Below are 288,358 nucleotides of genomic sequence, written 5' to 3'. Positions count from 1 at the left end.
ACAGTGAGATAATTATACATTAAATAATAAGTGCCACATAACCGTGTTGGGGATAATGGCATCTGCAGCTGTAAACGCAGGGGTGGCTCAGCACCCCACACACACTAAGAGAATGGAAACAAAAGAAAACAGCGCACAACGCCAAATAGTGAAGCAAATTCAACAATATATTATAGAATTTCCCTTCCCTGAAGAAGTAGTTAATTCTACGAAACTAGTTGGATGTAACATTCTATTGCCTTATATCTGCTTACATTGGCCTTTGTCTATGTATTGGCCTGTCCTGTTTTTATTTAATCCTGTGTGCTGTTTTGGACACTTGTGAGAGACTTTGTAAGACTGTTCAAACTTCCCTATTGAATCCACCACTGCTGTGTAGACAGTGACGTCATTACACAGCGTCCCGCGATGGAGCGGCATCGTGGCACGCTGAGGGCACCCCAGCAAGCTGCGTTTTAACCTCTGTGCAGAGGATACACCTGCCGAGGTACAGGAGCAGCTTCATATCGGCCAGGAAGCAGGAGCGATTTCACCGAGCCCCAGTACCAGCTGCTGAACCTGGCTGCATGAAGGGAAATCCCCTTGGGAATGAAAAGACTGACGTCCTGCCCCAGAATCAACTGAGCTGCAGCAGCAGAGGGAAGCAAGCACCCGATTCTACAGTTAACAGCTGCCGAGTGGTAAACAGTGTGATACACACTACATGCCTTTTACCAACTTTTTTCATGTACTCAGATATATTACCCCCTTTTTAATTCTATAATATATTGTTGAAGTATTCGATACGCCTGGTCGTCAAATTACGGCAGATTCTTCTCTCTTCCATATTTCCCAGGGTACTCGTCCTGTCGCCGAGTATGCCTTGGACTTCCAGACCATCGCGACGGAGACCTCCTGGAATGATGGCTCACTATCAGCAGCCTTTTGGCAGGGTCTGTTGGATGCCATCAAGGACCAGCTGGCCACTATGGAGAGACCCACCAGATTGGAGGATCTCATTGCGATCTGCATCCGCGTGGACCAGCGGCTACGAGAGAGGAGACTTGAACGCGCTCTTCCTCGTACCAACTCCTCTCGATCTTCCAGCCGCAGTCTCGTCCATCACGTCCCCCAACCCATGGATGAGCCCGAACCTATGCAGCTCAGAGGTCATTGTCTATCCGCGTCTGAGAGACAGCGCCGACGAGATGGTGGACTGTGCCATTACTGCGGTCATCCCGGTCATCTGCTGGTAAGCTGTCCTCTGCGACCGGGAAACGCCAGGACCCAATAAGGTATGAGAGGGTCTCGTTGGGTATAATCTCTTCTCCTCTTTCTTCTTCTAAAGTACTTCCCAATCGTGTAATGCTGCCTATTTCTCTGGCCTGGAATAACTCCCTGATCCCCGCCTCTGCATTTATAGATTCTGGGTCTCAGGGGAACTTTATTGATCAGAGTTTTGCCTATAGGAATGGGATTCCCTTTCGATCTAAGGCTGTTCCAGTTGGTCTGGAGGCCATAGACGGGCGTCCACTCCAACCAGCCTCTATTTATCTGGAGAGTTGTTCTCTATCAGTCTCCACGGAGGACTGTCACCAAGAGAAGATTATCTTGGACGTTATCCATACTCCGTTGGTAGATGTAATTCTAGGACTCCCCTGGCTGCAACTTCATAACCCACAATTAGATTGGGTTGTAAGGAGCCCATACGATGGAGCCCCCAGTGCCTTCAGACCTGTCTTCCCCTCAAACGGACGTTAGCCGGAGTGGAATTACCCGCAGAGTATAAAACTTCCCTTCCAACGGTCTACTGGGACCTGGCGGACGTTTTTGATAAGGTCCGTTCTGAAGTGTTACCTCCCCATAGAGACTTTGACTGTCCTATTGAGCTTCTTCCCGGTGCTACCTTACCCAAGAGCCGTTCTTACCCCCTATCCATACCTGAGACCAAGGCCATGACCGAGTATATCCAGGAAAATTGGTTTCTTGCGCCCCTGTATTGACTACAGAGGTCTTAACAAAATTACGATCAAGAACCGTTACCCCCTGCCACTTATTTCCGAACTCTTCAATCGTTTACAGGGGGCAACAATTTTTTCCAAACTTGATGTCCGCATCCGTCAGGGCGACGAATGGAAGACCGCCTTTAACACCCGGGATGGGCATTATGAATATCTAGTCATGCCTTTTGGCCTGTGCAATGCCCTGGCGGTCTTCCAGGAGTTTGTCAATGAGATCTTCCGTGATCTCCTCGACAGCTTCGTTATCGTATACCTTGACGATATCCTTATTTTTTCCAAATACCTCTCTGACCACATTCAACACACCAAGATAGTCCTGTCCCGCCTTCGGGATAACAATCTCTATGCTAAACTAGAGAAATGTTCTTTTCATCTTTCTTCCATTCCCTTTCTTGGATATATCATTTCTAGCACTGGCTTCTCTATGGACCCAGTCAAACTCAAGGCTGTCTTAGAATGGCCACAACCCACTTCCCTGAAAGCCATACAGCGATTCTTGAGATTTGCGAATTACTATCGTAAATTCATCAAGATTTTTTTTTCTACCGTGGCCCCCATGACTGCCCTCACCAAAAAGGGAGCTAACACAGCAGTCTGGTCTTCTGTAGCTCTCCAAGCTTTCGACTCCCTCAAAAAATATTTTGCTTCTGCTCCTATTGTGCGTCACCCTGATCCCGGGCTCCCCTTTACCCTAGAGGTAGACGCATCCGACGTCGGTGCTGGTGCCATTCTCTCTCTGATACAGTCCCTTCAGGCCAAACTTCATCCCTGTGGGTTCTTTTAAAAAAAAAAGTATTCGGCAGAACGGAACTATGACGTCGGAAACAGAGAATTCCTGGCTATTAAACTCGCCCTTCAGGAATGGAGACATCTTCTGGAGGGAACGGAGATCCCCATTTCGATCTTTACTGATCATAAAAACTTACTTTACATTGAGAGTGCACGTCGCCTTGGGGCGCGTCAGGATCGATGGTCTCTTTTTTTTTAGAGATTTAATTATCTCATATCTTACATTCCTGGTTCAAAGAATCAAAAGGCAGACGCACTCTCACGTCAATTCCTGTTTGAAGATAATTCCGAGATTATCTCCGAAACAATCTTACCCTCCAAATATATTGTTTCGGCCAATTCTTTTGATATCCTGGATCAGGTCATGGCAGCACAGTCTAATCTCCTGAGGGGCCTTAAGGTGCCGGTCGGCCGTCTGTATGCAGCTCCACGCTTCCTTAAGAAGATTCTTGAGTGGGGTCATTCTTCTAGGTCAGCCGGTCATCCAGGAATTAGCAGGACTTCTGACCTCATTGGTCGTACCTTTTGGTGGCCAACCATGTTGCAGGACATTTCAGTGTACGTAAAAACTTGTCCAATCTGCGCCCAGGTTAAGACCGCTCGTAAAAAGCCGTACGGCCTTCTACAACCCCTCCCTATACCAGAACGCCCATGGAGTCATCTGTCCATGGACTTTGTGGTGGAACTTCCAACCTCTAAAGGGATGAATACCATTTTGGTTGTCGTGGATCGTTTTTCCAAACAGGCTCATTTCATTCCTCTCAAAGGCCTTCCCAATTCCCCTACACTGGCAGACATTTTTGTTATGGAAATATTCCGCATTCACGGAGTTCCACTTTCCATCGTATCCGATCGAGGTACACAATTTGTCTCAAAATTTTGGCGAGCTTTCGCTCGCAGGATGGATATCACCCTCCATTTTTCGTCCGGGTATCATCCCCAAACTAATGGGCAAACCGAGAGAACGAACCAAACTCTGGAGCAATACCTCCGATGCTTTATCGCAGACAGCCAGGACAATTGGGTAGATTTACTTCCGTGGGCAGAGTCCTCCCATAACTCTTTAAAGAACAGCTCCACGTTGAAATCCCCTTTTTTCATTAGTTATGGTTTTCACCCGGGTCAGCTGCCCATCACCTCAGTTCCTTCCGGGGTTCCAGTGACCGATGACCAAATCAAGGATCTTCAGGAATCCTGGAAAAGGATCCAAGAGGCTTTGAGAAACGCAACCCATAGACTAAAGGCACAGGCAGATTGTCACCGTCGTCAGGCACCAGTTTTCAAACCAGGGGATAAGGTCTGGCTCTCCTCCATGAACATTAGACTGAAGACTCAAAGCCACAAACTGGTCCAAGCCACAAACTGGCTCCCAGGTTCTTGGGTCCATTCTCAGTAGTAGAACGGATCAATCCTGTGGCATATCGTCTGGAACTTCCCCCATCCATGACAATACCCTCCGTGTTCCACGTGTCACTGCTGAAACCTGTGTCCCAGAGTCAACGGTTCCATAGGACACCGATTGACCCTAGACCAGTCATAGTTCAGGGGCACGAAGAGTACGAAATCCAGTCTATTTTGGATTCCAGGAGGACGAGGGGTTCGGTACAATACCTGGTTCACTGGAAGGGCTTTGGCCGAGAGGAAAGATCTTGGGTACCCTACCATCAAATACATGCCCCCAAAATGCTCTGATTCTTTCACTCCAAATATCCCCTAAAGCCATATTGGAGTCGTCCTGAGGCCGCTCCTCAAGGGGGGGGGGGGTACTGTAAGGTCCGCGGGAACACCTCTCTCTAAAGGGGCTCCCCCCTTGACTTTTCTCACCCCCACTCCAGCTTTGCCTTCTCACCGCCGCGGGCGGGATCTTCCTTCTCCTCCGCTTCCCGCAGCGGCTACTGATCTCGCGCATGCGCGTGCATGGCAGAGGACTTTTACGTCCTCCCTCAGGGGGAGTTCCCGCCCCCAGCTGAGGCCACGCACGCCTCTCCCGCGCGGCACACATGCCTGATGCGCGTGCACCACTCACAAGCTGCACATCTAGCACAGCTGTGGTGAGTTTCTCCCTACCAATCCCTATCTTCCCTGGGGCTGCTCCCTCGTTACTCCCCCTCTCCCTATTGGTCCTTCCTCCTACTTATACCTTGCTCAGCCATTCATTCTTTGGCTGAGCATAGCTTTATATGACCTGTGTTAACCACGGTCGTGCCTGCCTCAGTTCCTGTCTCTTTGTCTCCTCAGTGATCCCTTGCGTACCGAACCGGCCTGGCTGTGGATCCGCTCTGGTCTTCTACCCTTGGTTTGTATCCTGACCTCCTGGACTCCCCGACCCCTTCACCTCGGTTTGCGGATTCCGACCTACCTCCCGGCTCTGGACCCCAGGCTCTCGGTACCACCTATCTTCTGGAACCTCCCTTCTCGTCTGGCGAGTATCTTACTTTATCTTATACTCCCAGACGGTTCCAGACGCCTATTTTCCACTTTCCAGGCATGTCCCGTAGCTGTGGGTGCAGTTTGTTACCCATCTCACCTCAGTTTCGGGGACCCTCCTTGTCCGTGGTGAGCACAGCGTAACATTTATTTAACACAGATATGATTGCACAGATTAATTTACATTAATGTTTTATAAAGTACAAGCAATTTCTTTTAAATCTATCCCTATTAAAAATGTATTCTATATTTTATCAATGAGTAATTATATACATTTTGTTTACCCATTACACCTCTACAAGGGTTCACAACACAACACACACACCATACAGCAAAGTGGTTAGGGATAAATGCATGCAACTTATTTTTTTTCCCGCTGAGGACCTGATTTTGTGGCATTATGTGACTATGTTTAAATAGTCTGGGAGTGTTACCTTGCTAACATGCTTCCTCACCTTATTTCCCTTTCCAACATATGTTCTTATCAGGAATTGCACCTTTATAGCCAAGAAAAGTGCCTGGTGGCTGTTTGCCTTTAGCTGGATTTGCACAGCTTGTTACAGTTTAGGCTAAGCACTGCATGCAGGCGGCACGCTGAGAGGCAATTCAACCTGCGGGCTGTAGGGAGCGGGAGCTTGAGTGGGGGGGGGGGGGGTGGTTTGAGCGGAGGGCTCTCCGTGCTGACCCTCCTCCCCCTTACCCCTCCCCAGTCGGTCCATCCCCACACACACACTCACACACACACACACACTCACACACTCACACACTCACACACTCACACACTCACACACTCACACACTCACACACACAGATGGGCAGCGCGTAGTGAGCCTCGCCGGAAGGAGGCAGCGGGGACAGATGGGCAGCAGGTAGGGGCTGGTGGTCCGCGCGCACGGCCGTCCGCAGCGGGTCCTCAGCCTTAGGGCCGTTCTATAGTGGTGGGTGTGCGCGCGTACGGCAGTTATAGATGGCTGAGGTGAGTCAGCCCTTCTATACAAGGGCCACGCGCGCACGCCAGGGAGCGGGGAGCCGACAGACAGCGGCGAAGACGGGAAAAATAATCTTTTTACGCTGCTACTGGCGCTGAATGTATGTATATGTGTGTATGTGTGTATATATGTATGTATGTGTATGTATATGTGTGTGTGTGTGTGTGTGCATATATGTATGCATGTGTGTGTGTGTGTGTGTGTGTATATATGTGTGTATATGTGTGTATATGTGTGTGTGTGTGTGTATGTGTGTATGTGTGTATGTGTGTATGTGTGTATGTGTGTATGTGTGTATGTGTGTATGTGTGTATGTGTGTGTGTGTGTGTGTGTGTGTATATATGTATTTGTGTGTGTGCACAAATGTAATACATTTGTGCACGGCTGCACACACTATTTAACAGCCCTTAGGCCGTGCTTATAGTGCCTGCGACAGCGACACAACATCGCACAAACACAAAAGCATTGCTTATAGTGCACACAACGGCGAAAACTTGAAGCCGGCAAATTTGATTTCACGTGATGGTCCTTGAACCAATTAAATGCCCGGAATCCCGCGCCGCCGCCGCCCCGGCGAAACATAACTTTCGCCGGTGGCGACGGGTGACGTCACCATCAGCGGCACTATAACTATAGGCACAGCCTTAGGCCTTGGCCATGTTTGGCGCTTGCTGGCGGGAGCGTGCTGACGCGCACTCCCGCTCAGCACTGAGCCCCTACAGCCACAATTACAGCGGCTTTAGTAGGGGCTCACCTATGCTTCCGCGCGCTTGCGGAAGCGCAGGTCTTAGGGGAATTTAAAATTCCCCCGCTTGCCAGCCCAATGAGGGCGAACCAGCTCCGAGACGTCACTGGCCCGCCCCCGGCCAGTGACGCGCCCGCCCCCTAACGGTCTGTCCCTCTTCTGCCCGATCATTGTCCCCCTTCTGCCCCAATCCCTGCCCCCCTTCTGCCCTGATCCCTGTCCCCCTTCTGCCCGATCCCTGTCCCCCCTTCTGCCCGATCCGTGTCCCCCTTTCTGCCCGATCCCTGTCCCCCTTCTGCCCGATCTCTGTCCCCCTTCTGCCCGATCCCTGTCCCCCTTCTGCCCCGATCCCTGTCCCCCTTCTGCCCCGAACCCTGTCCCCCTTCTGCCCGATCCGTGTCCCCCTTCTGCCCGATCCGTGTCCCCCTTCTGCCCGATCCCTGTCCCCCTTCTGCACGATCCCTGTCCCCCTTCTGCCCCTATCCCTGTCCCCCTTCTGCCCCTATCCCTGTCCCCCTTCTGCCCCTATCCCTGTCCCCCTTCTGCCCCTATCCCTGTCCCCCTTCTGCCCGATCCCTGTCCCCCTTCTGCCCGATCCCTGTCTCCTGTGTGTGTGTGTGTCTGTGTGTCTGTGTGTGTGTGCATTGTGTGTGTATGCATGTGTGCATGCGTGTGCGTGTGTATATGTGTGTGCATGTGTGTATGTGTGTATGTGTATGCATGTGTGTGTGTGTGTATGCATGTGTGTGTGTATGTGTATGCATGTGTGTGTGTATGTGTATGCATGTGTGTGTATGTGTGTGTGTGTGTGTGTATGTGTATGCATGTGTGTGTGTGTGTATGTGTATGCATGTGTGTGTGTGTGTATGCATGTGTGTGTGTATGTGTATGCATGTGTGTGTGTATGTGTATGCATGTGTGTGTATGTGTGTGTGTGTGTGTGTATGTGTATGCATGTGTGTGTGTGTGTGTATGTGTATGCATGTGTGTGTATGCATGTGTGTGTGTATGCATGTGTGTGTGTGTGTGTGTGTGCATGTGTGTGTATGCATGTGTGTGTGTATGCATGTGTGTGTGTGTATGCATGCGTGTGTGCGCGTGTGCGCGCGTGCGTGAATAAATTTATCAAAGTTGCACAATGTTAATAAATAATTTATTCTCACAACATGTCTTTTTTTTATAACACACACACACACACACACACACACACACACACACACACACACACACACACACACACACACACACACACACACACACACACACACACACACACACACAATTTCGAAGCAGCACTGCCACCCTGTGGAGTAACTGTCAACTTCAGACATTTCTACTGGTGGATTTGTGTTTGCTGAACTTGTTTCCCCGGTCTGCATTTCTTCCCCGTGTCACCTCATGCAGGGTAAATTAGAAATAAAAGCAAATTCATAAAACAGGGATATTTATTCAAAAAAATACTGATGAATGTAGATGATAATACACATCTACATATTACAAATGAATTACATTTACAGATATATAGATGCAGACACAATATAATTAAATACATGAAATAGATGGCACACAAATGTGTTCGTGTGAGTTGGGCAATACTAGGCAAAGCAAATGTGATCACAGTTTTAATGAGATAAACTTCCAACCAATCCCATTACCACGCGGCCTTTTTTTATAAACAGTAACGGCTTTCACTGAGCCAATCAGAATAAAGACTTTTTCAGCCAATCAAAATCAAGGAACGTCTTCCAGTGCAATTCACTTTCTCCCCTCATGGGGTGTCTGTGGTTTTCACTCAGGTCCGCTCATACTGCATATAAGCAGCAGCTTTACCGCAATTACCTCATTCGCTTCTTGTTTTGACACTTTGCAGAATGACTGGTCGCGGCAAAGGAGGAAAAGGGCTCGGTAAAGGAGGTGCCAAGAGGCACAGGAAGGTTCTTCGTGACAACATCCAAGGCATTACCAAGCCTGCTATCCGCCGCCTGGCTCGCAGAGGAGGAGTGAAGCGCATCTCCGGTCTCATCTATGAAGAGACCCGTGGGGTGCTCAAGGTTTTCCTGGAGAATGTGATCCGGGACGCGGTCACCTACACCGAGCACGCTAAGAGGAAGACAGTCACCGCTATGGACGTGGTGTATGCTCTCAAGCGCCAGGGCCGCACTCTATATGGATTCGGAGGCTAAACGGTGACACTTCTTACCAACTGATGATACGGAATTCACATTCATTTAACCCAAAGGCTCTTTTAAGGGCCACCCACATTCTCCTGTATAGAGCTCTGGTTACACCGCCATCTTATTCTTACCCGTTTTCATGTTGCTGTCTCTGAAGGGACTCAATATTTCATATTGGAAACGGGTTAGAGAAATACAATTCACTACAAAACCCCCCCACAGTATGTGACAGCATTTTGTTACAGCGCTTTATCTACGATTCTTTTCTATGAATTGACATGTAAACTCGTGAGTTATATAAACTTTGCTATACTCCCTTCATGCTATTAACTGCTCATTCATAAAGCAAACTACAAATATTGGTTTCACTTTTTGATATAACTTCTCTGAATTAGAAGTGCCTGCACTTGACATAGATTTAAATACGTGATTTTAATTGCTCGATCCATATACACATTTGTTTACATTACACGTTGGTACAATCTGCAAAAGAAAATGTATCTGATAAATGCCTTATCTGTATTGATTTTAACCGCTTTGAAAACAATTACATTTTTATAGACTTGCATAAAACAATGACAATCTTTGAGCATTCATTCATTATTATTTTGCTGTCTTTTCTGCTCTTAAAACAGAATCCCCAATGCAAATGTTTCATAAAATAGTCACTCCTTTTATATTCCATTAAATAGTCCCATATATTGGGCATCATGTATCAGCTTTTGATGAGAAAAAAATGCAATCGGATTTTCTTTAGCACTTTCTGTGACTTTTATGATTCTTTGTCACAACTGTAAATCTCATACATATTGAACACGTTTTTTGGTTTTATGATCATAAATACAACCCCGCATTTCATGTGTATAACACTCGGTTTGGGGATCTCGGAACAATTATACAGAGAAGGTAAAAAGGCGCCAAAGCTTTACTGTCTGTCATTCAAACAAAGACCACACGGTGGCAGTATTGTTTTGGAAATGATCTGGTTTCTGGAGACCTGGATTTTTCACAATGATCTGAATCAAAGGTTTCACCTCCAGATATTTGTGTTAAATACGTTTTGCGGATTCCCTTTAAATATAATTAGTGAATTAAGTTGAAAATCAACAGGACTCTAGCATCACTTCTTAAATCGCACAAATATGTGACTGATGTGGGGGCTGAAACTGCCAAAGATGCCACATTTCCCACACAATCTATACAGGGAAAACGCAGCAGCACCAAAATAAAGGCAGCAAAACACACACACGTGTGTAACTCACATTAACATGAAACACTTGGGGTCTTCCTTACTTTTGTGAACAATGTTACTAAATCAATCTGTTCTATTAATTCAATGATCCTTTGTTTTTTTTATTTCAGTCACACTTTATCTCAAAGATTGTCCCGGAGACCAGAACGTAACCCCGGGATCAAGGCACCAGAACGGACAAAGCGTTTCAATAAAGAGAATTTATTCTGGCCGTATCCAGCACAGCACAAACTCACAAACCACTTACACTCCCCAAAACAGGGAATACAGGGAATTCTAGGTGCCAGGCGCCACTTCCAAGGATCCCCAGGGTTTGCTCCCACTCCTGTGGGGTTTGAGACTGCAGAGCTTTCAAACCTGTTTGCTTTCTGAGACTCTGTCCCGCAGCACGGAACCGTTTTCACATCTCCCGCTGGATGAAGCTCCCAGCGACGTGTGAAGGTGTCTCTGGCGCAGCCTTGGGGCGCAGCGCTTAGTTCCCTGCACGCTGGGATCACACTGACCCTGAGCGCTGCTGGGTTCCCCTTACATACAGTCCCCGCTGCTATATTAAATCGCTGTAGATGGAGCCGCGACCATCATGTGTGGATACTGCATGGGAGACAGGACGTGAGGTCACATCTGCATTGGCCAATCACGGCTGGGCGCGGGGTGGGTGAGAGTTAAAGGGCTTTTGGAGAAATATGAACGTCCCTGTGGGAGCGGCGCCTCTCAGTGGGAGCGGCGCCTGTCAGTGGGAGCGGCGCCTGTCAGTGGGAGCAGCGCCTGTCAGTGGGAGCAGCGCCTGTCAGTGGGAGCCTGGCAGCGGCTTCCCGGCCATCAGGAATATCTCCCATGAGCATCGGCGATATCTCGGGATACAGCGCAATGCTGCACTTTTAGGGTGTTTGCTCGTCAGCCCGATCTCTTCCCCAGCCACTCTCCCTTTGTTCCTGCCACTCTCCTCCCCCTCCACTCCAAGCAATAGCAGTTCTCCGGACATGTGGGCTGCTCAGTGGGATTCTCAGCCCAATGTACAGAGACCTTGGCTATGCTTTATATATGCACACACAGTGTATACTTTGGTACAGTTTACAACACGAGAGTAAACAATTACAGTTAAAGGGTATGGAAGGGGTTGCATGGCACATTAAAATGGGGCAGCTCTAGGGTCTGGTGACCAGATGAGCCCCAGGAAAGGACAGGTAGGTGGGAGGGACGGGGTCCAGAATAATACAGGTTAAGCCTGGTCCCAGGGGTGTGTACTGAGGCCTGGGGAACTGTGATTGTTTCCACACACATCAGGCACTCTGATGGGTCACCACCCTATCTCCATGATTTGCTATGGAGACAGGAATCTAGAAACGGGGTGGCAGATATCAATTCCACAGATCATTTCTGGACTGGCATGGAGATGGACTAAATGGTATTCTCTGATGTCATGCCAGAGACACCCAAGACAAGGCTGTGTGCTTTTCTGAAGCAGAAGATTTAAACTTGCCTGCTTGCAACTTGTTTTCAGCACTGCCGGAATTCCTGATCCTCTACAAGAGTGGAAGCTGCTCCGGGTAAGCCATTTCTGTGGCACTGGGCACCTAGGACTGCTAGGATTCCCCCTGTATTCCCTGGTTGGTGCGAGTATAGCTCTGTTAGGAGATTCTGTGCTGTGTCTGATGGCTACTGCTGAAATAAACACCTCTTTATTTGATCGCTGTGTCCTGTCTGGCACGTGATCCAGTGAAAGAGTCCTGGTCTGCTGTGGCAACTATTGTTAGTAAGCAATATGTAACGAGAACTATGCTCCCCTCCTTACTATCCGGCGTGACCTGTTTCATATATTGTTCTCATTCGTGCTCGCCCAATGCTCAAAACACATTGTTCCCTCCCTCAGTGCCTTGTTTTGATTGTCCACTTCTCAAGTGTTTCAAGATTTACCTAATTCTTGTTGTAATAGTTTGTGGGTTGCTCCCTTCCCCAGTGGTCCCACTCTGTATTGTTTCCCGCCTCTACTTCCATGGCATTCCCAGTGCTTGGTTTCAAGTACTAAGCAATGTAGTCTCCCTCAATTATTCCTAATCTATTGTAGTGAGGAGATTGGCCCCTTCCCCTTTGTTTCCTAATCAGAATGTTCCCTTTCAAAGTGTTCATAATCCATTGTTCCCCAGTGATTTCCTAATTCATTGTTCCCATCCACAATGCTTCCAAAATCTGATTGTCCCCTTCCCAGTGCTCTCAAAATTTACAACTCCTCTCGCAAATACTAACACATGACTGTCCTTATTAAAATGATTCTCCCATGCCGCTCTCACCTCCAACCCACCCCTCCCCTACCCACCTTCCCCTCCTTCTCCCAATTCCGCCCACACATCGGAAGACAAGGCTAAGGCCTAGCTGTCCAGAAATCTCATCTACCAGGCCTCCCCGGTGTAAGTAATTTCGGATGAAACCATAGAGTCTAAAGGGTCTCCACCCAGCCCGCCTTCACTGGAGACCGTTTTCGGACCCGCCCCCAAGGGTCTTAAACCCCACTAACCGGTCCTTTACTAAAGACCGGTTCAACACCTTTTAGACCCCATTAGGGTCGACTTTCCTTTCTTTTTCTAGCCGCTGTTACTGTCCCAGCGGCCCCTTACCCAACCCTCTCCCTCTGCCCATTTTGGCTGTTTCTCTCCAGCACTAGTCCAAGGACAACACACGCGGTACCCTCTGGGAGGTCATTATGTCTCACCAAAAAGCACTAAAAATTGTCTCCCTAAATGTGAAGGGCCTACACAACAATAGAAAGTGACGCCTGGCCCTCCAGGAGATAAAGAATACAGGGGGAGATGTTGTTTTCCTCCAGGAGACGCACTTCACGTCTCAAGAACCGCCTAAAATATTTCAACACGTGTTCCCATTGAGCTATTTCTCATCATTCAGCAGCAAACGCAGAGGGGTTGCCATTCTGATCCGTCAGGGCACACCGTTTAATTTAACAAAAATTCAGGCAGATCCAGAGGGGAGATTTATTGTGGTCTACGGCTCACTTTCAGGCACGACAATTGCCCTTTTTAACCTATATGCCCCGAACGAGAACCAGACAGAATTTCTGAAGAAGGTTCTGGAAGAAATTGACCCACAGTACCTATCCTCGCTACTTATTGCAGGTGATCTTAATATGGCTCTCAACCCAAAAGAAGACAAATCGAGCCACCCAGGACGACAACACTCCACTCAGTCACAAAGACTGGGGAAAAAATTCAAGGACATTGTTGGGGACTTTTCTCTGGTGGACATTTGGAGAACACAACATCAGGGGCAAAGGGATTATACCTTTTACTCAGCTCTTCACCAGTCTTATTCCCGTATTGACTACTTTCTTGCTACCAAGAACATCCTAGAGGCCACCACAGACTCAGACATCGGCCCAATTACGTGGTCAGATCATGCCCCTATCACCATGACCCTATCCATTTCATTTGGGAAAATTATCTCATATAGCTTGAAACTAAACGATTCCCTACTGAACCACTCCGGGACAGTGCTGGAACTCAAAAATCCCTCAGGGAATACTTTAGAATAAACAAAGGCTCTGTATCTTCACCAGCAAGCCTGTGGGAAGCCCATAAGGCTACAATCCGAGGAAATCTTATCTCGATTGCCTCCCACCGGAAAAAAACTAAACTCAAATTAACTAAAGAGCTTACAGACAAAATAATCAATTTAGAGCAGCAGCATAAAAATAACCCCTCCCGGAGAATTTACAAACAATTGACAACTGCTCGAAACGATTTAAGAATAACCCAATTGGAAAATGTAGAAAAAGCTCTTAGATGGACGAGTCAGAGGTACTATGATAAAGGGAACAAGGCCGATAGACTTCTCGCTAGTAAGTTATGAGGAATACAGAAAAAATCACAAATAACGGCGATCAGGAATAACTCTGGTGAACTCCAATACAACGGAAAAAAAATAGCAGAGGAATTCACCAAATTCTACACCAAATGATATAACTTAAGGACCCACTCTGCTAATTCTAGTATAACTAACTCGGCATTAGCCGCTGATTACTTATCCGATTGCAATCTTCCATCACTAACAGAGGAAGAAAATACTTATCTAAATGCAAAAATTACGCTGGACGAATTAAAAGTGGCCGTTAGGACCTCAAAGATCTCCAAGGCACCGGGCCCTGATGGTTTCACAAATGCATACTACAAGAAATTTTTCCCCATCTTGTCCAAACACCTATTAAGCTTGTTCAACTCATTCTTAGAAGGGAGTCCTATCCCATTCACAATGTCGTCCGCAAATCTGGCAATAATACTTAAAGAAGGGAAGGACCCCACCCAATGTGGCAGTTACAGACCAATCTCACTGTTGAACAACGACCTTAAACTATATAGTAAAATTTTGGCGAACAGACTTAACCCTATCCTCCCGAGACTAATACACAAGGACCAGGTCGGGTTTGTCCTGGGCCGACAGGCCTCAGACAATACACGTAAAATAATTAACTTAGTAGACCATGCCCACCTTTCAGGCTCAAAGGCGATGCTATTAAGCCTAGACGCAGAGAAGGCATTTGACAGGATTTACTGGCTATTTCTAGACCAAACACTGATAACATTTGGTTTCGGAGACTCGTTCTTAAAGGGTGTTCAAGCACTTTATCAGAACCCTTCTGCCTCAGTACGACTCTCGGGCGGAGGCCTTGAGCGATTCCAAATCAAAAATGGTACCCGACAAGGATGCCCCCTATCCCCCCTCCTCTTCGCCCTCACGATTGAACCACTGGCATCTAAAATAAGACAAAACCCGAACATCCAGGGAATCCCTATCGATAAAGCGCAATACAAAATTTCCCTATTCGCTGATGACATCATTCTTACTTTGACTAAACCCCTAACTTCCCTCCCTAACCTTCAGAAGGAACTGACGGAGTTTGGTAAAGTATCAGGATACAAAATAAACAGCGACAAATCAGAGGCTCTAAATCTTAGTCTCCCAGATCCCGAAGTCAAACTCCTCAAAACTAACTTTAACTACAGATGGTGCCCTTCATACAGCAGCGGCAGCTCTTATTCGAGCAAATGCCGCTGGCTGTATGAGGCTGGGAAGCGGGTAGCCGCGGCGCGTGGCGGCGCACTGTGACGTCACAGTCACAAGCGCGCCCGGCTTCCCCGTCTTCCCCGGCTTCCCCAGGCTTCCCCGACACCCCTGGAGTTCAAATCTAGGTAAGCGGGGGTGCGGGGAAGCAGAGGGGCAAAGTAGAAGCCGGGTTCGGGGTGTCTTTGGGGGGGTAATTGCGCGCGATGTGGAGGGGGGGTGCGTGGGGGAAACGCGGCGGCGCGCGTTTTTGACTGGCGGCAGCTGGGGTAGATCCCGGCATGCCGCCGGCATTCACTCGAATTAAAGATGTCGCTACTGTACATTAAATATCTGGGAATTAATGTGTCAAGGCACTACCAGGATTTATACCGGGATAACTACCCGAAGTTATGGGACAAGATCAAAAAGGATCTAGATCAGTGGGAAGGTTACCAGATATCGTGGTTCGGTAGAATGATATCTACTAAGATGAATATACTCCCAAGAATGTTATACCTTTTCCAAACACTCCCGACCCACGTTCCGGGCGCTGATCTAAAACATATTCAGAACAGATTGTTCCACTTCATTTGGCAGGGCAAGAGACCCAGAGTCGCAAGATCGGTCCTGCTGGCAGCAAGATCTAGGGGAGGACTGGGAGTACCAGACCTACACAGATATTACTTAGCTGCACAGCTCAAGCAGGTAGTAATGTGGAACTCAGACCCGACCCGTTGTAGTTGGGTAGAGATAGAGACTCAATGTGTCAAAATGCCTTCTCTGCAAGCCTGCCTCTGGAGCCTGGACAGAGGAGAGGGGCATACACACAATCTTAAACTACAGGCCTCACGTTTCACGTGGGACGTCTGGATAAGATGTAAATACAAATATGGCCTTACCACCAAAAGTTCCCAATTGACCCCCATCTTTAACAATCCGAAGTTCCCCCCCGGGATGTGGATCTAAACTGTTCGATCAATTCAACACATGGGGTATAGAGGCGATTGCGGACCTACTGAGCCTAGGGAGGCTTCTGAGCTACCAAGAATTGAGGACCAAATATAAAATTAGAGAATAGGACACATTTAAATGCCTCCAAATCAGAAACTTTATTAGAACAACATGCCCTCTCCCAGAATACCCCACTCTCACGACGTTTGAACAACTTTGCGAGACAAAGACCCACCAGAAAGGTCTAATCTCTGACATATATGGTGCTCTAGAGCGCTCCTCGACCCCCAAAGAGCATGATTATATGCTCAAATGGGCAGCAGACCTGAATATAAATATAGACAGAGAGACTTGGGAAGAAATCTGGCAGGCAGCCTCAGAGACCTCCCTATGCACTACAATAAAGGAAAACATTTATAAAATTATGTTTGGCTGGTATCTTACCCCAGCACGATTAAACCAGATCTACCCTCTGGCATCAGACCTATGTTGGAGAGGCTGTGGTCATAGAGGGGACATGGCCCACATCTGGTGGACCTGTCCAGAAATTGTGAAGTACTGGGCTAAGGTCCAAATTTTGATAAAAGTGGTCACTGACCTGGAATTACCTATCGAACCACTGACCTACCTGTTGGCCGCACCAATGACTGACATAGTCCGGCCAACCAGGAAATTAATATCCTTCATTCTTACCGCGGCAAGATGCTGTATTGCGGCCTCCTGGAGGAAAACAACCACGCCGGCACTGGGAACGATCAAAAAAAGAGTCGGCTAGGTGATGATCATGGAAAGGCTTACCGCTATCGTGAGACAAAAACTTCCCGCCTACGAGGACATCTGGGAACAGTGGATTTCCTGCAATAGGGTCAGACAACCAGCTCAAACGTGACAGAGGTCTACCCCCTCCCCAGAAGTGAACTAAAACTACCTGCGAGACCACATCCCCAACAGCCAGATGGGTCTCCCAACCCCCTCCGACCACTCCCCTCCTCTCTCCCCCCCCTCACCCTTCCAGTCCTCCCCCCCTGCCTTCCCTCTCTGAAGGCACTCCCCCCTCTTTACTGACAACTGAGGTTGTCAATCTGTTTCCCCCCCAAAAAATTGTCGATTTAAAAATGTTAGGCTTTATCGCTTGTTGTACCTGCATACATATCTAAATGCCTAATAAAATTGTTTGAAAAAAAAAAAAAATGATTCTCCCATTAACTGTACCTGTAAAACCCTACATAGATTGCTCCATTATTAACTGACACCTCCATTAATTATCCCCACTAAAATTACCACTAACCCTTGATGAACTACCACTGTTCAACCCAACCTCACAAACCATAATCAGTCCATCACCAACTATCCTCTCCTCCGCCTCATCCTATCACAGCCTCATGTAATAAAGGGGAAGCTCGGCTCGCTGCCCCAAACTGTGTGTAATGGCTGCCTCTGTGAGACTCATTTGGCCTGTTTATAATATATTGAGTGGTAACTTCTTCCAGAAAAGAGCTAATCACTGTGTGATCCCGGGGGATGTGTGTAAAGGTTCTGGTCTGCTGTGACAGGCTTTTTATCTGGTGGATAGTAATGGACATCACTTGGCCCAGTTCTGAATCTCTTGCGGGACTTTCATTTCTGAGTAGTTCGTGATTTCAAGACCGCAGGACCGATAGTTCCACACATAATGAGCATAGTCCAGTGCACCTTTCACCGGAGTTCTATTGTGCCCAGTTCAGGGCTCTGGACAAAGGAGGCGGGGCACCTACATGGAGTTCAACTCCTGGCTAGACCTTCACAGCCCTCGGTGGGTAGCCAGATGCAGAGTCACCTCGCTCCTAGACAGGATGGACATCATCATCCGTGAACAGTTTTTGCCCAAATGTGTACCGGAGGTGCGGGAGTGGGTCATAGAGCATAAGCCGAGAATGCACCAGACGACCGCCATGATGGCAGATGAATTTGTGACCATGCGGCCACAGTTGGAGAAGTGGGTCCTGACCCCCGATCCAGTGCCAGCGACAACACCACCTAACGTAGCTGACCCTCCCAAGGCCACTAAGCTGGGATGGAACAAGTGGAGTGCCGGAGGTGCTGCAGCTAAAGCCTGTAGAGTTTGCCAATGAGCGCCGGTGCTACCAGTGCAATTGGCTAGGCCATCTGCGGGTGGACTGCCCCAACCCACCCTGCTGCAGTAACCCCAATATGGGGCAAAGCTCACAAGCAGCGAGACCAATCCCCTACGTGAGATTGGCCCCAAAAGCATAGCAAGTGGAGGCCATGCAGAATGTGCAGCAGCAGACCTAGCAGCAGCAGTCAACGATGCAGAAGTGGATCTGGAGGGACATGGAATCGCAGCAATCGGGCTGGAATCCAATGATGTCCGCCAACAATATTTGTGCCCGGTTACCATAGGCCATCTCCGGGTGGCCGGCCTGATGGACACCGGTGTTACGGTAATTTGGTGCAACCTGATATGGTCAGCCCAGAGAAACTTCTCCGTCGCACGGGGATGCCGGTGAGAATGCTGGACAGAGCCCCCAAGTTATTGCAAGTTGCCCGGGTGTTACTTGATCAGGGCACTAGTAGAGGAGTCTGGGATGTCACAGTGTAACCCAGCTTGGACACCAACATCCTGCTGGGCAAAGACTTGGGGCACTTGATTTGCTCCTACTCTGAGGAGAATGCACCAGTGGCTGCGGTCACCCCGAGCAAAAGTCAGGCAGTTGCCCAGGTGGAAGTGCCTTTGGCATGGCCACACACCACCCCAATTATCTCTCCCCAGCTTTTGGAGCCAAAGAGAGCTGAAGTCCCTGTGGACACCAAGCAGGTAAGCCAGAACAAGCCAGACATTTGTCCCGATCCATGTCCCAACATTTCCTCTGACAGTTTGACAGGGCCAACCTACCAGAACTGAGCTAGGAGTTCATGGACATTGTGTGATCGGACCCCAAACTGGAGGGCATGATACTTCGGGTGACCGAGTCTGACTCCAAGGGTGTGTCCCATCGGTTCCTTTGGCACCACAGTGTCTCATAACAGGAATCCAAGAGTGCTCTGGTCAGATCAGGGACATTAAGGCGACAGATAGTTGTTACTCATGAGTATAGGGCACAGTTGATGCAGATATCCCATGTGATCCTGCTGGTAGGGGCATCAGATAGTCACTCATACTAGAGCCCGGCTACTACAGACTTTCTACTCACCGGCGTCATGACAGGAGGTATTGGTGTTCTGCCATAACTGTAATCCCTGCCACCTAGTGGGCAAGTCGAGTGACCACACAAAGGCTCCCCTGAGACCGCTACCGGTGATCGGTGAGTCCTTCCAGCGTGTAGCTGTAAATATAGTGGATCCGCACATGATCCCAGTTGCTCTGTCCTTGATTGAAGCACGTCAATTGGCAGAGTCTTTGATTGAGATATTCACTACGGTAGGTTTCCCAAGTGAGATCCTGGCTGATCCGGGGGCACAGTGCATGTCCGAACTGCTCCAATGTCTCTTGGCAATGTGCGAGGTCAAATCTCTCTGTACAACCCCCTATCATCCCCAAACGAATGGATTATGTGAGCGGTTCAATGGGACCTTAATATCAATGTTGCAAGCATTTGTGGAAGCTGAAAGGGTGAGACTGACAAGCTCACTTACATCACCTGCTATTCGCGTATCTAGAGGTGCCAAAGGAGTTTACCATCCGTTCCCCCTTCAAGCTCCTCTATGGGTGCCATGTCCGTGGACCACTCAATCTGTTTCATAAGGGCTGGGAGGGGGAGATACTGATGCTTTGGTGCTACATTATGTGGTGGGGCTCAGGGACCAGATAGAGGAACACATGGGGTTGGCACAGGCTAAACTTGAGGCAGCTCAGATCAGGCAATAGCGATGGTATGAAAGGAGTTTCCGTAGTAGAGAATTAATCCCAGGGCAGCAGGTGCTTGTTCTGAAGCCCACTTGGCAGAACAAGCTACTTGCCGCCTGGGCAAGCCCGTACACGGTTCACCGGCGGGTGCATGAGTGTAATTATGTGGTAAACCAGGATCCAGAGGCAGGTAGGCACATAACATACCATATCAATATGCTAAAGGAGTATCACAAGAGCGGGCCGAAGGTGTTTGCTATTTGTAGCCCGCTGCTGGGGGATCCGGCAAGCCTTGCTCTTCCCGATCTCCTGGGAGAAACCCGGCAGGGAGGCTTAGTGGAGCAGGTGGTGATGGGTCCCCAACTCGCGGTTCCCAAGCTGGTGCGAGAGATGCTAGAGCAGTACCAGGTCATGTTTACAGATAATCAGGGCATTACCCATCTAACCGATCACCCGGTCACCACCGGGGATGATTGGCCACTCCTCAAGAAGCGTAATGGATCTCTGCGGAGGTAAAGTGGAGCATTAAGGGGAGGTTGAGGAGATGATGGCATTAGGGGTAATTTCTCGTGCTCAGTGTCCTTGGGCTTCACCGGTATTTGTGGTGCCAAGGAGGGTGGGACCACTTGGTTCTGTGTAAAATAACGTCAGCTTAATACTCAGACCGTGGCAAATGCCTACCCTTTGTCCCACATGGATGAGCTCTTAGATGAGCTCATCGGGGCCAGGTATCTGGCCACCATGAATCTGTACAGATTCCATTGACCCAGCAGGCGTAGGAAAGGTCGGCTTGCAACATCCTTGGCTTGTAAGAATTTTTGGTCATGTCATTTGTGATGAAGAAAACGCCGGCCACGTTCTAGCGCCTTGTCAACCGGTTGCTGGAAGGGATTAAGGGCTATGTTAGGGCTTATCTGGACGACTTAGCCATTTGTATTAATGACTGGGACACTCATCTGGTTAATGTAGCAGCAGTCCTAGATAGGATCAGGGAGGCTGGCCGGACACTAAAGCCATCCAAGTGCCAAGTCGGCATGGCGGGGGTATTGTACCACAGCTACCGGGTAGGCCGAGGACATCTCAAACAAGATACTGTCAAGCGCTTCGGTGTAAAGCAATTGCACCTGTGGTGTCATAAATGGCATGTGGCGCTGTGGAAAGGGAGCAGTGTGGGCCACAAGAATAACCGGAGTGTCTGAGCGAGGTAATGACCCTTACCTCAATCTCAGCTCCTGGTCTGGTCCCGCTCTCCTCTGCTTCAGCTCCTGCGTGCAGCCAGCAATTAAGATACAGCTGTGTGGAAGAGTAGTGGCGCAACTGCGCATGACAGATTTCACAGCATCCCGGATGGAGAGAAAAAACTTTATTTGCACGACAGCATCACACTGGGGCTACACCACGATCTCCCCCTCTTGCTAGGGCTTTGTCTCGGAGTGGGGAGATGTGGTGTGAGCCTGCAGATTTAAGGCAGAAAGCCCGCGAAAATCGCTAAAAATGTTAACCCCTTCATGTATTATATCACCTGTAATTGTATATTGTCTGATACACATGGATAGTGCAAAAAAAAAGCCAAGTTGCTACCTTATCTATATACCACATGACAGCCATATGATGAACTTATAACATGAAGGGTGAATAAAAACATTAAAAAGACTGTATACAACACCATGAAGATTACATGTTTTGTCTCTGTTCTCTGTGCAAAACTGTATTAAGACATACTGTCTAGATCATACAAGTTCACTGTTAATTAATTTCTCCATGTCTTAATGTAGGACTTGGTAACCAGAGATAACTTAGTGACAAAAAACATTAATGAAGAAAGTGGGCAAGAGAGGGGGGGGGGGTGTGGAGGGGGAGGAGGGATAGGATGGGAGGGGAAGAGGGTAAGGAGAATGGAGGGGAAGGGGATGGGGGGGAGGACAGAGTGGGGGGGAAGGAGGGAGGAGGGGAGGGGGGGGGAGGGAAAGGGCAGGATGGACGCAGAGAAGGGAAAAATAATTGCAGAGGATATCTACGAACAATAAAAATAATCAATTACATGTAAAGCTTGCGTACTGTGAAGACAGGGCAGATTATATATTAATATGAAATATTTTTACATCTTATGTGCAGAATATTTACAAAATTGTTTTGCAAGATATTTTACAAATATTTTACAAAAAGCAACGCAGATCCCACTCTACGTTGAGCCCATTGGGTTGCAAAGTGTTCAGTGCAAAAATCCAATGAGCTTCTCGCTGGTGCAAGATCTTCTTCCTGTCTCCCCCACGAGGAGGTAAAGGAATATGCTCAATGGCTGTGCATTGCAAGGAACTAATTGAACCCAATGGACAGGTGTTGAAGTGAGCAGAAACGGGGTGCAACATATCTTTGTTGCGAATCAACCTAAGGTGCTCCAGGATACGAATCTTGAGCATTCTGGTAGTTAGACCCACATATTGTTTCTTACATTGACATTTCAATACATACACCACAAATGTCGTCTGACAAGTAATAAAGGATCTGATCTTGAATCTGCGTGATTCGTCTTGGTTGGAGAAGTGTGTTACTTTGTTCATATTTGGGCAAATTTTACAATGACCACATTTAAATGAACCCTGCAGCTTTGGAAACAGAGATAATCTATTTGTTTTATAGACTTTGGATGGTAGCATACTTGGTGCCAAGAGATTACCCAGTGTAGCCGCTTTACGAAAAACCACGCGAGGGCCATTACATACCAATTTTTTCAACTAAGGGTCCAAAGATAATGTGACCCAGTGTTTTTTGATAATTGATTTTATGGCATTGGCTTGCTCGCTGTAGTTGGTGATAAAGTAGGCCACCTCTGTGTCCTCAATTGGTGTACCCTGGTCAGACTGTTCCAAATCAACTTTGATTAGGGTATCTCTGGCTGTACCAAGGACTGAATCAAAAGCTAAATCAAGGTCCTTCTCGGTGTACCCTCTCGCCACGAATCTCCCCCTCATTTCACCCGCTCTGTGGAAAAAGGCCTCAGGAGAGTAGCAGTTCCGACGTAACCGAAGGAACTGCCCCCTCGGGATGCCCCTAACCAGAGGGCGGGAGTGACAGCTTCTGGCATGGAGTAAAGAATTCCTGGCATTTTCTTTCCTATAAATATCAGATTGAATTTGATTATCAATATCAATGTATAGACTAAGATCCAAAAATTGAATTTGATGTGCATTATACACATGAGTAAATCTGATATTAAGTGTGTTTTTTGCCAGGTACTCGAAAAACCCCAATAGGTCGTCTTCCCCGCCACTCCAGATCAAAAGCAGGTCATCGATATAGCGTTTGTAGAACGCTATATGATGCCTGTAAGGATTGGTATCTCCAAACACATGGGACATCTCCCACCAACCCATAAATAGGTTGGCATAGGAGGGGGCAAACGAAGTCCCCATAGCTGTCCCACGTGTTTGGAGATAGAACTGCTGATCAAAGAGAAAGAAATTGTGCGTGAGTGAAAACCTAATGCTATCCAGTAAAAAGGCAATATGTGCAGGTGAAAGAGGAGAGTGATTGGCCAAAAATAATTCTACTGCTGTGAGACCGTGCTCGTGATGGATGATGTTATAGAGGGAAGCTACATCGAGTGTAACCCAGATGTAGTGGGGGTGCCATTTAAAGGGTGCTAAAAGGGCTAAAATATGCTTGGTGTCTAAAATGTGAGAAGGTAAGGTGTGTACAAGTGGGGGTGATCGTGGTGTAGCCCCAGTGTGATGCTGTCGTGCAAATAAAGTTTTTTCTCTCCATCCGGGATGCTGTGAAATCTGTCATGCGCAGTTGCGCCACTACTCTTCCACACAGCTCAAATCTAGCAAAGCTCACTGAGGCGGACAGAGATAGTCTGGGTGCCGATTTCACTATTGAGGAAATAACCACGGTGATAAAATAATTAAAACCGTCAAAGGCTCCTGGCCCAGATGGCTTTTCAGGGCTTTACTATAAAAAGTTTTGCAAACTTCTTGCCCCAAGACTGCTCCACATGTTCAACGCGATCTTAGCAGGAGCCCCAATCCCCGGAGAGATGCTTCAGGCGTCTATTTCACTAATTCATAAATCAGGCAAAGATTCGCTGGAATGCAAAAGCTATAGACCAATTTCCCTGATCAATACTGATATCAAAATATACGCCAAACTTTTGGCCAATAGACTAAGTCAGATCCTGGCCAGACTGATACATCCAGATCAAGTCGGATTTATTAAAGGTAGACAAGCAGCGGATAACACCCGACGAATCATTGATCTGATAGAATTGGCTAACAAAGGAAAATCACAAAATATGATATTAAGTCTGGATGCAGAAAAAGCATTTGACAGGATCGATTGGCCGTATTTAAAGGAGACGCTCGGGGCATTTGGATTCGGAGATAGGGTGAGTGAAGCAATTATGGCACTTTATTCAGGTCCTACTGCTAGGGTCATGCACCAGGGCTTTCCATCTGCCCAATTCCAAATTAAAAGCGGCACGAGACAGGGGTGCCCGTTATACCCCCTAGCAGCGCTGATACGTGGCTGTCCAGACATAGTAGGGGTGGATGTTTGCTCACAATCCCACAAAGCAGCTCTATATGCTGACAACATTCTATTATTATTATCACGGCCCCTCACCTCCCTGCCAAACCTCTTCAACTTGCTAGACAAATTTACTAAAATATCTGGATTTAAAATCAACCAATCTAAATCAGAAGCTCTTAACATCAGCCTCCCCGGGGAGGTTGAAAAGCTACTAAAGCTTAATTTTGATTTTAATTGGAAACAGAACCAGATTAAATACTTGGGAGTCCATATTACCAGAGACGTCAGAGACATTTATAAGGCAAATTATCCCCCCCTAATTCGATCTCTAAAAGCTGACATCTTAAAGTGGTCCTCCCAAAGAATCTCTTGGATAGGCAGGATACAAAGTATCAAAATGAATCTCCTCCCCCGTATCCTAAACCTATTCCAAACGTTACCGGTGCCACTGAGACTGAAAGACCTACTCTCGCTACAGTCTGATATCTCCAAGTTTATCTGGAGAGGCATAAAACCAAGAGTAAAAAACTAATTATGAAAAGACCCCCTGCTGCAGGGGGCTTAGCGGTACCTTGCCTGTGGTCCTACTACAAAGCGGCGCAATTGAGCCAAATTGTTCAATGGCATTCCAACCCTGCATTGAAAAGATAGGTGGATCTAGAAAGGGCAATTTGCGCCCCAATAGAGCTGAAATCCTTGATTTGGCTCCCCAAAACAGCACGCACAGGTGCTGAAGTTCCGTTTTCCTCTGTGACCAACTCGCTGACAATATGGAACACGTCAAAGCACAGTCCCTCCCTTACCACTAAAAATTCCCTGATGTCCCCCCTTTGGGGGAACTCCGACTTTGCTCCGGGCCTGCAATACGGTAGTACCTCTAGTTGGATAAAGGCCGGTTATATGCACCTCAGGGATCTGGAGGGAATTGGTAAAAAAATTAAATCATTCGAACATATTAGATCTGAAAAGAATATTCCCCACTCTGAATTTTTCAAATACCTCCAGGTCCGAGCATTTTATAATAAATTAGCCCCTTACCCAGCACTGACTAATTTTGAAAAGCTGTGTCTGGTAGAACCAGACACTTCGGGACTCACATCGCAGTTATACGGGGAGGTGGTCGGTTCTGAGGTCCCCGAGCAGAGACACTCGAGATACAGATCCCAGTGGGAGTCCGACCTAGGAGAATCCCTAGAAGACAAGGATTGGAACAAAATCTATCTAGCAGCTGCCAAAAGCTCAATTTGCATCACACTTAAGGAGAATGCATATAAGGTCCTAATGAGATGGTACCACACCCCGCTAAAATTAGCAAGTTATGTGCCGGGACTCTCCCCGCTGTGCCCTCGACAGTGTGGAGAGTCGGCTGACCTGTTACATATGTGGTGGTCTTGCCCACGGATCGCCCCTCTCTGGGAGAAATTCGAGATTGGACTCAGAGAATCTTGGGCCTCCCGATTCCTCTAGACCCATGGCTGTTCTTGTTGAACAGACCACTAGAAGGGCTCTCAAGAGCAAGCAATAAACTAATTGGGCATATTACCCTAGCGACCCGGTGCGAGATCGCAGCAGTATGGAAACTTAATGAAACCCCATCCATTCCCAAGATTCGAAACAGGATTTGATTTGTCTGCCAGATGGAAAAGTTAACGAGTCTGGTTAATGACACTGGCATCAACTATCTAAAAATCTGGATACCGTGGCTAGCCCAAACAGACATCCCTGGGGTGGAGCGCGACACAATATGGCATTGATAGTTCGAGGTGCATTCACCTTCGGTGGGTAAAGACCTTATTCCACTTCCACACAAAGGCCTCAGGTGCCACGTTCAACTAGACAAAAGGGTTCCTCAATAACAATAATGTGAAGATGGGCTCCAATAAACAGTCTTCAGAAACTACATCCGCAATCCTATCATCCCACCCTCCCCTCCCCCTTTCAGTAGTCCCACCCCTACCATCCTTCTCTCTCCTGTGTCACCACCCCCCATCACCCGGTAAATTGTTATGAATGATATTCAAATACTCAAACGACTTACCCACCGAGAATTTGGTGATGTCTGAGTCAGTCTTGTCTTTTGTTTTCTTGTCGTCACCCCTAGTGCAATATATCACTTCTACATGTTAGTTGAATTTTATTCTAATTGCTTATATTGGTGTCATGTTATACTTTGTTCCTATACCTTACCTCAATAAAAATACAAGTTATAAAAAAATAAAAAAAACATCAACAGGTGTATGGTTTACTGCTAGTGAAAAGATTTATGTACAGAAAGTCAAAATATTTACAGTCAGTCAGGCCTGCACACAACTCCAGTCCTCGAGGGCCGCAAACAGCCCCGGTTTTAAGGCCTATTTGCGGCCCTCGGGGACTGGAATTGTGCAGGTCCTGTGTACAGTAAGGAAAAACATTTCTTTATTAATATAAGTTAAAACACGCAACATCTCCTTTATTAAAGTACAGAAAGTCAAAACATGTACAGCATAACAGTATGGTGTTATTAAAAAAAATTATTTAATCATAACATTTTAAAAACGCAACATCTCCTTTATTAAAGTACAGAAAGTCAAAAAATTTACATTAGGATGGTGTACAGAACAGTCAGTCAGGCCTGCACAACTCCAGTCCTCGAGGGCCACAAACAGCCCTGGTTTTAAGGATAACCTTGAAAACCTGGCCTTTTTGCGGCCCTCGGGACTGGAATTGTGCAGGTCCTGTGTACAGTATGTAAAAGCATTTCTTTATTAATACAAGTTAAAACACGCAACATCTCCTTTATTAAATTACAGAAAGTCAAAACATGTAAAGCAGAACATTATAGTGTTATTAAAAAAAATTATTTATTCATAAAATTTAAAAAACGCAACATCTTTATTAAAGTACAGAAAGTCAAAACATTTACAAAAACATATACAAAAAATAAACAACAGTTGAACAGTCACGCAAATTCGATCCCCACCAGATTGTCCTTCCAGGGCCGATGCCTTGTATGGCGCAAAATGCCATTAATGGAGTCTCGAATGATTTTCATGAAAGGATCTGTAATTGAAAAATAGCGCCACAATTCCTCCACAATAGTCCTTCTTAAATTTTCAGGAAGCGCCCTTTTTTCGCGATTTCCTTCGTAGTTCACTTTGTAGACCCACCCGCAGTACACCAAGTAGGACACGTGGTGCTTAAAAATTAACATGGCATTCTTCTGGGGTAAACCAGCACTCATCACCCTGTACTTCTCCCTGAGTGCCGGTTGCAGCTCGCGCAGGATGATGTCAGGCACCGTGTCGATGCAAGCGTATGTAGGTTGGGTTCTGGAAGCGGGTGTTCTTCTGTGAGTGGGTGTGCTTGTGGTTCCGGGCGAGGGTAGGTTGTCTGGGAGGGAGCTTTCCTCCTGTCTTGGTTGCCGTGTTGTCTCCTGGCGTGGTCTTGACGGGGTTGTCATGTTATCCTCCTCCTCAATGGCATACATGTACACACATTCTTCTGGTGGAGGGGGTGCGCTTGGTATTGGAAGGTGGTCGAAGGTCCCATTTATCACATCCATGCCACCCTCCTGCTCCGGCATCGGGGATACAGGGGCATGAACACCGAGCAAATTATGGATCCCTGCTATGCCAGTCTCTATATTCTCCATCCGTCGATCCATCTTCTCCATCCATTGATCCATCTTCTGCATCCGTTGATCCATATTTAGCATGGTCTCTAAAAGCAGATCTATCTTTACCAGCACATTAGAGTTCCCGGGGATATCCACACTTATCCCATTCAGCATGCGGTCTAACGAGCTGGTTCTTGTGCATGGCGTGCTGTGGACAACTGGGTGGATGGGTGCTGCAGAGGATGAGATGGGGGTTCCATGGAGAGAAGCGGCAGTGTCGTCGAAGAAGGATGGAGGAAGTGACCTGTGGATTTCCGGGCGAGAAGCGGCAGAGTCGTCTAAGCGTAATGGAGAAAGTGACCCGTGGATTTCATGTGCACCAGTGGCAGCGTCGTCGAAGAGCAGTGGCGAAGATGGGCTGTGGGTTTCCGGGAGAGCGTCGGCAGAGTCGTCGAAGCATAAACGAGGAAGTGGCCTGCGGGTTCGATGGGTTGGCTGCCATTTGTTTTGCGTTGAGTGTACATCACCGATTTTCTTCTTGACATAATAAGGTGTATTAAAACCTTTAGCCTTTGGGGTCAGCAGAAGTTTTTCTTTATTGGCCTTAGCCTGTCGCTTTGGCCTTGGCTTGGAAATGGCTGCCGCCTTTCGCTTTTTCTGTGTGATAGGCACGGCAGAGGCAAGTGGCTTCTTGCGTCCATGGAATCGGGGTTGATCCATGGAAGCACATGGCACAATGCAGTATCTGGACAAGGGCAAGTTCAGATAAAGTTCATCGAGTGGTGGGCTATGCAAAGTGTGTAACCTTTTATGCATAGCGACGAGGTACAGGTGTTGAAAGTGGGCGTACTCTAATGTGAGTCATTAACGTATAAATACACCATCCATTTTGTGGATTCACTGCACATTGAATACACATCAACCAAACATCGAATATACATTCTTGTGTTTGTATTTCTTTCTACTCGCAGCAATGCCTGTTAAAAAGATTTCAAAGGATCTCAGCATGAGAATTAAGGAGATGTACTGTACACGAGCGGACAACGAATTGCAGATATCCAACGCTGGTTAGCTGCTTCTGGCCTCGTTGTGCAATCAACCACCATGTGCTATCATGCACACGGAAAAAACAAACAACGCACGAGGACACAAACGGTAACTAACGCGTAAGTATATTTATATAACTATATAATACAATATATCTATTATTGTTTATATTGCTGCATATTAAGAGAACTATTTTTTGTGTAGATCTATCTCATGTTATAGTTATTTCGGTATATTTATATAACTACAGTATTTAATACAGTATATCTATTGTTTATATTGCTACATATTAGCAATTAGCCGTCGGACGCGACCACGGGAGCCACACTGGTGAGAGGAACAATACCGGACGATCGGGCGGATGCTGGGCTGTTTTCAAAGCTGTATCGTGAGTGTTATTTTGTTTTTTGTACCTAATAAATCTTATTTGCTCACTCACTGAGTTCGGCCCTTTTCTTTCAATTTGGGCACCCGGGAGAGAAGCAACTCACATACTGCCTCCACTAGGAGGGTGAGAAAGCCATTCATTGCTTCTGGCAGCATTCCGTGAAGGAAAGACTGCACACTAGACTCTGCTAACCAGCCCCATTATCCCTTTTAACCCCAGACCAACAGCAGGCTATACAAACACACATATTTTGCATCTGCCCACAAATAGCTCAATAAACCACACGATTTTATTTAAGAATTTTATTTAAGAAATTATCTCTTTTTAAAATATTTTTAATAATATCAATTATTTTAAAGGAAAACTTTTTTACTCTCTATTGTACTGTTTGGCTACCAAAACACTAATTCCCTGTTCCATATCGTCTTATCTCTATGTTTGAGCAAAATCCCGTGCGCTGACCAACCCTCCATCTCCACTGCAACTACAAGAAGATTCCGGGCTTTATCTCCAGCCGCAGAAAACAACAAGGGCAAGTATACACTACCCTTTCTTTGGTTACACATTACAACACAGGCAGCATCACAAGCCTATACAAATAGGGAGCGCCCCAACCTCTTTTCTTTTTGTCACATTGTTCCAAACCCGCTTTGGTGGCAGCACCCTGACCTTTGCATGATGGAAGAAGAAACACTAGAAACAGAAAACACCAATGAAATTATGGAAAGTATATTCACTAAAAGATTGTTTAGAAGCAATAATATAGAGAATAAAATGAAGGAAGTTGAGACGGCCGAGATGGGGGACATAGAAACCATCAACAACGAGTTTGATAAACTAGAGACACTCCTAAAAAAAGAAACAAAAAAAGTTTGAGACAAGGTATATCTACAGAAATACCTAGATGCAAAACGCATCCCAAGAGGATTGCGTTTTTCCAAAAAAGCCTCTTTTGATTTATCAGATATAGAATTTAATGTCATGTGGGAAGAGACTATGGATACTTGCTCCTACACCCTCATGAAACGCATCATTGAGCATCATAACAAAACCCTTTCAGATATAGACAGGGAGGTGGTTCTGATCCAGAAAAGACTTGAACCTATAATGGAAAATCCAACTTTCCAAAGTAGGGACAAAAAACTAGCAGATGAAATTGACACGATAGAAAGACTTCTAATAGAATCAAAAAACAAAAAATACAGAAGAGATGAGGAAGACTATCTAGTCGGCTCAAATCCAAGATGGCAGAAAGTCACACCAATCCCACCAAGCACTCCAAGGGAACGCAAGAGAACATTCGAATATAAGAGTAGGGACACCAATATAGAAGTGGTCCAAGCACTTCAAGCCACCAAACCAACACAGACTACTCTAAAACTAACGCAAAACACGGGAATAATAAGAATGTAAAATTCAGGCATGACGAAAAACAAGCACCCTCAAGGGAATGGGCACCAAGGGAACACGAGAACCACAGAGAAGCAAATGAGAGTAGATATACATACCACGAAAGAGATAATAAGAGAACAGACACACACAGAAGGGATGAAGAGAAAAGACAATACAGACAGGGACACCAATATGATGACCAATGGAAATATAAATCTCACACCACCAAACACAGCGATTACCACGAGCACCATCACAGGGCCAGATCTCCCATAGAAAACCACAGAGCAAGATCTCCGCTAGAACAGAGAGAAAATAGATATGAAAGGGAACGTAGCCCAAGGAGAGATCAAAGGTCACCACCCAGACACTCAGGACATTCTGGGCCTTTTTTAGAGAAGGCCCCAGTGAGGAAAGCCCCCCCTCTAACGACACAGAACAGATATTTACTCTTAGAAGGACAGAGAGAACAAGACTCCCCGAACACAACTGCCAGAAAAAGACCACACGAGGAAAACGGGGAGGAAGAAATCAGCAGAAAAAGGCCAGCAACACAATAGAAACTAGCAACATCTTCAATCTTAGCAATAAGAGTCTGAATGCCGATGAGTGTAGTCTCATCAAAAAGGGCCTTAACTTTGCACCAGCCGCTGTAGCTAGTGGCTTCAATCTATACATAGACGCACATAAATTTATAAGACAACTGACCCTGAAAAAAATCTTCCTATCTAAAGATGCACAAAGTAGGGAAATCACAAACAACAGTACACCTACAACAATAGAAGAAGACACTTTCAAACACACATCTCTCAAAGAAAAATCTAAATTTTATCCCAGCTGGGCTAAGAGCCATAATATAGAGACATTCCGCCAGAAAATACAAGGAGACTTCGAAAAACTAACTCAGAGCAATAGAAGTAAAATAAAACATAACCTAACACTAAAAGAGAAGACTGCGCTCAAAAAACTGGAGGATGATAAGTCAATAACCATCAAACAAGCAGATAAAGGGGGGGGCGTAGTCATCATGGATACTATCAACTACAAAAAAGAAGCAGACAGGATCCTCTCAGATGCTATAACATATGAGAGTCTAAAAGTAAATCCCCACAAGAATTTCTGTACAGAATATTCAAAACACCTAGACAAGGGTAAAGAGATAGGGGTCATAAACACCAAGGAATACGAATACCTGAATGTTAAATTCCCTGTGATGCCGATTTTCTATTTCCTTCCCAAAATACACAAAAGTCTTATAGACCCACCAGTAAGACCGATCATTTCGGGAATAGGCTCTCTCACCTCACGACTGTCAGAGTACATAGACATTTCCCTACAACCCTATGTCGTGGGGATGAAATCATACCTTAGAGACACCACACAAACTATCAATCTGATAGAACAAACAGTATGGAGCCCAGATTTTATACTATGCACATGTGATGTAACATCACTGTACACATCCATCAACCACGAGGATGGTATTTCAGCCATTGATAGGATATTAAGCAATGACCCAAATGTTCATATAGAACAAAAATCTTTTATTCTAGAGAGTATTAACTTTATTTTAAAACATAACCTTTTTAACTTTGATGGAAAGTACTTCCTACAAAAATGTGGCACCGCGATGGGTAAGAAATTTGCACCAAGCTACGCCAATCTTTTCATGGACGCCTGGGAACAGGACAAAATTTGGTCCACACATGAATTCAGCGCAGATCTGGCGCTATGGCGGAGATATATTGATGATATCTTCTTCATCTGGAGAGGAAGTGAGGATGATCTAAAACGGTTCTTGGAATATATCAATGACAACAAAATCAATCTGAAATTTACGGCCTGCACAAACTCCATCTCAGTAGATTTTTTAGATCTCACTATCTATGTCGAGAACAGTTCTCTTAAAACCAAAACATTTTTCAAGAAGGTAGACTGCAACAACTACCTACTGAGAACAAGCTGCCACCACAAGAAGTGGCCATCTAACATACCCCCAGGCCAATTCCGCCGTATCAGGCGGAATTGCAGCGACGGTAACACTTTTAAAGAACAAGTAGATATCTTAAAAAATCGGTTTATTAACAAAGGATTCAACGAAAATTCATTAGATGAATCCATTAAAAAGACAGGTCTCCTACAACGAAAAGATATTCTTAAAACAACTCAAAAACAACCGAGAGATAATTTTAACGTCGCATTTCTAACTCAGTATAGCCAGGATTCAGGCAAAATACAACAAATTTTAAACAAACACTGGCACCTTTTACAAGGAGATGACACTCTTAAAAACTACCTCCCAGAAAGACCTAAGGTCATTTTAAAAAAAGCAGATAATATAAAGAACAAACTAGCACCCAGTCTTTTCAGAACTGATAACACCAAAAGGGAAGAGAATTGGCTATAAAAAGCCAAGGTTTTTTTTAAGTGCAGCGCCTGTAAAGCTTGCAAACAAGGTCAAACGACAAAATAGACTTTTCATCACATGTAACAGGTGAACAATTCAAAACCAAGCACTTTATCAATTGCAAGAGCGACTACGTGGTCTATCTACTAAGCTGCCCCTGTGGACTCCAGTATGTCGGCCGCACCAGCCGACCACTAAGGGTTCGTATATTAGAACATATTGGTAACATCCGACGACAGGTTATGACCCATAGCGTGTCAAAACATTTTTCACTACAACATCAGGGAGATCCCTCTGGCTTGACCTATAGAGCCATAGAACAGATTCCCCCCCTTTGGAGAGGGGGAGATAGACTTACAAAACTAGCAAGAAAGGAGACACTATGGATTTATAAATTAAAGACGCTAGCACCCCAAGGACTTAACATTGACATCGACATTGGGGCTTTTCTTGAATAAAGCATATATATTTTTGAACACACTAATTAGGTTTCTCTTCTTCTCTCCTTTCTCTCCATCCCTCTCCCACTTTTGTACCAGTACCGCCGCAATTTGATGATTCACTCATATTTGTTATTTATCATCTTCACCGTACATATTTCTATATTCTTTATGTTCACATGTTTGCTATTATACCAACGAGTATATGGAGTCTATCTGCCTCTGTGTAGCATAGCTAACTTATCACACTGCTATTGAGTGAGGGCCATAATGACCGTGGGGTCAAATCCCCAATGAACCACACACTATAAACACTGGAAATACACACTAAAATTTGAGTTCCACACATTTCTAAATTACTGATCATTATTTTGAACTACTGACCTATCATTTTAAAGAATATATTTTATTTCATTCAGATACCTTTGCTATTCTCTAAACTAACCACAAGGGGGAGTCAAGACATATACAAGAACTTCAAATATTTTAAAATAAATCTTAAAATACCTTTTAAAATATCATTTCAGCCTGGGTAATACACCAAATGTTTACTAGCACTGATTATTATTGAACACATAAGTGATACCATATGGTTGCCCCACAAAATTTCCATTTTTTATATTTTTTATATTTTCTAATTTTTTCACTTTTACAACTTTTAATTTTTCATCCTTTCAAAAACAGAACTTGAGCTGTTTCACATACTGGCAGAGCCATGAACACATTTAGCTTAAATGTTACACACCACAGAAATGCAAATTCTAAATGCAAAAGCCATTTTGGGAATGCAAGTCAATTCGTTTAACAAATTGTTTAAAGGTTAAGGTCACAATGTATTCTGCTGCACCTGCCTCCAATTTTAAGAGATTTGTTTAAAGACGTGTGCATATTGCCCTAATCACTAATTGTTTACACCACAAGAGAGATAACTAGAATCCCAGAGATCTAATATGGAGAATAGATATCATGTGTGCATGATTAACTGCTTTATATAATATTATTACTATCTGCACCACTATTGTATGTATTTATGTATGTATTTAGCTTTTTAACACTTTTAATCACTTTTTCACATCATTGGACAATAGTCCAACACCCAACAAGGAATAAAGGTTGTTTTACGCTATGTAATTGTACCAGCACCAATTTATGCCAATCCAATCATCAATTAGATATCAGCCTATAAAGAGGGAAGACACAGGGCATCCGGCAGGAACCTGACGAAGCATCACTGCGAAACGCGTAGTTCCCTGCCGGAGCCCATTGACTGAAGGACCCAGCCATCCTGCTGACATCCGGTAAGACCTCCTCTTCCGGTCCCGCCGTCGGACGCGACCACGGGAGCCACACTGGTGAGAGGAACAATACCGGACGATCGGGCTGATGCTGGGCTGTTTTCAAAGCTGTATCATGAGTGTTATTTTGTTTTTTGTACCTAATAAATCTTATTTGCTCACTCACCGAGTTCGGCCCTTTTCTTTCAATTTGGGCACCCGGGAGAGAAGCAACTCACATACTGCCTCCACTAGGAGGGTGAGAAAGCCATTCATTGCTTCTGGCAGCATTCCGTGAAGGAAAGACTGCACACTAGACTCTGCTAACCAGCCCCATTATCCCTTTTAACCCTAGACCAACAGCAGGCTATACAAACACAGAAGCCCTGCTAGTCATCCACATATAGCACATATTTTGCATCTGCCCACAAATAGCTCAATAAACCACACAATTTTATTTAAGAATTTTATTTAAGAATTTTTTTTTTTTTAAATATTTTTAATAATATCTGTTATTTTAAAGGAAAACTTTTTTACTCTCTATTGTACTGTTTGGCTACCAAAACACTAATTCCGTGTTCCATATCTTCTTATCTCTATGTTTGAGCAAAATCCTGTGCGCTGACCAACCCTCCATCTCCACATATTAATAGAACTATATATTGTGTAGATCTCTAATTTTTTAGTTATTTCGGTATATTTATATAACTACAGTATATAATACTGTATATCTATTGTTTATATTGCTGCATATTAATTGAACTATATATTGTATAGATCTCTCATATTATAGTTATTTCGGTATATTTATATGAAGGAAAATCCGTTATTTCCTCCCCTGGCTTCAGAACCGAGAGGAACCTTTCCTCTGACAGGTAAACTGAAGCCTTGTGACTGAATACACTATCTGCACCGTTTGCAGCAGACTCCCCCGGAGAAGCTTTCACGCACTGCAACTGTTATCTTCGATCTTTGATTAACTTTATCAGGCCTGGAAGACGAACGAAATGAAACGTAACGCATGCCAGGTTTCAAATCCTTTGTCTCAGTGTATTACTCATAGGGTAATGACTTTTATACAGAAAAAAAAAAAGATATTGGTTAGAGGCGTAACATAGGCGTATCATAGGCGTGTCTTGGGCGTAGCTTTGATTAGAGGCGTGATTTAGGGGCAGGACATATTAGTGGCGTGACTTTTGAGACGTGTCTTTTCCAATACAAGCAATTGTCTGAATACATAGCTTATTCATTGTCTGTTATCAAAAGAGACCTTGAGTCTTTAGCAACTATATTACACTATTTTGCTTCTTGCAGAGAACCATTCTATTATATTCTAACTAAAACATCAGGAAATTGACAACACAAAAGTATCGTATTAATATCCTGACCAGGAAGAAAGGAAATGCAATTTAGCAGAAACTGTGTGCATTTAGGAATTATATTTCAGCAAAAAGGCTAACTACAGAATTTTAACTAGTTATGACCATACAAAATGGAAGCTTAACATGAGTGCAGATTCTGGCCTGACATATTGGTCCTAACAATCCCCTCCTTTTTTTTTCTCTAAAAGAACAAATACCCTTACTAGGTACGCTTCTCTATGACTATGGCCTTATGGGGACCAATAGTATCATAGACTCTGTTCATGGCCACATATGAATTATTAGTTACATACATGGCGTGAGATGAAACTGAAGGTTTCCTTGAGACAAATGAAAGCATTGCACACTTAGCACAGTGAAAAATAACAAAAATTGCTGCGATTATACTAATCACTACAATAAAACCATAGAGAATTTTCATACCCAATTCTCCGATCCAACTAGTGAGTCCTGACATCCAATTAAAGCTAAGGCCTGAGGATTCTTTACGCATCCTTGCCTGAATTTCCTGTAACTTATGCATATCTTTATGAATAGTGCCAGACTCATCTTCAATATAGGCACAGCACTTCTGTCCTACAAGTTTACAAACACCTCCTTGTGAGGCTAGCAGAAAATCAAGAGCCATTCTATTCTGTAATAATACTGTTCGGATCTGCTCTTGTTCATTAGTCAGACGGATAATAGCATCACTTGTCTGATTAAGAGCATCATCAATATTTACCATAACATCACTTAATTTAGAACAGAGATCCAGAACACCTAAACTAGGTATAAAAACCCCAGCTGCAATGCAGGTTGGACTAATGGTCCTGGTCAGATCTTTTCGATTTCTCAGCTTCCCTTGGGGTAACGTGTCAGATACTGTACATAGAAAGTGGGAAGAATGAAACCCAGATAACAAGGGGCAGTGTGATTGCAGGGTACAATCTCCCTTTTCCCTGTATTGCATTGAGTAGCTGCACAGCCTGCCTGCCTGCCCTACCAGGATGTGAGTATTTGCATATTTTTCAGGGGAACCTGCCAATGAGACATATGGTGAGTGGGTTGCACCACACACCACCTGTCTTCAGGAGGATAGTACCCATTATATGACACAATAGGTACTATATCAATTGTTAGTACCCTGGTACAGTGGTCTGGCTTATTATCATTTTGAGATATACCTGCATTTGAGCGCTTCAGCTATTTTCCATATTACAATCTTAGTGGCCCACATGCCACACAACCAATATATATATATATATATATATATATATATATTTATATATCATTAAATATTTCTATAGATTAGAAAATGGCTTACATCTCAATATGTCACATAATCTAAGGGTCAGCTATTTGTGAGAATTGGTGGGGGCTAATTTCTGCTAAGAGCGACTGCACAAACATTCTTCTTGCACACATCTTTCATACTGCATTTACTCAGAATGGCAAAACGGACCAAGATGGTTGCTATGGTCAAAATGGCTGACTTGTGATCCTTTCCTTGTGGTTGACTCACGTCCCTTTGTGACCTCCCACCTTCCTCATATCCAGTCTTCTCAGTCCCCCCATATCCTTAAGAGACAGTCTATTTAAAGAACAGAACAGTTAACCGTTTCATAGTCCTGATGGACCAAGATGTCCAAGTTGTGCATAACTTCATTCCTTTCTTTTCCGGCCATTATATCAGCCCAGTTGATTTCTTCTTTGGTCTCTTCTTCTGGGGGACTGGCGACATCATCACCGCAGAGAGGCATAGCGTCGGTGGGGGTTGCAACGCACTTCTGGATCAGAGTTTTGCTGTACTTAATACATAGAGAGCAATGAGTAGGACAAACACACACATACAAAAACATTCGCTAGCTTCGCTCAAAGCAAATCAATCCAACCACCAAGTCCCCATGGTCCCTAAATCCTGGATAAATACACAACATTGGGCGTTAACTAGGGCGCATACATGCCCCTCCTTTTGAGGCTAAAATATAGTCTAGAGCTATTTTATTCTGCGGAGCCATTAATTTAAACTAAACCTATTCTTGGTTAAGTGAGTAAATGTCTGCGATTGTATGATTTAGGATATCCCTGTAAACCTGTCATACAGTAACCCAACTCCTACATTTGGGAATAAATTCCCTGAAACTTATTCTTCCCATAGACTACTTTTTAGCACTTGTGTATTGGGTGCATCTCTTCTGTTTCTAACTCTACCTGTGAGCAATTAACATAACCGTGTGTTTGACTGATAAAACATTCTCCCACCGGGATATCATTCTCCAGGAAGATTCTATTAACCTATAAATCCAAACAAAATAAACAAAGTTAAACAAATAATACCTTATACTATTTTGTCATCCTTATGGGATGCCACTTACACAAACATAATGGAGCATACATTGTAACTGAAAAATAATAAAAACCTGTAAAAATAAAAAGTTCAAAGTTTGTGTGTTGAGGCCTGGACATTTTTGCCTATAACCTTTCTCCCTTGATGATTAGTGGTCAGAGAGTATTGTGTCCATCAAAACACTTATTTGCAGGTGCTATGTCTTTGTCTTTATTAGCTGTTTGTGCTTAGACTGGCACTATTTTGACGTGCGTGATGTATATCCATGATGATAAGAAATTTTTACTGCAATGCTGGTGATGAGTAGCATTTAAATGGCCTTTTCATCTGGGATGAAGAGCGTGCTTGCGTAGAAAATGCTTGACCATTAACCCGTCTTGCGTAGGTGCACTTTCAGCTTTAACCTGTGCCTAGAAAGACTCAAAAATATATATTAGTTGCATGCAATACTCATTAATTGTTTTATTACCAATAACATGGTCCTTAATTCGTTACTTTGAACTACTGATGGTCATAACTCATCCCATAAGTGTCTCATAGGGAGAGAATTTATACATAGAAATAAATTATTGTATTAATATGGTTACTACTATTATTAGCATCCGCAATATTAAACAGAGATATTCCCTATTAACGCTCCTCAAATTTTAAACTAAGCAACCAATATGGACTTGACTTTGCTACAATACAAGTTCCTAAAACTTGGTACCTCAGCCTTTGCCAAACCAATTGCTTCCATAATCAACTCTATCCTGTCTGCAGGCCATATCCCTAAGACCTGGAAAACTGCTAGAGTTGTCCCAATCTTCAAAAATGGGGACAAAAACACTGTCTCAAACTACAAATCAATCTCTCTTCTCCCAATACACACTTACTCTCATTCATACCTAACTGCCATCTGCCATTTTCTCTAATGCAAATGGTGTCAACCTTTTAGTCATTTAATACTAACTAACCTTAAAACTCGCCCCACAAGTCAAGCATCCCAACAGCCTGCACTCATGGCTATTGTCCCACACCCACAGTCACTCCTGGCTTTCACCTCAAACACTCCACTGTAACTATTCTGCTAAAAATATGAAATGCCTTGTATATAATATGTATACCCTGTTCACTTATGCAATTATATATCCCCTGTCCTTTAACTCTATTTCCAGGACATACCCAAAAACAAATAAATGGTTACAAAATTATAAATTTGGCAGATATGATATATCCCTCAACATAGGGACGGCTTGCTACCTGCTTTGCTGTGACATCTGCAAAGGTATTATTATTATTTACCAGGGGCCTGTCAGCCCTTGGAGTTAACATTGCTATAATAAATTCTGAGGAATCGGTGGATTGGTCAGCGCACGGTTTTTTTTCTCATAAAATGAAAAGAGAGGATAAGGAACACGTGATTAGTGTTTATTTAGCCAGACAGTACATTATGCAATGATATAAGGTTGTCTTCTAAAGTATATAGTAAAATGCTTGAATTAAAAACTTGGATAAAAACCTGAATAAAAAGCTTGGATGAAAAGCCTTTAATAAAAACTACTTCATATATTTTAAAATGGAGTTCTGTGATTGATTGGACTGATCTAAGGTTGGGGGTGGTGGGATGGAGAATGGAAAATGAAAAATTGCAGGGTGGTGGGGGCTGGTGATTAGCAGGCTCTTATGCAGCCTGCTGTCTGACAGGGATAGGGATGCTGATTTGGCAGTATACGGGGGGCAGTCTTACTTTAACAGAGTGCTACCAGAAGCAATAACTTCCTCCTCCTCCTAATGAAGGTAGTGTGTAGGTGAATCTAATTTTGCAGTATATGGGGGGCAGTCTTACTTTGACAGAGTGCTGTCAAAAGCAATGACTTCCTCCTCCTCCTAATGGAGGTAGTATGTAAGTGACTTCTCTCCCGGGTGCCCGATTTAGAGAAAAAAGGGCCGAACATGGTGAGTGGGTAAAAATGAATTTATTAAGTGCAGAAAAAACAGCAAACAGGAAAAACACTTACGATACCGTTTGGGCAACAGCCCAGCTTCAGCCCGATCGTCCGTTCATGCTCCTCCGACCAGTGTGTCTCCCGTGATCGCGTCCGATGGCGAGACCGGAAGGAGGGGGCTTACCGGATGTCAGCAGGCTGGCTGGGTCCTTCAGGCAATGGGCTACGGCAGGGAACTACGCGTTTCGCAGTGATGCTTCGTCAGGTTCCTGCCGGATGCCCTGGATCTTCCATTTTTATAGGCTTAAGAACTAGTTGATTGGTTAATTGCAATCAATTAGTATTTCATACAATTAAAATATTAAAACAGCTTTTTCTTCAATTGTGGGTACTAAATGTTTTGTACATTGACTGTAATGGGCGATTTTGGAGGAAAAGGATGAATGAATTGTGGATGCAAGATTTATACAATCGTGGAAATAAGTCAAACAGTTAATTATGCCCACATGGTATCACTTCTGCATAGTAGATTACTTGGAGCCTGATTATCTCACAAGCGGGTATGCAATTCAGTAATCAGGATAATACACATATATCTTTATACAGGTTTCTTAAAATGAGTGCTGTAGCAGAATTATATTGTACTATAGCCTTGCGATTGAATCCCCATGGATGTACATATGGCTCTATAATTGGGTATGACCGCTCTGTGGCTGGTGATTAGATTGTTAGAAGATGGTTTGATGGCTAAAAATAGGCTATGTGATAAAAGTATAACATAATGGGAATTTCATATGAAATTTGGAATAAAGGTTTGTGAATGGAGAGAATTAGAACTAGCAGAGTTCATGCGTGGTAATTTAGTCGCATCACATGTCTCTTCATTTAAAAATTGCTTCATAGCTTGATGGAAAATATAAAATATGAAATAGTAGAATATGTAAAAAAGTAGAATATAGAAAATATAAAAAATATATTAAAAAATATATTAGAAGATATATAGAGAATTAAAAAATTCAAAAAATTCGTAGACCTCATGTTTCCCCTTGTGGTTCATTTAGAAATAATATGAAATATTATGAATTGTAATGGTGCCTTTGGTGTATAAGGTTTTGTATTTCAGTCATTTACAGACTTTGAATACCTGAGTGTTCTTGTGTGTGCTGCATCGGGGATTCGATTCCAGGGTCACAGATGCAGATATTAGATGCATGCTTGCTGGTACAATGAGAGGTGATTTAACACAAATATTGCTGGATCCTCAGAGTTGCGCCGGTACTAGTACATTGGAGGAGGGGAAAAGGAGAAGGGGATTGTTGGAATCAAGATAGAGAGGGAGAAGGGGAAAAAGATGAGAAAAGAGGGAAAAGGGAGGAGAAGAGGAAGGAGAAAGAGGAGGAGGGAAAGGGGGAGAAAAAGGAGAAAAGAGAAAACATGATTAGTACAGTGGATCTTGAATGGAATGTGATCTTTATTCTAGAAAAGCCCCAATGTCTATATCAATGTTAAGTCCTAGGGGTGCTAGCGTCTTTAATTTGTAGATCCATAAAGTCTCCTTTTTGGCTAGTTTGGTTAGTCTATCACCCCCTCGCCAGAGGGGTGGGATCTGTTCTATGGCTCTATAGGTGAGGCCGGAGGGATCTCCTTGGTGATGTATTGAAAAATGTTTGGACACGCTGTGGGTCATTAACTGCCGTCGAATGTTCCCAATATGCTCTAATATGCGAACTTTTAATGGTCGGCTGGTACGGCCGACATACTGTAATCCACAGGGGCAGTTTAATAGATAGACTATGTGATCGCTCTTGCAGTTGATGAACTGTGCAGTTTTAAATTGCTCACCTGTTACTTGTGATGAAAAGTTCATTTTGTCGCTGGAGCCCTGTTTGCAAGCTTTGCAGGTGCTGCACTTGAAAAAACCTTTTGCTGTTGATAGCCAATTACTCTCCTTTTTCGTGTTGTCTGTTCTGAACAGACTGGGTGCTAGCTTGGTTTTTATATTGTCAGCTCGTTTGAAAATGACCCTTGGTCTTTCTGGGAGGTAATTCTTAAGAGTGTCATCCCCTAGTAGGAGGTGCCAGTGTTTGTTTAGGATTTGTTGTATTTTACCCGAATCCTGGCTATATTGAGTTAAGAATGGAGCATTGAAATCTTCTCTTTGTTGCTTTTGGGATGGTTTAAGAATGTCAGTTCTTTGTAAGAGGCCTGTCTTATTAATGGATTCTTCTAATGTGTTTTTATTGTATCCTTTATTGATAAACCTATCTTTCAGGATACCTGCTTGTTCTCTAAAGACGTTACTGTCACTGCAATTTCGCCTGATTCGGCGGAATTGGCCTGGGGGTATATTGGATAGCCACTTTCTGTGGTGGCAGCTTGTTTGTAGTAGGTAGTTATTGCAATCTACTTTTTTAAAGAATGTCTTGGTTTTGAGTGTGTTATTCTCTACATAGATGGTGAGATCTAAGAAATGTACTGAGACTTGGTTTGTGCAGGCTGTGAATTTTAAATTTATCTCGTTATTATTGATATATTCCAGAAAACGTTTCAGATCTATCTCGCTTCCTTTCCAGATGAAGAAGATGTCATCAATATATCTTCGCCATAGCACCAGATCTGCGCTGAATTCGTGTGGGGACCAAATAATGTCTTGTTCCCAGATGTCCATAAAAAGATTGGCGTAACTGGGTGCAAATTTTGTACCCATTGCCGTGCCGCATTTTTGTAGGAAATGTTTCCTATCAAAGTTAAAAAGGTTATGTTTTAAAATAAAGTCAATACTTTCTAAGATAAATGATTTTTGTTCTATGTGCATGTTTGGGTCATTGCTGAGTGTCCTATCTATAGCTGAGATGCCATCCTCGTGATTGATGGATGTGTATAAGGATGTCACATCACATGTGCATAGTGTAAAATCTGGGCTCCATGTTGTTTGTTCTATCAGATTGATAGTTTGTGTTGTGTCTCTAAGATACGACTTCATCTCCACAACATAGGGTTGTAGGGAAATGTCTATGTATTCAGAAAGTCTTGAAGTGAGAGAGCCTATACCCGAGATGATTGGTCTACCCGGTGGCGCTGTCAGGCTTTTGTGTATTTTGGGAAGGAAGTAGAAGATTGGCATCACGGGGAATTTCACATTCAGATATTCGTATTCTTTTTGATTTATGTCCTAAAACTGCATTTTGTATGGTCTTTCAAAAATTAAATAACGGGAATATTTCAAATTACTTATAAACACCAAGTCTATGCCTACAAGAGCATGCAACATTCTTTCACTCATTCCCCAGAACGCCTTCTGAAAGAAATCTCATATTCCTGCAAACTTCCATCAATACATCTTATGCTATCCCGTTTTAACTATGCCCTCTCTTAAGCTAAACAAAATATCTTCAAACATGCAACAGTTATACCATGACTAAAAAAACAGCAAGCTTGACCCTACCTGTCTTGTATGGCTTCTACACTGCTTATTTAACGGAGACAATTCTCGCTAAAATAACTGACCTCCATGCTGCTAAAGGCAGATATCATCACACTCCGCTCACACCACGGACACCCTCCTTTTGAAGCGCTATGTACATTAATGGCGTTATATACATATATAATTTAATATATTAATTCAAACAGTGCTTGTGAGCTCTTACCAGCATTTTAAACAAAAACAGCCCCAAATATATCTTAATCCTGTAGAAATAAAATTGAAATGTGTTATCTTACTGCTTTACGGAAAAGAAGACAGTTCTACATTACCTTGTTCTCATGAATAAACTGCTTAAGCACAGAGCTACCGTATATTCCGGCGTATAAGACGACTTTTTAACCCTGGAAAATCTTCTCGAAAGTCGGGGGTCGTCTTATACGCCGGCAAAGTGCAGAGCAGAGCAGTGACAGGGAGAAGATCCGTGCTGCTGTTTCCCTGTGCTTGCAGAGGGGGCGGGGCATCCCTCTGCACACAGTCACAAGCCCTCCTCTTCCTGGTTTTACTCCTGTGCTCAGAAGCGTGGGGAGCCGAGCAAGCAGTACAGAGAGTGTGTGTGTGTGTGTGTGTGTGTGTGTGTGTGTGTGTGTGTGTGTGTGTGTGTGTGTGTGTGTGTGTGTGTGTGTGTGTGTGTGTGTGTGTGTGTGTGTGTATAATGATGTGTGTATAATGATGTGTGTGTGTGTGTGTGTGTGTATAATGATGTGTGTGTGTGTGTGTGTGTGTGTGTGTGTGTGTGTGTGTGTGTATAATGATGTGTGTGTGTGTGTGTGTGTGTGTGTATAATGATGTGTATGTGTGTATAATGATGTGTGTGTGTGTGTGTGTGTGTGTGTGTGTGTGTGTGTGTGTGTGTGTGTGTGTGTGTGTGTGTGTGTGTGTGTGTGTGTGTGTGTGTGTGTGTGTGTGTGTGTGTGTGTATAATGATGTGTGTGTGTGTGTGTGTGTGTGTGTATGTATAATGATGTGTGTGTGTGTATATATATATATATATATATATATATATATATATATATATATTTATGTATAGTGGTGTGTGTGTGTATATATGTGTGTGTGTGTGTGTGTGTGTATATATGTGTGTGTGTATATATGTGTGTGTGTGTGTGTGTGTATATATGTATAGTGATATGTGTGTGTGTGTATGTGTATAGTGATATGTGTATGTTTTGTGATTGAATGTGTGGTGTGATTGTGTGTGTGTGGGGGTCGCGAGGGGAAAGGAAGGGGGAGGGGAAGATGCGGCTAGGCTACAACCAAATAAAAATTAAAAAAACATCAGATTTGATTTCAATATACTGTGCCGGCACATCCTATTCTAACTTTTACCTGTCTTGCTCAGCGCATCATTATTTTTTTATTAAGATAGAAATACCACAAACGAAAAGAAATGTGTCCGGTTTAAAAAGTATCCGCCTGGCCAGGACGAATAAACCTTTCAAACTATAACCAGGGACAGAGCTGAATATACTCCCCTTTTGTTGTGAGGTATTTCTCTCTATATTCGGTGTACACCTTTTTAAAACCTTTTAAAATTTATATTTCATCATGAACATGGAAGGGAAGGGGAGGGTTAATTCCTACTTGTGATTCTAACCAGGAGTAGGCAATGTTTGATCATGATATAAAAATATAAACATCTTCATAGCATAGGACAGTTCATAAGACTCAGGATTCCAGATAGTCCAATGTTAAACACACTCCCATAGATTATGCCACTAGCCATATAGGTAAGTCTTATGTGGTGGTCTAGGTAACCGTGTGTGGTTTGCAGTTTGTGGTTTCCAATCTTCAGCAGCAGCAGCAGCAGCAGCAGCAGATGCACCGCCATTTTCCCTGTACTCTCTTCAATATTTCATCATGAGCAACTAATATTCAAATTTTTTTTGTGTACACACGATAATCAGCATGACTTTCACACAGTATCTTTCACACAAGAAATCATTCAGGAAAAAATTAATCAGGGTTACAAACAAACCCTTTTACAGTACATAGGGTAGTGGTGGTTTTTTTTTTTATTTTATTTTTTACAGAGACTTTCACTCTGAGCCCCCACGGGCAAAGCAGCACTTCCCTGCTTCTGACTGATAGTGGCACACTCTCTGCCAATGACCAAAACCACCACAATTAAAACAGATCAGCATTATCCTGAGCTATTATTCCTGATTGATTTCTGAGATCAGCATAAACCATTAGTAGCTTATAGAAAAACAGCTAAATTATGACAAATAATTGCAATATTTATACTTACACAATATACAATGGTCGTTCAGCTAGATCAGAGATAACAGTCCAGTCGTGCACAGAATTTACTGGACTCTTAACAAAAATTCTGTTTAAAAGGGCCTATCCCAATTATTCAGTCACAATTTAGGTCTATTAAATTCCCAGAGGGGGTGAAGCATTATATATAAAAATTTACATATATACTCACCACCTTTGTGAATTTCCCACTTCTAGACACCAAAAACTGAAGGAAAATCCGTTATTTCCTCCCCTGGCTTCAGAACCGAGAGGAACCTTTCCTCTGCCAGGTAAACTGAAGCCTTGTGACTGGATACACTATCTGCACCGTTTGCAGCAGACTCCCCCGGTCAATTTATTACTCATAGGGTAATGACTTTTATACAGAAAAAAAAAAAGATATTGGTTAGAGGCGTAACATAGGTGTATCATAGGCGTATCATAGGCGTGCCTTGGGCGTAGCTTTGATTAGAGGCGTGATTTAGGGGCAGGACATATTAGTGGCGTGACTTTTGAGACGTGTCTTTTCCAATACAAGCAATTGTCTGAATACATAGCTTATTCATTGTCTGTTATCAAAAGAGACCTTGAGTCTTTAGGAACTATATTACACTATTTTGCTTCTTGCAGAGAACCATTCTATTATATTCTAACTAAAACATCAGGAAATTGACAACACAAAAGTATCGTATTAATATCCTGACCAGGAAGAAAGGAAATGCAATTTAGCAGAAACTGTGTGCATTTAGGAATTATATTTCAGCAAAAAGGCTGACTACAGAATTTTAACTAGTTATGACCATACAAAATGGAAGCTTAACATGAGTGCAGATTCTGGCCTGACATATTGGTCCTAACATTATATAACTACAGTATATAATACAGTATATCTATTGTTTATATTGCTGCATATTAATAGAACTATATATTGTGTAGATCTATCTCATTTTATACTATTTTTTACTGTAAATGATGTGCTGTACTTGTGGCCTACTGCACTGTAACTTACCGGATTGTTGTTTTTCTGTACATTGTAGGGAGACAATTCTTCTGGTCGACAAAATAAGTGAAGAGAATGATGAGATGAGTGCCTTAAGGGTCAAATACACTCTGCAGCAAAATCACAATCTCACTGTATTCGAGACCAGCATAAAGAAGATTAGACGCAGAATTGGATGGAAATATGAACGTGTGAGGTTAGTGCTGGACAGTACAGGAGGTTAAAGTGTTGTTTAAGAAACTGTACTGTACCTATAAAATGATTCCTTGTCATTACACAGTGTACCCTATGATAAGGGACATTAACAAGATCAAGAGAATGGTCCAGGCCCAGGCATGGATCGACAGTGGAGAAACTTTCCAGGATTGCATCTTCATTGATGAGTCTACTGTTTCGCTGGAGAGATTTGCCACCTTTGCATTCCACAAAAAATCTCGCATATCTAATAAGCTACGTCCAAAACACCCAGTGAAGATGCATGTGTGGGGTGCCATCTCTAGGCGTGGACCAGAATGCATCGTCATCTTTGAAGGTACAGTAAAATGTATGTCACACGCTTTTGCCTTATACAATGTACTGTACTTGTGTGCAGTTTTTTGAGCACTTTTCTTTTGTTGTTATAGGAATCATGAATAAAGCTTTCTTCCAAGAGAAAATTATGCCTGAGATTGTGGAATACATCACCCGTGAGTTCCTGGATGGTCACTGATTCTACATGACAACGATCCGAAGCACAACATGTCAACAGTGCATATCCTTGAGTGCAGTATCAACTGGGTGAAGACACAGATAATACTTACTGTGTCCTACATCCTCCATGGGAAAAGAATGGCTGCTCGTTGGGGGCTGGCTCATATAGAGCCTGGCCGCGCGCACACAAAGCCTGGGAGCGCGCGCCAATCAGCAGTCAGGTAGGGGGAGTTTTTTTTTTTCTGACAGCACGAGCAGGGAAATTTAGCGCGAGCAGGGACAATTTAAAAAAACAAAACACGTGTGCTGCTTGGGCCAATAGTTACTCGCCAGGGGGTTAAATCCACCCGCCCTGGGCTTGTAAATGTATAGGATTGTCGAACACTATAGATATAGATATAGATATAGATAGATATAGATATATATATATAGAAAAAACAAAACAGAGCGCACGCCCCATAGTGTAACACTGTAACATTTACTGTTGGGGAAGGGTGGATGGAGGCATTAAACACACTCACAAGGTTAAAATCAATATAAAGCAATTTGTGATATATAATCACCACCTGGCATGTCAAAACTGCAGCAGGGAGTCCAAAGTTCGCTGGATATAGTCACTCAGACCGCGCTGTCCCTCTGGTTCACTCGAAATCCTCCAAACAGTTTTGGTATCAGAGTACTCAACAAGGTGATGGTATCTGACAGGTCAGTATTACTAAAAAAAGTGCGCTATCAAAAACATAAATACTAAATACAATACTCTAAGAGATGGATCACCTCAAGTGGATGGGATTTCTAGGTTCATTACGACCTTCAACCAATCCCATAGATCCATACAGGGTATACTAAATACCCACTGGAGCATTTTGAAATGTGACCTCCATTTGGGGAACATTATTCCTGAGAAGATCCCCATTGTATATAGAAAAGCTAAATATATCAAGAACATTCCAGCTCCAAGCAAACTCAAATCTACGGTTGCAGCTGCCGGTGCCGCCTCTGTGAACCTTATTGGTAATCACAGATGTGGCAGGGGCCATTGCATCACGGCAAACATCTTAATACTACTTTGGAGTTTGCCTCCCTTCACAAAGATGAACGACATAATGTGAGGAGCAATATTAATTGTCTCAGCACATTTGTCATTTATTTAGTACAATGTGGATGCGGCCTCCAATATGTAGGCCGCACCACCTGGCCCCTTAGTACCAGATTCCTGGAACACAGGAGGAATGTGATAAATGGTGTCAGTACCCATAGTCTACCAATACATTTTTCCAACATACATAATAAGGATCCTGAATCCTTAAAAATTATGGGTATTGAACACACTCCTCTTAGTGCATCAGGAGGGGACCGTTTTAAATTACTCTGTAGAAGGGAGACTTTTTGGATACACCGATTGGGGACACTAACCCCCGGTGGTCTAAATGAATGTTTAGATACCAGTACGCTGGTATAGGTCTGTATATCCATCTTTGGGTGTAGTTCCTCTGAGTTAATCTCTGCTGCTTCTTTTTGCCCTTCCCATCCTTAGCCCAGTCCATCCATGCAGTCATTCCTTTTGCCCCGCCCCCGCCCCTCCCCCTCCCACCCCCACCCCCCGTTCCCCTCCTCGCTAACAAATTAGATTAAATTATGTGGACATTTTATAGATATATTTTAATCAATGCATTTGTGTGTCATCACATTAGTATAACTAAAATTGAGAGGTAGAGCACAGTTTATACTGTGGGCTCTCCATTCATTTTTATTCACACTGATACACATACACACTCTTTCTTCACTTGCTTTCAGTTACCCTTTGACACCTCCAGCCATAAATCTCATCCACACCGGGGGAAGGACCAGCACAGATAACATTCCAAGAGACACTGTTTTTAAGTTATCCTTGCTTCATTCATTACAGAACAAAGAAAATAACCCCTCCAAAAGCGCTTACCTACACTAAATTAAAATGTGATAATTAATGTGCTATTAGATAATAAGTGCTAAAACAACAAACAGTCTGACAATTGCTGTAAGAGCAAGCAGCTAGGTGACAATAATGTCAGGTTATTCCAAACCTGAAAACAATTAGTGCGCAAACAATATTAAAGTCCCCAGCGCTAAAGTCCAAGATACCGTGATCTTCAGATAGTCTCTGATCTTAAAGATGATAGCTGGGCTCCGTTGAAAATGTTCCAGATGGGATGTGTCTTTGGAATAGACAGATGCACGTCTGAAATACAGATGAGAGGCACACCTGATTGCGCAGCGTTTTCTAGCAATCAGATCCCTATCTAAGACAGTGAAGATTCCTACTCACATGATGAACGCCAATATATTCAGTGGAGAGAATCTGTGCTTGTTCCCCTTCTTTCAACTCCTTTCACAACCCCACGTGCAGGCAGCTTACTGGAGGTGGCCTCAATCCACAATGGCGTCGGGGGTGGCTCCGTTAAGAACCCCCACCGAAGAGGGAAGAAATGGGCACAATATGGTGTAGTTTGACACTTTTAATTGGTTAAAACACTAAAAAAACAATGTAAAATACACTCACATGGTGCAATAACGATTGGTACTGCTAAAATTGCCGTCCGCAGCTTGCAAATCCTGCCCTTAGAATGCACAGAGTCCCTGCATGCAGACACGCTGGTAGACTGAGCGTGTGACGTCACCGCTGCTGGGAACTCCCTTGCAAAAGCTACGGTTGCTGGGATGGCTCAAACGACTAGGCTCCTCCTCCCTACGCGTTTCGTGACACGTGGTCACTTCGTCAGGGGATAGTGGAGCCCAGTCTGTGATGCCTTTTGTACTGTCTCAAATGGAGAGAACCTCCTACTTGGGGTGGGACCTGGCTAATGAAGGAGGAATATCAGCTCTGAAACTAACAGCGCGATTGGGGTTATTTCCTTAGCATGAATAAGCGCATGTACCCACATAGTGTATAAAGGCTGAATTTTCTTAATAATATTGGCAATACCCACAATGATAAATTCGAACTAAAATAAATAAAAATATATCCTAATCGCATGAGGACAAATAGGGGTCCACAGTATTAAAATCAACCTAGAATCGAATAAAGGTACATCTCAATCACATAGGACAAATGGGGGTTACCATATTGCAATTAGCTTGATCTAAAATTGGTATTCTTAATAATGACAATATAGTTCATGTCTAAAATATACCACATCAATGTATAAGAATAGACTAATTGTCCTTCAAAAAGGCTGCCAAGTCAAACTCAATGTTGAGACCTAGGGGGGTCAGGGTCTTAAGTGTGTAAATCCAGTAACTTTCTCTTTTGGAGACTAGATTAAGCCTGTCCCCCCCACGCCAGCTACTCTTTGGATTGTCAATCCCTACACACAATAACCCTTCAGGACTCTGATTATGTTTTTGCCTGAAATGATTTGAGACACTATGTGTCTCGAGGCCCCTTCTGATGTTATAAACGTGTTCTGCGAACCTCCGTTTAAGGGGTCTCCCCGTGCGGCCCACATATTGTAGGCCGCACGGGCATTCCAGTAAATAGACGCAGAAGTTGGTTTTGCAATTGATGAATGTTTTTATGTCATAGCTTTTACCTGTCACATTGGATCTGAAGGTCTTAGTTTTTTTACTATGTTTGCATCCAATGCAGCTTTGACATGTATAGAAGCCTTTGAGATCTTTTAGCCATGTGACATGGTGATCTCTTAGACTGTCTAGCGGACAGCTCGGGGATAGGGAGGATTTTAAATTTTTTGCTCGCTTAAAAACTATTTTAGGTTTGTTGGGGAGTATAGTTTTAAGGATTGGGTCTCGTTGGAGAATGCTCCAATGTTTAGTAAGTGTCTTAGATATAATTGGAGCTATACCACTATATTGTGTGATGAAAAACGGGAATGGGGCCTGACCCACGTCGGCCGTCTGTTTCTTACCACACAGTAGGGATGCTCTGTTGGTCTCATTGACCTCTTTGAACGCGAGATCCAATTCTTGATTCTTATACTCACGTTCAATGAACTTGGTTTTCAACTCCCTAATTTGATGTTTGTATACTGAAGTTTCGGAGCAATTCCGTTTGATTCTAAGAGCTTGCCCCTTTGGGATGTTACGTAACCAGTTGGGGTGATGGTGGCTGGATGCCAAAAGGTAGGTGTTGGCATCTACTTCCTTATGGAAGGTTTTCGTGTGGATGATGTCATTCACTACATAGAGGGAGAGATCGAGAAAATTAATTGAAGTCCTATCATGACTGAACGTGAATCTAAGGTTCCGCATGTTGTCATTCAAATATATTTTGAACTCCTCAAGTCTATCTAATGACCCCCTCCAGACACACAGCACATCGTCGATATATCTTTTCCAGAGCACCAGGTTTGCACCAAATGGGTGAGAGGACCTGATATGATCCTCTTCCCAGATGGACATAAACAAGTTAGCGTAACTTGGGGCAAACCTGGTTCCCATGGCAGTGCCGCATGTCTGGAGGTGGAACCTATGGTCATGGCTGAAGAAATTATGCGTCAGAATGAATTTGATTCCGTCCAGAATAAAATGTTTCAATTTCTCGTCTACCTCAACGTCTTGTTCTAGGACTCTTTGAATTGCATCCAGTCCCATCTGGTGGTCAATGACCGTATATAGCGAGACTACATCGCAGGTGACCCAACATACACTATGACCCAACTATATTGTCATTATTAAGAATACCAATTTTAGATCAAGCTAATTGCAATATGGTAACCCCCATTTGTCCTATGTGATTGAGATGTACCTTTATTCGATTCTAGGTTGATTTTAATACTGTGGACCCCTATTTGTCCTCATGCGATTAGGATATATTTTTATTTATTTTAGTTCGAATTTATCATTGTGGGTATTGCCAATATTATTAAGAAAATTCAGCCTTTATACACTATGTGGGTACATGCGCTTATTCATGCTAAGGAAATAACCCCAATCGCGCTGTTAGTTTCAGAGCTGATATTCCTCCTTCATTAGCCAGGTCCCACCCCAAGTAGGAGGTTCTCTCCATTTGAGACAGTACAAAAGGCATCACAGACTGGGCTCCACTATCCCCTGACGAAGTGACCACGTGTCACGAAACGCGTAGGGAGGAGGAGCCTAGTCGTTTGAGCCATCCCATCAACCGTAGCTTTTGCAAGGGAGTTCCCAGCAGCGGTGACGTCACACGCTCAGTCTACCAGCGTGTCTGCATGCAGGGACTCTGTGCATTCTAAGGGCAGGATTTGCAAGCTGCGGACGGCAATTTTAGCATACCAATCGTTATTGCACCATGTGAGTGTATTTTACATTGTTTTTTTAGTGTTTTAACCAATTAAAAGTGTCAAACTACACCATATTGTGCCCATTTCTTCCCTCTTCGGTGGGGGTTCTTAACGGAGCCACCCCCGACGCCATTGTGGATTGAGGCCACCTCCAGTAAGCTGCCTGCACGTGGGGTTGTGAGAGGAGCTGAAAGAAGGGGAACAAGCACAGATTCTCTCCACTGAATATATTGGCGTTCATCATGTGAGTAGGAATCTTCACTGTCTTAGATAGGGATCTGATTGCTAGAAAACGCTGCGCAATCAGGTGTGCCTCTCATCTGTATTTCAGACGTGCATCTGTCTATTCCAAAGACACATCCCATCTGGAACATTTTCAACGGAGCCCAGCTATCATCTTTAAGATCAGAGACTATCTGAAGATCACGGTATCTTGGACTTTAGCGCTGGGGACTTTAATATTGTTTGCGCACTAATTGTTTTCAGGTTTGGAATAACCTGACATTATTGTCACCTAGCTGCTTGCTCTTACAGCAATTGTCAGACTGTTTGTTGTTTTAGCACTTATTATCTAATAGCACATTAATTATCACATTTTAATTTAGTGTAGGTAAGCGCTTTTGGAGGGGTTATTTTCTTTGTTCTGTATTTTTTGTATTCCTTAACCCTTCAGCAGCCAACCACACATACCATGGCACTATTCACCAATAGAGCACTGAGGGGACAAACCCTAGCCGGTTTCTTCAATGATACCAGTGACCTTATGGAAACAGATAAGGAAAGCCTGGAGACCCAGTTTTTAAAATTAGAGAAATTATTGACGCAGGAGATGAGGCAGGTCTGGGAAACCTTCACTTTAAAACAGTATCTCGAGATCAGAAGGATTCCCAGAGGGCTTAGAGTCCTGAAACCACCAACAATTGACTATGACAATGAGGAATTCCTGAAAGAATGGAACTGTATACTAGATACATGTTCAGTTAATCTCATGCTACACCTTATCAAACGTAGGGCTGTCACACTGGAGGCTTTGGATGGGCAAATTAATTCAATTAAAGTACAGTTGGAACCCTTCACAGAGCTTCCAGAGTACAAAACCCTAGAAGAAAAAACATCTTTACGAATTGATAAGGTTGAGAAGGAGGTTAAACTAACAAAGCACAAAAAATTTAGTAGGGATAAGAAGGACTATGATGAAAATAGACAGAGGAACTGGAAAATAGAAAAAACAATTACAATAGTTGAAGTAGAAGCAGGAGACTATGAATCAAATCAAGTGTCAGGCCCACCCAGAGGTAGGATAGATTCCACTAGGAGTAATATGTCAGAAGATATAGCAGTGGAAAGGAAAGGAGAACCCTTGATAAAAGACATCAAGTCCAGCTCAAACCCTGGGAAAGGGAAAAGGAAATCTAATAAGCAAGAGCAGAGAGATGTAAGTACACATAAAGGTCCTCTAGAGGAACAACACCGTGTGGGACATGATTATAGGGATAGATCGCCGGTTGATAGAAAATATGAAGGTCATCATTATCGTGAAAGATCACCTATAGACAGAACCCTTAGAGGTAACTATGAGACATATGACCAATGTAAGAATTCATCCTCTTCCTCTTCTTTTTTAGAACAGCGCCAGGGCCGAGCACCAATGCGGGAACATTGGAGGGATACAAGAGCCCAACCAGACAGGCAGGAGCCAGTAAGGGTAGAAAAGAAGAGGCAGAGATTAGAAGAGCTCGAGGGAAAAGAGGAGGTACAAGGAAGAGAAAGGGAAAGAAGAAGACCAAACCCAAAAAGGGACTGGTAAAGAGCAATGTATTTAATATCAGCAGTATAGATCTTAAACCAGTAGAGCTAGAAGTTCTATCTCGAGGTTTAAACTTTGCCCCAGTAAGTGGACCAAACATGTTTAACATCTATGTTGATGTCCACAGATTCCTGAGGAAATTATCCCTCAAGAAGTACTATCTGAAGGATGCAGTGAGTAGATCAGTGATATCACCGAATGCCAATCCAGTAGTGGTAAAACCCCCCCTCACCCCATTCAAAAAGCCGTCCACCTTTTACCCGAGAGGCATGAAGGGGAACTTTGTAGACACCTTTGCCGAAATGGTAATCTCGGACTTAGAGGAAGCCAGTAATGATTTCAAGTGCCCCAAACAAAACCTGAGTAAGGAGGAAAAGGCGGCAGTTAAATCCCTCGAATCCAACTCCCAGATAGTAATCAAAGCGGCAGACAAAGGGGGAGGAGTTGTGGTGATGAACTCTTCATACTATAGGGAGGAATCACTCAGAATTCTGGGAGACACCACCACATATAAGGTATTAGAGTCTAATCCAACCGACTCCTTTAGAGAAGAAATGGTAGCTCTTTTGGATCAGGGTCTTAGGGATGAGATCATCAGCTCCAGGGAAAGAGAATTCCTTATGATTGAACAGCCCAGAATCCCTGTATTCTATTTCATCCCTAAGATCCACAAGAGCCTTACCCGACCCCCCGGCCGCCCGATAATATCTGGGATTCATTCCCTCACCTCCAACCTTTCCCAATTCCTAGATCATCTACTCCAAAAATATGTTATACAGGTCCCGTCATACATCAGGGACACGTCACAGGTGTTAAATCTTGTACAGGACCTGAAGTGGGGAGAAGATCTGTGTTGGGTCACCTGCGATGTAGTCTCGCTATATACGGTCATTGACCACCAGATGGGACTGGATGCAATTCAAAGAGTCCTAGAACAAGACGTTGAGGTAGACGAGAAATTGAAACATTTTATTCTGGACGGAATCAAATTCATTCTGACGCATAATTTCTTCAGCCATGACCATAGGTTCCACCTCCAGACATGCGGCACTGCCATGGGCACCAGGTTTGCCCCAAGTTACGCTAACTTGTTTATGTCCATCTGGGAAGAGGATCATATCAGGTCCTCTCACCCATTTGGTGCAAACCTGGTGCTCTGGAAAAGATATATCGACGATGTGCTGTGTGTCTGGAGGGGGTCATTAGATAGACTTGAGGAGTTCAAAATATATTTGAATGACAACATGCGGAACCTTAGATTCACGTTCAGTCATGATAGGACTTCAATTAATTTTCTCGATCTCTCCCTCTATGTAGTGAATGACATCATCCACACGAAAACCTTCCATAAGGAAGTAGATGCCAACACCTACCTTTTGGCATCCAGCCACCATCACCCCAACTGGTTACGTAACATCCCAAAGGGGCAAGCTCTTAGAATCAAACGGAATTGCTCCGAAACTTCAGTATACAAACATCAAATTAGGGAGTTGAAAACCAAGTTCATTGAACGTGAGTATAAGAATCAAGAATTGGATCTCGCGTTCAAAGAGGTCAATGAGACCAACAGAGCATCCCTACTGTGTGGTAAGAAACAGACGGCCGACGTGGGTCAGGCCCCATTCCCGTTTTTCATCACACAATATAGTGGTATAGCTCCAATTATATCTAAGACACTTACTAAACATTGGAGCATTCTCCAACGAGACCCAATCCTTAAAACTATACTCCCCAACAAACCTAAAATAGTTTTTAAGCGAGCAAAAAATTTAAAATCCTCCCTATCCCCGAGCTGTCCGCTAGACAGTCTAAGAGATCACCATGTCACATGGCTAAAAGATCTCAAAGGCTTCTATACATGTCAAAGCTGCATTGGATGCAAACATAGTAAAAAAACTAAGACCTTCAGATCCAATGTGACAGGTAAAAGCTATGACATAAAAACATTCATCAATTGCAAAACCAACTTCTGCGTCTATTTACTGGAATGCCCGTGCGGCCTACAATATGTGGGCCGCACGGGGAGACCCCTTAAACGGAGGTTCGCAGAACACGTTTATAACATCAGAAGGGGCCTCGAGACACATAGTGTCTCAAATCATTTCAGGCAAAAACATAATCAGAGTCCTGAAGGGTTATTGTGTGTAGGGATTGACAATCCAAAGAGTAGCTGGCGTGGGGGGGACAGGCTTAATCTAGTCTCCAAAAGAGAAAGTTACTGGATTTACACACTTAAGACCCTGACCCCCCTAGGTCTCAACATTGAGTTTGACTTGGCAGCCTTTTTGAAGGACAATTAGTCTATTCTTATACACTACCGACACACTTTATTGAAGTGTGGTCGGTACCGCAAGCCGGGAAATCTCCCGGCTTGCTAGTGGCCGCCCCTCGGCGTGCCGCGCATCATAGACGCGCGGTCACGCGTCATCGGGAGCGTGCGCCCCCTGCACGCGTGTCCAGGGGCTCCCCGAGGGAGCCCTGGTGTCCCGCGATCGCGGGACAGCGGCAGGGGGTTCCGGGGGACCCGGCGGACCCGGCAGCGGTAGGGAGAGCACCCCGATCGGAGGGCGCTCTTCCGCTGCTTCGGCGCGCGCCCGTCACACTCGGGCGCGCGCCAGGCTACTGCTGCGGCACAGAACGGGCAAATGCTCGAATAAACTGTGCCGCAGCAGTACATTGATGTGGTATATTTTAGACATGAACTATATTGTCATTATTAAGAATACCAATTTTAGATCAAGCTAATTGCAATATGGTAACCCCCATTTGTCCTATGTGATTGAGATGTACCTTTATTCGATTCTAGGTTGATTTTAATACTGTGGACCCCATTTTATTTATTTTAGTTCGAATTTATCATTGTGGGTATTGCCAATATTATTAAGAAAATTCAGCCTTTATACACTATGTGGGTACATGCGCTTATTCATGCTAAGGAAATAACCCCAATCGCGCTGTTAGTTTCAGAGCTGATATTCCTCCTTCATTAGCCAGGTCCCACCCCAAGTAGGAGGTTCTCTCCATTTGAGACAGTACAAAAGGCATCACAGACTGGGCTCCACTATCCCCTGACGAAGTGACCACGTGTCACGAAACGCGTAGGGAGGAGGAGCCTAGTCGTTTGAGCCATCCCAGCAACCGTAGCTTTTGCAAGGGAGTTCCCAGCAGCGGTGACGTCACACGCTCAGTCTACCAGCGTGTCTGCATGCAGGGACTCTGTGCATTCTAAGGGCAGGATTTGCATGCTGCGGACGGCAATTTTAGCAATACCAATCGTTATTGCACCATGTGAGTGTATTTTACATTGTTTTTTTAGTGTTTTAACCAATTAAAAGTGTCAAACTACACCATATTGTGCCCATTTCTTCCCTCTTCGGTGGGGGTTCTTAACGGAGCCACCCCCGACGCCATTGTGGATTGAGGCCACCTCCAGTAAGCTGCCTGCACGTGGGGTTGTGAGAGGAGCTGAAAGAAGGGGAACAAGCACAGATTCTTTCCACTGAATATATTGGCGTTCATCATGTGAGTAGGAATCTTCACTGTCTTAGATAGGGATCTGATTGCTTCATTCATTGTAACATCGCCGGAAGAAGAGATCAGTGTATCTCGAAAGCTCGCACAAATAAAAGCATTTCGTTAGCCACAGAACGGTATCATCTATTTATTTTTTGATTATTGAAGCTCGGCTAACACGGTACTGATACCTCTACATATATATATATATATATATATATATATATATATATATATATATATATATATATATATATATATATATATATATATATATATATATACACAAATGTAAATACAGCTGTATGCTCATCTGCATGTCTTAGGCAGGTCTGCAACCCCGCCTTTCCCCATTATCACCCAGCACACAGCACTTCCACTGCAGCAAGGGATTCTGGGAAATGACATGCAAATGAACACACAGTGCCACTTTTTGCTTCAAAAACTATTTATATATATATATATATATATATATATGAGAGAGATATATTTGTATGGACATGGTACTGTAGGGGTTAAGTGTTGACAAGATGAACTCAGTAATTATGTAAGCACATGACACCAATTGTAATCACACTTTGGCGCCACGATCTCTGTGTTTGACACCCTATAAAAACATATATTTTTTTGTTCCAACGTGTGGGTGCAGTTGTGAGGAGAGGAGAGATAGAGCGGAGTTGTTGTTGTTGTTGTTGGTGGTGGTAGTAGGAGAGAGTTCTTGATTACTGAGTGAGTTGTATTGTATTTTGTTTATTTTCAAAACATTTTTGTCTTGTTGCTGTGAAAGTTATTTGTCAGTGTGTCCTTTTTGTTTATATTTTTTTTGTGACTGAGTGAAATAGAGAGGATGAGTGGATGTGGGAGTGGACGTGGAGGTGTGAGTGGTGCGGTGGCTGGTGGCGTGGTGGAGCGTGGGAGTGGAGTGGTGGAGCGTGGGAGTGGAGTGGTGGAGCATGGGAGTGGAGTGGTGGAGCGTGGGAGTGGAGTGGTGGAGAGTGGGAGTGGAGTGGTGGAGCGTGGGAGTGGAGGTGGTGCGGTGGCTGGTGGGAGTGGGAGAGGAGTGGGACGTACAGGTACGGTTCGTCCTGCCCGGGCAGGCACGTCCCATGATGACACTCCAGGTGGGGGAGTGCAGGTGGGTGAGGGTAGCTGCAGTAGTGGACATGGAGAGGGAGACACTGTTCACCATACAAACAGTGATGAGGATGGAAGTGATGAGGGGCCATCAACAACCCAGGCGCCTACGGAGGGCATGAGAAACCCAAAATGACATCCTTGTTGTAGGTGTCATGTCATCCTATGATCGACTATATGGATCCTTGGCAAGTAAGTATTTTTTATCTAATGTATTATAATATTCAAAGTATGTTGTGTATACCGCAATACCTAATGTATGAACTGTACATACATTACATTTGTTATTCTTGTGCTGGGGAACAATGAAATAAAATTAACAGGAGGGGGAGGGATGGTGAGGGTAAAGGGGATATGTGTGTGATCCGCGGGGAGCATGGAAGGAAAATGGAAATGAAACACAATTTAAGTGTAAACTGTTTGATAACGGATGGGTTAATACAATAGTGTATCTTGGCTCCTATGTGTTGCCTACTCACAGGATTCAAACAAAAAACAGGCAGTGTGACACAATGGTATTGGCAGAGTGGATCTGTGGAATCTTGATATGGTGTGGACCCCCAATCTCAGCAGGACAGCATGTTACATGTGGGAGAAAGAGTAGCCATAGTGCAGACCAATCATGTAGAAAATGGACTTTATAAAACTTAAAAATGCACACTTACAATAAAAACAATATATTCAAGCATTGATCACATGTATGTGATGGAAGAGAGCAGACTGTGGATATTTTGGGCTCACCCACCACCTCCGGTGCGCACGCGATGCGTGGGATACTGCTACGCTGGACGTTGCCTCCTCACAATCCCCTCCGGGGTGCTTTGGCGTCGGACGCTTCTGTCCCTTTGCTGCACGATGGTATCCGTGTGTATCTCCAGCTCCCTCAGATGCGCGCCGTCAAGTCCCATCCGGTGGACTGCAATGCGTCACTTCCGGTCCAGTCGCGATACGTCACTTCCGGTGGAGGGCTCCCAATTTTCGTCCCTGCTTCTCTCTCACAATAGGCGGGTACCACTCTACGCATTTCGCCAATCGGTACGTGGCTTCGTCAGCACGTTTCAAAGGAGATATGTGACATCACTAAAGTGAGGGATATTATAACCTAATCACTAACATGGAAGGAAGTTGTGCTGATGAGAAGCAGGGTTAATGTTACGTTTCGTGCTCACTTACCCCTTCTACAGGCCCATTCTCATTCACCTCAAAGTGGGACTATGGTACTTTACGACTCACTCACACTAAATTAATCCCATTCTTGAAACAAATGCAACAAATATGACAACCATGTTTAATCAATACATGAGTAACGTAATATTGAGCTTGTCAACATGTCTGCTATCACGGATGTGTGCTGATGATTGGGCACATGTAATGTGTCACTAATGTGCGCATTACATAGCCTAATTGGTGTCCTTAATTATATGTACATGTTCACAAACAGTTTCAGATATTACCATACAGCAGGCGTGCTCAACTCCAGTCCTGGAGGGCCACAAACAAGCCAGGTTTTCAGGATATCCCTACTTCAGCACAGATGGCTTAATTAGTGGCTCAGTATGACTGAGCCATTAATTGAGAGATAATAGATATAAATCCAATGTGAATGGATCAAAAGAATAAATATTCCTAGATTAATCGGTGCAGGGGTGGTGGTATATAAAATAAAATAATAATTTAAACACTTACACGGCCTTGTGTAAGTACTGTCCCGTAAATGTCTCTTTCCTTGTCTCCTTCTTTCTTCTTCCTTCTCTTATGGTTGTTCTTCTGCTTCCATCCAAATGCACGTCCCTTCAATCTCTCAGTGAGGTTCAATCATATGGTGTCACCCTCGGAGCAAGAAATAAATAAAGATTGAGGGACAGATAATACACTGATACAACAGGTACTGTTCAAATGGTTATACACAATATATGCAGCAAATCCTGCAAGCACTCACACGGGCAAGTGTGAGTGCAATCGTTGGGGGGGTATCTTTAACCTCCTCCTACGTAGGGGTTCACACGGAACTCTAATCCTACACACAATAAGTCAATGGATGGGGGAAGGGGAAGAAATATAAATCAAAGCTAAAATAAAGATACTCACATGGCCACGTGTGAGCTCGCACCGTGAATGGGCATCTTTGGAACTCCTGCTTCAGAATCCAACGCTGCTGCCAAGCATAAAACAGCCAGAAACAAAGTACTGTAAACTACATGATACTTTAATGGACATAAACATATTAAAAAGTCTAAAAACACTCGGTTTACACAACCAAATGTAGCACAGAGGTCAGTCCTTGCAGGAACTTGCGCAGGTAGTTAGGGTCTCAGCTGACTTCCCGCATCCGGGCGTTGAGCTGTGATCCTGCTTCCTACTCCTGACGGTGGCCGCAAACATACAAAAGGCTCTAGGGTTTTGAGCTACGCGTTTCGCCCTCGTTTGGGCTTCCTCAGGCTCCGTAGTTAGGTTTGACTGGGACTCCCTGATATATATAGTCCCTCAGTGAGCAATCCTACCGTCTCCCTAAAGCCACCTCCCTTATCACTTCGTTTTCCGTACCTCACATGTCTTTCCGTTAATAGGCTCCAAAAATGGCTATTAATAACTGACATTTGCACCAAACATAATGGGGTTATAGACCTTAAAGTCTGCCTATGGTTCATACAAATTGGTTAACGAACTCATTTGTTACAGGCTCGATTCATATAATGAATACAAAAAAGGATGGGGGAGCACAGTTGTGGTTTCCATAGCTGCTTTAATTGTAAAGCATGCAAACAAGCAGCAAAGGGTAATAAAATGGAGTTCACGTCCACTGTAACAAAAGAAATCTTCAAGATCAAGCAACACCTAAGCTGCCGCACAGATCATATTGTTTATCTATTGTCCTGTCCATGTGGGCTCCAGTACGTGGGCGCACTTCGAGACCTTTGAGAGTCCGCGTGCTGGAACACATGGGAAACATAAAAAGGCAGCTAATGACACACAGTGTCTCTAAGCATTTTAGCGAATGCCATGAGGGTAACCCAAATCTTCTGACATATATGGGGATAGAGAGGGTTGACGTCAACTGGAGAGGTGGGGACAGGTTGCGTAAGCTATGCCAACGAGAAACCTTCTGGATATATAAATTAAAGACACTAACACCCAGAGGACTCAACATAGATATAGATCTGGGGGCATTTATGTGAACACTTAATACCCCAGACTATGGTCCACATATTCTACCCATGGACAATATATATGTTTAGTCCAAGGTGATTACTAACCTGCTTTTTCTCTTCTAACCACAGATACACCTGCCCAAGGCTTTGAAATTTTCGCCATCACTAATATTGGACTTGCTATACTCACGATTATTTACTGGATCACACTTTTTGGTTTGCACAGTCGACCTCTGATCCTCATTTTATTCTATTCTATTTTATTTTTACTCTTGCCGTAGCATTCCCGCACAGAGATTTTTTTCTAGTCCATCAACTGCATATATTTATATATATATATTTTTTAGTTCCCACATTATATATATTATATATGCAATATATTCACATTATTTACGTACACATTCTTAACGTTATATTATTTCTTTTCATATACATCATTCACTTTATCTATCATCACCTTGCCAGCAGTGCGATTACACTCTACTAGTATACACCTAGGGCTAACTCACTTGTCATATTCACTTTCATAAGACATTAAGTCAGTATGTTATTCACAATCTTTCATTTCCACATTATATATTTACCACTCCAATTATTATTATATCCACCCACTAACAATAGGTTATTCATTCCACCTTCATCTCTTCTAACATTTAAACTTCACTCACTTTTATCATATTTTGAATTAACTTTAGATTAGATAATACTTATCTTTTTTGAGGTAACCCACATCTTAATACACATTTTTTATTTTTATTTTTTATTTCCTCCTTTTTCACTTTAATATTATCTCCACGTATTAATTTAAGATCACCAAAAGAGACACATAACTCTCTACATGTATGCAATTTTATTCGTTTATATAGAGAGGTTTATGGCACACTATAATATACATACTTTCTGTATACAGCCTTTGGAGGCATTATCAACACCTTCAATGCCACTTTTTGGCATGGTTCCAACTTTCACTAAGTTGGAACCCACACCCGATCACGAATGGGAATCCTGAGAGACATCCATTAGGATATACAAATGCGTAGCATGTATAGGACTGCGCGCGCAACTTTACACTTCAAAAATAAGGAACTTTATTGAGACACAATATGGACACTGAAAAGGCCTCCATGAGGGCGTGTGGCTACATAGCCTATGCCAGGATGCATACGCAACCCTTAGCACTACTCCCCTTCAATTCTGGAAACTTTATTGACATACCGAATTTCGCACACGCGCGACCCAACAGAAGATGGGATGCGCGCGCAACTGGAAAGATGGCGACGTCCCGTCGCAGCAGAAACACGAGAATAGGACCACACCCAGATCAGGATTGGATAATGCTTGTATAAAAAGGACAAGGAACAGTCGGTCCTGATCTACAGAGCCTGAGGAAGTCCAGTTCCGGACGAAACGCATTGCTCTTTCATCTGAGACATTTCACAGTACACCACAGAGGAGGCAGAGGTGTAGTTGTAGCTCCCCATCCGGATGCGGAAGGCGAGACCCCCTACTACTATATACCACACTACCCCCCCTTGCTTTTACTTCCCCACAGAAGCCTTATGGTTTCTGCTTTTATACTTTTATTTTCTTGTTTTTTCTTAAAGTTAGTTTTTACCCTCCAGACCATAGTGTCTTTTATTTTGTTGCCTAACCCATCTTCAGCTTCAGCCACACGAGGAGTAGAAGCACAAAGAAACCGCTAGGAGTGTGTACTCACACTGGCCCGTGTGAGTATTGTGTTGTATATACACTTTGTATCTTTGCCCCCACCCCTCCATCACTATCTGATACCAATTGGGTAGTATCCCTAATGGGCAGAAACAAGATACCAAGATAAGAATACACTCACATTAGCCCGTGTGAGTGCTAAATCATACCGTTTTATTTCAGTGGTCTATTAATACCCCATCCTCCCCCTCATTGACGTCTCTATATACATATGACCTAATCCTATCCTCTTTTTTGTTTATATGAGAGGAAATCCCCCTGGAGCGGAGCATTGAACCAACGAAGTAAGCAGTATATACAAGAAGAAGAAGAACTCACATTGCGGAGAGAAAGCATCATTGCAAGATCAACTGGACTCCCAAAGAAACCTTGAAGCGACTGAGCTTACACAAGGCCGTGTAAGTTGTATATTATTATTATCTTTACCCCTTTTCCCACACATACACAATTTATGTATGTTTACCCTTCAAAATTGGTTATCAGCCACCTGAGCTATCACGCTTGCTCAGGGTTTAACAGCTATATTTTATTACTAGATACATTACACTGCCTGTTTCCCACAAGTGTGCTCCCCCATCCTTTTTTGTATTCATTGCCTATAAGGGTCCTGGATAGATCCTGCTGGGGTCCTGAGTCACAGGAAGACATCAATTGAAAACCACTCTCAGGCAGTATCATACCCTCCCTTTTTCTCTACATTTCCGTATATTCGACAAGCTCCACAGAGATAGCGCCCGGGTTTCTCTTCAATCGATTCATATAATATTTGCTCGAACATACAATAAATCCTAAGGTTAAAAACATTTCATGTGCTTGTTAACTCTTCATGAAAAGATGGAGTTCGTATCTTTATGAACTGTTATTGTGTCCTGTGATATAAAGGGTTGCTACTTGAAAATGTGTAAGATACACCTGCAGTTAGTGCCCTATGTCTCAGGATATATTTAAAATCCTGTATGGTAAAGTTCTTGTCTGGTTAACTGGAATCACATCAAATTCTACTCATTGGTGCTATTTCCTAAAGTACTAGTCAATTACAATGTCTAATTTTTGTTCATTTGATTGGACTTAGGGTAAATCCTTAAATTAAAAACATTTCGTGTACCCTTTATAGAAGGTTTGAGTGTTTGTGCCTTTTGAAGCTCATGTTTTGTAGTGTAGTGCAAATCATTGTTGCTTTATGAGACACGGACAAAACCGTGCTGCATAAATATGTATAATCTAATGCTAAATGAATAATTTAAAATACTAAAAGGTCTCTTTCATGTAGGGGTAATTAAAAATACATCAATTTCTACTCATTAATAAAATTTCTTAAAGTGCATTTCTAAAACCAAAAAATGCGAGTTTAATCTGCTCTCAGCACTTTAAATAAATAACTTAAATATTATAAAATCTTAAAAAATCTTACACAATCTTGAAAAGCCTTTTAGCCACAAAAATAGTTATGCAAAATGTCCAATAAAAAAAACTCTGAATACATTCCAATGAAAAACCAATTAGAAAGGTACTTGGGGTAAAAGTCTTGTTTGAAAATGTCTTTTTTGACAATGTCTTGTTTAACAATACACAGTGCTCCAGAAGAATCGTTAAAAGTTTGATTGCATCTGGAATAGATCATAAAAATATGTCAGTAAGCATGAAACATAAATCCACTCATAGTGTGCCTAAAATGTATTTGCTGCATCCGCTCTTGTTTAAGCACTTGATATAATGCCTAATGATTTTATCCTATGGGCTCTAAGTTAAAATGAAATGGAGGTCCTATGATTACTATACCAAATATAGAGTATAGAGCATACGCCCTATTCTATACAGAGGTGGGACTGAATACTAGATGAAGGTCCCAAGATCTATATCTATGTTCAGACCTCTAGGGGTTAGAGTTTCAGTCTATAGATCAAGTATGTCTCCCATTGACAAAGCTTCTGGAGTCTATCTCCCCCTCTCCAGTGTTTATTGACCCTTTCAATCCCCTTATATCTGAGCCCATCTGTGTTTCCTCCGTGAGATAAGCTGAAATGCCTCGATACACTATGTGTCATTACTTGTTTCCGTATATTGCCCATGTGTTCCAGCACGCGGACTCTCAGAGGTCTCGAGGTGCGGCCCATGTACTGGAGTCCACATGGGCAAACAAGCAGGTAAACTACATAATCCATATGGCAATTTATCATTTGTTTGATTTGAAATTTTCTTTCGTAACGTTTGAGGTGAAAAGTGTTTTATCCCCTTCTGTTACCTGTTTACATGCCTTGCAGCCATGACAGCCATAAATACCTACTGGTGGTGATAACCAGTTGTTACTTGTAGTCTCTTTCCTAAATGTGCTTGGTGCCAATTTCGACTTTATGCATGGTGCTTTTCTGAAGATTACTTTGGGTACCTCAGGGATGTGTCCCATTAAAACTGGGTCTTTCTACACTACATGCCAATGCTTCTTAATTATGTCTCTGACTTTTACTGCATCTGTGCTGTAGGTGGTGACAAAGGCTGTAATAAAACCTGCATCTTTCTTTTTTATAGATGGCTTCAATAGATCCCCTCTTTGTACTGACTCTGTTTTTTTAAAAGCTGCCTCCACTACCTTGGGTTGATACCCACGTTCCAAAAACCTCCCCTGTAATACACGCAATTGTTCTTTAAAAATTGTGTTATCGGAACAATTCCTCTTGATTCTCCTAAACTGGCCGTAAGGGATGTTGTTGAGCTACTTTGGATGGTGGCAACTTGAGGTTAAAGGGAAATTATTTGCGTCGGTGGTTTTAAAATAGGTCTTAGTTTTGATTTCTTCATGCTCTATATAGATTGTAAGATCTAAGAAGTTAATTGATTCCTTACTATGCTCCGATGTGAATTCTAAATGTATTTTGTTACTGTTAATATACTTCATGAATTTCCCTAAAGTGTCTTCGCTTCCCTTCCATAGGAATAACACATCATCGATATACCTACAGTATTCCACTAATTGAGCCAGCTGTGCTGAAGTAGTGATATCCTGAAAACCTGGCCTGTTTGCGGCACTCGAGGACTTGAGTTGTGCAGGCCTGATATAATGTCAAAATTACACCTCACTGTTGATTGTAGGAAAAGCATGCTTGTTATTTAACTGATGCACGGATAATTTACATAGAATCACAATATGTGCATTCACTATGTCTGTACAGGCAAATAAAGAGTAGCACATAATAACTTAGCCAGTATGTTGATTGTAACGTATTGTAATTTATTATATAGTTATAGCTGAGGACACGGAATCAGATGTGTCACCAACAGAACATGAAAATGTTAGAAGTGAGGATGATGAGATGGTACTGGATACACCACATATTGATGCCCCAGAACATGAAGATTCAGGCCCAGATTTCAGTGCATTACAGGAGACAACACATGATACAGATTAAGACCATGACCAGATACCAGCGGGACAGGGAGACCAGGTTGCTTCGGACAGATTGGCGGGTTTAACAAATCTAGAATCCATTTATTTTAAACACCAACAAGATCACACAGACCGACAGTCTAAAATTAATGAAAACATCTCTAATCACATGAAAAACATAACTGCCATAATGACCCAACAGCAGGAGACTCTACAAAATATGGCCAATAGCCTAACGATCATAGCAACATGCATGGTGCAGGTTGTGGCACATGTGCAGACACAGCACCCGCCAGACCCACTGGCACAATCTGAGACACTATCTCAGAGGCAAAAAGACCCACATCCAGAGCTACCATCAGAGCCAGAAGCAAAGCTACCATCAGAGCCAGAAGCAGAGCTACCATCATAGCCAGAAGCAGAGCCACAAAGTGAACCACCAAGAGAGCCAGAGCCACAGCAGGATCCGCTGCCACAGGCTATTCACCTGGCACAAATCGTGGCACTTGCACTGGCACAGCCGCAGCAACATCAGCTGGCATTGACACTGTCCCAAGCTTTGGGACTGGCCCAACCTCAGGCACTGGCCCAAACTCAGCCACTGGCCCAAGCTTGGGGACAGGCCCAACCTCAGCCACTGGGCCAAGCTTGGGGACAGGCACAACCTCAGCCACTGGCCCAAGCTTGGGGTCAGGCCCAACCTCAGCCACTGGCCCAAGCTTGGGGACAGGCCCAACCTCAGCCACTGGGCCAAACTTGGGGACAGGCCCAACCTCAGCCACTGGACCAAGCTTGGGGACAGGCACAACCTCAGCCACTGGCCCAAGCTTGGAGACAGGCACAACCTCAGCCACTGGCCCAAGCTTGGGGTCAGGCACAACCTCAGCCACTGGCCCAAGCTTGGGGACAGGCCCAACCTCAGCCACTGGGCCAAGCTTGGGGACAGGCCCAACCTCAGCCACTGGACCAAGCTTGGGGACAGGCACAACCTCAGCCACTGGCCCAAGCTTGGGGACAGGCCCAACCTCAGCCACTGGGCCAAGCTTGGGGACAGGAACAACCTCAGACACTGAACCAAGCTTGGGGACTGGCCCAACCACAGCCACTGGCACAACCTCAGCCACTGGACCAAGCTTGGGGACAGGCACAACCTCAGCCACTGGCACAACCTCTGCCCATGGCCCAACCTCTGCCACTGGCCCAAACTCTTCCACTGGCCCAACCTCAGCCACTGGCCCAACCTCAGCCACTGGGCCAACCTCTGCCACTGGCCCAACCTCAGCCACTGGCCCAATCACCAACTGTTCGAAGAAGGCAACGTGCACGTCAACGTGCATCTGATCCCACATCAAGGCCTCCACACGGTCATCGCAACGAAATAGTCAAAATAAGAAGTCTTGTTCCTTCATATTTACTTTAACTGTGTTACTCAAATCTTCAATGTTGTTTTAGCATGTTTTCCTTTAGCTTGCTATGTAATTGGCAAAAAAAAGAAGATTCTTTATTCCTCTTCTATGTTGTCATTTATGATTGCCCACTCTGATAAAGCATAAAGCATAAAGCAAGTAAAACTGAAAGAAAAGGTGGTCGTACATGCAAAACTTCTTTCAGTACTCTTGGTTTCTACCACATACAAGATCCACTCGCCTATAGCAATACGATAATTTATTAAATTGAAGGCTCTGGTGAAATAGCATGGGGTTGTGCTACAGTGAGGATTAACTCTTAAGAGGGATTTATACTTGTTTGTATTTAAAAACAAAACGTAGAAAGCTTTTGTTCCACCACCGCCATTCAGGTACAAATTGTGTTTGAAAAAATATTTCAGGCTTGATTGAAAGGTAGAATGTGGCTTTGCTAGGGTGAATTGTAACTCTTAATGGGGTTTTGTATTGAGTCTAGATTTGTTTATTAATCATTCTCAGGAGGTAGGTGGAGGAAATGTAATAACAACAGATTATGAGAGAGGTGAGAAGTGGTTTACATATGGTGAGCAAAATATGAATGTGAGAGGTGAATAGTTGGGTTAAGAAGGGGGGATAGGCTGACCCTTACTTAGTACAGATAGACAGGATGCTCATTAAAGATTACCTTTTTAGGATACAGGAATCTGGAAATATATGTATCCTCTTGACCCAAGTAATGAGTAGCATTGGCTTCACTGGTGTATTTTGGTTTGAAAAAAGGAAGAATGTGCTAGGACAGCTCTCATTTTTTTATTTTTTTAAATCATACATCATCAATTACCAATATCTTCTTGCCCACATTGAGACACCTATTGAATTTGACTGCTTTACATGCGCTCCAATGTAAGCCAAATAGCAAAATGCGAAAATGTTGTTTTTAATGTAAAAGATTACATTTTACAATTTACATCCATAGGCCTTTTATTTAACATTGTATACATTCAAACAATGCTATTGGTTGATGAAACAAAAAAAGGGTTTGCTTCAGGTGAGGCTTGAACTCACAACCTCGGCATAGCTTAGCATATACTGACATATAAGTACCGTGCGCTAACCGATTACGCCACTGGAGCATGTTCCTGGAATGATTCATCTTCTTCTTGCCCCAATTGCCCTCCAACTCTGCTCTTTTAATCTCTGACATCCAAGTTAGATCATTTTCCCATTACTCCTTTTAACCCCTTTTCTTTTTTTCTGCCTGAGATCTGTTTCATACTGTACATTGAATGTGGTTAACAAAAAGTATTTCTCGTCATTTTTCAAAAACCCAATAGAAGCAACATTTTACAAAGATAATGTTGTTTAAACAATGTGTACAAACAAGTCATGTATTTCTCTTTATGAAAATGTTCTCATGGTTATTTAGTTCATATTGGTCATCATTCATTAGTGAGTGTTACCCAGATCCGCTCAAGAGCCATCTGTGTGACTGTATTCAGTACTACCAGCTACTGTATGTAGTCATGGCCGAGTGGTTAAGGCGATGGACTTGAAATCCATTGGGGTTTCCCCGCGCAGGTTCAAATCCTGCTGACTACGTTGACTTTTTCAGTGGTAACGTGTTATTAAAAACTTCACTGCACTTTGCATTTTGTTTGTATCTGCTTGGCAAAGCAATCTTTACTTACTGGAATATGTGGCACACTAAAGAAGAAAACACTCTGAATTCTTCAAACATTTTCCAAGTTATACATTTTAGGGTGCTGCTGGCTGTAAAACATTTAATAAAGAACTCCATTTCAATAAATGCATTGTCTTCTATTGATAAGTATCTCTATGCTGCAACATAGTGCTAAGAGGTCATTTGTGTGCAATACTTTGCACAACATAAAATAGAGGAGAAATGGCTTACCCCTACAGAAATAACTTAAGATGACAAAGGATAATGAGCACTTTAGTGTGAGAGTGAGGGAATTCTTCCACTTTATTATTACAGATAATATTTGAATTCTTCTTAAGGACTGTGCTAAGTACTGCATGTATTGAGATGTGTACATTCTTTACAGTCTGCCAAAACTATATTGTTTAAATATAATGGGAATAATCAATGTTATAGTTCAACTGCTTATCACACTTCAGCACAAATAGCTTTTTGTTATGAAAAAGCATTTGTAATGTTTTATTGTTATCATTCACAAAAGCTAAGCAGGGCTTTCTAAACCTGTTGAAGAAATAACCAACTTAGCATGAATTTTACTGAAAAATGGTCATTAATGTACTGTAATAATTGTACTGTAACTTCCTGAAGTTTACAGAAAATTAAGAAATTAATCAAATGTAAACTTTATGGAATCTTTTGTGAAACAGAATGATTCGCATTAAGAACAAATGTACTTTGTACTTTGATATTAAATTCAGAGACAGAACATTTTTTATTAAAATCAGATTTAATTTTTTGGGGGGTTCAATATGATCTTATAGGGGTTCTGTATGTTTTTGTCTTGCAGATTAACAATATTGAATACCTAATTCTTGGACATGTTTATTTTGTTGATACTTTTGCCATAGTCTGTATATTGATAGTTCCTTCTAGATACCCATGAGATCAATGTTGGTATCCCTCCAACCTTTGTATGTCAAAATTGATCAAAAGCAGAAAAAAACAAGATAAATGCTGCACACCAAAAACTGAAAACTCTAACTGATACTTGTTGTTACTGGTGCTCTTGATCCAGGGGAGTCCCTGTGAATGACAGACTCCAAAGTCAGCAAAAAAACCAGAGGGTTCAGGGCTCTACGGATTTAAAGAATTTATTAAATCAAATACACAACGTTTCAACCATCAAAAAGTGGTCTTTCTCACTTGAAACGGAGGATTCAGGGCTCTACGGATATAAAGAATTTATTATATCAAATGCACAACGTTTCAACCATCAAAAAGTGGTCTTTCTCAAGTGAGAACCCTCTGTTTAAAATTGATCAAAAGACATGATTTTTTTGAGTGAGTTGCAAAGTTCAAATGTGTTGGAATATTTTATTCTATGCTTAAGGCATTTAAAATATCTTTAATATTAACATCAAGCCTTGTTCCTTCATATTTACTTTAACTGTGTTACTCAAATCTTCAATGTGGTCTTAGCATGTTTTCCTTTAGCTTGCTATGTAATTGGCAAAAAAAGAAGATTCTTTATTCCTCTTCTATGTTGTCATTTATGATTGCCCACTCTGATAAAGCATAAAGCATAAAGCAAGTAAAACTGAAAGAAAAGGTGGTCGTACATGCAAAACTTCTTTCAGCACTCTTGGTTTCTACCACATACAAGATCCACTCGCCTATAGCAATAAGAGAATTTATTCAATTGAAGACTCTGGTGAAATAGCATGGGGTTGTGCTACAGTGAGGATTAACTCTTAAGAGGGATTTATACTTGTTTGGATTTAAAAACAAAACGTAGAAAGCTTTTGTTCCACCACCGCCATTCAGGTGCAAATTGTGTTTGAAAAAATATTTCAGGCTTGATTGAAAGGTAGAATGTGACTTTGCTAGGGTGAATTTTAACTCTTAATGAGGTTTTGTATTGAGTTTAGATTTGTTTATGAATCATTCTCAGGGGGTAGGTGGAGGAAATGTAATAACAACAGATTATGAGAGAGGTGAGAAGTGGTTTACATATGGTGAGCAAGATACGAATGTGAGAGGTGAATAGTTGGGTTAAGAAGGGGGGATAGGCTGACCCCTACTTAGTACAGATAGACAGGATGCTCATTAAAGATTGCCTTTTTAGGATATATACATCTGGAAATATATGTATCCTCTAGACCAAATAATGGGTAGCATTGGCTCCACTGGTGTATTTTGGTTTGAAAAAAGGAAGAATTTGCTTGGACAGCTCTCATTTTTTTATTTTTTTAAATCATACATCATCAATTATCAATATCTTCTTGCCCACATTGAGACACCTATTGAATTTGACTGCTTTACATACGCTCCAATGTACGCCAAATAGCAAAATGCGGAAATGTTGTTTTTAATGTAAAAGATTACATTTTACAATTTACATCCATAGGCCTTTTATTTAACATTGTATACATTCAAACAATGCTATTGGTTGATGAAACAAAAAAAGGGTTTGCTTCAGGAGGCTTGAACTCACAACCTCAGCATAGTTTAGCATATACTGACATATAAGTACCGTGCGCTAACCGATTACGCCACTGGAGCATGTTCCTGTAATGATCCATCTTCTTCTTGCCCCAATTACCCTCCAACTCTGCTCTTTTAATCTCTGACATCCAAGTTAGATCATTTTCCCATTACTCCTTTTAACCCCTTTTCTTTTTTTCTGCCTCAGATCTGTTTCATACTGTACATTGAATGTGGTTAACAAAAAGTATTTCTCGTCATTTTTCAAAAACCCAATAGAAGCAACATTTTACAAAGATAATGTTGTTTAAACAATGTGTACAAACAAGTCATGTATTTCTCTTTATGAAAATGTTCTCATGGTTATTTAGTTCATATTGGTCATCATTCATTAGTGAGTGTTACCCATATCCGCTCAAGAGCCATCTGTGTGACTGTATTCAGTACTACCAGCTATGTAGTCATGGCCGAGTGGTTAAGGCGATGGACTAGAAATCCATTGGGGTTTCCCCGCGCAGGTTCAAATCCTGCTGACTACGTTGACTTTTTCAGTGGTAACGTGTTATTAAAAACTTCACTGTACTTTGCATTTTGTTTGTATCTGCTTGGCAAAGCAATCTTTACTTACTGGAATATGTGGCAAACTAAAGAAGAAAACACTCTGAATTCTTCAAACATTTTCCAAGTTTTCCATTTTAGGGTGCTGCTGGCTGTAAAATATTTAATAAAGAACTCCATTTCAATAAATGCATTGTCTTCTATTGATAAGTATCTCTATGCTGCAACATAGTGCTAAGAGGTCATTTGTGTGCAATACTTTGCACAACATAAAATAGAGGAGAAACGGCTTACCCCTACAGAAATAACTTAAGTTAAGTTTCTGAATGTCTCTCTGCTCTATCATCCTGGATGGCTCTCCGACGCCTTAAACTCAACATGGCTAAAACAGAGCTCCTCATACTTCCTCCCAAACCTGGCCCTACTACCTCCTTCCACATTACTGTTGGAACTACAATCATTCACCCAGTAGCCCAAGCACGCTGCCTAGGGGTCACACTTGACTCCTCTCTCACATTTGCCCCTCACATTCAAAACATTTCTAAAACTTGTTGCTTTTTCCTCTGCAATATAACAAAGATACGCCCTTTCCTCTGTTGCTCGACTGCTAAAACTCTGACTCAGGCCCTCATTCTCTCCCGTCTTGATTACTGTAACCTCCTGCTGTCCGGCCTTCCTGCCTCTCACCTGTCTCCCCTACAATCTATCCTAAACGCTGCTGCCAGAATCACTCTACTCTTTCCTAGATCTGTCTCAGCATCTCCCCTCATGAAATCCCTCTCCTGGCTTCCGATCAAATCCCGCATCTCACACTCCATTCTTCTCCTCACTTTTAAAGCTTTACATTCTTCTGCCCCTCCTTACATCTCATCCCTAATTTCTCGTTATGCACCATCCAGACTCTTGCGTTCTTCTCAAGGATGTCTTCTTTCTACCCCCTTTGTATCTAAAGCCCTCTCCCGCCTTAAACTTTTCTCACTTTCTGCCCCACACCTCTGGAATGCCCTTCCCCTCAGTACCCGACTAGCACCCTCTCTATCCACCTTTAAGACCCACCTTAAGACACACTTGCTTAAAGAAGCATATGAATAGCACTGTGGATATTCTGAACACGATACATAAAGCTTGGCCCCCTGCAGACGCACTTACCAGAACTCCCTCCTACTGTCTCTGTACGTTCTACCTACCAATTAGACTGTAAGCTCCTCGGGGCAGGGACTCCTCTTCCGAAATGTTACTTTTATGTCTAAAGCACTTATTCCCATGATCTGTTATTTATATTATCTGTTATTTATTTGATTACCCCATGTATTACTACTGTGAAGCGCTATGTACATTAATGGCGCTATATAAATAAAGACATACAGTACCGACACACTTTATTGCAGTGTGGTCGGTACCGCAAGCCGGGAAATCTCCCGGCTTGCTAGTGGCCGCCCCTCGGCGTGCCGCGCGTCATAGATGCGCGGTCACGCGTCTTCGGGAGCGTGCGCCCCCTGCACGCGCGTCCAGGGGCTCCCCGAGGGAGTCCTGGTGTCCCGCGATCGCGGGACTGCGGCAGGGGGTTCCGGAGGACCCGGCGGACCCGGCAGCGGTAGGGAGAGCGCCCCGATCGGAGGGCGCTCTTCCGCTACTCTCGGGCGCGCGCCAGGCTACTGCTGCGGCAGAGAACGGGCAAATGCTCGAATAAACTCTGCCGCAGCAGTACAATACAATAAGGTGACAATGGATAATGAGCACTTTAGTGTGAGAGTGAGGGAATTCTTCCACTTTATAATTACAGATAATATTTGAATTCTTCTTAAGGACTGTGCTAAGTACTGCATGTATTGAGATGTGTACATTCTTTACAGTCTGACAAAACTATATTGTTTAAATATAATGGGAAAAATCAATGTTATAGTTCAACTGCTTATCACACTTCAGCACAAATAGCTTTTTGTTATGAAAAAGCATTTGTAATGTTTTATTGTTATAATTCACAAAAGATAAGCAGGGCTTTCTAAACCTGTTGAAGAAATAAACAACTTAGCTTGAATTTTACTGAAAAATGGTCATTAATATACTGTAATAATTGTACTGTAACTTCCTGAAGTTTACAGAAAATTAAGAAATTAATCAAATTTAAACTTTATGGAATCTTTTGTGAAACAGAATGATTCGCATTAAGATCAAATGTACTTTGTACTTTGATATTAAATTCAGAGACAGAACATTTTATATTAAAATCAGATTTAATTTTTTGGGGGGTTCAATATGATCTTTTAGGGGTTCTGTATGTTTTTGTCTTGCAGATTAACAATATTGAATACCTAATTCTTGGACATGTTTATTTTGTTGATACTTTTGCCATAGTCTGCATATTGATAGTTCCCTCTAGATACCCAAGAGATCAATGTTGGTATCCCTCCAACCTTTGTATGTCAAAATTGATCAAAAGCAGAAAAAAACAAGATAAATGCTGCACACCAAAAACTGAAAACTCTAACTGATACTTGTTGTTACTGGTGCTCTTGATCCAGGGGAGTCCCTGTGAATGACAGACTCCAAAGTCAGCAAAAAAAAACAGAGGGTTCAGGGCTCTACGGATTTAAAGAATTTATTAAATCAAATACACAAATACACAACGTTTCAACCACTCTGTTTAAAATTGATCAAAAGACATGATTTTTTGAGTGAGTTGCAAAGTTCAAATGTGTTGGAATATTTTATTCTATGCTTAAGGCATTTAAAATATCTTTAATATTAACATCAAGCCTTGTTCCTTCATATTTACTTTAACTGTGTTACTCAAATCTTCAATGTGGTTTTAGCATGTTTTTCTTTAGCTTGCTATGTAATTGGCAAAAAAAAGAAGATTCTTTATTCCTCTTCTATGTTGTCATTTATGATTGCCCACTCTGATAAAGCATAAAGCATAAAGCAAGTAAAACTGAAAGAAAAGGTGGTCGTACATGCAAAACTTCTTTCAGCACTCTTGGTTTCTACCACATACAAGATCCACTCGCCTATAGCAATAAGAGAATTTATTCAATTGAAGACTCTGGTGAAATAGCATGGGGTTGTGCTACAGTGAGGATTAACTCTTAAGAGGGATTTATATTTGTTTGGATTTAAAAACAAAACGTAGAAAGCTTTTGTTCCACCACCGCCATTCAGGTGCAAATTGTGTTTGAAAAAATATTTCAGGCTTGATTGAAAGGTAGAATGTGACTTTGCTAGGGTGAATTTTAACTCTTAATGAGGTTTTGTATTGAGTTTAGATTTGTTTATTAATCATTCTCAGGGGGTAGGTGGAGGAAATGTAATAACAACAGATTATGAGAGAGGTGAGAAGTGGTTTACATATGGTGAACAAGATACGAATGTGAGAGGTGAATAGTTGGGTTAAGAAGGGGGGGATAGGCTGACCCCTACTTAGTACAGATAGACAGGATGCTCATTAAAGATTGCCTTTTTAGGATATATACATCTGGAAATATATGTATCCTCTAGACCCAAATAATGGGTAGCATTGGCTCCACTGGTGTATTTTGGTTTGAAAAAAGGAAGAATTTGCTTGGACAGCTCTTATTTTTTTATTTTTTTAAATCATACATCATCAATTACCAATATCTTCTTGCCCACATTGAGACACCTATTGAATTTGACTGCTTTACATGCGCTCCAATGTAAGCCAAATAGCAAAATGCGGAAATGTTGTTTTTAATGTAAAAGATTACATTTTACAATTTACATCCATAGGCCTTTTATTTAACACTAGCTGAGAGCCCCGGCGTTGCCCGGGATGTTTGTGGTGTGGGGGTGGCATTTGGGTGGGGAGTGGTCCACGCGGCCCATGGCAGTGTGCGGTGGTACTGCTGCTGTGGCTGTACTGATGGTGATTGTATCGGTGTGCTGATTTGGGAGGGTTTGTTGCTGATGTGGGGGTGCGGATGTGGGTGTGCCGATGGGGAGGTGCGAAGGTGCCAATGTGTGGGTGCTGATGGTGTTGATGGGGGCTGGGAATGGTGGGGAGCCGAGAATGCCAGTGTGCTGGGGGGGGGGGGGGGGGTCATGGGATACCGGTGTGATGATGTGGTGGTGCTGGGGATAGTGTATGTGTGTGTATACGTGTGTGTGTGTATATATACACACGTGTGTGTATACATGTGTGTATACATGTGTGTGTGTGTGTGTGTGTATACATGTTTGTTTGTATACATTGTGTATGTGCACGTGTGTGTGTGTATACACGTGTGTGTGTGTATACACGTGTGTGTGTATACACGTGTGTGTGTATACACGTGTGTGTGTGTGTATACACGTGTGTGTGTGTATACACGTGTGTGTGTATACACGTGTGTGTGTGTGTGTATACACGTGTGTGTGTGTGTATACACGTGTGTGTGTGTGTGTGTATACACGTGTGTGTGTATACACGTGTGTGTGTGTGTGTATACGTGTGTGTGTGTGTGTGTGTATACACGTGTGTATGTGTATACACGTGTGTGTGTGTGTGTATACACGTGTGTGTGTGTGTACATGTGTGTGTGTGTACACGTGTGTGTGTGTGTGTACACGTGTGTGTGTGTGTACACGTGTGTGTGTGTGTGTGTACACGTGTGTGTGTGTACACGTGTGTGTGTGTGTGTACACACGTGTGTGTGTGTACACACGTGTGTGTGTGTGTGTGTGTACACGTGTGTGTGTGTGTGTACACGTGTGTGTGTGTGTGTACACGTGTGTGTGTGTGTGTACACGTGTGTGTGTGTGTGTGTGTACACACACACACACACGTGTACACACACACATGTACACACACACACACACACGTGTACACACACACACACACATGTGTACACACACACACACACACACGCGTACACACACACACACACGCGTGTACACACACACACACGCGTACACACACACACACGTGTACACACACACACACACATGTACACACACACACACACACACACGTGTACACACACACACATACACACGTGTACACACACACGTGTACACACACACACACACACGTGTACACACACACACACACACACACGTGTACACACACACACACACGTGTATACACACACACACACACGTGTATACACACACACACACGTGTATACACACACACACACGTGTATACACACACACACACACGTGTATACACACACACACACGTGTGTACACGTGTGTGTGTGTGTGTGTGTGTGTACACGTGTGTGTGTGTGTACACGTGTGTGTGTGTGTGTACACGTGTGTGTGTGTGTACACGTGTGTGTTTGTGTGTACACGTGTGTGTGTACATGTGTTTGTGTGTTTGTACATGTGTGTGTGTGTACACGTGTGTGTACATGTGTGTGTGTGTGTACACGTGTGTGTGTGTACACGTGTGTGTGTGTGTACACGTGTGTGTGTACACGTGTGTGTGTGTACACGTGTGTGTGTGTGTACACGTGTGTGTGTACACGTGTGTGTGTGTACACGTGTGTGTGTGTACACGTGTGTGTGTGTACACGTGTGTGTGTACACATGTGTGTGTGTGTACACGTGTGTGTGTGTACACGTGTGTACACGTGTGTGTGTACACACGTGTGTGTATACGTGTGTGTGTGTGTACACGTGTGTGTGTGTGTGTACACGTGTGTGTGTGTACACGTGTGTGTGTGTGTACACGTGTGTGTGTGTGTACACGTGTGTGTGTGTGTACACGTGTGTGTGTGTGTGTGTACACGTGTGTGTGTGTACACGTGTGTGTGTGTGTACACGTGTGTGTGTGTGTACACGTGTGTGTGTGTACACACGTGTGTGTGTGTACACGTGTGTGTGTGTGTGTACACGTGTGTGTGTGTGTGTGTGTGTGTGTACACATGTGTGTGTGTGTGTACACGTGTGTGTGTGTGTACACGTGTGTGTGTGTACACGTGTGTATGTGTGTGTACACGTGTGTGTGTGTGTGTACACGTGTGTGTGTGTGTGTAAACGTGTGTGTGTGTACACGTGTGTGTGTGTACACGTGTGTGTGTGTACACGTGTGTGTGTACACGTGTGTGTGTGTACACGTGTGTGTGTGTGTGTGTACACGTGTGTGTACACGTGTGTGTGTGTGTGTACACGTGTGTGTGTGTGTACACGTGTGTGTGTGTGTGTACACGTGTGTTTGTGTGTGTACACGTGCGTGTGTTTCTACGTATACGTGTGTGTACGTGTCTGCGTGTGTCTGCGTGTCTATGTGTGTCTACGTGTGCCTGCATGTCTATGTGTGCCTGCGTGTCTACGTGTGCCTGCGTGTCTACGTGTGTCTACGTGTGCCTGCGTGTCTACGTGTGCCTGCGTGTCTACGTGTGCCTGCGTGTCTACGTGTGCCTGCGTGTCTACGTGTGCCTGCGTGTCTACGTGTGCCTGCGTGTCTACGTGTGCCTGCGTGTCTACGTGTGCCTGCGTGTCTACGTGTGGCTGCGTGTCTACGTGTGCCTGCGTGTCTACGTGTGCCTGCGTGTCTACGTGTGCCTGCGTGTGTATGTGTACGTGTGTGTGTCTACGCGTGTGTGTCTACATGTGTGTGTATACATGTGCCTACGTGTGTGTGTATATACGTGTGTGTGTACGTGTGTATACGTGTGTGTACGTGTGTAGGGCAGGGAGGGTGGGGGCGAAGGGCAGGGAGGGTGGGGGCGAAGGGCAGGGAGGGTGGTGGCGAAGGGCAGGGAGGGTGGGGGCGAAGGGCAGGGAGCGAAGGGCAGGGAGGGTGGGAGCGAAGGGCAGGGAGGGTGGGGGCGAAGGGCGGGAGCGAAGGGCAGGGGTGAAGGGCAGGGACGGGGGGGTGAAGGGCAGGGCCGGGGGGGGGGGCGAGGGGCAGGGCCGGGGGCGAAGGGCAGGGCCGGGGGCGAAGGGCAGGGCCGTGGGGGGGGAGGGTGAAGGGCAGGGCCGGGGGGGGGGGAGGGTGAAGGGCAGGGCCGGGGGGGGGGGGAGGGTGAAGGGCAGGGCCGGGGGGGGGGTGAAGGGCAGGGCCGGGGGGGGGGGGGTGAAGGGCAGGGCCGGGGGGGGCAGGGCCAGGGGGGGGTGAAGGACAGGGCCGGGGGGGGGTGAAGGGCAGGGCCGGGGGGGGGGTGAAGGGCAGGGCCGGGGGGGGGTGAAGGGCAGGGGGGGAGTGAAGGGCAGGGGGGGGGGTGAAGGGCAGGGCCGGGTGAAGGGCCAGGGCGGGTGAAGGGCCAGGGGGGGGGTGAAGGGCTAGGGCGGGGGGGGTGAAGGGCCAGGGCGGGGGGGGGTGAAGGGCCAGGGCGGGGGGGGGGGGTGAAGGGCCAGGGTGGGGGTGGGGGGGGGGGTGAAGCGCCGGGCCGGGTGAAGCGCCAGGCCGGGTGGGGTGAAGCGCCGGGTGGGGTGAAGGGCCGGGCCGGGGGTGAAAGATCTCTTCCCGTGCGGTTACTTACCTCGCACTGGGCCGCGCTCCTCCTCGGGTTCCTCGGCGGTTCCCCCCGGCGATGCGGAGCTGATACGCTCAGGTGAGGGGGTGTGTGGGCCGCGGCCCGTGCAGCTCCCGACAGAGACAGCTAGGCCTGAGAGCCGGAGCAGCGCGCGGGGATGGGGAGCTGGGGGCGCGGCCTCTAGGCATGAAGGTGAGAGTGGCGACAGCGTGCTCTGGGGGGGGGGAGCACCGGGAGAGCGGGTGAGCACCGGAAGAAAGGGTGCTCTGGGGGGGGGAGGGAGGGTGCTCTGGGGGGGGAGGAGGGGAGCACCGGGGGAGCGGGTGAGCACCGGGAGAGAGGGTGCTCTGGGGGGGGGAAAGGGGGGGAGCACCGGGGGAGAGGGTGCTCCGGGAGAGCGGGTGATGTTGAGGTCCCGCGGAGTGGTGATAGGGGGTAGTTCCGTTGTTGCGGGCCAGAGGCCAGGAAAGGGGGGGGCGGCGGACAGAGGGTGAGGAGGGGGGTGAGGGGCTCCGGAGCAGCATCGTGCGGTGGATGTATGGGTGAGGGGGGTGGGGTAGTTTTGGGTGTGCTCCGGGGATGTTCGGGTGAGGGGGGGGGTGTGATGGAGCATCGTGCGTTGTATGTTCAGCAGCGTGCGTTTGCTGTTGGTGTGAGGGGGGGGGGGTGATGGAGCATCGTGCGTTGTATGTTTGGGTGAGGGGGGTTGGTGATGGGCTGCAGTAGCGGGAGAGCTGTGGCGTGCGTTTGTAGTGTGCATGAGGTTGGGGGGGGGGTGATGGTGGAGAGGGGTGCATGAGGTTGAGGGGGGTGGTGGTGGAGGGGGGTGCATGAGGTTGGGGGGGTGGTGGTGGAGGGGGGTGTTTGTAAGAGGCAGTGCGGTGAGAGTTAGGTGCTTAGAAGCATTCCCAAAGGTCACTGAGGGGTGGGACAATGTGGCAGTGGTGTTGGCCAAAGGCCAATGAGAGTCAGTGAGGGGTGGGACAGTGGGGTGAGGGGTGGGACAGTGTGGCACTTGGTGCTGTCTGGTGGCTCTGCAGTTGCAATGCCGGGCAGGCTGCAGCCCCATTGGATGGGAGCGGTCACGTGACCGCTCCTCTGCTTCCCCTCAGAGGTTTTTTTTTTTTTTTAAATGAGCTAGCAGCCCTTGTTTCCCGCTGCTGGCGGCCCTGATCGCGGCGCCCCTCTAGCCAAGCCGCGGCGCACCAGGGCGCCGCGGCGCACAGTTTGGGAAACACTGTTGTACCTGATTCGGCAGTCTGTGGTAGCAGACGTGAAGGTTTTGATAGCTGTGAAGCGTGGCCCAAGAGCAGGTTGAGGATTAGAGGATTAGGTGTTGCAAAAGCAAAGCGTGAGGGGTGGGACAGTGTGGAAGTATTAGGGCATTGGTGTTGGACGCAGGCCAATGAGAGGTGTGCGGGGGCGGGCATTGGACGCAGGCCAATGAGAGTCAGTGAGGGGTGGGACGCAGGCCAATGAGAGGTGTGCGGGGGCGGGCATTGGACGCAGGCCAATGAGAGTCAGTGAGGGGTGGGACGCAGGCCAATGAGAGGTGTGCGGGGGCGGGCATTGGACGCAGGCCAATGAGAGTCAGTGAGGGGTGGGACAGTGTGGCATTGGTGTTGGACGTAGGCCAATGAGAGGTGTGCGGGGGCGGGCATGGCCTGAGCAGAAGTGACAGGCCCAAGGTCCAATGCGATTGACCCTTGGGACGCAGACATACAGTGATTTCACAAATATATAGTAGATTGTATACATTCAAACAATGCTATTGGTTGATGAAACAAAAAAAGGGTTTGCTTCAGGTGAGGCTTGAACTCACAACCTCGGCATAGCTTAGCATATACTGACATATAAGTACCGTGCGCTAACCGATTACGCCACTGGAGCATGTTCCTGGAATGATTCATCTTCTTCTTGCCCCAATTGCCCTCCAACTCTGCTCTTTTAATCTCTGACATCCAAGTTAGATCATTTTCCCATTACTCCTTTTAACCCCTTTTCTTTTTTTCTGCCTCAGATCTGTTTCATACTGTACATTGAATGTGGTTAACAAAAAGTATTTCTCGTCATTTTTCAAAAACCCAATAGAAGCAACATTTTACAAAGATAATGTTGTTTAAACAATGTGTACAAACAAGTCATGTATTTCTCTTTATGAAAATGTTCTCATGGTTATTTAGTTCATATTGGTCATCATTCATTAGTGAGTGTTACCCATATCCGCTCAAGATTCCTCTTCTATGTTGTCATTTATGATTGCCCACTCTGATAAAGCATAAAGCATAAAGCAAGTAAAACTGAAAGAAAAGGTGGTCGTACATGCAAAACTTCTTTCAGCACTCTTGGTTTCTACCACATACAAGATCCACTCGCCTATAGCAATAAGAGAATTTATTCAATTGAAGACTCTGGTGAAATAGCATGGGGTTGTGCTACAGTGAGGATTAACTCTTAAGAGGGATTTATACTTGTTTGGATTTAAAAACAAAACGTAGAAAGCTTTTGTTCCACCACCGCCACTCAGGTGCAAATTGTGTTTGAAAAAATATTTCAGGCTTGATTGAAAGGTAGAATGTGACTTTGCTAGGGTGAATTTTAACTCTTAATGAGGTTTTGTATTGAGTTTAGATTTGTTTATGAATCATTCTCAGGGGGTAGGTGGAGGAAATGTAATAACAACAGATTATGAGAGAGGTGAGAAGTGGTTTACATATGGTGAGCAAGATACGAATGTGAGAGGTGAATAGTTGGGTTAAGAAGGGGGGATAGGCTGACCCCTACTTAGTACAGATAGACAGGATGCTCATTAAAGATTGCCTTTTTAGGATATATACATCTGGAAATATATGTATCCTCTAGACCAAATAATGGGTAGCATTGGCTCCACTGGTGTATTTTGGTTTGAAAAAAGGAAGAATTTGCTTGGACAGCTCTCATTTTTTTATTTTTTTAAATCATACATCATCAATTACCAATATCTTCTTGCCCACATTGAGACACCTATTGAATTTGACTGCTTTACATGCGCTCCAATGTACGCCAAATAGCAAAATGCGGAAATGTTGTTTTTAATGTAAAAGATTACATTTTACAATTTACATCCATAGGCCTTTTATTTAACATTGTATACATTCAAACAATGCTATTGGTTGATGAAACAAAAAAAGGGTTTGCTTCAGGTGAGGCTTGAACTCACAACCTCGGCATAGCTTAGCATATACTGACATATAAGTACCGTGCGCTAACCGATTACGCCACTGGAGCATGTTCCTGGAATGATTCATCTTCTTCTTGCCCCAATTGCCCTCCAACTCTGCTCTTTTAATCTCTGACATCCAAGTTAGATCATTTTCCCATTACTCCTTTTAACCCCTTTTCTTTTTTTCTGCCTGAGATCTGTTTCATACTGTACATTGAATGTGGTTAACAAAAAGTATTTCTCGTCATTTTTCAAAACCCAATAGAAGCAACATTTTACAAAGATAATGTTGTTTAAACAATGTGTACAAACAAGTCATGTATTTCTCTTTATGAAAATGTTCTCATGGTTATTTAGTTCATATTGGTCATCATTCATTAGTGAGTGTTACCCATATCCGCTCAAGAGCCATCTGTGTGACTGTATTCAGTACTACCAGCTATGTAGTCATGGCCGAGTGGTTAAGGCGATGGACTTGAAATCCATTGGGGTTTCCCCGCGCAGGTTCAAATCCTGCTGACTACGTTGACTTTTTCAGTGGTAACGTGTTATTAAAAACTTCACTGCACTTTGCATTTTGTTTGTATCTGCTTGGCAAAGCAATCTTTACTTACTGGAATATGTGGCACACTAAAGAAGAAAACACTCTGAATTCTTCAAACATTTTCCAAGTTATACATTTTAGGGTGCTGCTGGCTGTAAAACATTTAATAAAGAACTCCATTTCAATAAATGCATTGTCTTCTATTGATAAGTATCTCTATGCTGCAACATAGTGCTAAGAGGTCATTTGTGTGCAATACTTTGCACAACATAAAATAGAGGAGAAACGGCTTACCCCTACAGAAATAACTTAAGGTGACAAAGGATAATGAGCACTTTAGTGTGAGAGTGAGGGAATTCTTCCACTTAATAATTACAGATAATATTTGAATTCTTCTTAAGGACTGTGCTAAGTACTGCATGTATTGAGATGTGTACATTCTTTACAGTCTGCCAAAACTATATTGTTTAAATATAATGGGAATAATCAATGTTATAGTTGAACTGCTTATCACACTTCAGCACAAATAGCTTTTTGTTATGAAAAAGCATTTGTAATGTTTTATTGTTATAATTCACAAAAGATAAGCAGGGCTTTCTAAACCTGGTGAAGAAATAAACAACTTAGCTTGAATTTTACTGAAAAATGATCATTAATGTACTGTAATAATTGTACTGTAACTTCCTGAAGTTTACAGAAAATTAAGAAATTAATCAAATGTAAACTTTATGGAATCTTTTGTGAAACAGAATGATTCTCATTAAGAACAAATGTACTTTATACTTTGATATTAAATTCAGAGACAGAACATGTTATATTAAAATCAGATTTATTATTTGGGGGGGTTCAATATGATCTTACAGGGGTTCTGTATGTTTTTGTCTTGCAGATTAACAATATTGAATACCTAATTCTTGGACATGTTTATTTTGTTGATACTTTTGCCATAGTCTGCATATTGATAGTTCCCTCTAGATACCCAAGAGATCAATGTTGGGATCCCTCCACCCTTTGTATGTCAAAATTGATCAAAAGCAGAAAAAAACAAGATAAATGCTGCACACCAAAAACTGAAAACTGTAACTGAAACTTGTTGTTACTGGTGCTCTTGATCCAGGGGAGTCCCTGTGAATGACAGACTCCAAAGTCAGCAAAAAAAACAGAGGGTTCAGGGCTCTACGGATTTAAAGAATTTATTAAATCAAATACACAACGTTTCAACCATCAAAAAGTGGTCTTTCTCACTTGAGAAAGACCACTTTTTGATGGTTGAAATGTTGTGTATTTGATATAATAAATTCTTTAAATCCGTAGAGCCCTGAACCCTCTGTTTAAAATTGATCAAAAGACATGATTTTTTGAGTGAGTTGCAAAGTTCAAATGTGTTGGAATATTTTATTCTATGCTTAAGGCATTTAAAATATCTTTAATATTAACATCAAGCCTTGTTCCTTCATATTTACTTTAACTGTGTTACTCAAATCTTCAATGTGGTTTTAGCATGTTTTCCTTTAGCTTGCTATGTAATTGGCAAAAAAAAGAAGATTCTTTATTCCTCTTCTATGTTGTCATTTATGATTGCCCACTCTGATAAAGCATAAAGCATAAAGCAAGTAAAACTGAAAGAAAAGGTGGTCGTACATGCAAAACTTCTTTTAGCACTCTTGGTTTCTACCACATACAAGATCCACTCGCCTATAGCAATAAGAGAATTTATTCAATTGAAGACTCTGGTGAAAAAGCATGGGGTTGTGCTACAGTGAGGATTAACTCTTAAGAGGGATTTATATTTGTTTGGATTTAAAAACAAAACGTAGAAAGCTTTTGTTCCACCACCGCCATTCAGGTGCAAATTGTGTTTGAAAAAATATTTCAGGCTTGATTGAAAGGTAGAATGTGACTTTGCTAGGGTGAATTTTAACTCTTAATGAGGTTTTGTATTGAGTTTAGATTTGTTTATTAATCATTCTCAGGGGGTAGGTGGAGGAAATGTAATAACAACAGATTATGAGAGAGGTGAGAAGTGGTTTACATATGGTGAACAAGATACGAATGTGAGAGGTGAATAGTTGGGTTAAGAAGGGGGGATAGGCTGACCCCTACTTAGTACAGATAGACAGGATGCTCATTAAAGATTGCCTTTTTAGGATATATACATCTGGAAATATATGTATCCTCTAGACCCAAATAATGGGTAGCATTGGCTCCACTGGTGTATTTTGGTTTGAAAAAAGGAAGAATTTGCTTGGACAGCTCTCATTTTTTTATTTTTTTAAATCATACATCATCAATTACCAATATCTTCTTGCCCACATTGAGACACCTATTGAATTTGACTGCTTTACATGCGCTCCAATGTAAGCCAAATAGCAAAATGCGGAAATGTTGTTTTTAATGTAAAAGATTACATTTTACAATTTACATCCATAGGCTTTTATTTAACATTGTATACATTCAAACAATGCTATTGGTTGATGAAACAAAAAAAGGGTTTGCTTCAGGTGAAGCTTGAACTCACAACCTCGGCATAGCTTTGCATATACTGACATATAAGTACCGTGCGCTAACCGATTACGCCACTGGAGCATGTTCCTGGAATGATACATCTTCTTCTTGCCCCAATTGCCCTCCAACTCTGCTCTTTTAATCTCTGACATCCAAGTTAGATCATTTTCCCATTACTCCTTTTAACCCCTTTTCTTTTTTTCTGCCTGAGATCTGTTTCATACTGTACATTGAATGTGGTTAACAAAAAGTATTTCTCGTCATTTTTCAAAAACCCAATAGAAGCAACATTTTACAAAGATAATGTTGTTTAAACAATGTGTACAAACAAGTCATGAATTTCTCTTTATGAAAATGTTCTCATGGTTATTTAGTTCATATTGGTCATCATTCATTAGTGAGTGTTACCCATATCCGCTCAAGAGCCATCTGTGTGACTGTATTCAGTACTACCAGCTATGTAGTCATGGCCGAGTGGTTAAGGCGATGGACTTGAAATCCATTGGGGTTTCCCCGCGCAGGTTCAAATCCTGCTGACTACGTTGACTTTTTCAGTGGTAACGTGTTATTAAAAACTTCACTGCACTTTGCATTTTGTTTGTATCTGCTTGGCAAAGCAATCTTTACTTACTGGAATATGTGGCACACTAAAGAAGAAAACACTCTGAATTCTTCAAACATTTTCCAAGTTATACATTTTAGGGTGCTGCTGGCTGTAAAACATTTAATAAAGAACTCCATTTCAATAAATGCATTGTCTTCTATTGATAAGTATCTCTATGCTGCAACATAGTGCTAAGAGGTCATTTGTGTGCAATACTTTGCACAACATAAAATAGAGGAGAAACGGCTTACCCCTACAGAAATAACTTAAGGTGACAAAGGATAATGAGCACTTTAGTGTGAGAGTGAGGGAATTCTTCCACTTTATAATTACAGATAATATTTGAATTCTTCTTAAGGACTGTGCTAAGTACTGCATGTATTGAGATGTGTACATTCTTTACAGTCTGCCAAAACTATATTGTTTAAATATAATGGGAATAATCAATGTTATAGTTGAACTGCTTATCACACTACAGCACAAATAGCTTTTTGTTATGAAAAAGCATTTGTAATGTTTTATTGTTATCATTCACAAAAGATAAGCAGGGCTTTCTAAACCTGGTGAAGAAATAAACAACTTAGCTTGAATTTTACTGAAAAATGATCATTAATGTACTGTAATAATTGTACTGTAACTTCCTGAAGTTTATAGAAAATTAAGAAATTAATCAAATGTAAACTTTATGGAATCTTTTGTGAAACAGAATGATTCTCATTAAGAACAAATGTACTTTATACTTTGATATTAAATTCAGAGACAGAACATGTTATATTAAAATCAGATTAGTTATTTGGGGGGGTTCAATATGATCTTATAGGGGTTCTGTATGTTTTTGTCTTGCAGATTAACAATATTGAATACCTAATTCTTGGACATGTTTATTTTGTTGATACTTTTGCCATAGTCTGCATATTGATAGTTCCCTCTAGATACCCAAGAGATCAATGTTGGTATCCCTCCACCCTTTGTATGTCAAAATTGATCAAAAGCAGAAAAAAACAAGATAAATGCTGCACACCAAAAACTGAAAACTGTAACTGAAACTTGTTGTTACTGGTGCTCTTGATCCAGGGGAGTCCCTGTGAATGACAGACTCCAAAGTCAGCAAAAAAAACAGAGGGTTCAGGGCTCTACGGATTTAAAGAATTTATTAAATCAAATACACAACGTTTCAACCATCAAAAAGTGGTCTTTCTCACTTGAGAAAGACCACTTTTTGATGGTTGAAATGTTGTGTATTTGATATAATAAATTCTTTAAATCCGTAGAGCCCTGAACCCTCTGTTTAAAATTGATCAAAAGACATGATTTTTTGAGTGAGTTGCAAAGTTCAAATGTGTTGGAATATTTTATTCTATGCTTAAGGCATTTAAAATATCTTTAATATTAACATCAAGCCTTGTTCCTTCATATTTACTTTAACTGTGTTACTCAAATCTTCAATGTGGTTTTAGCATGTTTTCCTTTAGCTTGCTATGTAATTGGCAAAAAAAAGAAGATTCTTTATTCCTCTTCTATGTTGTCATTTATGATTGCCCACTCTGATAAAGCATAAAGCATAAAGCAAGTAAAACTGAAAGAAAAGGTGGTCGTACATGCAAAACTTCTTTCAGCACTCTTGGTTTCTACCACATACAAGATCCACTCGCCTATAGCAATAAGAGAATTTATTCAATTGAAGACTCTGGTGAAATAGCATGGGGTTGTGCTACAGTGAGGATTAACTCTTAAGAGGGATTTATATTTGTTTGGATTTAAAAACAAAACGTAGAAAGCTTTTGTTCCACCACCGCCATTCAGGTGCAAATTGTGTTTGAAAAAATATTTCAGGCTTGATTGAAAGGTAGAATGTGACTCTGCTAGGGTGAATTTTAACTCTTAATGAGGTTTTGTATTGAGTTTAGATTTGTTTATTAATCATTCTCAGGGGGTAGGTGGAGGAAATGTAATAACAACAGATTATGAGAGAGGTGAGAAGTGGTTTACATATGGTGAACAAGATACGAATGTGAGAGGTGAATAGTTGGGTTAAGAAGGGGGGATAGGCTGACCCCTACTTAGTACAGATAGACAGGATGCTCATTAAAGATTGCCTTTTTAGGATATATACATCTGGAAATATATGTATCCTCTAGACCCAAATAATGGGTAGCATTGGCTCCACTGGTGTATTTTGGTTTGAAAAAAGGAAGAATTTGCTTGGACAGCTCTCATTTTTTTATTTTTTTAAATCATACATCATCAATTACCAATATCTTCTTGCCCACATTGAGACACCTATTGAATTTGACTGCTTTACATGCGCTCCAATGTAAGCCAAATAGCAAAATGCGGAAATGTTGTTTTTAATGTAAAAGATTACATTTTACAATTTACATCCATAGGCCTTTTATTTAACATTGTATACATTCAAACAATGCTATTGGTTGATGAAACAAAAAAAGGGTTTGCTTCAGGTGAAGCTTGAACTCACAACCTCGGCATAGCTTAGCATATACTGACATATAAGTACCGTGCGCTAACCGATTACGCCACTGGAGCATGTTCCTGGAATGATTCATCTTCTTCTTGCCCCAAGTGCCCTCCAACTCTGCTCTTTTAATCTCTGACATCCAAGTTAGATCATTTTCCCATTACTCCTTTTAACCCCTTTTCTTTTTTTCTGCCTGAGATCTGTTTCATACTGTACATTGAATGTGGTTAACAAAAAGTATTTCTCGTCATTTTTCAAAAACCCAATAGAAGCAACATTTTACAAAGATAATGTTGTTTAAACAATGTGTACAAACAAGTCATGTATTTCTCTTTATGAAAATGTTCTCATGGTTATTTAGTTCATATTGGTCATCATTCATTAGTGAGTGTTACCCATATCCGCTCAAGAGCCATCTGTGTGACTGTATTCAGTACTACCAGCTATGTAGTCATGGCCGAGTGGTTAAGGCGATGGACTTGAAATCCATAGGGGTTTCCACGCACAGGTTCAAATCCTGCTGACTACGTTGACTTTTTCAGTGGTAACGTGTTATTAAAAACTTCACTGCACTTTGCATTTTGTTTGTATCTGCTTGGCAAAGCAATCTTTACTTACTGGAATATGTGGCACACTAAAGAAGAAAACACTCTGAATTCTTCAAACATTTTCCAAGTTATACATTTTAGGGTGCTGCTGGCTGTAAAACATTTAATAAAGAACTCCATTTCAATAAATGCATTGTCTTCTATTGATAAGTATCTCTATGCTGCAACATAGTGCTAAGAGGTCATTTGTGTGCAATACTTTGCACAACATAAAATAGAGGAGAAACGGCTTACCCCTACAGAAATAACTTAAGGTGACAAAGGATAATGAGCACTTTAGTGTGAGAGTGAGGGAATTCTTCACTTTATAATTACAGATAATATTTTAATTCTTCTTAAGGACTGTGCTAAGTACTGCATGTATTGAGATGTGTACATTCTTTACAGTCTGCCAAAACTATATTGTTTAAATATAATGGGAATAATCAATGTTATAGTTGAACTGCTTATCACACTTCAGCACAAATAGCTTTTTGTTATGAAAAAGCATTTGTAATGTTTTATTGTTATAATTCACAAAAGATAAGCAGGGCTTTCTAAACCTGGTGAAGAAATAAACAACTTAGCTTGAATTTTACTGAAAAATGATCATTAATGTACTGTAATAATTGTACTGTAACTTCCTGAAGTTTACAGAAAATTAAGAAATTAATCAAATGTAAACTTTATGGAATCTTTTGTGAAACAGAATGATTCTCATTAAGAACAAATGTACTTTATACTTTGATATTAAATTCAGAGACAGAACATGTTATATTAAAATCAGATTTATTATTTGGGGGGGTTCAATATGATCTTATAGGGGTTCTGTATGTTTTTGTCTTGCAGATTAACAATATTGAATACCTAATTCTTGGACATGTTTATTTTGTTGATACTTTTGCCATAGTCTGCATATTGATAGTTCCCTCTAGATACCCAAGAGATCAATGTTGGTATCCCTCCACCCTTTGTATGTCAAAATTGATCAAAAGCAGAAAAAAACAAGATAAATGCTGCACACCAAAAACTGAAAACTGTAACTGAAACTTGTTGTTACTGGTGCTCTTGATCCAGGGGAGTCCCTGTGAATGACAGACTCCAAAGTCAGCAAAAAAAACAGAGGGTTCAGGGCTCTACGGATTTAAAGAATTTATTAAATCAAATACACAACGTTTCAACCATCAAAAAGTGGTCTTTCTCACTTGAGAAAGACCACTTTTTGATGGTTGAAATGTTGTGTATTTGATATAATAAATTCTTTAAATCCGTAGAGCCCTGAACCCTCTGTTTAAAATTGATCAAAAGACATGATTTTTTGAGTGAGTTGCAAAGTTCAAATGTGTTGGAATATTTTATTCTATGCTTAAGGCATTTAAAATATCTTTAAAATTAACATCAAGCCTTGTTCCTTCATATTTACTTTAACTGTGTTACTCAAATCTTCAATGTGGTTTTAGCATGTTTTCCTTTAGCTTGCTATGTAATTGGCAAAAAAAAGAAGATTCTTTATTCCTCTTCTATGTTGTCATTTATGATTGCCCACTCTGATAAAGCATAAAGCATAAAGCAAGTAAAACTGAAAGAAAAGGTGGTCGTACATGCAAAACTTCTTTCAGCACTCTTGGTTTCTACCACATACAAGATCCACTCGCCTATAGCAATAAGAGAATTTATTCAATTGAAGACTCTGGTGAAATAGCATGGGGTTGTGCTACAGTGAGGATTAACTCTTAAGAGGGATTTATATTTGTTTGGATTTAAAAACAAAACGTAGAAAGCTTTTGTTCCACCACCGCCATTCAGGTGCAAATTGTGTTTGAAAAAATATTTCAGGCTTGATTGAAAGGTAGAATGTGACTCTGCTAGGGTGAATTTTAACTCTTAATGAGGTTTTGTATTGAGTTTAGATTTGTTTATTAATCATTCTCAGGGGGTAGGTGGAGGAAATGTAATAACAACAGATTATGAGAGAGGTGAGAAGTGGTTTACATATGGTGAACAAGATACGAATGTGAGAGGTGAATAGTTGGGTTAAGAAGGGGGGATAGGCTGACCCCTACTTAGTACAGATAGACAGGATGCTCATTAAAGATTGCCTTTTTAGGATATATACATCTGGAAATATATGTATCCTCTAGACCCAAATAATGGGTAGCATTGGCTCCACTGGTGTATTTTGGTTTGAAAAAAGGAAGAATTTGCTTGGACAGCTCTCATTTTTTTATTTTTTTAAATCATACATCATCAATTACCAATATCTTCTTGCCCACATTGAGACACCTATTGAATTTGACTGCTTTACATGCGCTCCAATGTAAGCCAAATAGCAAAATGCGGAAATGTTGTTTTTAATGTAAAAGATTACATTTTACAATTTACATCCATAGGCCTTTTATTTAACATTGTATACATTCAAACAATGCTATTGGTTGATGAAACAAAAAAAGGGTTTGCTTCAGGTGAAGCTTGAACTCACAACCTCGGCATAGCTTAGCATATACTGACATATAAGTACCGTGCGCTAACCGATTACGCCACTGGAGCATGTTCCTGGAATGATTCATCTTCTTCTTGCCCCAAGTGCCCTCCAACTCTGCTCTTTTAATCTCTGACATCCAAGTTAGATCATTTTCCCATTACTCCTTTTAACCCCTTTTCTTTTTTTCTGCCTGAGATCTGTTTCATACTGTACATTGAATGTGGTTAACAAAAAGTATTTCTCGTCATTTTTCAAAAACCCAATAGAAGCAACATTTTACAAAGATAATGTTGTTTAAACAATGTGTACAAACAAGTCATGTATTTCTCTTTATGAAAATGTTCTCATGGTTATTTAGTTCATATTGGTCATCATTCATTAGTGAGTGTTACCCATATCCGCTCAAGAGCCATCTGTGTGACTGTATTCAGTACTACCAGCTATGTAGTCATGGCCGAGTGGTTAAGGCGATGGACTTGAAATCCATAGGGGTTTCCACGCACAGGTTCAAATCCTGCTGACTACGTTGACTTTTTCAGTGGTAACGTGTTATTAAAAACTTCACTGCACTTTGCATTTTGTTTGTATCTGCTTGGCAAAGCAATCTTTACTTACTGGAATATGTGGCACACTAAAGAAGAAAACACTCTGAATTCTTCAAACATTTTCCAAGTTATACATTTTAGGGTGCTGCTGGCTGTAAAACATTTAATAAAGAACTCCATTTCAATAAATGCATTGTCTTCTATTGATAAGTATCTCTATGCTGCAACATAGTGCTAAGAGGTCATTTGTGTGCAATACTTTGCACAACATAAAATAGAGGAGAAACGGCTTACCCCTACAGAAATAACTTAAGGTGACAAAGGATAATGAGCACTTTAGTGTGAGAGTGAGGGAATTCTTCACTTTATAATTACAGATAATATTTTAATTCTTCTTAAGGACTGTGCTAAGTACTGCATGTATTGAGATGTGTACATTCTTTACAGTCTGCCAAAACTATATTGTTTAAATATAATGGGAATAATCAATGTTATAGTTGAACTGCTTATCACACTTCAGCACAAATAGCTTTTTGTTATGAAAAAGCATTTGTAATGTTTTATTGTTATAATTCACAAAAGATAAGCAGGGCTTTCTAAACCTGGTGAAGAAATAAACAACTTAGCTTGAATTTTACTGAAAAATGATCATTAATGTACTGTAATAATTGTACTGTAACTTCCTGAAGTTTACAGAAAATTAAGAAATTAATCAAATGTAAACTTTATGGAATCTTTTGTGAAACAGAATGATTCTCATTAAGAACAAATGTACTTTATACTTTGATATTAAATTCAGAGACAGAACATGTTATATTAAAATCAGATTTATTATTTGGGGGGGTTCAATATGATCTTATAGGGGTTCTGTATGTTTTTGTCTTGCAGATTAACAATATTGAATACCTAATTCTTGGACATGTTTATTTTGTTGATACTTTTGCCATAGTCTGCATATTGATAGTTCCCTCTAGATACCCAAGAGATCAATGTTGGTATCCCTCCACCCTTTGTATGTCAAAATTGATCAAAAGCAGAAAAAAACAAGATAAATGCTGCACACCAAAAACTGAAAACTGTAACTGAAACTTGTTGTTACTGGTGCTCTTGATCCAGGGGAGTCCCTGTGAATGACAGACTCCAAAGTCAGCAAAAAAAACAGAGGGTTCAGGGCTCTACGGATTTAAAGAATTTATTAAATCAAATACACAACGTTTCAACCATCAAAAAGTGGTCTTTCTCACTTGAGAAAGACCACTTTTTGATGGTTGAAATGTTGTGTATTTGATATAATAAATTCTTTAAATCCGTAGAGCCCTGAACCCTCTGTTTAAAATTGATCAAAAGACATGATTTTTTGAGTGAGTTGCAAAGTTCAAATGTGTTGGAATATTTTATTCTATGCTTAAGGCATTTAAAATATCTTTAAAATTAACATCAAGCCTTGTTCCTTCATATTTACTTTAACTGTGTTACTCAAATCTTCATTGTGGTTTTAGCATGTTTTCCTTTAGCTTGCTATGTAATTGGCAAAAAAAAGAAGATTCTTTATTCCTCTTCTATGTTGTCATTTATGATTGCCCACTCTGATAAAGCATAAAGCATAAAGCAAGTAAATCTGAAAGAAAAGGTGGTCGTACATGCAAAACTTCTTTCAGCACTCTTGGTTTCTACCACATACAAGATCCACTCGCCTATAGCAATAAGAGAATTTATTCAATTGAAGACTCTGGTGAAAAAGCATGGGGTTGTGCTACAGTGAGGATTAACTCTTAAGAGGGATTTATATTTGTTTGGATTTAAAAACAAAACGTAGAAAGCTTTTGTTCCACCACCGCCATTCAGGTGAAAATTGTGTTTGAAAAAATATTTCAGGCTTGATTGAAAGGTAGAATGTGACTTTGCTAGGGTGAATTTTAACTCTTAATGAGGTTTTGTATTGAGTTTAGATTTGTTTATTAATCATTCTCAGGGGGTAGGTGGAGGAAATGTAATAACAACAGATTATGAGAGAGGTGAGAAGTGGTTTACATATGGTGAACAAGATACGAATGTGAGAGGTGAATAGTTGGGTTAAGAAGGGGGGATAGGCTGACCCCTACTTAGTACAGATAGACAGGATGCTCATTAAAGATTGCCTTTTTAGGATATATACATCTGGAAATATATGTATCCTCTAGACCCAAATAATGGGTAGCATTGGCTCCACTGGTGTATTTTGGTTTGAAAAAAGGAAGAATTTGCTTGGACAGCTCTCATTTTTTTATTTTTTTAAATCATACATCATCAATTACCAATATCTTCTTGCCCACATTGAGACACCTATTGAATTTGACTGCTTTACATGCGCTCCAATGTAAGCCAAATAGCAAAATGCGGAAATGTTGTTTTTAATGTAAAATATTACATTTTACAATTTACATCCATAGGCCTTTTATTTAACATTGTATACATTCAAACAATGCTATTGGTTGATGAAACAAAAAAAGGGTTTGCTTCAGGTGAAGCTTGAACTCACAACCTCGGCATAGCTTTGCATATACTGACATATAAGTACTGTGCGCTAACCGATTACGCCACTGGAGCATGTTCCTGGAATAATACATCTTCTTCTTGCCCCAATTGCCCTCCAACTCTGCTCTTTTAATCTCTGACATCCAAGTTAGATCATTTTCCCATTACTCCTTTTAACCCCTTTTCTTTTTTTCTGCCTGAGATCTGTTTCATACTGTACATTGAATGTGGTTAACAAAAAGTATTTCTCGTCATTTTTCAAAAACCCAATAGAAGCAACATTTTACAAAGATAATGTTGTTTAAACAATGTGTACAAACAAGTCATGTATTTCTCTTTATGAAAATGTTCTCATGGTTATTTAGTTCATATTGGTCATCATTCATTAGTGAGTGTTACCCATATCCGCTCAAGAGCCATCTGTGTGACTGTATTCAGTACTACCAGCTATGTAGTCAAGGCCGAGTGGTTAAGGCGATGGACTTGAAATCCATTGGGGTTTCCCCGCGCAGGTTCAAATCCTGCTGACTACGTTGACTTTTTCAGTGGTAACGTGTTATTAAAAACTTCACTGCACTTTGCATTTTGTTTGTATCTGCTTGGCAAAGCAATCTTTACTTACTGGAATATGTGGCACACTAAAGAAGAAAACACTCTGAATTCTTCAAACATTTTCCAAGTTATACATTTTAGGGTGCTGCTGGCTGTAAAACATTTAATAAAGAACTCCATTTCAATAAATGCATTGTCTTCTATTGATAAGTATCTCTATGCTGCAACATAGTGCTAAGAGGTCATTTGTGTGCAATACTTTGCACAACATAAAATAGAGGAGAAACGGCTTACCCCTACAGAAATAACTTAAGGTGACAAAGGATAATGAGCACTTTAGTGTGAGAGTGAGGGAATTCTTCCACTTTATAATTACAGATAATATTTGAATTCTTCTTAAGGACTGTGCTAAGTACTGCATGTATTGAGATGTGTACATTCTTTACAGTCTGCCAAAACTATATTGTTTAAATATAATGGGAATAATCAATGTTATAGTTGAACTGCTTATCACACTACAGCACAAATAGCTTTTTGTTATGAAAAAGCATTTGTAATGTTTTATTGTTATCATTCACAAAAGATAAGCAGGGCTTTCTAAACCTGGTGAAGAAATAAACAACTTAGCTTGAATTTTACTGAAAAATGATCATTAATGTACTGTAATAATTGTACTGTAACTTCCTGAAGTTTACAGAAAATTAAGAAATTAATCAAATGTAAACTTTATGGAATCTTTTGTGAAACAGAATGATTCTCATTAAGAACAAATGTACTTTATACTTTGATATTAAATTCAGAGACAGAACATGTTATATTAAAATCAGATTAGTTATTTGGGGGGGTTCAATATGATCTTATAGGGGTTCTGTATGTTTTTGTCTTGCAGATTAACAATATTGAATACCTAATTCTTGGACATGTTTATTTTGTTGATACTTTTGCCATAGTCTGCATATTGATAGTTCCCTCTAGATACCCAAGAGATCAATGTTGGTATCCCTCCACCCTTTGTATGTCAAAATTGATCAAAAGCAGAAAAAAACAAGATAAATGCTGCACACCAAAAACTGAAAACTGTAACTGAAACTTGTTGTTACTGGTGCTCTTGATCCAGGGGAGTCCCTGTGAATGACAGACTCCAAAGTCAGCAAAAAAAACAGAGGGTTCAGGGCTCTACGGATTTAAAGAATTTATTAAATCAAATACACAACGTTTCAACCATCAAAAAGTGGTCTTTCTCACTTGAGAAAGACCACTTTTTGATGGTTGAAATGTTGTGTATTTGATATAATAAATTCTTTAAATACGTAGAGCCCTGAACCCTCTGTTTAAAATTGATCAAAAGACATGATTTTTTGAGTGAGTTGCAAAGTTCAAATGTGTTGGAATATTTTATTCTATGCTTAAGGCATTTAAAATATCTTTAATATTAACATCAAGCCTTGTTCCTTCATATTTACTTTAACTGTGTTACTCAAATCTTCAATGTGGTTTTAGCATGTTTTCCTTTAGCTTGCTATGTAATTGGCAAAAAAAAGAAGATTCTTTATTCCTCTTCTATGTTGTCATTTATGATTGCCCACTCTGATAAAGCATAAAGCATAAAGCAAGTAAATCTGAAAGAAAAGGTGGTCGTACATGCAAAACTTCTTTCAGCACTCTTGGTTTCTACCACATACAAGATCCACTCGCCTATAGCAATAAGAGAATTTATTCAATTGAAGACTCTGGTGAAAAAGCATGGGGTTGTGCTACAGTGAGGATTAACTCTTAAGAGGGATTTATATTTGTTTGGATTTAAAAACAAAACGTAGAAAGCTTTTGTTCCACCACCGCCATTCAGGTGAAAATTGTGTTTGAAAAAATATTTCAGGCTTGATTGAAAGGTAGAATGTGACTTTGCTAGGGTGAATTTTAACTCTTAATGAGGTTTTGTATTGAGTTTAGATTTGTTTATTAATCATTCTCAGGGGGTAGGTGGAGGAAATGTAATAACAACAGATTATGAGAGAGGTGAGAAGTGGTTTACATATGGTGAACAAGATACGAATGTGAGAGGTGAATAGTTGGGTTAAGAAGGGGGGATAGGCTGACCCCTACTTAGTACAGATAGACAGGATGCTCATTAAAGATTGCCTTTTTAGGATATATACATCTGGAAATATATGTATCCTCTAGACCCAAATAATGGGTAGCATTGGCTCCACTGGTGTATTTTGGTTTGAAAAAAGGAAGAATTTGCTTGGACAGCTCTCATTTTTTTATTTTTTTAAATCATACATCATCAATTACCAATATCTTCTTGCCCACATTGAGACACCTATTGAATTTGACTGCTTTACATGCGCTCCAATGTAAGCCAAATAGCAAAATGCGGAAATGTTGTTTTTAATGTAAAATATTACATTTTACAATTTACATCCATAGGCCTTTTATTTAACATTGTATACATTCAAACAATGCTATTGGTTGATGAAACAAAAAAAGGGTTTGCTTCAGGTGAAGCTTGAACTCACAACCTCGGCATAGCTTTGCATATACTGACATATAAGTACTGTGCGCTAACCGATTACGCCACTGGAGCATGTTCCTGGAATAATACATCTTCTTCTTGCCCCAATTGCCCTCCAACTCTGCTCTTTTAATCTCTGACATCCAAGTTAGATCATTTTCCCATTACTCCTTTTAACCCCTTTTCTTTTTTTCTGCCTGAGATCTGTTTCATACTGTACATTGAATGTGGTTAACAAAAAGTATTTCTCGTCATTTTTCAAAAACCCAATAGAAGCAACATTTTACAAAGATAATGTTGTTTAAACAATGTGTACAAACAAGTCATGTATTTCTCTTTATGAAAATGTTCTCATGGTTATTTAGTTCATATTGGTCATCATTCATTAGTGAGTGTTACCCATATCCGCTCAAGAGCCATCTGTGTGACTGTATTCAGTACTACCAGCTATGTAGTCAAGGCCGAGTGGTTAAGGCGATGGACTTGAAATCCATTGGGGTTTCCCCGCGCAGGTTCAAATCCTGCTGACTACGTTGACTTTTTCAGTGGTAACGTGTTATTAAAAACTTCACTGCACTTTGCATTTTGTTTGTATCTGCTTGGCAAAGCAATCTTTACTTACTGGAATATGTGGCACACTAAAGAAGAAAACACTCTGAATTCTTCAAACATTTTCCAAGTTATACATTTTAGGGTGCTGCTGGCTGTAAAACATTTAATAAAGAACTCCATTTCAATAAATGCATTGTCTTCTATTGATAAGTATCTCTATGCTGCAACATAGTGCTAAGAGGTCATTTGTGTGCAATACTTTGCACAACATAAAATAGAGGAGAAACGGCTTACCCCTACAGAAATAACTTAAGGTGACAAAGGATAATGAGCACTTTAGTGTGAGAGTGAGGGAATTCTTCCACTTTATAATTACAGATAATATTTGAATTCTTCTTAAGGACTGTGCTAAGTACTGCATGTATTGAGATGTGTACATTCTTTACAGTCTGCCAAAACTATATTGTTTAAATATAATGGGAATAATCAATGTTATAGTTGAACTGCTTATCACACTACAGCACAAATAGCTTTTTGTTATGAAAAAGCATTTGTAATGTTTTATTGTTATCATTCACAAAAGATAAGCAGGGCTTTCTAAACCTGGTGAAGAAATAAACAACTTAGCTTGAATTTTACTGAAAAATGATCATTAATGTACTGTAATAATTGTACTGTAACTTCCTGAAGTTTACAGAAAATTAAGAAATTAATCAAATGTAAACTTTATGGAATCTTTTGTGAAACAGAATGATTCTCATTAAGAACAAATGTACTTTATACTTTGATATTAAATTCAGAGACAGAACATGTTATATTAAAATCAGATTAGTTATTTGGGGGGGTTCAATATGATCTTATAGGGGTTCTGTATGTTTTTGTCTTGCAGATTAACAATATTGAATACCTAATTCTTGGACATGTTTATTTTGTTGATACTTTTGCCATAGTCTGCATATTGATAGTTCCCTCTAGATACCCAAGAGATCAATGTTGGTATCCCTCCACCCTTTGTATGTCAAAATTGATCAAAAGCAGAAAAAAACAAGATAAATGCTGCACACCAAAAACTGAAAACTGTAACTGAAACTTGTTGTTACTGGTGCTCTTGATCCAGGGGAGTCCCTGTGAATGACAGACTCCAAAGTCAGCAAAAAAAACAGAGGGTTCAGGGCTCTACGGATTTAAAGAATTTATTAAATCAAATACACAACGTTTCAACCATCAAAAAGTGGTCTTTCTCACTTGAGAAAGACCACTTTTTGATGGTTGAAATGTTGTGTATTTGATATAATAAATTCTTTAAATACGTAGAGCCCTGAACCCTCTGTTTAAAATTGATCAAAAGACATGATTTTTTGAGTGAGTTGCAAAGTTCAAATGTGTTGGAATATTTTATTCTATGCTTAAGGCATTTAAAATATCTTTAATATTAACATCAAGCCTTGTTCCTTCATATTTACTTTAACTGTGTTACTCAAATCTTCAATGTGGTTTTAGCATGTTTTCCTTTAGCTTGCTATGTAATTGGCAAAAAAAAGAAGATTCTTTATTCCTCTTCTATGTTGTCATTTATGATTGCCCACTCTGATAAAGCATAAAGCATAAAGCAAGTAAAACTGAAAGAAAAGGTGGTCGTACATGCAAAACTTCTTTCAGCACTCTTGGTTTCTACCACATACAAGATCCACTCGCCTATAGCAATAAGAGAATTTATTCAATTGAAGACTCTGGTGAAATAGCATGGGGTTGTGCTACAGTGAGGATTAACTCTTAAGAGGGATTTATATTTGTTTGGATTTAAAAACAAAACGTAGAAAGCTTTTGTTCCACCACCGCCATTCAGGTGCAAATTGTGTTTGAAAAAATATTTCAGGCTTGATTGAAAGGTAGAATGTGACTCTGCTAGGGTGAATTTTAACTCTTAATGAGGTTTTGTATTGAGTTTAGATTTGTTTATTAATCATTCTCAGGGGGTAGGTGGAGGAAATGTAATAACAACAGATTATGAGAGAGGTGAGAAGTGGTTTACATATGGTGAACAAGATACGAATGTGAGAGGTGAATAGTTGGGTTAAGAAGGGGGGATAGGCTGACCCCTACTTAGTACAGATAGACAGGATGCTCATTAAAGATTGCCTTTTTAGGATATATACATCTGGAAATATATGTATCCTCTAGACCCAAATAATGGGTAGCATTGGCTCCACTGGTGTATTTTGGTTTGAAAAAAGGAAGAATTTGCTTGGACAGCTCTCATTTTTTTATTTTTTTAAATCATACATCATCAATTACCAATATCTTCTTGCCCACATTGAGACACCTATTGAATTTGACTGCTTTACATGCGCTCCAATGTAAGCCAAATAGCAAAATGCGGAAATGTTGTTTTTAATGTAAAAGATTACATTTTACAATTTACATCCATAGGCCTTTTATTTAACATTGTATACATTCAAACAATGCTATTGGTTGATGAAACAAAAAAAGGGTTTGCTTCAGGTGAAGCTTGAACTCACAACCTCGGCATAGCTTTGCATATACTGACATATAAGTACTGTGCGCTAACCGATTACGCCACTGGAGCATGTTCCTGGAATAATACATCTTCTTCTTGCCCCAATTGCCCTCCAACTCTGCTCTTTTAATCTCTGACATCCAAGTTAGATCATTTTCCCATTACTCCTTTTAACCCCTTTTCTTTTTTTCTGCCTGAGATCTGTTTCATACTGTACATTGAATGTGGTTAACAAAAAGTATTTCTCGTCATTTTTCAAAAACCCAATAGAAGCAACATTTTACAAAGATAATGTTGTTTAAACAATGTGTACAAACAAGTCATGTATTTCTCTTTATGAAAATGTTCTCATGGTTATTTAGTTCATATTGGTCATCATTCATTAGTGAGTGTTACCCATATCCGCTCAAGAGCCATCTGTGTGACTGTATTCAGTACTACCAGCTATGTAGTCAAGGCCGAGTGGTTAAGGCGATGGACTTGAAATCCATTGGGGTTTCCCCGCGCAGGTTCAAATCCTGCTGACTACGTTGACTTTTTCAGTGGTAACGTGTTATTAAAAACTTCACTGCACTTTGCATTTTGTTTGTATCTGCTTGGCAAAGCAATCTTTACTTACTGGAATATGTGGCACACTAAAGAAGAAAACACTCTGAATTCTTCAAACATTTTCCAAGTTATACATTTTAGGGTGCTGCTGGCTGTAAAACATTTGATAAAGAACTCCATTTCAATAAATGCATTGTCTTCTATTGATAAGTATCTCTATGCTGCAACATAGTGCTAAGAGGTCATTTGTGTGCAATACTTTGCACAACATAAAATAGAGGAGAAACGGCTTACCCCTACAGAAATAACTTAAGGTGACAAAGGATAATGAGCACTTTAGTGTGAGAGTGAGGGAATTCTTCCACTTTATAATTACAGATAATATTTGAATTCTTCTTAAGGACTGTGCTAAGTACTGCATGTATTGAGATGTGTACATTCTTTACAGTCTGCCAAAACTATATTGTTTAAATATAATGGGAATAATCAATGTTATAGTTGAACTGCTTATCACACTACAGCACAAATAGCTTTTTGTTATGAAAAAGCATTTGTAATGTTTTATTGTTATCATTCACAAAAGATAAGCAGGGCTTTCTAAACCTGGTGAAGAAATAAACAACTTAGCTTGAATTTTACTGAAAAATGATCATTAATGTACTGTAATAATTGTACTGTAACTTCCTGAAGTTTACAGAAAATTAAGAAATTAATCAAATGTAAACTTTATGGAATCTTTTGTGAAACAGAATGATTCTCATTAAGAACAAATGTACTTTATACTTTGATATTAAATTCAGAGACAGAACATGTTATATTAAAATCAGATTAGTTATTTGGGGGGGTTCAATATGATCTTATAGGGGTTCTGTATGTTTTTGTCTTGCAGATTAACAATATTGAATACCTAATTCTTGGACATGTTTATTTTGTTGATACTTTTGCCATAGTCTGCATATTGATAGTTCCCTCTAGATACCCAAGAGATCAATGTTGGTATCCCTCCACCCTTTGTATGTCAAAATTGATCAAAAGCAGAAAAAAACAAGATAAATGCTGCACACCAAAAACTGAAAACTGTAACTGAAACTTGTTGTTACTGGTGCTCTTGATCCAGGGGAGTCCCTGTGAATGACAGACTCCAAAGTCAGCAAAAAAAACAGAGGGTTCAGGGCTCTACGGATTTAAAGAATTTATTAAATCAAATACACAACGTTTCAACCATCAAAAAGTGGTCTTTCTCACTTGAGAAAGACCACTTTTTGATGGTTGAAATGTTGTGTATTTGATATAATAAATTCTTTAAATACGTAGAGCCCTGAACCCTCTGTTTAAAATTGATCAAAAGACATGATTTTTTGAGTGAGTTGCAAAGTTCAAATGTGTTGGAATATTTTATTCTATGCTTAAGGCATTTAAAATATCTTTAATATTAACATCAAGCCTTGTTCCTTCATATTTACTTTAACTGTGTTACTCAAATCTTCAATGTGGTTTTAGCATGTTTTCCTTTAGCTTGCTATGTAATTGGCAAAAAAAAGAAGATTCTTTATTCCTCTTCTATGTTGTCATTTATGATTGCCCACTCTGATAAAGCATAAAGCATAAAGCAAGTAAAACTGAAAGAAAAGGTGGTCGTACATGCAAAACTTCTTTCAGCACTCTTGGTTTCTACCACATACAAGATCCACTCGCCTATAGCAATAAGAGAATTTATTCAATTGAAGACTCTGGTGAAATAGCATGGGGTTGTGCTACAGTGAGGATTAACTCTTAAGAGGGATTTATATTTGTTTGGATTTAAAAACAAAACGTAGAAAGCTTTTGTTCCACCACCGCCATTCAGGTGCAAATTGTGTTTGAAAAAATATTTCAGGCTTGATTGAAAGGTAGAATGTGACTCTGCTAGGGTGAATTTTAACTCTTAATGAGGTTTTGTATTGAGTTTAGATTTGTTTATTAATCATTCTCAGGGGGTAGGTGGAGGAAATGTAATAACAACAGATTATGAGAGAGGTGAGAAGTGGTTTACATATGGTGAACAAGATACGAATGTGAGAGGTGAATAGTTGGGTTAAGAAGGGGGGATAGGCTGACCCCTACTTAGTACAGATAGACAGGATGCTCATTAAAGATTGCCTTTTTAGGATATATACATCTGGAAATATATGTATCCTCTAGACCCAAATAATGGGTAGCATTGGCTCCACTGGTGTATTTTGGTTTGAAAAAAGGAAGAATTTGCTTGGACAGCTCTCATTTTTTTATTTTTTTAAATCATACATCATCAATTACCAATATCTTCTTGCCCACATTGAGACACCTATTGAATTTGACTGCTTTACATGCGCTCCAATGTAAGCCAAATAGCAAAATGCGGAAATGTTGTTTTTAATGTAAAAGATTACATTTTACAATTTACATCCATAGGCCTTTTATTTAACATTGTATACATTCAAACAATGCTATTGGTTGATGAAACAAAAAAAGGGTTTGCTTCAGGTGAAGCTTGAACTCACAACCTCGGCATAGCTTAGCATATACTGACATATAAGTACCGTGCGCTAACCGATTATGCAAACTGGAGCATGTTCCTGGAATGATTCATCTTCTTCTTGCCCCAATTGCCCTCCAACTCTGCTCTTTTAATCTCTGACATCCAAGTTAGATCATTTTCCCATTACTCCTTTTAACCCCTTTTCTTTTTTTCTGCCTGAGATCTGTTTCATACTGTACATTGAATGTGGTTAACAAAAAGTATTTCTCGTCATTTTTCAAAAACCCAATAGAAGCAACATTTTACAAAGATAATGTTGTTTAAACAATGTGTACAAACAAGTCATGTATTTCTCTTTATGAAAATGTTCTCATGGTTATTTAGTTCATATTGGTCATCATTCATTAGTGAGTGTTACCCATATCCGCTCAAGAGCCATCTGTGTGACTGTATTCAGTACTACCAGCTATGTAGTCATGGCCGAGTGGTTAAGGCGATGGACTTGAAATCCATTGGGGTTTCCCCGCGCAGGTTCAAATCCTGCTGACTACGTTGACTTTTTCAGTGGTAACGTGTTATTAAAAACTTCACTGCACTTTGCATTTTGTTTGTATCTGCTTGGCAAAGCAATCTTTACTTACTGGAATATGTGGCACACTAAAGAAGAAAACACTCTGAATTCTTCAAACATTTTCCAAGTTATACATTTTAGGGTGCTGCTGGCTGTAAAACATTTAATAAAGAACTCCATTTCAATAAATGCATTGTCTTCTATTGATAAGTATCTCTATGCTGCAACATAGTGCTAAGAGGTCATTTGTGTGCAATACTTTGCACAACATAAAATAGAGGAGAAACGGCTTACCCCTACAGAAATAACTTAAGGTGACAAAGGATAATGAGCACTTTAGTGTGAGAGTGAGGGAATTCTTCCACTTTATAATTACAGATAATATTTGAATTCTTCTTAAGGACTGTGCTAAGTACTGCATGTATTGAGATGTGTACATTCTTTACAGTCTGCCAAAACTATATTGTTTAAATATAATGGGAATAATCAATGTTATAGTTGAACTGCTTATCACACTACAGCACAAATAGCTTTTTGTTATGAAAAAGCATTTGTAATGTTTTATTGTTATCATTCACAAAAGATAAGCAGGGCTTTCTAAACCTGGTGAAGAAATAAACAACTTAGCTTGAATTTTACTGAAAAATGATCATTAATGTACTGTAATAATTGTACTGTAACTTCCTGAAGTTTACAGAAAATTAAGAAATTAATCAAATGTAAACTTTATGGAATCTTTTGTGAAACAGAATGATTCTCATTAAGAACAAATGTACTTTATACTTTGATATTAAATTCAGAGACAGAACATGTTATATTAAAATCAGATTAGTTATTTGGGGGGGTTCAATATGATCTTATAGGGGTTCTGTATGTTTTTGTCTTGCAGATTAACAATATTGAATACCTAATTCTTGGACATGTTTATTTTGTTGATACTTTTGCCATAGTCTGCATATTGATAGTTCCCTCTAGATACCCAAGAGATCAATGTTGGTATCCCTCCACCCTTTGTATGTCAAAATTGATCAAAAGCAGAAAAAAACAAGATAAATGCTGCACACCAAAAACTGAAAACTGTAACTGAAACTTGTTGTTACTGGTGCTCTTGATCCAGGGGAGTCCCTGTGAATGACAGACTCCAAAGTCAGCAAAAAAAACAGAGGGTTCAGGGCTCTACGGATTTAAAGAATTTATTAAATCAAATACACAACGTTTCAACCATCATAAAGTGGTCTTTCTCACTTGAGAAAGACCACTTTTTGATGGTTGAAATGTTGTGTATTTGATATAATAAATTCTTTAAATACGTAGAGCCCTGAACCCTCTGTTTAAAATTGATCAAAAGACATGATTTTTTGAGTGAGTTGCAAAGTTCAAATGTGTTGGAATATTTTATTCTATGCTTAAGGCATTTAAAATATCTTTAATATTAACATCAAGCCTTGTTCCTTCATATTTACTTTAACTGTGTTACTCAAATCTTCAATGTGGTTTTAGCATGTTTTCCTTTAGCTTGCTATGTAATTGGCAAAAAAAAGAAGATTCTTTATTCCTCTTCTATGTTGTCATTTATGATTGCCCACTCTGATAAAGCATAAAGCATAAAGCAAGTAAAACTGAAAGAAAAGGTGGTCGTACATGCAAAACTTCTTTCAGCACTCTTGGTTTCTACCACATACAAGATCCACTCGCCTATAGCAATAAGAGAATTTATTCAATTGAAGACTCTGGTGAAATAGCATGGGGTTGTGCTACAGTGAGGATTAACTCTTAAGAGGGATTTATATTTGTTTGGATTTAAAAACAAAACGTAGAAAGCTTTTGTTCCACCACCGCCATTCAGGTGCAAATTGTGTTTGAAAAAATATTTCAGGCTTGATTGAAAGGTAGAATGTGACTCTGCTAGGGTGAATTTTAACTCTTAATGAGGTTTTGTATTGAGTTTAGATTTGTTTATTAATCATTCTCAGGGGGTAGGTGGAGGAAATGTAATAACAACAGATTATGAGAGAGGTGAGAAGTGGTTTACATATGGTGAACAAGATACGAATGTGAGAGGTGAATAGTTGGGTTAAGAAGGGGGGATAGGCTGACCCCTACTTAGTACAGATAGACAGGATGCTCATTAAAGATTGCCTTTTTAGGATATATACATCTGGAAATATATGTATCCTCTAGACCCAAATAATGGGTAGCATTGGCTCCACTGGTGTATTTTGGTTTGAAAAAAGGAAGAATTTGCTTGGACAGCTCTCATTTTTTTATTTTTTTAAATCATACATCATCAATTACCAATATCTTCTTGCCCACATTGAGACACCTATTGAATGTGACTGCTTTACATGCGCTCCAATGTAAGCCAAATAGCAAAATGCGGAAATGTTGTTTTTAATGTAAAAGATTACATTTTACAATTTACATCCATAGGCCTTTTATTTAACATTGTATACATTCAAACAATGCTATTGGTTGATGAAACAAAAAAAGGGTTTGCTTCAGGTGAAGCTTGAACTCACAACCTCGGCATAGCTTTGCATATACTGACATATAAGTACCGTGCGCTAACCGATTACGCCACTGGAGCATGTTCCTGGAATGATACATCTTCTTCTTGCCCCAATTGCCCTCCAACTCTGCTCTTTTAATCTCTGACATCCAAGTTAGATCATTTTCCCATTACTCCTTTTAACCCCTTTTCTTTTTTTCTGCCTGAGATCTGTTTCATACTGTACATTGAATGTGGTTAACAAAAAGTATTTCTCGTCATTTTTCAAAAACCCAATAGAAGCAACATTTTACAAAGATAATGTTGTTTAAACAATGTGTACAAACAAGTCATGTATTTCTCTTTATGAAAATGTTCTCATGGTTATTTAGTTCATATTGGTCATCATTCATTAGTGAGTGTTACCCATATCCGCTCAAGAGCCATCTGTGTGACTGTATTCAGTACTACCAGCTATGTAGTCAAGGCCGAGTGGTTAAGGCGATGGACTTGAAATCCATTGGGGTTTCCCCGCGCAGGTTCAAATCCTGCTGACTACGTTGACTTTTTCAGTGGTAACGTGTTATTAAAAACTTCACTGCACTTTGCATTTTGTTTGTATCTGCTTGGCAAAGCAATCTTTACTTACTGGAATATGTGGCACACTAAAGAAGAAAACACTCTGAATTCTTCAAACATTTTCCAAGTTATACATTTTAGGGTGCTGCTGGCTGTAAAACATTTAATAAAGAACTCCATTTCAATAAATGCATTGTCTTCTATTGATAAGTATCTCTATGCTGCAACATAGTGCTAAGAGGTCATTTGTGTGCAATACTTTGCACAACATAAAATAGAGGAGAAACGGCTTACCCCTACAGAAATAACTTAAGGTGACAAAGGATAATGAGCACTTTAGTGTGAGAGTGAGGGAATTCTTCCACTTTATAATTACAGATAATATTTGAATTCTTCTTAAGGACTGTGCTAAGTACTGCATGTATTGAGATGTGTACATTCTTTACAGTCTGCCAAAACTATATTGTTTAAATATAATGGGAATAATCAATGTTATAGTTGAACTGCTTATCACACTACAGCACAAATAGCTTTTTGTTATGAAAAAGCATTTGTAATGTTTTATTGTTATCATTCACAAAAGATAAGCAGGGCTTTCTAAACCTGGTGAAGAAATAAACAACTTAGCTTGAATTTTACTGAAAAATGATCATTAATGTACTGTAATAATTGTACTGTAACTTCCTGAAGTTTACAGAAAATTAAGAAATTAATCAAATGTAAACTTTATGGAATCTTTTGTGAAACAGAATGATTCTCATTAAGAACAAATGTACTTTATACTTTGATATTAAATTCAGAGACAGAACATGTTATATTAAAATCAGATTAGTTATTTGGGGGGGTTCAATATGATCTTATAGGGGTTCTGTATGTTTTTGTCTTGCAGATTAACAATATTGAATACCTAATTCTTGGACATGTTTATTTTGTTGATACTTTTGCCATAGTCTGCATATTGATAGTTCCCTCTAGATACCCAAGAGATCAATGTTGGTATCCCTCCACCCTTTGTATGTCAAAATTGATCAAAAGCAGAAAAAAACAAGATAAATGCTGCACACCAAAAACTGAAAACTGTAACTGAAACTTGTTGTTACTGGTGCTCTTGATCCAGGGGAGTCCCTGTGAATGACAGACTCCAAAGTCAGCAAAAAAAACAGAGGGTTCAGGGCTCTACGGATTTAAAGAATTTATTAAATCAAATACACAACGTTTCAACCATCATAAAGTGGTCTTTCTCACTTGAGAAAGACCACTTTTTGATGGTTGAAATGTTGTGTATTTGATATAATAAATTCTTTAAATACGTAGAGCCCTGAACCCTCTGTTTAAAATTGATCAAAAGACATGATTTTTTGAGTGAGTTGCAAAGTTCAAATGTGTTGGAATATTTTATTCTATGCTTAAGGCATTTAAAATATCTTTAATATTAACATCAAGCCTTGTTCCTTCATATTTACTTTAACTGTGTTACTCAAATCTTCAATGTGGTTTTAGCATGTTTTCCTTTAGCTTGCTATGTAATTGGCAAAAAAAAGAAGATTCTTTATTCCTCTTCTATGTTGTCATTTATGATTGCCCACTCTGATAAAGCATAAAGCATAAAGCAAGTAAAACTGAAAGAAAAGGTGGTCGTACATGCAAAACTTCTTTCAGCACTCTTGGTTTCTACCACATACAAGATCCACTCGCCTATAGCAATAAGAGAATTTATTCAATTGAAGACTCTGGTGAAATAGCATGGGGTTGTGCTACAGTGAGGATTAACTCTTAAGAGGGATTTATATTTGTTTGGATTTAAAAACAAAACGTAGAAAGCTTTTGTTCCACCACCGCCATTCAGGTGCAAATTGTGTTTGAAAAAATATTTCAGGCTTGATTGAAAGGTAGAATGTGACTCTGCTAGGGTGAATTTTAACTCTTAATGAGGTTTTGTATTGAGTTTAGATTTGTTTATTAATCATTCTCAGGGGGTAGGTGGAGGAAATGTAATAACAACAGATTATGAGAGAGGTGAGAAGTGGTTTACATATGGTGAACAAGATACGAATGTGAGAGGTGAATAGTTGGGTTAAGAAGGGGGGATAGGCTGACCCCTACTTAGTACAGATAGACAGGATGCTCATTAAAGATTGCCTTTTTAGGATATATACATCTGGAAATATATGTATCCTCTAGACCCAAATAATGGGTAGCATTGGCTCCACTGGTGTATTTTGGTTTGAAAAAAGGAAGAATTTGCTTGGACAGCTCTCATTTTTTTATTTTTTTAAATCATACATCATCAATTACCAATATCTTCTTGCCCACATTGAGACACCTATTGAATTTGACTGCTTTACATGCGCTCCAATGTAAGCCAAATAGCAAAATGCGGAAATGTTGTTTTTAATGTAAAAGATTACATTTTACAATTTACATCCATAGGCCTTTTATTTAACATTGTATACATTCAAACAATGCTATTGGTTGATGAAACAAAAAAAGGGTTTGCTTCAGGTGAAGCTTGAACTCACAACCTCGGCATAGCTTAGCATATACTGACATATAAGTACCGTGCGCTAACCGATTATGCAAACTGGAGCATGTTCCTGGAATGATTCATCTTCTTCTTGCCCCAATTGCCCTCCAACTCTGCTCTTTTAATCTCTGACATCCAAGTTAGATCATTTTCCCATTACTCCTTTTAACCCCTTTTCTTTTTTTCTGCCTGAGATCTGTTTCATACTGTACATTGAATGTGGTTAACAAAAAGTATTTCTCGTCATTTTTCAAAAACCCAATAGAAGCAACATTTTACAAAGATAATGTTGTTTAAACAATGTGTACAAACAAGTCATGTATTTCTCTTTATGAAAATGTTCTCATGGTTATTTAGTTCATATTGGTCATCATTCATTAGTGAGTGTTACCCATATCCGCTCAAGAGCCATCTGTGTGACTGTATTCAGTACTACCAGCTATGTAGTCATGGCCGAGTGGTTAAGGCGATGGACTTGAAATCCATTGGGGTTTCCCCGCGCAGGTTCAAATCCCGTTGACTTTTTCAGTGGTAACGTGTTATTAAAAACTTCACTGCACTTTGCATTTTGTTTGTATCTGCTTGGCAAAGCAATCTTTACTTACTGGAATATGTGGCACACTAAAGAAGAAAACACTCTGAATTCTTCAAACATTTTCCAAGTTATACATTTTAGGGTGCTGCTGGCTGTAAAACATTTAATAAAGAACTCCATTTCAATAAATGCATTGTCTTCTATTGATAAGTATCTCTATGCTGCAACATAGTGCTAAGAGGTCATTTGTGTGCAATACTTTGCACAACATAAAATAGAGGAGAAACGGCTTACCCCTACAGAAATAACTTAAGGTGACAAAGGATAATGAGCACTTTAGTGTGAGAGTGAGGGAATTCTTCCACTTTATAATTACAGATAATATTTGAATTCTTCTTAAGGACTGTGCTAAGTACTGCATGTATTGAGATGTGTACATTCTTTACAGTCTGCCAAAACTATATTGTTTAAATATAATGGGAATAATCAATGTTATAGTTGAACTGCTTATCACACTACAGCACAAATAGCTTTTTGTTATGAAAAAGCATTTGTAATGTTTTATTGTTATCATTCACAAAAGATAAGCAGGGCTTTCTAAACCTGGTGAAGAAATAAACAACTTAGCTTGAATTTTACTGAAAAATGATCATTAATGTACTGTAATAATTGTACTGTAACTTCCTGAAGTTTATAGAAAATTAAGAAATTAATCAAATGTAAACTTTATGGAATCTTTTGTGAAACAGAATGATTCTCATTAAGAACAAATGTACTTTATACTTTGATATTAAATTCAGAGACAGAACATGTTATATTAAAATCAGATTAGTTATTTGGGGGGGTTCAATATGATCTTATAGGGGTTCTGTATGTTTTTGTCTTGCAGATTAACAATATTGAATACCTAATTCTTGGACATGTTTATTTTGTTGATACTTTTGCCATAGTCTGCATATTGATAGTTCCCTCTAGATACCCAAGAGATCAATGTTGGTATCCCTCCACCCTTTGTATGTCAAAATTGATCAAAAGCAGAAAAAAACAAGATAAATGCTGCACACCAAAAACTGAAAACTGTAACTGAAACTTGTTGTTACTGGTGCTCTTGATCCAGGGGAGTCCCTGTGAATGACAGACTCCAAAGTCAGCAAAAAAAACAGAGGGTTCAGGGCTCTACGGATTTAAAGAATTTATTAAATCAAATACACAACGTTTCAACCATCAAAAAGTGGTCTTTCTCACTTGAGAAAGACCACTTTTTGATGGTTGAAATGTTGTGTATTTGATATAATAAATTATTTAAATCCGTAGAGCCCTGAACCCTCTGTTTAAAATTGATCAAAAGACATGATTTTTTGAGTGAGTTGCAAAGTTCAAATGTGTTGGAATATTTTATTCTATGCTTAAGGCATTTAAAATATCTTTAATATTAACATCAAGCCTTGTTCCTTCATATTTACTTTAACTGTGTTACTCAAATCTTCAATGTGGTTTTAGCATGTTTTCCTTTAGCTTGCTATGTAATTGGCAAAAAAAAGAAGATTCTTTATTCCTCTTCTATGTTGTCATTTATGATTGCCCACTCTGATAAAGCATAAAGCATAAAGCAAGTAAAACTGAAAGAAAAGGTGGTCGTACATGCAAAACTTCTTTCAGCACTCTTGGTTTCTACCACATACAAGATCCACTCGCCTATAGCAATAAGAGAATTTATTCAATTGAAGACTCTGGTGAAATAGCATGGGGTTGTGCTACAGTGAGGATTAACTCTTAAGAGGGATTTATATTTGTTTGGATTTAAAAACAAAACGTAGAAAGCTTTTGTTCCACCACCGCCATTCAGGTGCAAATTGTGTTTGAAAAAATATTTCAGGCTTGATTGAAAGGTAGAATGTGACTCTGCTAGGGTGAATTTTAACTCTTAATGAGGTTTTGTATTGAGTTTAGATTTGTTTATTAATCATTCTCAGGGGGTAGGTGGAGGAAATGTAATAACAACAGATTATGAGAGAGGTGAGAAGTGGTTTACATATGGTGAACAAGATACGAATGTGAGAGGTGAATAGTTGGGTTAAGAAGGGGGGATAGGCTGACCCCTACTTAGTACAGATAGACAGGATGCTCATTAAAGATTGCCTTTTTAGGATATATACATCTGGAAATATATGTATCCTCTAGACCCAAATAATGGGTAGCATTGGCTCCACTGGTGTATTTTGGTTTGAAAAAAGGAAGAATTTGCTTGGACAGCTCTCATTTTTTTATTTTTTTAAATCATACATCATCAATTACCAATATCTTCTTGCCCACATTGAGACACCTATTGAATTTGACTGCTTTACATGCGCTCCAATGTAAGCCAAATAGCAAAATGCGGAAATGTTGTTTTTAATGTAAAAGATTACATTTTACAATTTACATCCATAGGCCTTTTATTTAACATTGTATACATTCAAACAATGCTATTGGTTGATGAAACAAAAAAAGGGTTTGCTTCAGGTGAAGCTTGAACTCACAACCTCGGCATAGCTTAGCATATACTGACATATAAGTACCGTGCGCTAACCGATTACGCCACTGGAGCATGTTCCTGGAATGATTCATCTTCTTCTTGCCCCAAGTGCCCTCCAACTCTGCTCTTTTAATCTCTGACATCCAAGTTAGATCATTTTCCCATTACTCCTTTTAACCCCTTTTCTTTTTTTCTGCCTGAGATCTGTTTCATACTGTACATTGAATGTGGTTAACAAAAAGTATTTCTCGTCATTTTTCAAAAACCCAATAGAAGCAACATTTTACAAAGATAATGTTGTTTAAACAATGTGTACAAACAAGTCATGTATTTCTCTTTATGAAAATGTTTTCATGGTTATTTAGTTCATATTGGTCATCATTCATTAGTGAGTGTTACCCATATCCGCTCAAGAGCCATCTGTGTGACTGTATTCAGTACTACCAGCTATGTAGTCATGGCCGAGTGGTTAAGGCGATGGACTTGAAATCCATAGGGGTTTCCACGCACAGGTTCAAATCCTGCTGACTACGTTGACTTTTTCAGTGGTAACGTGTTATTAAAAACTTCACTGCACTTTGCATTTTGTTTGTATCTGCTTGGCAAAGCAATCTTTACTTACTGGAATATGTGGCACACTAAAGAAGAAAACACTCTGAATTCTTCAAACATTTTCCAAGTTATACATTTTAGGGTGCTGCTGGCTGTAAAACATTTAATAAAGAACTCCATTTCAATAAATGCATTGTCTTCTATTGATAAGTATCTCTATGCTGCAACATAGTGCTAAGAGGTCATTTGTGTGCAATACTTTGCACAACATAAAATAGAGGAGAAACGGCTTACCCCTACAGAAATAACTTAAGGTGACAAAGGATAATGAGCACTTTAGTGTGAGAGTGAGGGAATTCTTCACTTTATAATTACAGATAATATTTTAATTCTTCTTAAGGACTGTGCTAAGTACTGCATGTATTGAGATGTGTACATTCTTTACAGTCTGCCAAAACTATATTGTTTAAATATAATGGGAATAATCAATGTTATAGTTGAACTGCTTATCACACTTCAGCACAAATAGCTTTTTGTTATGAAAAAGCATTTGTAATGTTTTATTGTTATAATTCACAAAAGATAAGCAGGGCTTTCTAAACCTGGTGAAGAAATAAACAACTTAGCTTGAATTTTACTGAAAAATGATCATTAATGTACTGTAATAATTGTACTGTAACTTCCTGAAGTTTACAGAAAATTAAGAAATTAATCAAATGTAAACTTTATGGAATCTTTTGTGAAACAGAATGATTCTCATTAAGAACAAATGTACTTTATACTTTGATATTAAATTCAGAGACAGAACATGTTATATTAAAATCAGATTTATTATTTGGGGGGGTTCAATATGATCTTATAGGGGTTCTGTATGTTTTTGTCTTGCAGATTAACAATATTGAATACCTAATTCTTGGACATGTTTATTTTGTTGATACTTTTGCCATAGTCTGCATATTGATAGTTCCCTCTAGATACCCAAGAGATCAATGTTGGTATCCCTCCACCCTTTGTATGTCAAAATTGATCAAAAGCAGAAAAAAACAAGATAAATGCTGCACACCAAAAACTGAAAACTGTAACTGAAACTTGTTGTTACTGGTGCTCTTGATCCAGGGGAGTCCCTGTGAATGACAGACTCCAAAGTCAGCAAAAAAAACAGAGGGTTCAGGGCTCTACGGATTTAAAGAATTTATTAAATCAAATACACAACGTTTCAACCATCAAAAAGTGGTCTTTCTCACTTGAGAAAGACCACTTTTTGATGGTTGAAATGTTGTGTATTTGATATAATAAATTATTTAAATCCGTAGAGCCCTGAACCCTCTGTTTAAAATTGATCAAAAGACATGATTTTTTGAGTGAGTTGCAAAGTTCAAATGTGTTGGAATATTTTATTCTATGCTTAAGGCATTTAAAATATCTTTAATATTAACATCAAGCCTTGTTCCTTCATATTTACTTTAACTGTGTTACTCAAATCTTCAATGTGGTTTTAGCATGTTTTCCTTTAGCTTGCTATGTAATTGGCAAAAAAAAGAAGATTCTTTATTCCTCTTCTATGTTGTCATTTATGATTGCCCACTCTGATAAAGCATAAAGCATAAAGCAAGTAAAACTGAAAGAAAAGGTGGTCGTACATGCAAAACTTCTTTCAGCACTCTTGGTTTCTACCACATACAAGATCCACTCGCCTATAGCAATAAGAGAATTTATTCAATTGAAGACTCTGGTGAAATAGCATGGGGTTGTGCTACAGTGAGGATTAACTCTTAAGAGGGATTTATATTTGTTTGGATTTAAAAACAAAACGTAGAAAGCTTTTGTTCCACCACCGCCATTCAGGTGCAAATTGTGTTTGAAAAAATATTTCAGGCTTGATTGAAAGGTAGAATGTGACTCTGCTAGGGTGAATTTTAACTCTTAATGAGGTTTTGTATTGAGTTTAGATTTGTTTATTAATCATTCTCAGGGGGTAGGTGGAGGAAATGTAATAACAACAGATTATGAGAGAGGTGAGAAGTGGTTTACATATGGTGAACAAGATACGAATGTGAGAGGTGAATAGTTGGGTTAAGAAGGGGGGATAGGCTGACCCCTACTTAGTACAGATAGACAGGATGCTCATTAAAGATTGCCTTTTTAGGATATATACATCTGGAAATATATGTATCCTCTAGACCCAAATAATGGGTAGCATTGGCTCCACTGGTGTATTTTGGTTTGAAAAAAGGAAGAATTTGCTTGGACAGCTCTCATTTTTTTATTTTTTTAAATCATACATCATCAATTACCAATATCTTCTTGCCCACATTGAGACACCTATTGAATTTGACTGCTTTACATGCGCTCCAATGTAAGCCAAATAGCAAAATGCGGAAATGTTGTTTTTAATGTAAAAGATTACATTTTACAATTTACATCCATAGGCCTTTTATTTAACATTGTATACATTCAAACAATGCTATTGGTTGATGAAACAAAAAAAGGGTTTGCTTCAGGTGAAGCTTGAACTCACAACCTCGGCATAGCTTAGCATATACTGACATATAAGTACCGTGCGCTAACCGATTACGCCACTGGAGCATGTTCCTGGAATGATTCATCTTCTTCTTGCCCCAAGTGCCCTCCAACTCTGCTCTTTTAATCTCTGACATCCAAGTTAGATCATTTTCCCATTACTCCTTTTAACCCCTTTTCTTTTTTTCTGCCTGAGATCTGTTTCATACTGTACATTGAATGTGGTTAACAAAAAGTATTTCTCGTCATTTTTCAAAAACCCAATAGAAGCAACATTTTACAAAGATAATGTTGTTTAAACAATGTGTACAAACAAGTCATGTATTTCTCTTTATGAAAATGTTCTCATGGTTATTTAGTTCATATTGGTCATCATTCATTAGTGAGTGTTACCCATATCCGCTCAAGAGCCATCTGTGTGACTGTATTCAGTACTACCAGCTATGTAGTCATGGCCGAGTGGTTAAGGCGATGGACTTGAAATCCATAGGGGTTTCCACGCACAGGTTCAAATCCTGCTGACTACGTTGACTTTTTCAGTGGTAACGTGTTATTAAAAACTTCACTGCACTTTGCATTTTGTTTGTATCTGCTTGGCAAAGCAATCTTTACTTACTGGAATATGTGGCACACTAAAGAAGAAAACACTCTGAATTCTTCAAACATTTTCCAAGTTATACATTTTAGGGTGCTGCTGGCTGTAAAACATTTAATAAAGAACTCCATTTCAATAAATGCATTGTCTTCTATTGATAAGTATCTCTATGCTGCAACATAGTGCTAAGAGGTCATTTGTGTGCAATACTTTGCACAACATAAAATAGAGGAGAAACGGCTTACCCCTACAGAAATAACTTAAGGTGACAAAGGATAATGAGCACTTTAGTGTGAGAGTGAGGGAATTCTTCACTTTATAATTACAGATAATATTTTAATTCTTCTTAAGGACTGTGCTAAGTACTGCATGTATTGAGATGTGTACATTCTTTACAGTCTGCCAAAACTATATTGTTTAAATATAATGGGAATAATCAATGTTATAGTTGAACTGCTTATCACACTTCAGCACAAATAGCTTTTTGTTATGAAAAAGCATTTGTAATGTTTTATTGTTATAATTCACAAAAGATAAGCAGGGCTTTCTAAACCTGGTGAAGAAATAAACAACTTAGCTTGAATTTTACTGAAAAATGATCATTAATGTACTGTAATAATTGTACTGTAACTTCCTGAAGTTTACAGAAAATTAAGAAATTAATCAAATGTAAACTTTATGGAATCTTTTGTGAAACAGAATGATTCTCATTAAGAACAAATGTACTTTATACTTTGATATTAAATTCAGAGACAGAACATGTTATATTAAAATCAGATTTATTATTTGGGGGGGTTCAATATGATCTTATAGGGGTTCTGTATGTTTTTGTCTTGCAGATTAACAATATTGAATACCTAATTCTTGGACATGTTTATTTTGTTGATACTTTTGCCATAGTCTGCATATTGATAGTTCCCTCTAGATACCCAAGAGATCAATGTTGGTATCCCTCCACCCTTTGTATGTCAAAATTGATCAAAAGCAGAAAAAAACAAGATAAATGCTGCACACCAAAAACTGAAAACTGTAACTGAAACTTGTTGTTACTGGTGCTCTTGATCCAGGGGAGTCCCTGTGAATGACAGACTCCAAAGTCAGCAAAAAAAACAGAGGGTTCAGGGCTCTACGGATTTAAAGAATTTATTAAATCAAATACACAACGTTTCAACCATCAAAAAGTGGTCTTTCTCACTTGAGAAAGACCACTTTTTGATGGTTGAAATGTTGTGTATTTGATATAATAAATTCTTTAAATCCGTAGAGCCCTGAACCCTCTGTTTAAAATTGATCAAAAGACATGATTTTTTGAGTGAGTTGCAAAGTTCAAATGTGTTGGAATATTTTATTCTATGCTTAAGGCATTTAAAATATCTTTAAAATTAACATCAAGCCTTGTTCCTTCATATTTACTTTAACTGTGTTACTCAAATCTTCATTGTGGTTTTAGCATGTTTTCCTTTAGCTTGCTATGTAATTGGCAAAAAAAAGAAGATTCTTTATTCCTCTTCTATGTTGTCATTTATGATTGCCCACTCTGATAAAGCATAAAGCATAAAGCAAGTAAATCTGAAAGAAAAGGTGGTCGTACATGCAAAACTTCTTTCAGCACTCTTGGTTTCTACCACATACAAGATCCACTCGCCTATAGCAATAAGAGAATTTATTCAATTGAAGACTCTGGTGAAAAAGCATGGGGTTGTGCTACAGTGAGGATTAACTCTTAAGAGGGATTTATATTTGTTTGGATTTAAAAACAAAACGTAGAAAGCTTTTGTTCCACCACCGCCATTCAGGTGAAAATTGTGTTTGAAAAAATATTTCAGGCTTGATTGAAAGGTAGAATGTGACTTTGCTAGGGTGAATTTTAACTCTTAATGAGGTTTTGTATTGAGTTTAGATTTGTTTATTAATCATTCTCAGGGGGTAGGTGGAGGAAATGTAATAACAACAGATTATGAGAGAGGTGAGAAGTGGTTTACATATGGTGAACAAGATACGAATGTGAGAGGTGAATAGTTGGGTTAAGAAGGGGGGATAGGCTGACCCCTACTTAGTACAGATAGACAGGATGCTCATTAAAGATTGCCTTTTTAGGATATATACATCTGGAAATATATGTATCCTCTAGACCCAAATAATGGGTAGCATTGGCTCCACTGGTGTATTTTGGTTTGAAAAAAGGAAGAATTTGCTTGGACAGCTCTCATTTTTTTATTTTTTTAAATCATACATCATCAATTACCAATATCTTCTTGCCCACATTGAGACACCTATTGAATTTGACTGCTTTACATGCGCTCCAATGTAAGCCAAATAGCAAAATGCGGAAATGTTGTTTTTAATGTAAAAGATTACATTTTACAATTTACATCCATAGGCCTTTTATTTAACATTGTATACATTCAAACAATGCTATTGGTTGATGAAACAAAAAAAGGGTTTGCTTCAGGTGAAGCTTGAACTCACAACCTCGGCATAGCTTTGCATATACTGACATATAAGTACTGTGCGCTAACCGATTACGCCACTGGAGCATGTTCCTGGAATAATACATCTTCTTCTTGCCCCAATTGCCCTCCAACTCTGCTCTTTTAATCTCTGACATCCAAGTTAGATCATTTTCCCATTACTCCTTTTAACCCCTTTTCTTTTTTTCTGCCTGAGATCTGTTTCATACTGTACATTGAATGTGGTTAACAAAAAGTATTTCTCGTCATTTTTCAAAAACCCAATAGAAGCAACATTTTACAAAGATAATGTTGTTTAAACAATGTGTACAAACAAGTCATGTATTTCTCTTTATGAAAATGTTCTCATGGTTATTTAGTTCATATTGGTCATCATTCATTAGTGAGTGTTACCCATATCCGCTCAAGAGCCATCTGTGTGACAGTATTCAGTACTACCAGCTATGTAGTCAAGGCCGAGTGGTTAAGGCGATGGACTTGAAATCCATTGGGGTTTCCCCGCGCAGGTTCAAATCCTGCTGACTACGTTGACTTTTTCAGTGGTAACGTGTTATTAAAAACTTCACTGCACTTTGCATTTTGTTTGTATCTGCTTGGCAAAGCAATCTTTACTTACTGGAATATGTGGCACACTAAAGAAGAAAACACTCTGAATTCTTCAAACATTTTCCAAGTTATACATTTTAGGGTGCTGCTGGCTGTAAAACATTTAATAAAGAACTCCATTTCAATAAATGCATTGTCTTCTATTGATAAGTATCTCTATGCTGCAACATAGTGCTAAGAGGTCATTTGTGTGCAATACTTTGCACAACATAAAATAGAGGAGAAACGGCTTACCCCTACAGAAATAACTTAAGGTGACAAAGGATAATGAGCACTTTAGTGTGAGAGTGAGGGAATTCTTCCACTTTATAATTACAGATAATATTTGAATTCTTCTTAAGGACTGTGCTAAGTACTGCATGTATTGAGATGTGTACATTCTTTACAGTCTGCCAAAACTATATTGTTTAAATATAATGGGAATAATCAATGTTATAGTTGAACTGCTTATCACACTACAGCACAAATAGCTTTTTGTTATGAAAAAGCATTTGTAATGTTTTATTGTTATCATTCACAAAAGATAAGCAGGGCTTTCTAAACCTGGTGAAGAAATAAACAACTTAGCTTGAATTTTACTGAAAAATGATCATTAATGTACTGTAATAATTGTACTGTAACTTCCTGAAGTTTACAGAAAATTAAGAAATTAATCAAATGTAAACTTTATGGAATCTTTTGTGAAACAGAATGATTCTCATTAAGAACAAATGTACTTTATACTTTGATATTAAATTCAGAGACAGAACATGTTATATTAAAATCAGATTAGTTATTTGGGGGGGTTCAATATGATCTTATAGGGGTTCTGTATGTTTTTGTCTTGCAGATTAACAATATTGAATACCTAATTCTTGGACATGTTTATTTTGTTGATACTTTTGCCATAGTCTGCATATTGATAGTTCCCTCTAGATACCCAAGAGATCAATGTTGGTATCCCTCCACCCTTTGTATGTCAAAATTGATCAAAAGCAGAAAAAAACAAGATAAATGCTGCACACCAAAAACTGAAAACTGTAACTGAAACTTGTTGTTACTGGTGCTCTTGATCCAGGGGAGTCCCTGTGAATGACAGACTCCAAAGTCAGCAAAAAAAACAGAGGGTTCAGGGCTCTACGGATTTAAAGAATTTATTAAATCAAATACACAACGTTTCAACCATCAAAAAGTGGTCTTTCTCACTTGAGAAAGACCACTTTTTGATGGTTGAAATGTTGTGTATTTGATATAATAAATTCTTTAAATACGTAGAGCCCTGAACCCTCTGTTTAAAATTGATCAAAAGACATGATTTTTTGAGTGAGTTGCAAAGTTCAAATGTGTTGGAATATTTTATTCTATGCTTAAGGCATTTAAAATATCTTTAATATTAACATCAAGCCTTGTTCCTTCATATTTACTTTAACTGTGTTACTCAAATCTTCAATGTGGTTTTAGCATGTTTTCCTTTAGCTTGCTATGTAATTGGCAAAAAAAAGAAGATTCTTTATTCCTCTTCTATGTTGTCATTTATGATTGCCCACTCTGATAAAGCATAAAGCATAAAGCAAGTAAAACTGAAAGAAAAGGTGGTCGTACATGCAAAACTTCTTTCAGCACTCTTGGTTTCTACCACATACAAGATCCACTCGCCTATAGCAATAAGAGAATTTATTCAATTGAAGACTCTGGTGAAATAGCATGGGGTTGTGCTACAGTGAGGATTAACTCTTAAGAGGGATTTATATTTGTTTGGATTTAAAAACAAAACGTAGAAAGCTTTTGTTCCACCACCGCCATTCAGGTGCAAATTGTGTTTGAAAAAATATTTCAGGCTTGATTGAAAGGTAGAATGTGACTCTGCTAGGGTGAATTTTAACTCTTAATGAGGTTTTGTATTGAGTTTAGATTTGTTTATTAATCATTCTCAGGGGGTAGGTGGAGGAAATGTAATAACAACAGATTATGAGAGAGGTGAGAAGTGGTTTACATATGGTGAACAAGATACGAATGTGAGAGGTGAATAGTTGGGTTAAGAAGGGGGGATAGGCTGACCCCTACTTAGTACAGATAGACAGGATGCTCATTAAAGATTGCCTTTTTAGGATATATACATCTGGAAATATATGTATCCTCTAGACCCAAATAATGGGTAGCATTGGCTCCACTGGTGTATTTTGGTTTGAAAAAAGGAAGAATTTGCTTGGACAGCTCTCATTTTTTTATTTTTTTAAATCATACATCATCAATTACCAATATCTTCTTGCCCACATTGAGACACCTATTGAATTTGACTGCTTTACATGCGCTCCAATGTAAGCCAAATAGCAAAATGCGGAAATGTTGTTTTTAATGTAAAAGATTACATTTTACAATTTACATCCATAGGCCTTTTATTTAACATTGTATACATTCAAACAATGCTATTGGTTGATGAAACAAAAAAAGGGTTTGCTTCAGGTGAAGCTTGAACTCACAACCTCGGCATAGCTTAGCATATACTGACATATAAGTACCGTGCGCTAACCGATTATGCAAACTGGAGCATGTTCCTGGAATGATTCATCTTCTTCTTGCCCCAATTGCCCTCCAACTCTGCTCTTTTAATCTCTGACATCCAAGTTAGATCATTTTCCCATTACTCCTTTTAACCCCTTTTCTTTTTTTCTGCCTGAGATCTGTTTCATACTGTACATTGAATGTGGTTAACAAAAAGTATTTCTCGTCATTTTTCAAAAACCCAATAGAAGCAACATTTTACAAAGATAATGTTGTTTAAACAATGTGTACAAACAAGTCATGTATTTCTCTTTATGAAAATGTTCTCATGGTTATTTAGTTCATATTGGTCATCATTCATTAGTGAGTGTTACCCATATCCGCTCAAGAGCCATCTGTGTGACTGTATTCAGTACTACCAGCTATGTAGTCATGGCCGAGTGGTTAAGGCGATGGACTTGAAATCCATTGGGGTTTCCCCGCGCAGGTTCAAATCCTGCTGACTACGTTGACTTTTTCAGTGGTAACGTGTTATTAAAAACTTCACTGCACTTTGCATTTTGTTTGTATCTGCTTGGCAAAGCAATCTTTACTTACTGGAATATGTGGCACACTAAAGAAGAAAACACTCTGAATTCTTCAAACATTTTCCAAGTTATACATTTTAGGGTGCTGCTGGCTGTAAAACATTTAATAAAGAACTCCATTTCAATAAATGCATTGTCTTCTATTGATAAGTATCTCTATGCTGCAACATAGTGCTAAGAGGTCATTTGTGTGCAATACTTTGCACAACATAAAATAGAGGAGAAACGGCTTACCCCTACAGAAATAACTTAAGGTGACAAAGGATAATGAGCACTTTAGTGTGAGTGAGGGAATTCTTCCACTTTATAATTACAGATAATATTTGAATTCTTCTTAATGACTGTGCTAAGTACTGCATGTATTGAGATGTGTACATTCTTTACAGTCTGCCAAAACTATATTGTTTAAATATAATGGGAATAATCAATGTTATAGTTGAACTGCTTATCACACTTCAGCACAAATAGCTTTTTGTTATGAAAAAGCATTTGTAATGTTTTATTGTTATAATTCACAAAAGATAAGCAGGGCTTTCTAAACCTGGTGAAGAAATAAACAACTTAGCTTGAATTTTACTGAAAAATGATCATTAATGTACTGTAATAATTGTACTGTAACTTCCTGAAGTTTACAGAAAATTAAGAAATTAATCAAATGTAAACTTTATGGAATCTTTTGTGAAACAGAATGATTCTCATTAAGAACAAATGTACTTTATACTTTGATATTAAATTCAGAGACAGAACATGTTATATTAAAATCAGATTTATTATTTGGGGGGGTTCAATATGATCTTATAGGGGTTCTGTATGTTTTTGTCTTGCAGATTAACAATATTGAATACCTAATTCTTGGACATGTTTATTTTGTTGATACTTTTGCCATAGTCTGCATATTGATAGTTCCCTCTAGATACCCAAGAGATCAATGTTGGTATCCCTCCACCCTTTGTATGTCAAAATTGATCAAAAGCAGAAAAAAACAAGATAAATGCTGCACACCAAAAACTGAAAACTGTAACTGAAACTTGTTGTTACTGGTGCTCTTGATCCAGGGGAGTCCCTGTGAATGACAGACTCCAAAGTCAGCAAAAAAAACAGAGGGTTCAGGGCTCTACGGATTTAAAGAATTTATTAAATCAAATACACAACGTTTCAACCATCAAAAAGTGGTCTTTCTCACTTGAGAAAGACCACTTTTTGATGGTTGAAATGTTGTGTATTTGATATAATAAATTCTTTAAATCCGTAGAGCCCTGAACCCTCTGTTTAAAATTGATCAAAAGACATGATTTTTTGAGTGAGTTGCAAAGTTCAAATGTGTTGGAATATTTTATTCTATGCTTAAGGCATTTAAAATATCTTTAAAATTAACATCAAGCCTTGTTCCTTCATATTTACTTTAACTGTGTTACTCAAATCTTCATTGTGGTTTTAGCATGTTTTCCTTTAGCTTGCTATGTAATTGGCAAAAAAAAGAAGATTCTTTATTCCTCTTCTATGTTGTCATTTATGATTGCCCACTCTGATAAAGCATAAAGCATAAAGCAAGTAAATCTGAAAGAAAAGGTGGTCGTACATGCAAAACTTCTTTCAGCACTCTTGGTTTCTACCACATACAAGATCCACTCGCCTATAGCAATAAGAGAATTTATTCAATTGAAGACTCTGGTGAAAAAGCATGGGGTTGTGCTACAGTGAGGATTAACTCTTAAGAGGGATTTATATTTGTTTGGATTTAAAAACAAAACGTAGAAAGCTTTTGTTCCACCACCGCCATTCAGGTGCAAATTGTGTTTGAAAAAATATTTCAGGCTTGATTGAAAGGTAGAATGTGACTTTGCTAGGGTGAATTTTAACTCTTAATGAGGTTTTGTATTGAGTTTAGATTTGTTTATTAATCATTCTCAGGGGGTAGGTGGAGGAAATGTAATAACAACAGATTATGAGAGAGGTGAGAAGTGGTTTACATATGGTGAACAAGATACGAATGTGAGAGGTGAATAGTTGGGTTAAGAAGGGGGGATAGGCTGACCCCTACTTAGTACAGATAGACAGGATGCTCATTAAAGATTGCCTTTTTAGGATATATACATCTGGAAATATATGTATCCTCTAGACCCAAATAATGGGTAGCATTGGCTCCACTGGTGTATTTTGGTTTGAAAAAAGGAAGAATTTGCTTGGACAGCTCTCATTTTTTTATTTTTTAAAATCATACATCATCAATTACCAATATCTTCTTGCCCACATTGAGACACCTATTGAATTTGACTGCTTTACATGCGCTCCAATGTAAGCCAAATAGCAAAATGCGGAAATGTTGTTTTTAATGTAAAATATTACATTTTACAATTTACATCCATAGGCCTTTTATTTAACATTGTATACATTCAAACAATGCTATTGGTTGATGAAACAAAAAAAGGGTTTGCTTCAGGTGAAGCTTGAACTCACAACCTCGGCATAGCTTTGCATATACTGACATATAAGTACAGTGCGCTAACCGATTACGCCACTGGAGCATGTTCCTGGAATGATACATCTTCTTCTTGCCCCAATTGCCCTCCAACTCTGCTCTTTTAATCTCTGACATCCAAGTTAGATCATTTTCCCATTACTCCTTTTAACCCCTTTTCTTTTTTTCTGCCTGAGATCTGTTTCATACTGTACATTGAATGTGGTTAACAAAAAGTATTTCTCGTCATTTTTCAAAAACCCAATAGAAGCAACATTTTACAAAGATAATGTTGTTTAAACAATGTGTACAAACAAGTCATGTATTTCTCTTTATGAAAATGTTCTCATGGTTATTTAGTTCATATTGGTCATCATTCATTAGTGAGTGTTACCCATATCCGCTCAAGAGCCATCTGTGTGACTGTATTCAGTACTACCAGCTATGTAGTCAAGGCCGAGTGGTTAAGGCGATGGACTTGAAATCCATTGGGGTTTCCCCGCGCAGGTTCAAATCCTGCTGACTACGTTGACTTTTTCAGTGGTAACGTGTTATTAAAAACTTCACTGCACTTTGCATTTTGTTTGTATCTGCTTGGCAAAGCAATCTTTACTTACTGGAATATGTGGCACACTAAAGAAGAAAACACTCTGAATTCTTCAAACATTTTCCAAGTTATACATTTTAGGGTGCTGCTGGCTGTAAAACATTTAATAAAGAACTCCATTTCAATAAATGCATTGTCTTCTATTGATAAGTATCTCTATGCTGCAACATAGTGCTAAGAGGTCATTTGTGTGCAATACTTTGCACAACATAAAATAGAGGAGAAACGGCTTACCCCTACAGAAATAACTTAAGTTAAGTTTCTGAATGTCTCTCTGCTATATCATCCTGGATGGCTCTCCGACGCCTTAAACTCAACATGGCTAAAACAGAGCTCCTCATACTTCCTCCCAAACCTGGCCCTACTACCTCCTTCCACATTACTGTTGGAACTACAATCATTCACCCAGTAGCCCAAGCACGCTGCCTAGGGGTCACACTTGACTCCTCTCTCACATTTGCCCCTCACATTCAAAACATTTCTAAAACTTGTCGCTTTTTCCTCCGCAATATAACAAAGATACGCCCTTTCCTCTGTTGCTCGACTGCTAAAACTCTGACTCAGGCCCTCATTCTCTCCCGTCTTGATTACTGTAAACTCCTGCTGTCCGGCCTTCCTGCCTCTCACCTGTCTCCCCTACAATCTATCCTAAACGCTGCTGCCAGAATCACTCTACTCTTTCCTAGATCCGTCTCAGCATCTCCCCTCATGAAATCCCTCTCCTGGCTTCCGATCAAATCCCGCATCTCACACTCCATTCTTCTCCTCACTTTTAAAGCTTTACATTCTTCTGCCCCTCCTTACATCTCATCCCTAATTTCTCGTTATGCACCATCCAGACTCTTGCGTTCTTCTCAAGGATGTCTTCTTTCTACCCCCTTTGTATCTAAAGCCCTCTCCCGCCTTAAACTTTTCTCACTTTCTGCCCCACACCTCTGGAATGCCCTTCCCCTCAGTACCCGACTAGCACCCTCTCTATCCACCTTTAAGACCCACCTTAAGACACACTTGCTTAAAGAAGCATATGAATAGCACTGTGGATATTCTGAACACGATACATAAAGCTTGGCCCCCTGCAGACGCACTTACCAGAACTCCCTCCTACTGTCTCTATACGTTCTACCTACCAATTAGACTGTAAGCTCCTCGGGGCAGGGACTCCTCTTCCGAAATGTTACTTTTATGTCTAAAGCACTTATTCCCATGATCTGTTATTTATATTATCTGTTATTTATTTGATTACCCCATGTATTACTACTGTAAAGCGCTATGTACATTAATGGCGCTATATAAATAAAGACATACAATACAATAAGGTGACAAAGGATAATGAGCACTTTAGTGTGAGAGTGAGGGAATTCTTCCACTTTATAATTACAGATAATATTTGAATTCTTCTTAAGGACTGTGCTAAGTACTGCATGTATTGAGATGTGTACATTCTTTACAGTCTGCCAAAACTATATTGTTTAAATATAATGGGAATAATCAATGTTATAGTTCAACTGCTTATCACACTTCAGCACAAATAGCTTTTTGTTATGAAAAAGCATTTGTAATGTTTTATTGTTATCATTCACAAAAGATAAGCAGGGCTTTCTAAACCTGTTGAAGAAATAAACAACTTAGCTTGAATTTTACTGAAAAATGGTCATTAATATACTCTAATAATTGTACTGTAACTTCCTGAAGTTTACAGAAAAGTAAGAAATTAATCAAATGTAAACTTTATGGAATCTTTTGTGAAACAGAATGATTTGCATTAAGATCAAATGTAATTTGTACTTTGATATTAAATTCAGAGACAGAACATTTTATATTAAAATCAGATTTAATTTTTTGGGGGGTTCAATATGATCTTTTAGGGGTTCTGTATGTTTTGTCTTGCAGATTAACAATATTGAATACCTAATTCTTGGACATGTTTATTTTGTTGATACTTTTGCCATAGTCTGCATATTGATAGTTCCCTCTAGATACCCAAGAGATCAATGTTGGTATCCCTCCAACCTTTGTATGTCAAAATTGATCAAAAGCAGAAAAAAACAAGATAAATGCTGCACACCAAAAACTGAAAACTCTAACTGATACTTGTTGTTACTGGTGCTCTTGATCCAGGGAGTCCCTGTGAATGACAGACTCCAAAGTCAGCAAAAAAAACAGAGGTTTCAGGGCTCTACGGATTTAAAGAATTTATTAAATCAAATACACAACGGTTCAACCATCAAAAAGTGGTCTTTCTCACTTGAGAAAGACAACTTTTTGAAGGTTGAAACGTTGTGTATTTGATATAATAAATTCTTTAAATCCGTAGAGCCCTGAACCCTCTGTTTAAAATTGATCAAAAGACATGATTTTTTGAGTGAGTTGCAAAGTTCAAATGTGTTGGAATATTTTATTCTATGCTTAAGGCATATAAAATATCTTTAATATTAACATCAAGCCTTGTTCCTTCATATTTACTTTAACTGTGTTACTCAAATCTTCAATGTGGTTTTAGCATGTTTTCTCAGGAGGTAGGTGGAGGAAATGTAATAACAACAGATTATGAGAGAGGTGAGAAGTGGTTTACATATGGTGAGCAAGATACGAATGTGAGAGGTGAATAGTAGGGTTAAGAAGGGGGGATAGGCTGACCCTTTCTTAGTACAGATAGACAGGATGCTCATTAAAGATTGCCTTTTTAGGATACAGGAATCTGGAAATATATGTATCCTCTTGACCCAAATAATGAGTAGCATTGGCTCCACTGGTGTATTTTGGTTTGAAAAAAGGAAGAATGTGCTTGGACAGCTCTCATTTTTTTATTTTTTTAAATCATACATCATCAATTACCAATATCTTCTTGCCCACATTGAGACACCTATTGAATTTGACTGCTCTACATGCGCTCCAATGTAAGCCAAATAGGAAAATGAGGAAATGTTGTTTTTAATGTAAAAGATTACATTTTACAATTTACATCCATAGGCCTTTTATTTAACATTGTATACATTCAAACAATGCTATTGGTTGATGAAACAAAAAAAGGGTTTGCTTCAGGTGAGGATTGAACTCACAACCTCGGCATAGCTTAGCATATACTGACATATAAGTGCCATGCGCTAACCTATTACGCCATTGGAGCATGTTCCTGTAATGATCCATGTTAATCTTGCCCCAATTGCCCTCCAACTCTGCTCTTTTAATCTCTGACATCCAAGTTAGATCATTTTCCCATTACTCCTTTTAACCCCTTTTCTTTTTTTTCTGCCTCAGATCTGTTTCATACTGTACATTGAATGTGGTTAACAAAAAGTATTTCTCGTCATTGTTCAAAAACCCAATAGAAGCAACATTTTACAAAGATAATGTTGTTTAAACAATGTGTACAAACAAGTCATGTATTTCTTTTTATGAAAATGTTCTCATGGTTATTTAGTTCATATTGGTCATCATTCATTAGTGAGTGTTACCCATATCCGCTCAAGAGCCATCTGTGTGACTGTATTCAGTACTACCAGCTATGTAGTCATGGCTGAGTGGACTTGAAATCCATTGGGGTTTCCCCGCGCAGGTTCAAATCCTGCTGACTACGTTGACTTTTTCAGTGTTAACGTGTTATTAAAAACTTCACTGCACTTTGCATTTTGTTTGTATCTGCTTGGCAAAGCAATCTTTACTTACTGGAATATGTGGCACACTAAAGAAGAAAACACTCTGAATTCATCAAACATTTTACAAGTTATACATTTTAGGGTGCTGCTGGCTGTAAAACATTTAATAAAGAACTCCATTTCAATAAATGCATTGTCTTCTATTGATAAGTATCTCTATGCTGCAACATAGTGCTAAGAGGTCATTTGTGTGCAATACTTTGCACAACATAAAATAGAGGAGAAACGGCTTACCCCTACAGAAATAACTTAAGGTGACAAAGGATAATGAGCACTTTAGTGTGAGAGTGAGGGAATTCTTCCACTTTATAATTACAGATAATATTTGAATTCTTCTTAAGGACTGTGCTAAGTACTGCATGTATTGAGATGTGTACATTCTTTACATTCTGCCAAAACTATATTGTTTAAATTTAATGGGAATAATCAATGTTATAGTTCAACTGCTTATCACACTTCAGCACAAATAGCTTTTTGTTATGAAAAAGCATTTGTAATGTTTTATTGTTATCATTCACAAAAGATAAGCATGGCTTTCTAAACCTGTTGAAGAAATAAACAACTTAGCTTGAACTTTACGGAAAAATGGTCATTAATGTACTGTAATAATTGTACTGTAACTTCCTGAAGTTTACAGAAAATTAAGAAATTAATCAAATGTAAACTTTATGGAATCTTTTGTGAAACAGAATGATTCTCATTAAGAACAAATGTACTTTGTAATTTGAAATTAAATTCAGAGACAGAACATTTTATATTAAAATCAGATTTATTTTTTGGGGGGTTCAATATGATCTTATAGGGGTTCTGTATGTTTCTGTCTTGCAGATTAACAATATTGAATACCTAATTCTTGGACATGTTTATTTTGTTGATACTTTTGCCATAATCTGCATATTGATAGTTCCCTCTAGATATCCAAGAGATCAATGTTGGTATCCCTCCACCCTTTGTATGTCAAAATTGATCAAAAGCAGAAAAAAAACAAGATAAATGCTGCACACCAAAAACTGAAAACTCTAACTGATACTTGCTGTTACTGGTGCTCTTGATCCAGGGGAGTCCCTGTGAATGACAGACTCCAAAGTCAGCAAAAAAACCAGAGGGTTCAGGGCTCTACGGATTTAAAGAATTTATTAAATCAAATACACAACGTTTCAACCATCAAAAAGTGGTCTTTCTCACTTGAGAAACACCACTTTTTGATGGTTGAAACGTTGTGTATTTGATATAATAAATTCTTTAAATCCGTAGAGTCCTGAACCCTCTGTTTAAAATTGATCAAAAGACATGAGTTTTTGAGTGAGTTGCAAAGTTCAAATGTGTTGGAATATTTTATTCTATGCTTAAGGCATTTAAAATATCTTTAATATTAACATCAAGCCTTGTTCCTTCATATTTACTTTAACTGTGTTACTCAAATCTTCAATGTGGTTTTAGCATGTTTTCCTTTAGCTTGCTATGTAATTGGCAAAAAAAGAAGATTCTTTATTCCTCTTCTATGTTGTCAGTTATGATTGCCCACTCTGATAAAGCATAAAGCATAAAGCAAGTAAAACTGAAAGAAAAGGTGGTCGTACATGCAAAACTTCTTTCAGCACTCTTGGTTTCTACCACATACAAGATCCACTCACCTATAGCAATAAGAGAATTTATTCAATTGAAGACTCTGGTGAAATAGCATGGGGTTGTGCTACAGTGAGGATTAACTCTTAAGAGGGATTTATACTTGTTTGGATTTAAAAACAAAACATAGAAAGCTTTTGTTCCACCACCGCCATTCAGGTGCAAATTGTGTTTGAAAAAATATTTCAGGCTTGATTGAAAGGTAGAATGTGACTTTGCTAGGGTGAATTTTAACTCTTAATGGGGTTTTGTATTGAGTTTAGATTTGTTTATTAATCATTCTCAGGGGGTAGGAGGAGGAACTGTAATAACAACAGATTATGAGAGAGGTGAGAAGTGGTTTACATATGGTGAGCAAGATACGAATGTGAGAGGTGAATAGTTGGGTTAAGAAGGGGGATAGGCTGACCCCTACTTAGTACAGATAGACAGGATGCTCATTAAAGATTGCCTTTTTAGGATATATACATCTGGAAATATATGTATCCTCTAGACCCAAATAATGGGTAGCATTAGCTCCACTGGTGTATTTTGGTTTGAAAAAAGGAAGAATTTGCTTGGACAGCTCTCATTTTTTTATTTTTTTAAATCATAGATCATCACTTACCAATATCTTCTTGCCCACATTGAGACACCTATTGAATTTGATTGCTTTACATGCGCTCCAATGTAAGCCAAATAGCAAAATGTGGAAATGTTGTTTTTAATGTAAAAGATTACATTTTACAATTTACATCCATAGGCCTTTTATTAAATATTGTATACATTCAAACAATGCTATTGGTTGATGAAACAAAAAAAGGGTTTGCTTCAGGTGAGGCTTGAACTCACAACCTCGGCATAGCTTAGCATATACTGACATATAAGTACTGTGCGCTAACCGATTACGACACTGGAGCATGTTCCTGTAATGATCCATCTGCTTCTTGCCCCAATTGCCCTCCAACTCTGCTCTTTTAATCTCTGACATCCAAGTTAGATCATTTTCCCATTACTCCTTTTAACCCCTTTTCTTTTTTTCTGCCTGAGATCTGTTTCATACTGTACATTGAATGTGGTTAACAAAAAGTATTTCTCGTCATTTTTCAAAAACCCAATAGAAGCAACATTTTACAAAGATAATGTTGTTTAAACAATGTGTACAAACAAGTCATGTATTTCTCTTTATGAAAATGTTCTCATGGTTATTTAGTTCATATTGGTCATCATTCATTAGTGAGTGTTACCCATATCCGCTCAAGAGCCATCTGTGTGACTGTATTCAGTACTACCAGCTATGTAGTCATGGCCGAGTGGTTAAGGCGATGGACTTGAAATCCATTGGGGTTTCCCCGCGCAGGTTCAAATCCTGCTGACTACGTTGACTTTTTCAGTGGTAACGTGTTATTAAAAACTTCACTGCACTTTGCATTTTGTTTGTATCTGCTTGGCAAAGCAATCTTTACTTACTGGAATATGTGGCACACTAAAGAAGAAAACACTCTGAATTCTTCAAACATTTTCCAAGTTATACATTTTAGGGTGCTGCTGGCTGTAAAACATTTAATAAAGAACTCCATTTCAATAAATGCATTGTCTTCTATTGATAAGTATCTCTATGCTGCAACATAGTGCTAAGAGGTCATTTGTGTGCAATACTTTGCACAACATAAAATAGAGGAGAAACGGCTTACCCCTACAGAAATAACTTAAGGTGACAAAGGATAATGAGCACTTTAGTGTGAGAGTGAGGGAATTCTTCCACTTTATAATTACAGATAATATTTGAATTCTTCTTAAGGACTGTGCTAAGTACTGCATGTATTGAGATGTGTACATTCTTTACAGTCTGCCAAAACTATATTGTTTAAATATAATGGGAATAATCAATGTTATAGTTGAACTGCTTATCACACTTCAGCACAAATAGCTTTTTGTTATGAAAAAGCATTTGTAATGTTTTATTGTTATAATTCACAAAAGATAAGCAGGGCTTTCTAAACCTGGTGAAGAAATAAACAACTTAGCTTGAATTTTACTGAAAAATGATCATTAATGTACTGTAATAATTGTACTGTAACTTCCTGAAGTTTACAGAAAATTAAGAAATTAATCAAATGTAAACTTTATGGAATCTTTTGTGAAACAGAATGATTCTCATTAAGAACAAATGTACTTTATACTTTGATATTAAATTCAGAGACAGAACATGTTATATTAAAATCAGATTTATTATTTGGGGGGGTTCAATATGATCTTATAGGGGTTCTGTATGTTTTTGTCTTGCAGATTAACAATATTGAATACCTAATTCTTGGACATGTTTATTTTGTTGATACTTTTGCCATAGTCTGCATATTGATAGTTCCCTCTAGATACCCAAGAGATCAATGTTGGTATCCCTCCACCCTTTGTATGTCAAAATTGATCAAAAGCAGAAAAAAACAAGATAAATGCTGCACACCAAAAACTGAAAACTGTAACTGAAACTTGTTGTTACTGGTGCTCTTGATCCAGGGGAGTCCCTGTGAATGACAGACTCCAAAGTCAGCAAAAAAAACAGAGGGTTCAGGGCTCTACGGATTTAAAGAATTTATTAAATCAAATACACAACGTTTCAACCATCAAAAAGTGGTCTTTCTCACTTGAGAAAGACCACTTTTTGATGGTTGAAATGTTGTGTATTTGATATAATAAATTCTTTAAATCCGTAGAGCCCTGAACCCTCTGTTTAAAATTGATCAAAAGACATGATTTTTTGAGTGAGTTGCAAAGTTCAAATGTGTTGGAATATTTTATTCTATGCTTAAGGCATTTAAAATATCTTTAATATTAACATCAAGCCTTGTTCCTTCATATTTACTTTAACTGTGTTACTCAAATCTTCAATGTGGTTTTAGCATGTTTTCCTTTAGCTTGCTATGTAATTGGCAAAAAAAGAAGATTCTTTATTCCTCTTCTATGTTGTCATTTATGATTGCCCACTCTGATAAAGCATAAAGCATAAAGCAAGTAAAACTGAAAGAAAAGGTGGTCGTACATGCAAAACTTCTTTCAGCACTCTTGGTTTCTACCACATACAAGATCCACTCGCCTATAGCAATAAGAGAATTTATTCAATTGAAGACTCTGGTGAAAAAGCATGGGGTTGTGCTACAGTGAGGATTAACTCTTAAGAGGGATTTATATTTGTTTGGATTTAAAAACAAAACGTAGAAAGCTTTTGTTCCACCACCGCCATTCAGGTGCAAATTGTGTTTGAAAAAATATTTCAGGCTTGATTGAAAGGTAGAATGTGACTTTGCTAGGGTGAATTTTAACTCTTAATGAGGTTTTGTATTGAGTTTAGATTTGTTTATTAATCATTCTCAGGGGGTAGGTGGAGGAAATGTAATAACAACAGATTATGAGAGAGGTGAGAAGTGGTTTACATATGGTGAACAATATACGAATGTGAGAGGTGAATAGTTGGGTTAAGAAGGGGGGATAGGCTGACCCCTACTTAGTACAGATAGACAGGATGCTCATTAAAGATTGCCTTTTTAGGATATATACATCTGGAAATATATGTATCCTCTAGACCCAAATAATGGGTAGCATTGGCTCCACTGGTGTATTTTGGTTTGAAAAAAGGAAGAATTTGCTTGGACAGCTCTCATTTTTTTATTTTTTTAAATCATACATCATCAATTACCAATATCTTCTTGCCCACATTGAGACACCTATTGAATTTGACTGCTTTACATGCGCTCCAATGTAAGCCAAATAGCAAAATGCGTAAATGTTGTTTTTAATGTAAAATATTACATTTTACAATTTACATCCATAGGCCTTTTATTTAACATTGTATACATTCAAACAATGCTATTGGTTGATGAAACAAAAAAAGGGTTTGCTTCAGGTGAAGCTTGAACTCACAACCTCGGCATAGCTTTGCATATACTGACATATAAGTACCGTGCGCTAACCGATTACGCCACTGGAGCATGTTCCTGGAATGATACATCTTCTTCTTGCCCCAATTGCCCTCCAACTCTGCTCTTTTAATCTCTGACATCCAAGTTAGATCATTTTCCCATTACTCCTTTTAACCCCTTTTCTTTTTTTCTGCCTGAGATCTGTTTCATACTGTACATTGAATGTGGTTAACAAAAAGTATTTCTCGTCATTTTTCAAAAACCCAATAGAAGCAACATTTTACAAAGATAATGTTGTTTAAACAATGTGTACAAACAAGTCATGTATTTCTCTTTATGAAAATGTTCTCATGGTTATTTAGTTCATATTGGTCATCATTCATTAGTGAGTGTTACCCAGATCCGCTCAAGAGCCATCTGTGTGACTGTATTCAGTACTACCAGCTATGTAGTCAAGGCCGAGTGGTTAAGGCGATGGACTTGAAATCCATTGGGGTTTCCCCGCGCAGGTTCAAATCCTGCTGACTACGTTGACTTTTTCAGTGGTAACGTGTTATTAAAAACTTCACTGCACTTTGCATTTTGTTTGTATCTGCTTGGCAAAGCAATCTTTACTTACTGGAATATGTGGCACACTAAAGAAGAAAACACTCTGAATTCTTCAAACATTTTCCAAGTTATACATTTTAGGGTGCTGCTGGCTGTAAAACATTTAATAAAGAACTCCATTTCAATAAATGCATTGTCTTCTATTGATAAGTATCTCTATGCTGCAACATAGTGCTAAGAGGTCATTTGTGTGCAATACTTTGCACAACATAAAATAGAGGAGAAACGGCTTACCCCTACAGAAATAACTTAAGGTGACAAAGTATAATGAGCACTTTAGTGTGAGAGTGAGGGGATTCTTCCACTTTATAATTACAGATAATATTTGAATTCTTCTTAAGGACTGTGCTAAGTACTGCATGTATTGAGATGTGTACATTCTTTACAGTCTGCCAAAACTATATTGTTTAAATATAATGGGAATAATCAATGTTATAGTTGAACTGCTTATCACACTACAGCACAAATAGCTTTTTGTTATGAAAAAGCATTTGTAATGTTTTATTGTTATCATTCACAAAAGATAAGCAGGGCTTTCTAAACCTGGTGAAGAAATAAACAACTTAGCTTGAATTTTACTGAAAAATGATCATTAATGTACTGTAATAATTGTACTGTAACTTCCTGAAGTTTACAGAAAATTAAGAAATTAATCAAATGTAAACTTTATGGAATCTTTTGTGAAACAGAATGATTCTCATTAAGAACAAATGTACTTTATACTTTGATATTAAATTCAGAGACAGAACATGTTATATTAAAATCAGATTAGTTATTTGGGGGGGTTCAATATGATCTTATAGGGGTTCTGTATGTTTTTGTCTTGCAGATTAACAATATTGAATACCTAATTCTTGGACATGTTTATTTTGTTGATACTTTTGCCATAGTCTGCATATTGATAGTTCCCTCTAGATACCCAAGAGATCAATGTTGGTATCCCTCCACCCTTTGTATGTCAAAATTGATCAAAAGCAGAAAAAAACAAGATAAATGCTGCACACCAAAAACTGAAAACTGTAACTGATACTTGTTGTTACTGGTGCTCTTGATCCAGGGGAGTCCCTGTGAATGACAGACTCCAAAGTCAGCAAAAAAAACAGAGGGTTCAGGGCTCTACGGATTTAAAGAATTTATTAAATCAAATACACAACGTTTCAACCATCAAAAAGTGGTCTTTCTCACTTGAGAAAGACCACTTTTTGATGGTTGAAATGTTGTGTATTTGATATAATAAATTCTTTAAATCCGTAGAGCCCTGAACCCTCTGTTTAAAATTGATCAAAAGACATGATTTTTTGAGTGAGTTGCAACGTTCAAATGTGTTGGAATATTTTATTCTATGCTTAAGGCATTTAAAATATCTTTAATATTAACATCAAGCCTTGTTCCTTCATATTTACTTTAACTGTGTTACTCAAATCTTCAATGTGGTTTTAGCATGTTTTCCTTTAGCTTGCTATGTAATTGGCAAAAAAAAGAAGATTCTTTATTCCTCTTCTATGTTGTCATTTATGATTGCCCACTCTGATAAAGCATAAAGTATAAAGCAAGTAAAACTGAAAGAAAAGGTGGTCGTACATGCAAAACTTCTTTCAGCACTCTTGGTTTCTACCACATACAAGATCCACTCGCCTATAGCAATAAGAGAATTTATTCAATTGAAGACTCTGGTGAAATAGCATGGGGTTGTGCTACAGTGAGGATTAACTCTTAAGAGGGATTTATACTTGTTTGGATTTAAAAACAAAACGTAGAAAGCTTTTGTTCCACCACCGCCATTCAGGTGCAAATTGTGTTTGAAAAAATATTTCAGGCTTGATTGAAAGGTAGAATGTGACTTTGCTAGGGTGAATTTTAACTCTTAATGAGGTTTTGTATTGAGTTTAGATTTGTTTATGAATCATTCTCAGGGGGTAGGTGGAGGAAATGTAATAACAACAGATTATGAGAGAGGTGAGAAGTGGTTTACATATGGTGAGCAAGATACGAATGTGAGAGGTGAATAGTTGGGTTAAGAAGGGGGGATAGGCTGACCCCTACTTAGTACAGATAGACAGGATGCTCATTAAAGATTGCCTTTTTAGGATATATACATCTGGAAATATATGTATCCTCTAGACCCAAATAATGGGTAGCATTGGCTCCACTGGTGTATTTTGGTTTGAAAAAAGGAAGAATTTGCTTGGACAGCTCTCATTTTTTTATTTTTTTAAATCATACATCATCAATTACCAATATCTTCTTGCCCACATTGAGACACCTATTGAATTTGACTGCTTTACATGCGCTCCAATGTAAGCCAAATAGCAAAATGCGGAAATGTTGTTTTTAATGTAAAAGATTACATTTTACAATTTACATCCATAGGCCTTTTATTTAACATTGAATACATTCAAACAATGCTATTGGTTGATGAAACAAAGAAAGGGTTTGCTTCAGGAGGCTTGAACTCACAACCTCGGCATAGCTTAGCATATACTGACATATAAATACCGTGCGCTAACCGATTACGCCACTGGAGCATGTTCCTGTAATGATCCATCTTCTTCTTGCCCCAATTACCCTCCAACTCTGCTCTTTTAATCTCTGACATCCAAGTTAGATCATTTTCCCATTACTCCTTTTAACCCCTTTTCTTTTTTTCTGCCTGAGATCTGTTACATACTGTACATTGAATGTGGTTAACAAAAAGTATTTCTCGTCATTTTTCAAAAACCCAATAGAAGCAACATTTTACAAAGATAATGTTGTTTAAACAATGTGTACAAACAAGTCATGTATTTCTCTTTATGAAAATGTTCTCATGGTTATTTAGTTCATATTGGTCATCATCCATTAGTGAGTGTTACCCATATCCACTCAAGAGCCATCTGTGTGACTGTATTCAGTACTACCAGCTATGTAGTCATGGCCGAGTGGTTAAGGCGATGGACTAGAAATCCATTGGGGTTTCCCCGCGCAGGTTCAAATCCTGCTGACTACGTTGACTTTTTCAGTGGTAACGTGTTATTAAAAACTTCACTGTACTTTTCATTTTGTTTGTATCTGCTTGGCAAAGCAATCTTTACTTACTGGAATATGTGGCACACTAAAGAAGAAAACACTCTGAATTCTTCAAACATTTTCCAAGTTATACATTTTAGGGTGCTGCTGGCTGTAAAACATTTAATAAAGAACTCCATTTCAATAAATGCATTGTCTTCTATTGATAAGTATCTCTATGCTGCAACATAGTGCTAAGAGGTCATTTGTGTGCAATACTTTGCACAACATAAAATAGAGGAGAAACGGCTTACCCCTACAGAAATAACTTAAGTTAAGTTTCTGAATGTCTCTCTGCTATATCATCCTGGATGGCTCTCCGACGCCTTAAACTCAACATGGCTAAAACAGAGCTCCTCATACTTCCTCCCAAACCTGGCCCTACTACCTCCTTCCACATTACTGTTGGAACTACAATCATTCACCCAGTAGCCCAAGCACGCTGCCTAGGGGTCACACTTGACTCCTCTCTCACATTTGCCCCTCACATTCAAAACATTTCTAAAACTTGTCGCTTTTTCCTCCGCAATATAACAAAGATACGCCCTTTCCTCTGTTGCTCGACTGCTAAAACTCTGACTCAGGCCCTCATTCTCTCCCGTCTTGATTACTGTAAACTCCTGCTGTCCGGCCTTCCTGCCTCTCACCTGTCTCCCCTACAATCTATCCTAAACGCTGCTGCCAGAATCACTCTACTCTTTCCTAGATCCGTCTCAGCATCTCCCCTCATGAAATCCCTCTCCTGGCTTCCGATCAAATCCCGCATCTCACACTCCATTCTTCTCCTCACTTTTAAAGCTTTACATTCTTCTGCCCCTCCTTACATCTCATCCCTAATTTCTCGTTATGCACCATCCAGACTCTTGCGTTCTTCTCAAGGATGTCTTCTTTCTACCCCCTTTGTATCTAAAGCCCTCTCCCGCCTTAAACTTTTCTCACTTTCTGCCCCACACCTCTGGAATGCCCTTCCCCTCAGTACCCGACTAGCACCCTCTCTATCCACCTTTAAGACCCACCTTAAGACACACTTGCTTAAAGAAGCATATGAATAGCACTGTGGATATTCTGAACACGATACATAAAGCTTGGCCCCCTGCAGACGCACTTACCAGAACTCCCTCCTACTGTCTCTATACGTTCTACCTACCAATTAGACTGTAAGCTCCTCGGGGCAGGGACTCCTCTTCCGAAATGTTACTTTTATGTCTAAAGCACTTATTCCCATGATCTGTTATTTATATTATCTGTTATTTATTTGATTACCCCATGTATTACTACTGTAAAGCGCTATGTACATTAATGGCGCTATATAAATAAAGACATACAATACAATAAGGTGACAAAGGATAATGAGCACTTTAGTGTGAGAGTGAGGGAATTCTTCCACTTTATAATTACAGATAATATTTGAATTCTTCTTAAGGACTGTGCTAAGTACTGCATGTATTGAGATGTGTACATTCTTTACAGTCTGCCAAAACTATATTGTTTAAATATAATGGGAATAATCAATGTTATAGTTCAACTGCTTATCACACTTCAGCACAAATAGCTTTTTGTTATGAAAAAGCATTTGTAATGTTTTATTGTTATCATTCACAAAAGATAAGCAGGGCTTTCTAAACCTGTTGAAGAAATAAACAACTTAGCTTGAATTTTACTGAAAAATGGTCATTAATATACTCTAATAATTGTACTGTAACTTCCTGAAGTTTACAGAAAAGTAAGAAATTAATCAAATGTAAACTTTATGGAATCTTTTGTGAAACAGAATGATTTGCATTAAGATCAAATGTACTTTGTACTTTGATATTAAATTCAGAGACAGAACATTTTATATTAAAATCAGATTTAATTTTTTGGGGGGTTCAATATGATCTTTTAGGGGTTCTGTATGTTTTGTCTTGCAGATTAACAATATTGAATACCTAATTCTTGGACATGTTTATTTTGTTGATACTTTTGCCATAGTCTGCATATTGATAGTTCCCTCTAGATACCCAAGAGATCAATGTTGGTATCCCTCCAACCTTTGTATGTCAAAATTGATCAAAAGCAGAAAAAAACAAGATAAATGCTGCACACCAAAAACTGAAAACTCTAACTGATACTTGTTGTTACTGGTGCTCTTGATCCAGGGAGTCCCTGTGAATGACAGACTCCAAAGTCAGCAAAAAAAACAGAGGGTTCAGGGCTCTACGGATTTAATGAATTTATTAAATCAAATACACAACGGTTCAACCATCAAAAAGTGGTCTTTCTCACTTGAGAAAGACAACTTTTTGAAGGTTGAAACGTTGTGTATTTGATATAATAAATTCTTTAAATCCGTAGAGCCCTGAACCCTCTGTTTAAAATTGATCAAAAGACATGATTTTTTGAGTGAGTTGCAAAGTTCAAATGTGTTGGAATATTTTATTCTATGCTTAAGGCATTTAAAATATCTTTCATATTAACATCAAGCCTTGTTCCTTCATATTTACTTTAACTGTGTTACTCAAATCTTCAATGTGGTTTTAGCATGTTTTCCTTTAGCTTGCTATGTAATTGGCAAAAAAAGAAGATTCTTTATTCCTCTTCTATGTTGTCATTTATGATTGCCCACTCTGATAAAGCATAAAGCATAAAGCAAGTAAAACTGAAAGAAAAGGTGGTCGTACATGCAAAACTTCTTTCAACACTTTTGGTTTCTACCACATACAAGATCCACTCGCCTATAGCAATAAGAGAATTTATTCAATTGAAGACTCTGGTGAAATAGCATGGGGTTGTGCTACAGTGAGGATTAACTCTTAAGAGGGATTTATACTTGTTTGGATTTAAAAACAAAACGTAGAAAGCTTTTGTTCCACCACCGCCATTCAGGTGCAAATTGTGTTTGAAAAAATATTTCAGGCTTGATTGAAAGGTAGAATGTGGCTTTGCTAGGGTGAATTTTAACTCTTAATTGGGTTTTGTATTGAGTTTAGATTTGTTTATTAATCATTCTCAGGAGGTAGGTGGAGGAAATGTAATAACAACAGATTATGAGAGAGGTGAGAAGTGGTTTACATATGGTGAGCAAGATACGAATGTGAGAGGTGAATAGTAGGGTTAAGAAGGGGGGATAGGCTGACCCTTTCTTAGTACAGATAGACAGGATGCTCATTAAAGATTGCCTTTTTAGGATACAGGAATCTGGAAATATATGTATCCTCTTGACCCAAATAATGAGTAGCATTGGCTCCACTGGTGTATTTTGGTTTGAAAAAAGGAAGAATGTGCTTGGACAGCTCTCATTTTTTTATTTTTTTAAATCATACATCATCAATTACCAATATCTTCTTGCCCACATTGAGACACCTATTGAATTTGACTGCTTTACATGCGCTCCAATGTAAGCCAAATAGGAAAATGAGGAAATGTTGTTTTTAATGTAAAAGATTACATTTTACAATTTACATCCATAGGCCTTTTATTTAACATTGTATACATTCAAACAATGCTATTGGTTGATGAAACAAAAAAAGGGTTTGCTTCAGGTGAGGATTGAACTCACAACCTCGGCATAGCTTAGCATATACTGACATATAAGTGCCATGCGCTAACCTATTACGCCATTGGAGCATGTTCCTGTAATGATCCATGTTAATCTTGCCCCAATTGCCCTCCAACTCTGCTCTTTTAATCTCTGACATCCAAGTTAGATCATTTTCCCATTACTCCTTTTAACCCCTTTTCTTTTTTTTCTGCCTCAGATCTGTTTCATACTGTACATTGAATGTGGTTAACAAAAAGTATTTCTCGTCATTGTTCAAAAACCCAATAGAAGCAACATTTTACAAAGATAATGTTGTTTAAACAATGTGTACAAACAAGTCATGTATTTCTTTTTATGAAAATGTTCTCATGGTTATTTAGTTCATATTGGTCATCATTCATTAGTGAGTGTTACCTATATCCGCTCAAGAGCCATCTGTGTGACTGTATTCAGTACTACCAGCTATGTAGTCATGGCTGAGTGGACTTGAAATCCATTGGGGTTTCCCCGCGCAGGTTCAAATCCTGCTGACTACGTTGACTTTTTCAGTGTTAACGTGTTATTAAAAACTTCACTGCACTTTGCATTTTGTTTGTATCTGCTTGGCAAAGCAATCTTTACTTACTGGAATATGTGGCACACTAAAGAAGAAAACACTCTGAATTCATCAAACATTTTACAAGTTATACATTTTAGGGTGCTGCTGGCTGTAAAACATTTAATAAAGAACTCCATTTCAATAAATGCATTGTCTTCTATTGATAAGTATCTCTATGCTGCAACATAGTGCTAAGAGGTCATTTGTGTGCAATACTTTGCACAACATAAAATAGAGGAGAAACGGCTTACCCCTACAGAAATAACTTAAGGTGACAAAGGATAATGAGCACTTTAGTGTGAGAGTGAGGGAATTCTTCCACTTTATAATTACAGATAATATTTGAATTCTTCTTAAGGACTGTGCTAAGTACTGCATGTATTGAGATGTGTACATTCTTTACATTCTGCCAAAACTATATTGTTTAAATTTAATGGGAATAATCAATGTTATAGTTCAACTGCTTATCACACTTCAGCACAAATAGCTTTTTGTTATGAAAAAGCATTTGTAATGTTTTATTGTTATCATTCACAAAAGATAAGCATGGCTTTCTAAACCTGGTGAAGAAATAAACAACTTAGCATGAATTTTACTGAAAAATGATCATTAATGTACTGTAATAATTGTACTGTAACTTCCTGAAGTTTACAGAAAATTAAGAAATTAATCAAATGTAAACTTTATGGAATCTTTTGTGAAACAGAATGATTCTCATTAAGAACAAATGTACTTTGTAATTTGAAATTAAATTCAGAGACAGAACATTTTATATTAAAATCAGATTTATTTTTTGGGGGGTTCAATATGATATTATAGGGGTTCTGTATGTTTCTGTCTTGCAGATTAACAATATTGAATACCTAATTCTTGGACATGTTTATTTTGTTGATACTTTTGCCATAATCTGCATATTGATAGTTCCCTCTAGATATCCAAGAGATCAATGTTGGTATCCCTCCACCCTTTGTATGTCAAAATTGATCAAAAGCAGAAAAAAAACAAGATAAATGCTGCACACCAAAAACTGAAAACTCTAACTGATACTTGCTGTTACTGGTGCTCTTGATCCAGGGGAGTCCCTGTGAATGACAGACTCCAAAGTCAGCAAAAAAACCAGAGGGTTCAGGGCTCTACGGATTTAAAGAATTTATTAAATCAAATACACAACGTTTCAACCATCAAAAAGTGGTCTTTCTCACTTGAGAAACACCACTTTTTGATGGTTGAAACGTTGTGTATTTGATATAATAAATTCTTTAAATCCGTAGAGTCCTGAACCCTCTGTTTAAAATTGATCAAAAGACATGAGTTTTTGAGTGAGTTGCAAAGTTCAAATGTGTTGGAATATTTTATTCTATGCTTAAGGCATTTAAAATATCTTTAATATTAACATCAAGCCTTGTTCCTTCATATTTACTTTAACTGTGTTACTCAAATCTTCAATGTGGTTTTAGCATGTTTTCCTTTAGCTTGCTATGTAATTGGCAAAAAAAGAAGATTCTTTATTCCTCTTCTATGTTGTCAGTTATGATTGCCCACTCTGATAAAGCATAAAGCATAAAGCAAGTAAAACTGAAAGAAAAGGTGGTCGTACATGCAAAACTTCTTTCAGCACTCTTGGTTTCTACCACATACAAGATCCACTCACCTATAGCAATAAGAGAATTTATTCAATTGAAGACTCTGGTGAAATAGCATGGGGTTGTGCTACAGTGAGGATTAACTCTTAAGAGGGATTTATACTTGTTTGGATTTAAAAACAAAACATAGAAAGCTTTTGTTCCACCACCGCCATTCAGGTGCAAATTGTGTTTGAAAAAATATTTCAGGCTTGATTGAAAGGTAGAATGTGGCTTTGCTAGGGTGAATTTTAACTCTTAATTGGGTTTTGTATTGAGTTTAGATTTGTTTATTAATCATTCTCAGGAGGTAGGTGGAGGAAATGTAATAACAACAGATTATGAGAGAGGTGAGAAGTGGTTTACATATGGTGAGCAAGATACGAATGTGAGAGGTGAATAGTAGGGTTAAGAAGGGGGGATAGGCTGACCCTTTCTTAGTACAGATAGACAGGATGCTCATTAAAGATTGCCTTTTTAGGATACAGGAATCTGGAAATATATGTATCCTCTTGACCCAAATAATGAGTAGCATTGGCTCCACTGGTGTATTTTGGTTTGAAAAAAGGAAGAATGTGCTTGGACAGCTCTCATTTTTTTATTTTTTTAAATCATACATCATCAATTACCAATATCTTCTTGCCCACATTGAGACACCTATTGAATTTGACTGCTTTACATGCGCTCCAATGTAAGCCAAATAGGAAAATGAGGAAATGTTGTTTTTAATGTAAAAGATTACATTTTACAATTTACATCCATAGGCCTTTTATTTAACATTGTATACATTCAAACAATGCTATTGGTTGATGAAACAAAAAAAGGGTTTGCTTCAGGTGAGGATTGAACTCACAACCTCGGCATAGCTTAGCATATACTGACATATAAGTGCCATGCGCTAACCTATTACGCCATTGGAGCATGTTCCTGTAATGATCCATGTTAATCTTGCCCCAATTGCCCTCCAACTCTGCTCTTTTAATCTCTGACATCCAAGTTAGATCATTTTCCCATTACTCCTTTTAACCCCTTTTCTTTTTTTTCTGCCTCAGATCTGTTTCATACTGTACATTGAATGTGGTTAACAAAAAGTATTTCTCGTCATTGTTCAAAAACCCAATAGAAGCAACATTTTACAAAGATAATGTTGTTTAAACAATGTGTACAAACAAGTCATGTATTTCTTTTTATGAAAATGTTCTCATGGTTATTTAGTTCATATTGGTCATCATTCATTAGTGAGTGTTACCTATATCCGCTCAAGAGCCATCTGTGTGACTGTATTCAGTACTACCAGCTATGTAGTCATGGCTGAGTGGACTTGAAATCCATTGGGGTTTCCCCGCGCAGGTTCAAATCCTGCTGACTACGTTGACTTTTTCAGTGTTAACGTGTTATTAAAAACTTCACTGCACTTTGCATTTTGTTTGTATCTGCTTGGCAAAGCAATCTTTACTTACTGGAATATGTGGCACACTAAAGAAGAAAACACTCTGAATTCATCAAACATTTTACAAGTTATACATTTTAGGGTGCTGCTGGCTGTAAAACATTTAATAAAGAACTCCATTTCAATAAATGCATTGTCTTCTATTGATAAGTATCTCTATGCTGCAACATAGTGCTAAGAGGTCATTTGTGTGCAATACTTTGCACAACATAAAATAGAGGAGAAACGGCTTACCCCTACAGAAATAACTTAAGGTGACAAAGGATAATGAGCACTTTAGTGTGAGAGTGAGGGAATTCTTCCACTTTATAATTACAGATAATATTTGAATTCTTCTTAAGGACTGTGCTAAGTACTGCATGTATTGAGATGTGTACATTCTTTACATTCTGCCAAAACTATATTGTTTAAATTTAATGGGAATAATCAATGTTATAGTTCAACTGCTTATCACACTTCAGCACAAATAGCTTTTTGTTATGAAAAAGCATTTGTAATGTTTTATTGTTATCATTCACAAAAGATAAGCATGGCTTTCTAAACCTGGTGAAGAAATAAACAACTTAGCATGAATTTTACTGAAAAATGATCATTAATGTACTGTAATAATTGTACTGTAACTTCCTGAAGTTTACAGAAAATTAAGAAATTAATCAAATGTAAACTTTATGGAATCTTTTGTGAAACAGAATGATTCTCATTAAGAACAAATGTACTTTGTAATTTGAAATTAAATTCAGAGACAGAACATTTTATATTAAAATCAGATTTATTTTTTGGGGGGTTCAATATGATATTATAGGGGTTCTGTATGTTTCTGTCTTGCAGATTAACAATATTGAATACCTAATTCTTGGACATGTTTATTTTGTTGATACTTTTGCCATAATCTGCATATTGATAGTTCCCTCTAGATATCCAAGAGATCAATGTTGGTATCCCTCCACCCTTTGTATGTCAAAATTGATCAAAAGCAGAAAAAAAACAAGATAAATGCTGCACACCAAAAACTGAAAACTCTAACTGATACTTGCTGTTACTGGTGCTCTTGATCCAGGGGAGTCCCTGTGAATGACAGACTCCAAAGTCAGCAAAAAAACCAGAGGGTTCAGGGCTCTACGGATTTAAAGAATTTATTAAATCAAATACACAACGTTTCAACCATCAAAAAGTGGTCTTTCTCACTTGAGAAACACCACTTTTTGATGGTTGAAACGTTGTGTATTTGATATAATAAATTCTTTAAATCCGTAGAGTCCTGAACCCTCTGTTTAAAATTGATCAAAAGACATGAGTTTTTGAGTGAGTTGCAAAGTTCAAATGTGTTGGAATATTTTATTCTATGCTTAAGGCATTTAAAATATCTTTAATATTAACATCAAGCCTTGTTCCTTCATATTTACTTTAACTGTGTTACTCAAATCTTCAATGTGGTTTTAGCATGTTTTCCTTTAGCTTGCTATGTAATTGGCAAAAAAAGAAGATTCTTTATTCCTCTTCTATGTTGTCAGTTATGATTGCCCACTCTGATAAAGCATAAAGCATAAAGCAAGTAAAACTGAAAGAAAAGGTGGTCGTACATGCAAAACTTCTTTCAGCACTCTTGGTTTCTACCACATACAAGATCCACTCACCTATAGCAATAAGAGAATTTATTCAATTGAAGACTCTGGTGAAATAGCATGGGGTTGTGCTACAGTGAGGATTAACTCTTAAGAGGGATTTATACTTGTTTGGATTTAAAAACAAAACATAGAAAGCTTTTGTTCCACCACCGCCATTCAGGTGCAAATTGTGTTTGAAAAAATATTTCAGGCTTGATTGAAAGGTAGAATGTGACTTTGCTAGGGTGAATTTTAACTCTTAATGGGGTTTTGTATTGAGTTTAGATTTGTTTATTAATCATTCTCAGGGGGTAGGAGGAGGAAATGTAATAACAACAGATTATGAGAGAGGTGAGAAGTGGTTTACATATGGTGAGCAAGATACGAATGTGAGAGGTGAATAGTTGGGTTAAGAAGGGGGATAGGCTGACCCCTACTTAGTACAGATAGACAGGATGCTCATTAAAGATTGCCTTTTTAGGATATATACATCTGGAAATATATGTATCCTCTAGACCCAAATAATGGGTAGCATTGGCTCCACTGGTGTATTTTGGTTTGAAAAAAGGAAGAATTTGCTTGGACAGCTCTCATTTTTTTATTTTTTTAAATCATACATCATCAATTACCAATATCTTCTTGCCCACATTGAGACACCTATTGAATTTGATTGCTTTACATGCGCTCCAATGTAAGCCAAATAGCAAAATGTGGAAATGTTGTTTTTAATGTAAAAGATTACATTTTACAATTTACATCCATAGGCCTTTTATTTAATATTGTATACATTCAAACAATGCTATTGGTTGATGAAACAAAAAAAGGGTTTGCTTCAGGTGAGGCTTGAACTCACAACCTCGGCATAGCTTAGCATATACTGACATATAAGTACTGTGCGCTAACCGATTACGACACTGGAGCATGTTCCTGTAATGATCCATCTGCTTCTTGCCCCAATTGCCCTCCAACTCTGCTCTTTTAATCTCTGACATCCAAGTTAGATCATTTTCCCATTACTCCTTTTAACCCCTTTTCTTTTTTTCTGCCTGAGATCTGTTTCATACTGTACATTGAATGTGGTTAACAAAAAGTATTTCTCGTCATTTTTCAAAAACCCAATAGAAGCAACATTTTACAAAGATAATGTTGTTTAAACAATGTGTACAAACAAGTCATGTATTTCTCTTTATGAAAATGTTCTCATGGTTATTTAGTTCATATTGGTCATCATTCATTAGTGAGTGTTACCCATATCCGCTCAAGAGCCATCTGTGTGACTGTATTCAGTACTACCAGCTATGTAGTCATGGCCGAGTGGTTAAGGCGATGGACTTGAAATCCATTGGGGTTTCCCCGCGCAGGTTCAAATCCTGCTGACTACGTTGACTTTTTCAGTGGTAACGTGTTATTAAAAACTTCACTGCACTTTGCATTTTGTTTGTATCTGCTTGGCAAAGCAATCTTTACTTACTGGAATATGTGGCACACTAAAGAAGAAAACACTCTGAATTCTTCAAACATTTTCCAAGTTATACATTTTAGGGTGCTGCTGGCTGTAAAACATTTAATAAAGAACTCCATTTCAATAAATGCATTGTCTTCTATTGATAAGTATCTCTATGCTGCAACATAGTGCTAAGAGGTAATTTGTGTGCAATACTTTGCACAACATAAAATAGAGGAGAAACGGCTTACCCCTACAGAAATAACTTAAGGTGACAAAGGATAATGAGCACTTTAGTGTGAGAGTGAGGGAATTCTTCCACTTTATAATTACAGATAATATTTGAATTCTTCTTAAGGACTGTGCTAAGTACTGCATGTATTGAGATGTGTACATTCTTTACAGTCTGCCAAAACTATATTGTTTAAATATAATGGGAATAATCAATGTTATAGTTGAACTGCTTATCACACTTCAGCACAAATAGCTTTTTGTTATGAAAAAGCATTTGTAATGTTTTATTGTTATAATTCACAAAAGATAAGCAGTGCTTTCTAAACCTGGTGAAGAAATAAACAACTTAGCTTGAATTTTACTGAAAAATGATCATTAATGTACTGTAATAATTGTACTGTAACTTCCTGAAGTTTACAGAAAATTAAGAAATTAATCAAATGTAAACTTTATGGAATCTTTTGTGAAACAGAATGATTCTCATTAAGAACAAATGTACTTTATACTTTGATATTAAATTCAGAGACAGAACATGTTATATTAAAATCAGATTTATTATTTGGGGGGGTTCAATATGATCTTATAGGGGTTCTGTATGTTTTTGTCTTGCAGATTAACAATATTGAATACCTAATTCTTGGACATGTTTATTTTGTTGATACTTTTGCCATAGTCTGCATATTGATAGTTCCCTCTAGATACCCAAGAGATCAATGTTGGTATCCCTCCACCCTTTGTATGTCAAAATTGATCAAAAGCAGAAAAAAACAAGATAAATGCTGCACACCAAAAACTGAAAACTGTAACTGAAACTTGTTGTTACTGGTGCTCTTGATCCAGGGGAGTCCCTGTGAATGACAGACTCCAAAGTCAGCAAAAAAAACAGAGGGTTCAGGGCTCTACGGATTTAAAGAATTTATTAAATCAAATACACAACGTTTCAACCATCAAAAAGTGGTCTTTCTCACTTGAGAAAGACCACTTTTTGATGGTTGAAATGTTGTGTATTTGATATAATAAATTCTTTAAATCCGTAGAGCCCTGAACCCTCTGTTTAAAATTGATCAAAAGACATGATTTTTTGAGTGAGTTGCAAAGTTCAAATGTGTTGGAATATTTTATTCTATGCTTAAGGCATTTAAAATATCTTTAATATTAACATCAAGCCTTGTTCCTTCATATTTACTTTAACTGTGTTACTCAAATCTTCAATGTGGTTTTAGCATGTTTTCCTTTAGCTTGCTATGTAATTGGCAAAAAAAGAAGATTCTTTATTCCTCTTCTATGTTGTCATTTATGATTGCCCACTCTGATAAAGCATAAAGCATAAAGCAAGTAAAACTGAAAGAAAAGGTGGTCGTACATGCAAAACTTCTTTCAGCACTCTTGGTTTCTACCACATACAAGATCCACTCGCCTATAGCAATAAGAGAATTTATTCAATTGAAGACTCTGGTGAAAAAGCATGGGGTTGTGCTACAGTGAGGATTAACTCTTAAGAGGGATTTATATTTGTTTGGATTTAAAAACAAAACGTAGAAAGCTTTTGTTCCACCACCGCCATTCAGGTGCAAATTGTGTTTGAAAAAATATTTCAGGCTTGATTGAAAGGTAGAATGTGACTTTGCTAGGGTGAATTTTAACTCTTAATGAGGTTTTGTATTGAGTTTAGATTTGTTTATTAATCATTCTCAGGGGGTAGGTGGAGGAAATGTAATAACAACAGATTATGAGAGAGGTGAGAAGTGGTTTACATATGGTGAACAAGATACGAATGTGAGAGGTGAATAGTTGGGTTAAGAAGGGGGGATAGGCTGACCCCTACTTAGTACAGATAGACAGGATGCTCATTAAAGATTGCCTTTTTAGGATATATACATCTGGAAATATATGTATCCTCTAGACCCAAATAATGGGTAGCATTGGCTCCACTGGTGTATTTTGGTTTGAAAAAAGGAAGAATTTGCTTGGACAGCTCTCATTTTTTTATTTTTTTAAATCATACATCATCAATTACCAATATCTTCTTGCCCACATTGAGACACCTATTGAATTTGACTGCTTTACATGCGCTCCAATGTAAGCCAAATAGCAAAATGCGGAAATGTTGTTTTTAATGTAAAAGATTACATTTTACAATTTACATCCATAGGCCTTTTATTTAACATTGTATACATTCAAACAATGCTATTGGTTGATGAAACAAAAAAAGGGTTTGCTTCAGGTGAAGCTTGAACTCACAACCTCGGCATAGCTTTGCATATACTGACATATAAGTACCGTGCGCTAACCGATTACGCCACTGGAGCATGTTCCTGGAATGATACATCTTCTTCTTGCCCCAATTGCCCTCCAACTCTGCTCTTTTAATCTCTGACATCCAAGTTAGATCATTTTCCCATTACTCCTTTTAACCCCTTTTCTTTTTTTCTGCCTGAGATCTGTTTCATACTGTACATTGAATGTGGTTAACAAAAAGTATTTCTCGTCATTTTTCAAAAACCCAATAGAAGCAACATTTTACAAAGATAATGTTGTTTAAACAATGTGTACAAACAAGTCATGTATTTCTCTTTATGAAAATGTTCTCATGGTTATTTAGTTCATATTGGTCATCATTCATTAGTGAGTGTTACCCAGATCCGCTCAAGAGCCATCTGTGTGACAGTATTCAGTACTACCAGCTATGTAGTCAAGGCCGAGTGGTTAAGGCGATGGACTTGAAATCCATTGGGGTTTCCCCGCGCAGGTTCAAATCCTGCTGACTACGTTGACTTTTTCAGTGGTAACGTGTTATTAAAAACTTCACTGCACTTTGCATTTTGTTTGTATCTGCTTGGCAAAGCAATCTTTACTTACTGGAATATGTGGCACACTAAAGAAGAAAACACTCTGAATTCTTCAAACATTTTCCAAGTTATACATTTTAGGGTGCTGCTGGCTGTAAAACATTTAATAAAGAACTCCATTTCAATAAATGCATTGTCTTCTATTGATAAGTATCTCTATGCTGCAACATAGTGCTAAGAGGTCATTTGTGTGCAATACTTTGCACAACATAAAATAGAGGAGAAACGGCTTACCCCTACAGAAATAACTTAAGGTGACAAAGGATAATGAGCACTTTAGTGTGAGAGTGAGGGAATTCTTCCACTTTATAATTACAGATAATATTTGAATTCTTCTTAAGGACTGTGCTAAGTACTGCATGTATTGAGATGTGTACATTCTTTACAGTCTGCCAAAACTATATTGTTTAAATATAATTGGAATAATCAATGTTATAGTTGAACTGCTTATCACACTACAGCACAAATAGCTTTTTGTTATGAAAAAGCATTTGTAATGTTTTATTGTTATCATTCACAAAAGATAAGCAGGGCTTTCTAAACCTGGTGAAGAAATAAACAACTTAGCTTGAATTTTACTGAAAAATGATCATTAATGTACTGTAATAATTGTACTGTAACTTCCTGAAGTTTACAGAAAATTAAGAAATTAATCAAATGTAAACTTTATGGAATCTTTTGTGAAACAGAATGATTCTCATTAAGAACAAATGTACTTTATACTTTGATATTAAATTCAGAGACAGAACATGTTATATTAAAATCAGATTAGTTATTTGGGGGGGTTCAATATGATCTTATAGGGGTTCTGTATGTTTTTGTCTTGCAGATTAACAATATTGAATACCTAATTCTTGGACATGTTTATTTTGTTGATACTTTTGCCATAGTCTGCATATTGATAGTTCCCTCTAGATACCCAAGAGATCAATGTTGGTATCCCTCCACCCTTTGTATGTCAAAATTGATCAAAAGCAGAAAAAAACAAGATAAATGCTGCACACCAAAAACTGAAAACTGTAACTGAAACTTGTTGTTACTGGTGCTCTTGATCCAGGGGAGTCCCTGTGAATGACAGACTCCAAAGTCAGCAAAAAAAACAGAGGGTTCGGGGCTCTACGGATTTAAAGAATTTATTAAATCAAATACACAACGTTTCAACCATCAAAAAGTGGTCTTTCTCACTTGAGAAAGACCACTTTTTGATGGTTGAAATGTTGTGTATTTGATATAATAAATTCTTTAAATCCGTAGAGCCCTGAACCCTCTGTTTAAAATTGATCAAAAGACATGATTTTTTGAGTGAGTTGCAAAGTTCAAATGTGTTGGAATATTTTATTCTATGCTTAAGGCATTTAAAATATCTTTAATATTAACATCAAGCCTTGTTCCTTCATATTTACTTTAACTGTGTTACTCAAATCTTCAATGTGGTTTTAGCATGTTTTCCTTTAGCTTGCTATGTAATTGGCAAAAAAAAGAAGATTCTTTATTCCTCTTCTATGTTGTCATTTATGATTGCCCACTCTGATAAAGCATAAAGCATAAAGCAAGTAAAACTGAAAGAAAAGGTGGTCGTACATGCAAAACTTCTTTCAGCACTCTTGGTTTCTACCACATACAAGATCCACTCGCCTATAGCAATAAGAGAATTTATTCAATTGAAGACTCTGGTGAAATAGCATGGGGTTGTGCTACAGTGAGGATTAACTCTTAAGAGGGATTTATATTTGTTTGGATTTAAAAACAAAACGTAGAAAGCTTTTGTTCCACCACCGCCATTCAGGTGCAAATTGTGTTTGAAAAAATATTTCAGGCTTGATTGAAAGGTAGAATGTGACTCTGCTAGGGTGAATTTTAACTCTTAATGAGGTTTTGTATTGAGTTTAGATTTGTTTATTAATCATTCTCAGGGGGTAGGTGGAGGAAATGTAATAACAACAGATTATGAGAGAGGTGAGAAGTGGTTTACATATGGTGAACAAGATACGAATGTGAGAGGTGAATAGTTGGGTTAAGAAGGGGGGATAGGCTGACCCCTACTTAGTACAGATAGACAGGATGCTCATTAAAGATTGCCTTTTTAGGATATATACATCTGGAAATATATGTATCCTCTAGACCCAAATAATGGGTAGCATTGGCTCCACTGGTGTATTTTGGTTTGAAAAAAGGAAGAATTTGCTTGGACAGCTCTCATTTTTTTATTTTTTTAAATCATACATCATCAATTACCAATATCTTCTTGCCCACATTGAGACACCTATTGAATTTGACTGCTTTACATGCGCTCCAATGTAAGCCAAATAGCAAAATGCGGAAATGTTGTTTTTAATGTAAAAGATTACATTTTACAATTTACATCCATAGGCCTTTTATTTAACATTGAATACATTCAAACAATGCTATTGGTTGATGAAACAAAGAAAGGGTTTGCTTCAGGAGGCTTGAACTCACAACCTCGGCATAGCTTAGCATATACTGACATATAAATACCGTGCGCTAACCGATTACGCCACTGGAGCATGTTCCTGTAATGATCCATCTTCTTCTTGCCCCAATTACCCTCCAACTCTGCTCTTTTAATCTCTGACATCCAAGTTAGATCATTTTCCCATTACTCCTTTTAACCCCTTTTCTTTTTTTCTGCCTGAGATCTGTTTCATACTGTACATTGAATGTGGTTAACAAAAAGTATTTCTCGTCATTTTTCAAAAACCCAATAGAAGCAACATTTTACAAAGATAATGTTGTTTAAACAATGTGTACAAACAAGTCATGTATTTCTCTTTATGAAAATGTTCTCATGGTTATTTAGTTCATATTGGTCATCATCCATTAGTGAGTGTTACCCAGATCCGCTCAAGAGCCATCTGTGTGACAGTATTCAGTACTACCAGCTATGTAGTCAAGGCCGAGTGGTTAAGGCGATGGACTTGAAATCCATTGGGGTTTCCCCGCGCAGGTTCAAATCCTGCTGACTACGTTGACTTTTTCAGTGGTAACGTGTTATTAAAAACTTCACTGCACTTTGCATTTTGTTTGTATCTGCTTGGCAAAGCAATCTTTACTTACTGGAATATGTGGCACACTAAAGAAGAAAACACTCTGAATTCTTCAAACATTTTCCAAGTTATACATTTTAGGGTGCTGCTGGCTGTAAAACATTTAATAAAGAACTCCATTTCAATAAATGCATTGTCTTCTATTGATAAGTATCTCTATGCTGCAACATAGTGCTAAGAGGTCATTTGTGTGCAATACTTTGCACAACATAAAATAGAGGAGAAACGGCTTACCCCTACAGAAATAACTTAAGGTGACAAAGGATAATGAGCACTTTAGTGTGAGAGTGAGGGAATTCTTCCACTTTATAATTACAGATAATATTTGAATTCTTCTTAAGGACTGTGCTAAGTACTGCATGTATTGAGATGTGTACATTCTTTACAGTCTGCCAAAACTATATTGTTTAAATATAATTGGAATAATCAATGTTATAGTTGAACTGCTTATCACACTACAGCACAAATAGCTTTTTGTTATGAAAAAGCATTTGTAATGTTTTATTGTTATCATTCACAAAAGATAAGCAGGGCTTTCTAAACCTGGTGAAGAAATAAACAACTTAGCTTGAATTTTACTGAAAAATGATCATTAATGTACTGTAATAATTGTACTGTAACTTCCTGAAGTTTACAGAAAATTAAGAAATTAATCAAATGTAAACTTTATGGAATCTTTTGTGAAACAGAATGATTCTCATTAAGAACAAATGTACTTTATACTTTGATATTAAATTCAGAGACAGAACATGTTATATTAAAATCAGATTAGTTATTTGGGGGGGTTCAATATGATCTTATAGGGGTTCTGTATGTTTTTGTCTTGCAGATTAACAATATTGAATACCTAATTCTTGGACATGTTTATTTTGTTGATACTTTTGCCATAGTCTGCATATTGATAGTTCCCTCTAGATACCCAAGAGATCAATGTTGGTATCCCTCCACCCTTTGTATGTCAAAATTGATCAAAAGCAGAAAAAAACAAGATAAATGCTGCACACCAAAAACTGAAAACTGTAACTGAAACTTGTTGTTACTGGTGCTCTTGATCCAGGGGAGTCCCTGTGAATGACAGACTCCAAAGTCAGCAAAAAAAACAGAGGGTTCGGGGCTCTACGGATTTAAAGAATTTATTAAATCAAATACACAACGTTTCAACCATCAAAAAGTGGTCTTTCTCACTTGAGAAAGACCACTTTTTGATGGTTGAAATGTTGTGTATTTGATATAATAAATTCTTTAAATCCGTAGAGCCCTGAACCCTCTGTTTAAAATTGATCAAAAGACATGATTTTTTGAGTGAGTTGCAAAGTTCAAATGTGTTGGAATATTTTATTCTATGCTTAAGGCATTTAAAATATCTTTAATATTAACATCAAGCCTTGTTCCTTCATATTTACTTTAACTGTGTTACTCAAATCTTCAATGTGGTTTTAGCATGTTTTCCTTTAGCTTGCTATGTAATTGGCAAAAAAAAGAAGATTCTTTATTCCTCTTCTATGTTGTCATTTATGATTGCCCACTCTGATAAAGCATAAAGCATAAAGCAAGTAAAACTGAAAGAAAAGGTGGTCGTACATGCAAAACTTCTTTCAGCACTCTTGGTTTCTACCACATACAAGATCCACTCGCCTATAGCAATAAGAGAATTTATTCAATTGAAGACTCTGGTGAAATAGCATGGGGTTGTGCTACAGTGAGGATTAACTCTTAAGAGGGATTTATATTTGTTTGGATTTAAAAACAAAACGTAGAAAGCTTTTGTTCCACCACCGCCATTCAGGTGCAAATTGTGTTTGAAAAAATATTTCAGGCTTGAATGAAAGGTAGAATGTGACTCTGCTAGGGTGAATTTTAACTCTTAATGAGGTTTTGTATTGAGTTTAGATTTGTTTATTAATCATTCTCAGGGGGTAGGTGGAGGAAATGTAATAACAACAGATTATGAGAGAGGTGAGAAGTGGTTTACATATGGTGAACAAGATACGAATGTGAGAGGTGAATAGTTGGGTTAAGAAGGGGGGATAGGCTGACCCCTACTTAGTACAGATAGACAGGATGCTCATTAAAGATTGCCTTTTTAGGATATATACATCTGGAAATATATGTATCCTCTAGACCCAAATAATGGGTAGCATTGGCTCCACTGGTGTATTTTGGTTTGAAAAAAGGAAGAATTTGCTTGGACAGCTCTCATTTTTTTATTTTTTTAAATCATACATCATCAATTACCAATATCTTCTTGCCCACATTGAGACACCTATTGAATTTGACTGCTTTACATGCGCTCCAATGTAAGCCAAATAGCAAAATGCGGAAATGTTGTTTTTAATGTAAAAGATTACATTTTACAATTTACATCCATAGGCCTTTTATTTAACATTGAATACATTCAAACAATGCTATTGGTTGATGAAACAAAGAAAGGGTTTGCTTCAGGAGGCTTGAACTCACAACCTCGGCATAGCTTAGCATATACTGACATATAAATACTGTGCGCTAACCGATTACGCCACTGGAGCATGTTCCTGTAATGATCCATCTTCTTCTTGCCCCAATTACCCTCCAACTCTGCTCTTTTAATCTCTGACATCCAAGTTAGATCATTTTCCCATTACTCCTTTTAACCCCTTTTCTTTTTTTCTGCCTGAGATCTGTTTCATACTGTACATTGAATGTGGTTAACAAAAAGTATTTCTCGTCATTTTTCAAAAACCCAATAGAAGCAACATTTTACAAAGATAATGTTGTTTAAACAATGTGTACAAACAAGTCATGTATTTCTCTTTATGAAAATGTTCTCATGGTTATTTAGTTCATATTGGTCATCATCCATTAGTGAGTGTTACCCATATCCGCTCAAGAGCCATCTGTGTGACTGTATTCAGTACTACCAGCTATGTAGTCATGGCCGAGTGGTTAAGGCGATGGTCTAGAAATCCATTGGGGTTTCCCCGCGCAGGTTCAAATCCTGCTGACTACGTTGACTTTTTCAGTGGTAACGTGTTATTAAAAACTTCACTGTACTTTTCATTTTGTTTGTATCTGCTTGGCAAAGCAATCTTTACTTACTGGAATATGTGGCACACTAAAGAAGAAAACACTCTGAATTCTTCAAACATTTTCCAAGTTATACATTTTAGGGTGCTGCTGGCTGTAAAACATTTAATAAAGAACTCCATTTCAATAAATGCATTGTCTTCTATTGATAAGTATCTCTATGCTGCAACATAGTGCTAAGAGGTCATTTGTGTGCAATACTTTGCACAACATAAAATAGAGGAGAAACGGCTTACCCCTACAGAAATAACTTAAGTTAAGTTTCTGACTGTCTCTCTGCTATATCATCCTGGATGGCTCTCCGACGCCTTAAACTCAACATGGCTAAAACAGAGCTCCTCATACTTCCTCCCAAACCTGGCCCTACTACCTCCTTCCACATTACTGTTGGAACTACAATCATTCACCCAGTAGCCCAAGCACGCTGCCTAGGGGTCACACTTGACTCCTCTCTCACATTTGCCCCTCACATTCAAAACATTTCTAAAACTTGTCGCTTTTTCCTCCGCAATATAACAAAGATACGCCCTTTCCTCTGTTGCTCGACTGCTAAAACTCTGACTCAGGCCCTCATTCTCTCCCGTCTTGATTACTGTAAACTCCTGCTGTCCGGCCTTCCTGCCTCTCACCTGTCTCCCCTACAATCTATCCTAAACGCTGCTGCCAGAATCACTCTACTCTTTCCTAGATCCGTCTCAGCATCTCCCCTCATGAAATCCCTCTCCTGGCTTCCGATCAAATCCCGCATCTCACACTCCATTCTTCTCCTCACTTTTAAAGCTTTACATTCTTCTGCCCCTCCTTACATCTCATCCCTAATTTCTCGTTATGCACCATCCAGACTCTTGCGTTCTTCTCAAGGATGTCTTCTTTCTACCCCCTTTGTATCTAAAGCCCTCTCCCGCCTTAAACTTTTCTCACTTTCTGCCCCACACCTCTGGAATGCCCTTCCCCTCAGTACCCGACTAGCACCCTCTCTATCCACCTTTAAGACCCACCTTAAGACACACTTGCTTAAAGAAGCATATGAATAGCACTGTGGATATTCTGAACACGATACATAAAGCTTGGCCCCCTGCAGACGCACTTACCAGAACTCCCTCCTACTGTCTCTATACGTTCTACCTACCAATTAGACTGTAAGCTCCTCGGGGCAGGGACTCCTCTTCCGAAATGTTACTTTTATGTCTAAAGCACTTATTCCCATGATCTGTTATTTATATTATCTGTTATTTATTTGATTACCCCATGTATTACTACTGTAAAGCGCTATGTACATTAATGGCGCTATATAAATAAAGACATACAATACAATAAGGTGACAAAGGATAATGAGCACTTTAGTGTGAGAGTGAGGGAATTCTTCCACTTTATAATTACAGATAATATTTGAATTCTTCTTAAGGACTGTGCTAAGTACTGCATGTATTGAGATGTGTACATTCTTTACAGTCTGCCAAAACTATATTGTTTAAATATAATGGGAATAATCAATGTTATAGTTCAACTGCTTATCACACTTCAGCACAAATAGCTTTTTGTTATGAAAAAGCATTTGTAATGTTTTATTGTTATCATTCACAAAAGATAAGCAGGGCTTTCTAAACCTGTTGAAGAAATAAACAACTTAGCTTGAATTTTACTGAAAAATGGTCATTAATATACTCTAATAATTGTACTGTAACTTCCTGAAGTTTACAGAAAAGTAAGAAATTAATCAAATGTAAACTTTATGGAATCTTTTGTGAAACAGAATGATTTGCATTAAGATCAAATGTACTTTGTACTTTGATATTAAATTCAGAGACAGAACATTTTATATTAAAATCAGATTTAATTTTTTGGGGGGTTCAATATGATCTTTTAGGGGTTCTGTATGTTTTGTCTTGCAGATTAACAATATTGAATACCTAATTCTTGGACATGTTTATTTTGTTGATACTTTTGCCATAGTCTGCATATTGATAGTTCCCTCTAGATACCCAAGAGATCAATGTTGGTATCCCTCCAACCTTTGTATGTCAAAATTGATCAAAAGCAGAAAAAAACAAGATAAATGCTGCACACCAAAAACTGAAAACTCTAACTGATACTTGTTGTTACTGGTGCTCTTGATCCAGGGAGTCCCTGTGAATGACAGACTCCAAAGTCAGCAAAAAAAACAGAGGGTTCAGGGCTCTACGGATTTAAAGAATTTATTAAATCAAATACACAACGGTTCAACCATCAAAAAGTGGTCTTTCTCACTTGAGAAAGACCACTTTTTGAAGGTTGAAACGTTGTGTATTTGATATAATAAATTCTTTAAATCCGTAGAGCCCTGAACCCTCTGTTTAAAATTGATCAAAAGACATGATTTTTTGAGTGAGTTGCAAAGTTCAAATGTGTTGGAATATTTTATTCTATGCTTAAGGCATTTAAAATATCTTTAATATTAACATCAAGCCTTGTTCCTTCATATTTACTTTAACTGTGTTACTCAAATCTTCAATGTGGTTTTAGCATGTTTTCCTTTAGCTTGCTATGTAATTGGCAAAAAAAGAAGATTCTTTATTCCTCTTCTATGTTGTCATTTATGATTGCCCACTCTGATAAAGCATAAAGCATAAAGCAAGTAAAACTGAAAGAAAAGGTGGTCGTACATGCAAAACTTCTTTCAACACTCTTGGTTTCTACCACATACAAGATCCACTCGCCTATAGCAATAAGAGAATTTATTCAATTGAAGACTCTGGTGAAATAGCATGGGGTTGTGCTACAGTGAGGATTAACTCTTAAGAGGGATTTATACTTGTTTGGATTTAAAAACAAAACGTAGAAAGCTTTTGTTCCACCACCGCCATTCAGGTGCAAATTGTGTTTGAAAAAATATTTCAGGCTTGATTGAAAGGTAGAATGTGGCTTTGCTAGGGTGAATTTTAACTCTTAATTGGGTTTTGTATTGAGTTTAGATTTGTTTATTAATCATTCTCAGGAGGTAGGTGGAGGAAATGTAATAACAACAGATTATGAGAGAGGTGAGAAGTGGTTTACATATGGTGAGCAAGATACGAATGTGAGAGGTGAATAGTAGGGTTAAGAAGGGGGGATAGGCTGACCCTTTCTTAGTACAGATAGACAGGATGCTCATTAAAGATTGCCTTTTTAGGATACAGGAATCTGGAAATATATGTATCCTCTTGACCCAAATAATGAGTAGCATTGGCTCCACTGGTGTATTTTGGTTTGAAAAAAGGAAGAATGTGCTTGGACAGCTCTCATTTTTTTATTTTTTTAAATCATACATCATCAATTACCAATATCTTCTTGCCCACATTGAGACACCTATTGAATTTGACTGCTTTACATGCGCTCCAATGTAAGCCAAATAGGAAAATGAGGAAATGTTGTTTTTAATGTAAAAGATTACATTTTACAATTTACATCCATAGGCCTTTTATTCTCCAGTGGAAATCAACTGTGCCGATATAATGGCCGAAAAAGAATGACAAGGCACAATTGGACAATCTCCTGATCCAGCAGGACTATGCAATGGTTAACTGTTCTTTAAATAGACTGTCTCTAAAGAATAAGAGGGGACTAAGAAGATTGGATATGAGGCTATGAGGAAAGTGGGAGGTCACCCAGAGGCGTGTGTCAGCCACAAGGAAAGGATCATAAGTCAGCCATTTTTTACCATAGCAGCCATTTTTCTGTTTTGCCATTCTGAATAAATGCAGTATGAAAGATGCGTGCAAGATGGATATTTGTGCAATCGCTCCCGGTAGAAATTAGCCCCCACCAATTTTCACAAGTTTTAGCCGCCATAATGTGCTAATAGTTACAGAAGAGCAGTGTGAATAGTAATTTAGAAATTGGTAATAGTTTTTGTAGTAATAGTCAACCTGGTAAACAGAAAAGATATCATACCAGCCACACCGATATATCTCTCTACAAACAAGAACTCCTGTGGCCATATATATATAAATATATTTTTATTTTCTTCGGACCCCCAAAACCTGCACCACTACTTCAGTACGACAAAGTATATCAACAATATCAAAAACAATATAGTAGTTGTTAGGTTATGGACCCACAACAAAATAAGGGAAAGAGAATTGTTATGGGACTGATATTTATCGTTTGCATATTTGTAGTATTAGTTGTTATTATTTCATGTTACACATTTATGTGTTTATCTTTATGTAAAATGATTATGCCTTTTGGTAAGTCAATTGATCACACATATGCATCACTGGACGTTAATGCCCCCATTCACAGTTTCCCAAATATGATATGTAACTCTGGACCTACTGCCACTAGAGTCCAGATACCTTTGATGGATTATGATAACATTCAAATCCAATACGAGACCCCCATATCCTAGAGGTTAATTGTCATTTTGTGATGACAAAAGGGGGGATTGTAAATGTGCATATAAGGGGGGACTCCATTTTGATTGCTGGATAACCATTTTTCTATAACTATTCTGTACTAACGTTTAAGTCTCAGGAACTAATCACATGCCATATGCCATACGTAATTGTGCTGTGCAGGCAGGTCTGAGAATGTGACTTGACCTGTCACCTACTTATCGCTAGCTGAACCGTATTTGTTCAGACTTATTTTGCCCTGTAGAAAACAGGAACTTGTCTTCAGCCATATTGGGCATAAGTTACACAACAATGCATTTCACAACATACTGCCATTTCCTTAACGGCCTCCTAACTCGGTATTGAGCCCCTTTCCCAGACCATAAACTGTCTAACTGTCATTTTGCTGAGATAGACAGACTGTGAAGTAAAAGGGGAAGTATGTTCTCATATGTTCTCATATCTGTGTTTTTTCTATGCTCAAGTTTGCTATATAAACTGGCTGTATACCCTTCAATAAATGAGAGAACAGTTTTGACAAAGCTTCAATGGTTGTCTGACTCAATTACTGTCTTCTCCCGAGCTCGTCCCCCATTTTGTTTTCCCAGATCATCAGCGCTATAAGAGTGGGTTAAATCCTCCGGAGGTTTGAAGTCATCTCGAGTCGGGCAGACGGTGTATTTTCACGCTAAGACGTTGGAGAATACAAGGGCACATTTTCATGGTGTCAGAAGTGGGATAGAAGCCACATTCGGGGTAAGCATACAAGATATATATTTTATCTGTATATTATCCGTCTGTGTCTCCTTGCCCAAAGAGCCCATAAGGTTTTAAAGTTTAGAAGTTTTTTAGAGTTACCGCTGCACCGGATGATTCAAGGTTAAGGAAAAACCATAGAGACACTTGAGTAAAGGACTCAAAGTGAAGTCAGGATTACATGAATCCTTGACAGAAGTATATACACAGGGTTATAGTCCCTGTTGAGAGATAGGAACAAGCGATATAGTTGGGTATCTGCTTGAAAAACTCTTACAGTGTCTGTGGGAAAAGTGTATTTTTTTTTAAGGGGGGAGGAGGATTGTACGGGATTTTTAAGGGATTTTTTTCTTTTTTCTGTATTATTGTGCATGGGCATGTCGTTATATATATAAACTAAGATATATAAGACATATAAAGTGCTAAGTATATCAGTGCGTAGGATATATAAGTGCTGAGTATATAAGTGCTAAGTATATAAGTGCTAAGTATATAAGTGCATGATATTACGCTGTGTTGCCCATATCTTTTTACAGTGCAAAACGAGCTTGATTTTGGTTATTTTAATCAAGTGTGTATTGTATTGTCTAAATAATGGCAAGGTAGTTTTGCCGCATTTCATATGACAATGATAAAAGGATTATGTTTGGGTGGAGATCCTGAATGGCTATGGTTTCAGCCTGATCCCGAGTGGGACATGCATTATATGGCATTATGTGGCCGCATTTGGGTAAAAGTTGCACCTCACATTGATGAGGCTAAACAAAATAATAACCCAAAATTTGAAGAGCCAATTTGGCCACCCCCGCCTGATAATCCCACTTCTGACACCATGAAAATGTGCCCTTGTATTCTCCAACGTCTTAGCGTGAAAATACACCGTCTGCCCGACTCGAGATGACTTCAAACCTCCGGAGGATTTAACCCACTCTTATAGCGCTGATGATCTGGGAAAACAAAATGGGGGACGAGCTCGGGAGAAGACAGTAATTGAGTCAGACAACCATTGAAGCTTTGTCAAAACTGTTCTCTCATTTATTGAAGGGTATACAGCCAGTTTATATAGCAAACTTGAGCATAGAAAAAACACAGATATGAGAACATATGAGAACATACTTCCCCTTTTACTTCACAGTCTGTCTATCTCAGCAAAATGACAGTTAGACAGTTTATGGTCTGGGAAAGGGGCTCAATACCGAGTTAGGAGGCCGTTAAGGAAATGGCAGTATGTTGTGAAATGCATTGTTGTGTAACTTATGCCCAATATGGCTGAAGACAAGTTCCTGTTTTCTACAGGGCAAAATAAGTCTGAACAAATACGGTTCAGCTAGCGATAAGTAGGTGACAGGTCAAGTCACATTCTCAGACCTGCCTGCACAGCACAATTACGTATGGCATATGGCATGTGATTAGTTCCTGAGACTTAAACGTTAGTACAGAATAGTTATAGAAAAATGGTTATCCAGCAATCAAAATGGAGTCCCCCCTTATATGCACATTTACAATCCCCCCTTTTGTCATCACAAAATGACAATTAACCTCTAGGATATGGGGGTCTCGTATTGGATTTGAATGTTATCATAATCCATCAAAGGTATCTGGACTCTAGTGGCAGTAGGTCCAGAGTTACATATCATATTTGGGAAACTGTGAATGGGGGCATTAACGTCCAGTGATGCATATGTGTGATCAATTGACTTACCAAAAGGCATAATCATTTTACATAAAGATAAACACATAAATGTGTAACATGAAATAATAACAACTAATACTACAAATATGCAAACGATAAATATCAGTCCCATAACAATTCTCTTTCCCTTATTTTGTTGTGGGTCCATAACCTAACAACTACTATATTGTTTTTGATATTGTTGATATACTTTGTCGTACTGAAGTAGTGGTGCAGGTTTTGGGGGTCCGAAGAAAATAAAAATATATTTATATATATATGGCCACAGGAGTTCTTGTTTGTAGAGAGATATATCGGTGTGGCTGGTATGATATCTTTTCTGTTTACCAGGTTGACTATTACTACAAAAACTATTACCAATTTCTAAATTACTATTCACACTGCTCTTCTGTAACTATTAGCACATTATGGCGGCTAAAACTTGTGAAAATTGGTGGGGGCTAATTTCTACCGGGAGCGATTGCACAAATATCCATCTTGCACGCATCTTTCATACTGCATTTATTCAGAATGGCAAAACAGAAAAATGGCTGCTATGGTAAAAAATGGCTGACTTATGATCCTTTCCTTGTGGCTGACACACGCCTCTGGGTGACCTCCCACTTTCCTCATAGCCTCATATCCAATCTTCTTAGTCCCCTCTTATTCTTTAGAGACAGTCTATTTAAAGAACAGTTAACCATTGCATAGTCCTGCTGGATCAGGAGATTGTCCAATTGTGCCTTGTCATTCTTTTTCGGCCATTATATCGGCACAGTTGATTTCTTCTCGGTCTCTTCTTCTGGGGGACTGCTGACATCACCGAAAAGAGGCATAGCGTCGGTGGGGGTGCAACGCACTTCTGGATCAAAGTTTACTGCATATGACACATACATAGAGAGTGATGAGTAGGACAGACACACACACAAAAGCATCCAATAGCTTCGCTTCCAGAGAACTAATCCAACCACCAAGTCCCAACAAATCCCATCCGTCATCTCTACCTTTAAACACTGGACTATTTTCCCCAAATAACATAAACTATTCTAGTTGCAGGGTAATGTTCTATCTGTCCTCCTATCACAAAGTCAATAACTTCCCTATGGCAAACTCTTATTTCTACACCCTTCGTAACCAATTTCTTATAGATGGTTCTACAAATGTCTTATTTCATATTGTCTTTTTCTCAAGGGGTTAAATATAACACTCATTTTTCCTGGGGTGCAACCTATTGAATATAGATAGTATATTGGATTATATTATACATAAAATATGGGCTTTGTTTACTAGGATTCCATTGTGTGACAAAAGGTGTGCATATATGCTATACACAAATCAATAAAAACAAAATAACAATTACTAAACAAAATATACTTCTTTCCCAACTTCCGACACCATGAAAATGTGCCCTTGTATTCTCCAACGTCTTAGCGTGAAAATACACCGTCTGCCCGACTCGAGATGACTTCAAACCTCCGGAGGATTTAACCCACTCTTATAGCGCTGATGATCTGGGAAAACAAAATGGGGGACGAGCTCGGGAGAAGACAGTAATTGAGTCAGACAACCATTGAAGCTTTGTCAAAACTGTTCTCTCATTTATTGAAGGGTATACAGCCAGTTTATATAGCAAACTTGAGCATAGAAAAAACACAGATATGAGAACATATGAGAACATACTTCCCCTTTTACTTCACAGTCTGTCTATCTCAGCAAAATGACAGTTAGACAGTTTATGGTCTGGGAAAGGGGCTCAATACCGAGTTAGGAGGCCGTTAAGGAAATGGCAGTATGTTGTGAAATGCATTGTTGTGTAACTTATGCCCAATATGGCTGAAGACAAGTTCCTGTTTTCTACAGGGCAAAATAAGTCTGAACAAATACGGTTCAGCTAGCGATAAGTAGGTGACAGGTCAAGTCACATTCTCAGACCTGCCTGCACAGCACAATTACGTATGGCATATGGCATGTGATTAGTTCCTGAGACTTAAACGTTAGTACAGAATAGTTATAGAAAAATGGTTATCCAGCAATCAAAATGGAGTCCCCCCTTATATGCACATTTACAGTGACTGTATTCAGTACTACCAGCTATGTAGGCATGGCCGAGTGGTTAAGGCGATGGACTAGAAATCCATTGGGGTTTCCCCGCACAGGTTCAAATCCTGCTGACTACGTTGACTTTTTCAGTGTTAACGTGTTATTAAAAACTTCACTGCACTTTGCATTTTGTTTGTATCTGCTTGGCAAAGCAATCTTTACTTACTGGAATATGTGGCACACTAAAGAAGAAAACACTCTGAATTCATCAAACATTTTACAAGTTATACATTTTAGGGTGCTGCTGGCTGTAAAACATTTAATAAAGAACTCCATTTCAATAAATGCATTGTCTTCTATTGATAAGTATCTCTATGCTGCAACATAGTGCTAAGAGGTCATTTGTGTGCAATACTTTGCACAACATAAAATAGAGGAGAAACGGCTTACCCCTACAGAAATAACTTAAGGTGACAAAGGATAATGAGCACTTTAGTGTGAGAGTGAGGGAATTCTTCCACTTTATAATTACAGATAATATTTGAATTCTTCTTAAGGACTGTGCTAAGTACTGCATGTATTGAGATGTGTACATTCTTTACATTCTGCCAAAACTATATTGTTTAAATTTAATGGGAATAATCAATGTTATAGTTCAACTGCTTATCACACTTCAGCACAAATAGCTTTTTGTTATGAAAAAGCATTTGTAATGTTTTATTGTTATCATTCACAAAAGATAAGCATGGCTTTCTAAACCTGTTGAAGAAATAAACAACTTAGCTTGAACTTTACGGAAAAATGGTCATTAATGTACTGTAATAATTGTACTGTAACTTCCTGAAGTTTACAGAAAATTAAGAAATTAATCAAATGTAAACTTTATGGAATCTTTTGTGAAACAGAATGATTCTCATTAAGAACAAATGTACTTTGTAATTTGAAATTAAATTCAGAGACAGAACATTTTATATTAAAATCAGATTTATTTTTTGGGAGGTTCAATATGATCTTATAGGGGTTCTGTATGTTTCTGTCTTGCAGATTAACAATATTGAATACCTAATTCTTGGACATGTTTATTTTGTTGATACTTTTGCCATAATCTGCATATTGATAGTTCCCTCTAGATATCCAAGAGATCAATGTTGGTATCCCTCCACCCTTTGTATGTCAAAATTGATCAAAAGCAGAAAAAAAACAAGATAAATGCTGCACACCAAAAACTGAAAACTCTAACTGATACTTGCTGTTACTGGTGCTCTTGATCCAGGGGAGTCCCTGTGAATGACAGACTCCAAAGTCAGCAAAAAAACCAGAGGGTTCAGGGCTCTACGGATTTAAAGAATTTATTAAATCAAATACACAACGTTTCAACCATCAAAAAGTGGTCTTTCTCACTTGAGAAAGACCACTTTTTGATGGTTGAAACATTGTGTATTTGATATAATAAATTCTTTAAATCCGTAGAGTCCTGAACCCTCTGTTTAAAATTGATCAAAAGACATGAGTTTTTGAGTGAGTTGCAAAGTTCAAATGTGTTGGAATATTTTATTCTATGCTTAAGGCATTTAAAATATCTTTAATATTAACATCAAGCCTTGTTCCTTCATATTTACTTTAACTGTGTTACTCAAATCTTCAATGTGGTTTTAGCATGTTTTCCTTTAGCTTGCTATGTAATTGGCAAAAAAAGAAGATTCTTTATTCCTCTTCTATGTTGTCAGTTATGATTGCCCACTCTGATAAAGCATAAAGCATAAAGCAAGTAAAACTGAAAGAAAAGGTGGTCGTACATGCAAAACTTCTTTCAGCACTCTTGGTTTCTACCACATACAAGATCCACTCACCTATAGCAATCAGAGAATTTATTCAATTGAAGACTCTGGTGAAATAGCATGGGGTTGTGCTACAGTGAGGATTAACTCTTAAGAGGGATTTATACTTGTTTGGATTTAAAAACAAAACATAGAAAGCTTTTGTTCCACCACCGCCATTCAGGTGCAAATTGTGTTTGAAAAAATATTTCAGGCTTGATTGAAAGGTAGAATGTGACTTTGCTAGGGTGAATTTTAACTCTTAATGGGGTTTTGTATTGAGTTTAGATTTGTTTATTAATCATTCTCAGGGGGTAGGAGGAGGAAATGTAATAACAACAGATTATGAGAGAGGTGAGAAGTGGTTTACATATGGTGAGAAAGATACGAATGTGAGAGGTGAATAGTTGGGTTAAGAAGGGGGATAGGCTGACCCCTACTTAGTACAGATAGACAGGATGCTCATTAAAGATTGCCTTTTTAGGATATATACATCTGGAAATATATGTATCCTCTAGACCCAAATAATGGGTAGCATTGGCTCCACTGGTGTATTTTGGTTTGAAAAAAGGAAGAATTTGCTTGGACAGCTCTCATTTTTTTATTTTTTTAAATCATACATCATCAATTACCAACATTGAGACACCTATTGAATTTGACTGCTTTACATGCGCTCCAATGTACGCCAAATAGCAAAATGCGGAAATGTTGTTTTTAATGTAAAAGATTACATTTTACAATTTACATCCATAGGCCTTTTATTTAACATTGTATACATTCAAACAATGCTATTGGTTGATGAAACAAAGAAAGGGTTTGCTTCAGGTGAGGCTTGAACTCACAACCTCGGCATAGCTTAGCTTATACTGACATATAAGTACCGTGCGCTAACCGATTACGCCACTGGAGCATGTTCCTGTAATGATCCATGTTCTTCTTGCCCCAATTGCTCTCCAACTCTGCTCTTTTAATCTCTGACATCCAAGTTAGATCATTTTCCCATTACTCCTTTTAACCCCTTTTCTTTTTTTCTGCCTCAGATCTGTTTCATAATATACATTGAATGTGGTTAACAAAAAGTATTTCTCGTCATTGTTCAAAAACCCAATAGAAGCAACATTTTACAAAGATAAGGTTGTTTAAACAATGTGTACAAACAAGTCATGTATTTCTCTTTATGAAAATGTTCTCATGGTTATTTAGTTCATATTGGTCATCATTCATTAGTGAGTGTTACCCATATCCGCTCAAGAGCCATCTGTGTGACTGTATTCAGTACTACCAGCTATGTAGTCAAGGCCGAGTGGTTAAGGCGATGGACTTGAAATCCATTGGGGTTTCCCCGCGCAGGTTCAAATCCTGCTGACTACGTTGACTTTTTCAGTGGTAACGTGTTATTAAAAACTTCACTGCACTTTGCATTTTGTTTGTATCTGCTTGGCAAAGCAATCTTTACTTACTGGAATATGTGGCACACTAAAGAAGAAAACACTCTGAATTCTTCAAACATTTTCCAAGTTATACATTTTAGGGTGCTGCTGGCTGTAAAACATTTAATAAAGAACTCCATTTCAATAAATGCATTGTCTTCTATTGATAAGTATCTCTATGCTGCAACATAGTGCTAAGAGGTCATTTGTGTGCAATACTTTGCACAACATAAAATAGAGGAGAAACGGCTTACCCCTACAGAAATAACTTAAGGTGACAAAGGATAATGAGCACTTTAGTGTGAGAGTGAGGGAATTCTTCCACTTTATAATTACAGATAATATTTGAATTCTTCTTAAGGACTGTGCTAAGTACTGCATGTATTGAGATGTGTACATTCTTTACAGTCTGCCAAAACTATATTGTTTAAATATAATGGGAATAATCAATGTTATAGTTGAACTGCTTATCACACTACAGCACAAATAGCTTTTTGTTATGAAAAAGCATTTGTAATGTTTTATTGTTATCATTCACAAAAGATAAGCAGGGCTTTCTAAACCTGGTGAAGAAATAAACAACTTAGCTTGAATTTTACTGAAAAATGATCATTAATGTACTGTAATAATTGTACTGTAACTTCCTGAAGTTTACAGAAAATTAAGAAATTAATCAAATGTAAACTTTATGGAATCTTTTGTGAAACAGAATGATTCTCATTAAGAACAAATGTACTTTATACTTTGATATTAAATTCAGAGACAGAACATGTTATATTAAAATCAGATTAGTTATTTGGGGGGTTCAATATGATCTTATAGGGGTTCTGTATGTTTTTGTCTTGCAGATTAACAATATTGAATACCTAATTCTTGGACATGTTTCTTTTGTTGATACTTTTGCCATAGTCTGCATATTGATAGTTCCCTCTAGATACCCAAGAGATCAATGTTGGTATCCCTCCACCCTTTGTATGTCAAAATTGATCAAAAGCAGAAAAAAACAAGATAAATGCTGCACACCAAAAACTGAAAACTGTAACTGAAACTTGTTGTTACTGGTGCTCTTGATCCAGGGGAGTCCCTGTGAATGACAGACTCCAAAGTCAGCAAAAAAAACAGAGGGTTCAGGGCTCTACGGATTTAAAGAATTTATTAAATCAAATACACAACGTTTCAACCATCAAAAAGTGGTCTTTCTCACTTGAGAAAGACCACTTTTTGATGGTTGAAATGTTGTGTATTTGATATAATAAATTCTTTAAATCCGTAGAGCCCTGAACCCTCTGTTTAAAATTGATCAAAAGACATGATTTTTTGAGTGAGTTGCAAAGTTCAAATGTGTTGGAATATTTTATTCTATGCTTAAGGCATTTAAAATATCTTTAATATTAACATCAAGCCTTGTTCCTTCATATTTACTTTAACTGTGTTACTCAAATCTTCAATGTGGTTTTAGCATGTTTTCCTTTAGCTTGCTATGTAATTGGCAAAAAAAGAAGATTCTTTATTCCTCTTCTATGTTGTCATTTATGATTGCCCACTCTGATAAAGCATAAAGCATAAAGCAAGTAAAACTGAAAGAAAAGGTGGTCGTACATGCAAAACTTCTTTCAGCACTCTTGGTTTCTACCACATACAAGATCCACTCGCCTATAGCAATAAGAGAATTTATTCAATTGAAGACTCTGGTGAAATAGCATGGGGTTGTGCTACAGTGAGGATTAACTCTTAAGAGGGATTTATATTTGTTTGGATTTAAAAACAAAACGTAGAAAGCTTTTGTTCCACCACCGCCATTCAGGTGCAAATTGTGTTTGAAAAAATATTTCAGGCTTGATTGAAAGGTAGAATGTGACTCTGCTAGGGTGAATTTTAACTCTTAATGAGGTTTTGTATTGAGTTTAGATTTGTTTATTAATCATTCTCAGGGGGTAGGTGGAGGAAATGTAATAACAACAGATTATGAGAGAGGTGAGAAGTGGTTTACATATGGTGAACAAGATACGAATGTGAGAGGTGAATAGTTGGGTTAAGAAGGGGGGATAGGCTGACCCCTACTTAGTACAGATAGACAGGATGCTCATTAAAGATTGCCTTTTTAGGATATATACATCTGGAAATATATGTATCCTCTAGACCCAAATAATGGGTAGCATTGGCTCCACTGGTGTATTTTGGTTTGAAAAAAGGAAGAATTTGCTTGGACAGCTCTCATTTTTTTATTTTTTTAAATCATACATCATCAATTACCAATATCTTCTTGCCCACATTGAGACACCTATTGAATTTGACTGCTTTACATGCGCTCCAATGTAAGCCAAATAGCAAAATGCGGAAATGTTGTTTTTAATGTAAAAGATTACATTTTACAATTTACATCCATAGGCCTTTTATTTAACATTGTATACATTCAAACAATGCTATTGGTTGATGAAACAAAAAAAGGGTTTGCTTCAGGTGAAGCTTGAACTCACAACCTCGGCATAGCTTAGCATATACTGACATATAAGTACCGTGCGCTAACCGATTATGCAAACTGGAGCATGTTCCTGGAATGATTCATCTTCTTCTTGCCCCAATTGCCCTCCAACTCTGCTCTTTTAATCTCTGACATCCAAGTTAGATCATTTTCCCATTACTCCTTTTAACCCCTTTTCTTTTTTTCTGCCTGAGATCTGTTTCATACTGTACATTGAATGTGGTTAACAAAAAGTATTTCTCGTCATTTTTCAAAAACCCAATAGAAGCAACATTTTACAAAGATAATGTTGTTTAAACAATGTGTACAAACAAGTCATGTATTTCTCTTTATGAAAATGTTCTCATGGTTATTTAGTTCATATTGGTCATCATTCATTAGTGAGTGTTACCCATATCCGCTCAAGAGCCATCTGTGTGACAGTATTCAGTACTACCAGCTATGTAGTCAAGGCCGAGTGGTTAAGGCGATGGACTTGAAATCCATTGGGGTTTCCCCACGCAGGTTCAAATCCTGCTGACTACGTTGACTTTTTCAGTGGTAACGTGTTATTAAAAACTTCACTGCACTTTGCATTTTGTTTGTATCTGCTTGGCAAAGCAATCTTTACTTACTGGAATATGTGGCACACTAAAGAAGAAAACACTCTGAATTCTTCAAACATTTTCCAAGTTATACATTTTAGGGTGCTGCTGGCTGTAAAACATTTAATAAAGAACTCCATTTCAATAAATGCATTGTCTTCTATTGATAAGTATCTCTATGCTGCAACATAGTGCTAAGAGGTCATTTGTGTGCAATACTTTGCACAACATAAAATAGAGGAGAAACGGCTTACCCCTACAGAAATAACTTAAGGTGACAAAGGATAATGAGCACTTTAGTGTGAGTGAGGGAATTCTTCCACTTTATAATTACAGATAATATTTGAATTCTTCTTAATGACTGTGCTAAGTACTGCATGTATTGAGATGTGTACATTCTTTACAGTCTGCCAAAACTATATTGTTTAAATATAATGGGAATAATCAATGTTATAGTTGAACTGCTTATCACACTTCAGCACAAATAGCTTTTTGTTATGAAAAAGCATTTGTAATGTTTTATTGTTATCATTCACAAAAGATAAGCAGGGCTTTCTAAACCTGTTGAAGAAATAACCAACTTAGCATGAATTTTACTGAAAAATGATCATTAATGTACTGTAATAATTGTACTGTAACTTCCTGAAGTTTACAGAAAATTAAGAAATTAATCAAATGTAAACTTTATGGAATCTTTTGTGAAACAGAATGATTCTCATTAAGAACAAATGTACTTTATACTTTGATATTAAATTCAGAGACAGAACATGTTATATTAAAATCAGATTAGTTATTTGGGGGGGTTCAATATGATCTTATAGGGGTTCTGTATGTTTTTGTCTTGCAGATTAACAATATTGAATACCTAATTCTTGGACATGTTTATTTTGTTGATACTTTTGCCATAGTCTGCATATTGATAGTTCCCTCTAGATACCCAAGAGATCAATGTTGGTATCCCTCCACCCTTTGTATGTCAAAATTGATCAAAAGCAGAAAAAAACAAGATAAATGCTGCACACCAAAAACTGAAAACTGTAACTGAAACTTGTTGTTACTGGTGCTCTTGATCCAGGGGAGTCCCTGTGAATGACAGACTCCAAAGTCAGCAAAAAAAACAGAGGGTTCAGGGCTCTACGGATTTAAAGAATTTATTAAATCAAATACACAACGTTTCAACCATCAAAAAGTGGTCTTTCTCACTTGAGAAAGACCACTTTTTGATGGTTGAAATGTTGTGTATTTGATATAATAAATTCTTTAAATACGTAGAGCCCTGAACCCTCTGTTTAAAATTGATCAAAAGACATGATTTTTTGAGTGAGTTGCAAAGTTCAAATGTGTTGGAATATTTTATTCTATGCTTAAGGCATTTAAAATATCTTTAATATTAACATCAAGCCTTGTTCCTTCATATTTACTTTAACTGTGTTACTCAAATCTTCAATGTGGTTTTAGCATGTTTTCCTTTAGCTTGCTATGTAATTGGCAAAAAAAAGAAGATTCTTTATTCCTCTTCTATGTTGTCATTTATGATTGCCCACTCTGATAAAGCATAAAGCATAAAGCAAGTAAAACTGAAAGAAAAGGTGGTCGTACATGCAAAACTTCTTTCAGCACTCTTGGTTTCTACCACATACAAGATCCACTCGCCTATAGCAATAAGAGAATTTATTCAATTGAAGACTCTGGTGAAATAGCATGGGGTTGTGCTACAGTGAGGATTAACTCTTAAGAGGGATTTATATTTGTTTGGATTTAAAAACAAAACGTAGAAAGCTTTTGTTCCACCACCGCCATTCAGGTGCAAATTGTGTTTGAAAAAATATTTCAGGCTTGATTGAAAGGTAGAATGTGACTCTGCTAGGGTGAATTTTAACTCTTAATGAGGTTTTGTATTGAGTTTAGATTTGTTTATTAATCATTCTCAGGGGGTAGGTGGAGGAAATGTAATAACAACAGATTATGAGAGAGGTGAGAAGTGGTTTACATATGGTGAACAAGATACGAATGTGAGAGGTGAATAGTTGGGTTAAGAAGGGGGGATAGGCTGACCCCTACTTAGTACAGATAGACAGGATGCTCATTAAAGATTGCCTTTTTAGGATATATACATCTGGAAATATATGTATCCTCTAGACCCAAATAATGGGTAGCATTGGCTCCACTGGTGTATTTTGGTTTGAAAAAAGGAAGAATTTGCTTGGACAGCTCTCATTTTTTTATTTTTTTAAATCATACATCATCAATTACCAATATCTTCTTGCCCACATTGAGACACCTATTGAATTTGACTGCTTTACATGCGCTCCAATGTAAGCCAAATAGCAAAATGCGGAAATGTTGTTTTTAATGTAAAAGATTACATTTTACAATTTACATCCATAGGCCTTTTATTTAACATTGTATACATTCAAACAATGCTATTGGTTGATGAAACAAAAAAAGGGTTTGCTTCAGGTGAAGCTTGAACTCACAACCTCGGCATAGCTTAGCATATACTGACATATAAGTACCGTGCGCTAACCGATTATGCAAACTGGAGCATGTTCCTGGAATGATTCATCTTCTTCTTGCCCCAATTGCCCTCCAACTCTGCTCTTTTAATCTCTGACATCCAAGTTAGATCATTTTCCCATTACTCCTTTTAACCCCTTTTCTTTTTTTCTGCCTGAGATCTGTTTCATACTGTACATTGAATGTGGTTAACAAAAAGTATTTCTCGTCATTTTTCAAAAACCCAATAGAAGCAACATTTTACAAAGATAATGTTGTTTAAACAATGTGTACAAACAAGTCATGTATTTCTCTTTATGAAAATGTTCTCATGGTTATTTAGTTCATATTGGTCATCATTCATTAGTGAGTGTTACCCATATCCGCTCAAGAGCCATCTGTGTGACTGTATTCAGTACTACCAGCTATGTAGTCATGGCCGAGTGGTTAAGGCGATGGACTTGAAATCCATTGGGGTTTCCCCGCGCAGGTTCAAATCCTGCTGACTACGTTGACTTTTTCAGTGGTAACGTGTTATTAAAAACTTCACTGCACTTTGCATTTTGTTTGTATCTGCTTGGCAAAGCAATCTTTACTTACTGGAATATGTGGCACACTAAAGAAGAAAACACTCTGAATTCTTCAAACATTTTCCAAGTTATACATTTTAGGGTGCTGCTGGCTGTAAAACATTTAATAAAGAACTCCATTTCAATAAATGCATTGTCTTCTATTGATAAGTATCTCTATGCTGCAACATAGTGCTAAGAGGTCATTTGTGTGCAATACTTTGCACAACATAAAATAGAGGAGAAACGGCTTACCCCTACAGAAATAACTTAAGGTGACAAAGGATAATGAGCACTTTAGTGTGAGTGAGGGAATTCTTCCACTTTATAATTACAGATAATATTTGAATTCTTCTTAATGACTGTGCTAAGTACTGCATGTATTGAGATGTGTACATTCTTTACAGTCTGCCAAAACTATATTGTTTAAATATAATGGGAATAATCAATGTTATAGTTGAACTGCTTATCACACTTCAGCACAAATAGCTTTTTGTTATGAAAAAGCATTTGTAATGTTTTATTGTTATCATTCACAAAAGATAAGCAGGGCTTTCTAAACCTGGTGAAGAAATAAACAACTTAGCTTGAATTTTACTGAAAAATGATCATTAATGTACTGTAATAATTGTACTGTAACTTCCTGAAGTTTACAGAAAATTAAGAAATTAATCAAATGTAAACTTTATGGAATCTTTTGTGAAACAGAATGATTCTCATTAAGAACAAATGTACTTTATACTTTGATATTAAATTCAGAGACAGAACATGTTATATTAAAATCAGATTTATTATTTGGGGGGGTTCAATATGATCTTATAGGGGTTCTGTATGTTTTTGTCTTGCAGATTAACAATATTGAATACCTAATTCTTGGACATGTTTATTTTGTTGATACTTTTGCCATAGTCTGCATATTGATAGTTCCCTCTAGATACCCAAGAGATCAATGTTGGTATCCCTCCACCCTTTGTATGTCAAAATTGATCAAAAGCAGAAAAAAACAAGATAAATGCTGCACACCAAAAACTGAAAACTGTAACTGATACTTGTTGTTACTGGTGCTCTTGATCCAGGGGAGTCCCTGTGAATGACAGACTCCAAAGTCAGCAAAAAAAACAGAGGGTTCAGGGCTCTACGGATTTAAAGAATTTATTAAATCAAATACACAACGTTTCAACCATCAAAAAGTGGTCTTTCTCACTTGAGAAAGACCACTTTTTGATGGTTGAAATGTTGTGTATTTGATATAATAAATTCTTTAAATCCGTAGAGCCCTGAACCCTCTGTTTAAAATTGATCAAAAGACATGATTTTTTGAGTGAGTTGCAACGTTCAAATGTGTTGGAATATTTTATTCTATGCTTAAGGCATTTAAAATATCTTTAATATTAACATCAAGCCTTGTTCCTTCATATTTACTTTAACTGTGTTACTCAAATCTTCAATGTGGTTTTAGCATGTTTTCCTTTAGCTTGCTATGTAATTGGCAAAAAAAAGAAGATTCTTTATTCCTCTTCTATGTTGTCATTTATGATTGCCCACTCTGATAAAGCATAAAGTATAAAGCAAGTAAAACTGAAAGAAAAGGTGGTCGTACATGCAAAACTTCTTTCAGCACTCTTGGTTTCTACCACATACAAGATCCACTCGCCTATAGCAATAAGAGAATTTATTCAATTGAAGACTCTGGTGAAATAGCATGGGGTTGTGCTACAGTGAGGATTAACTCTTAAGAGGGATTTATACTTGTTTGGATTTAAAAACAAAACGTAGAAAGCTTTTGTTCCACCACCGCCATTCAGGTGCAAATTGTGTTTGAAAAAATATTTCAGGCTTGATTAAAAGGTAGAATGTGACTTTGCTAGGGTGAATTTTAACTCTTAATGAGGTTTTGTATTGAGTTTAGATTTGTTTATGAATCATTCTCAGGGGGTAGGTGGAGGAAATGTAATAACAACAGATTATGAGAGAGGTGAGAAGTGGTTTACATATGGTGAGCAAGATACGAATGTGAGAGGTGAATAGTTGGGTTAAGAAGGGGGGATAGGCTGACCCCTACTTAGTACAGATAGACAGGATGCTCATTAAAGATTGCCTTTTTAGGATATATACATCTGGAAATATATGTATCCTCTAGACCCAAATAATGGGTAGCATTGGCTCCACTGGTGTATTTTGGTTTGAAAAAAGGAAGAATTTGCTTGGACAGCTCTCATTTTTTTATTTTTTTAAATCATACATCATCAATTACCAATATCTTCTTGCCCACATTGAGACACCTATTGAATTTGACTGCTTTACATGCGCTCCAATGTAAGCCAAATAGCAAAATGCGGAAATGTTGTTTTTAATGTAAAAGATTACATTTTACAATTTACATCCATAGGCCTTTTATTTAACATTGAATACATTCAAACAATGCTATTGGTTGATGAAACAAAGAAAGGGTTTGCTTCAGGAGGCTTGAACTCACAACCTCGGCATAGCTTAGCATATACTGACATATAAATACCGTGCGCTAACCGATTACGCCACTGGAGCATGTTCCTGTAATGATCCATCTTCTTCTTGCCCCAATTACCCTCCAACTCTGCTCTTTTAATCTCTGACATCCAAGTTAGATCATTTTCCCATTACTCCTTTTAACCCCTTTTCTTTTTTTCTGCCTGAGATCTGTTTCATACTGTACATTGAATGTGGTTAACAAAAAGTATTTCTCGTCATTTTTCAAAAACCCAATAGAAGCAACATTTTACAAAGATAATGTTGTTTAAACAATGTGTACAAACAAGTCATGTATTTCTCTTTATGAAAATGTTCTCATGGTTATTTAGTTCATATTGGTCATCATTCATTAGTGAGTGTTACCCATATCCGCTCAAGAGCCATCTGTGTGACTGTATTCAGTACTACCAGCTATGTAGTCATGGCCGAGTGGTTAAGGCGATGGACTTGAAATCCATTGGGGTTTCCCCGCGCAGGTTCAAATCCTGCTGACTACGTTGACTTTTTCAGTGGTAACGTGTTATTAAAAACTTCACTGCACTTTGCATTTTGTTTGTATCTGCTTGGCAAAGCAATCTTTACTTACTGGAATATGTGGCACACTAAAGAAGAAAACACTCTGAATTCTTCAAACATTTTCCAAGTTATACATTTTAGGGTGCTGCTGGCTGTAAAACATTTAATAAAGAACTCCATTTCAATAAATGCATTGTCTTCTATTGATAAGTATCTCTATGCTGCAACATAGTGCTAAGAGGTCATTTGTGTGCAATACTTTGCACAACATAAAATAGAGGAGAAACGGCTTACCCCTACAGAAATAACTTAAGGTGACAAAGGATAATGAGCACTTTAGTGTGAGTGAGGGAATTCTTCCACTTTATAATTACAGATAATATTTGAATTCTTCTTAATGACTGTGCTAAGTACTGCATGTATTGAGATGTGTACATTCTTTACAGTCTGCCAAAACTATATTGTTTAAATATAATGGGAATAATCAATGTTATAGTTGAACTGCTTATCACACTTCAGCACAAATAGCTTTTTGTTATGAAAAAGCATTTGTAATGTTTTATTGTTATCATTCACAAAAGATAAGCAGGGCTTTCTAAACCTGGTGAAGAAATAAACAACTTAGCTTGAATTTTACTGAAAAATGATCATTAATGTACTGTAATAATTGTACTGTAACTTCCTGAAGTTTACAGAAAATTAAGAAATTAATCAAATGTAAACTTTATGGAATCTTTTGTGAAACAGAATGATTCTCATTAAGAACAAATGTACTTTATACTTTGATATTAAATTCAGAGACAGAACATGTTATATTAAAATCAGATTTATTATTTGGGGGGGTTCAATATGATCTTATAGGGGTTCTGTATGTTTTTGTCTTGCAGATTAACAATATTGAATACCTAATTCTTGGACATGTTTATTTTGTTGATACTTTTGCCATAGTCTGCATATTGATAGTTCCCTCTAGATACCCAAGAGATCAATGTTGGTATCCCTCCACCCTTTGAATGTCAAAATTGATCAAAAGCAGAAAAAAACAAGATAAATGCTGCACACCAAAAACTGAAAACTGTAACTGATACTTGTTGTTACTGCTGCTCTTGATCCAGGGGAGTCCCTGTGAATGACAGACTCCAAAGTCAGCAAAAAAACAGAGGGTTCAGGGCTCTACGGATTTAAAGAATTTATTAAATCAAATACACAACGTTTCAACCATCAAAAAGTGGTCTTTCTCACTTGAGAAAGACCACTTATTGATGGTTGAAATGTTGTGTATTTGATATAATAAATTCTTTAAATCCGTAGAGCCCTGAACCCTCTGTTTAAAATTGATCAAAAGACATGATTTTTTGAGTGAGTTGCAACGTTCAAATGTGTTGGAATATTTTATTCTATGCTTAAGGCATTTAAAATATCTTTAATATTAACATCAAGCCTTGTTCCTTCATATTTACTTTAACTGTGTTACTCAAATCTTCAATGTGGTTTTAGCATGTTTTCCTTTAGCTTGCTATGTAATTGGCAAAAAAAAGAAGATTCTTTATTCCTCTTCTATGTTGTCATTTATGATTGCCCACTCTGATAAAGCATAAAGTATAAAGCAAGTAAAACTGAAAGAAAAGGTGGTCGTACATGCAAAACTTCTTTCAGCACTCTTGGTTTCTACCACATACAAGATCCACTCGCCTATAGCAATAAGAGAATTTATTCAATTGAAGACTCTGGTGAAATAGCATGGGGTTGTGCTACAGTGAGGATTAACTCTTAAGAGGGATTTATACTTGTTTGGATTTAAAAACAAAACGTAGAAAGCTTTTGTTCCACCACCGCCATTCAGGTGCAAATTGTGTTTGAAAAAATATTTCAGGCTTGATTGAAAGGTAGAATGTGACTTTGCTAGGGTGAATTTTAACTCTTAATGAGGTTTTGTATTGAGTTTAGATTTGTTTATGAATCATTCTCAGGGGGTAGGTGGAGGAAATGTAATAACAACAGATTATGAGAGAGGTGAGAAGTGGTTTACATATGGTGAGCAAGATACGAATGTGAGAGGTGAATAGTTGGGTTAAGAAGGGGGGATAGGCTGACCCCTACTTAGTACAGATAGACAGGATGCTCATTAAAGATTGCCTTTTTAGGATATATACATCTGGAAATATATGTATCCTCTAGACCCAAATAATGGGTAGCATTGGCTCCACTGGTGTATTTTGGTTTGAAAAAAGGAAGAATTTGCTTGGACAGCTCTCATTTTTTTATTTTTTTAAATCATACATCATCAATTACCAATATCTTCTTGCCCACATTGAGACACCTATTGAATTTGACTGCTTTACATGCGCTCCAATGTAAGCCAAATAGCAAAATGCGGAAATGTTGTTTTTAATGTAAAAGATTACATTTTACAATTTACATCCATAGGCCTTTTATTTAACATTGAATACATTCAAACAATGCTATTGGTTGATGAAACAAAGAAAGGGTTTGCTTCAGGAGGCTTGAACTCACAACCTCGGCATAGCTTAGCATATACTGACATATAAATACCGTGCGCTAACCGATTACGCCACTGGAGCATGTTCCTGTAATGATCCATCTTCTTCTTGCCCCAATTACCCTCCAACTCTGCTCTTTTAATCTCTGACATCCAAGTTAGATCATTTTCCCATTACTCCTTTTAACCCCTTTTCTTTTTTTCTGCCTGAGATCTGTTACATACTGTACATTGAATGTGGTTAACAAAAAGTATTTCTCGTCATTTTTCAAAAACCCAATAGAAGCAACATTTTACAAAGATAATGTTGTTTAAACAATGTGTACAAACAAGTCATGTATTTCTCTTTATGAAAATGTTCTCATGGTTATTTAGTTCATATTGGTCATCATCCATTAGTGAGTGTTACCCATATCCGCTCAAGAGCCATCTGTGTGACTGTATTCAGTACTACCAGCTATGTAGTCATGGCCGAGTGGTTAAGGCGATGGACTAGAAATCCATTGGGGTTTCCCCGCGCAGGTTCAAATCCTGCTGACTACGTTGACTTTTTCAGTGGTAACGTGTTATTAAAAACTTCACTGTACTTTTCATTTTGTTTGTATCTGCTTGGCAAAGCAATCTTTACTTACTGGAATATGTGGCACACTAAAGAAGAAAACAATCTGAATTCTTCAAACATTTTCCAAGTTATACATTTTAGGGTGCTGCTGGCTGTAAAACATTTAATAAAGAACTCCATTTCAATAAATGCATTGTCTTCTATTGATAAGTATCTCTATGCTGCAACATAGTGCTAAGAGGTCATTTGTGTGCAATACTTTGCACAACATAAAATAGAGGAGAAACGGCTTACCCCTACAGAAATAACTTAAGTTAAGTTTCTGAATGTCTCTCTGCTATATCATCCTGGATGGCTCTCCGACGCCTTAAACTCAACATGGCTAAAACAGAGCTCCTCATACTTCCTCCCAAACCTGGCCCTACTACCTCCTTCCACATTACTGTTGGAACTACAATCATTCACCCAGTAGCCCAAGCACGCTGCCTAGGGGTCACACTTGACTCCTCTCTCACATTTGCCCCTCACATTCAAAACATTTCTAAAACTTGTCGCTTTTTCCTCCGCAATATAACAAAGATACGCCCTTTCCTCTGTTGCTCGACTGCTAAAACTCTGACTCAGGCCCTCATTCTCTCCCGTCTTGATTACTGTAAACTCCTGCTGTCCGGCCTTCCTGCCTCTCACCTGTCTCCCCTACAATCTATCCTAAACGCTGCTGCCAGAATCACTCTACTCTTTCCTAGATCCGTCTCAGCATCTCCCCTCATGAAATCCCTCTCCTGGCTTCCGATCAAATCCCGCATCTCACACTCCATTCTTCTCCTCACTTTTAAAGCTTTACATTCTTCTGCCCCTCCTTACATCTCATCCCTAATTTCTCGTTATGCACCATCCAGACTCTTGCGTTCTTCTCAAGGATGTCTTCTTTCTACCCCCTTTGTATCTAAAGCCCTCTCCCGCCTTAAACTTTTCTCACTTTCTGCCCCACACCTCTGGAATGCCCTTCCCCTCAGTACCCGACTAGCACCCTCTCTATCCACCTTTAAGACCCACCTTAAGACACACTTGCTTAAAGAAGCATATGAATAGCACTGTGGATATTCTGAACACGATACATAAAGCTTGGCCCCCTGCAGACGCACTTACCAGAACTCCCTCCTACTGTCTCTATACGTTCTACCTACCAATTAGACTGTAAGCTCCTCGGGGCAGGGACTCCTCTTCCGAAATGTTACTTTTATGTCTAAAGCACTTATTCCCATGATCTGTTATTTATATTATCTGTTATTTATTTGATTACCCCATGTATTACTACTGTAAAGCGCTATGTACATTAATGGCGCTATATAAATAAAGACATACAATACAATAAGGTGACAAAGGATAATGAGCACTTTAGTGTGAGAGTGAGGGAATTCTTCCACTTTATAATTACAGATAATATTTGAATTCTTCTTAAGGACTGTGCTAAGTACTGCATGTATTGAGATGTGTACATTCTTTACAGTCTGCCAAAACTATATTGTTTAAATATAATGGGAATAATCAATGTTATAGTTCAACTGCTTATCACACTTCAGCACAAATAGCTTTTTGTTATGAAAAAGCATTTGTAATGTTTTATTGTTATCATTCACAAAAGATAAGCAGGGCTTTCTAAACCTGTTGAAGAAATAAACAACTTAGCTTGAATTTTACTGAAAAATGGTCATTAATATACTCTAATAATTGTACTGTAACTTCCTGAAGTTTACAGAAAAGTAAGAAATTAATCAAATGTAAACTTTATGGAATCTTTTGTGAAACAGAATGATTTGCATTAAGATCAAATGTACTTTGTACTTTGATATTAAATTCAGAGACAGAACATTTTATATTAAAATCAGATTTAATTTTTTGGGGGGTTCAATATGATCTTTTAGGGGTTCTGTATGTTTTGTCTTGCAGATTAACAATATTGAATACCTAATTCTTGGACATGTTTATTTTGTTGATACTTTTGCCATAGTCTGCATATTGATAGTTCCCTCTAGATACCCAAGAGATCAATGTTGGTATCCCTCCAACCTTTGTATGTCAAAATTGATCAAAAGCAGAAAAAAACAAGATAAATGCTGCACACCAAAAACTGAAAACTCTAACTGATACTTGTTGTTACTGGTGCTCTTGATCCAGGGAGTCCCTGTGAATGACAGACTCCAAAGTCAGCAAAAAAAACAGAGGGTTCAGGGCTCTACGGATTTAAAGAATTTATTAAATCAAATACACAACGGTTCAACCATCAAAAAGTGGTCTTTCTCACTTGAGAAAGACAACTTTTTGAAGGTTGAAACGTTGTGTATTTGATATAATAAATTCTTTAAATCCGTAGAGCCCTGAACCCTCTGTTTAAAATTGATCAAAATACATGATTTTTTGAGTGAGTTGCAAAGTTCAAATGTGTTGGAATATTTTATTCTATGCTTAAGGCATTTAAAATATCTTTAATATTAACATCAAGCCTTGTTCCTTCATATTTACTTTAACTGTGTTACTCAAATCTTCAATGTGGTTTTAGCATGTTTTCCTTTAGCTTGCTATGTAATTGGCAAAAAAAGAAGATTCTTTATTCCTCTTCTATGTTGTCATTTATGATTGCCCACTCTGATAAAGCATAAAGCATAAAGCAAGTAAAACTGAAAGAAAAGGTGGTCGTACATGCAAAACTTCTTTCAACACTCTTGGTTTCTACCACATACAAGATCCACTCGCCTATAGCAATAAGAGAATTTATTCAATTGAAGACTCTGGTGAAATAGCATGGGGTTGTGCTACAGTGAGGATTAACTCTTAAGAGGGATTTATACTTGTTTGGATTTAAAAACAAAACGTAGAAAGCTTTTGTTCCACCACCGCCATTCAGGTGCAAATTGTGTTTGAAAAAATATTTCAGGCTTGATTGAAAGGTAGAATGTGGCTTTGCTAGGGTGAATTTTAACTCTTAATTGGGTTTTGTATTGAGTTTAGATTTGTTTATTAATCATTCTCAGGAGGTAGGTGGAGGAAATGTAATAACAACAGATTATGAGAGAGGTGAGAAGTGGTTTACATATGGTGAGCAAGATACGAATGTGAGAGGTGAATAGTAGGGTTAAGAAGGGGGGATAGGCTGACCCTTTCTTAGTACAGATAGACAGGATGCTCATTAAAGATTGCCTTTTTAGGATACAGGAATCTGGAAATATATGTATCCTCTTGACCCAAATAATGAGTAGCATTGGCTCCACTGGTGTATTTTGGTTTGAAAAAAGGAAGAATGTGCTTGGACAGCTCTCATTTTTTTATTTTTTTAAATCATACATCATCAATTACCAATATCTTCTTGCCCACATTGAGACACCTATTGAATTTGACTGCTTTACATGCGCTCCAATGTAAGCCAAATAGGAAAATGAGGAAATGTTGTTTTTAATGTAAAAGATTACATTTTACAATTTACATCCATAGGCCTTTTATTTAACATTGTATACATTCAAACAATGCTATTGGTTGATGAAACAAAAAAAGGGTTTGCTTCAGGTGAGGATTGAACTCACAACCTCGGCATAGCTTAGCATATACTGACATATAAGTGCCATGAGCTAACCTATTACGCCATTGGAGCATGTTCCTGTAATGATCCATGTTAATCTTGCCCCAATTGCCCTCCAACTCTGCTCTTTTAATCTCTGACATCCAAGTTAGATCATTTTCCCATTACTCCTTTTAACCCCTTTTCTTTTTTTTCTGCCTCAGATCTGTTTCATACTGTACATTGAATGTGGTTAACAAAAAGTATTTCTCGTCATTGTTCAAAAACCCAATAGAAGCAACATTTTACAAAGATAATGTTGTTTAAACAATGTGTACAAACAAGTCATGTATTTCTTTTTATGAAAATGTTCTCATGGTTATTTAGTTCATATTGGTCATCATTCATTAGTGAGTGTTACCCATATCCGCTCAAGAGCCATCTGTGTGACTGTATTCAGTACTACCAGCTATGTAGTCATGGCTGAGTGGACTTGAAATCCATTGGGGTTTCCCCGCGCAGGTTCAAATCCTGCTGACTACGTTGACTTTTTCAGTGTTAACGTGTTATTAAAAACTTCACTGCACTTTGCATTTTGTTTGTATCTGCTTGGCAAAGCAATCTTTACTTACTGGAATATGTGGCACACTAAAGAAGAAAACACTCTGAATTCATCAAACATTTTACAAGTTATACATTTTAGGGTGCTGCTGGCTGTAAAACATTTAATAAAGAACTCCATTTCAATAAATGCATTGTCTTCTATTGATAAGTATCTCTATGCTGCAACATAGTGCTAAGAGGTCATTTGTGTGCAATACTTTGCACAACATAAAATAGAGGAGAAACGGCTTACCCCTACAGAAATAACTTAAGGTGACAAAGGATAATGAGCACTTTAGTGTGAGAGTGAGGGAATTCTTCCACTTTATAATTACAGATAATATTTGAATTCTTCTTAAGGACTGTGCTAAGTACTGCATGTATTGAGATGTGTACATTCTTTACATTCTGCCAAAACTATATTGTTTAAATTTAATGGGAATAATCAATGTTATAGTTCAACTGCTTATCACACTTCAGCACAAATAGCTTTTTGTTATGAAAAAGCATTTGTAATGTTTTATTGTTATAATTCACAAAAGATAAGCAGGGCTTTCTAAACCTGGTGAAGAAATAAACAACTTAGCTTGAACTTTACGGAAAAATGGTCATTAATGTACTGTAATAATTGTACTGTAACTTCCTGAAGTTTACAGAAAATTAAGAAATTAATCAAATGTAAACTTTATGGAATCTTTTGTGAAACAGAATGATTCTCATTAAGAACAAATGTACTTTATACTTTGATATTAAATTCAGAGACAGAACATGTTATATTAAAATCAGATTTTTTATTTGGGGGGGTTCAATATGATCTTATAGGGGTTCTGTATGTTTTTGTCTTGCAGATTAACAATATTGAATACCTAATTCTTGGACATGTTTATTTTGTTGATACTTTTGCCATAGTCTGCATATTGATAGTTCCCTCTAGATACCCAAGAGATCAATGTTGGTATCCCTCCACCCTTTGTATGTCAAAATTGATCAAAAGCAGAAAAAAACAAGATAAATGCTGCACACCAAAAACTGAAAACTGTAACTGAAACTTGTTGTTACTGGTGCTCTTGATCCAGGGGAGTCCCTGTGAATGACAGACTCCAAAGTCAGCAAAAAAACCAGAGGGTTCAGGGCTCTACGGATTTAAAGAATTTATTAAATCAAATACACAACGTTTCAACCATCAAAAAGTGGTCTTTCTCACTTGAGAAAGACCACTTTTTGATGGTTGAAATGTTGTGTATTTGATATAATAAATTTTTAAATCCGTAGAGCCCTGAACCCTCTGTTTAAAATTGATCAAAAGACATGATTTTTTGAGTGAGTTGCAAAGTTCAAATGTGTTGGAATATTTTATTCTATGCTTAAGGCATTTAAAATATCTTTAATATTAACATCAAGCCTTGTTCCTTCATATTTACTTTAACTGTGTTACTCAAATCTTCAATGTGGTTTTAGCATGTTTTCCTTTAGCTTGCTATGTAATTGGCAAAAAAAAGAAGATTCTTTATTCCTCTTCTATGTTGTCATTTATGATTGCCCACTCTGATAAAGCATAAAGCATAAAGCAAGTAAAACTGAAAGAAAAGGTGGTCGTACATGCAAAACTTCTTTCAGCACTCTTGGTTTCTACCACATACAAGATCCACTCGCCTATAGCAATAAGAGAATTTATTCAATTGAAGACTCTGGTGAAAAAGCATGGGGTTGTGCTACAGTGAGGATTAACTCTTAAGAGGGATTTATATTTGTTTGGATTTAAAAACAAAACGTAGAAAGCTTTTGTTCCACCACCGCCATTCAGGTGCAAATTGTGTTTGAAAAAATATTTCAGGCTTGATTGAAAGGTAGAATGTGACTTTGCTAGGGTGAATTTTAACTCTTAATGAGGTTTTGTATTGAGTTTAGATTTGTTTATTAATCATTCTCAGGGGGTAGGTGGAGGAAATGTAATAACAACAGATTATGAGAGAGGTGAGAAGTGGTTTACATATGGTGAACAAGATACGAATGTGAGAGGTGAATAGTTGGGTTAAGAAGGGGGGATAGGCTGACCCCTACTTAGTACAGATAGACAGGATGCTCATTAAAGATTGCCTTTTTAGGATATATACATCTGGAAATATATGTATCCTCTAGACCCAAATAATGGGTAGCATTGGCTCCACTGGTGTATTTTGGTTTGAAAAAAGGAAGAATTTGCTTGGACAGCTCTCATTTTTTTATTTTTTTAAATCATACATCATCAATTACCAATATCTTCTTGCCCACATTGAGACACCTATTGAATTTGACTGCTTTACATGCGCTCCAATGTAAGCCAAATAGCAAAATGCGGAAATGTTGTTTTTAATGTAAAAGATTACATTTTACAATTTACATCCATAGGCCTTTTATTTAACATTGTATACATTCAAACAATGCTATTGGTTGATGAAACAAAAAAAGGGTTTGCTTCAGGTGAAGCTTGAACTCACAACCTCGGCATAGTTTTGCATATACTGACATATAAGTACCGTGCGCTAACCGATTACGCCACTGGAGCATGTTCCTGGAGTGATACATCTTCTTCTTGCCCCAATTGCCCTCCAACTCTGCTCTTTTAATCTCTGACATCCAAGTTAGATCATTTTCCCATTACTCCTTTTAACCCCTTTTCTTTTTTTCTGCCTGAGATCTGTTTCATACTGTACATTGAATGTGGTTAACAAAAAGTATTTCTCGTCATTTTTCAAAAACCCAATAGAAGCAACATTTTACAAAGATAATGTTGTTTAAACAATGTGTACAAACAAGTCATGTATTTCTCTTTATGAAAATGTTCTCATGGTTATTTAGTTCATATTGGTCATCATTCATTAGTGAGTGTTACCCATATCCGCTCAAGAGCCATCTGTGTGACTGTATTCAGTACTACCAGCTATGTAGTCATGGCCGAGTGGTTAAGGCGATGGACTTGAAATCCATTGGGGTTTCCCCGCGCAGGTTCAAATCCTGCTGACTACGTTGACTTTTTCAGTGGTAACGTGTTATTAAAAACTTCACTGCACTTTGCATTTTGTTTGTATCTGCTTGGCAAAGCAATCTTTACTTACTGGAATATGTGGCACACTAAAGAAGAAAACACTCTGAATTCTTCAAACATTTTCCAAGTTATACATTTTAGGGTGCTGCTGGCTGTAAAACATTTAATAAAGAACTCCATTTCAATAAATGCATTGTCTTCTATTGATAAGTATCTCTATGCTGCAACATAGTGCTAAGAGGTCATTTGTGTGCAATACTTTGCACAACATAAAATAGAGGAGAAACGGCTTACCCCTACAGAAATAACTTAAGGTGACAAAGGATAATGAGCACTTTAGTGTGAGAGTGAGGGAATTCTTCCACTTTATAATTACAGATAATATTTGAATTCTTCTTAAGGACTGTGCTAAGTACTGCATGTATTGAGATGTGTACATTCTTTACAGTCTGCCAAAACTATATTGTTTAAATATAATTGGAATAATCAATGTTATAGTTGAACTGCTTATCACACTACAGCACAAATAGCTTTTTGTTATGAAAAAGCATTTGTAATGTTTTATTGTTATCATTCACAAAAGATAAGCAGGGCTTTCTAAACCTGGTGAAGAAATAAACAACTTAGCTTGAATTTTACTGAAAAATGATCATTAATGTACTGTAATAATTGTACTGTAACTTCCTGAAGTTTACAGAAAATTAAGAAATTAATCAAATGTAAACTTTATGGAATCTTTTGTGAAACAGAATGATTCTCATTAAGAACAAATGTACTTTATACTTTGATATTCAATTCAGAGACAGAACATGTTATTAAAATCAGATTAGTTATTTGGGGGGGTTCAATATGATCTTATAGGGGTTCTGTATGTTTTTGTCTTGCAGATTAACAATATTGAATACCTAATTCTTGGACATGTTTATTTTGTTGATACTTTTGCCATAGTCTGCATATTGATAGTTCCCTCTAGATACCCAAGAGATCAATGTTGGTATCCCTCCACCCTTTGTATGTCAAAATTGATCAAAAGCAGAAAAAAACAAGATAAATGCTGCACACCAAAAACTGAAAACTGTAACTGAAACTTGTTGTTACTGGTGCTCTTGATCCAGGGGAGTCCCTGTGAATGACAGACTCCAAAGTCAGCAAAAAAAACAGAGGGTTCAGGGCTCTACGGATTTAAAGAATTTATTAAATCAAATACACAACGTTTCAACCATCAAAAAGTGGTCTTTCTCACTTGAGAAAGACCACTTTTTGATGGTTGAAATGTTGTGTATTTGATATAATAAATTCTTTAAATCCGTAGAGCCCTGAACCCTCTGTTTAAAATTGATCAAAAGACATGATTTTTTGAGTGAGTTGCAAAGTTCAAATGTGTTGGAATATTTTATTCTATGCTTAAGGCATTTAAAATATCTTTAATATTAACATCAAGCCTTGTTCCTTCATATTTACTTTAACTGTGTTACTCAAATCTTCAATGTGGTTTTAGCATGTTTTCCTTTAGCTTGCTATGTAATTGGCAAAAAAAAGAAGATTCTTTATTCCTCTTCTATGTTGTCATTTATGATTGCCCACTCTGATAAAGCATAAAGCATAAAGCAAGTAAAACTGAAAGAAAAGGTGGTCGTACATGCAAAACTTCTTTCAGCACTCTTGGTTTCTACCACATACAAGATCCACTCGCCTATAGCAATAAGAGAATTTATTCAATTGAAGACTCTGGTGAAATAGCATGGGGTTGTGCTACAGTGAGGATTAACTCTTAAGAGGGATTTATATTTGTTTGGATTTAAAAACAAAACGTAGAAAGCTTTTGTTCCACCACCGCCATTCAGGTGCAAATTGTGTTTGAAAAAATATTTCAGGCTTGATTGAAAGGTAGAATGTGACTCTGCTAGGGTGAATTTTAACTCTTAATGAGGTTTTGTATTGAGTTTAGATTTGTTTATTAATCATTCTCAGGGGGTAGGTGGAGGAAATGTAATAACAACAGATTATGAGAGAGGTGAGAAGTGGTTTACATATGGTGAGCAAGATACGAATGTGAGAGGTGAATAGTTGGGTTAAGAAGGGGGGATAGGCTGACCCCTACTTAGTACAGATAGACAGGATGCTCATTAAAGATTGCCTTTTTAGGATATATACATCTGGAAATATATGTATCCTCTAGACCCAAATAATGGGTAGCATTGGCTCCACTGGTGTATTTTGGTTTGAAAAAAGGAAGAATTTGCTTGGACAGCTCTCATTTTTTTATTTTTTTAAATCATACATCATCAATTACCAATATCTTCTTGCCCACATTGAGACACCTATTGAATTTGACTGCTTTACATGCACTCCAATGTAAGCCAAATAGCAAAATGCGGAAATGTTGTTTTTAATGTAAAAGATTACATTTTGCAATTTACATCCATAGGCCTTTTATTTAACATTGTATACATTCAAACAATGCTATTGGTTGATGAAACAAAAAAGGGGTTTGCATCAGGTGAGCCTTGAACTCACAACCTCGGCATAGCTTAGCATATACTGACATATAAGTACCGTGCGCTAACCGATTACGCCACTGGAGCATGTTCCTGTAATGATTCATGTTCTTCTTGCCCCAATTACCCACCAAATCTGCTCTTTTAATCTCTGACATCCAAGTTAGATCATTGTCCCATTACTCCTTTTAACCCCTTTTCTTGTTTTCTGCCTCAGATCTGTTTCATACTGTACATTGATTGTGGTTAACAAAAAGTATTTCTCATCATTGTTCAAAAACCCAATAGAAGCAACATTTTGCAAAGATAATGTTGTTTAAACAATGTGTACAAACAAGTCATGTATTTCTCTTTATGAAAATGTTCTCATGGTTATTTAGTTCATATTGGTCATCATTCATTAGTGAGTGTTACCCATATCCGCTCAAGAGCTATCTGTGTGACTGTATTCAGTACTAGCAGCTATGTAGTCATGGCCGAGTGGTTAAGGCGATGGAATTGAAATCCATTGGGGTTTCCCTGCGCAGGTTCAAATCCTGCTGACTACGTTGACTTTTTCAGTGGTAACGTGTTATTAAAAACGTCACTGCACTTTGCATTTTGTTTGTATCTGCTTGGCAAAGCAATCTTTACTTACTGGAATATGTGGCACACTAAAGAAGAAAACACTCTGAATTCTTCAAACATTTTCCAAGTTATACATTTTAGGGTGCTGCTGGCTGTAAAACATTTAATAAAGAACTCCATTTCAATAAATGCATTGTCTTTTATTGATAAGTATCTCTATGCTGCAACATAGTGCTAAGAGGTCATTTGTGTGCAATACTTTGCACAACATAAAATAGAGGAGAAACGGCTTACCCTTACAGAAATAACTTAAGGTGACAAAGGATAATGAGCACTTTAGTGTGAGAGTGAGGGAATTTCTTCCACTTTATAATTACAGATAATATTTGAATTCTTCTTAAGGACTGTGCTAAGTACTGCATGTATTGAGATGTGTACATTCTTTACAGTCTGCAAAACTATATTGTTTAAATATAATGGGAATAATCAATGTTATAGTTCAACTGCTTATCACACTTCAGCACAAATAGCTTTTTGTTATGAAAAAGCATTTGTAATGTTTTATTGTTATCATTCACAAAAGATAAGCAGGGCTTTCTAAACCTGTTGAAGAAATAACCAACTTAGCATGAATTTTACTGAAAAATGGTCATTAATGTACTGTAATAATTGTACTGTAACTTCCTGAAGTTTACAGAAAATTAAGAAATTAATCAAATGTAAACTTTATGGAATCTTTTGTGAAACAGAATGATTCTCATTAAGAACAAATGTGCTTTATACTTTGATATTAAATTCAGAGACAGAACATTTTATATTGAAATCAGATTTATTTTTTTGGGGGCTTCAATATGATCTTATAGGGGTCCTGTATGTTTTTGTCTTGCAGATTAACAATATTGAATACCTAATTCGTGGACATGTTTATTTTGTTGATACTTTTGCCATAGTCTGCATATTGTTAGTTCCCTCTAGATACCCAAGAGATCAATGTTGGTATCCCTCCACCCTTTGTATGTCAAAATTGATCAAAAGCAGAAAAAAAACAAGATTAATGCTGCACACCAAAAACTGAAAACTCTAACTGATACTTGCTGTTACTGGTGCTCCTGATCCAGGGGAGTCCCTGTGAATGACAGACTCCAAAGTCAGCAAAAGAAACGGAGGATTCAGGGCTCTACGGATCTAAAGAATTTATTATATCAAATGCACAACGTTTCAACCATCAAAAAGTGGTCTTTCTCAAGTGAGAACCGTCTGTTTAAAATTGAACAAAAGACATGATTTTTTGAGTGAGTTACAAAGTTCAAATGTGTTGGAATATTTTATTCTATGCTTAAGGCATTTAAAATATCTTTAATATTAACATCAAGCCTTGTTCCTTCATATTTACTTTAACTGTGTTACTCAAATCTTCAATGTTGTTTTAGCATGTTTTCCTTTAGCTTGCTATGTAATTGGCAAAAAAAGAAGATTCTTTATTCCTCTTCTATGTTGTCATTTATGATTGCCCACTCTGATAAAGCATAAAGCATAAAGCAAGTAAAACTGAAAGAAAAGGTGGTCGTACATGCAAAACTTCTTTCAGCAATCTTGGTTTCTACCACATACAAGATCCACTCGCCTATAGCAATAAGATAATTTATTAAATTGAAGACTCTGGTGAAATAGCATGGGGTTGTGCTACAGTGAGGATTAACTCTTAAGAGGGATTTATACTTGTTTGGATTTAAAAACAAAACGTAGAAAGCTTTTGTTCCACCACCGCCATTGAGGTGCAAATTGTGTTTGAAAAAATATTTCAGGCTTGATTGAAAGGTAGAATGTGGCTTTGCTAGGGTGAATTTTAACTCTTAATGGGGTTTTGTATTGAGTTTAGATTTGTTTATTAATCATTCTCAGGGGGTAGGTGGAGGAAATGTAATAACAACAGATTATGAGAGAGGTGAGAAGTGGTTTACATATGATGAACAAGATACGAATGTGAGATGTGAATAATTGGGTTAAGAAGGGGGGATAGGCTGACCCTTACTTAGTACAGATAGACAGGATGCTCATTAAAGATTGCCTTTTTAGGATATATAAATCTGGAAATATATGTATCCTCTAGACCCAAATAATGAGTAGCATTGGCTCCACTGGTGTATTTTGATTTGAAAAAAGGAAGAATGTGCTTGGACAGCTCTCATTTTTTTATTTTTTTAAATCATACATCATCAATTACCAATATCTTCTTGCCCACATTGAGACACCTATTGAATTTGACTGCTTTACATGCACTCCAATGTAAGCCAAATAGCAAAATGCGGAAATGTTGTTTTTAATGTAAAAGATTACATTTTGCAATTTACATCCATAGGCCTTTTATTTAACATTGTATACATTCAAACAATGCTATTGGATGATGAAACAAAAAAAGGGTTTGCTTCAGGTGAGGCTTGAACTCACAACCTCGGCATAGCTTAGCATATACTGACATATAAGTACCGTGCGCTAACCGATTACGCCACTGGAGCATGTTCCTGTAATGTTCCATGTTCTTCTTGCCCCAATTACCCTCCAACTCTGCTCTTTTAATCTCTGACATCCAAGTTAGATCATTGTCCCATTACTCCTTTTAACCCCTTTTCTTGTTTTCTGCCTCAGATCTGTTTCATACTGTACATTGATTGTGGTTAACAAAAAGTATTTCTCGTCATTGTTCAAAAACCCAATAGAAGCAACATTTTGCAAATATAATGTTGTTTAAACAATGTGTACAAACAAGTCATGTATTTCTCTTTATGAAAATGTTCTCATGGTTATTTAGTTCATATTGGTCATCATTCATTAGTGAGTGTTACCCATATACGCTCAAGAGCTATCTGTGTGACTGTATTCAGTACTACCAGCTATGTAGTCATGGCCGAGTGGTTAAGGCGATGGACTCGAAATCCATTGGGGTTTCCCCGCGCAGGTTCAAATCCTGCTGACTACGTTGACTTTTTCAGTGGTAACGTGTTATTAAAAACTTCACTGCACTTTGCATTTTGTTTGTATCTGCTTGGCAAAGCAATCTTTACTTACTGGAATATGTGGCACACTAAAGAAGAAAACACTCTGAATTCATCAAACATTTTACAAGTTATACATTTTAGGGTGCTGCTGGCTGTAAAACATTTAATAAAGAACTCCATTTCAATAAATGCATTGTCTTCTATTGATAAGTATCTCTATGCTGCAACATAGTGCTAAGAGGTCATTTGTGTGCAATACTTTGCACAACATAAAATAGAGGAGAAACGGCTTACCCTTACAGAAATAACTTAAGGTGACAAAGGATAATGAGCACTTTAGTGTGAGAGTCAGGGAATTCTTCCACTTTATAATTACAGATAATATTTGAATTCTTCTTAAGGACTGTGCTAAGTACTGCATGTATTGAGATGTGTACATTCTTTACAGTCTGCAAAAACTATATTGTTTAAATATAATGGGAATAATCAATGTTATAGTTCAACTGCTTATCACACTTCAGCACAAATAGCTTTTTTTTATGAAAAAGCATTTGTAATGTTTTATTGTTATCATTCACAAAAGATAAGCAGGGCTTTCTAAACCTGTTGAAGAAATAACCAACTTAGCATGAATTTTACTGAAAAATGGTCATTAATGTACTGTAATAATTGTACTGTAACTTCCTGAAGTTTACAGAAAATTAAGAAATTAATCAAATGTAAACTTTATGGAATCTTTTGTGAAACAGAATGATTCGCATTAAGAACAAATGTACTTTGTACTTTGATATTAAATTCAGAGACAGAACATTTTATATTAAAATCAGATTTAATTTTTTGGGGGGTTCAATATGATCTTTTAGGGGTTCTGTATGTTTTTGTCTTGCAGATTAACAAAATTGAATACCTAATTCTTGGACATGTTTATTTTGTTGATACTTTTGCCATAGTCTGCATATTGATAGTTCCCTTTAGATACCCAAGAGATCAATGTTGGTATCCCTCCAACCTTTGTATGTCAAAATTGATCAAAAGCAGAAAAAAATAAGATAAATGCTGCACACCAAAAACTGAAAACTCTAACTGATACTTGTTGTTACTGGTGCTATTGATCCAGGGGAGTCCCTGTGAATGACAGACTCCAAAGTCAGCAAAAAAAAAAACAGAGGGTTCAGGGCTCTACGGATTTAAAGAATTTATTAAATCAAATACACAACGTTTCAACCATCAAAAAGTGGTCTTTCTCACTTGAGAAAGACCACTTTTTGATGGTTGAAACGTTGTGTATTTGATATAATAAATTCTTTAAATCCGTAGAGCCCTGAACCCTCTGTTTAAAATTGATCAAAAGACATGATTTTTTGAGTGAGTTGCAAAGTTCAAATGTGTTTGAATATTTTATTCTATGCTTAAGGCATTTAAAATATCTTTAAAATTAACATCAAGCCTTGTTCCTTCATATTTACTTTAACTGTGTTACTCAAATCTTCATTGTGGTTTTAGCATGTTTTCCTTTAGCTTGCTATGTAATTGGCAAAAAAAAGAAGATTCTTTATTCCTCTTCTATGTTGTCATTTATGATTGCCCACTCTGATAAAGCATAAAGCATAAAGCAAGTAAATCTGAAAGAAAAGGTGGTCGTACATGCAAAACTTCTTTCAGCACTCTTGGTTTCTACCACATACAAGATCCACTCGCCTATAGCAATAAGAGAATTTATTCAATTGAAGACTCTGGTGAAATAGCATGGGGTTGTGCTACAGTGAGGATTAACTCTTAAGAGGGATTTATACTTGTTTGGATTTAAAAACAAAATGTAGAAAGCTTTTGTTCCACCACCGCCATTCAGGTGCAAATTGTGTTTGAAAAAATATTTCAGGCTTGATTGAAAGGTAGAATGTGACTTTGCTAGGGTGAATTTTAACTCTTAATGAGGTTTTGTATTGAGTTTAGATTTGTTTATTAATCATTCTCAGGGGGTAGGTGGAGGAAATGTAATAACAACAGATTATGAGAGAGGTGAGAAGTGGTTTACATATGGTGAACAAGATACGAATGTGAGAGGTGAATAGTTGGGTTAAGAAGGGGGGATAGGCTGACCCCTACTTAGTACAGATAGACAGGATGCTCATTAAAGATTGCCTTTTTAGGATATATACATCTGGAAATATATGTATCTTCTAGACCCAAATAATGGGTAGCATTGGCTCCACTGGTGTATTTTGGTTTGAAAAAAGGAAGAATTTGCTTGGACAGCTCTCATTTTTTTATTTTTTTAAATCATACATCATCAATTACCAATATCTTCTTGCCCACATTGAGACACCTATTGAATTTGACTGCTTTACATGCGCTCCAATGTAAGCCAAATAGCAAAATGCGGAAATGTTGTTTTTAATGTAAAAGATTACATTTTACAATTTACATCCATAGGCCTTTTATTTAACATTGTATACATTCAAACAATGCTATTGGTTGATGAAACAAAAAAAGGGTTTGCCTCAGGTGAGGCTTGAACTCACAACCTCGGCATAGCTTAGCATATACTGACATATAAGTACCGTGCGCTAACCGATTACGCCACTGTAGCATGTTCCTGTAATGATCCATCTTCTTCTTGCCCCAATTGCCCTCCAACTCTGCTCTTTTAATCTCTGACATCCAAGTTAGATCATTTTCCCATTACTCCTTTTAACCCCTTTTCTTTTTTTCTGCCTCAGATCTGTTTCCTACTGTACATTGAATGTGGTTAACAAAAAGTATTTCTCGTCATTTTTCAAAAAACCCAATAGAAGCAACATTTTACAAAGATAATGTTGTTTAAACAATGTGTACAAACAAGTCATGTATTTCTCTTTATGAAAATGTTCTCATGGTTATTTAGTTCATATTGGTCATCATTCATTAGTGAGTGATACCCAGATCCGCTCAAGAGCCATCTGTGTGACTGTATTCAGTACTACCAGCTATGTAGTCATGGCCGAGTGGTTAAGGCGATGGACTAGAAATCCATTGGGGTTTCCCCGCGCAGGTTCAAATCCTGCTGACTACGTTGACTTTTTCAGTGGTAACGTGTTATTAAAAACTTCACTGCACTTTGCATTTTGTTTGTATCTGCTTGGCAAAGCAATCTTTACTTACTGGAATATGTGGCACACTAAAGAAGAAAACACTCTGAATTCTTCAAACATTTTCCAAGTTATACATTTTAGGGTGCTGCTGGCTGTAAAACATTTAATAAAGAACTCCATTTCAATAAATGCATTGTCTTCTATTGATAAGTATCTCTATGCTGCAACATAGTGCTAAGAGGTCATTTGTGTGCAATACTTTGCACAACATAAAATAGAGGAGAAACGGCTTACCCCTACAGAAATAACTTAAGGTGACAAAGGATAATGAGCACTTTAGTGTGAGAGTGAGGGAATTCTTCCACTTTATAATTACAGATAATATTTGAATTCTTCTTAAGGACTGTGCTAAGTACTGCATGTATTGAGATGTGTACATTCTTTACAGTCTGCAAAAACTATATTGTTTAAATATAATGGGAATAATCAATGTTATAGTTCAACTGCTTATCACACTTCAGCACAAATAGCTTTTTGTTATGAAAAAGCATTTGTAATGTTTTATTGTTATCATTCACAAAAGATAAGCAGGGCTTTCTAAACCTGTTGAAGAAATAAACAACTTAGCTTGAATTTTACTGAAAAATGGTCATTATTGTACTGTAATAATTGTACTGTAACTTCCTGAAGTTTACAGAAAATTAAGAAATTAATTAAATGTAAACTTTATGGAATAATTTGTGAAACAGAATGATTCGCATTAAGAACAAATGTACTTTGTACTTTGATATTAAATTCAGAGACAGAACATTTTATATTAAAATCAGATTTATTTTTTTGGGGGGTTCAATATGATCTTTTAGGGGTTCTGTATGTTTTTGTCTTGCAGATTAACAATATTGAATACCTAATTCTTGGATATGTTTATTTTGTTGATACTTTTGCCATAGTCTGCATATTGATAGTTCCCTCTAGATACCCAAGAGATCAATGTTGGTATCCCTCCAACCTTTGTATGTCAAAATTGATCAAAAGCAGAAAAAAACAAGATAAATGCTGCACACCAAAAACTGAAAACTCTAACTGATACTTGTTGTTACTGGTGCTCTTGATCCAGGGGAGTCCCTGTGAATGACAGACTCCAAAGTCACCAAAAAAAAAACAGAGGGTTCAGGGCTCTACGGATTTAAAGAATTTATTAAATCAAATACACAACGTTTCAACCATCAAAAAGTGGTCTTTCTCACTTGAGAAAGACCACTTTTTGATGGTTGAAACGTTGTGTATTTGATATAATAAATTCTTTAAATCCGTAGAGCCCTGAACCCTCTGTTTAAAATTGATCAAAAGACATGATTTTTTGAGTGAGTTGCAAAGTTCAAATGTGTTGGAATATTTTATTCTATGCTTAAGGCATTTAAAAAATCTTTAAAATTAACATCAAGCCTTGTTCCTTCATATTTACTTTAACTGTGTTACTCAAATCTTCATTGTGGTCTTAGCATGTTTTCCTTTAGCTTGCTATGTAATTGGCAAAAAAAAGAAGATTCTTTATTCCTCTTCTATGTTGTCATTTATGATTGCCCACTCTGATAAAGCATAAAGCATAAAGCAAGTAAATCTGAAAGAAAAGGTGGTCGTACATGCAAAACTTCTTTCAGCACTCTTGGTTTCTACCACATACAAGATCCACTCGCCTATAGCAATAAGAGAATTTATTCAATTGAAGACTCTGGTGAAATAGCATGGGGTTGTGCTACAGTGAGGATTAACTCTTAAGAGGGATTTATACTTGTTTGGATTTAAAAACAAAATGTAGAAAGCTTTTGTTCCACCACCGCCATTCAGGTGCAAATTGTGTTTGAAAAAATATTTCAGGCTTGATTGAAAGGTAGAATGTGACTTTGCTAGGGTGAATTTTAACTCTTAATGAGGTTTTGTATTGAGTTTAGATTTGTTTATTAATCATTCTCAGGGGGTAGGTGGAGGAAATGTAATAACAACAGATTATGAGAGAGGTGAGAAGTGGTTTACATATGGTGAGCAAGATACGAATGTAAGAGGTGAATAGTTGGGTTAAGAAGGGGGGATAGGCTGACCCCTACTTAGTACAGATAGACAGGATGCTCATTAAAGATTGCCTTTTTAGGATATATACATCTGGAAATATATGTATCCTCTAGACCCAAATAATGGGTAGCATTGGCTCCACTGGTGTATTTTGGTTTGAAAAAAGGAAGAATTTGCTTGGACAGCTCTCATTTTTTTATTTTTTTAAATCATACATCATCAATTACCAATATCTTCTTGCCCACATTGAGACACCTATTGAATTTGACTGCTTTACATGCGCTCCAATGTAAGCCAAATAGCAAAATGCGGAAATGTTGTTTTTAATGTAAAAGATTACATTTTACAATTTACATCCATAGGCCTTTTATTTAACATTGTATACATTCAAACAATGCTATTGGTTGATGAAACAAAAAAAGGGTTTGCTTCAGGTGAGGCTTGAACTCACAACCTCGGCATAGCTTAGCATATACTGACATATAAGTACCGTGCGCTAACCGATTACGCCACTGGAGCATGTTCCTTTAATGATCCATCTTCTTCTTGCCCCAATTGCCCTCCAACTCTGCTCTTTTAATCTCTGACATCCAAGTTAGATCATTTTCCCATTACTCCTTTTAACCCCTTTTCTTTTTTTCTGCCTCAGATCTGTTTCATACTGTACATTGAATGTGGTTAACAAAAAGTATTTCTCGTCATTTTTCAAAAACCCAATAGAAGCAACATTTTACAAAGATAATGTTGTTTAAACAATGTGTACAAACAAGTCATGTATTTCTCTTTATGAAAATGTTCTCATGGTTATTTAGTTCATATTGGTCATCATTCATTAGTGAGTGTTACCCAGATCCGCTCAAGAGCCATCTGTGTGACTGTATTCAGTACTACCAGCTATGTAGTCATGGCCGAGTGGTTAAGGCGATGGACTAGAAATCCTTTGGGGTTTCCCCGCGCAGGTTCAAATCCTGCTGACTACGTTGACTTTTTCAGTGGTAACGTGTTATTAAAAACTTCACTGCACTTTGCATTTTGTTTGTATCTGCTTGGCAAAGCAATCTTTACTTACTGGAATATGTGGCACACTAAAGAAGAAAACACTCTGAATTCTTCAAACATTTTCCAAGTTATACATTTTAGGGTGCTGCTGGCTGTAAAACATTTAATAAAGAACTCCATTTCAATAAATGCATTGTCTTCTATTGATAAGTATCTCTATGCTGCAACATAGTGCTAAGAGGTCATTTGTGTGCAATACTTTGCACAACATAAAATAGAGGAGAAACGGCTTACCCTTACAGAAATAACTTAAGGTGACAAAGGATAATGAGCACTTTAGTGTGAGAGTGAGGGAATTCTTCCACTTTATAATTACAGATAATATTTGAATTCTTCTTAAGGACTGTGCTAAGTACTGCATGTATTGAGATGTGTACATTCTTTACAGTCTGCCAAAACTATATTGTTTAAATATAATGGGAATAATCAATGTTATAGTTCAACTGCTTATTACACTTCAGCACAAATAGCTTTTTGTTATGAAAAAGCATTTGTAATGTTTTATTGTTATCATTCACAAAAGATAAGCAGGACTTTCTAAACCTGTTGAAGAAATAAACAACTTAGCTTGAATTTTACTGAAAAATGGTCATTATTGTACTGTAATAATTGTACTGTAACTTCCTGAAGTTTACAGAAAATTAAGAAATTAATCAAATGTAAACTTTATGGAATAATTTGTGAAACAGAATGATTCGCATTAAGAACAAATGTACTTTGTACTTTGATATTAAATTCAGAGACAGAACATTTTATATTAAAATCAGATTTATTTTTTGGGGGGGTTCAATATGATCTTTTAGGGGTTCTGTATGTTTTTGTCTTGCAGATTAACAATATTGAATACCTAATTCTTGGACATGTTTATTTTGTTGATACTTTTGCCATAGTCTGCATATTGATAGTTCCCTCTAGATACCCAAGAGATCAATGTTGGTATCCCTCCAACCTTTGTATGTCAAAATTGATCAAAAGCAGAAAAAAACAAGATAAATGCTGCACACCAAAAACTGAAAACTCTAACTGATACTTGTTGTTACTGGTGCTCTTGATCCAGGGGAGTCCCTGTGAATGACAGACTCCAAAGTCAGCAAAAAAAAAAACAGAGGGTTCGGGGCTCTACGGATTTAAAGAATTTATTATATCAAATACACAATGTTTCAACCATCAAAAAGTGGTCTTTCTCAAGTGAGAAAGACCACTTTTTGATGGTTGAAACATTGTGTATTTGATATAATAAATTCTTTAAATCCGTAGAGCCCTGAACCCTCTGTTTAAAATTGATCAAAAGACATGATTTTTTGAGTGAGTTGCAAAGTTCAAATGTGTTGGAATATTTTAATCTATGCTTAAGGCATTTAAAATATCTTTAATATTAACATCAAGCCTTGTTCCTTCATATTTACTTTAACTGTGTTACTCAAATCTTCATTGTGGTTTTAGCATGTTTTCCTTTAGCTTGCTATGTAATTGGCAAAAAAAAGAAGATTCTTTATTCCTCTTCTATGTTGTCATTTATGATTGCCCACTCTGATAAAGCATAAAGCATAAAGCAAGTAAATCTGAAAGAAAAGGTGGTCGTACATGCAAAACTTCTTTCAGCACTCTTGGTTTCTATCACATACAAGATCCACTCGCCTATAGCAATAAGAGAATTTATTCAATTGAAGACTCTGGTGAAATAGCATGGGGTTGTGCTACAGTGAGGATTAACTCTTAAGAGGGATTTATACTTGTTTGGATTTAAAAACAAAACGTAGAAAGCTTTTGTTCCACCACCGCCATTCAGGTGCAAATTGTGTTTGAAAAAATATTTCAGGCTTGATTGAAAGGTAGAATGTGACTTTGCTAGGGTGAATTTTAACTCTTAATGAGGTTTTGTATTGAGTTTAGATTTGTTTATTAATCATTCTCAGGGGGTAGGTGGAGGAAATGTAATAACAACAGATTATGAGAGAGGTGAGAAGTGGTTTACATATGGTGAGCAAGATACGAATGTGAGAGGTGAATAGTTGGGTTAAGAAGGGGGGATAGGCTGACCCCTACTTAGTACAGATAGACAGGATGCTCATTAAAGATTGCCTTTTAGGATATATACATCTGGAAATATATGTTTCCTCTAGACCCAAATAATGGGTAGCATTGGCTCCACTGGTGTATTTTGGTTTGAAAAAAGGAACAATTTGCTTGGACAGCTCTCATTTTTTTATTTTTTTAAATCATACATCATCAATTACCAATATCTTCTTGCCCACATTGAGACACCTATTGAATTTGACTGCTTTACATGCGCTCCAATGTAAGCCAAATAGCAAAATGCGGAAATGTTGTTTTTAATGTAAAAGATTACATTTTACAATTTACATCCATAGGCCTTTTACTTAACATTGTATACATTCAAACAATGCTATTGGTTGATGAAACAAAAAAAGGGTTTGCTTCAGGTGAGGCTTGAACTCACAACCTCGGCATAGCTTAGCATATACTGACATATAAGTACCGTGCGCTATCCGATTACGCCACTGGAGCATGTTCCTGTAATGATCTATCTTCTTCTTGCCCCAATTGCCCTCCAACTCTGCTCTTTTAATCTCTGACATCCAAGTTAGATCATTTTCCCATTACTCCTTTTAACCCCTTTTCTTTTTTTCTGCCTCAGATCTGTTTCATACTGTACATTGAATGTGGTTAACAAAAAGTATTTCTCGTCATTTTTCAAAAACCCAATAGAAGCAACATTTTACAAAGATAATGTTGTTTAAACAATGTGTACAAACAAGTCATGTATTTCTCTTTATGAAAATGTTCTCATGGTTATTTAGTTCATATTGGTCATCATTCATTAGTGAGTGTTACCCAGATCCGCTCAAGAGGCATCTGTGTGACTGTATTCAGTACTACCAGCTATGTAGTCATGGCCGAGTGGTTAAGGCGATGGACTAGAAATCCTTTGGGGTTTCCCCGCGCAGGTTCAAATCCTGCTGACTACGTTGACTTTTTCAGTGGTAACGTGTTATTAAAAACTTCACTGCACTTTGCATTTTGTTTGTATCTGCTTGGCAAAGCAATCTTTACTTACTGGAATATGTGGCACACTAAAGAAGAAAACACTCTGAATTCTTCAAACATTTTCCAAGTTATACATTTTAGGGTGCTGCTGGCTGTAAAACATTTAATAAAGAACTCCATTTCAATAAATGCATTGTCTTCTATTGATAAGTATCTCTATGCTGCAACATAGTGCTAAGAGGTCATTTGTGTGCAATACTTTGCACAACATAAAATAGAGGAGAAACGGCTTACCCTTACAGAAATAACTTAAGGTGACAAAGGATAATGAGCACTTTAGTGTGAGAGTGAGGGAATTCTTCCACTTTATAATTACAGATAATATTTGAATTCTTCTTAAGGACTGTGCTAAGTACTGCATGTATTGAGATGTGTACATTCTTTACAGTCTGCCAAAACTATATTGTTTAAATATAATGGGAATAATCAATGTTATAGTTCAACTGCTAATTACACTTCAGCACAAATAGCTTTTTGTTATGAAAAAGCATTTGTAATGTTTTATTGTTATCATTCACAAAAGATAAGCAGGGCTTTCTAAACCTGTTGAAGAAATAAACAACTTAGCTTGAATTTTACTGAAAAATGGTCATTATTGTACTGTAATAATTGTACTGTAACTTCCTGAAGTTTACAGAAAATTAAGAAATTAATCAAATGTAAACTTTATGGAATAATTTGTGAAACAGAATGATTCGCATTAAGAACAAATGTACTTTGTACTTTGATATTAAATTCAGAGACAGAACATTTTATATTAAAATCAGATTTATTTTTTGGGGGGGTTCAATATGATCTTTTAGGGGTTCTGTATGTTTTTGTCTTGCAGATTAACAATATTGAATACCTAATTCTTGGACATGTTTATTTTGTTGATACTTTTGCCATAGTCTGCATATTGATAGTTCCCTCTAGATACCCAAGAGATCAATGTTGGTATCCCTCCAACCTTTGTATGTCAAAATTGATCAAAAGCAGAAAAAAACAAGATAAATGCTGCACACCAAAAACTGAAAACTCTAACTGATACTTGTTGTTACTGGTGCTCTTGATCCAGGGGAGTCCCTGTGAATGACAGACTCCAAAGTCAGCAAAAAAAAAAACAGAGGGTTCGGGGCTCTACGGATTTAAAGAATTTATTATATCAAATACACAATGTTTCAACCATCAAAAAGTGGTCTTTCTCAAGTGAGAAAGACCACTTTTTGATGGTTGAAACATTGTGTATTTGATATAATAAATTCTTTAAATCCGTAGAGCCCTGAACCCTCTGTTTAAAATTGATCAAAAGACATGATTTTTTGAGTGAGTTGCAAAGTTCAAATGTGTTGGAATATTTTATTCTATGCTTAAGGCATTTAAAATATCTTTAATATTAACATCAAGCCTTGTTCCTTCATATTTACTTTAACTGTGTTACTCAAATCTTCATTGTGGTTTTAGCATGTTTTCCTTTAGCTTGCTATGTAATTGGCAAAAAAAAGAAGATTCTTTATTCCTCTTCTATGTTGTCATTTATGATTGCCCACTCTGATAAAGCATAAAGCATAAAGCAAGTAAATCTGAAAGAAAAGGTGGTCGTACATGCAAAACTTCTTTCAGCACTCTTGGTTTCTATCACATACAAGATCCACTCGCCTATAGCAATAAGAGAATTTATTCAATTGAAGACTCTGGTGAAATAGCATGGGGTTGTGCTACAGTGAGGATTAACTCTTAAGAGGGATTTATACTTGTTTGGATTTAAAAACAAAACGTAGAAAGCTTTTGTTCCACCACCGCCATTCAGGTGCAAATTGTGTTTGAAAAAATATTTCAGGCTTGATTGAAAGGTAGAATGTGACTTTGCTAGGGTGAATTTTAACTCTTAATGAGGTTTTGTATTGAGTTTAGATTTGTTTATTAATCATTCTCAGGGGGTAGGTGGAGGAAATGTAATAACAACAGATTATGAGAGAGGTGAGAAGTGGTTTACATATGGTGAGCAAGATACGAATGTGAGAGGTGAATAGTTGGGTTAAGAAGGGGGGATAGGCTGACCCCTACTTAGTACAGATAGACAGGATGCTCATTAAAGATTGCCTTTTTAGGATATATACATCTGGAAATATATGTATCCTCTAGACCCAAATAATGGGTAGCATTGGCTCCACTGTTGTATTTTGGTTTGAAAAAAGGAACAATTTGCTTGGACAGCTCTCATTTTTTTATTTTTTTAAATCATACATCATCAATTACCAATATCTTCTTGCCCACATTGAGACACCTATTGAATTTGACTGCTTTACATGCGCTCCAATGTAAGCCAAATAGCAAAATGCGGAAATGTTGTTTTTAATGTAAAAGATTACATTTTACAATTTACATCCATAGGCCTTTTACTTAACATTGTATACATTCAAACAATGCTATTGGTTGATGAAACAAAGAAAGGGTTTGCTTCAGGTGAAGCTTGAACTCACATCTCGGCATAGCTTAGCATATACTGACATATAAGTACCGTGTGCTATCCGATTACGCCACTGGAGCATGTTCCTGTGATGATCTATCTTCTTCTTGCCCCAATTGCCCTCCAACTCTGCTCTTTTAATCTCTGACATCCAAGTTAGATCATTTTCCCATTACTCCTTTTAACCCCTTTTCTTTTTTTCTGCCTCAGATCTGTTTCATACTGTACATTGAATGTGGTTAACAAAAAGTATTTCTCGTCATTTTTCAAAAACCCAATAGAAGCAACATTTTACAAAGATAATGTTGTTTAAACAATGTGTACAAACAAGTCATGTATTTCTCTTTATGAAAATGTTCTCATGGTTATTTAGTTCATATTGGTCATCATTCATTAGTGAGTGTTACCCAGATCCGCTCAAGAGCCATCTGTGTGACTGTATTCAGTACTATCAGCTATGTAGTCATGGCCGAGTGGTTAAGGCGATGGACTAGAAATCCATTGTGGTTTCCCCGCGCAGGTTCAAATCCTGCCGACTACGTTGACTTTTTCAGTGGTAACGTGTTATTAAAAACTTCACTGCACTTTGCATTTTGTTTGTATCTGCTTGGCAAAGCAATCTTTACTTACTGGAATAAGTGGCACACTAAAGAAGAAAACACTCTGAATTCTTCAAACATTTTCCAAGTTATACATTTTAGGGTGCTGCTGGCTGTAAAACATTTAATAAAGAACTCCATTTCAATAAATGCATTGTCTTCTATTGATAAGTATCTCTATGCTGCAACATAGTGCTAAGAGGTCATTTGTGTGCAATACTTTGCACAACATAAAATAGAGGAGAAATGGCTTACCCCTACAGAAATAACTTAAGGTGACAAAGGATAATGAGCACTTTAGTGTGAGAGTGAGGTAATTCTTCCACTTTATAATTACAGATAATATTTGAATTCTTCTTAAGGACTGTGCTAAGTACTGCATGTATTGAGATGTGTACATTCTTTACAGTCTGCCAAAACTATATTGTTTAAATATAATGGGAATAATCAATGTTATAGTTCAACTGCTTATCACACTTCAGCACAAATAGCTTTTTGTTATGAAAAAGCATTTGTAATGTTTTATTGTTATCATTCACAAAAGATAAGCAGGGCTTTCTAAACCTGTTGAAGAAATAAACAACTTAGCTTGAATTTTACTGAAAAATGGTCATTAATATACTCTAATAATTGTACTGTAACTTCCTGAAGTTTACAGAAAAGTAAGAAATTAATCAAATGTAAACTTTATGGAATCTTTTGTGAAACAGAATGATTTGCATTAAGATCAAATGTACTTTGTACTTTGATATTAAATTCAGAGACAGAACATTTTATATTAAAATCAGATTTAATTTTTTGGGGGGTTCAATATGATCTTTTAGGGGTTCTGTATGTTTTGTCTTGCAGATTAACAATATTGAATACCTAATTCTTGGACATGTTTATTTTGTTGATACTTTTGCCATAGTCTGCATATTGATAGTTCCCTCTAGATACCCAAGAGATCAATGTTGGTATCCCTCCAACCTTTGTATGTCAAAATTGATCAAAAGCAGAAAAAAACAAGATAAATGCTGCACACCAAAAACTGAAAACTCTAACTGATACTTGTTGTTACTGGTGCTCTTGATCCAGGGAGTCCCTGTGAATGACAGACTCCAAAGTCAGCAAAAAAAACAGAGGGTTCAGGGCTCTACGGATTTAAAGAATTTATTAAATCAAATACACAACGGTTCAACCATCAAAAAGTGGTCTTTCTCACTTGAGAAAGACCACTTTTTGAAGGTTGAAACGTTGTGTATTTGATATAATAAATTCTTTAAATCCGTAGAGCCCTGAACCCTCTGTTTAAAATTGATCAAAAGACATGATTTTTTGAGTGAGTTGCAAAGTTCAAATGTGTTGGAATATTTTATTCTATGCTTAAGGCATTTAAAATATCTTTAATATTAACATCAAGCCTTGTTCCTTCATATTTACTTTAACTGTGTTACTCAAATCTTCAATGTGGTTTTAGCATGTTTTCCTTTAGCTTGCTATGTAATTGGCAAAAAAAGAAGATTCTTTATTCCTCTTCTATGTTGTCATTTATGATTGCCCACTCTGATAAAGCATAAAGCATAAAGCAAGTAAAACTGAAAGAAAAGGTGGTCGTACATGCAAAACTTCTTTCAACACTCTTGGTTTCTACCACATACAAGATCCACTCGCCTATAGCAATAAGAGAATTTATTCAATTGAAGACTCTGGTGAAATAGCATGGGGTTGTGCTACAGTGAGGATTAACTCTTAAGAGGGATTTATACTTGTTTGGATTTAAAAACAAAACGTAGAAAGCTTTTGTTCCACCACCGCCATTCAGGTGCAAATTGTGTTTGAAAAAATATTTCAGGCTTGATTGAAAGGTAGAATGTGGCTTTGCTAGGGTGAATTTTAACTCTTAATTGGGTTTTGTATTGAGTTTAGATTTGTTTATTAATCATTCTCAGGAGGTAGGTGGAGGAAATGTAATAACAACAGATTATGAGAGAGGTGAGAAGTGGTTTACATATGGTGAGCAAGATACGAATGTGAGAGGTGAATAGTAGGGTTAAGAAGGGGGGATAGGCTGACCCTTTCTTAGTACAGATAGACAGGATGCTCATTAAAGATTGCCTTTTTAGGATACAGGAATCTGGAAATATATGTATCCTCTTGACCCAAATAATGAGTAGCATTGGCTCCACTGGTGTATTTTGGTTTGAAAAAAGGAAGAATGTGCTTGGACAGCTCTCATTTTTTTATTTTTTTAAATCATACATCATCAATTACCAATATCTTCTTGCCCACATTGAGACACCTATTGAATTTGACTGCTTTACATGCGCTCCAATGTAAGCCAAATAGGAAAATGAGGAAATGTTGTTTTTAATGTAAAAGATTACATTTTACAATTTACATCCATAGGCCTTTTATTTAACATTGTATACATTCAAACAATGCTATTGGTTGATGAAACAAAAAAAGGGTTTGCTTCAGGTGAGGATTGAACTCACAACCTCGGCATAGCTTAGCATATACTGACATATAAGTGCCATGCGCTAACCTATTACACCATTGGAGCATGTTCCTGTAATGATCCATGTTAATCTTGCCCCAATTGCCCTCCAACTCTGCTCTTTTAATCTCTGACATCCAAGTTAGATCATTTTCCCATTACTCCTTTTAACCCCTTTTCTTTTTTTTCTGCCTCAGATCTGTTTCATACTGTACATTGAATGTGGTTAACAAAAAGTATTTCTCGTCATTGTTCAAAAACCCAATAGAAGCAACATTTTACAAAGATAATGTTGTTTAAACAATGTGTACAAACAAGTCATGTATTTCTTTTTATGAAAATGTTCTCATGGTTATTTAGTTCATATTGGTCATCATTCATTAGTGAGTGTTACCCATATCCGCTCAAGAGCCATCTGTGTGACTGTATTCAGTACTACCAGCTATGTAGTCATGGCTGAGTGGACTTGAAATCCATTGGGGTTTCCCCGCGCAGGTTCAAATCCTGCTGACTACGTTGACTTTTTCAGTGTTAACGTGTTATTAAAAACTTCACTGCACTTTGCATTTTGTTTGTATCTGCTTGGCAAAGCAATCTTTACTTACTGGAATATGTGGCACACTAAAGAAGAAAACACTCTGAATTCATCAAACATTTTACAAGTTATACATTTTAGGGTGCTGCTGGCTGTAAAACATTTAATAAAGAACTCCATTTCAATAAATGCATTGTCTTCTATTGATAAGTATCTCTATGCTGCAACATAGTGCTAAGAGGTCATTTGTGTGCAATACTTTGCACAACATAAAATAGAGGAGAAACGGCTTACCCCTACAGAAATAACTTAAGGTGACAAAGGATAATGAGCACTTTAGTGTGAGAGTGAGGGAATTCTTCCACTTTATAATTACAGATAATATTTGAATTCTTCTTAAGGACTGTGCTAAGTTCTGCATGTATTGAGATGTGTACATTCTTTACATTCTGCCAAAACTATATTGTTTAAATTTAATGGGAATAATCAATGTTATAGTTCAACTGCTTATCACACTTCAGCACACATAGCTTTTTGTTATGAAAAAGCATTTGTAATGTTATATTGTTATCATTCACAAAAGATAAGCAGGGCTTTCTAAACCTGTTGAAGAAATAAACAACTTAGCTTGAATTTTACTGAACAATGGTCATTAATATACTGTAATAATTGTACTGTAACTTCCTGAAGTTTACAGAAAATTAAGAAATTAATCAAATGTAAACTTTATGGAATCTTTTGTGAAACAGAATGATTCGCATTAAGAACAAATGTACTTTGTACTTTGATATTAAATTCAGAGACTGAACATTTTATATTAAAATCAGATTTAATTTTTTGGGGGGTTCAATATGATCTTTTAGGGTTCTGTATGTTTTTGTCTTGCAGATTAACAAAATTGAATACCTAATTCTTGGACATGTTTATTTTGTTGATACTTTTGCCATAGTCTGCATATTGATAGTTCCCTCTAGATACCCAAGAGATCAATGTTGGTATCCCTCCAACCTTTGTATGTCAAAATTGATCAAAAGCAGAAAAAAACAAGATAAATGCTGCACACCAAAAACTGAAAACTCTAACTGATACTTGTTGTTACTGGTGCTCTTGATCCAGGGAGTCCCTGTGAATGACAGACTCCAAAGTCAGCAAAAAAAACAGAGGGTTCAGGGCTCTACGGATTTAAAGAATTTATTAAATCAAATACACAACGGTTCAACCATCAAAAAGTGGTCTTTCTCACTTGAGAAAGACCACTTTTTGATGGTTGAAACGTTGTGTATTTGATATAATAAATTCTTTAAATCCGTAGAGCCCTGAACCCTCTGTTTAAAATTGATCAAAAGACATGATTTTTTGAGTGAGTTGCAAAGTTCAAATGTGTTGGAATATTTTATTCTATGCTTAAGGCATTTAAAATATCTTTAATATTAACATCAAGCCTTGTTCCTTCATATTTACTTTAACTGTGTTACTCAAATCTTCAATGTGGTTTTAGCATGTTTTCCTTTAGCTTGCTATGTAATTGGCAAAAAAAAGAATATTCTTTATTCCTCTTTTATGTTGTCATTTATGATTGCCCACTCTGATAAAGCATAAAGCATAAAGCAAGTAAAACTGAAAGAAAAGGTGGTCGTACATGCAAAACTTCTTTCAGCACTCTTGGTTTCTACCACATACAAGATCCACTCGCCTATAGCAATAAGAGAATTTATTCAATTGAAGACTCTGGTGAAATAGCATGGGGTTGTGCTACAGTGAGGATTAACTCTTAAGAGGGATTTATACTTGTTTGGATTTAAAAACAAAACGTAGAAAGCTTTTGTTCCACCACCGCCATTCAGGTGCAAATTGTGTTTGAAAAAATATTTCAGGCTTGATTTAAAGGTAGAATGTGACTTTGCTAGGGTGAATTTTAACTCTTAATGAGGTTTTGTATTGAGTTTAGATTTGTTTATTAATCATTCTCAGGGGGTAGGTGGAGGAAATGTAATAACAACAGATTATGAGAGAGGTGAGAAGTGGTTTACATATGGTGAGCAAGATACGAATGTGAGAGGTGAATAGTTGGGTTATGTAGGGGGGATAGGCTGACCCCTACTTAGTACAGATAGACAGGATGCTCATTAAAGATTGCCTTTTTAGGATATATACATCTGGAAATATATGTATCCTCTAGACCCAAATAATGGGTAGCATTGGCTCCACTGGTGTATTTTGGTTTGAAAAAAGGAAGAATTTGCTTGGACAGCTCTCATTTTTTTATTTTTTTAAATCATACATCATCAATTACCAATATCTTCTTGCCCACATTGAGACACCTATTGAATTTGATTGCTTTACATGCGCTCCAATGTAAGCCAAATAGCAAAATGTGGAAATGTTGTTTTTAATGTAAAAGATTACATTTTACAATTTACATCCATAGGCCTTTTATTTAATATTGTATACATTCAAACAATGCTATTGGTTGATGAAACAAAAAAAGGGTTTGCTTCAGGTGAGGCTTGAACTCACAACCTCGGCATAGTTTAGCATATACTGACATATAAGTACTGTGCGCTAACCGATTACGCCACTGGAGCATGTTCCTGTAATGATCCATCTGCTTCTTGCACCAATTGCCCTCCAACTCTGCTCTTTTAATCTCTGACATCCAAGTTAGATAATTTTCCCATTACTCCTTTTAACCCCTTTTCTTTTTTTCTGCCTCAGATCTGTTTCATACTGTACATTGAATGTGGTTAACAAAAAGTATTTCTCGTCATTTTTCAAAAACCCAATAGAAGCAACATTTTACAAAGATAATGTTGTTTAAACAATGTGTACAAACAAGTCATGTATTTCTCTTTATGAAAATGTTCTCATGGTTATTTAGTTCATATTGGTCATCATTCATTAGTGAGTGTTACCCAGATCCGCTCAAGAGCCATCTGTGTGACTGTATTCAGTACTACCAGCTATGTAGTCATGGCCGAGTGGTTAAGGCGATGGACTTGAAATCCATTGGGGTTTCCCCGCGCAGGTTCAAATCCTGCTGACTACGTTGACTTTTTCAGTGTTAACGTGTTATTAAAAACTTCACTGCACTTTGCATTTTGTTTGTATCTGCTTGGCAAAGCAATCTTTACTTACTGGAATATGTGGCACACTAAAGAAGAAAACACTCTGAATTCATCAAACATTTTACAAGTTATACATTTTAGGGTGCTGCTGGCTGTAAAACATTTAATAAAGAACTCCATTTCAATAAATGCATTGTCTTCTATTGATAAGTATCTCTATGCTGCAACATAGTGCTAAGAGGTCATTTGTGTGCAATACTTTGCACAACATAAAATAGAGGAGAAACGGCTTACCCCTACAGAAATAACTTAAGGTGACAAAGGATAATGAGCACTTTAGTGTGAGAGTGAGGGAATTCTTCCACTTTATAATTACAGATAATATTTGAATTCTTCTTAAGGACTGTGCTAAGTACTGCATGTATTGAGATGTGTACATTCTTTACATTCTGCCAAAACTATATTGTTTAAATTTAATGGGAATAATCAATGTTATAGTTCAACTGCTTATCACACTTCAGCACACATAGCTTTTTGTTATGAAAAAGCATTTGTAATGTTATATTGTTATCATTCACAAAAGATAAGCAGGGCTTTCTAAACCTGTTGAAGAAATAAACAACTTAGCTTGAATTTTACTGAACAATGGTCATTAATATACTGTAATAATTGTACTGTAACTTCCTGAAGTTTACAGAAAATTAAGAAATTAATCAAATGTAAACTTTATGGAATCTTTTGTGAAACAGAATGATTCGCATTAAGAACAAATGTACTTTGTACTTTGATATTAAATTCAGAGACTGAACATTTTATATTAAAATCAGATTTAATTTTTTGGGGGGTTCAATATGATCTTTTAGGGTTCTGTATGTTTTTGTCTTGCAGATTAACAAAATTGAATACCTAATTCTTGGACATGTTTATTTTGTTGATACTTTTGCCATAGTCTGCATATTGATAGTTCCCTCTAGATACCCAAGAGATCAATGTTGGTATCCCTCCAACCTTTGTATGTCAAAATTGATCAAAAGCAGAAAAAAACAAGATAAATGCTGCACACCAAAAACTGAAAACTCTAACTGATACTTGTTGTTACTGGTGCTCTTGATCCAGGGAGTCCCTGTGAATGACAGACTCCAAAGTCAGCAAAAAAAACAGAGGGTTCAGGGCTCTACGGATTTAAAGAATTTATTAAATCAAATACACAACGGTTCAACCATCAAAAAGTGGTCTTTCTCACTTGAGAAAGACCACTTTTTGATGGTTGAAACGTTGTGTATTTGATATAATAAATTCTTTAAATCCGTAGAGCCCTGAACCCTCTGTTTAAAATTGATCAAAAGACATGATTTTTTGAGTGAGTTGCAAAGTTCAAATGTGTTGGAATATTTTATTCTATGCTTAAGGCATTTAAAATATCTTTAATATTAACATCAAGCCTTGTTCCTTCATATTTACTTTAACTGTGTTACTCAAATCTTCAATGTGGTTTTAGCATGTTTTCCTTTAGCTTGCTATGTAATTGGCAAAAAAAAGAATATTCTTTATTCCTCTTTTATGTTGTCATTTATGATTGCCCACTCTGATAAAGCATAAAGCATAAAGCATAAAGCAAGTAAAACTGAAAGAAAAGGTGGTCGTACATGCAAAACTTCTTTCAGCACTCTTGGTTTCTACCACATACAAGATCCACTCGCCTATAGCAATAAGAGAATTTATTCAATTGAAGACTCTGGTGAAATAGCATGGGGTTGTGCTACAGTGAGGATTAACTCTTAAGAGGGATTTATACTTGTTTGGATTTAAAAACAAAACGTAGAAAGCTTTTGTTCCACCACCGCCATTCAGGTGCAAATTGTGTTTGAAAAAATATTTCAGGCTTGATTTAAAGGTAGAATGTGACTTTGCTAGGGTGAATTTTAACTCTTAATGAGGTTTTGTATTGAGTTTAGATTTGTTTATTAATCATTCTCAGGGGGTAGGTGGAGGAAATGTAATAACAACAGATTATGAGAGAGGTGAGAAGTGGTTTACATATGGTGAGCAAGATACGAATGTGAGAGGTGAATAGTTGGGTTATGTAGGGGGGATAGGCTGACCCCTACTTAGTACAGATAGACAGGATGCTCATTAAAGATTGCCTTTTTAGGATATATACATCTGGAAATATATGTATCCTCTAGACCCAAATAATGGGTAGCATTGGCTCCACTGGTGTATTTTGGTTTGAAAAAAGGAAGAATTTGCTTGGACAGCTCTCATTTTTTTATTTTTTTAAATCATACATCATCAATTACCAATATCTTCTTGCCCACATTGAGACACCTATTGAATTTGATTGCTTTACATGCGCTCCAATGTAAGCCAAATAGCAAAATGTGGAAATGTTGTTTTTAATGTAAAAGATTACATTTTACAATTTACATCCATAGGCCTTTTATTTAATATTGTATACATTCAAACAATGCTATTGGTTGATGAAACAAAAAAAGGGTTTGCTTCAGGTGAGGCTTGAACTCACAACCTCGGCATAGTTTAGCATATACTGACATATAAGTACTGTGCGCTAACCGATTACGCCACTGGAGCATGTTCCTGTAATGATCCATCTGCTTCTTGCACCAATTGCCCTCCAACTCTGCTCTTTTAATCTCTGACATCCAAGTTAGATAATTTTCCCATTACTCCTTTTAACCCCTTTTCTTTTTTTCTGCCTCAGATCTGTTTCATACTGTACATTGAATGTGGTTAACAAAAAGTATTTCTCGTCATTTTTCAAAAACCCAATAGAAGCAACATTTTACAAAGATAATGTTGTTTAAACAATGTGTACAAACAAGTCATGTATTTCTCTTTATGAAAATGTTCTCATGGTTATTTAGTTCATATTGGTCATCATTCATTAGTGAGTGTTACCCATATCCGCTCAAGAGCTATCTGTGTGACTGTATTCAGTACTACTGCTATGTAGTCATGGCCGAGTGGTTAAGGCGATGGACTTGAAATCCATTGGGGTTTCCCCGCGCAGGTTCAAATCCTGCTGACTACGTTGACTTTTTCAGTGGTAACGTGTTATTAAAAACTTCATTGCACTTTGCATTTTGTTTGTATCTGCTTGGCAAAGCAATCTTTACTTACATGGCACACTAAAGAAGAAAACACTCTGAATTCTTCAAACATTTTCCAAGTTATACATTTTAGGGTGCTGCTGGCTGTAAAATATTTAATAAAGAACTCCATTTCAATAAATGCATTGTCTTCTATTGATAAGTATCTCTATGCTGCAACATAGTGCTAAGAGGTCATTTGTGTGCAATACTTTGCACAACATAAAATAGAGGAGAAACGGCTTACCCCTACAGAAATAAATTAAGGTGACAAAGGATAATGAGCACTTTAGTGTGAGAGTGAGGGAATTCTTCCACTTTATAATTACAGATAATATTTGAATTCTTCTTAAGGACTGTGCTAAGTACTGCATGTATTGAGATGTGTACATTCTTTACAGTCTGCCAAAACTATATTGTTTAAATATAATGGGAATAATCAATGTTATAGTTCAACTGCTTATCACACTTCAGCACAAATAGCTTTTTGTTATGAAAAAGCATTTGTAATGTTTTATTGTTATCATTCACAAAAGATAAGCAGGGCTTTCTAAACCTGTTGAAGAAATAAACAACTTAGCTTGAATTTTACTGAAAAATGGTCATTATTGTACTGTAATAATTGTACTGTAACTTCCTGAAGTTTACAGAAAATTAAGAAATTAATCAAATGTAAACTTTATGGAATAATTTGTGAAACAGAATGATTCGCATTAAGAACAAATGTACTTTGTACTTTGATATTAAATTCAGAGACAGAACATTTTATATTAAAATCAGATTTATTTTTTTGGGGGGTTCAATATGATCTTTTAGGGGTTCTGTATGTTTTTGTCTTGCAGATTAACAATATTGAATACCTAATTCTTGGACATGTTTATTTTGTTGATACTTTTGCCATAGTCTGCATATTGATAGTTCCCTCTAGATACCCAAGAGATCAATGTTGGTATCCCTCCAACCTTTGTATGTCAAAATTGATCAAAAGCAGAAAAAAACAAGATAAATGCTGCACACCAAAAACTGAAAACTCTAACTGATACTTGTTGTTACTGGTGCTCTTGATCCAGGGGAGTCCCTGTGAATGACAGACTCCAAAGTCAGCAAAAAAAAAACAGAGGGTTCGGGGCTCTACGGATTTAAAGAATTTATTATATCAAATACACAATGTTTCAACCATCAAAAAGTGGTCTTTCTCAAGTGAGAAAGACCACTTTTTGATGGTTGAAACATTGTGTATTTGATATAATAAATTCTTTAAATCCGTAGAGCCCTGAACCCTCTGTTTAAAATTGATCAAAAGACATGATTTTTTGAGTGAGTTGCAAAGTTCAAATGTGTTGGAATATTTTATTCTATGCTTAAGGCATTTAAAATATCTTTAATATTAACATCAAGCCTTGTTCCTTCATATTTACTTTAACTGTGTAACTGTGTTACTCAAATCTTCAATGTGGTTTTAGCATGTTTTCCTTTAGCTTGCTATGTAATTGGCAAAAAAAAGAAGATTCTTTATTCCTCTTCTATGTTGTCATTTATGATTGCCCACTCTGATAAAGCATAAAGCATACGGCAAGTAAATCTGAAAGAAAAGGTGGTCGTACATGCAAAACTTCTTTCAGCACTCTTGGTTTCTATCACATACAAGATCCACTCGCCTATAGCAATAAGAGAATTTATTCAATTGAAGACTCTGGTGAAATAGCATGGGGTTGTGCTACAGTGAGGATTAACTCTTAAGAGGGATTTATACTTGTTTGGATTTAAAAACAAAACGTAGAAAGCTTTTGTTCCACCACCGCCATTCAGGTGCAAATTGTGTTTGAAAAAATATTTCAGGCTTGATTGAAAGGTAGAATGTGACTTTGCTAGGGTGAATTTTAACTCTTAATGAGGTTTTGTATTGAGTTTAGATTTGTTTATTAATCATTCTCAGGGGGTAGGTGGAGGAAATGTAATAACAACAGATTATGAGAGAGGTGAGAAGTGGTTTACATATGGTGAGCAAGATACGAATGTGAGAGGTGAATAGTTGGGTTAAGAAGGGGGGATAGGCTGACCCCTACTTAGTACAGATAGACAGGATGCTCATTAAAGATTGCCTTTTTAGGATATATACATCTGGAAATATATGTATCCTCTAGACCCAAATAATGGGTAGCATTGGCTCCACTGGTGTATTTTGGTTTGAAAAAAGGAAGAATTTGCTTGGACAGCTCTCATTTTTTTATTTTTTTAAATCATACATCATCAATTACCAATATCTTCTTGCCCACATTGAGACACCTATTGAATTTGACTGCTTTACATGCGCTCCAATGTAAGCCAAATAGCAAAATGCGGAAATGTTGTTTTTAATGTAAAAGATTACATTTTACAATTTACATCCATAGGCCTTTTATTTAACATTGTATACATTCAAACAATGCTATTGGTTGATGAAACAAAGAAAGGGTTTGCTTCAGGTGAAGCTTGAACTCACAACCTCGGCATAGCTTAGCATATACTGACATATAAGTACCGTGCGCTATCCGATTACGCCACTGGAGCATGTTCCTGTAATGATCTATCTTCTTCTTGCCCCAATTGCCCTCCAACTCTGCTCTTTTAATCTCTGACATCCAAGTTAGATCATGTTCCCATTACTCCTTTTAACCCCTTTTCTTTTTTTCTGCCTCAGATCTGTTTCATACTGTACATTGAATGTGGTTAACAAAAAGTATTTCTCGTCATTTGTCAAAAACCCAATAGAAGCAACATTTTACAAAGATAATGTTGTTTAAACAATGTGTACAAACAAGTCATGTATTTCTCTTTATGAAAATGTTCTCATGGTTATTTAGTTCATATTGGTCATCATTCATTAGTGAGTGTTACCCAGATCCGCTCAAGAGCCATCTGTGTGACTGTATTCAGTACTACCAGCTATGTAGTCATGGCCGAGTGTTTAAGGCGATGGACTTGAAATCCATTGGGGTTTCCCCGCGCAGGTTCAAATCCTGCTGACTACGTTGACTTTTTCAGTGTTAACGTGTTATTAAAAACTTCACTGCACTTTGCATTTTGTTTGTATCTGCTTGGCAAAGCAATCTTTACTTACTGGAATATGTGGCACACTAAAGAAGAAAACACTCTGAATTCTTCAAACATTTTCCAAGTTATACATTTTAGGGTGCTGCTGGCTGTAAAACATTTAATAAAGAACTCCATTTCAATAAATGCATTGTCTTCTATTGATAAGTATCTCTATGCTGCAACATAGTGCTAAGAGGTCATTTGTGTGCAATACTTTGCACAACATAAAATAGAGGAGAAACGGCTTACCCCTACAGAAATAACTTAAGGTGACAAAGGATAATGAGCACTTTAGTGTGAGAGTGAGGTAATTCTTCCACTTTATAATTACAGATAATATTTGAATTCTTCTTAAGGACTGTGCTAAGTACTGCATGTATTGAGATGTGTACATTCTTTACAGTCTGCCAAAACTATATTGTTTAAATATAATGGGAATAATCAATGTTATAGTTCAACTGCTTATCACACTTCAGCACAAATAGCTTTTTGTTATGAAAAAGCATTTGTAATGTTTTATTGTTATCATTCACAAAAGATAAGCAGGGCTTTCTAAACCTGTTGAAGAAATAAACAACTTAGCTTGAATTTTACTGAAAAATGGTCATTAATGTACTGTAATAATTGTACTGTAACTTCCTGAAGTTTACAGAAAATTAAGAAATTAATCAAATGTAAACTTTATGGAATCTTTTGTGAAACAGAATGATTTGCATTAAGAACAAATGTACTTTGTACTTTGATATTAAATTCAGAGACAGAACATTTTATATTAAAATCAGATTTAATTTTTTGGGGGGTTCAATATGATCTTTTAGGGTTCTGTATGTTTTTGTCTTGCAGATTAACAAAATTGAATACCTAATTCTTGGACATGTTTATTTTGTTGATACTTTTGCCATAGTCTGCATATTGATAGTTCCCTCTAGATACCCAAGTGATCAATGTTGGTATCCCTCCAACCTTTGTATGTCAAAATTGATCAAAAGCAGAAAAAAACAAGATAAATGCTGCACACCAAAAACTGAAAACTGACAGACTCCAAAGTCAGCAAAAAAAAACAGAGGGTTCAGGGCTCTACGGATTTAAAGAATTTATTAAATCAAATACACAACGTTTCAACCATCAAAAAGTGGTCTTTCTCACTTGAGAAAGACCACTTTTTGATGGTTGAAACGTTGTGTATTTGATATAATAAATTCTTTAAATCCGTAGAGCCCTGAACCCTCTGTTTAAAATTGATCAAAAGACATGATTTTTTGAGTGAGTTGCAAAGTTCAAATGTGTTGGAATATTTTATTCTATGCTTAAGGCATTTAAAATATCTTTAATATTAACATCAAGCCTTGTTCCTTCATATTTACTTTAACTGTGTTACTCAAATCTTCAATGTGGTTTTAGCATGTTTTCCTTTAGCTTGCTATGTAATTGGCAAAAAAAAGAATATTCTTTATTCCTCTTTTATGTTGTCATTTATGATTGCCCACTCTGATAAAGCATAAAGCATAAAGCAAGTAAAACTGAAAGAAAAGGTGGTCGTACATGCAAAACTTCTTTCAGCACTCTTGGTTTCTACCACATACAAGATCCACTCGCCTATAGCAATAAGAGAATTTATTCAATTGAAGACTCTGGTGAAATAGCATGGGGTTGTGCTACAGTGAGGATTAACTCTTAAGAGGGATTTATACTTGTTTGGATTTAAAAACAAAACGTAGAAAGCTTTTGTTCCACCACCGCCATTCAGGTGCAAATTGTGTTTGAAAAAATATTTCAGGCTTGATTTAAAGGTAGAATGTGACTTTGCTAGGGTGAATTTTAACTCTTAATGAGGTTTTGTATTGAGTTTAGATTTGTTTATTAATCATTCTCAGGGGGTAGGTGGAGGAAATGTAATAACAACAGATTATGAGAGAGGTGAGAAGTGGTTTACATATGGTGAGCAAGATACGAATGTGAGAGGTGAATAGTTGGGTTATGTAGGGGGGATAGGCTGACCCCTACTTAGTACAGATAGACAGGATGCTCATTAAAGATTGCCTTTTTAGGATATATACATCTGGAAATATATGTATCCTCTAGACCCAAATAATGGGTAGCATTGGCTCCACTGGTGTATTTTGGTTTGAAAAAAGGAAGAATTTGCTTGGACAGCTCTCATTTTTTTATTTTTTTAAATCATACATCATCAATTACCAATATCTTCTTGCCCACATTGAGACACCTATTGAATTTGATTGCTTTACATGCGCTCCAATGTAAGCCAAATAGCAAAATGTGGAAATGTTGTTTTTAATGTAAAAGATTACATTTTACAATTTACATCCATAGGCCTTTTATTTAATATTGTATACATTCAAACAATGCTATTGGTTGATGAAACAAAAAAAGGGTTTGCTTCAGGTGAGGCTTGAACTCACAACCTCGGCATAGCTTAGCATATACTGACATATAAGTACCGTGCGCTAACCGATTACGCCACTGGAGCATGTTCCTGTAATGATCTATCTGCTTCTTGCCCCAATTGCCCTCCAACTCTGCTCTTTTAATCTCTGACATCCAAGTTAGATCATTTTCCCATTACTCCTTTTAACCCCTTTTCTTTTTTTTCTGCCTCAGATCTGTTTCATACTGTACATTGAATGTGGTTAACAAAAAGTATTTCTCGTCATTTTTCAAAAACCCAATAGAAGCAACATTTTACAAAGATAATGTTGTTTAAACAATGTGTACAAACAAGTCATGTATTTCTCTTTATGAAAATGTTCTCATGGTTATTTAGTTCATATTGGTCATCATTCATTAGTGAGTGTTACCCAGATCCGCTCAAGAGCCATCTGTGTGACTGTATTCAGTACTACCAGCTATGTAGGCATGGCCGAGTGGTTAAGGCGATGGACTAGAAATCCATTGGGGTTTCCCCGCACAGGTTCAAATCCTGCTGACTACGTTGACTTTTTCAGTGGTAACGTGTTATTAAAAACTTCACTGCACTTTGCATTTTGTTTGTATCTGCTTGGCAAAGCAATCTTTACTTACTGGAATATGTGGCACACTAAAGAAGAAAACACTCTGAATTCTTCAAACATTTTCCAAGTTATACATTTTAGGGTGCTGCTGGCTGTAAAACATTTAATAAAGAACTCCATTTCAATAAATGCATTGTCTTCTATTGATAAGTATCTCTATGCTGCAACATAGTGCTAAGAGGTCATTTGTGTGCAATACTTTGCACAACATAAAATAGAGGAGAAACGGCTTACCCCTACAGAAATAACTTAAGGTGACAAAGGATAATGAGCACTTTAGTGTGAGAGTGAGGGAATTTTTCCACTTTATAATTACAGATAATATTTGAATTCTTCTTAAGGACTGTGCTAAGTACTGCATGTATTGAGATGTGTACATTCTTTACAGTCTGCCAAAACTATATTGTTTAAATATAATGGTAATAATCAATGTTATAGTTCAACTGCTTATCACACTTCAGCACAAATAGCTTTTTGTTATGAAAAAGCATTTGTAATGTTTTATTGTTATCATTCACAAAAGATAAGCAGGGCTTTCTAAACCTGTGAAGAAATAAACAACTTAGCTTGAATTTTACTGAAAAATGGTCATTAATGTACTGTAATAATTGTACTGTAACTTCCTGAAGTTTACAGAAAATTAAGAAATTAATCAAATGTAAACTTTATGGAATCTTTTGTGAAACAGAATGATTCTCATTAAGAACAAATGTACTTTGTACTTTGATATTAAATTCAGAGACAGAACATTTTATATTAAAATCAGATTTCATTTTTTGGGGGGTTCAATATGATCTTTTAGGGGTTCTGTATGTTTTTGTCTTGCAGATTAACAAAATTGAATACCTAATTCTTGGACATGTTTATTTTGTTGATACTTTTGCCATAGTCTGCATATTGATAGTTCCCTCTAGATACCCAAGAGATCAATGTTGGTATCCCTCCAACCTTTGTATGTCAAAATTGATCAAAAGCAGAAAAAAACAAGATAAATGCTGCACACCAAAAACTGAAAACTCTAACTGATACTTGTTGTTACTGGTGCTCTTGATCCAGGGGAGTCCCTGTGAATGACAGACTCCAAAGTCAGCAAAAAAAAACAGAGGGTTCAGGGCTCTATGGATTTAAAGAATTTATTATATCAAATACACAACGTTTCAACCATCAAAAAGTGGTCTTTCTCAAGTGAGAATTTATTAAATCAAATACACAACGTTTCAACCATCAAAAAGTGGTCTTTCTCACTTGAGAAAGACCACTTTTTGATGGTTGAAACGTTGTGTATTTGATATAATAAATTCTTTAAATCCGTAGAGCCCTGAACCCTCTGTTTAAAATTGATCAAAAGACATGATTTTGTGAGTGAGTTGCAAAGTTCAAATGTGTTGGAATATTTTATTCTATGCTTAAGGCATTTAAAATATCTTTAATATTAACATCAAGCCTTGTTCCTTCATATTTACTTTAACTGTGTTACTCAAATCTTCAATGTGGTTATAGCATGTTTTCCTTTAGCTTGCTATGTAATTGGCAAAAAAAAGAAGATTCTTTATTCCTCTTCTATGTTGTCATTTATGATTGCCCACTCTGATAAAGCATAAAGCATAAAGCAAGTAAAACTGAAAGAAAAGGTGGTCGTACATACAAAACTTCTTTCAGCACTCTTGGTTTCTACCACATACAAGATCCACTCGCCTATAGCAATAAGAGAATTTATTCAATTGAAGACTCTGGTGAAATAGCATGGGGTTGTGCTACAGTGAGGATTAACTCTTAAGAGGGATTTATACTTGTTTGGATTTAAAAACAAAATGTAGAAAGCTTTTGTTCCAGCACCGCCATTCAGGTGCAAATTGTGTTTGAAAAAATATTTCAGGCTTGATTGAAAGGTAGAATGTGACTTTGCTAAGGTGAATTTTAATTCTTAATGAGGTTTTGTATTGAGTTTAGATTTGTTTATTAATCATTCTCAGGGGGTAGGTGGAGGAAATGTAATAACAACAGATTATGAGAGAGGTGAGAACTGGTTTACATATGGTGAGCAAGATACGAATGTGAGAGGTGAATAGTTGGGTTAAGAAGGGGGGATAGGCTGACCCCTACTTAGTACAGATAGACAGGATGCTCATTAAAGATTGCCTTTTTAGGATATATACATCTGGAAATATATGTATCCTCTAGACCCAAATAATGGGTAGCATTGGCTCCACTGGTGTATTTTGGTTTGAAAAAAGGAAGAATTTGCTTGGACAGCTCTCATTTTTTTATTTTTTTAAATCATACATCATCAATTACCTATATCTTCTTGCCCACATTGAGACACCTATTGAATTTGACTGCTTTACATGTGCTCCAATGTAAGCCAAATAGGAAAATGCGGAAATGTTGTTTTTAATGTAAAAGATTACATTTTACAATTTATATCCATAGGCCTTTTATTTAAGATTGTATACATTCAAACAATGCTATTGGTTGATGAACCAAAAAAAGGATTTGCTTCAGGTGAGGCTTGAACTCACAACCTCGGCATAGCTTAGCATATACTGACATATAAGTACTGTGCGCTAACCGATTACGCTACTGGAGCATGTTCCTGTAATGATCCATCTTCTTCTTGCCCCAATTGCCCTCCAACTCTGCTCTTTTAATCTCTGACATCCAAGTTAGATCATTTTCCCATTACTCCTTTTAACCCCTTTTCTTTTTTTCTGCCTCAGATCTGTTTCATACTGTACATTGAATGTGGTTAACAAAAAGTATTTCTCGTCATTTTTCAAAAACCCAATAGAAGCAACATTTTACAAAGATAATGTTGTTTAAACAATGTGTACAAACAAGTCATGTATTTCTCTTTATGAAAATGTTCTCATGGTTATTTAGTTCATATTGGTCATCATTCATTAGTGAGTGTTACCCATATCCGCTCAAGATTCCTCTTCTATGTTGTCATTTATGATTGCCCACTCTGATAAAGCATAAAGCATAAAGCAAGTAAAACTGAAAGAAAAGGTGGTCGTACATGCAAAACCTCTTTCAGCACTCTTGGTTTCTACCACATACAAGATCCACTTGCCTATAGCAATAAGAGAATTTATTCAATTGAAGACTCTGGTGAAATAGCATGGGGTTCTGCTACATTGAGGATTAACTCTTAAGAGGGATTTATACTTGTTTGGATTTAAAAACAAAACGTAGAAAGCTTTTGTTCCACCACCGCCATTCAGGTGCAAATTGTGTTTGAAAAAATATTTCAGGCTTGATTGAAAGGTAGAATGTGACTTTGCTAGGGTGAATTTTAACTCTTAATGAGGTTTTGTATTGAGTTTAGATTTGTTTATCATTCATTCTCAGGGGGTAGGTGGAGGAAATGTAATAACAACAGATTATGAGAGAGGTGAGAAGTGGTTTACATATGGTGAGCAAGATACGAATGTGAGAGGTGAATAGTTGGGTTAAGAAGGGGGGATAGGCTGACCCCTACTTAGTACAGATAGACAGGATGCTCATTAAAGATTGCCTTTTTAGGATATATACATCTGGAAATATATGTATCCCCTAGACCCAAATAATGGGTAGCATTGGCTCCACTGGTGTATTTTGGTTTGAAAAAAGGAAGAATTTGCTTGGACAGCTCTCATTTTTTTATTTTTTTAAATCATACATCATCAATTACCAATATCTTCTTGCCCACATTGAGACACCTATTGAATTTGACTGCTTTACATGCGCTCCAATGTAAGCCAAATAGCAAAATGCGGAAATGTTGTTTTTAATGTAAAAGATTAATTTACATCCATAGGCCTTTTTTTTAACATTGTATACATTCAAACAATGCTATTGGTTGATGAAACAAAAAAAGGGTTTGCTTCAGGTGAGGCTTGAACTCACAACCTCGGCATAGCTTAGCATATACTGACATATAAGTACCGTGCGCTAACCGATTACGCCACTGGAGCATGTTCCTGTAATAATCCATCTTCTTCTTGCCCCAATTGCCCTCCAACTCTGCTCTTTTAATCTCTGACATCCAAGTTAGATCATTTTCCCATTACTCCTTTTAACCCCTTTTCTTTTTTTCTGCCTCAGATCTGTTTCATACTGTACATTGAATGTGGTTAACAAAAAGTGTTTCTCGTCATTTTTCAAAAACCCAATAGAAGCAACATTTTACAAAGATAATGTTGTTTAAACAATGTGTACAAACAAGTCATGTATTTCTCTTTATGAAAATGTTCTCATGGTTATTTAGTTCATATTGGTCATCATTCATTAGTGAGTGTTACCCATATCCGCTCAAGATTCCTCTTCTATGTTGTCATTTATGATTGCCCACTCTGATAAAGCATAAAGCATAAAGCAAGTAAAACTGAAAGAAAAGGTGGTCGTACATGCAAAACTTCTTTCAGCACTCTTGGTTTCTACCACATACAAGATCCACTCGCCTATAGCAATAAGAGAATTTATTCTATTGAAGACTCTGGTGAAATAGCATGGGGTTCTGCTACATTGAGGATTAACTCTTAAGAGGGATTTATACTTGTTTGGATTTAAAAACAAAACGTAGAAAGCTTTTGTTCCAGCACCGCCATTCAGGTGCAAATTGTGTTTGAAAAAATATTTCAGGCTTGATTGAAAGGTAGAATGTGACTTTGCTAGGGTGAATTTTAACTCTTAATGAGGTTTTGTATTTATTAATCATTCTCAGGGGGTAGGTGGAGGAAATGTAATAACAACAGATTATGATAGAGGTGAGAAGTGGTTTACATATGGTGAGCAAGATACGAATGTGAGAGGTGAATAGTTTGGTTAAGAAGGGGGGAAAGGCTGACCCTTACTTAGTACAGATAGACAGGATGCTCATTAAAGATTGCCTTTTTAGGATATATACATCTGGAAATATATGTATCCTCTAGACCAAATAATGGGTAGCATTGGCTCCACTGGTGTATTTTGGTTTGAAAAAAGGAAGAATTTGCTTGGACAGCTCTCATTTTTTAATTTTTTTAAATCATACATCATCAATTACCAATATCTTCTTGCCCACATTGAGACACCTATTGAATTTGACTGCTTTACATGCGCTCCAATGTAAGCCAAATAGCAAAATGCGGAAATGTTGTTTTTAATGTAAAAGATTACATTTTACATCCATAGGCCTTTTATTTAACATTGTATACATTCAAACAATGCTATTGGTTGATGAAACAAAAAAAGGGTTTGCTTCAGGTGAGGCTTGAACTCACAACCTCGGCATAGCTTAGCATATACTGACATATAAGTACCGTGAGCTAACCGTGCTCTTTTAATCTCTGACATCCAAGTTAGATCATGTTCCCATTACTCCTTTTAACCCCTTTTCTTTTTTTCTGCCTCAGATCTGTTTCATACTGTACATTGAATGTGGTTAACACAAAGTATTTCTCGTCATTTTTCAAAAACCCAATAGAAGCAACATTTTACAAAGATAATGTTGTTTAAACAATGTGTACAAACAAGTCATGTATTTCACTTTATGAAAATGTTCTCATGGTTATTTAGTTCATATTGGTCATCATTCATTTGTGAGTGTTACCCATATCCGCACAAGAGCCATCTGTGTGACTGTATTCAGAACAATCAGCTATGTAGTCATGGCCGAGTGGTTAAGGCGATGGACTAGAAATCCATTGGGGTTTCCCCGCGCAGGTTCAAATCCTGCTGACTATGTTGACTTTTTCAGTGGTAACGTGTTATTAAAAACTTCACTGCACTTTGCATTTTGTTTGTATCTGCTTGGCAAAGCAATCTTTACTTACTGGAATAAGTGGCACACTAAAGAAGAAAACACTCTGAATTCTTCAAACATTTTCCAAGTTATACATTTTAGGGTGCTGCTGGCTGTAAAACATTTAATAAAGAACTCCATTTCAATAAATGCATTGTCTTCTATTGATAAGTATCTCTATGCTGCAACATAGTGCTAAGAGGTCATTTGTGTGCAATACTTTGCACAACATAAAATAGAGGAGAAACGGCTTACCCTTACAGAAATAACTTAAGGTGACAAAGGATAATGAGCACTTTAGTGTGAGAGTGAGGGAATTCTTCCACTTTATAATTACAGATAATATTTGAATTCTTCTTAAGGACTGTGCTAAGTACTGCATGTATTGAGATGTGTACATTCTTTACAGTCTGCCAAAACTATATTGTTTAAATATAATGGGAATAATCAATGTTATAGTTCAACTGCTTATCACACTTCAGCACAAATAGCTTTTTGTTATGAAAAAGCATTTGTAATGTTTTATTGTTATCATTCACAAAAGATAAGCAGGGCTTTCTAAACCTGTTGAAGAAATAACCAACTTAGCATGAATTTTACTGAAAAGTGGTCATTAATGTACTGTAATAATTGTACTGTAACATCCTGAAGTTTACAGAAAATTAAGAAATTAATCAAATGTAAACTTTATGGAATAATTTGTGAAACAGAATGATTCGCATTAAGAACAAATGTACTTTGTACTTTGATATTAAATTCAGAGACAGAACATTTTATATTAAAATAAGATTTAATTTTTTGGGGGGTTCAATATGATCTTATACGGGTTCTGTATGTTTTTGTCTTGCAGATTAACAATATTGAATACCTAATTCTTGGACATGTTTATTTTGTTTATACTTTTGCCATAGTCTGCATATTGATAGTTCCTTCTAGATACCCAAGAGATCAATGTTGGTATCCCTCCACCCTTTGTATGTCAAAATTGATCAAAAGCAGAAAAAAACAAGATAAATGCTGCACACCAAAAACTGAAAACTCTAACTGATACTTGTTGTTACTGGTGCTCTTGATCCAGGGGAGTCCCTGTGAATGACAGACTCCAAAGTCAGCAAAAAAAAAAACAGAGGGTTCAGGGCTCTACGGATTTAAAGAATTTATTAAATCAAATACACAACGTTTCAACCATCAAAAAGTGGTCTTTCTCACTTGAGAAAGACCACTTTTTGATGGTTGAAACGTTGTGTATTTGATATAATAAATTCTTTAAATCCGTAGAGCCCTGAACCCTCTGTTTAAAATTGATCAAAAGACATGATTTTTTGAGTGAGTTGCAAAGTTCAAATGTGTTGGAATATTTTATTCTATGCTTAAGGCATTTAAAATATCTTTAATATTAACATCAAGCCTTGTTCCTTCATATTTACTTTAACTGTGTTACTCAAATCTTCAATGTGGTTTTAGCATGTTTTCCTTTAGCTTGCTATGTAATTGGCAAAAAAAAGAAGATTCTTTATTCCTCTTCTATGTTGTCATTTATGATTGCCCACTCTGATAAAGCATAAAGCATAAAGCAAGTAAAACTGAAAGAAAAGGTGGTCGTACATGCAAAACTTCTTTCAGCACTCTTGGTTTCTACCACATACAAGATCCACTCGCCTATAGCAATAAGAGAATTTATTCAATTGAAGACTCTGGTGAAATAGCATGGGGTTGTGCTACAGTGAGGATTAACTCTTAAGAGGGATTTATACTTGTTTGGATTTAAAAACAAAACGTAGAAAGCTTTTGTTCCACCACCGCCATTCAGGTGCAAATTGTGTTTGAAAAAATATTTCAGGCTTGATTGAAAGGCAGAATGTGACTTTGCTAGGGTGAATTTTAACTCTTAATGAGGTTTTTTATTGAGTTTAGATTTGTTTATTAATCATTCTCAGGGGGTAGGTGGAGGAAATGTAATAACAACAGATTATGAGATAGGTGAGAAGTGGTTTACATATGGTGAGCAAGATACGAATGTGAGAGGTGAATAGTTGGGTTAAGAAGGGGGGATAGGCTGAACCCTACTTAGTACAGATAGACAGGATGCTCATTAAAGATTGCCTTTTTAGGATATATACATCTGGAAATATATGTATCCTCTAGACCCAAATAATGGGTAGCATTGGCTCCACTGGTGTATTTTGGTTTGAAAAAAGGAAGAATTTGCTTGGACAGCTCTCATTTTTTTATTTTTTTAAATCATACATCATCAATTACCAATATCTTCTTGCCCACATTGAGACACCTATTGAATTTGACTGCTTTACATGCGCTCCAATGTAAGCCAAATAGCAAAATGCGGAAATGTTGTTTTTAATGTAAAAGATTACATTTTACATCCATAGGCCTTTTTTTTAACATTGTATACATTCAAACAATGCTATTGGTTGATGAAACAAAAAAAGGGTTTGCTTCAGGTGAGGCTTGAACTCACAACCTCGGCATAGCTTAGCATATACTGACATATAAGTACCGTGCGCTAACCGATTACGCCACTGGAGCATGTTACTGTAATAATCCATCTTCTTCTTGCCCCAATTGCCCTCCAACTCTGCTCTTTTAATCTCTGACATCCAAGTTAGATCATTTTCCCATTACTCCTTTTAACCCCTTTTCTTTTTTTCTGCCTCAGATCTGTTTCATACTGTACATTGAATGTGGTTAACAAAAAGTATTTCTCGTCATTTTTCAAAAACCCAATAGAAGCAACATTTTACAAAGATAATGTTGTTTAAACAATGTGTACAAACAAGTCATGTATTTCACTTTATGAAAATGTTCTCATGGTTATTTAGTTCATATTGGTCATCATTCATTAGTGAGTGTTACCCATATCCGCTCAAGAGCCATCTGTGTGACTATATACTACCAGCTATGTAGTCATGGCCGAGTGGTTAAGGCGATGGACTAGAAATCCATTGGGGTATCCCCTCGCAGGTTCAAATCCTGCTGACTACGTTGACTTTTTCAGTGGTAACGTGTTATTAAAAACTTCACTGCACTTTGAATTTTGTTTGTATCTGCTTGGCAAAGCAATCTTTACTTACTGGAATATGTGGCACACTAAAGAAGAAAACACTCTGAATTCTTCAAACATTATCCAAGTTATACATTTTAGGGTGCTGCTGGCTGTAAAACATTTAATAAAGAACTCCATTTCAATAAATGCATTGTCTTCTATTGATAATTATCTCTATGCTGCAACATAGTGCTAAGAGGTCATTTGTGTGCAATACTTTGCACAACATAAAATAGAGGAGAAACGGCTTACCCCTTCAGAAATAATTTAAGGTGACAAAGGATAATGAGCACTTTAGTGTGAGAGTGAGGGAATTCTTCCACTTTATAATTACAGATAATATTTGAATTGTTCTTAAGGACTGTGCTAAGTACTGCATGTATTAAGATGTGTACATTATTTACAGTATGCCAAAACTATATTGTTTAAATATAATGGGAATAATCAATGTTATAGTTCAACTGCTTATCACACTTCAGCACAAATAGCTTTTTGTTATGAAAAAGCATTTGTAATGTTTTATTGTTATCATTCACAAAGATAAGCAGGGCTTTATAAACCTGTTGAAGAAATAAACAACTTAGCTTGAATTTTTCTGAAAAATGGTCATTAATATACTGTAATAATTGTACTGTAACTTCCTGAAGTTTACAGAAAATTAAGAAATTAATCAAATGTAAACTTTATGGAATCTTTTGTGAAACAGAATGATTCGCATTAAGAACAAATGTACTTTGTACTTTGATATTAAATTCAGAGACAGAACATTTTATATTAAAATCAGATTTAATTTTTTGGGGGGTTCAATATGATCTTATAGGGGTTCTGTATGTTTTTGTCTTGCAGATTAACAATATTGAATACCTAATTCTTGGACATGTTTATTTTGTTGATACTTTTGCCATAGTCTGCATATTGATAGTTCCCTCTAGATACCCAAGAGATCAATGTTGGTATCCCTCCAAACTTTGTATGTCAAAATTGATCAAAAGCAGAAAAAAACAAGATAAATGCTGCACACCAAAAACTGAAAACTCTAACTGATACTTGTTGTTACTGGTGCTCTTGATCCAGGGGAGTCCCTGTGAATGACAGACTCCAAAGTCAGCAAAAAAAAAACAGAGGGTTCAGGGCTCTACGGATTTAAATAATTTATTAAATCAAATACACAACGTTTCAACCATCAAAAAGTGGTCTTTCTCACTTGAGAAAGACCACTTTTTGATGGTTGAAACGTTGTGTATTTGATATAATAAATTCTTTAAATCCGTAGAGCCCTGAACCCTCTGTTTAAAATTGATCAAAAGACATGATTTTTTGAGTGAGTTGCAAAGTTCAAATGTGTTGGAATATTTTATTCTATGCTTAAGGCATTTAAAATATCTTTAATATTAACATCAAGCCTTGTTCCTTCATATTTACTTTAACTGTGTTACTCAAATCTTCAATGTGGTTTTAGCATGTTTTCCTTTAGCTTGCTATGTAATTGGCAAAAAAAGAAGATTCTTTATTCCTCTTCTATGTTGTCATTTATGATTGCCCACTCTGATAAAGCATAAAGCATAAAGCAAGTAAAACTGAAAGAAAAGGTGGTCGTACATGCAAAACTTCTTTCAGCACTCTTGGTTTCTACCACATACAAGATCCACTCGCCTATAGCAATAAGAGAATTTATTCAATTGAAGACTCTGGTGAAATAGCATGGGGTTGTGCTACAGTGAGGATTAACTCTTAAGAGGGATTTATACTTGTTTGGATTTAAAAACAAAACGTAGAAAGCTTTTGTTCCACCACCGCCATTCAAGTGCAAATTGTGTTTGAAAAAATATTTCAGGCTTGATTGAAAGGCAGAATGTGACTTTGCTAGGGTGAATTTTAACTCTTAATGAGGTTTTTTATTGAGTTTAGATTTGTTTATTAATCATTCTCAGGGGGTAGGTGGAGGAAATGTAATAACAACAGATTATGAGATAGGTGAGAAGTGGTTTACATATGGTGAGCAAGATACGAATGTGAGAGGTGAATAGTTGGGTTAAGAAGGGGGGATAGGCTGAACCCTACTTAGTACAGATAGACAGGATGCTCATTAAAGATTGCCTTTTTAGGATATATACATCTGGAAATATATGTATCCTCTAGACCCAAATAATGGGTAGCATTGGCTCCACTGGTGTATTTTGGTTTGAAAAAAGGAAGAATTTGCTTGGACAGCTCTCATTTTTTTATTTTTTTAAATCATACATCATCAATTACCAATATCTTCTTGCCCACATTGAGACACCTATTGAATTTGACTGCTTTACATGCGCTCCAATGTAAGCCAAATAGCAAAATGCGGAAATGTTGTTTTTAATGTAAAAGATTACATTTTACAATTTACATCCATAGGCCTTTTATTTAACATTGTATACATTCAAACAATGCTATTGGTTGATGAAACAAAAAAAGGGTTTGCTTCAGGTGAGGCTTGAACTCACAACCTCGGTATAGCTTAGCATATACTGACATATAAGTACCGTGCGCTAACCGATTACGCCACTGGAGCATGTTCCTGTAATGATCCATCTTCTTCTTGCCCCAATTGCCCTCCAACTCTGCTCTTTTAATCTCTGACATCCAAGTTAGATCATTTTCCCATTACTCCTTTTAACCCCTTTTCTTTTTTTCTGCCTCAGATCTGTTTCATACTGTACATTGAATGTGGTTAACACAAAGTATTTCTCGTCATTTTTCAAAAACCCAATAGAAGCAACATTTTACAAAGATAATGTTGTTTAAACAATGTGTACAAACAAGTCATGTATTTCTCTTTATGAAAATGTTCTCATGGTTATTTAGTTCATATTGGTCATCATTCATTAGTGAGTGTTACCCAGATCCGCTCAAGAGCCATCTGTGTGACTGTATTCAGTAATACCAGCTATGTAGTCATGGCCGAGTGGTTAAGGCGATGGACTAGAAATCCATTGGGGTTTCCCCGCGCAGGTTCAAATCCTGCTGACTACGTTGACTTTTTCAGTGGTAACGTGTTATTAAAAACTTCACTGCACTTTGCATTTTGTTTGTATCTGCTTGGCAAAGCAATCTTCACTTACTGGAATATGTGGCACACTAAAGAAGAAAACACTCTGAATTCTTCAAACATTATCCAAGTTATACATTTTAGGGTGCTGCTGGCTGTAAAACATTTAATAAAGAACTCCATTTCAATAAATGCATTGTCTTCTATTGATAAGTATCTCTATGCTGCAACATAGTGCTAAGAGGTCATTTGTGTGCAATACTTTGCACAACATAAAATAGAGGAGAAACGGCTTACCCCTACAGAAATAATTTAAGGTGACAAAGGATAATGAGCACTTTAGTGTGAGAGTGAGGGAATTCTTCCACTTTATAATTACAGATAATATTTGAATTGTTCTTAAGGACTGTGCTAAGTACTGCATGTATTAAGATGTGTACATTATTTACAGTATGCCAAAACTATATTGTTTAAATATAATGGGAATAATCAATGTTATAGTTCAACTGCTTATCACACTTCAGCACAAATAGCTTTTTGTTATGAAAAAGCATTTGTAATGTTTTATTGTTATCATTCACAAAGATAAGCAGGGCTTTATAAACCTGTTGAAGAAATAAACAACTTAGCTTGAATTTTACTGAAAAATGGTCATTAATATACTGTAATAATTGTACTGTAACTTCCTGAAGTTTACAGAAAATTAAGAAATTAATCAAATGTAAACTTTATGGAATCTTTTGTGAAACAGAATGATTCGCATTAAGAACAAATGTACTTTGTACTTTGATATTAAATTCAGAGACAGAACATTTTATATTAAAATAAGATTTAATTTTTTGGGGGGTTCAATATGATCTTATAGGGGTTCTGTATGTTTTTGTCTTGCAGATTAACAATATTGAATACCTAATTCTTGGACATGTTAATTTTGTTGATACTTTTGCCATAGTCTGCATATTGATAGTTCCCTCTAGATACCCAAGAGATCAATGTTGGTATCCCTCCACCCTTTGTATGTCAAAATTGATCAAAAGCAGAAAAAAACAAGATAAATGCTGCACACCAAAAACTGAAAACTCTAACTGATACTTGTTGTTACTGGTGCTCTTGATCCAGGGGAGTCCCTGTGAATGACAGACTCCAAAGTCAGCAAAAAAAAACCAGAGGGTTCAGGGCTCTACGGATTTAAAGAATTTATTAAATCAAATACACAACGTTTCAACCATCAAAAAGTGGTCTTTCTCACTTGAGAAAGACCACTTTTTGATGGTTGAAATGTTGTGTATTTGATATAATAAATTCTTTAAATCCATAGAGCCCTGAACCCTCTGTTTAAAATTGATCAAAAGACATGATTTTTTGAGTGAGTTGCAAAGTTCAAATGTGTTGGAATATTTTATTCTATGCTTAAGGCATTTAAAATATCTTTAATATTAACATCAAGCCTTGTTCCTTCATATTTACTTTAACTGTGTTACTCAAATCTTCAATGTGGTTTTAGCATGTTTTCCTTTAGCTTGCTATGTAATTGGCAAAAAAAGAAGATTCTTTATTCCTCTTCTATGTTGTCATTTATGATTGCCCACTCTGATAAAGCATAAAGCAAGTAAAACTGAAAGAAAAGGTGGTCGTACATGCAAAACTTCTTTCAGCACTCTTGGTTTCTACCACATACAAGATCCACTCGCCTATAGCAATAAGAGAATTTATTCAATTGAAGACTCTGGTGAAATAGCATGGGGTTGTGCTACAGTGAGGATTAACTCTTAAGAGGTATTTATACTTGTTTGGATTTAAAAACAAAACGTAGAAAGCTTTTGTTCCACCATCGCCATTCAGGTGCAAATTGTGTTTGAAAAAATATTTCAGGCTTGATTGAAAGGCAGAATGTGACTTTGCTAGGGTGAATTTTAACTCTTAATGAGGTTTTGTATTGAGTTTAGATTTGTTTATTAATCATTCTCAGGGGGTAGGTGGAGGAAATGTAATAACAACAGATTATGAGAGAGGTGAGAAGTGGTTTACATATGGTGAGCAAGATACGAATGTGAGAGGTGAATAGTTGGGTTAAGAAGGGGGGATAGGCTGATCCCTACTTAGTACAGATAGACAGGATGCTCATTAAAGATTGCCTTTAAAGGATATATACATCTGGAAATATATGTATCCTCTAGATCCAAATAATAGGTAGCATTGGCTCCACTGGTGTATTTTGGTTTGAAAAAAGGAACAATTTGCTTGGACAGCTCTCATTTTTTTATTTTTTTAAATCATACATCATCAATTACCAATATCTTCTTGCCCACATTGAGACACCTATTGAATTTGACTGATTTACATGCGCTCCAATGTAAGCCAAATAGCAAAATGCGGAAATGTTGTTTTTAATGTAAAAGATTGCATTTTACAATTTACATCCATAGGCCTTTTATTTAACATTGTATACATTCAAACAATGCTATTGGTTGATGAAACAAAAAAAGGGTTTGCTTCAGGTGAGGCTTGAACTCACAACCTCGGAATAGCTTAGCATATACTGACATATAAGTACCGTGCGCTAACCAATTACGCCACTGGAGCATGTCCCTGTAATGATCCATCTTCTTCTTGCCCCAATTGCCCTCCAACTCTGCTCTTTTAATCTCTGACATCCAAGTTAGATCATTTTCCCATTACTCCTTTTAACCCCTTTTCTTTTTTTCTGCCTCAGATCTGTTTCATACTGTACATTGAATGTGGTTAACACAAAGTATTTCTCGTCATTTTTCAAAAACCCAATAGAAGCAACATTTTACAAAGATAATGTTGTTTAAACAATGTGTACAAACAAGTCATGTATTTCTCTCTATGAAAATGTTCTCATGGTTATTTAGTTCATATTGGTCATCATTCATTAGTGAGTGTTACCCATATCCGCTCAAGAGCCATCTGTGTGACTGTATTCAGTAATACCAGCTATGTAGTCATGGCCGAGTGGTTAAGGCGAAGGACTAGAAATCCATTGGGGTTTCCCCGCGCAGGTTCAAATCCTGCTGACTACGTTGACTTTTTCAGTGGTAACGTGTTATTAAAAACTTCACTGCACTTTGCATTTTGTTTGTATCTGCTTGGCAAAGCAATCTTTACTTACTGGAATATGTGGCACACCAAAGAAGAAAACACCCTGAATTCTTCAAACATTATCCAAGTTATACATTTTAGGGTGCTGCTAGCTGTAAAACATTTAATATAGAACTCCATTTCAATAAATGCATTGTCTTCTATTGATAAGTATCTCTATGCTGCAACATAGTGCTAAGAGGTCATTTGTGTGCAATACTTTGCACAACATAAAATAGAGGAGAAACGGCTTACCCCTACAGAAATATCTTAAGGTGACAACGGATAATGAGCACTTTAGTGTGAGAGTGAGGGAATTCTTCCACTTTATAATTACAGATAATATTTGAATTCTTCTTAAGGACTGTGCTAAGTACTGCATGTATTGAGATGTGTACATTCTTTACAGTCTGCTAAAACTATATTGTTTACATATAATGGGAATAATCAATGTTATAATTCAACTGCTTATCACACTTCAGCACAAATATCTATTTGTTATGAAAAAGCATTTGTAATGTTTTATTGTTATCATTCACAAAAGATAAGCAGGGCTTTCTAAACCTGTTGAAGAAATAAACAACTTAGCTTGAATTTTACTGAAAAATGGTCATTAATGTACTGTAATAATTGTACTGTAACTTCCTGAAGTTTACAGAAAATTAAGAAATTAATCAAATGTAAACTTTATGGAATCTTTTGTGAAACAGAATGATTCGCATTAAGAACAAATGTACTTTGTACTATGATATTAAATTCAAAGACAGAACATTTTATATTAAAATCAGATTTATTTTTTTGGGGGGTTCAATATGATCTTATATGGGTTCTGTAGTTTTGCAAACCTGTATGTGGGACACTGGGAGGATCAATGTATATGGGCCAACAATCCCTTTGCCAATAACATCATTGTTTGGCGGCGTTATATAGATGATGTCCTGGTTTTTGGGACAGGGATAATGCATCAGTAGACAACATTGTGTCATTTATTAATAACAATGACTTAAATTTGGAGTTCACACACCAAACAGATATGAATACCATTAATTATCTGGACCTCAAACTAACATCTAATCAAGAAGGAAGGGTGCAAACTGAGACCTTCCTTAAGGAGGTTGACACAAATAACCTACTGATGGCATCCAGTAATCATAAAGACACTTGGATTAGAAATATCCCTTGGGGCCAGTTCATGAGGTTGAAAAGAAATTACAGTGACAACAACACCTATTTGAAACAAGCAGATTTAATGTTTTGACGGTTTATTGAAAGAGGATACAATTCTGAGTACTTAGCAAAAGAACTCAAAGAGTACAGTGTATGGACCGTGAAAATCTGTTGACTCAGAAGGAAAAGAAACCAAGGGTTACAACCACGCAAACAGTAGATGTGGCATTTGTGACTAACTATAGTTCTGTACACAAACAAATCGAGAAGGTGGTTTCGAAACACTGGTCTATTTTAAGTAATGATCCAGTGTTGGGTGACCATCTGGCTAAAAAACCTAGATTCATTTATAGAAAAGCTTCAAATCTAAAGAATGTCTTAACTCCTAGTGACATTGGACTAATCACATGTCCAGTCTCTAAAAAGATTTGGCTGGGTAATAAACCCATGGGTAACTTCAACTGCACAAAGTGTTCTGTATGTAAATACATGCATGTAAATAGGAAGACCTTTTTGTCTAAAAAAACAAAAGAAGTGTTCACTATAGAGAAGGGTTTCCCAAACTTTTTTTTCCGTGACCCGGTTATTTTTGAACTTCTCCTTCGTGACCCACTAAAAATTTTATCGCCTATAGGGCCTGCACAGACACACACACACACAGCCACTGATACACACACACACAGCCACTGATACACACGCAGCCACTGACACACGCAGCCACTGACACACGCAGCCACTGACACACACACAGCCACTGATAAACACACACGCAGCCACTGACACACACACAAGCAGCCACACAGAGACACTGCTACACACACACTGCTACACACACACAGAGACACTGCTACACACACACACACAGACACTGCTACACACACACAAACACTGGGACTGGGTGGGTGGGAGAGGGGACTGGGACTGGGTGGGTGGGAGAGGGGACTGGGTGGGTGGGAGAGGGGACTGGGACTGGGTGGGTGGGAGGGGGGACTGGGTGGGTGGGGGGACTGGGACTGGGTGGGACTGGGGACTGGGTGGGGGAGACTAGCACTGGGTGGGTGGGAGGGGGGACAGGGTGGGTGGGAGGGGGGACTGGGACTGGGTGGGACTGGGGACTGGGTGGGGGAGACTAGCACTGGGTGGGTGGGAGGGGGGACTGGGACTGGGTGGGAGGGGGAACTGGGACTGGGACTGGGTGGGAGGGGGGGCTGGGACTGGGTGGGTGGGAGGGGGGACTGGGACTGGGTGGGTGGGAGGGGGGACTGGGACTGGGTGGGTGGGAGGGGGGACTGGGACTGGGTGGGTGGGAGGGGGGACTGGGACTGGGTGGGTGGGAGGGTGGACTGGGACTGGGTGGGTGGGAGGGGGGACTGGGTGGGAGGGGGAGGGGGGACTGGGAGGGGGGACTGGGAGGGGGGACTGGGACACTTGGGTGGGAGGCAGTGACTGGGTGGGTGTGTGGGAGACGGTGGGTGAGTGACTGGGTGGGTGGGAGACGGTGGGTGGGTGACAGTGACTGGGTGGGTGACAGTGACTTTGACAGTGACTGGGTGGGTGACAGTGACTGGGTGGGTGGGTGACAGTGACTGGGTGGGTGACAGTGACTTGACAGTGACTGGGTGGGTGGGTGACAGTGACTGTGTGGGTGGGTGACAGTGACTGGGTGGGTGGGTGACAGTGGGTGGGTGACAGTGACTGGGTGGGTGACAGTGACTGGGTGGGTGACAGTGACTGGGTGGGTGGGTGACAGTGACTGGGTGGGTGGGTGACAGTGACTGGGTGGGTGGGTGACAGTGACTGGGTGGGTGACAGTGACTTGACAGTGACTGGGTGGGTGGGTGACAGTGACTGTGTGGGTGGGTGACAGTGGGTGGGTGGGTGACAGTGGGTGGGTGGGTGACAGTGGGTGGGTGGGTGACAGTGACTGGGTGGGTGACAGTGACTGGGTGGGTGACAGTGACTGGGTGGGTGGGTGACAGTGACTGGGTGGGTGACAGTGACTGGGTGGGATGGTGACAGTGACTGGGTGGGTGACAGTGACTGGGTGGGTGACAGTGACTTGACAGTGACTGGGTGGGTATGTATGTATGTATGTATGTCTTTATTTGTATAGCGCCATAAAATGTACATAGCGCTTCACAGTAGTAATACATGTCATATAAATAACAAATATAAATAACACATCATGGGAATAAGTGCTTCAGACATACTGTAAAAGTAACATTAAGGAAGGAGTCCCTGCTCCGAGGAGCTTACAATCTAATTGGTAGGTAGGGAGAACGTACAGAGACAGTAGGAGGGAATACTAGTAAGTGCGTCTGCAGGAGGCCAATCTTTGTGTCATGTGTCCATGATTATCCAGTGCTACTCATATGCTTCTTTAAGCAGATGTGTCTTAAGGTGGGTCTTAAAGGTGGATAGCGAGGGGGCTAGTCGGGTATTGAGGGGAAGAGCATTCCAGAGGTGTGGGGCAGAAAGTGAGAAAGGTTTGAGGCGGGAGAGAGCTTTAGATACAAAGGGGGTAGAAAGAAGACATCCTTGAGAAGAACGCAAGAGTCGTGATGGTGCATAGTGAGAAATTAGGGCTGAGATGTAATGAGGGGCAGAAGAATGTAAAGCTTTAAAAGTGAGCAGTAGAATTGAGTGTGAGATACGCGATTTAATCGGAAGCCAGGAGAGGGATTTCAGCAGGGGAGACGCTGAGACAGATTTAGGAAAGAGTAGAGTGATTCTGGCAGCAGTGTTTAGGATAGATTGTAGGGGAGACAGGTGAGAGGTAGGAAGGCCGGACAGCAGGAGGTTGCAGTAATCGAGACGTGAGAGAATGAGGGCCTGAGTCAGAGTTTTAGCAGTTGAGTAACAGAGGAAAGGGCGTATCTTTGTGATATTGCGGAGGAAAAAGCGACAAGTTTTAGAAACGTTTTGAATATGAGAGGAGAATGAGAGAGAGGAATCAAGTGTGACCCCTAGGCAGCGTGCTTGGGCTACTGGGTGAATGATCGTATTTCCAATAGCAATGTGGAAGGATGTAGTAGGGCCAGGTTTGGGAGGTAGTATAAGGAGCTCTGTTTTTGCCATGTTAAGTTTCAGTCGGCGGATGGCCATCCAGGATGATATTCCAGAGAGGCATTCAGAAACTTTGGTCTGTATAGCAGGTGTAAGGTCAGGGGTTGAAAGGTAAATTTGTGTATCGTCAGCATAGAGGTGATATTTAAACCCAAAAGATGTGATTAGGTCACCTAGAGAGAGTGTGTAGAGAGAAAAGAGTAGGGGTCCCAGGACAGAGCCCTGGGGTACCCCCACAGAGAGATCAATAGAGGAGGAGGAGGTGTTAGCAAAAGAGACACTGAAGGTACGATGGGAGAGGTAAGAGGAGATCCAGGATAAAGCTTTGTTCCGAATACCAAGAGTATGGAGAATGTGAAGGAGAAGAGGGTGGTCCACGGTGTCGAATGCTGCAGAGAGGTCGAGTAATATGAGCAGAGTGTAATGACCTCTGTCTTTGGCAGCGTGGAGGTCGTCAGTTATTTTAGTGAGGGCTGTTTCAGTAGAGTGAGCAGTGCGGAAGCCAGATTGTAGAGGGTCTAGTACAGAATAGGTGTTGAGAAAGTGTAGCAATCGAGAGAATACAAGACGTTCAAGGAGTTTGGAGGCAAAAGGCAGGAGGGAGACAGGTCGATAGTTAGAAGGACAGGTAGGGTCAAGCTTGCTGTTTTTGAGTAATGGTATAACGGTTGCATGCTTGAAGGATGAAGGAAAGGTACCAGAGTAGAGGGAAGAGTTAAAGATCTGTGTGTGCATAGGGATTATAGAAGGAGCAAGAGGTTTTAGGAGATGGGAGGGAATGGGGTCAAGTGGGCAAGTGGTAGAGGGCGAAGAGGAGATCAGCAGTGATACATCCTCCTCCGAGATAGCAGAAAAAGAGTCAAGAAAGACAGGAGGAGAGTTGGGAAGCATTGTGGGATGGGAGGAGGCAACAGATGGGATGTTCTGCCGTATGGACTCCACCTTTTTCTTAAAAAAATCAGCAAAGTCCTGAGGTGAGATGGATGAAGAAGAGGAGGCAGCTGAGGGTGGTCTGAGTAGAGAGTCAAAGACAGAAAAGAGACGGCGTGGGTTAGACTTGTGTGTGTTGATTAGTGATGAAAAGTAGGTTTGTTTAGCCTGAAAGAGGGCAGAGTTGAAACAGGATAGCATAAATTTGTAGTGAATGAAGTCTGCGAGCGTATGAGATTTCCTCTAGAGGCGTTCAGAGGAACGAGTGGAGGAACGCAGCATGCGTGTGTGGGAGTTTAGCCAGGGTCTGGGGTTAGAAGGGCGAGGACGGCAGAGAGAAAGTGGGGCATGAAGATCAAGAGAGGAAGATAAGGCAGAGTTGTAGTTCCTGACCAGGTTGTCAGGGTCTGAAGCGGAACTGAGAGAGGAGAGGGAGGAGCGTAATGTGGAATCAAGAGCTGGTAGGTTAATAGAGTGCAGGTTTCTGCAAAAACGAGGGCGAGATGGAGATGGAGATGGAGAGAAGCGAGAGAGAGAAAATGAGATGAGGTGATGGTCAGAGAGAGGAAAAGGGGAAATGGAGAAGTCAGAGAGAGAGAAGTTTTTAGTGAAAACCAGGTCTAAGTAGTGGCCATCCTTGTGGGTGCTGGCTGCAGTCCACTGTTGAAGGCCAAAAGAAGAGGTTAGAGAAAGAAAGCGGGAAGCCCAAGGGAGAGAGGGGTCATCAATGTGGCAATTGAAGTCCCCAAGGAGAAGAACAGGGGAGTCTGAGGAGAGAAAGAAAGAGAGCCAGGATTCAAAGTGAGAGAGAAAGACAGAAGGGGGATGAGTAGAAGAAGGTGGGCGATAGATGACCGCCACATGGACCGGGAGAGGAGAGAAGATCTGGACTGTGTGAGCCTCGAAGGAGGGAAAAGCAAGAGAGGGGGGAATAGAAACTGTTCTGTAACGGCAGAGAGAGGAGAGCAGGAGCCCCACGCCTCCACCCCTGCCATCAGGGCGTGGAGTGTGGGAGAAGGAAAGGCCACCATAGGAGAGGGCAGCTTCCAGAGCAGAGTCAGACTGAGTGAGCCAGGTCTCAGTTATAGCAAAGAGAAGCAGGGAGTGAGAGAGAAAGAAGTCATGCACAGAGAGGAACTTGTTAGAGAGGGAGCGAGCATTCCAAAGTGCACAGGAGAAAGGGAGAGAGGAGGGAGGGTGGCAGGGGATGGGTATGAGGTTGGAGGGGTTAACACCAGAAGGAGTAGAAGTTGCATGTGGGAGGCGAGGACGAGAGTAAGTAGAAATAAGGCAGGGACCAGGATTGGGAGAGATATCCCCAGAAGCAAGGAGGAGAAGCATGGACAGAAAGAGAATGTGTGAGGATGATTTGTAGGGGTGTGTTTTAGTGCAGGCGGCATAACTGTGTGGTGACAGAGGGCGCAGGTAAGAGAGGAGTTCATGTGAACTGAGATGTGGTGAAGTAAGGAGAGATGGCGAAATATGAATAGAGTTAGAGACATGAGGCTGGTGGAAGGAAGTGCATAATTTGAAAATAAGTGAGGTTACAGTAAATATAAAAAGTAAAGGTGGCATCACAGCAATAGTAATGTGTTGAGATGTGCAGTGTGGGATGATAACCTCCTTTCCAGCGTAGTTCAAATGCAGGAATCAGAAGCAGTAGATTGTGTCCATTTTTTCCACTTCTTTTTGAACTTCCTTTTTTAAACTTCCACTACTTTAAAGATTTCTACTTAAAAGCATTTCTGCTTAAGAGCAAAGGCTGCAAGCAGCAATGGCTGTTGTAAGTTTACTTATATACATTTAGAAAGTCACCTGGTTGGTACAACAAACTTAATTAGCACATGTGAGGGATGTTAAACCTAATTGTTTTTCAAAGGTGGGTGTTGTCTTGCACAAGTGTGAAAGTGACAGTGACTGTGTGGGTGTGTGACAGTGTGGGTGTGTGACAGTGACTGGGTGGGTGACAGTGGGTGGGTGGGTGACAGTGGGTGGGTGGGTGACAGTGACTGGGTGGGTGACAGTGACTGGGTGGGTGACAGTGACTGGGTGGGTGACAGTGACTGGGTGGGTGACAGTGACTGGGTGGGTGACAGTGACTGGGTGGATGGGTGACAGTGACTGGGTGGGTGACAGTGAATGGGTGGGTGACAGTGACTGGGTGGGTGACAGTGACTGGGTGGGTGGGTGACAGTGACTGGGTGGGTAGGTGACAGTGACTGGGTGGGTGACAGTGACTGGGTGGGTGACAGTGACTGGGTGGGGTGACTTACCTTGAGGCCGGACGCTTTCCCCTGCTGCCCCCGATATCCCCTGCTGCCCGGGACGGGAGGTGGGCTTGGGGGCACGGGAGATGGGCTCGGGAGGGGGTGCCCCGGTAGGTGGGCTCGGGAGGGGGTGCCACGGGAGGTGGGCTCGGGAGGGGGTGCCACGGGAGGTGAGCTCTGGAAGCGGGTCGCGGGAGGAAGCGGGCCGCAGAGGAGATAGTACTTCCGCCTCCGTCCCACGTTGGGAGCGGGGGGGAGGAAGGGAGCGGTCCCTGCTTGCCCTGCGCATGCGCGCGGGACCGCAGGGGGAATCGCTGATATTTTTTTTAACTCGAGCAGCGGGAGGGGGGGCTGGGAGGAGACACCGCGCGGCCAGCCTCGCTGCGACCCGGCAATTTTGGTGCCGTGGCCCGGTGCCGGGTCGCGACCCACCATTTGGGAAACGCTGCTATAGAGGATTTCATAACCTGTGATTCAATGTACGTAGTGTATTTACTAGAATGTTCCTGTGGATTACATTACGTAGGGAGAACGAAATGTAATTTAAAGATAAGAATACAGGAACACATCCGGAATATCAGGAATGGATTTGAAAAACACAGTGTTTCCAGACATTTCCTGACCCACCATCAGAAAGACCCTTCAAGTTTGACATTTCTGGGCATCAAACATGTTGCAATAGACAGGAGAGGGGGTGATAGACTTAAGGCCCTTTCTGCTCAGGAATCCTTTTGGATACATAAATTAGATTGTATGGTACCTAAGGGGTTGAACGAAGAGTTAGATGTATGGGCATTTTATTAGCACTATATGGATGCCACCGTATGTATCTAATATACTTCATCACGTTTATATTTGTTATCTCTTAGGATAGCATCAGGTCCATTGACTCCATTGAACAGTATAATCTTCTCTATGTGGGAAATTTCTTATATTTTTTATAATCATTTTTATCAACTTTTAGATAAATAAATATGTAATAACGATGTGTATTTGTTTAATGATTGTGTTTTATTTCCCCCTTTTTTTGCAGAGCCGTTTTTTTGCAGAGTTATATATGTAATAAAGTGTGTTAACTGCTTTTGTATATTTCTGATCCGATCCATTGTCACGCCCCCAGTTTTGAGTATATACATGTGATTGGCTTATTGCCCTAATAGGCTGACCAATGATGGCAGTGACGTGTGTATTTAATACTGGAGAATGTGACGGTGAATTTTATCCCTGGAGAAGAAGCATTTTTAGCTTCGAAACGCGTTGGATTATTTTATAGCTTGGTACCTTTTAATTTTGCCACTACTCATTGCTATATTAGCATTTTTATGCCTTTGTGGTATGAACTATTGGCCTAGTTCGTTCCGTTCTCACTCTGCATGCTACCCGTGACGTCACTGAGGTGCGCGAGCGCCGGGACTGTATACTACTGCTGCACACTGGGGGATCTGGTAACAGAGAAAGTGCTTCAACATGGACGTGCACTGCTGGTTATAAAGACTTCCGCATGTGCGGTCTACACGCAGTGCCTTGATCTACACAGATGCTCCAGTCGGTGGGGTGATTCCAGCAGCTCAAGGACTGAGGCTGTTGATCGCGAGGACATCCGGGTGGTGAGAGACTCTGATGACGTTGCACTAACGCCAGCTGCTGTACCATTGGACCTTACCTTCTACCCAGATGACTGCAATGTGGTAACATTGTGCAATTTTGCACATGAATGCTCATTTTGTTCTATATTGATGTACGCTTAATACTTACCTCCTTATCACGAATACATTTGTATATGACATACTTCACCATTTGCGTTTTGCGCTTTTCCTGTGTTTTTTTCTTCTAGTTTGTGTGAGTGCTGAGCCACTCTCTGATTTAGCAGCACACGCCACAACCAACGGACTGTATGGTTTGAATTATACTTTCAGAGTAGAGTAACACCTGTATTGTGTTTTATTTAATTATACAAGGTGATTTATATGGTACACTATTATATTTATATAGTGATTCACATTATTAAGGTGTTTTTTGGGTTCCGCACTTATTTCTTCATTATATTTTAACACCTGTACCTCGTCACCATGCATAAAAGGTTACAAACTTTGCATAGCTACCACTCAATGATCTTTATCTGAACTTGCCCTTGTGCAGATACTGCATTGTGCCATCTGCTTCCATGGATCAACCCCGATTCTATGGATGCAGGAACCCACTCGCCTCTGCCGTGCCTGTTATGCAGAAAAAGCGAAAGGTGGCAGCCGTTTCCACGCCAAGGCCAAAGCGACAGGCTAAGGCCAATAAAGAAAACCTTCTGCTGACTCCAAAGGCTAATTGTTTTAATAGACGTCAGCCTTATTATGTCAAGAAGAAATACGGCAATGTACACTCAACGCAAAACAAATGGCAGCCAACCCATCGTACCCGCAGACCACTTCCTCCCATTCACTTCGACGACTCTGCCGCCGCTCTCCTGAAAATCTTCAGCCCGTCTTCTCCATTACTCGTCCTTGACGCTGCCGCCGCCCTCCCGGGAACCCACAGGCCATCTTCGCCAGTGCTCTTTGACGACGCTGCCGCTGGTGCCTCTGAAATCCACGGGTCACTTTCTCCTTTGCGCTTAGACGACTCTGCCGCTTCTCGCCCGAAAATCCAGATGTCACTTTCTCCATTCCTCTTCGACGACGCTGCCACTTCTCCTCTCCAGGATATCCACAGGTCACCTCCTCCACCCTTCTTTGATGACGCTGCGCTTCTCTCCATGGAACCCCCATCTCATTCTCCGTAGCACCCATCCACACAGATGTCCACAGAACACCATGCACAAGAAGCAGCTCGTTAGACCGGATGCTGAATGGGATAAGTGTGGATATTCCCGAGAACTCTATTGTGCTGGCAAAGATAGATCTGCTTCTGGAGACCATGCTAAATATGGAACAACGGATGCTAAATATGGATCAATGGATGGATCGACGGATGGAGAAGATAGAGGCTGACATAGCGGGGATACATAATTTGCTCGGTGTTCATGCCCCTGTATCCCCGATGTCAGAGCAGGATGGTACATGTATGCCGTTGAAGAGGAGGATAACATGATAACCCCGTCAAGACCACACCAGGAGACAACACGGCGACCAAGACAGGAGGAAAGCTTCCTCCCAGACCACCTACCCTCGCCCGCCACCACAAGCACACCTGCTCACGGAAGAGCACCCGATTCCAGAACCCAACCTACATTTGCTTGTATCGATACGGTGCCCGACATCATCCTGCGCGGTCTGCCACCGGCACTCAGGGAGAAGTATAGGGTGATGAGTGCTCGTGCACTCCACAAGTATGCCTTGTTCCTTTTTTTTTTTTTCCAATGTTTTTATTAGGCACTTATACAGTACATCAGTCATTACAAATAACATAGCCTAAAAATAATTTTTTGAACAACTTTTTTGGGGGAGAAGTAAAGTGGCAACCGGAGCTGCCAGAGAAGAAGAAAAAAAGAGGAAGGGGGGGATGCCTTCGGGGAAGGAAGGCGAAGAGAGGGAGGGGTGTGGGGAATGAAGGGGAGAGAGAGGGGGAGGGTGGAGAGTTAGGTGGGAGGGGTGGGAAACCCATTTGGCTGTTGTAGGTTCTCTGTTTCGAACTGTTTTTTAGTCCTTACGGGGAGGAGGAGGGCCTCCGACTCGTTAAGGTTGGTTGGGCAACTCTAGTGAGAAGGATCCAGGGTTCCCAAATTTCCTCATAGGCGGGGACTTTTTGCCTAACGATGGCGGTCAGCCGTTCCATGGACATCACATCACCGATTCTGTTTTTGATTGTGCTCAGTGCTGGCGTGGTCGTTTTCCTCCAGGAGGCCGCAATGCAGCATCTAGCCGCGGTAAGGATGAAGGAGATTAATTTCCTGGTGGGCCGGACAATGTCCGGCATTGGCGCAGCCAACAGGTAGGTCAGTGGTTCAATAGGAATTTCTAGGTCGGTGACCTCTTTTATCAAAATGTGGACCTTGGTCCAGTATTTCACAATTTCTGGACAGGACCACCAGATGTGGACCATGTCCCCTCTATTACCACAGCCTCTCCAACATTGGTCTGATGCCAGAGGGTAGATCTGGTTTAATCGTGCTGGGGTAAGATACCAGCCAAACATAATCTTGTAAATATTTTCCTTGATTGTAGTACATAGGGAAGTTTCTGAGGCTGCCTGCCAGATTTCTTCCCAAGTCTCTCTTTCTATATTCATACTCAGATCTGCTGACCATCTAAGCATGTAATCATGCTGTTTGGGAGTCGTTGAGTGCTCTAGTACATTGTATATATCTGATATTAGACCCTTCTGGTGAGTCTTAACCTCACAGAGGTGCTCGAACTTAGAGAGAGTGGGGTATTCTGGAAGAGGACAGGTGGTCCGTATAAAATTTCTGATTTGTAGATATTTGAATATGTCCAATTCTCGAATTTTATATTTAGTCCTCAGTTCTTGATAGGTCAGGAGCTTCCCTAGGCTCAAAAGATCAGCAATCGCCTCTATACCCCTTGTGTTGAATTGGACGAACAGTTTAGATCCGCATCCCGGAGGGAATCTCGGGTTATTAAAGATAGGGGTCAGTTGAGAACTAGTTGAGGAGAGATCATATTTGATTTTGCATCTATTCCAGACATCCCACGTGAGTCGTGAGGCCTGCAGTGCAAGATTATATTTTTGCCCCTCTCCTCTGTCCAGGCTCCAGAGGTAGGCTTGCAAGGAAGGCATCTTGGCATATTGAGTCTCTATTTTTACCCAGCAACAACGGGTCGGGTCTGAGTTCCACATTACTACCTGCTTGAGCTGGGCAGCTAAGTAATATCTGTGTAGGTCTGGTACTCCCAGTCCTCCCCTAGATCTTGCGGCCATCAGGACCGATCTGGCTACTTTGGGCCTCTTGCCCTGCCAAATGAAGTGGAGCAATCTGTTCTGTATGTATTTTAGATCAGTGGCCGGAACGTGGATCGGGAGTGTCTGAAAAATGTATAACATTCTTGGGAGTATATTCATTTTTGCGGAGATCATCCTCCCGAACCACGAGATCTGGTAACCTTCCCAATGATCTAGATCCTTTTTGATCTTGACCCATGACTTCGGGTAGTTAACCCGGTATAGATCCCGGTAGTGCCTTGACACATTAATTCCCAGATACTTAATGTGCGAAGGGCACCATCTATAGCTAAAATTTAGTTTAAGGAGTTTGACCACGGGATCTGGGAGGCTACGATTTAGGGCCTCAGATTTGTCGCTGTTTATTTTATATCCTGATACCTTCCCAAACTCCGTCAGTTCCATCTGAAGGTTAGGGAGGGAAGTTAGGGGGTTAGTCAGAGTTAGGATGATATCATCAGCGAAAAGGGAAATTTTGTATTGTTCCTGATCGAGGGAGAGACCCTGAATATTTGGGTTTTGTCTTATTCTAGTCGCCAGTGATTCGATCGTGAGGGCGAAAAGAAGAGGGGAGAGGGGGCATCCTTGCCGGGTTCCATTGCGGATTTGGAATCGTTCGGGGCCTCCACCTGAAAGTCTTTTTGAGGCTGACGGGTTTCGGTATAGTCCCTGAACCCCCTTCATGAACGAATCTTTGAACCCAAATTTTGTCAGTGCGTGTTCTAGAAATAGCCAGTCAATTCTGTCAAATGGATACAAAAAAGAGACACAGCGCACAACACTCATAGTGCATTACAAAATATTATTGACATGAATAATAAATGGTGAGTAATGTGCGTACATCAAATAAATTAATAACAAGCAGTTTCGGGATATTTTACCCAATGCCTTCGGAGACCAGGATATATGTCTTTGCAGGGGTGATACTGCTGTCCTCGATGGTGCAGGGTCCTATTGAAATGTATGCACAACCTTTGCTTGATCTTGCTCCCCTGAGCACAGGCAGGCTGGGAGCTGCTGATTCCTGCAGTGTTTCAGCAGGGCAGTTTTAGACATCAGCTGTGCGCCAACACTCTCCTCCGTGTGGATCACTTCCTGGATCGTGACGTCACCGCAGGGATTCGGCGCCGCTCAGCAACAGTCAAAATCGCGCAGTAGGGTGCCAGTATGGGGCTAGAGCACTAGTACAAGCTTGTCCTACGCGTTTCGAAACGGAACGTTTCTTCTTCAGGGACTAATATTAAGTGGATTTCGGGTAAAAGCTATATATCCCGCAATTGTGTCTCATTGGTTAATCCCTTAATCCTATTGTCCAATAGGGAACCAACGGGGGCGGGATTAGAGTCCTGAAAGACATACGTCACTAACTAAGGTTAACATATGCAAAAAAACTTGGAACAAACTTTAATAACAAGAACAATGTTAACCAAGACGCAAATGATGGGCTCATACATTTGATGACACAAAGGTCTTCATTTAATCACATGCAAATGTTCCCTCTGACACACCTAGAATACTTAAATCAAGCTGTTCTCTCTCCAGAGTTTCAGGGTATCTCTCTGCTTCAGACAGCATACAAAAAGAAAGACTTTATAGCAGTAATCTACTTCAGCATTTCAGTCCTCTCTCTTGACCAGCCAGGTGCCCTGACGAATCAGAATGGCAACCCCTCTGCGTTTGCTACTAAACGAAGAGAAGTAGCTCAACGGATACGCTTGCTGAAATGTTTTAGGCGGCTCCTGAGATGTGAAGTTGGTCTCCTGGAGGAAAACCATATCACCCCCCGACTTCTTAATTCCTGGAGTGCCAGGCGTCTCTTTCTATTGTTGTGCAGGCCCTTAACATTTAGGGAAACAATTTTTAGTGCTTTTTGTTGAGACATTTTGTCTTAAGTTTTCGCTGGGCCAAGGGTGGGGTCCCTTCCGGTTTGGGGGGGGGAGGCTTGAGAGGGGGTCTTAGTGACTGGGGTTGCCTGCTCTGACGGGGAATCGTCGTGTGTGTTTTCATTGGCGTAGAGCTGAGAGACAAGCAGCCAAAATGGGGGGGAAGCGGGGGGGAGAGAGAGGGTGGGTTGGGGGGGGAAGAGAGGGAGGATTGGGTGAGGAACCGCTGGGACAGTAACAGCGGGTAAGAGAAGAGGAGAAGAAAGTCGACCCTAATGGGGTCTTAAAGGTTGAAAACCGGTCTAATCTAAGGACCGGCTGGAGTGGTATAAGACCCTTGGGGGCCGGGCCGGTAATGGCCTCCAGCAGAGGCGGGCTGGGCAGAGACCCTTAACAATCTTCGGTTACACCCGAGCATATTTTCTCTAGAGTGTCCGAATTGGAGAGGCTTCTAGGGAACTTACTGCCAACAGGGCAGATCGGGTCTATACTACCATCGCCCTATTTTCCTTCGTGCGGGGGGGGCTAAAGGGGGATAACATCTTTTGGTTTCCCATGTATTGAGGTGCGGGTGAGATTGGGGGGGGAGTGGTTTAGGGCTGGTGGGAGTGGGGGAATGAGCTGCGCGCATGAGGATGGGTGCCTAGAGATAGAGGGGGCGAGAGGAGGGGGGGGGAGGAAGGGAGAGCCAAAAGGGAGAAGGAAAGATAAAATAAGGAGGGGGGAGAGGGTAGGGGGGGGAGAGAGAGGGGGGGTGTAGGTAGGGGGGTAGAGGTGGGAGGGTGAAAGGGCAGTTCAATCACATGTTCTCTGTTGTTTTTCATTTTAGATAGCATGAAACACTCAAAGTACATATTGCATTACACAATCCTTTACCACCAGGGTAAGTAGTGCCAACCTTTTGGGATAGGCTACACACTCCCGATGTCTGGTGGGATACTGTTATGAGGCGTCCTTTCCAGGAAGGTAGGATGCTTGGGGGGTGGGGGGAGGAGGGGGAAAGAGGGAGGGGGGATAGGCAGAGGGAGTGGGGTTGAGGGAGAAGGGGGGGGAGTGTGATGGAGGGGGGGGGGAGGGAGGGAGAGGGGAGAAGGGGGCAAGGGTAGGGGAGTACCAGGTATGGGGGGGGGGCAAGAGACGAGGGGAGTGTGGGGGGGGAGAGGGGAGAGGAGGGGAGAGGGGAGAGGAGTGGGAGAGGACCGCGACAGGATGGGGGGGAGCGGGGGGATCAAAAAGGGGCTCGGGAGGAGCACCTTATTGGATAACGTCATTTTGAGCATCAAGGAGTATGTAGCATGCATCCCCAGGTGGGGCCGGTTAGCCCTTGAGAAAGGGCAATAGGCTCCTGTGACATGTTTGGCTGACGTAATTATGGATTATTTCTTTAACAACCAGACTGAACATCGGGTAACATTGAGAATATGCATTACATGGGCCATGGCAGGAAAGTTAGGCCTTGACATCTTTCATAAAGACTGCTATAGTCGCCTGGTACCTGTTGAGATGGTGTAGATTAGAGACATAGATATAACATCAGATCACATTCAACCAGTACTAACAAAGCATTCAAGAGACCAGGTGTTAGAAGTTATCAGTGTGTCGGGGGGGTCGTTGCCTCCTGCTTTTAGTCCGGGCAGTGTCTCTCTCACCTGTGTGTTGTTGGGAACAGTTTTAGCAGAGTGAGAGGGTAGTTAGTTGGTGAAGGCGGGAGGGGGTTGGTGGTAGGGGTAGGGTGGGGGGAGGGAGAGGGGAAGGGGGGGGTGGGGAGGGGGGGTGTGGGAGAGGGAGGGGGGAGAGGGGGGTGGGGGTGGTGGAGGGAGGAGGGGGGTGGGGAGGGGGGAAGGGGAGAGGGGGGGGAAGGGGAGAGTGGGGGGGCGAAGGAGGGGGGTAGGAAAGGGGGGGGGGGTAGGGGAACGGGGGGGGATACATATATCCGCATAAGCAACAATTTGTCTCAGCCTGTAGGTGAAGCGAGCATAATAACATGAGCTCCATTCGGAGCAATAACAGTAACGATCGCAGCAGCAACAACAGAACCCTTTCATGGGGCCCTGAATCAAAATCAAAATGGGGAACATCTATAACGCTAACGATAAAGGAATGGGAGCTTGAGGGAAAGAGTCAATGTCTAATCCTGATAATCCTTCTAGTGGGGGATAACACAACTATAGGGTAGTGAGGGGGGAACCCAGCTGACTCTAGGGGTGGTAGGAAGAGACTCAGAGGGGAATATATGTGGGTATCATAGTTTTACAGACCCCATCCCTGGAAGTATGACCGCGGAAGGGCTCATGTGGGGCTGTGAAGACTTGCGCTGGCAGCACTCCTCCAGGGAGGGAGAGGGAGCCCGGGATCCGGTGAGGGTATAAGATTGCCCCGGGAGGGCCCATCGGCCGAGAGGGGGGAGCGCCAGGTTGCCCCGAGCTGGGAGTATCCTGTGGTATCAGCTGTATGCCACTCAGCCGCTGGGTGTCGCTCGGGGGCCCCGGCGCTCCGGCCAGGAGCAGGCGAGGCTTCCGTCGGCGCCGGGCGCGGGTCGCGCACCCTGCTGATGTCATTTGCGGCTCGTCCGTGAGCCCCATGACGCTCTGCGGGCGGAGACTGATTCCGGGTTCAGGCGGGGTCTCCGTTGGCGCCGGATGTGAGTCAAGCATCCTACTGACGTCAGCCGTGGCGCGCCAGCAGATCCCACGGAGCCCCACGGGCGGGGACGTCCCCAGGAGGCGCCATTTTGTGGAGGGAGCTTGCAACTCAGCCAGGGGCGCCACGTGGACCGGTAGGTTTGTTCCGGACGCCATTTTGGGGAGAAATTTGGAGCAGGCGATGGCGTTTTCCTCGTCGATCACCGGGAGTAGCCGCGAAGATCCGAAGTTGGCCGCGCTGTGTTCGCCCTCCGATTATCCTTGGTGGGGCTTCTGGGACCGGGGAGGAAGAAGGGCACACCGCGGCCGCGATCCGGAGGTCTTCTCCATGGGAAGGTACTTATAACCCACATATATAAAACATAATAGACATACATAAACACCTCTTACCAGTAAAAACATTGGGATTAAAAACAAAGACACTGTAATGCTCACATAATACTGAAAAAATATATAATCAATTGAACAACACAAATTCATAATGTGACGTATTAGAGTTGGATGATGTGGACAAATCATCTCCCTGATAGATTTATAATCAATAGCATATACCCATATATACATAACATACCATATCTAGAATACAATATTGATGATGGGGTGAACCTTCAGTCTCAATATTTTCAATATTTACTTTATTTCACAAAAAGGTAGATCAAATATACCCCATTGAAGTGCGATGTAGCAGACATAGTATACACGCAAAAGCCATAAGGCTTCTTTGCAAAGAATTACTGAAGCGCAGCAATATTCCTTAATTGTAACTATAATGGCCTATTACACCCAGCACACTCCCCAACCACTCAGCCAACCAGGAAGTGTTTGAGTTCCCACTCCTGGTTGATGCCAAGTGGGTGAAGAGTGCGCAAGGTGTAAATCCAGTACATTTCACGCCGATTAAGCATACCCTCCTTGTCTCCTCCCCTAGTATGTGGGGAAACATGTTCAAGGGCCATAAATGAGAAATTCTCAATACCACCCCTACTACACTTTGAAAAATGTCGAGGTACTGGATGTGTAACATCGTTCCTTTTTATTAAGCGAACATGTTCTGCAATGCGGGGTTTTAAGGATCTTTTTGTGTGGCCAACATACCGCATAGTGCACCCGCATTGCAACAAATAAATTGTAAAGGTGGTATTGCAATTCAAAAAGGTTTTTATAACATGGCTCTTTTTGTTATCATCATACTTTATGATCTTAGTTTTGCATACATACCTACACATTGAACAGTTTCCACATGAGAAAAAAACCTTTAGGTATCCCTCTTATGTTTGTATATTCTGATCTTGTTTGGAATAAGCTTGGTGACAAATGTGACGCTAGTGTCTGCGCTTTCCGATATGTAAATTTAGGGCCATTTTTTACAAACTTTGTTAAGTCTTTATCTAAAGCTAGTGTAGCCCAATGTTTCATGACTATGTCACGTATATTCCGAGCTTGGCGACTATATGTGGTGATAAATAACGGACACTTTTCCCCATATAATGAAGGTAAGTTATTTTTTTGTCTCTTTTGTTTTTTAAGAAGTAATGATCTATCCATAGACTTAGCTGACTCAAATGCTTCTTGGATATCTGTCTGAGTATATCCTCTTACCAGAAATCTATTTGATAGTTCTCTTGACTGTACAATTAAGCTCTCATCATTTGTGCACAATCTGCGTAGTCTTACGAATTGCGCTTTGGGAATACTTTTAACCAGCGAGCGTGGGTGGCAGCTCTTGGCAGACAGTAGTGTGTTCCTGGAATTTGGTTTACGGAATATTTCTGATTGGATTTTCATGTCATGATCAATGTAGAGAAGGAGGTCTAGGAAACTAATACAATTGATGTTTTGTTCATACACTACCGACACACTTTATTGAAGTGTGGTCGGTACCGCAAGCCGGGAAATCTCCCGGCTTGCTAGTGGCCGCCCCTCGGCGTGCCGCGCGTCATAGACGCGCGGTCACGCGTCATCCGGAGCGTGCGCCCCCTGCACGCGTGTCCAGGGGCTCCCCGAGGGAGCCCTGGTGTCCCGCGATCGCGGGACAGCGGCAGGGGGTTCCGGGGGACCCGGCGGACCCGGCAGCGGTAGGGAGAGCGCCCCGATCGGAGGGCGCTCTTCCGCTGCTTCGGCGCACGCCCGTCACACTCGGGCGCGCGCCAGGCTACTGCTGCGGCACAGAACGGGCAAATGCTCGAATAAACTGTGCCGCAGCAGTAAGTAAACCTAATATTCAAATCATTATCATTTAATGTATTAGCAAAAGAATCCAGTGACGATTCATCTCCGTCCCATATCATTATGAGATCGTCTATGTAACGTTTAAAGAATATAATATTAGAACGATAAGTGTTATTACTGTGATATATAAACTGTGACTCCCAAAAACCCATAAATAAATTTGCGTATGATGGTGCAAAACTCGTGCCTATTGCTGTGCCTAATAATTATAAGTAAAATCGTGAATCAAATAGAAAATAATTATGAGTGAGTAAGAAAGTGATAGATTCTAAAAGAAAAGTGCAAAGTGAAGTGGATAATTGTGACTTATTAAGAAAGTGATTCACCGCTAATAACCCATGTTCATGCTGTATAATAGAATATAAAGAAACCACGTCTAATGTGACCCATCTATAATGTGATTTCCAGACCACGTCCCCTAGATCGACCATGACATCCGCTGAATCCTTTATAAATGATGGTAGTTGGAACACTAATGGTTTGAGATAGCTGTCCACATACCGCGATAACCCATCTCACAAAGATCCAATACTAGCCACTATAGGGCGGCCCGGAGGGTCGACCAGTGACTTATGGATCTTTGGAAGATGGTGGAATACCGGAATCACGGGATGTGGACAGCTCAAATAATCTACTTCCTTTTTATCTATTACACATAGAATTTTTCCAAAATCAATCAGTTTATCAAGTTGTAAGGAAAAATTGATAGTAGGATCCCCTGTAAGGGGTTTGTAATGAGTAGCATCATTCAACTGCCTCAGAGCCTCCTGTCTGTATTGTACAGTTGATATCCAAAATGTGAAGGGAGCGATTTTCAGGAACACCCCAAAAAAGAAACACAATAATAGTGTAATAAAATCACACAATGATGACTTATTAAAATCTTGGCTCGTATGAATCTTCTACTTACAAGAAGTGAAGAGTCAGCGTTTAGCAGGATAATGAAGAATCAGCAGTGATCAGGAAAGCAGGATTGAATATGTTCTTGTTCAGAGTTGTGGTCATGTAAGAAATATCAAAGGAAGACCATAGTATGGACCAATTGGCACAGGTTTATAAGAATAAAAAACATAAGAAATGTACTCACAATATGTACATCAAATGTAGACACATAAAGGTATCTTTTGCGGCGTGGTGAGAGTCTGGTCTTTCTGTGTAAAGCCTCCTCGGTCTGTCCGTGGTAACCGGCGTCTGACGTCACATCCTTCTGAGACGGACTGCTTCCGGTACAGCGGAGGACAGGAACGAGTGGTATGCGGATGGTAAGGTGGCACGAAAGGACTCTTCAGCCACGATCTTTGAGCAGGAATGGTCGCATGCAGTGTACAGGCTTAGCTCTACGCGTTTCGCTGATCTCACAGTCAGCTTCCTCAGGAGCAATATATCAACCCCCATGGGTCTATAGCTTATGTAGTATGTGCAATTAGCAATTAATTGGCGAATTAATCACAGGTTCTCTCTTAAAGGAGTACATAACCATGTGGTTCAAAATCAGACAAACATTTAAGATTTTATTCAAAAAATATATATATAAAAATATGTTATTAAGCAATCTATAATATGATATAATATAATAATAGAAAACTTTATGTTAAAAAACGTAACTAAAAAGCTTAAGAAACTTAAAACAGATAAGCAGATACTCGTGATGTGATACATAAGAGATGGGAGAGAGGAGACAAAAAGGAGGCATTAGTATCTATTCATGGAGTCATATAATGTATAAATGCTATTATCAGTGAATACAGAGATAGAAAAAAGTGCGAGTAAACTAGGGGTGACAAACGGAAAAGCTGATCAAAGGAAAGGTGTGATCTCAAAGTCTGCATTGAGTCCGTTAGGTGTTAGAGTATTTAATCTCTGGATCCAATACATCTCACGTTTACTTAGATCACTATCTCGGCTACGACCTCTCCAATGTTGGATTACATTTTCAATGGGGGTGAAAATTAGACCTTTGGGGTTTGAATTATGACAGAGAGCAAAATGCTTTGAAACGCTGTGTGTCATTATGCCCCGTCTAATATTGCTGAGATGCTCAATAATTCGTTTTTTTATAGCTCTCTTTGTTTTCCCAACATATTGGAGCCCGCATGGGCATTCTAATAAGTAGATTACGTATTCCGTATTGCAGTTCATATATTCCTTGATCTTAAAAATTTCATTTTTATTATTTGATCTGAAATTTTTCTTATCAGTTTGCTTGTGCTCACAGGCTTTGCAGGTTGAGCATCCATAAAAGCCCTCTAATTTTTGAAACCACCCCTTGTCTTTATTTTCTATCTTTTTGAGAGCTCTGGGTGCAATAATATTTTTCAAATTCTTTGCTTTTTTGAATATTATTTTTGGATTTTTTGGGATTTCATTCTTTAATATCGGATCATTTAGTAATACATGCCAATGTTTCCGAATTATTTTACCAATATTGTTTGCTTCTCTATTAAACGATGTCATAAAGGCTGTATCAAAATTATTTGTTGTATTCTTTATTGTTGTTGTTTTATTCTTTATTAGAGTTTTCCTATCTAGAACCTTTGCTTTTTCGAAAGCTGTGTCTAAAACTTCTACACTATAATCCTTTTGAGTAAAGCGTGTTTTTAATATCACGCATTGTTGTTCAAAAATTTCATCATCTGTACAGTTTTTTCGCATTCTTCTGTATTGATTAAATGGAACATTGTCCATCCATAATGGATGATGGCAGCTGGAACGTAGAATGTATTTATTACTATCCACGTCCTTGAAAAAAGATCTTGTTTTTAGTTTTCCATCCTGGACATAGATATTAAGATCCAAAAAATTCAATGAAGTTTTGCTTACAGTAGAAGTAAATTTTAGGTTATAGTTATTAACATTCATATTTTCCAAAAATAACTTCAGACTTTGTTCGTCACCCTGCCAAATAATAATGATGTCATCAATGTAGCGCCACCATAGAACAAGGTCCGACCCCAGACTATCACCATGCCAGATGTGATGCTCTTCCCACAATCCCATAAAGAGATTGGCATAGCTGGGGGCGAACCTCGAACCCATGGCGGTGCCACATTTCTGAACATAAAAAGTATTTTCAAACCAAAAGTATTTTTTATTGAGTATAAACGAAATACTATCCAAAATAAAATCTATTTGTGTGTTGTGAAAATTGGAGTCTTGATTCAGAAAATGTTTGACAGCTTCACAACCTAAATCGTGTTTGATAGAGGTGTAAAGGGAAGAAACGTCGATAGTCGCCATAATATATTCCTCTTTCCAGATAATACTCTCTAGAATTTGGAGAACATCGGTACTGATCTCACAGTCAGCTTCCTCAGGAGCAATATGGCAACCCCCATGGGTCTATAGCTTATGTAGTATGTGCAATTAGCAATTAATTGGCGAATTAATCACAGGTTCTCTCTTAAAGGAGTACATAACCATGTGGTTCAAAACCAGACAAACATTTAAGATTTTATTCAAAAAAAAATATATATAAAAAGATGTTATTAAGCAATTTATAATATGATATAATATAATAATAGAAAACTTTATGTTAAAAAACGTAACTAAATAGCTTAAGAAACTTAAAACAGATAAGCAGATACTCGTGATGTGATACATAAGAGATGGGAGAGAGGAGTTTTCCATCAGCTCATAACCAAAGATTTTGAGAAACTAACTATGAATAATAAAAAATCAAAATTTACTAATAATTTGACCAAAGAAGAAAGGAGTGCATTAGAAGAAATTACAGAAAATACAAACTTAGTAATCAAACAGGCAGACAAGGGAGGGGGGTTGTAATCATGAACAGGGAAGACTACCTCAAAGAAGCTACACGCCTTTTGGGAGATACTGACACCTATGAAATTCTAAAAAACAACCCCACAAAACAATTTACTAAAGATCTCTTGGTACTTCTAGATAAAGGAAAAGAAATTGGAATTATAACAGAACAGGAATACAAATTTCTGTTTAATGAAACTCCTCAGTTACCAATTTTTTATATACTCCCCAAGATACATAAGTGTTTAGACAACCCCCCGGGGAGACCAATAATTTCCGGAATAGACTCCCTTACATCTAACCTATCAGCCTATATTGACAGCTTCTTACAGGAATACGTTAAATCTTTAAAATCATATCTAAAAGATAGTACCGATGTTCTCCAAATTCTAGAGAGTATTATCTGGAAAGAGGAATATATTATGGCGACTATCGACGTTTCTTCCCTTTACACCTCTATCAAACACGATTTAGGTTGTGAAGCTGTCAAACATTTTCTGAATCAAGACTCCAATCTTCACAACACACAAATAGATTTTATTTTGGATAGTATTTCGTTTATACTCAATAAAAATTACTTTTGGTTTGAAAATACTTTTTATATTCAGAAATGTGGCACCGCCATGGGTACGAGGTTTGCCCCCAGCTATGCCAATCTCTTTATGGGATTGTGGGAAGAGCATCACATCTGGCATGGTGATAGTCTGGGGTCGGACCTTGTTCTATGGCGGCGCTACATTGATGACATCATTATTATTTGGTAGGGTGACGAACAAAGTCTGAAGTTATTTTTGGAAAATATGAATGTTAATAACTATAACCTAAAATTTACTTCTACTGTAAGCAAAACTTCATTGAATTTTTTGGATCTTAATATCTATGTCCAGGATGGAAAACTAAAAACAAGATCTTTTTTCAAGGACGTGGATAGTAATAAATACATTCTACGTTCCAGCTGCCATCATCCATTATGGATGGACAATGTTCCATTTAATCAATACAGAAGAATGCGAAAAAACTGTACAGATGATGAAATTTTTGAACAACAATGCGTGATATTAAAAACACGCTTTACTCAAAAGGATTATAGTGTAGAAGTTTTAGACACAGCTTTCGAAAAAGCAAAGGTTCTAGATAGGAAAACTCTAATAAAGAATAAAACAACAACAATAAAGAATACAACAAATAATTTTGATACAGCCTTTATGACATCGTTTAATAGAGAAGCAAACAATATTGGTAAAATAATTCGGAAACATTGGCATGTATTACTAAATGATCCGATATTAAAGAATGAAATCCCAAAAAATCCAAAAATAATATTCAAAAAAGCAAAGAATTTGAAAAATATTATTGCACCCAGTGCTCTCAAAAAGATAGAAAATAAAGACAAGGGGTGGTTTCAAAAATTAGAGGGCTTTTATGGATGCTCAACCTGCAAAGCCTGTGAGCACAAGCAAACTGATAAGAAAAATTTCAGATCAAATAATAAAAATGAAATTTTTAAGATCAAGGAATATATGAACTGCAATACGGAATACGTAATCTACTTATTAGAATGCCCATGCGGGCTCCAATATGTGGGGAAAACAAAGAGAGCTATAAAAAAACGAATTATTGAGCATCTCAGCAATATTAGACGGGGCATAATGACACACAGCGTTTCAAAGCATTTTGCTCTCTGTCATAATTCAAACCCCAAAGGTCTAATTTTCACCCCCATTGAAAATGTAATCCAACATTGGAGAGGTCGTAGCCGAGATAGTGATCTAAGTAAACGTGAGATGTATTGGATCCAGAGATTAAATACTCTAACACCTAACGGACTCAATGCAGACTTTGAGATCACACCTTTCCTTTGATCAGCTTTTCCGTTTGTCACCCCTAGTTTACTCGCACTTTTTACTATTTCTGTATTAACTGATAATAGCATTTATGCATTATATGACTCCATGAATAGATACTAATGCCTCCTTTTTGTCTCCTCTCTCCCATCTCTTATGTATCACATCACGAGTATCTGCTTATCTGTTTTAAGTTTCTTAAGCTTTTTAGTTACGTTTTTTAACATAAAGTTTTCTATTATTATATTATATCATATTATAGATTGCTTAATAACATCTTTTTATACACAGGCGGCACACTTTATTTGAGTACGGCTCATTCCGCAAGCCGGGATATGTCCCGGCTTGCGAGCCGCACTCCCTCAGCGTGCGATGCGCGGTCACGCGTCATCGGGTGCCTGTGCCGACTGTACGCGTGCCCAGGGCTCCCCGAGGGAGCCCTGGTGTCGCGCGGATGTGAGGACGGCGGCAGGACATTCCGGGGGACCCGGCGGACCCGGTGAGGAGAGGGGGAAGCCCCGATCGGCGGGCCTCTCCTCCAAGGCTTCAGCGCGTGCCCGGCACCCTCCGGCACGCGCCAGGTTACTGCTGCGGCCGAGAACGGGCAAATGCTCGAATAAACTCGGCCGCAGCAGTATATATATTTTTTTGAATAAAATCTTAAATGTTTGTCTGATTTTGAACCACATGGTTATGTACTCCTTTAAGAGAGAACCTGTGATTAATTCGCCAATTAATTGCTAATTGCACATACTACATAAGCTATAGACCCATGGGGGTTGCCATATTGCTCCTGAGGAAGCTGACTGTGAGATCAGCGAAACGCGTAGAGCTAAGCCTGTACACTGCATGCGACCGTTCCTGCTCAAAGATCGTGGCTGAAGAGTCCTTTCGTGCCGCCTTACCATCCGCATACCACTCGTTCCTGTCCTCCACTGTACCGGAAGCAGTCCATCTCAGAAGGATGTGATGTCAGACGCCGGTTACCACGGACAGACCGAGGAGGCTTTACACAGAAAGACCAGACTCTCACCACGCCGCAAAAGATACCTTTATGTGTCTACATTTGATGTACATATTGTGAGTACATTTCTTATGTTTTTTATTCTTATAAACCTGTGCCAATTGGTCCATACTATGGTCTTCCTTTGATATTTCTTACATGACCACAACTCTGAACAAGAACATATTCAATCCTGCTTTCCTGATCACTGCTGATTCTTCATTATCCTGCTAAACGCTGACTCTTCACTTACTTCTTGTAAGTAGAAGATTCATACGAGCCAAGATTTTAATAAGTCATCATTGTGTGATTTTATTACACTATTATTGTGTTTCTTTTTTGGGGAGTTCCTGAAAATCGCTCCCTTCACATTTTGGATATCTACTATTGCCTATGAGGGAATTCGTACAAACTTCCCTGTGAAGGTTGAGAACTTTTTTGAACACTCTACATATTATTGCGTGTATTCACTATACTGTGTCTCAGCGCCTTCTAAATCACTTGGGTTAACTTGTATTGTACAGTTGACAGAACTACCAAAGCCCCACCCTTGTCCGCATTACGAAACATGATGTCTCTTCTAGACTTAAGTTGTTCTAATTGTTGATATTCAATATACGTCAGGTTTTTTGCCTGAATGGAGGATTGTGAGAAACCTTGGGCTAATAGCCTCAAGTCCCTTTCCACTAGACCCTCAAAAGTGGTAATAAAGGGCCCCCTGTTGTAATTGGGGCAGAATATAGATTTCCTTTTTAGGCCTGAATTATGATTACCAAAGAAGGACTGAGAAAAAATATTCAAATTTTCCCCTTGTTGTTCCAACAATCCTTCCATGTCAGACAACATACATGTTTCCTGAAAATTAAAGTTAAACGTATTACCCATCTCATTAGACTCATCATTATCAGTACACACAGGTACCTGACTTCCAAATCCTGTAGCATCAGTGACCTCAAATGGACTCCAGGTAGAATTTTTTTTTTCAATGTTAATTTACGAGTAAATCTCTGGAGATCAATGACAGTTTGAAATAGCTGGAAGTCCTTGACCGGGGCAAACCCCAGACCTTTATTCAAAAGAGATAATTGTTCAAAGGTAAGGTCCACACCTGAAAGATTAATCACGTTATTATTATCAATAACCTTGTCTACATATACTTCTTCCTTTTTGTCCTTCCTCTCGCTTCTCCGTTTCCTCCTTGAGCGTCTGGTTCCTTTTGCTGCCTTGTTCCTGCCGGTAAAAAAGAATAGAGGAGGAAGAAGACTGGTTTGTTGATTTTGGTCTAACAGCGGCAGACGTGATAGAAAATCTACTGTCACTCCTTGTTCTCCCATGATTATCTCTTATACCGTCAGTAGAGCCTTCAAAAGAGACCGAGTGTGATCTAGCCTCATAATCAGAAGCATCTGAGTCCATGCTAGAGGCCTCCATAGGTCTGCTCTTCAAAATAGATTTATTGGGTGTATTCTTCGCCCACCCCTTTGAAAATGATTTAGAACCCCTAGATGTATTGGCTCCTGTACTGTCCTTAAATTGGGGTTTCTGCCAACAATACACCTGTCCTTTGATGTAGTCCGTACGGTCTCTCTCAAACTTCTCATGTTTTTTATCGCTTATTGCGTCTTCAATGCTCTCTATGTTGGATAGCAATGTTTTATCATTTTTTATAAATCGTTCCATCTTAGCAAATGGTTTCAAATGGGTCCTAAGTATATTAATATCTGACATTAATGCTTCTTTCTCTTTGGTCTTTTGCTGAATTATCAGCTCCATTAATGTTAATGAGCATTGGTCAAGGGCCTTTGTCCACTCATGTTCAAATTGCCTGTTGATAAAGCCAAATGTGGGTGTCTTTTTAATTCTCAAGCCTCTTGATATCCTATTACATCTGATATAGTTGTTTAAAGATGTAATATCCCACCATAACCTAATGTTCATCACTAACAGCTTTTCCAGTTTCACAAAGTAATGGGTGAGATCAGAAGGTTCATCACAAATCACTTCGGTATTTTCATCGAATAAATGTGCTGCCTTTTTGGACCTTTTTGTGTTGTCTCCACACGTATCCACATATGTTTCTCCATCAGTACAATCAGTTTCAGTGTCCACATCATCCATTTCAAAAAATTGCAAAATTACTTCTATATTTTATGAAAAAAGAGTTACTAATAAAACTCAAAAAACTTAGAAAAAACTCAAAAATATATATTTGTTGTTCCAAAAAATATAATATAAGAAAATACTATAAACCTACATAAAAATATTTAGCCTATGCGTTGGTTGTGACGAATATAGGAGGTGCAGATCCACATCAACATGTAGAACTCCAAAACATAATAGTCTTTAATTGATGTAAACTTTCAATAGTCCATAATATGCTCTAGTCTTAAAGTAAAATATCTGTGGTGAGCACTCAGGTGCAAAATAGTTACAAGCAGCAATTGGGTATTAACCCGTTAAGTACCGAGTCTCCTAAACCACAGACACTGTTGAATCTGCAATCATCCCATAGATCTTGGAGCTGACACCACTTATATATAAGCCTTACAGTTTTCTTGTGAGGAAAAGCAGTGATAGTACAGGCAGTGGGCTGGTTAATCCGTTAGAAATACAGCGGAGCCTCTTCAAAGAAGACACCCCAAGGTAAGTCACAGTCCGGTGCCAAATAGCCTCACCTCTGCCTGATAAACATATCTGCATGTAAACGTTATGTACTCACGACATCCGCTCTGCAATCCTGCTATCAGAATGCTCCGGTGGCCATCACTGCTCCTCGTGGTGTCAGCGTGCTCCTATCCGGATATGACGTGTGAGGAGGAGGAAATGGTAACCGTGGTCACAGCACTCCACACAACCAACGCTTGGAAAAATATAAAAAACTTTATTTAAACTCCACAGTGAGCATATAAAGCACCACTCTGACGCGTTTTGTCTATAGATAGACTTTTTCAAAGAGTGAAGATCCCCACACAGTACCGGATCTTATATAGGAAATGACGCATACAACAGGCACCTCCCTAATTGACAAGGGCCTCCCATTCTCCTAAATAAAGTCAAAATTGGACGTCATCCTATTAAAGGGACCAAGTACTTATAACCCACATATATAAAACATAATAGACATACATAAACACCTCTTACCAGTAAAAACATTGGGATTAAAAACAAAGACACTGTAATGCTCACATAATACTGAAAAAATATATAATCAATTGAACAACACAAATTCATAATGTGACGTATTAGAGTTGGATGATGTGGACAAATCATCTCCCTGATAGATTTATAATCAATAGCATATACCCATATATACATAACATACCATATCTAGAATACAATATTGATGATGGGGTGAACCTTCAGTCTCAATATTTTCAATATTTACTTTATTTCACAAAAGGGTAGATCAAATATACCCCATTGAAGTGCGATGTAGCAGACATAGTATACACGCAAAAGCCATAAGGCTTCTTTGCAATGAATTACTGAAGCGCAGCAATATTCCATAATTGTAACTATAATGGCCTATTACACCCAGCACACTCCCCAACCACTCAGCCAAACAGGAAGTGTTTGAGTTCCCACTCCTGGTTGATGCCAAGTGGGTGAAGAGTGCGCAAGGTGTAAATCCAGTACATTTCATGCCGATTAAGCATACCCTCCCTGTCTCCTCCCCTAGTATGTGGGGAAACATGTTCAAGGGCCATAAATGAGAAATTCTCAATACCACCCCTACTACACTTTGAAAAATGTCGAGGTACTGGATGTGTAACATCGTTCCTTTTTATTAAGCGAACATGTTCCGCAATTCGGGTTTTTAAGGATCTTTTTGTGCGGCCAACATACCGCATAGTGCACCCGCATTGCAACAAATAAATTGTAAAGGTGGTATTGCAATTCAAAAAGGTTTTTATAACATGGCTCTTTTTGTTATCATCATACCTTATGATCTTAGTTTTGCATACATACCTACACATTGAACAGTTTCCACATGAGAAAAAACCTTTATGTATCCCTCTTATGTTTGTATATTCTGATCTTGTTTGGAATAAGCTTGGTGACAAATGTGACGCTAGTGGAGTTTAAATAAAGTTTTTTATATTTTTCCAAGCGTTGGTTGTGTGGAGTGCTGTGACCACGGTTACCATTTCCTCCTCCTCACACGTCATATCCGGATAGGAGCACGCCGACACCACGAGGAGCAGTGATGGCCACCGGAGCATTCTGATAGCAGGATTGCAGAACGGGTGTCGTGAGTACATAACGTTTACATGCAGATATGTTTATCAGGCAGAGGTGAGGCTATTTGGCACCGGACTGTGACTTACCTTGGGGTGTCTTCTTTGAAGAGGCTCCGCTGTATTTCTAACGGATTAACCAGCCCAATGCCTGTACTATCACTGCTTTTCCTCACAAGAAAACTGTAAGGCTTATATATAAGTGGTGTCAGCTCCAAGATCTATGGGATGATTGCAGATTCAACAGTGTCTGTGGTTTAGGAGACTCGGTACTTAACGGGTTAATACCCAATTGCTGCCTGTACATGTTTTGACCTGCTGTGCTTAAATAAAGGAGATGTTGTGTGTTTTAACTTGTATTAATCAAAAAATGTTTTTATACACTGTACACAAGACCTGCACAATTCCAGTCCCCGAGGGCCACAAACAGGCCCGGTTTTCAAGGTTGTCCTGGAAACTGGGCCTGATTGCGGCCCTCGAGGACTGGAGTTGTGCAGGCCTGACTGACTGTTCTGTACACCATCCTACTGTAAATGTTTTGACTTTCTGTACTTTAAGATGTTGCGTTTTTTTAATTTTATGAATAAAGATTTTTTTTTAATAACACCATACTGTTATGCTGTACATGTTTTGACTCTCTGTACTTTAATAAAGGAGATGTTTCGTGTTTTAACTGGTATTAATAAATAAATGTTTTTCCTTATTGTTCACAGGACCTGCACAATTCCAGTACCGGTGGGCCGCAAACAGGCCCGGTTTTCAAGGTTATCCTGAAAAACGGGCCTGTTTGGGGCCCTAGAGGACTGAAGTTGTGCAGACCTGACTGACTGCTGTAAATGTTTGACCTGCTGTACTTAAATAAAGGAGATGTTGCATTTTGTATATTTTATGAATAAAGAGTTTTTTTTAATTACAGGTGCTGTAAATGTTTTTACTTTCTGTACATAAATGTTTTCACTAGCAGTAAACCATACACCTGTTAACATTTTAAGTGCACAGCAAATCAAAACATCTTTACATTGTACAGTATTTGTAAATAAATGTTTTTGTACTTACTCCACCAATAAAAGAACATGTTGATTTGTTTTAAATTGTTCCATTGGCTCCTTTGATACTGTAACAAAATACAGTGTTTCTAGAATGTACACTACTGTCCAGGCATACTGTACTGTATACTGTAGGCATGCTCAGTACTGCACTTCACAAGAGTATTAAAAAAAATAGAAGACACATACTGTACTGTACAGTATGTACTGGTACTATATAGAAGACACATACTGTAATACATGTAGAATAAATGCATACTTTTTATTTTTTCGGGTTTATTACACAGTATATATAAAAAAGTACTGTATTGTATACTGTACGGTCTGAAAACATCAGCATACTGTTTCAGGTATTCTATCTTAATCAATAACAACGGCCACTAAACTCTAGACTCCGGTACATAGTTTTTAAAATCCGATTCAGCAATGTGCAGACATTGTTACACAAAGCGATATTATCCATCGAAAAACCTCCATTTGCTGATCGTTTTCTTTTCTGAAGAAAAACAAAAAGAAAACTTTTACTGTAATGGTCAGTCCCCTAAAGAAGTTCCCAGTCAGTCCCACCAATAATTTTCTTGGGGGGAGTCTCCTGTTCACATGCGCATGCGCCTACCGTCGATGTGATGACACGCATATGCGTTTCAAGAAGGTTCCAATGCGCATGTGCCTAGCTTTTCACCAATTGTGCAGTATCTACTGTAGAAGCCGCTCAGCCAATGATATTGCTTACAGGAGAATCGCTTGACTTTTGAATCGCACCGATATTGATATTTTCAAAATAAAAAAATATGGCAACATTACTCACCATAGAATTTCCCAATCAGCTGGCGCCGGCGCCGGGCCACTGCCAGTCCCGTATTCTTGATCATACACGTTGACAGTTGGCAGCGGGACTACTACACCTGTAGTCAGCTGATGAGGCTGGAAATCGCTTAGGTACATGCAAGCTTGATCGAAACTGCACGCAAAATCCGGCTCAGGCTGCAGGTATCTGTGCGTGGACAGACAGCAAGGGTTGTCACTGACGTTCGGACCGTTATTGGAAGCCGGTGCTGGTGCTGGCGCATTGCTTGCCAGCGACTGTCGTTTCTTAGTTGGTTTTAACACGACCTTTCGCCTTTTGCCGTCTGCATAATCATAGATACAGGAAAAAGCCGGTGATACACACCAATACCCTCCAATAAATTCGGGATCAATACGATAAAAACATGGATCGCTACATAACCTTTTCCTTATTGCACGCTTCCACACATGAGCAGCTGGCGAAAATTTGTAAAAGTCATAGTTTTCGATAAAATACTGATAAATTTGAACAAATGTTGCCATCTTATCATCTGTTGCATTAATCGCGGCCAATATTAAATATGCATACGTTCTGACGGGTTTTGGAAAATGGGTTGCACTTGAACATTCATGGCGGGCGGCGGGTCTCAGGAGAATACAGTAAGCGAAACTGGTCTTTGTCTTTCTTTAATATGAAAAGCCTAAATTGATACATTTTTGCAACCTCTTCCTTCAGTCCCAAGGCCAATTTACAATAGCACATTGTGGTATCTTTTTTAAACGAAACACTTGCAAGTCGACACATTACTGAAGCACATGCGCATTACAATTCATGAATATCTGCCATCTGGTGGACACGCGAAGGTTTGCAACCTATTAAGTCCAAACCATTCTAAATAAACGCATGAACCGCGTATGAACCGCGCACGACCCGCGGCTGAGAACGCAACATGAATGCGGTATGCACCCGGTGAAGTGCGTCGCATTCAAAACAAAATCCAGGAAAAATGCGGTGATGTTTTAGAATAAAAGGGGCCGCAGCAGTATATGTTCCTTTGTCCCTACACAATAATTAAGAGGGTTTTGTGTAAAAGACCAGACACTTATTAATTCTTTAAACTAAAGATAGAGTCATTTTCTATTGGTTTAGGAGATTTTGAAAAAATCAGGAAAAAGCTTTCTATTTTTTTTCCATGTAAATAGAATGAACACCATGCACTGCATGTTACCAGTGGAACTTTTCTTCTGCTCCTTCTCTTTCTTCAAAATTTTAATAAATGGTCTTGACAAAACAAAATAATAAAAATGATGACTTTTTGGTGGAAACTGCTTTGTCTTTGTTCTTCTTGCCCCAATTGCCCTCCTACTCTGCTCTTCTAATCTCTGACATCCAAGTTAGATCATTTTCCCTTTACTCCTTTTACATAGTTACATAGTTACATAGTAGATGAGGTTGAAAAAAGACGTACGTCCATCAAGTTTAACCTATGCTAAATTTAGACAACAGATACTTTATTCTATATTTATACTTACTTATTGATCCACAGGAAGGCAACAAAGAAAACCCAGAGTCATATAATCCAATGATAACTCATAAGGGGAAAAATAAATTCCTTCCTGACTCCAAGAATTGGCAAACGGATGAATCCTTGGATCAACATCCTTCCCAAGTATACTTATTTGGTATACATACTTTTCCTATCTTAAAAGATGTCAACCTGTTTTTGAACAAATATATTGAATCTGCCATCACAGTCTCCATGGGTAATGAATTCCACATTTTTACTAAGTGCAGTATTGGCGGATCCGCTCATCCCCAGTTTATTTACAACTTTTTGTGGCGGGGCAATTTGGAAGTAAATTCGCCATTCTAGAGCCCCAAACAGCAGCGAGAAGCTGATCAGGGCTCCTAGAATCGCACGAGTTTGAGAAACTGGCGATGCGCTGCATAAAAGGGCTTCTCGCCAAAGGTTTGGAGGATTTTTTTGTACGCCAAAAAAAGGCGAATTTGATTATTTTCACCAGGTTAACGCAGCTTTCTGAATAGCTAGAAGCACTTTTGGCGGGAACCTGGTGAGAACTGATTTATCGGAGCTCTCTGCATAGGCCCCTAAGTCAGACGCTGGGACCAAGTTCTGAAAATAGAAGGTGGCAGTCACGGTTTGGTATTCTACCTGAAAAGAGTACCAGGAAGCCAGGGAGGACATCCCAGTCAGAGTAAGCCTTTCAAAGCAGGCGCCCTGCACGTATTTGAGGTTAGTTTTCGACCCCAGACCCCTAGTAAGTGTGTATTTCTTCTGTATTTTTTTAATTCATTTTTGTCCGCGAGTTTCACTCAAATAAACCCCATTTTATTCCACTATCTTGTTTTGCCTATTGATTGATCCCTGAAAGGTATAGAAGGTGTTAAAAGTGCTGGGCTCCCGTGACATTTGGCTAGACAATAAGATATTAGTACTGGAATACATTGTATATTCGCATAACCTAGATTTATACAGGCAGCAATATAATGTCAAAGGAAAAAGTCATCATTCTATCTATACGTAACTACTTCTTCAGTTACTGCTATGTACTGATCTTTGGTGGCTCTCTTAGTGATTGTGGACAAAATACTGTATGTAGCCATCCCCGCCCATCTCATACAGGAAAATATATCCTGTATGTTTGATATATAATGACAAAAAAGCACAGATACATATAATACAAACAGTGATTCCTTGGCGCACTATCAGATATTAAACCTGACTGATGAAAGTAGTCCCATGAATCAATTGATGATAAGAATGAGATCCACAGTCCACAATGTCCCGTTCTTTTAGATTGGAGACTTGTCTGGAAATAGAAATGAAACAACCATTGCGCAGTACCCTATGGTCAGTGTTCCACACCCCCACCGTTGCTATCTACTTACTTAAAAATAGATAATAATGGGCCTCAAAAGGTTTCTTTATTCTCCTCACGGTTGGCTCCAACTGATTCCTGCTACTGGTAACACGATCCTTTTTTCCAGCATCAGCAACGCCATACACCGATTGGGAACAGAAATGGGCACCAATAGTGTGATACTTTAAACATTTATTGTTAAAAATAACAGGCTTAAAAACATGCACTCACATGATATAACGCCCTATGCGTGTCCTACAACGTGCCGTCCGCTTAACATGCGAGGATGCCGAGGGATTGCAGAAGGAGGCTGGAGTCGGCGTGGATCCCCGTTTCGTGGCCGCGACTCTGAGCGCCTGGTCCCTCCTCCGCTGACGTTCTCTGCCAATCAACCTCTTCTCCTCACACAGGGTCTGCACGTCGCGGTACGTCCTGCAAGCTCCACCCTACGCGCGTTTCGTGACTCTGACGTCACTTCTTCAGGGATAATGGAGCTGTGGGGGCACTGGAGGTAATTTATACCTTTGTGCATAGCCGTCGAGGGGTTTCCATTGGATAAATGTCCTCACTGGAAACTCCTACTAATTGTCCACTTATATACTGATGACGGGCAATTTGTGTACAACAGGTTTAACCACTTCATGCCTGGACAGCAATAAGTACAAAATACATACATTCTGGCATGCTATAAAATGTTTTAAAAGGACATTATTGATACATTCTGATGTCAATACATCTAATAAAATACATGAATAAAACTCTAATACATATAGAAATATAAAGTAATTAACAACCTTGTGGCTTCTTATTATTAATGTGCAAGATAGCTATTGTGCTAGCTCCCTGCCAATGTCAGCATAGAGGACCCAGAGGTGGAAAGAGAATGCTTTGGATATAAAAATCAGGTAACCTGGTTAGGTAATAATCAACATCAGCAGTATACAGATCTAACTATCCCTCAGGAATGCTGCCAAGTCAAATTCAATGTTAAGTCCTCTCGGGGTCATGGTTTTAAGGGTATATATCCAGTAGCTTTCGCGTCTGGATATAAGATTTATTTTATCACCCCCCCTCCAATTCTGCTTGGGACATTCAATCCCTTTGCAGATTAACCCTTCCGGATTTTGTCCATGTTTATTTTTAAAGTGACTGGAGACACTATGTGTCTCCAGACCCCTTTTAATGTTGTAAACATGTTCCGCAAGACGTCGTTTCAATGGTCTACCTGTTCGCCCTACATATTGTAGTCCACATGGGCACTCTAACAGGTAGACCACAAAAGGAGTCTTGCAGGAAATGAATGATTTAATGGGAAATTTAATCCCTGTGACATTGGATTGAAATTGCTTACATTTGAAGCTGTATCTACAGCCGATACATTTATCACATGTAAAGAATCCATCCAATTCCTTTAGCCATGTTGTATTTTGTGCTTTCATGGAATTGAACGGACAGCTCGGGGATAATTTGAGTTTTAAATTATCGGCTTTTTTAAACACTATCTGAGGGTGTTTTGGTAATATTGATTTGAGGATAGTATCACCCTGTAGGATGCCCCAATGTTTCCTAATTATTTGTGTTATTTTGTTTGACATCCAATTATATTTGGTAATGAAGGGAATGAACTCTACACCATCTGCTTGTTTTGATCTCTTATTGTCCATACAGACAAGGTCATCTCTATTGATACTTTTTACAGTTTCCAAGGCTCTCACAACCATATTTGGATTATATTCTCTCTGGATAAACTTATCCTTAAGATCATTGGCCTGCATCTCAAATATCTCCGGTTGAGAGCAATTCCTTTTGGTTCTTAGGAACTGGCCCTTAGGAATATTATTAATCCATCTATGGTTGTGATGGCTAGATGCCAGAAGATACGTGTTAGCATCTACCTTTTTATAAAAGGTCTTAGTCTCAATGGACCCTTTCTCGATGAACAATGTGAGATCTAAAAAGTCTATACTTGATGGGCTAGTGTTGAATGTGAATTTTAAATTCATATTATTATTGTTCAAGTATGTTTTGAACTTCCCAAGTTCTTCAGTGTCTCCTCCCCAGATACATAGCACGTCATCTATATAGCGTTTCCATAGTACAAGGTTCGCCCCAAATGGGCCGCCGGAATGGATATACTCCTCCTCCCACATGCCCATAAAAATGTTGGCATAACTGGGGGCGAACCTTGCACCCATGGCAGTGCCACATATCTGGAGGAAGAAGCTGTTGTCATAACTGAAATAATTATGCGTAAGTATATAGCGTATCCCCTCTAGTATGAATTCCTTAAATCCCTGTTTAAGACTGTCATCTTGATTTAGCACCCTTCTAATTGCTCTGATACCTAAATCGTGATTTATAACGGTATACAGAGACGTCACGTCACACGTGACCCAAATGTAATGATCTTCTCATTTCAGGTCCCTAACCAAATTCAGTACGTGTGTTGTGTCTCTTAGAAAAGACGGGATTTTGGGGACATATTTCTGCAGAGAGGAGTCAATGAACTGCGACAGATTGGATGTCAGTGATTTTATCCCCGATATAATGGGGCGTCCGGGGGGATTCCAAAGATCTTTGTGGATCTTTGGAATAAAATAGAAAATTGGAATCCTTGGCTGTGATACATCCAAGAATTCCAATTCACTTTTGGAGATATTTCCATCCAAGAATCCCTTATGTAGATATTCTTGAAGTGCTGTTTTAAACTCTATGGATGGATTGCACAGCAGTTTTTTATATGTAGTTCCATCGCTTAGGATTCTCAAGCACTCTTGTTTATAATAGTCAGAGTCCATTATGACTATGCCTCCCCCTTTGTCTGCAGACTTAATTACAATTTGTTTATTACTTTCTAGACTCTTAACTGCATCTTTTTCTAGTTTACTCAGATTATGTTTAGGGATTTTGAACTCACTAGTTGCCTTTTCCATATCCTGAATGACTAGTTCAGTAAATGTTTCTAAGAAACTACCCTTAATGTGTTTAGGATAAAACACTGAGGGCCTTTTAAATTGAGTGGTGGAGATCGCTCTATTCTCACTACTTTTGCTATTGTTCTGAATAGTCTCCCTACTTACAGCATCTTTTATAAAATACTTTTTTAATGTCAATTGTCTGACAAACTTTTGTGTGTCTATATATAAGTCAAACATATTTGGTCCCTTGGATGGAGCGAAGTTAAGGCCTCTGGACAAAACTTTCTCCTCAACCTCAGTGGTTCTGTAGCTGCTGATGTTGAATATATTACTAACCTCTACCGGTGGTTTGGCTGCTCTGACTTTTTTCTCTTTCCTTCTTCCACCTCTTTTTCCTCTGAATCCTCTATTCTTTTGCGTCTCGCCGACCTGGGGGTGTCTTGTCTCCCCACTGGGTTTTCTATCTCGCTGTTTTTCCGTATAGGGAAGTCGTACTCCCTGTCGTGGTCTAAAAAAGACAATTGATGTTGGTTATTTCCATGATCAAAAGATGGTGCATTGAAGGGTCTGAAATTGTGGTTAGATCTAAATACACTATTATCATAACCCCTATATGTCTCTCTGGGTCCATCATGATGGTAATCATGATGCCCATACCCACCATTACCATTGAAATACCCTCCTCGTGGTGGGCCATGGTATCTATGATGATCATCCCTTACAGGTGCTTGTGGCCTAGCTCCCATGTAGGGCCTATGGGGTCCCATCTTTCTCTTTGGTGTTCTATCTGTTTTTTCATTGTCTTTTTTAGATTTTGATTTGATATCTTCCTTTGATATCCCTTTGTTAGTCGGAGTGGATTTCACCTCAACTATGGATGTATCTTCTATGATGTTAACTTTTTTCTCCGTTTTCCAGTCTCTCTGTCTGTTCTGTTCATAATCTTTTTTATCCCAATAATTTTTTTCTGTTTTGAACTAATGACCTCTTTCTCTAATTTTTCTATTCTCTGTGTAATTTTTTCATCTAGTGCTTTGTACTCTTTTAGATCAGAGAATTGGCCCAATTTTTCTTGGATTTCAATAATCTCTTTATCCAAAACTTCTAGGGATTTTGTTCTATACTGAATAGACAGATGAACTAGACCGAATGCACATGTGTCAAGGAGATTATTCCACTCTTTCATAAAGATCTCATTTTCAGTTTCCAGAGTGGGTACCTTGAGGACCCTAAGTCCCCTTGGTATTCTCTTATGCTCTATATATTTCCTCAATGCTACCACTTCCCAGATCTGCCTCATTTCTTGTGTGAGGAGTTTTTCTACTTTATTAAAGAGTGTATCTAAATTCTCAGTGTCTACATCTATGTGTTCTACATCTGTGTCATCTGAAAATAATTTATCTAGATTACAACTACGAAGTGCTCGACTAGAAAAAAGTGACATATTGGTGATAATGTTTGGCTGCTGGTATGCAAAAATGGATACAACTAGTGGTGAAGAAAATTAAACTAAAAGCATATAATCAGCGCTCTAACCTAAAAAACTTAAACCTATATATAAGTGATATAAACAGGTGCTCTACAAACAAAAAGGGGAACCCCTATGTGGGAAACCCTAATAATGATCCCTCACAACCTATTTTAGCAGATTGGGGAATGGCTGCCTCAGGAATGAAAACAAACCTATCCACAAGGAATGTATACAAAGCACAAATAATGACAAAAAAGCACAGATACATATAATACAAACAGTGATTCCCTGGCGCACTATCAGATATTAAACCTGACTGATGAAAGTAGTCCCATGAATCAATTGATGATAAGAATGAGATCCACAGTCCACAATGTCCCGTTCTTTTAGATTGGAGACTTGTCTGGAAATAGAAATGAAACAACCATTGCGCAGTACCCTATGGTCAGTGTTCCACACCCCCACCGTTGCTATCTACTTACTTAAAAATAGATAATAATGGGCCTCAAAAGGTTTCTTTATTCTCCTCACGGTTGGCTCCAACTGATTCCTGCTACTGGTAACACAATCCTTTTTTCCAGCATCAGCAACGCCATACACCGATTGGGAACAGAAATGGGCACCAATAGTGTGATACTATAAACATTTATTGTTAAAAATAACAGGCTTAAAAACATGCACTCACATGATATAACGCCCTATGCGTGTCCTACAACGTGCCGTCCGCTTAACATGCGAGGATGCCGAGGGATTGCAGAAGGAGGCTGGAGTCGGCGTGGATCCCCGTTTCGTGGCCGCGACTCTGAGCGCCTGGTCCCTCCTCCGCTGACGTTCTCTGCCAATCAACCTCTTCTCCTCACACAGGGTCTGCACGTCGCGGTACGTCCTGCAAGCACCACCCTACGCGTGTTTCGTGACTCTGACGTCACTTCTTCAGGGGTAATGGAGCTGTGGGGGCACTGGAGGTAATTTATACCTTTGTGCATAGCCGTCGAGGGGTTTCCATTGGATAAATGTCCTCACTGGAAACTCCTACTAATTGTCCACTTATATACTGATGACGGGCAATTTGTGTACAACAGGTTTAACCACTTCATGCCTGGACAGCAATAAGTACTAAATACATACATTCTGGCATGCTATAAAATGTTTTAAAAGGACATTATTGATACATCCTGATGTCAATACATCTAATAAAATACATGAATAAAACTCTAATACATATAGAAATAAAAAGTAATTAACAACCTTGTGGCTTCTTATTATTAATGTGCAAGATAGCTATTGTGCTAGCTCCCTGCCAATGTCAGCATAGAGGACCCAGAGGTGGAAAGAGAATGCTTTGGATATAAAAATCAGGTAACCTGGTTAGGTAATAATCAACATCAGCAGTATACAGATCTAACTATCCCTCAGGAATGCTGCCAAGTCAAATTCAATGTTAAGTCCTCTCGGGGTCATGGTTATAAGGGTATATATCCAGTAGCTTTCGCGTCTGGATATAAGATTTATTTTATCACCCCCCCTCCAATTCTGCTTGGGACATTCAATCCCTTTGCAGATTAACCCTTCCGGATTTTGTCCATGTTTATTTTTAAAGTGACTGGAGACACTATGTGTCTCCAGACCCCTTTTAATGTTGTAAACATGTTCCGCAAGATGTCGTTTCAATGGTCTACCTGTTCGTCCTACCCCACCCATCTCATACAGGAAAATATATCCTGTATGTTTGATATATATATATATATATATATATATATATATATATATATATATATATATATATATATATATATATATATATATATATATATATATATATACATATATATATTGTGACAAACGGCTTACTCCGGGGCTCCGCCGTCTGTCCGGGACTGTTAGAACACGGTCTTTTAGGGTAGGTTAAATGATGAGGCGTAATGTGCTGTTCCTTTAAACAGGCTATTGCCTGGTTTATTCAGTCCCAGGCACTGAGACTGCCACACGGAATTCAAAATAATACATAAGCAAACAAAAGCCCTGCTCGTCTGAGCAATAACGTAACTAAGGTTTTTCCTGACTGAGGTTGGACTGGCTTATCAAGTTCCAACAACAAAAATAAGGATCTTTGCAGTCTTAGACAAAAGGAACAGAATGATTTAATCTGTTTGGTGAGAGGCGTTTCCCCTCTCTGCTTCCAGCAGCCTTCCTGCCTCCAGGCTCTTGGGGAGAGGGGAGAGGAACCAGGAAATCAGCCTTGAATACCTGATCTCTAACTAGCAGGACTGGTGACAGAAATCAGGCAGCAGACAAACTCTGGTCTGGATCCCTCACCCCTCAGTTCCAGCACTTGCCAAACTGTGGGATTGAGTGCATACATTCCGAGGCTGCACTTTCCAGCCTAAACAGTATAGAAACTGTTCAGTATCCTGGGAGCCCTATATATGGAATTTATCACCATACCCTGGTTTCTGTCACATATCTTCCCCCCCAGCACAGACCTTGAGGGATGAGCTACCATGGATATTAGGGAGTGCATCCTTGACAACCCGTCGGCATTGCTATGTTTGTGCCCTGACCTGTGTTCCACAAAAAATTTAAAGGGTTGTAGGCTTAGGAACCACCTGGTCACTCTAGCATTCTTTTCTCTGTTTTGACACATCCAGGTGAGGGGTTCATGATCTGTGACCAACCGGAATTTTCTCCCCAACAGAGTGTATTTGAGCATCTCTACAGCCCACTTTATTGCGAGACACTCTTTCTCGACTATGGAGTAATTTTTCTCCTGGGGATTTAGTTTCCTACTTAAATAAAGGATGGGGTGATCCTCACCTTGAGACTCCTGGGAGAGTACAGCCCCCAGCCCTACCTCAGATGTGTCGATTTGGACTAAAAACTCTTTAGAGAAGTCAGGTGTGACCAACACTGGTTGGGCACAGAGAGCTTCTTTCAGGCTTCTAAAGGCCTGTTCGGTTTCGGGGGACCACTTTACCATTAGCGGCCCTCTTGCTTTTGTGATGTCGGTTAGTGGGGTTGCCTTAGTTGCAAAATTGGGAATAAACCTTCTATAGTAACCAATTAATCCCAAAAAGGTCCTTACTGTTTTTTTTGTAACTGGCCTGGGCCAATTTTGTATCGCCTCTACTTTGAGTGTTTGGGGTTTGAGTAAACATCTGCCAATAGAATACCCCAGATACTTGGCCTCCTCCAGACCAATAGTGCATTTAGCGGGGTTAGCAGTTAGTCCAGCAGACCGAACTGCGTCAAGCACAGCTTGGACCTTTGGAAGGTGGGATTGCCAATCTTCACTATGGATTACCACATCATCCAGGTAGGCGGCAGCATACCGAGCATGTGGTTTTAAAATTGTATCCATCATTCTTTGGAATGTGGCGGGAGCTCCATGTAAGCCAAAAGGCAGCACCCTATACTGAAAGAGGCCGTCTGGGGTTGAGAAGGCTGTCTTTTCTTTTGCCCTTTCTGTGAGGGGAACCTGCCAGTACCCTTTTGTTAGGTCTAGGGTCGTGAGATATCAGACTTTGCCCAGTCTCTCTACCAGTTCATCAACCCTGGGCATAGGATAAGTATCAAATTTTGACACAGCGTTTAGTTTATGGTAGTCATAGCAAAACCTTGTTGTACCGTCTGGTTTTGGGACTAAAACTATAGGACTATTCCACCCACTTTTGGATTCCTCAATTGCGCCTAGTTTTAGCATTTTTTTAACCTCTAAACTTATAGCCTCTCTTTTGGCCTCTGGGATTCGGTACGGTTTAAGGTTAACTCGGACCCCCGGTTCAGAGAGTAGGTCATGTTCAATTATGCAAGTTCTACCTGGTTGTGTAGAGAAGACTTCTTTGTTTCTTCTCACTAAATTCTGGACCTCTCGTTTCTGATGAACGGACAGGGTTTCAGCTATGCTAACCTCTGGGTCAGTTTCTCGATTCTCTGATGGACCTGGGGGTACTAGGGTTAACAAGACCTCTCTATCTTTCCAGGGCTTAAGTAGGTTTATATGGTAAATTTGGTCAGGTTTCCTCCTACCTGGCTGTCTCACCTTATAATTTACTTCTCCCACTCTTTCCAAGACCTCATATGGCCCATGCCACTTAGCAAGGAATTGACTCTATACGGTGGGAAGCAGAACTAGTACCCTATCGCCTGGAAAAAAAATTCTGACCCTAGCACCCTTATTATACATATTCCACTGGGCCTCTTGAGCTTTTTCCATGTGTTCCCTCACTATAGGTAGGACTGCAGCTATGCGGTCCTGCATCTGGGCAAAATGCTCTATTACACTTCTGTATGGGGTAACCTCGTGTTCCCAAGTCTCTTTGGCTATATCCAGTAATCCCCTTGGGTGTCGGCCATACAATAATTCAAATGGGGAGAAGCCTGTGGATGATTGGGGATCCTCTCTAATAGCAAATAACAGGTATGGTAACAAACAATCCCAGTTTTTCCCATCCTTATCGACCGCCCGGCGTAACTTGATCTGTAAGGTTTTATTGAACCGTTCCACTAAACCATCTGTTTGTGGATGATAGACTGAGGTTCTGAGATGCTTGATTTTTAGGAGTTTACATAACTCTTTTGTTACTTGGGACATAAATGGTGTACCCTGGTCAGTTAAGATCTCTTTAGGAATTCTGACCCTGGTAAACTGAACTATTAACTCTTTTGCTATGTTTTTAGCAGAGATGCTACGTAGGGGAACTGCCACCGGATATCGGGTGGCATAATCTAATATTACCAATATAGATGTGGAAAATAGCTGAAGCGCTCAAATGCAGGTATAATAACAAAAATAAGCCAAACCACTAAACCAGGGTACTAACAATTGATATAGTACCTAATGTGTAATAATATGGGTACTATCCTCCTGAAGACAGGTGGTATATGGTGCAACCCACTTACCATCAGTCTCATTGGCAGGTTCAATGTAGTATATGTGTGCAGCGCACAGCCAAGGAATATAGAAGCTGGTCTGGCAAAAAAATCTTTTATTGATTAGGAGATCATAAAAATAGAGGGTGGTAAAACCTTCTACGCGTTTCGTGCAATGGATAGCACTTTATCAAGAAGTGTCGTAAAACATAGTACACATACCTTATATACAGGAATATCCGCCGATTTGGCGCCAAAATCAGTACCACGTCATAATTGAGTCCCAAATCCCCGGTAGACGCGCTGTAGCGCCTGCGCAGCGCGTCTACCGGGGATTGGGGACTCAATTATGACGTGGTACTGATTTTGGCGCCAAATCGGCGGATATTCCTGTATATAAGGTATGTGTACTATGTTTTACGACACTTCTTGATAAAGTGCTATCCATTGCACGAAACGCGTAGAAGGTTTTACCACCCTCTATTTTTATGATCTCCTAATCAATAAAAGATTTTTTTGCCAGACCAGCTTCTATATTCCTTGGCTGTGCGTTGCACACATATACTACATTGGACTTTCCCTTCTGGATACAGCAGCACGCCTAAGGAGAGAGGGACTGGAGGAAGCATCAAGTGTGAGTACGTTAACCTGGGGCCATCCCAATGAGGTTAGGGGGGGTGTTTTCTTACATTTTCCCCCTGCCTTCAGGGTAATTGGAGCCTCTATATAGGTTTAGTACCATTATTATACAATTCCCAGTACCATCTCTCTCCCATTATTATCCATGTCAGGTCCATGTACTTGAGCACCATTCTTATCACTGTATATCATTGGCAGGTTCCCCTGAAAAATATGCAAATACCTTGAAAAAGAACGATGTGACGTTCGAAACACGTTGGATGGGTCTTTTGTCACATTAAAGTGCCCTTTTAATTATTTTTCGTTTTGGGTCCTTCCTGCTCCGTTTGTGCTGGTGCGCTTTTGGTCTCCTTTTTCCCAATATTACCAATATATGCTGATGTCCCCATGCAGAATTTATTAGGGGTCCTACTAGATCCATAGCAATCCGGTCAAATGGTACATCTATTATGGGAAGGGGTACCAATGGGCTACGATACGCTTTGAACGGGGCGGTGATCTGACATTCTGGGCATGAGGAGCAATAATTTGTCATTTTTGCCAGAACCCCAGGCCAATAGAAGCTTCGGAGAACCTTTTCTTTTGTCTTTTCCACCCCTAGGTGTCCCCCCCATGGGTGACTATGTGCGAGGTGTAATACTACATTACGGAATGGTTGAAATCCAAAGATTCCTGCGGTGCACAGCCAAATAGGGTAGAGGACCAGCAAGGTGTAGTTTAAAAATATACTTTATTGAAACAGCATGGTACAGGGGACACACACTCTGACGCGTTTCGGACTTGTATAGTCCTTAGTCATAGAGCTGATCCGCGCCATTCATCCCCACTGATTTAAAGGGCTAAGGCCGCCCCCCTACGTCATCGCGCTCCCCGTTTTTGGCGCGAAAATCACTGATATGTAATCTAATTGGCTTGGACTCCCAGCGCATAGAATGACTAACTGCCGTATATATGTTTGAAGGGGAGTGATGTACATCCCCCTGCGTCATCGCGCTACTCATTTTGGCGCGAAAATCGCCACACTATAGCCTCATTGGCTGAGGCTCCCAGCCAATAGGAACGCTAGCTGCCCTAGGTATGCCTGAGGATAAGGGGAATGACGCGCATCTAGCTTCAGCACCCAGACCCCTCTGCCGACACGTAGCGCGTCGTTGCTAAGCAACGACTATAAACAGCAAAGAGTCCTCAATCCTCACAGAGCGATACCAGGCTATATAGTACTAACAGGGTACCCAGGGAGGCGAGGAAGGAAAGGAGGGGAGGGGAAGAGAGGGAGGGGAAGGGGAAGGGAAGTGAGGGGGAGGGGAAAGGGAGGGGAGGGGGGGAGGGGGGGGGTAGACTTGCAAGAAAAACATGTGGGGATGAACTAAACAAGTTAAAACTAACATAGTAAAAACATATTAAATCAGGTACAACAAAACATGAATAACATACAAATACATAATGTAGCGAATCTAAAATCTGAAATGGAGGTTACATGTGTAGATTGGGGAAAAAAGTTGTTCAACAATATTTATCATGTTAATGTATTCAACTAATGTTATTGTTGATAATTAACTTTTAGTAATGCATAAGTTTTGATCTATGAATAAACATATGTCATAAAAACATGTACAATATAATAAAGTATCCATTTGAGACAGTTATTTTCTAGCTGTGTGAACAATGGACCTGGTTTCTAACGTAAGGCAAGCAAAATTGTTATATGAGAATACAGTGGATATTAGATATTCATATTACATGTTATCTAATACATTTGAATAAACGAAAGCTACTCTAATTTTTTGTGTTTTTATAGATTTTTGGACCAAAAACTATTGCCAATCAGTTGATAGAATGGGCTCATTCATCCTTTTGAATCAAGTTAAAAAATGTTTGAGCTCCCAATCTTGGTTCATGCCCCTGGGTGCCAATGTCCCAAGGGCATAAATCCAGAACATCTCCCTGCGGTTTAGTGATGCTTCTCTATGTCCTCCTCTAGGGTGTATAGAGATGTTCTCAATGGCACTATACGTAAGTGTTTTAATTGATCCTGAGGGACACGTGTTAAAATGACGTGCTACCGGAAAGCGTTCATCGCTGTTCTTTATACTCCGGATGTGTTCTGTAATTCTTACTTTTTCAAAGCCCTAATGGTCCTGCCTATATAGCCACTTCCACATGCACATTTCAGTAAATAAATTACAAAGTTGGTGTTGCATGTCATAAATGACTCCAACCGGTAAACTTGCCCTGTATGGACATCCCTTACTGATTTTAATGGTTCAGCATATCTGCAGAGATTACATAGGCCACATTTAAAGAATCCCTTAGGTAGAGGTTTTGTATTTTTAGCTTTTGACTCAAACAGACTAGGAGATACATAGTTGCCGATGGTCTTGGCTTTCTTGAATACCATTCTAGGTTTTTGTGTGGTATAGGGATCCAAATCTGTACACCCTATACACCCTAGAGGAGGACATAGAGAAGCATCACTAAACCGCAGGGAGATGTTCTGGATTTATGCCCTTGGGACATTGGCACCCAGGGGCATGAACCAAGATTGGGAGCTCAAACATTTTTTAACTTGATTCAAAAGGATGAATGAGCCCATTCTATCAATTGATTGGCCCTAGTTTTTGGTCCAAAAATCTATAAAAACACAAAAAATTAGAGTAGCTTTCGTTTATTCAAATGTATTAGATAACATGTAATATGAATATCTAATATCCACTGTATTCTCATATAACAATTTTGCTTGCCTTACGTTAGAAACCAGGTCCATTGTTCACACAGCTAGAAAATAACTGTCTCAAATGGATACTTTATTATATTGTACATGTTTTTATGACATATGTTTATTCATAGATCAAAACTTATGCATTACTAAAAGTTAAT

At 38.8% G+C, this 288,358-nt stretch overlaps 1 protein-coding gene and 55 non-coding genes across 56 annotated transcripts; 45 read left to right on the top strand and 11 right to left on the bottom strand.

The window, feature by feature from the left end:
• Positions 1 to 8,822: 8,822 nt before the first annotated feature.
• On the top strand, positions 8,823 to 9,134 carry LOC142473529 (histone H4). Its single transcript, XM_075580690.1, has one exon. It carries the CDS (start codon positions 8,823 to 8,825, stop codon positions 9,132 to 9,134), a length of 312 nt encoding a protein of 103 aa, XP_075436805.1.
• Positions 9,135 to 70,768: 61,634 nt separating this feature from the next.
• TRNAI-UAU (transfer RNA isoleucine (anticodon UAU)) lies at positions 70,769 to 70,861 on the bottom strand. The gene is given in 2 exon segments: positions 70,769 to 70,804; positions 70,824 to 70,861. It is a non-coding gene; the product is annotated as a tRNA-Ile (tRNA).
• A 384-nt stretch (positions 70,862 to 71,245) lies between these two features.
• Positions 71,246 to 71,327, top strand: TRNAS-UGA (transfer RNA serine (anticodon UGA)). The gene has a single exon. It is a non-coding gene; the product is annotated as a tRNA-Ser (tRNA).
• Positions 71,328 to 74,329: 3,002 nt separating this feature from the next.
• TRNAS-AGA (transfer RNA serine (anticodon AGA)) lies at positions 74,330 to 74,411 on the top strand. The gene has a single exon. It is a non-coding gene; the product is annotated as a tRNA-Ser (tRNA).
• Positions 74,412 to 83,645: 9,234 nt separating this feature from the next.
• TRNAI-UAU (transfer RNA isoleucine (anticodon UAU)) lies at positions 83,646 to 83,738 on the bottom strand. The gene is given in 2 exon segments: positions 83,646 to 83,681; positions 83,701 to 83,738. It is a non-coding gene; the product is annotated as a tRNA-Ile (tRNA).
• A 1,284-nt stretch (positions 83,739 to 85,022) lies between these two features.
• TRNAI-UAU (transfer RNA isoleucine (anticodon UAU)) lies at positions 85,023 to 85,115 on the bottom strand. Its single transcript is given in 2 exon segments — positions 85,023 to 85,058; positions 85,078 to 85,115. It is a non-coding gene; the product is annotated as a tRNA-Ile (tRNA).
• A 378-nt stretch (positions 85,116 to 85,493) lies between these two features.
• Positions 85,494 to 85,575, top strand: TRNAS-UGA (transfer RNA serine (anticodon UGA)). The gene has a single exon. It is a non-coding gene; the product is annotated as a tRNA-Ser (tRNA).
• Positions 85,576 to 88,559: 2,984 nt separating this feature from the next.
• TRNAS-UGA (transfer RNA serine (anticodon UGA)) lies at positions 88,560 to 88,641 on the top strand. Its single transcript has one exon. It is a non-coding gene; the product is annotated as a tRNA-Ser (tRNA).
• A 2,985-nt stretch (positions 88,642 to 91,626) lies between these two features.
• On the top strand, positions 91,627 to 91,708 carry TRNAS-UGA (transfer RNA serine (anticodon UGA)). The gene has a single exon. It is a non-coding gene; the product is annotated as a tRNA-Ser (tRNA).
• A 2,984-nt stretch (positions 91,709 to 94,692) lies between these two features.
• TRNAS-UGA (transfer RNA serine (anticodon UGA)) lies at positions 94,693 to 94,774 on the top strand. Its single transcript has one exon. It is a non-coding gene; the product is annotated as a tRNA-Ser (tRNA).
• A 2,984-nt stretch (positions 94,775 to 97,758) lies between these two features.
• TRNAS-UGA (transfer RNA serine (anticodon UGA)) lies at positions 97,759 to 97,840 on the top strand. The gene has a single exon. It is a non-coding gene; the product is annotated as a tRNA-Ser (tRNA).
• A 2,985-nt stretch (positions 97,841 to 100,825) lies between these two features.
• TRNAS-UGA (transfer RNA serine (anticodon UGA)) lies at positions 100,826 to 100,907 on the top strand. The gene has a single exon. It is a non-coding gene; the product is annotated as a tRNA-Ser (tRNA).
• A 2,985-nt stretch (positions 100,908 to 103,892) lies between these two features.
• TRNAS-UGA (transfer RNA serine (anticodon UGA)) lies at positions 103,893 to 103,974 on the top strand. Its single transcript has one exon. It is a non-coding gene; the product is annotated as a tRNA-Ser (tRNA).
• A 2,986-nt stretch (positions 103,975 to 106,960) lies between these two features.
• Positions 106,961 to 107,042, top strand: TRNAS-UGA (transfer RNA serine (anticodon UGA)). Its single transcript has one exon. It is a non-coding gene; the product is annotated as a tRNA-Ser (tRNA).
• A 2,985-nt stretch (positions 107,043 to 110,027) lies between these two features.
• On the top strand, positions 110,028 to 110,109 carry TRNAS-UGA (transfer RNA serine (anticodon UGA)). Its single transcript has one exon. It is a non-coding gene; the product is annotated as a tRNA-Ser (tRNA).
• Positions 110,110 to 113,095: 2,986 nt separating this feature from the next.
• Positions 113,096 to 113,177, top strand: TRNAS-UGA (transfer RNA serine (anticodon UGA)). Its single transcript has one exon. It is a non-coding gene; the product is annotated as a tRNA-Ser (tRNA).
• A 2,976-nt stretch (positions 113,178 to 116,153) lies between these two features.
• Positions 116,154 to 116,235, top strand: TRNAS-UGA (transfer RNA serine (anticodon UGA)). Its single transcript has one exon. It is a non-coding gene; the product is annotated as a tRNA-Ser (tRNA).
• Positions 116,236 to 119,219: 2,984 nt separating this feature from the next.
• TRNAS-UGA (transfer RNA serine (anticodon UGA)) lies at positions 119,220 to 119,301 on the top strand. Its single transcript has one exon. It is a non-coding gene; the product is annotated as a tRNA-Ser (tRNA).
• A 2,984-nt stretch (positions 119,302 to 122,285) lies between these two features.
• Positions 122,286 to 122,367, top strand: TRNAS-UGA (transfer RNA serine (anticodon UGA)). The gene has a single exon. It is a non-coding gene; the product is annotated as a tRNA-Ser (tRNA).
• Positions 122,368 to 125,353: 2,986 nt separating this feature from the next.
• TRNAS-UGA (transfer RNA serine (anticodon UGA)) lies at positions 125,354 to 125,435 on the top strand. The gene has a single exon. It is a non-coding gene; the product is annotated as a tRNA-Ser (tRNA).
• A 2,983-nt stretch (positions 125,436 to 128,418) lies between these two features.
• Positions 128,419 to 128,500, top strand: TRNAS-UGA (transfer RNA serine (anticodon UGA)). The gene has a single exon. It is a non-coding gene; the product is annotated as a tRNA-Ser (tRNA).
• Positions 128,501 to 135,139: 6,639 nt separating this feature from the next.
• Positions 135,140 to 135,221, top strand: TRNAS-UGA (transfer RNA serine (anticodon UGA)). The gene has a single exon. It is a non-coding gene; the product is annotated as a tRNA-Ser (tRNA).
• A 2,984-nt stretch (positions 135,222 to 138,205) lies between these two features.
• On the top strand, positions 138,206 to 138,287 carry TRNAS-UGA (transfer RNA serine (anticodon UGA)). The gene has a single exon. It is a non-coding gene; the product is annotated as a tRNA-Ser (tRNA).
• A 2,983-nt stretch (positions 138,288 to 141,270) lies between these two features.
• Positions 141,271 to 141,352, top strand: TRNAS-AGA (transfer RNA serine (anticodon AGA)). The gene has a single exon. It is a non-coding gene; the product is annotated as a tRNA-Ser (tRNA).
• A 10,153-nt stretch (positions 141,353 to 151,505) lies between these two features.
• TRNAS-UGA (transfer RNA serine (anticodon UGA)) lies at positions 151,506 to 151,587 on the top strand. Its single transcript has one exon. It is a non-coding gene; the product is annotated as a tRNA-Ser (tRNA).
• A 2,984-nt stretch (positions 151,588 to 154,571) lies between these two features.
• Positions 154,572 to 154,653, top strand: TRNAS-UGA (transfer RNA serine (anticodon UGA)). The gene has a single exon. It is a non-coding gene; the product is annotated as a tRNA-Ser (tRNA).
• Positions 154,654 to 157,636: 2,983 nt separating this feature from the next.
• Positions 157,637 to 157,718, top strand: TRNAS-UGA (transfer RNA serine (anticodon UGA)). Its single transcript has one exon. It is a non-coding gene; the product is annotated as a tRNA-Ser (tRNA).
• Positions 157,719 to 160,701: 2,983 nt separating this feature from the next.
• TRNAS-AGA (transfer RNA serine (anticodon AGA)) lies at positions 160,702 to 160,783 on the top strand. Its single transcript has one exon. It is a non-coding gene; the product is annotated as a tRNA-Ser (tRNA).
• An 8,952-nt stretch (positions 160,784 to 169,735) lies between these two features.
• Positions 169,736 to 169,817, top strand: TRNAS-AGA (transfer RNA serine (anticodon AGA)). The gene has a single exon. It is a non-coding gene; the product is annotated as a tRNA-Ser (tRNA).
• Positions 169,818 to 172,314: 2,497 nt separating this feature from the next.
• On the bottom strand, positions 172,315 to 172,407 carry TRNAI-UAU (transfer RNA isoleucine (anticodon UAU)). The gene is given in 2 exon segments: positions 172,315 to 172,350; positions 172,370 to 172,407. It is a non-coding gene; the product is annotated as a tRNA-Ile (tRNA).
• A 379-nt stretch (positions 172,408 to 172,786) lies between these two features.
• Positions 172,787 to 172,868, top strand: TRNAS-UGA (transfer RNA serine (anticodon UGA)). Its single transcript has one exon. It is a non-coding gene; the product is annotated as a tRNA-Ser (tRNA).
• Positions 172,869 to 175,852: 2,984 nt separating this feature from the next.
• On the top strand, positions 175,853 to 175,934 carry TRNAS-UGA (transfer RNA serine (anticodon UGA)). The gene has a single exon. It is a non-coding gene; the product is annotated as a tRNA-Ser (tRNA).
• A 2,984-nt stretch (positions 175,935 to 178,918) lies between these two features.
• TRNAS-UGA (transfer RNA serine (anticodon UGA)) lies at positions 178,919 to 179,000 on the top strand. The gene has a single exon. It is a non-coding gene; the product is annotated as a tRNA-Ser (tRNA).
• A 2,981-nt stretch (positions 179,001 to 181,981) lies between these two features.
• On the top strand, positions 181,982 to 182,063 carry TRNAS-UGA (transfer RNA serine (anticodon UGA)). Its single transcript has one exon. It is a non-coding gene; the product is annotated as a tRNA-Ser (tRNA).
• Positions 182,064 to 185,043: 2,980 nt separating this feature from the next.
• TRNAS-AGA (transfer RNA serine (anticodon AGA)) lies at positions 185,044 to 185,125 on the top strand. Its single transcript has one exon. It is a non-coding gene; the product is annotated as a tRNA-Ser (tRNA).
• A 7,099-nt stretch (positions 185,126 to 192,224) lies between these two features.
• TRNAS-UGA (transfer RNA serine (anticodon UGA)) lies at positions 192,225 to 192,306 on the top strand. The gene has a single exon. It is a non-coding gene; the product is annotated as a tRNA-Ser (tRNA).
• A 2,983-nt stretch (positions 192,307 to 195,289) lies between these two features.
• On the top strand, positions 195,290 to 195,371 carry TRNAS-UGA (transfer RNA serine (anticodon UGA)). The gene has a single exon. It is a non-coding gene; the product is annotated as a tRNA-Ser (tRNA).
• Positions 195,372 to 197,813: 2,442 nt separating this feature from the next.
• TRNAI-UAU (transfer RNA isoleucine (anticodon UAU)) lies at positions 197,814 to 197,906 on the bottom strand. Its single transcript is given in 2 exon segments — positions 197,814 to 197,849; positions 197,869 to 197,906. It is a non-coding gene; the product is annotated as a tRNA-Ile (tRNA).
• A 379-nt stretch (positions 197,907 to 198,285) lies between these two features.
• TRNAS-CGA (transfer RNA serine (anticodon CGA)) lies at positions 198,286 to 198,367 on the top strand. The gene has a single exon. It is a non-coding gene; the product is annotated as a tRNA-Ser (tRNA).
• A 2,989-nt stretch (positions 198,368 to 201,356) lies between these two features.
• On the top strand, positions 201,357 to 201,438 carry TRNAS-AGA (transfer RNA serine (anticodon AGA)). Its single transcript has one exon. It is a non-coding gene; the product is annotated as a tRNA-Ser (tRNA).
• Positions 201,439 to 203,953: 2,515 nt separating this feature from the next.
• On the bottom strand, positions 203,954 to 204,046 carry TRNAI-UAU (transfer RNA isoleucine (anticodon UAU)). The gene is given in 2 exon segments: positions 203,954 to 203,989; positions 204,009 to 204,046. It is a non-coding gene; the product is annotated as a tRNA-Ile (tRNA).
• Positions 204,047 to 204,425: 379 nt separating this feature from the next.
• On the top strand, positions 204,426 to 204,507 carry TRNAS-AGA (transfer RNA serine (anticodon AGA)). Its single transcript has one exon. It is a non-coding gene; the product is annotated as a tRNA-Ser (tRNA).
• Positions 204,508 to 207,022: 2,515 nt separating this feature from the next.
• Positions 207,023 to 207,115, bottom strand: TRNAI-UAU (transfer RNA isoleucine (anticodon UAU)). The gene is given in 2 exon segments: positions 207,023 to 207,058; positions 207,078 to 207,115. It is a non-coding gene; the product is annotated as a tRNA-Ile (tRNA).
• A 379-nt stretch (positions 207,116 to 207,494) lies between these two features.
• Positions 207,495 to 207,576, top strand: TRNAS-AGA (transfer RNA serine (anticodon AGA)). The gene has a single exon. It is a non-coding gene; the product is annotated as a tRNA-Ser (tRNA).
• A 9,105-nt stretch (positions 207,577 to 216,681) lies between these two features.
• On the top strand, positions 216,682 to 216,763 carry TRNAS-UGA (transfer RNA serine (anticodon UGA)). Its single transcript has one exon. It is a non-coding gene; the product is annotated as a tRNA-Ser (tRNA).
• Positions 216,764 to 219,752: 2,989 nt separating this feature from the next.
• Positions 219,753 to 219,834, top strand: TRNAS-UGA (transfer RNA serine (anticodon UGA)). Its single transcript has one exon. It is a non-coding gene; the product is annotated as a tRNA-Ser (tRNA).
• Positions 219,835 to 222,821: 2,987 nt separating this feature from the next.
• On the top strand, positions 222,822 to 222,903 carry TRNAS-UGA (transfer RNA serine (anticodon UGA)). The gene has a single exon. It is a non-coding gene; the product is annotated as a tRNA-Ser (tRNA).
• A 2,459-nt stretch (positions 222,904 to 225,362) lies between these two features.
• TRNAI-UAU (transfer RNA isoleucine (anticodon UAU)) lies at positions 225,363 to 225,455 on the bottom strand. Its single transcript is given in 2 exon segments — positions 225,363 to 225,398; positions 225,418 to 225,455. It is a non-coding gene; the product is annotated as a tRNA-Ile (tRNA).
• Positions 225,456 to 225,835: 380 nt separating this feature from the next.
• On the top strand, positions 225,836 to 225,917 carry TRNAS-AGA (transfer RNA serine (anticodon AGA)). Its single transcript has one exon. It is a non-coding gene; the product is annotated as a tRNA-Ser (tRNA).
• Positions 225,918 to 229,859: 3,942 nt separating this feature from the next.
• TRNAI-UAU (transfer RNA isoleucine (anticodon UAU)) lies at positions 229,860 to 229,952 on the bottom strand. Its single transcript is given in 2 exon segments — positions 229,860 to 229,895; positions 229,915 to 229,952. It is a non-coding gene; the product is annotated as a tRNA-Ile (tRNA).
• Positions 229,953 to 231,620: 1,668 nt separating this feature from the next.
• TRNAS-AGA (transfer RNA serine (anticodon AGA)) lies at positions 231,621 to 231,702 on the top strand. Its single transcript has one exon. It is a non-coding gene; the product is annotated as a tRNA-Ser (tRNA).
• A 2,509-nt stretch (positions 231,703 to 234,211) lies between these two features.
• TRNAI-UAU (transfer RNA isoleucine (anticodon UAU)) lies at positions 234,212 to 234,304 on the bottom strand. The gene is given in 2 exon segments: positions 234,212 to 234,247; positions 234,267 to 234,304. It is a non-coding gene; the product is annotated as a tRNA-Ile (tRNA).
• A 374-nt stretch (positions 234,305 to 234,678) lies between these two features.
• Positions 234,679 to 234,760, top strand: TRNAS-AGA (transfer RNA serine (anticodon AGA)). Its single transcript has one exon. It is a non-coding gene; the product is annotated as a tRNA-Ser (tRNA).
• Positions 234,761 to 237,273: 2,513 nt separating this feature from the next.
• TRNAI-UAU (transfer RNA isoleucine (anticodon UAU)) lies at positions 237,274 to 237,366 on the bottom strand. The gene is given in 2 exon segments: positions 237,274 to 237,309; positions 237,329 to 237,366. It is a non-coding gene; the product is annotated as a tRNA-Ile (tRNA).
• Positions 237,367 to 237,745: 379 nt separating this feature from the next.
• On the top strand, positions 237,746 to 237,827 carry TRNAS-AGA (transfer RNA serine (anticodon AGA)). Its single transcript has one exon. It is a non-coding gene; the product is annotated as a tRNA-Ser (tRNA).
• A 2,978-nt stretch (positions 237,828 to 240,805) lies between these two features.
• TRNAS-AGA (transfer RNA serine (anticodon AGA)) lies at positions 240,806 to 240,887 on the top strand. Its single transcript has one exon. It is a non-coding gene; the product is annotated as a tRNA-Ser (tRNA).
• The last annotated feature ends 47,471 nt before the right edge of the window (positions 240,888 to 288,358 follow it).

This window comes from Ascaphus truei, assembly GCF_040206685.1.
Source record: "Ascaphus truei isolate aAscTru1 chromosome 12 unlocalized genomic scaffold, aAscTru1.hap1 SUPER_12_unloc_2, whole genome shotgun sequence".
Classification (NCBI taxonomy): Eukaryota; Metazoa; Chordata; class Amphibia; order Anura; family Ascaphidae; genus Ascaphus; species Ascaphus truei.
The sequence above is the reverse complement of the archived record's forward strand: the minus strand, read 5'-3'. Positions and strand labels throughout refer to the sequence as shown.

Bases quoted from the DNA above. Each gene is read 5' to 3' on its own strand.
- LOC142473529 (XM_075580690.1), top strand. From the start codon at position 8,823: ATGACTGGTCGCGGCAAAGGAGGAAAAGGGCTCGGTAAAGGAGGTGCC.